The sequence below is a fragment of the Oreochromis aureus genome, linkage group 5 (genome assembly GCF_013358895.1).
Source record: "Oreochromis aureus strain Israel breed Guangdong linkage group 5, ZZ_aureus, whole genome shotgun sequence".
Taxonomy (NCBI): Eukaryota; Metazoa; Chordata; class Actinopteri; order Cichliformes; family Cichlidae; genus Oreochromis; species Oreochromis aureus.
In genome coordinates, this window is record NC_052946.1 from 23,644,410 (window position 1) to 23,932,767 (window position 288,358).

The 288,358-nt window shown below is 40.7% G+C and overlaps 13 protein-coding genes across 33 annotated transcripts in view; 8 read left to right on the forward strand and 5 right to left on the reverse strand.

Moving 5' to 3' along the window:
• The first annotated feature begins 485 nt into the window (after positions 1–485).
• Positions 486–6,617, forward strand: tnfrsf1b (tumor necrosis factor receptor superfamily, member 1B). Its single transcript, XM_031735069.2, has 9 exons — positions 486–673; positions 2,035–2,128; positions 3,475–3,600; positions 3,719–3,877; positions 4,682–4,775; positions 4,852–5,099; positions 5,219–5,314; positions 5,462–5,520; positions 5,885–6,617. The coding sequence occupies exons 1-9, from the start codon at positions 527–529 to the stop codon at positions 6,431–6,433; spliced, it is 1,572 nt and encodes a 523-aa protein (XP_031590929.2). The 5' UTR covers positions 486–526; the 3' UTR covers positions 6,434–6,617.
• Positions 6,618–11,401: 4,784 nt separating this feature from the next.
• On the forward strand, positions 11,402–46,139 carry trim62.1 (tripartite motif containing 62, tandem duplicate 1). 2 transcript variants are annotated; one of them, XM_031735062.2, is made up of 6 exons: positions 11,402–11,792; positions 12,952–13,489; positions 31,841–31,936; positions 34,992–35,248; positions 37,937–38,052; positions 43,339–46,139. In XM_031735062.2, exons 2-6 carry the CDS (start codon positions 13,082–13,084, stop codon positions 43,887–43,889), a joined length of 1,428 nt encoding a protein of 475 aa, XP_031590922.1. In that variant the 5' UTR covers positions 11,402–11,792; positions 12,952–13,081; the 3' UTR covers positions 43,890–46,139. The 2 variants fall into 2 exon arrangements, with proteins under 2 accessions (XP_031590922.1, XP_039468431.1); XM_039612497.1 differs by lacking the exons at positions 11,402–11,792; positions 12,952–13,489 and adding an exon at positions 29,487–29,676.
• Positions 46,140–53,076: 6,937 nt separating this feature from the next.
• LOC116316503 lies at positions 53,077–86,789 on the reverse strand. Of its 5 annotated transcripts, none has more exons than XM_039611787.1 (5): positions 86,705–86,789; positions 83,255–83,328; positions 57,694–57,910; positions 56,992–57,141; positions 53,077–54,799 (listed from the first exon to the last, which is right to left on the reverse strand). In XM_039611787.1, exons 4-5 carry the CDS (start codon positions 57,137–57,139, stop codon positions 53,706–53,708), a joined length of 1,242 nt encoding a protein of 413 aa, XP_039467721.1. In that variant the 5' UTR covers positions 57,140–57,141; positions 57,694–57,910; positions 83,255–83,328; positions 86,705–86,789; the 3' UTR covers positions 53,077–53,705. The 5 variants fall into 5 exon arrangements, with proteins under 5 accessions (XP_039467721.1, XP_039467720.1, XP_039467719.1 ...); XM_039611786.1 differs by lacking the exons at positions 83,255–83,328; positions 86,705–86,789 and adding exons at positions 58,465–58,513; positions 58,621–58,676; XM_039611785.1 differs by lacking the exons at positions 83,255–83,328; positions 86,705–86,789 and adding exons at positions 58,061–58,103; positions 58,621–58,653.
• Positions 63,885–77,044, forward strand: znf362a (zinc finger protein 362a). 4 transcript variants are annotated; one of them, XM_031735063.2, is made up of 9 exons: positions 63,885–64,027; positions 67,570–67,633; positions 69,007–69,247; positions 69,516–69,641; positions 71,276–71,600; positions 71,785–72,009; positions 74,852–74,930; positions 75,026–75,184; positions 75,273–77,044. In XM_031735063.2, exons 2-9 carry the CDS (start codon positions 67,571–67,573, stop codon positions 75,390–75,392), a joined length of 1,338 nt encoding a protein of 445 aa, XP_031590923.1. In that variant the 5' UTR covers positions 63,885–64,027; position 67,570; the 3' UTR covers positions 75,393–77,044. The 4 variants fall into 4 exon arrangements, with proteins under 4 accessions (XP_031590923.1, XP_039467717.1, XP_039467715.1 ...); XM_039611783.1 differs by having other exon boundaries at positions 69,040–69,247; XM_039611781.1 differs by lacking the exon at positions 63,885–64,027 and adding an exon at positions 64,056–64,746.
• Positions 85,813–98,545, forward strand: LOC116316519 (alpha-1,3-galactosyltransferase 2-like). 5 transcript variants are annotated; one of them, XM_031735074.2, is made up of 6 exons: positions 85,813–85,926; positions 89,513–89,561; positions 89,697–89,786; positions 90,224–90,319; positions 96,592–96,729; positions 96,875–98,545. In XM_031735074.2, exons 2-6 carry the CDS (start codon positions 89,557–89,559, stop codon positions 97,557–97,559), a joined length of 1,014 nt encoding a protein of 337 aa, XP_031590934.1. In that variant the 5' UTR covers positions 85,813–85,926; positions 89,513–89,556; the 3' UTR covers positions 97,560–98,545. The 5 variants fall into 5 exon arrangements, with proteins under 5 accessions (XP_031590934.1, XP_039467722.1, XP_031590932.1 ...); XM_039611788.1 differs by having other exon boundaries at positions 85,814–85,926; positions 90,235–90,319; XM_031735072.2 differs by lacking the exon at positions 85,813–85,926 and adding an exon at positions 86,353–86,625.
• Positions 98,546–104,308: 5,763 nt separating this feature from the next.
• On the reverse strand, positions 104,309–197,387 carry LOC120440386. Its single transcript, XM_039612757.1, has 10 exons — positions 196,924–197,387; positions 196,726–196,846; positions 196,272–196,483; positions 179,626–179,718; positions 179,058–179,223; positions 121,476–121,547; positions 114,677–114,778; positions 108,081–108,191; positions 107,177–107,275; positions 104,309–104,367 (listed from the first exon to the last, which is right to left on the reverse strand). Exons 1-7 carry the CDS (start codon positions 196,993–196,995, stop codon positions 114,714–114,716), a joined length of 801 nt encoding a protein of 266 aa, XP_039468691.1. The 5' UTR covers positions 196,996–197,387; the 3' UTR covers positions 104,309–104,367; positions 107,177–107,275; positions 108,081–108,191; positions 114,677–114,713.
• Positions 197,388–209,574: 12,187 nt separating this feature from the next.
• Positions 209,575–213,876, reverse strand: LOC120440264 (general transcription factor II-I repeat domain-containing protein 2A-like). Its single transcript, XM_039612477.1, has 2 exons — positions 213,794–213,876; positions 209,575–210,946 (listed from the first exon to the last, which is right to left on the reverse strand). The coding sequence occupies exon 2, from the start codon at positions 210,758–210,760 to the stop codon at positions 210,068–210,070; it is 693 nt and encodes a 230-aa protein (XP_039468411.1). The 5' UTR covers positions 210,761–210,946; positions 213,794–213,876; the 3' UTR covers positions 209,575–210,067.
• Positions 212,459–220,326, forward strand: LOC116334247 (alpha-1,3-galactosyltransferase 2-like). 7 transcript variants are annotated; one of them, XM_039612471.1, is made up of 7 exons: positions 212,459–213,343; positions 214,463–214,646; positions 216,109–216,157; positions 216,290–216,379; positions 216,806–216,901; positions 218,558–218,695; positions 218,841–220,326. In XM_039612471.1, exons 3-7 carry the CDS (start codon positions 216,153–216,155, stop codon positions 219,523–219,525), a joined length of 1,014 nt encoding a protein of 337 aa, XP_039468405.1. In that variant the 5' UTR covers positions 212,459–213,343; positions 214,463–214,646; positions 216,109–216,152; the 3' UTR covers positions 219,526–220,326. The 7 variants fall into 7 exon arrangements, with proteins under 7 accessions (XP_039468405.1, XP_039468404.1, XP_031613482.1 ...); XM_039612470.1 differs by having other exon boundaries at positions 214,463–216,157; XM_031757622.2 differs by lacking the exon at positions 214,463–214,646.
• Positions 220,327–221,334: 1,008 nt separating this feature from the next.
• si:dkey-264d12.5 (coiled-coil domain-containing protein 30) lies at positions 221,335–247,148 on the reverse strand. Of its 2 annotated transcripts, none has more exons than XM_039612866.1 (18): positions 246,997–247,148; positions 242,391–242,564; positions 242,193–242,313; positions 241,739–241,950; positions 241,552–241,644; positions 240,984–241,149; positions 239,202–239,273; positions 237,786–237,901; positions 236,012–236,113; positions 228,919–229,029; positions 224,275–224,372; positions 224,048–224,168; positions 223,685–223,797; positions 223,357–223,498; positions 223,006–223,142; positions 222,806–222,923; positions 221,749–221,810; positions 221,335–221,657 (listed from the first exon to the last, which is right to left on the reverse strand). In XM_039612866.1, exons 1-18 carry the CDS (start codon positions 247,009–247,011, stop codon positions 221,438–221,440), a joined length of 2,193 nt encoding a protein of 730 aa, XP_039468800.1. In that variant the 5' UTR covers positions 247,012–247,148; the 3' UTR covers positions 221,335–221,437. The 2 variants fall into 2 exon arrangements, with proteins under 2 accessions (XP_039468800.1, XP_039468801.1); XM_039612867.1 differs by having other exon boundaries at positions 242,391–242,561; positions 246,997–247,145.
• A 12,119-nt stretch (positions 247,149–259,267) lies between these two features.
• LOC116334234 (epithelial membrane protein 3-like) lies at positions 259,268–263,056 on the forward strand. The gene is made up of 5 exons (XM_031757603.2): positions 259,268–259,530; positions 260,648–260,775; positions 260,976–261,078; positions 261,201–261,341; positions 262,537–263,056. Exons 2-5 carry the CDS (start codon positions 260,698–260,700, stop codon positions 262,710–262,712), a joined length of 498 nt encoding a protein of 165 aa, XP_031613463.1. The 5' UTR covers positions 259,268–259,530; positions 260,648–260,697; the 3' UTR covers positions 262,713–263,056.
• A 415-nt stretch (positions 263,057–263,471) lies between these two features.
• Positions 263,472–272,327, forward strand: fam83e (family with sequence similarity 83 member E). Its single transcript, XM_031757516.2, has 20 exons — positions 263,472–263,735; positions 263,891–264,561; positions 264,993–265,139; positions 266,036–266,160; positions 266,251–266,673; positions 267,088–267,138; positions 267,242–267,295; positions 267,391–267,441; positions 267,604–267,654; positions 267,760–267,816; positions 267,899–267,949; positions 268,043–268,099; positions 268,193–268,243; positions 268,349–268,405; positions 268,487–268,537; positions 268,642–268,698; positions 268,786–268,836; positions 269,287–269,488; positions 269,578–269,784; positions 270,583–272,327. The coding sequence occupies exons 2-20, from the start codon at positions 264,100–264,102 to the stop codon at positions 270,730–270,732; spliced, it is 2,355 nt and encodes a 784-aa protein (XP_031613376.1). The 5' UTR covers positions 263,472–263,735; positions 263,891–264,099; the 3' UTR covers positions 270,733–272,327.
• An 8,188-nt stretch (positions 272,328–280,515) lies between these two features.
• Positions 280,516–287,656, forward strand: utp3 (UTP3 small subunit processome component). The gene is made up of 16 exons (XM_031757571.2): positions 280,516–280,693; positions 280,970–281,057; positions 281,518–281,574; positions 281,668–281,724; positions 281,815–281,929; positions 282,019–282,087; positions 282,179–282,300; positions 282,382–282,534; positions 282,635–282,706; positions 283,673–283,713; positions 283,793–283,889; positions 284,517–284,654; positions 284,834–284,970; positions 286,350–286,413; positions 287,149–287,256; positions 287,391–287,656. The coding sequence occupies exons 1-16, from the start codon at positions 280,677–280,679 to the stop codon at positions 287,478–287,480; spliced, it is 1,425 nt and encodes a 474-aa protein (XP_031613431.1). The 5' UTR covers positions 280,516–280,676; the 3' UTR covers positions 287,481–287,656.
• ppcs (phosphopantothenoylcysteine synthetase) overlaps positions 287,538–288,358 on the reverse strand; it is a 3,884-nt gene continuing 3,063 nt past the window's right edge. For both annotated transcript variants that reach the window (XM_031757572.2, XM_031757573.2), the window contains exon 4: positions 287,538–288,215. In XM_031757572.2, coding sequence (XP_031613432.1) covers positions 287,889–288,215 — 327 coding nt within the window. In that variant the 3' untranslated portion in view covers positions 287,538–287,888. The remainder of the gene's footprint in view (positions 288,216–288,358) is intronic.

Consider the following 288,358-nt stretch of genomic DNA (forward strand, 5'->3'; position numbering starts at 1 on the left):
GACCACTTAGCAAATCTACATAATGCGAAAAGATGTGGGTTAAAAATGACTTCCAAGCTGTTGTTCCAAGGTCTATTTCTTAATTTTTTTTTCTATTTGGCACATCATGTTACTGACTTAACAACCCTTTTCATATGTACTAAATTAATTATTACCTCTTCATACTGGTGTTCTGTCCATAGGCAGACATTTCTTTGTAGAAGTCTAAATTTTACTTTAACATGAAAGAAATATTATCCATAAACACCACTGTTTCCTTATGGCACAGCTAGCAGCTGGAGTGAATCTTACTCTTTTAACAGACACTAAATTCTTCCCCCAGGTAAACAAACGCTGAGATCATAGCAATCTTATACTGCGCATTTATAACGGATATCACATGTAAACATGTGGGAGTCCAACATCACTTTTTAAACATGAACTGTACCACTTCATATTAGGTTTTCACGAGATATGTGAGTGCGGGTAACTGGTTTCCTTCCTCCAACTACTGAACTCAGTTCAAGGAAACTGCTCCTGCTTACACATGAGCACAGTGAGTGTTGACCCGCCTAGAAATGAAAAGTACAGTGCGCACGCTGGCTGCCGACTCGTCTCCTCTGTGGTTTACTTTAAAGAAGCAATGAAGGACATGCTTTTACTGCTGTTTCTGCTGTGTGCCCAAACTATCAAGGTAGGCTTTGTCGCTGTCTTTACGTCTGTCATGCTTGATTGTACTTTTCATCGCAGACTGGATGAATACCAGTGCGGTGGGATTCAGCTAATGACCAGAGGGACAGTTTAAATGGAAAAGGAACTAAAGACGCAGTTCTCTGAAATCACTGAAAGACCGTCATTAACATTAAAGATTTAATGTAGAGATCTACCTTCTGTCACGTAAACACATTTAACCTTTTAAATGTCTTTCTGTATATTGTTTAATCTGATCACCTGTCCTGAAACCAACAAACGGAGTGTTTTTCATTTCTTTTAAAGCATTTCTTAATAGTCTGTATCAATGTGTTCATATTACAGTAAGTTTTACCGTGGAATTTTAATGAATAGGTTGTGCTGTGGTAAACCTGTATGAATGTTTGGTTTCGGTTACTTGCTCTCTAATGGAGTTTCAGACTGAATATCTCATTGCAGAAATGAAGTTGCAGCTCTTTCTTTCTTTATCTCCCTGTATCACTGTGCATTTCTGTTAATCATTAGTTATTTTAGGCATGAAGCCAAGAGCCAGAGGAAAAAACAGACTATTATCACTGATTAACTGTCAGGAATTAAGAACAAAGTGCTTCATAAATCACCTTTGTCATGACTCGCGGCATTACCGGTGGTCACACTACACAAGAATTTACTGCTTAGGAACCAGCGCTTCCAGGTCGCCGCCTCTGTTTCCTGTAATACGAGAAACACTGTGCTGCAGTCAGCATAATCGTTCATTTTGCTTGTCATTGGAGGCCACTGCGGTGAGGGAGTTTCATGTTTTTTTTGTGTGTGCATAGGACAGGTGTGCAAGCAGCTACAATGTACCTCAGTCTTTACTATCTTTTGGTGTGTGAGACAGAAGCACAGGCAGAGATGGCATATGAGTTACAGCATTGGTATGCGTGCACTGCCCAAACGCCCAGAAATACTGCAGAAAAAAGAGTCACTTCCTATGAATTCTGAACAAGAGTTTGCTTGTTTGACCATGTCTGCACTGGGGCCAGCAGCATTACCAGAAAGGAAAAAGTGGGCGAAGGTGTGGGTAGTCTGGTTCTACTTTAAGCTCCTATTTAACATACTCAAAAGTACAGCAGGTTACATCTCAACCTGTTTGTTTCCTATATCAGACAATGACTAAATCTTTGATTTTGAAATTACTATCTTAACTGAGTTGGCTAAAGTTTACGCTTATTGTCTACTTCTAAATTTTCCACATAAATTTGTAATTTCAGAATTACTAAATTTACCTGAATTACTGGCTCTGGAGGGTTACAGTGTTCTTCGTTGTCTACATCTAAGGAGCAGAAAATGAGATGCGCTTAAGTATTTGTCTGTTTCCCATAGGTTTGCTCTACACCCTACAAGAGTGAAAACGGACAGTGTCACAATGACACAGAGTACATGGACAGTGGCCTGTGCTGTACAAAGTGTCGCCCTGGTAAGAGTTGTCCTGTAAACATAATAAAGACTGCATTTTTTTTTACAAAACTTTCCACCACAACAGTTAGACTACAATGGTCAGGCATAAGCTATACTGAAAGTTGCATCACTATACAATGAACACTAACGCATATCATGAAACGTGTTAGTAAAACTTGGGTGTGAAGGTGTGAAAGAAGGAAATTTTCACCTACTGTGACTAATTATATGTATTTATAAGCTGCTGTTTACCCTCTTTCATCCTCAGAGACGAGGGAAAGCAAATGCGCAATACTGTTGATTACTTAAAAATTCAAAGCAGAGTCCATTAATTTTAATACCTTACACATAACACAGCGTAACAAACACAGATCGCCCAACTTCATTTGGAAAGGTGCACACACAAAGCCTCCTAAAATTCCACAGTTTCACATCTATTACAAACTGAAATAGACATGAAAAATCAAGCTATTACTATGTAGAATTTCATAGTTAAAATACAATGTGTATACTGTAACATAAACAGGTTGTACCTGTCAACAAGTAGTAACAATGAACACTCTTTTAAATGATACAGATATATTAACTACTAAGGCATTACTCAGTACTGCACTTTATGTGATTTGGGGAATAGAGAACAGGGACTTTTTTGTTCTTTCTGCAACAAAAACTACCAGCTTGTTAAAGGTGTACTCCCTGACTCTGAACAAAAAATGTTGGTTAATACTGCAGGTAGGCTGGGTCTCGTAATGACTGCACTAACAAAAGGTGCATTCACACAAGGATTTCCCTCTGTTTATTTCCTCTTTTGTTAAGCAGTGGCTTGTGTGTGTTTTTGGCTATGTGAACCTCCTGCTGTAACAACAGTGAATTGGGCCACGCTGAGCTGGAATTCAGTTTTGCTTTGAAGCATTTCAGCCGTTTTGTCCTCGCTCCACCCCTGCTCATGAGATAACTTGATCTCCCATGCTTGCTAATCTCATCTCTCCCACTCAGTATGAAGTTAATTGTTTTACTTCCCACTTTACCACTGAGTGAGTGCAGCGGCCATTTTATTGGACTGCTTTTTATCGGTTAAATGTGTGTATTAAATGCTATAGTTGCAATAACTTGATGCACTAAGTGAGAGAGTATAAAGTATTGTATTATAATGCATTGTATGTGTCACTGTTACGTTATCAAAGTATGACCAGATTTTATTATGCTGAACAATGAACAACTATGACAAATAACATTAAACGTATCCTTTTAGCCTTTTTGAGGCTTTTGTGGAGTTACGGTGCCTATGTGCAGTAATAAAATGCATATAAAACTTATAAATTAAGTATAAATGTAAGTTAAGTACCTAAAATGATATAATTACAGGCTATCGACAGGGCACAAGTTGCACTGAAACTACCGATACTGTGTGTATACCATGTCCTCCGGATCAGTATCAAGAGAACTTTAACTACTATCCAAACTGTGCTACCTGTCAAAAATGCAGAGAAGGTCAGTGGATAAACTGTACATCTCCATGTTCTTACACTCATATTTGTCCAGTTATTGTTTTGTTTAATAACAACAAGCAATGGATGTGAGCAAAGAATACTTTTCTGTCTTCAACTAGAAAAAGGTTTACAGTATGCACAGAGCTGCTCCTCTACAACACCGTCCAAGTGTATTTGCAGACCTGGGAGGTACTGCATCATGGGATATGACGATCCATACTGCTCAGACTGTAGAAAATACAAACAATGCAGACCTGGCACTGGAGTGACTGCAAAAGGTAAAACTAAAACTTCTCTAGTCACTATGTTTTTATGGTACATGTTAAAATGATATTTTGAAATTTAAGGATGTACCATTTGTCAGATGAGCCAGCTTCTTTCTGTGAGGGTCTTCTGTAATTACTACTAATAAAAATATAACAAAAATAAAAAGAGAGGGGTACATGCTGGTGCAGTGGTTAGCACTTTTGCCTCAAGCAAGACCTCCTGATTGCCTGTGTGAGTTTCCTCTGGGTGCTTTAATTTCCTCCCACAGTCCACACTTATCTGGGTTGATGTTTTGATTTAACAAGAACAGGCCCTTTTCTAAGTATAGCTTTAACCTTAGTGGTTACTGGAATAGAAAAAATACTGATGCCGGCCAGTGGTAACCCTCAGCCTCCTCGTACATACAGCTATAATATCAGTTTCAAAATCCTACGTTGCCTTGTTCTGAAGTCATCACATTCACAAGATTTTCAAAAAACCTGACGAGATTCAAACTCCTCCGACAGTTTTAGTAGATACACCTACGGTATCAATATGAAACTCCTATGTCACCTTGTGCTTGAGTTATCGCATTCACAATCTTAGGTATCCACGCCACCTCCCCACCCAGCGGTGAGACAAAAATACCCCATCAGCCTTTTCACAGCTTTTATTTTTCAAAAAAGTTATATTTGTTCCACTCATGGACAAAGTTGTATGTTGTTACAGATTCATTTATGGATCAATATTAATGTTTTTTTTGTAACATGTTCCATACAATAGAAGTCATAAAGTGAAACACGTCATTAAAATAAATGTTTGTCTGTTGTTGCCAGGCACACCAAGTTCAGATGTGAGGTGTAAACCATGTCCCGAAGGCACGTTCTCTGACAAAACCTCCTCCACTGACCCCTGCCAGCCCCACACAGAGTGAGTGAAGGAGAGCTACGGTATTTCAAAGGTGTTCCAAACTCAAATTGCTGACCCTTCTCTTTGTTCTCTTCAGCTGCAATGGGAGGGCTGTTCTTAGAAAAGGCAATACTACCTCAGACACTGTGTGTGAACCGTACTCAACAGCTGACAATCACAAGAAGGGTGTCGGTACAACTCCAAGCACAAGCACGACCACAGTTGCACCAAGCTCAGGCTCGACGGCTCCGCTAAGAAGCACTGCACAATCTATCTCAGTTTCAGAAGAATCCTCCACCTATTTAATAACAAGCCGAGTGACCCAACAGCCTGACAGTAAATATGGTACTATAACTGACTAACTTTCAGACTACTCACAGAGGAAACTGCTGTGTATGAAAAGTATTTCAAAAGTGCTCTTGTTCTTGCTTCTTCTGAGACGTATCTCTGCTTACCTCTCTTAGTTATAATAATTGCTTCCGTCACTGGATTCCTTATCATCACCATCCCCCTCCTCATCCTTTTTCTGCTATGTTATTATCAAAAAATCTGCAAGAAAGGTAAATATATGCTTTTATAGATATTATGTTTATTTTTGAGTTACATAACAGAATGATAAGGACCAATTACTTTTTAACTTCTTTACAAGGAACTGTTTTTATTACACTTTCCCTCTCTTACTTACTACCATTGTTCTTTTTTCTTAGACACTGCAAGTTTATCTCCTAAGGTGGATGCAAACGGAAACTGTGAGACTGCTGACGAAGTAAGTCTCAGCTTTCTATCTTTCATACTGAATACACCCTACATTTAGTAAAGTACACATCCTCTGTGGTCTACTGCAATTCAGTACAAGATCACTGCCATTTATTGTCCCCTTTTAAAGTTCATTGTGTTCAGTTTTACAACGATTAAATCATGTAACATTCCCATTTGCACGTTTATTGATATAATCCAGTCCAGTACAACACCACTGCTGTAACCACAGTGCGACATCCAATAACAGCATCAATAAAAACTGAGCTTTACAGGCACCATAAAAGTAGTCTTTATGGCAGAATAGTTCAGTGTTTGTGATTTTTTTAAAAAATCCGCTGGAAATGAACTTCTCTTTTTCTTCCTCCCCGCAGAAATACACTGGGAAAACTCAGCTGAGTTTATTCAAAGTTGCATCACAAGAAAATGAGTGCCTGCTAGAAAAAGGGGAAGCCAGCAGTGACCACAGTCACTGTACAACCAATACCGAAACTTTAACTAGAACTGATGGTTGCAGCAGCCAGGAATCCATCAGCCCTTTGCATTCCACTTTTGCTCTTGACAATCCATTGTCTGTTCTGTCCGAGCCCATGACTTTGCTCTCCAACATAGAATCTGCTGCACCACAGCCCAATATCCAAACACAGACGTCCTCTCAGCCCAGCAGCCCGCAGATCATCACGCCCATGACTACCAGCCCACACGTCAACGTTAACATCACTTTGCACATAGGAAACGGGTCCTGTGGGACACCAGCTTTCATACCCGCTGACTTGATAAAACCTGACTGTAAGCTCCCCTATGGAGAGGAAGAGGAGTCCTTTAGCACCCCACAGCAAGAAGATGGCAAACAGTCACTAATGTCAGTGCCGGAGAGTTCCACTTACTGCACCGAGCACACAGAGCAAGACTCATATGCATGAAAGACTGATGTTCACGTACACAACTATTTCCGTTTTGAAGGCAGAAACTGTTACCTATTGTTTATATTTGTACATATATGTATATATAAATATATATAAGCCGTGCTGGAAATAAAAATGTAAATATGGTGTTTTACTTCACTGATTACCAAGGAATGGCAAATTAAAAGGCGATGGAAAGAGGTGTAGTCTACAATCATCATAATATATTACATCTATATCCAATGTTTGTCGTAAAATGCATATCTTGTGTGTACAGTTTTGATGAAAGAATCACTTTCTTTTTTTAAGATACCACACATTATCATATTTATGATGTATTACGTGTAAGGTAGCCTCAAAAATGTGTTTGGATACCAAAACCACACTTTAAAATAATGTAGGTCAACTGCACTAGATGACAAAATGTCAAAGATTAAGCACATTATTTTAAAGCAAAATGGCACAGCTACACTTTAAATTATATAAAAAAAAATACATATGCAAGCAAAAAAAACTTTGGTCATACAGCAGTGGCTCCCCTAAAGAGTTCAGTCACAGTGTTTCAGAAACTAGGCTGGGTTCCTTGCAGTTTGCAGAAACTGCTTGACAGTGTTGGGCCATGAAGTCAACTAGTTGAAATAGCTGTGGTTTCCTCCATGTGACAGAGGGCACAGATATCCGCTCATTCACGCTTCTCTACGCTGCATGTGCTCTGTGGGATTTTCGATATTCTGTGAATTTAATTTCCTCATTTGCAAAATATTTTTACAACAGGGGGCTGGTGTGTTATTGCCCTGCTAAAAGATCGACTTCAGTCACATACGCTCATCAGACGCTCTATTAGGTACACCTTGCGAGTACCATGTTAAATCCCTTTTGTCTTAACAGTCTTAATTATCTTAAAACATTCCTCAGAGATTTAGTCCATGTTTTGGTCCACTGAGGCAACTGTGTGACAGTTGCTGCAGATTTGTCATATGTGCGTCCATGATGCAAATCTCCTGTTTTACCACATCCAAAGGTGATCTGTTGGATTCAGATCTGATGATCTTTATGATTTGAGGTTTGCGCATTATCCTGCTGGAAGAAGCCATCATAACTTGGTACCATGTGTTCCTAAAGGGATGGACAAGGTCAGCTATAACACTCAGGTAGACTGTGGAGTTTAAACAATGCTCGGTTTGTACTAAGGGGCCCAAAGTGTGCCAAGAAAATATCCCCCACACCATCACACAACCACCACCACCCTGAACCGTTGATACAAGGCAGGATGGATCCATGTTTTCAAGTTGTTTACACGAAATTCTGACCCTACCATCTGAATGCCGCAGCAGAAATTGAGAATCAGAGCAGGCAACATCTTTCCATCTTTCTTTTCTTGTCTAATTTTGCTTAGTGCATACACAATCTAGCCTCAGTTTCCTGTTTTTAGTTGACAAGAGTGGTACAGACTGTGGTTTTCTGCTACTGTAACCCATCTGCTTCAAAGACTGACGTGGTGTACATTGAAAGATGCTCTTCTGGTTACAACCTTGGTTGTAACAAGTGGTTGACATATTTTTGCCTTCCTAGCAGCTCAAAACAATTTGGCCAGTCTCCTCTGGCATCAACAAGATATTTTCATCCAGAGAACTGCTGTTGGCTGGGTGTTTTGTCTTTTACAGATAATTCTTGGTAAACTCAAGAGATGGTTATGTGGGAAATTCCCAGTAGATCTAAAGTTTCTAAAATAATCAGACCAGCTCATTTGGCACCAACAAATATGACACATTAATAGTCACGTAAATCACCTTTCTTCTCCTTGTGATGCCTGGCTTGAACTTCTGCAAGTCATCTTGACCACAACGCCCAAATGCACTGAGATCAAGCCATGTAATCGGCTAATCAGGAGTTGAAGAGGTGTACCTAACCAAGATGTAGGTGAGTGTCGACGTATAATTACATTTCTAGGGGGGTGTACATCATGTTATAGCAAAGGATTTCAGAGGGGTATGCATTTACAATGTAGATACAAGGTGTATTTCTATTTATGTATCTGGATGATTTAAGTTTGCATCCAAACATTTACACTTCATAATTTCTACGTCATAGTACCATCGATACATACAAGCTCACTCACACCACTACAAAAACAAACAACAGTACATGGCTGTTTGAAAATCATAGCCATAATTTTTGAGTTTTAAACATCACACACCCTTTTTATCCAAATTCCTTGATTCTACTTTAAATGTTCTGTGAACAGACTTACATTTGGTAAGTCTCATTTATCCTAGAAGTGATCCCTGCTGCTGTTTCACACCTGCTCTGCTTGATGTTGCTCACAATTATTCAGTCCAATCTGCTGCTACGCTTTCTCTGTCTGCCTGGTACCTTATGTTCTCAGTCAGAAGTCTCCCATTTCTCGTTTAATTCTTTAACATTTTAAACAAATGTGAAAGACAGAAGATTTTGCTGATTTGACAAACTGTGAAAAGAAAGAAAGCTTGACTTTTTCCTTGAGCTAATTTCACTCGCCTCTGAGATCTGTGCAGTTTATTTCAAGTAGTGTAAACATAACTGAAGTGTAACTTCCAAAAACTCTTCTCTCACGTTCTTGTTGCTGAGCAATCACAAGTCTGAACAACAGACTATTTCAGCTAAGATTGGCCAGGGCAACTTATCCAAAAACATTTTTATACAGTGACATGTTTATGTTTTCCGAAGTAACAACATGATTTATAATTTTAAAAAATACTTTTTTGAACCACTGTAGCGAAGTTGGTCATGGCAAAACTATTTAAAACTATATTAGTATTTCTATTTTCAAAAATGGAAAGAGTACCCTATTACAGGTCATATATTTACTTTTGTAATGCTGTATGAGGTGACAAGTTAAAAGCAAGAAGGTAGTTGTACCCATCACCCGTCAGGCTACTGAAACTCTGCTATAGCTTTGTTACTTGTATTTTAAGATAGTTTTAAAGGTTTTATACTTTTGGGTAGGGGAGTAAAAGAAGCAGCATATTTTCATGTGAAATACACCACCAAGCCACAGCATTAAAACCACCTTCCTAACATTGTGTAAGTCCCCGACCTGCAGCCAAATCACCTCTGACCCTTCACACCTCCGGTTCCTCAAGACCTCACGTATCATGCGGATGCATGGTCCTTGGAATCTGAGAAGTTTGGAGGCTAAATCAAAAGCTTTTTCCTTTCTTTAGGAAAGGGAGCACAGTTCATTGTTTGCCTGGTTCGCAACAATGTTTGGGCACTTGTTATGTTTCAAAGAAACATCCACATGAATGCCAGAAACCAAGGTTTCCCTGAAGAACACTGCATTCTAACAAGACAATCACTGTTGTTTACTTCCTCTACAGTGGTTTTATTGGTGTGGCATCTTGTTGTAGTGGGTGTAGTTGGTGTAGAGTAGCAGGGAACTACAGCAGGCTCTGGCTGCTGTCGATGTGAAAGTGCATGACTTTACTATCAGAAAGAGACTACACAAGTTTGACTTTCATGGGAGGAAAGTCAAGAATCCATCATGAATTCGACTGTGTATCAGAGGGTGCTTGAAGAACATGTGAAACCATCTGTAAAAAATAAAAAAAATAAAAGCTCAAGCAGAACTGGAGACAGCAACATGACAATGACCCAAAGCATACCAGCAAATCCACCAAGGACTGGCTAAAAACTAAGAAGTGGAGAGTCCTGGAATGGCCAAGTCAAAGGCCTGATCTTAATCCCATTGAAATGCTATGTGGTGACTTGAAACGGGTTGTACATGCAAGAAACCCCCAGCTGAAAGAATTCTGCGTTGAGGAGTGGGGCAAACTTTCTTCTAATCAATGTCAGAGACTGGTAAAAGGTGTCTCACTGAAGTTATATCAGCCAAAGGGGGCAACACTAGTTATTAGGGAGTAGGGTGTCCTAACTTTTTCCTCCATTAAAATACACATTTTTGTTCATATCTTTTTCTTTCTTTTTTTTAATGCGTAACAAAATGTTAATTTTTGTTGTTTAATTGCATTTAAGTCACTTTCTTTTCCAGTAATACATGAAAACATAATTGGACATTGATATGTGAACAGTTCTTAATAAAGGGCTGATTATTTAATGGGGTGTCTTTTTTAAAAATATATGTATGTATATATAACATATAACACACACCTTTAGGTTCTGAACTAATATATCAAGACACCTTAGGAAAAATATATAATATAGCTGAGAAAATATAAAATATAGCTAAATTTGTATAAATCAAGGCCTAGAAGCACACAATTATACATATTATAGATATTCATGATACATCAGTGACCAAGTGACTCACTTTTACATGTGGGTCCCTGTCCCAGATTTTGTTTGGCTCTAGTTTACAAACGTGAACATGCCAAAAAAACAAAACAAAAACCCAACAACAACAACAACAAAAAACAAAACAAAACAGAACAGAACAAACAGAGCCAAGAAAGGAAAGAGCTGCTCTGAATTGCATCACAATGGAAAAGGAAATGCACAAGTTTACAAAAACATCAAAAAAGACATTTACGATTAGAATAAGTTGGGACTCAAATAATATACAGCACATTTATCCTTAACCTTTAAGAAGTATAGTTCGCTTGTGTTTCATTAAGTTACACAAACCTCTCAGCATTATTAACTTTAGTCCCAGTTTGGAAGGATCTGCTTACTCTAATCAGTGTCTCAGCAGTCTCTTCTTTACAGTATTAATAAACTAAACTGTTGCATTTTGCTTTAATATACAAAACCCGCGGTTCTTCTCTAACTCTTGAAGAAACCGTTTATTTTTGATAAAACAAACGCTTATCCTCTGTCACAATACCTAAACCTGAAGATTAGGGTAGTTTTTTTGCGGACGCTTCTGACACCTGCTGGTCGAAGGTGGACACTACAACATCTCTCTCCTTTGACTAATAAAATTGTTTTCAGTTAGAAGTGGCAGTTACCTTTCATGGCAGTTGCTGAACTTTTTTTTAACGTCAGGCAATTTGCTCTACAAAAAAAGTCGCTAACGGTTGATTTCTGTGTATTTCTTTCTTGCAATTAGCTAAGCAGCAGCAGCAGCTGCTGAACGAAGAGAGAGGATGTACGAGTCGCTTCATTAGGAGAGGGGGATAAAACTTTACACAGTTTTATTCCTTGTCTCGTACTCAACTTGATAATCATTTAAATTACCACGCTACATATAAATTACTCTCATTATCTTCCAAATGTTAGTCATAGATGACAAGTATCTATCTTGCGAACATTGTGTGTGGTCGATTTCCCGGCCCCCCTCATGTTTCGGTACAGTTGGTTGAATCCGTTGCCGCTGTGTATTGCTCCCTTCCTGAAAGACACTTGCGTTGGAGCTGCTGATGTCGCTGATAGAAAGCTGGTGAGTTCAGGCTCTTTTTGCTGTTTTAATTCGTTTCTTCTATTAGTAATGGGCATTTTAGGGAACCCTCAACCTCCCGTACAGTTTCCCACATACACTTTTCTAATTATGCGGCTAATTAAATCAGTGTTATGCCTCTTTTGTGTCCCTATCTCCTCCCGCTGTGGTTGGCGGTGTCGTGGTCCTGGTCGCTTATGTTTACAGTTCCTGCCAGCGAGCAAGGAGGATGAAATATGTTATATAATGTGTATGTATCCTAAGCAACACCTCATATATTGGTCCGATAGTTTGTGATAGATGGTGCGAATTAAATAAAAAGAGCAGCACAGGATCTTGAAACCCTTTACGGAAGGGTATTTAAAAGGCAGCTTCTTAACACCGGGGAAGGAGGTGGACAAGGAGCGGAGATAATACTGACTGCTGCAGGTGTTTGCCTGTTGGTTTGGTTGACTGCTGCAGACTGTTGCCATTAGAAATGATCAAATCCGTTTCAAAGAGCGAGGAAATGGGTGCAGCAAAGTAGAGAACTAGTTTGGTAGAAACGTTAATGTACGTCAGGTGTTTCGCCAGGTAAAGAGGAAGCTCACAAAGTGAAAGCAAATAGCAGGCGTTGTTTTATAAGAGCAAAAAGGACTGCTTTAAAAAGGTGCTACATGCTACTGCGAAATTATTGAAGGGATATGTTGAAAGTTATGTCCACTGCCTTCATTAGGTCATGAGGTTTTGAAGTGCTTTAATATAAAGTTCGGATAATTATATTGACTATCCATGAATGTGCAGTTGATTTCAAATTAATTGATGTGCTAAATGCTTCTGGAAAAAAAGGATACTTGGTACACTGCCATAAAATACTAAAATCACAAGCAAATATCCCAATCTGAGAAGCTGGAAAGTGTGATTTCTTTGTGTCATTTTTGATACTAATTACAGGTCTAATCTAAAAACCCATATTTAGCCTGTGTAATCAGTTTGTACAGAGCTATTACAGCTTACTAGAAGCTCTTGTGTTCTAGATTAAATATTAAAGGGTTGTTGTTGAAGTTGATTTTGTTAATGTGTAACCAAAAGAATGTCTTCCCATAACTTATTTAGGGTTTGGCTGATTAAAGGTTTGAGACGCCTTATTGTCTTTTTGTTTATTATTTTTACACCCCAACAGAGACAATAATCTCAGGATTCCTGAAGTCAACTCCCACATGGCAGTGAACCACTTCCTTACAAACTGAACCAAGTACACTCTGCTCCACAACGTTGCCCTCTTAGATGCCTTTCAGTGTCAGTTTTTGCAAATGGCTTGCTCTCTGAAGGACGAGCTCCTGTGTTCCATCTGCCTCAGCATCTACCAGGACCCCGTCAGCTTCGGCTGCGAGCACTACTTCTGCAGAAAGTGCATCACCGAGCACTGGAGCAGACAGGAGCCTCACGGAACACGGGACTGTCCCGAGTGCCGGAGGACCTTCGCCGATCCACTCCTTTCGCCAAGTCTCAAGCTGTCCAACATTGTGGAGCGCTACTCAGCCTTCCCCCTGGACGCCATCCTTAACGCGCAGAGGAGCTCCTACCCCTGCAAGGACCACGAGAAGGTCAAGCTCTTCTGCCTCACCGACAAAAGCCTCGTGTGTTTCTTCTGCGACGAGCCAGCGCTACACGAGCAGCACCAAGTAACCACTATCGACGAGGCTTACGAGGAAATACAGGTCAGTCATAGCGCGCACACTCTGACAGCTCATTAGCAAGAGCGAGGCTGACATTTTCTTAAAACCCATCAGCACTCTGCTCCACGTTCAGACTCTTTCACCCCGTGGGAGCTGCCCAGACAGTTCAGCATTAAGTCCGCTCCTGCCCAGAGAAGCTGCACTGAAGCGGTTTGGGGATTTGGTGCTTTTTGCTTATGAGTTTTTCAGGTACAGCAGGTACTGATGAATGAGGCACATCTAATTTGCTTCTCCCTGATGCCCACAAGTCCACTGACCTGAAATCATAATGAGATTCCAGTTTGTAAGTCTCGTTATGATCAGAGGTTAATAGTTTCATTTCTTGGTTTGAACTGAACTGAAATGATGGTTAGGAATACAGCCCCTGCTTCCTGGAATGAATCAGAAAGAAATTGAAAGAAGCAGTCACTCTTTAGGTGTGTTCAAGGAAGTTAAGAGAATAAGAGAAATCTGATTTATTTAGATTTTTTTTGCTTCTTCTTTACTTCTTTACTTTTTCGGACTTCCTGTTTTTTGTTTTGTTTTGTTTTGTTTTTTTAAATACAAGTACATGTTAGTTATGTAACAGCTTTTTATTTAATTAAGTTTAGTTTTGGGCTGTCAGTATCTTCGTCTGCTTTTTCATTGTTATGCCTCTGGTTTGGCAGTTTCTCCTTTAAAAGAAACAAACAAACTTGCAAATAAAGTTCATATCGCCAGGCTGATCTCTGGAATCGGTTGGGCACCATTCCTGCCTAGGCAAAGTGCTTCTCTACGCAGAAACGCATGGCTTTTTTTTTTTCACATTACTAATTAAAATCCTGGAAATATTCCAGGAAAAAAGCATTTCGATTAGTTAGACATGCAGCATCCACATTTCAGATCTGGCAGGGGACCCTTGTTGCACATCAACGTCATTTCTCTTTCTCCCTATCTCTTGTCATCTCTTTGCTTTCAGCTTAGCCCGAAATAATTTAAAATTTAAAAGGGAAATTTGATTTTAGAGATCTTGACATCAGCAACTAACAGATGCTTGAAAATAGGAGAGGGGAAAAAAAACTACCTCAGTGATTCATTTAAATCTAGAATATTAGGAACTAATTGACTGTAACTGTGAAGAAATGAACTTCTCAATAAAGCGTGTGTTTAATGTGTCATTTGCATTTACCCTGAGTCATGTTTTCCACATTAACGAGAATAGTTCAGTGTTTGCTTTCCCTTCACCATTTGGGTATTTCCATTCCCACTGAGCCAAAATCCAATAACTGTGAAACAAAGCTCCTAATCCTTTTCCTTCTCTGCTCCAGTATACAGAGCAACACATTCCAGTCTAATGTTATGGAGTTCCTTTCAGTTCTCATGCCTGCTATTGCCAGTGTAGATGTTCATGTCTGCAGTATGTAACATAAAACACTTTCTGTTTTCTTGATAGTGAGCACAGTGAGGTTTCTGATAAAAGAGATTTATAGTTACTCGGAGGGGTTTTTGAGGTTTCACTGTCTTTCAGTGCATCTCAAACCAAAACCTCAAGTCTCTTTTAGATATCACACTAATGAAGTCTGAGTTTCGGTTTCAGTGTCGTGATGCCACTTTTGCTGTATACTTTATTTTTTACGCTGAGGCTTACTGTTCTTTTTAGAATTGGAATTTCAGTCAGGAGCAGAAAAACCATTAATCCCCTCAGGGAAAGTCTATCAGCGAGATGGTCTCAGCCTTTGACTATTCAGACACTCTCCTGAAAGTATGTCTTTGACATTGGCAAGCTCATTGTGGTGTGGTACTGTTAATCAGTGAGAAGGGTTATATGCAGACTGCAAGTGAATTAAAAAAAAATTGCCAAATAACACAATGTGTCTTTTATTTTTGACTTCCACCATGAATATTCAAAACTTCCTCATATTATTAGTTTGCAGTCTGCCTGCCCACAACTCTGTCCACAGATTTAGCTGTGATTATATTACTAACTATGCGTATGGTTGACTGAACACCGAGACTGTCAGTTTAACTAGCAAATAAATGCCCAACTCTGCATCTGCATCATATGTTTGATGACTGCCTTTTGAAAGTTTTCAGTGGAAGTGGTGATTCACATCTTTGCTGCTTCTCAACCACTGGATTCTAGGGAAATAATTTTGTCCCAACCAGCACCACATACTTCCTTGTGATCAGTTTCATTTAGCCAGCAACCACTTGCCTCCCAGTTGCAGAGGGCTCATAGGCAATGTCTCCACACCTCCAAGTTGCGTTGGGTCAAAGTCTTTCTAGGAGCAAGTCTTGCCACTTGGCAGCCATCTAGGTAAGGCAGTTATTTTCGGTGAGACTAAAACCAGGGCACAACCTATATTGCATTGATCACCAAAACATGCAAATTTAGAAGTCAAATCTGTTTTAAAACAAAAACTAAGTACATTTGGTAATTTTGCCACGCTAGTTAAACATATTAAATTTTATGTATTTTATACTGTAAAAGATGATGCAATAATACAGAGAAAATCCCAGCAGTCAGACAACCCCTTGCAAATAAAGGGAATAAAGAATAGGGAGAGTGGTGTCAATAGTATTTACAAATTTATGGTTTCATCAACCTTAGTCCACTTAAAGAATTGCTCTCCACGTTCACATTGTGCATTTACCATTTTCTTGGTTTATCATTCACATTCTTACATCAGGAGATATGTTTTCCACCACACTTGAAGCCTTCATGAACCTCAACTTTTGCCTTGGACAGATAAAACGATGTGATTGGCTTTATGCTTTCCCATTTCACTTCTTATAATTCTTAAAATGTCACCCATAATGTATCTACTGTTGTACATAAGCCACAGTAGCGGATTTTCAGATAACACACCCCAACTCATTTGTCCATTTACAATAATTTGGCACTGCACTCAACCATCAGTTCAGTTGGATGTGTTGTACTTGTAGCAGCAGAGATGAGGAAGTCTTGTCAGGTAAGTTCACTTCTTTCTGTCTTCACATTCCCAGATTTCAACCATAACAGACTCTGACTCAAGTGTCATCACTTGACTTTGTGCAGCTACTTCTGGAGCTCCAAATGTCTTCATGGAACTTTTTCACTTATTCCCCAAGAGCTTTAAACAGACTTTGGCTTGTAAAATCTGTGGAGACCTCTTTAACTGGGGGAAAAAAGTGCTTAATTGGATTAAAACCAATTTGTATGATCTAGGTGTTTGTGAGGGTTACAAGTAAACATAATTAGGCAGTTTGTGGATAGTAAATAGCTACATTTTCCCTTCCTTGTTCTGCATTAAATATAATTAACAGTGCTGTGTGTATTAATGCTGTCCTCATCAGTTTCCAATCAGGCTGTGTGCTGGAAGCTTGAGAAAGGTCAAAACTGTGTAATCTTGGAGCAGAAGTAATTAGGCCCAACACAAGATGTTTCTCTTTTCTTGGACACCGGCTTGTCCCTCTGCTTGGAGTTCTTTTCATGGCGGCGATCTGGCATTTTGTATTCTGGCAGGAGACTTGGAGGCTTCCCAGATCCACAATACTGAAAGAGAGTGTGCGCACACAGTGGCCCCATCAGACATAAGCATGTCCCATGATGATCTTGGCAAACTCGAATTTGTAGATCTGCAAGTCCGTGGCTCGTTACATCATGCCTCATCTATATCAGACGAACAACTTGCACATTTTCCATGTTATTTATTTGTTTTGCAGTGAGCAGATAGGAGCTGAGTGTCAAACAGAAACAAATGCGAGAGCTATGCCTGCAGGCTTAAACTTCACTTTTAGCGTGAGGCTCGGCAGTGTTTCACTAAATGCCAAAACAACATGGCGAGGATGTGTTAAAATGCAGCAGAGATCACATCCAGTGTTTTGACAGTCATGACCAAAGGGGCACATGCCCTGCCAGTATGATGGTGTATTTAAATAAATGTTAGAGGTTTTGTAGAGTGGGGAACTGTTTAGATATGGGAAAAGGATTTGGAAGGCCAAGTGCCAAAGCTTTGCCTCATTATGTTGAAATGCTGGAGAGGCTAGCAGTCTTTGCCAAAGTCATTTTGAATTCTTACAGAAATCTTCTGAAGAGAGTGCAAGGAGCGTTTCCCTAGTTTGGTTATGATTTTGTTCTTGGGGAAAATGAAAGTCAAACTTACTGTCAGTCGTAATAGTTCAGCATTACTGTCCAGTTTCCCAGCAGTGTTTGAATTTAGGTTAAGTCAACATCTTCATCACCCTGCAAGTGGATGACACCTCTTTTTCCTCAGTAATCTTTTTTTTAATCTCAGCTTTCCAGAAAGCAGAAGGCTGATGATTTGTGTTTCACAATCAGCAGTCTAAGGATGGAAGAAATCAAGTTTTTTACATTTGAAGGAAGCATACTCAGACTGAGACCAGATCATAGAATAGACCTTCATGATGAAATGCAAAGACATTCAGCGCAAACATTTTTTTTTTTTTTTAAACGCTTGTGTGTCTGCCAGAAGACCTATTTTGGAGAAACTTGCAGAATAACTAATGCCTAATTTCTGAGCACTTGACCCTTAAATAGCTCATTTTACAGTGTAAAGTCAAGTCAGTCATGGCTTATATTTGTATTTAGGCTCTTCTCAACACATTTCCATATGAGATACCTTTTTGTTTCTTATTCTCAAACTAGGTTTAGATGGAACACCCTTCTGTTATGTCATGCCACTACTGCTTTAACTCTGATGTTTTTGGCTGGTCTACTCACGAGAGCAGCCTTTCGTTAGTCTGTAGCAGAATGTAATCTCCTTAGCCTGGCATGTCACTCTGCTGACCTCAGGCCCTGAGTCTTGATGCCACGTTGAGAGCTTTACCTCCTGCTGATTTGCATCCTTTAACCGGTAAATGCTGCTGTGGCCAAATCTGTAATGCACAAACACATATGACACCTGACTTTTGCATGGTGATGTGTACACATCTGGCAGGCATTTACTCAGCACATAAGTGCTTGCTCGCACACATTTTTTTTTTTTTTTTTTTTTCTCAACATAAAGGACATTAAGGTAGGATCTGGGAGGATTTGTCTGCAGCTCTGCCATTTGCTTCAGGGAGCAGAGATTTGACAGGGAACTAATGCTTTCTGATTAGGTAGGATTTTATTCCAGCAGTCATATTGGATTATTTGGGACACCCATTTAAAATGTACAAGAGCAAAAAGCACTCTTAATACAACATTCTTCCAAACGTCTTGTAATCTAAAACATTAAACAGAGCCGCAGATAGTCTCATAAATATCACCATTTAAATACACTCCAGACAACTCATTATGGCATGTATATAAAATTTCCCCTGTCGGTTTTATGGTTAATTCATCAAATAAGGGTTTATCCAAGAGGCCGCATATCATTATCCACAGAGCTTCATTCCTTAACCAGGTTGAGCAGAAGCTTTATTTTGTGGGAAATAACTCAGTCATGCATCAGTCATGTTAATGTTGGAGTGCTGGAGCCATTTTAAAAAGAGGCTGGCTGGATTACTGCACCCTGATTGGTGCTGGACAGAGTTGCATACTTATTACCACACTGCTGTGGCCCTAATGTTGGAAGTCAATTCCTGTGGAGGACAAAATGGAAGACACAGCAGCCACTTTGCCTTAATTGTGATGATGAAGATTGTCAGTGGGTTGTATGCAACCACAGCATCGCAGAGATTGACACACTCTTCCTGCTGTCAACTTGCTCGAGGGATGCGTTTCCACTACATTCTAGTTGTATTGGACCAGATACAGAGGAAAATGGATTGCAACTGCCGCTTAACCATGAATTTGGAGCTTTAAGTTTTGTTTTGTTTTTCCCAGACACTATAGATGCTGTAGAGTATATGTGTGAGCTGTGCAGTAATGCTAGTCTCAGTTTGACTGAAGCCCACGCTGCAGAAGAATTAAATGATTACTGTAGTCTTGAGTCACCCACACAGACTTGTCACTCAGGGTGTCCAGATGTACCTGTGTGCTGCTATCTATTAACACCATTCTTATAGCAAGGCATTATATGCTTATCGGGGCACAAACACGGGGGTTAATCACAGAAACCCATTAGCATTTTCCCGTCTGCCTCGCTCTAGTGCAGGGTGGTGTTTGAAAATGGAGAATGAGCACGCCAGCCTTTGAAGTGTTCCTCTGGTGGTTTAAAAACAGGGCTGTCTTTCACTCTCTGACTGTCAGTGCCTGGCCGAGAGCTCTCTCTCTGAGCCTGCCATCACCACGCATGGCCGTGCTGCTGCAGTAATGAGTCAGGCAATTTCAAGGGCACCCACGGCTGCCATCTCCCCTGTGGCTTGCCTCAGTCTGCTCTCTTTTCCTCCAGCAGCTCCATCTTTCCTTCCGTCTCTCTGTGAATTTTTTTTTTTTTTTCCATTTACTTCGTTGCGTTTCTCGATAATCTTCTCATTTCTAAAATATGGGCTTTATTAAGTACCTCATAACTGGTTCTTCTGAGAAAACCAGTTCCCAGCTCTCCACCCTTCTGTTTTTCAACCATACACCCCAGACAAATTAGTTTGTCCATCTTAGCGGTTGGTCGTGGTATTGTGGCAGAGGAGCTTCGTTTGTGCAGAAATGGAGCCACGGGGAAAGACAGAACAGTCATGTTCTATTAGAGAACGGGGAGAGGTGGTAGCTCATCCTGCCCTCATTACTGATAGCACTGATGATGCTTGAGGCAGAACAGAGCCAGGCAGCATGTTTACTTCAGCCCAAGCTGTTGGATTAGCAGATAAACATCTGCATTGATTGGAAAAAAGCGAGCTGGTGCGGCCTCCATCACGCAAAACATTTTGTATTGTTTAGATCATTACTTTGGCCTGCGCCAAGTGAGTCAGATGTCTCTGCATCTGTTGTTCTTTTAAAATGTTTATGCATGCCTTCTGCAAAGAGTTGATTTTGCGACTTGCCATATGTTTACTAGTCATTTCTCCTTTCAGTAGAGGGCAGGACGTATACAGGTAAAAGCTGTTTGCCTAGCTGCAATATGTAGCTGTTAAAGACTGTTCTGAACAGTGTCTTTAGGCTAACATGATTTAAAATGCATCAGGCTTAACAGGTGTCTCCGAAACAACTGTTGTTACAGTTACAACCTTTCAAATGAGTTCATATTACCAAGTACACCCTGCCTCATCGCAGAAAGCTGAGGACATCTTAGGAAGCTCCTGAACCTTAAAGATATCCATTAGATGAAATGTTTTTGGTTGGGTTTTAAGGGTATTTACAAACCAGTGCTTTCTGTTAAAGGAAAAATAAGTGATGTTTCATTACAAAACATGGGGAAAAACTAATCTAAGAAAACTAGACTTGCATACATAAAAACAAAGGCTTGTTAATGACACTTTATCTCATTAACCTTCATGATCTTGTAACTGACATGCCACTGTCCTGATGTCATGTATTCAGTTTCTATGGAATTTTGCGGTTGCTGTCATGTCAAAGAGTTTTCACCGTCCTGTGAAAAACAAAGTATACCTTTCATTCTTCCACAGGAATTAAAAAGGTAAGTAGCAACCAGATGCCGTGAGTATGGGCTCCCCTATAAAGGCAGAAGTTTTGGCAGTTTGCTGGTCTGAAGCAAACAAAGTGTCAAGGTGGAAAAAGCACCTTGGAAAAGTGGAAAGACATCAGCAGTGATCTTAGATAAGTAATTATTGATGCCCATCAGTCCAGGAAAGGTTGCCGAAAGGTTGTCTCACTCTGCAGTGAGACATTATTCATAAGTGGAAAGCATTCAAGAGAGTTTCTAATCTTCCTCACAGTGGACATCCCAACAGACACTCTCTAAGAGAACTGTGCATAATGAATACCTTCAAACCTAAATGAACTAAAGCAACGTAAAGGAGAGTGGGACAAAAAGGTGGTACTAATACTGTATAAAAAACAGATATCAGTATTCCATAGCCTGCAGTATGACTATAAAGTCACAGTAATACTATGGTAACAAACATCACTCTCGTAAAGGTATGTTGTGTTGCAGAATTGTGCTAAACTTAGAAGCTGCTGGGGAAAAAATGCCATCTGAGTGCATGTGTTTGCTTAGCAACATCGTAAATTATACAGCCTCAAATCACTTCTTCTGAGAAGATGTGTTCTGTAGAAGTAGGTTTCATCAGAGATGCACAAACTCCCACATGTTAACTCTAGTCAGATGATTCATTGCAGCTGAATGCATGACATCAGTAGTTGTACGTCTACCTGTCAGCTAGTGAAACCTGAAGATCACAAGAGGGCTTGAGAGTGCTGGAACTGGTCTGACAGGCCAGAGAGTAAGACGGAGGATGACCAAAGACGGGAGGTGTATGTGTCATCTTAGTCAATGAAAGGAGAAATGCTGTTCTTAAAGTTTTGCAGCTTTAAGTGAGGCTTAATGCTGAGCCCCCAGCCTCCTTAACGCAAGGCAGATCACCAGGGAGAGCAGCCTGCACACCAGTAGCACTGCAATGAAGATTACATTAAAAATAAAAGCCCTGACAGTGGAGGGTGTTGTATGAAGTCCCTTAGAAATGGAATAGGCTTTAAAACACATTGATTATGAAATGAGAGATTGAAGAAGATGGTTTTGGGCAGAGACAATTACCGATCTTGGTAGATGTTAAAAATCCATGAGTGGTGAGCGATCTGAGGAGTTATACTGTGGCTTTGCTGCATTTAGTTTTGTCTGTCAGTTTGGCATTTGGGTGGATGTGAACTGCTGTTCCCTGTCACTGCTGCCATGAGACTCTGAGCCCTGAGTTGATTAGCTTGGGAATTAAGACAGATTACAGGCCATTGTTCTCTGGGGTCTGGGTAGGGCTGGACCGGGGCAGTAATCTCTTGTAATTCCCCGTGTCCGTGATTTGCTGCCGATGATTTAATTTGACTTGCTGCTGATAGGAGTCCTCATTTTCAGCTCTCAGGCAGTCAGACTCCTCCCTTGAGCTTACCAGTTGCTGGGAAGAAGAGAGAAGGAACTTGTAGATGTTCACCTTTTAAATGCCTCCTTTGTATAAACGAGAGAGTTGAGCTCTGTTGCTGTTTACCTAAAAACCCTTGGTTCTCACTACAGACCAGGTGCATAGGGGCAGGGCATGACTGACAGCAAGGCAGGTGCTGGGAAAGCTTTCACATGACCAGTCTCGTGCTAATGGTGGGATTAGTTCATGTTGTCAACTGAAGCAACGGCTCGTTGCTAAACATTGGTGTAAGTTTTAGTTGTGAGACAAATATTCAAAAACAAATGTCTTGCTTTAATTATCATTATGAAATGTAACCGCAACAGAATAATGACACAGTCAGCATTTAGATTGGTTTCCTATTACCCTCACATTTACTTTAAATATGATTTCCAACTTGTGTCGTTAAGACCTTATTGTGCAACCAAAAACGGAGGGATGGCACCTTTGTTTTGCCTTTAGTAGTGTAGGAAGTCATGGATTAAAGTAGATCAATCGCTTAACACTGGATCAATCAGAGGGCTCAACTTTTTGATTTTTCTGCTTTTTACAAGTAGATAACGATAACAAATTTACCTGAATAGTAAAGTAAAAGTCATAAGCGACACATTACTGTCATCTTGTTGTGTAGTTGTGTGAATCAGTCAGTATACAAATTTGGAAAGATTGCACTCTATCTAGGCAAGTCAACTCAGAATGTCTTAACTGACAGTTCAGGTGTCTTCGAAAGTTTGGTGTAGTGTAGGAAACGTTCACAAAATGGTGTTGGCTGGACAGTTCGGTCAACAGCCAGCAATAGCACAAAGAATTAATGTGCAACTTCACCTCACAAGTGAAACGGAAATTGGCCTCTTTAATAATTGATACCTCAATTAGAAACTTAAACACCCTCATTGCTAAAGTGATACATGGCCAGTTCAGGTTTCTGTGGCCAGGAATTCTTAGACTTTGTTCATTTACTATAATGCATTGCAAGGTTCAAGCTAATTAGTGGGGAGAAGCCAGTTCTATTGTACCCACTCACCTCATTCCCTGTACTCGCTCTTAGTCTGCACCATTAGCAGGCACTTCCTCCCTGTAGCAGCTGTTTACAGTTTAACCATTTAGCCCACGCTTTTATCCACAGTGTCTTATGATAACTCCAGCTGTAAACACAAGTGAGCATTCTTCATAAAGTCACATGCTGTGAGACAGTTTAAAAGTGTGAAAAGTGTTACAAATTTAATCAGAAAAAAATCAAAGAAGAACATCCTTCTAATCTGCAGTATCATCTATTACAAAACTTCCCCTTTGAAATCCACAATTTTTACAATCAAAAGCTCATCAAAAAATTTGCTGTTTCATTAAAAATGCATTAGAGGTAGTGGTGTTTGGAAATATTGCTTAATTCATGAGAATCTTAGTGTGTGCCCGCAGTAAACCAAGTGGAGAAATATCCTTTTCTTTTTTCTTTTGGCTTATTTACAGTAACACTTCACACTTCAGTAAAACTTTAGACCCTGAAACATGGCAGTTTGAACCTCTGGAAGGGTGCATTTTATGTAGAAGCACCCGAGCTCTCAGAATTATTCTGTTCTAATTATTCTAATCTTATAGCATTTTAAATGGTTGCTTCAAAGATTGGGACCAAGTCTGCAACTGTCAGCTATTGCTTTGCAATTGAACAGGCTTTGTTGGAAATTACACACAATCTCTTTGCGATAATGTTCCAATTATCAGTGACAAATCAGCAACAATCACAAATCAGTTGCTGTCTACATAAGCATAAATTCATATCGACTACATGTGCAATCATTTCAAAAGTAGTCGCTAAGAGGTTGCGGGTGTTGTATTCTCAACCTCTGTGCAACTAGTTGGTTGCTACAACTACTTGCAACAGTTGCAGAATGCGAAGAAATTAAATGTATTCGCCAGGCAACCACCTGACTGAGCCATAAGTGTACTGATTTTTAAATGTTGTTGTTAGTCTTTCTTGTTAACAGTTTGAACAGCACGCTGTACTTTGTGTGGCCTCCATTTCTTTCCAAGGGTAAGTGTGTTCTTTCTCATCCTGTTTATATTCCTGCTGATAGCGTTTTGTCTGAAGACCTGTGTGGGTTGAAACTGGTCATTACTGCACAACGTGGCATGCATTAACTGTAAACGGCTCCTTTTATTTTTTTTATAATCCCACTCTGTGCATGAGCAGTCTCCTGAAATTTGTTTTTTAAAATGATGATTCAGGCATATGTTATTTGAAATTATTAGGAAATTTAAAACCATGCAAAACCCACTTGAAGCTATACTTATAATTTAAACAACAGTACTCCCTCCCTTTGCAGAACCAGTGTGTTGCTTTACTGTGTGACTTGACAAAAGAGGTGTGTATCCCAAATATTTATTTGATGTCAAGGAACTGACTGAAAGAGAAGCAGGCGCATACTTTATTTGGTCAGAGCTGTTTATGAGCTGTAGCCTGCGTAGTGCATACGCACCAGCAGAATAGCTTCCAGCTGCAGCCATGCCGCAAAGATGAACTAGAGGCAAACAAATCTGTTTGTTATCCCTGCCGTGTGGCACTGGCTGGCATACAACCACATCATGTTTTTTTTTTTTCACAAGGTGATTTGTGCGGCTGACACATACTACATGGTTTTATATTAACAACATGCTGACTGTTAGAGGTCTGACTAATCCTAAGAAGCTTTTTCTAAAAGATGACACAAGCCTGTATGCAGTTGTGGTGGAAATCTGCTGGCAGTCGTGTAGATCCAAGGGTCATTTTCAGGTTTTGTTTACAAAGTGTAACCAAAGGGTGAAGTCGCTCTGCGGCAGAAGAGAGATGATGGTGTTAGAAGGGAATGCAGAGAAAGTCAGTGCAGTGTTGATAAACCTGCACGAGTTGTAGTTCAAGTCAAAATATGAGGTGATGAGTAGATTTATCAAAAATCACTCCCTGAGTACTCGGTATTTAAGAAAAAGAAAAAAACAAAACTGCTGTACAATTGTAATGACATGCGTCTTTTAGCTGTATTTCGAGTAGGTCATGACAGGCCCACTTGATGTTTGGGCAGCAAAAATTGGGCTGCATCCTAGACGGGTTAACCAGTAAGTCATAGAGGTTACTGGTTAACTTGTCATAGACGTGGTCATGTCATGGTTGTAGATCAGCACATATTCAACCTTATTGATCCTTTGATCTAAGCTCAGAGAAAACATTGATAATAAGTTTGTGGTCTTAATTGATCAGACCTCCCTCTCCCCGGCCACCTCCTTCAGCTCTTCCAGGCAGACACCAAGGCATTCCCAAGCCAGTCAAGGGATCTCTTTTCAACATGTCCTGGGTCTGCCCCAGGGTATCCAGAACACCTCAATTAGGTCGCACTTGGGAGACATCCTTGTCAGATGCTGTAATCACTTAAGCTGGTTCATTTCAAATCACCACCTTTTCGTCATAGAGCGATTTATGTGCCATAGTCCTTGAAGCTGTGTTGTCAGGGAAGGGCTCTAGGGGTCCAGTGCACTCCATTGGCACTCCGATCAGTGGTTTTATGATGTGTGGTTTAAAAAAAAAAAAAAAAAGATGGCAATAAATGAAAATCCTGTTACTTAAAAATAACTAATACAAAATAATTGGAAAAGTTAGTTGTAAAATGTTATTTACATTAGCACAAATGCTAGTCAGCAGTTGTAACAGCTTGTACTTTCAAAAGTGTAAAGATCTCTTCACTACCAGATCCAGCTTCCAAACAATACTGCAAAATAAATCGGCTTTAATAATGATCCTAATAATGATTTCTTTGGAAATAATTTTAGAAGGCTCATGTGCGAAGCTAGAAGTTTGTTTTGGACTTTATTTCATTTCACATGCATAAAAGAAGCGCTATTTTATTTTTTTTTAATCCGCTGCCTGCGGAGATGATGTATAGCTCTCTCAAAGATTAGCATCTTGCTCTTGACAGCATTGATTGATAGTGCCTAAGAGAGAGACTAACTGGTTGCTGCACTGGAAATTATTCTGAAATCTCACATTAGGCTTATAACCCTTTAAACTTGGCTGTCTGTCAAATACATTTCCAACTCCAGTTGTATAAAAAAAAAAAAAAAAAAGGTATATGTCTTGAACTTCTGTTTGGCAGTCAGGAGAGGACACGCTTTAAAAGCCTCAGGGCTGAAGGTGAAGCAGCGAGGAGCTCTGAGCTCTGAGCTGCTGAGTGACTTTATACAAGCAGCAGGCTCTCTCTTATCGGTCAACACCTCTCAGATTTCCACTTTAAGGCCAAGAAGATCCCCCCTGTTCCTCTTTAATGGCTTGTCCTGCAGTGTGTACATTATCAGGCATAACACTGATGACTCTGAGATCTGTTTGCATCTCTTAAAATCCTGAGACATCGACCTACTTTACTGCCCTGATAAAGCCACGCACCTCCTTTGTAGACCTTTGTCAACACTTTAAACGTCATGAATCTTTTTCATTTGAAGGATTAATCTATTAGAACTGACTGGCAGAATAGTTTTTTTTTTCTTTCTTTCTTAGCAATTCGTGTTTAGAGTAATACACTTGCATGCTCTGTGCCCTTCCTTGCTCGAGGAAGTGGAACAGCAGCCTCTGAGCATTCATCATTTACATGACGTGCCCTATATTCAGAGGACTGGCGGGGGCCACCAGCATCAGTGCTTTCCCAGAGTTCATTGCTTTTACTATATGTTGCTGGTAGGGGGGGAAAAAAAAATTGGTGGTGGTGGGGTCATTCTTGACAAACCCAGGGTCACCGCAGACGAGAACAGCTCCCATCATTCGCATGTTTCTATAGTTAACTTCTAAAATCGTAATGCTATCTTTATCTAAATGAGGCAGTAAATTTACTTGCCTTAAACATGTTTATGCTGAGCAGAATACATCCAGTCCTATGAGAGAGTTGCACATGTACTGTACAGGCCGTTCTCATCTCAGGGCGCCTCTGTCTCATTAGAGCAGATGCTGCAAGTGAATAGTGTGTCTGTCCTCCAGAGCCAGGCTTGCTCAGTCAGCTCAGCTGGCCTCGGCCTGCTCTGCTGGCTGATCTCAGGCTGCAGGGACGCACTCGTCCCCCCAGAGAGGCTGCAGGCGCTGCTGATGCTAGAGGAAACAAGGCTCTGGAATGTAAGGCACAGCTTGAGCTCAGTTTGATGTCTTGGAACATGTACGCAAGAGTTTGCAGCCTGAGACAGCGTTTTAGTTGTCCTGCTCTCTGTATCAGTTTACAAGTTTTTGTTTTTGGTTACCGTCTGTGCCAGAGGAGGCTGCAGACTGTCACACTGGGCAGGTGAAACATTTGAGATCCTTTGGCAAACAGTTTCAGCATGACTTTGAACACAGTTCCAGTAAATCCACCATTATAGTTTTTATCCAAGGAAATGATGACCTGCATAACGGAGAAGGAAACATTTAAGCTTACACAATGTGTCGTATTCCCAGAGGTCATGGGTTTGCATTTTTAAAATGCACAGGCTGGCACTTTCAGAGAAGAAAACTGCATCAGAGATGGCAAAATATATATTTTTAAAGTTTTCCACCCCAGAACACACAGCACATATCGTAGCAGGTATTTCTGCAGCGGTGACATCAGTCGTTGCTGTTTGCTTGTGGAGCTCTGCTGTTAGCTCCTTCACTGCAGCCTGTGTCAGTGTCTTCAGACTGCCCTCAGTTTAGCATCAAGCGTTGTGAAAGGGCCCTCACATTGCGCAGCCAGGACCATGCACGGGCGAGTGAGCGTCGGAACAACTTGCAGATCAGTTCCACGTAGCTTCTGTATCTCAATTAAATTCATAAATTAAACTGAAAACAAACAAATAAATCATTTCTACCATCAAACCAAGATCTATACAGAATAAAAAGGTGGCTGGACAGCTTTGGTCTTGTCAACCTACATCACCAATACCATACAGGCAGAAGTCATATAGTAATATACTAAACTTTTATATATTTATTTAATCATCTTCTTGAGTCTCAAAGATAGGTTATTACCAGTTGAAATCCCTAATGACTTGTATATTCTAGATGACACACATGAGCCGCAACATTAATACCAGCTTCCTAATCACGGTGACCACGATTAAGTAACCCAGGTGGTGTGGTGCTTCCTGCTCGAGGAGGCTGTTACCCCCATGTGCTGGTGTGCTGCTGTGTTTAGTTTCAGATTTACATCTGCAGTAAGTATCAGGCCCCCATGGTTCCCCAGCAGGGGACCCTGTTGGTGCTTTTAATGTTGTGGCTGATCAGCGTACCTTACTGCCCAAACATTTTAGGCACGACTTCCTTTTTTTTTTTTTTTTATCCAGGCTGATAGTTTTGATCACACAGTATGTTTTGTTTCTTTTGGGTCTGTTAATATATTGAGTATAGGAACAAGATATTTCAGTCCTGATCTAAAAGCTAAATCACCACAGGCCCATAAAGCTCACTGACAGACTGTGATGACTGCAGTTTGTTCACCGCTCTGTTATTGGCTGACGTCCTATTTACCCACACTGTCTGCTACCTGACAGAATTACACCCTCGGCTCGATGAAGGTTGTGCCAAACCGCCCTCCTGAAAGTCACTTTGCAGCACTTTCAGTTACCGAGGCCTGTGCTGGGGTGTGTGCCCATTGCCTTGCAATAAACAAATGAAAAGAGGATCCCAGATAATTAGAGCCCAAAAAGCATATTGGCTCTGCATTCTGTGAATCTTCCAGGAAGAATATGAATTCCAAGTTTTCATTATTTTTTTTCCTTGTCACTATGTGTGAATGAAATAACGGGAAGCTACTCTTGTCTGTGTGTGAGAGGAAGTTCTTCATCCTGTGAGCTTTTTATTATTCATGCTGCGACACTGCGCGACTGCATGTTGTTTTGTTCGCCTCTTTGTCGAGTCTAGCAATAATGCTCTGTAAATCCCAAACAAGCTACAGAATGGAAATTTTGAGGAATTTTAAAGCTCGTTTACATTTTTTTTCTTTCTTTTTTTTGTGTGAAAAACGTGCCAGTAGTTTAGAGTGTTGTGCGGTATAGACTATTCTATATTAATTGATTTACTTCTATGTGTCTGCCCAGGAGCTGCTAATATGACAGGAAAGTAAGAGGACGAAGGAAATGACAGCAGGATGAAATGAGTTTTAGATTTATAATCCCCAAGCCGTGACCCCCATTTCCTGCAACTCGACGTCCTGGGGAAAATGTCATGTCAGACTTGTGTTGGCCAGATTCGATGGACAGGAAAGAGACGCCTCCACAGAGAACACACAAATACTCACACACTCCTGCACAGACCAACTTTTTCTGTAGGTACCCGTGTACACGTGCTTTCCGGTTTCCATTTGATGTCATCTCATAAAATCTTCATCTGAAGATGGGGGGGGGTGTTGCAGTTTATAAAATGCTCCTTAAAATCTCTTTAAGTACATGAGCTCTCCAGTGAATTTCATTTTTTAAAGACTATTGCTAAGGTGGCAAGTTAATGATGCATGCTGCCAAACTCCCAGATAATGTAAATCTAAAATTGTATTTATTTAGAAGCATTCAACAGATGTTGGGGGTTCGTGTTTGTACATCCATCTAAATGCTGTGACAGCAGCAACTGTTAAAGCTGCCCTTCCCTGACTGGTCAGTCAGCGTGCAGCAGATAAGTGGCGGAGCATTAATTTATTAATTTATTTATTTATTTTATTCTGCCAGTCTGTCAGTGCCGGTCTATCTCAATGTGTGGGAGTGGCCTTTGACCCGCTGCAGACAAACGCGTAGCGATGAGGCAGAGAGCCTGCTGAGCCTGCCGCACTCCTATCATTAACATGGAGAGTCACGCTCCCCCTCTGCACCATCCATTGTTTTCTGTTCCTGTCCTTGGGAAGAAACATGCTTCATTTCCCCTGCCCACATTTGCTTCTTTTAGTATTGCAACTAATAACAAAGGTCTTACATTTTCTGCTAAATTCATTCTTATTTATTTTTCCTGTCCCGTGGTAGGAAAAAATACTCGAATCAGTAATTTTTTATTTATTTTTTTTCCCTGTCAGACAGGCTTGGATGGTAGTGAGGAGTGACAGTTGTTTTATTAGCCCCTCTAAGCTGACAGTTCCATTTGCTGGATTTTTGCTGCAGTTGGTGTTCAAAGGAAGTGACACTTAGTGGATCACAGAGAAGGGGGCACACAGGTTACTCAAGCAAATACACCAGGCAGCGGGATAGCTTAACAGGGGGGACTTGAAATAAATGAGGCTTGAGGTTGTTTCCTTTGATTCAGTTTAGTTTTAATTTCCCCTGAATCAAAGCAGTTGGTGCTAGTGATGCACTGATGGTGGAGTTACTAATGCCGACGCTTAAATAACTGTTAACCAATACAGATGCATGCTCTTTTTTTGTTATTGTTTGTTTACCCTTATTTGCCTGGAAATTAAAGGCAGTTATATTATATAAAGAATAATTAAACATTTTTAAAGCCTTTGTCTTTGGCAACAAAACTGTGACACGTTTTCATCTACTCATGTTAAGAGGTGTTAAGCTTCTCAAGATAGTTCCTCCTTGTTATTTTGGATTTGTTTAGCGTCTGGTGTTGTTTCATCCCTGTTTTAATATCATACAAAGAATGTGTGATTTTCCAGGTCCATTGTGCCCTAACCCTTTTAAAGAAAAATGTCTTTTTTTAAAAAATATATAGATATTGTTGCTTACGCTAGCAACACAGGTCAGTCCTTTCCCTGTTTGCATGGGGATCATTGCTTATTCAATTTTTGTGGAAATGTGTCTGCATGAGACATTTCTGGGCTTGTTTTGGGGCTGCTTTTATCCCAGTTCATCCGTCAGATCATTTTTTGATGCAGGTGATTTGTCTACTGATGTCTGTGCTTAAGGGAGTGCATCAGCTAAAATGCCTATGTCCAAAAACCTGAATCTGAAATACCGGTGTTGTTGGCAAGTGAGACCTGCTTAAAAACTCTGCACCGTTCATGACAACGGACATCCCAGCCACTTCCCGCAGAGCCTCCTGCCTTAGGGAGACTTGGAGGTGGCTGAGCAGTGCAGGTTCTGCCAGCATGTGCCTGACTAGAGATGAGACCCAGTTTTTGTCTGACAGAGCCCAGTGTCTCCAGAGATTACAGTTTATCTCTTTTATATCTTACTCTCCGTCTGGCTTGTTTGTTTAAGCTGCAGCTTAAATCTTTGCTGCCTCATACCCAATCAAAAGAGATTTCTTACCCAAATAACACAATTTAAATAAATACAGTATCACAGAGTTGGAAAAATACTGGTCTGCTAACACGATTAGCATTAGTTCAACGTGACTGATGGTGTTTTTGAGACTTTACCGGAAGCGAGCAGAAGCTGATTGGTTTAAATGGAAAGGGAAATCTTTCAAGTGTGTTTCACAATTGAGTTAAGCTCAACAGTTCTTTCATATTGAAGTCCAATTACTAGTCGCTGATCTGTGTTTTGTTGTTTGTGTTGCAGAGGGAGATGAAGGAGCAGCTGGCCACCCTGCAGGACAGTGAGAGGGGACACACTGAGGCCCTGCAGCTCTTGCAGAGACAACTCACTGAGACCAAGGTACTGTAACAGCTCTGCTTTATAAAAACAAAAAAACAACTCATACAGAGCTTCAACTACAGATAATTTCCTTGATCCATATCATTTATAAATCTCTTTTAAAATAGTGATAGCTTGGCATCCAAAAGTCCAAAAAATTCAGTTTGCAATGATATTAACAAGAAATGCACCTTGAACCATGAATCATTTGTGTGATTTTTGGAGTAAGAGTAATTGTTGTACTTCTAAATATCCCTCCACCTGCTAAAGCACATAGGTTTATCTATTAGTAGATAAGATCTGCATTTTTTTAAGGTGTTGGAATTATTTATTTATTTTTAAGAAAAAGTGCCTTTGCTGCCTTTTTCCCTTTCAGAATAGTAAACAAAATATGCTCAGTGAAATTGCAACTCACACTTTTTCATTAGCTTTTTTCCCCCTCAGTTACCTTTTAGTTAAAATCGCAGATATACAAATAGATCAGAGGAAATGTCTGAGCAACTACTTACAGTTGAGAAGTAGGAGCATTTTGGCATGTTTGCTTAAAAAAATCAGTTGTAAAAAGATTTTTTCAATTGCTTTCATTTAGTAAATAAATAATTGCTAACAAGGAGATTTTAGGCTTGTTTTTTTTTATTTTCTGGCATTTTCAAAGATGGAACAATTAATCCGGAAAACTTAACTAATGAGTATAATAGCTTGAAGAAGCAAATGTCCGAACATGTCAGTTTGAAAAGACTTCAAAGATACTTAGAGAAGCAAGAAATCTTGTTTCCATTTTAGACATCCAAATAGAGACAGTAAAACTTCCTCATTACAAGCGGTACAAGAAATGAAAGGGAAAGCTCAGAGTACTATGTGCACTTTTTCAGCCACTGATCATGCATCTTTCCTTCTTACTGCTTCGACTGACAGTTAAGTTCCAACGCATAAATTGGTTTATTGAGCGACTGTTTAATCTAGACACCATGTTTTAATCAGGGAGCTGTGAACATCCGCTCAATATGTCAGTCTTTTGACCTCTCACGCACACCGCTCCTCTCTCCTGTAACTGATATTGACCAGGTAAGGAGCTCTGACTGTGTTGCCACCGTCAGCATTATTTGTTATTCAGGGAGTACATTTGTCTTCTCTCTCGTTTTTGTATGCACCGTCCGCCACCACACAACTCACCTCAGTGTCCGAGACCTGCCAGAGCGAGCCTGGCCTGTCCATTTCATCGCTCTAACTGCTACGTGCGGGCCTTTTATCTGCCCCCACTTCTCATTGGAAGTGAGCTGATTTCATTAGATTTACATCCATTTGCACAGAGTGCTCTGCCTGGAAGAGGGCTGCACTGTGACTATATCGATCTCTGATGCATTTAGGGAGCTGACAATGAAATGTCTCCTTGCATTGCTTATTTGTTTTGTTGAAAGAGAGGTTGCAACCGCAGTAGTGTAGCTGGGAGTGTTCGTGTGGGTGTAGTTTCCATCGCAGCAAAGAGAATCCATGCAGAGCAAAGTCATGAAATTGAACAGCTGTGCAGTTTAAGTCAAAATGAAGGCCAAGTTTAAGAATGGGTGTGGTCCAGAGCATGAGTACATGGATTAATGTAAGATCATTGTGTTACTGCTTTTCTGCACATGTCAGTTGCATTAACATTAAACCTTTCTGCCATCTTAATTCTGGTACCAACACAGAGGAACAATCCCTCCAGCAGGTCGGCCTTTACCTGTATGTGGTTCCAGTTTTGATACCTTGGCTCACGTTAGATGCGGAGGGTCTCCACGTGAAGGATCGACATTCTCATTCACACGCCCGCCAGGGATTCTCTTGATAATCACTTGCTCCCAGGAAAGGTACCCAGCCTGCTGTCTCCAAGGGCTGCAAAACAGCCATCACAGACATCGCAGCCTGCTGGGCCAAAACAGCAAACACGTCAGTGTGACTGATAGCTGGGCTGCTGCAGTCCTCCTCCTTACCGTCAGTTTTCAACTCTTAACTAGGTAGGAGGGCTGTGTTGGAGCTCACTTTAATGCCACAGCACTCAAAGTCATGTTAACGGGTTCTCACAGGCAGACTAAGAATACCTGTCCCTCGCCTGTGAAAAGCCCCAGAGAGACATGCCTGCTGTTTGAAGAGGATTGATTGAATTTTCAGGCGAGCGTAATTTACACAAAAAAAAAGACCCAGATGATAGTTCCAAAATCCAGCTCGTCCTGTAAAGATCAGAGGAAATTCTGATCAGGCAAAATATTCATCGAAGCCTCTTAGAGACGACTTTCATCTGAAATTCTTTTTTGGATCGCTCTGAGGTCATTAATTTTCTCTAATTCTGAATTGCTCTGTGATGGGCAGATGTTTGGGTTTCTTTTCAGTCAGCGTGCAAACACAAGTTCAATTTTTTTCCATTAAAATGATGACTATTTGAAAAATAAAAGTTTTAATAAAATCTTGCTCAGATGTTTCAAACTGAAATCTCTCCCCTCGCCTCAGTGCAATTTCTGCTGGGTTTTTACGTCACATCCCTTTGTTCTGCCTCTCTGACACTCCAGCTGCTAACACTCAGATGATTAATTCTCTTTGATGTCCATCTTCTCATTCTTCCTGTTAAGCTACAAATCATTTTCTCCAGTTCTTCCAATCTGCCATTCTCTGTCAACTGTTCGGTTCACTCTGCAGTAGCCTCTCCGCCGATCTCGCGGTCGGCCGACTTCCTCCACAAGATTGTGACCTCCTACTGGTCATCTGTTGGGGTTATTTCTGTTAGTGTGTGCTCTTGTTTCTCCTCAGCACAGTATTATAAAACAGATCTGTTTGTTTCCTCCCTGGGAGGTTGTACACATGCTCTCAGAGAGCCACTTAAAATCAATACATGTACAAGCTGAATCAATGAATGGGTGTTAATGTAATATTAACACAATTTAGAGTACTGTGTAAGCCCTTGAATTATTGACCCATGTCTAATTAAGAGTTAGACTGTTGTGACTGAATCACTCAGTAACTACAGTTACTGCTTCACAATCCTGTAATGGCATTTTCAAACAGCCCGGCCAAGAAGGGTTTAATTTTCCCACCGTCTTTTGCTTTTCAGTCCTCGGCCAAGAGTCTGCGGGCAACTATTGGTGACGCATTTGAGCGCCTTCATCGATTCCTGCGTGAGCGTCAGAAGAGCATGCTGGAGGAGCTGGAGATGGACACGGCCCGCAAGCTGTCCGACATTGAGCACAAGATCCAGCGCTACAGTCAACAGCTGAGAGATGTCAAGGAGGGCATCCAGATATTGCAGGAGCGCCTCAACGAGACAGGGCGACACGACTTCCTGGAGGGTGTAGCAGTCACATCTGAGAGGTGCTTCTTTTTTTTCCCCCACTCTCTCTCTCACTTAAAATGTATTGTAGTGCAGTAAGAAAATACGAGAGAGGATTTAGGTATATGGAAGTAAAATGGTTGTAGTAGTATCTGAGAACAGGCCAAATGTGTGTTCTGCTTGTGCTGACGTTCAGGAGAAAGTACAGATTTGAGTAACAGCAGTGGCTAATCCCAGAGCAGATGGAGCATTAGCGCTGCAATAAACCAGCTGTAATGTTTAATCTGGGAGTGGCACTTGACTATGATTTAATTGAACAGTTTAATATCTTTAAATTGTCTTGATAAGGTTGACTTTAGAGTTGGCAAAGCTTTAATTAAGTCAAGGATGCCTTAAATTTAGAGTTTGGTACAAATGTGGTGTAATCAAAATGAGGGGTGACCAATACTGTTTTGTTTAGATTTTTGTGAGCTGGAAACAGTCCCGGGAACTGAAGAGGGCATGAAATGAAGCATTTGAAGCACTCAAAATCAAACATGGGCACACATCGAATGAAGGGACTGGCACAACTCCCTCAACCTTTTATTGGGTTCGTTTTAGAACAGGCTATGTCAAAATGTTGAACAGCAATGTTGTTTGATGTATGGGGGAATAAAAGGTTTTGTAGTCAGTCTAAATGATGACAGGATATTCTATAATCCTGATGTATTTTTAAAAAGGTAGAGGTAAGAGCTATTTTGGCACCAGTTTTGAAAATAAAAAACATTACAAACATTATTAGGGGATGTATACAGTCCTAGGAAAGCCAAGAGGGTCTTAATTTAGAGGTCACATCATCAATTGTTAATGTGGACACAGAAGACAAAGGAACAAAAATACTAACAAAAAGAGAAATGAAGAACAGAAATGATGTCGGTCTTCCCAGTAGAGTGTAATCATGAGCCTCATGGTGGCCTGGCACCTTACAAAGATGTTTAATGCTCTTTGTTTTTTTTTCTGTCATGTAGTTTTGTTACATGGGCTACATGTTGCTTCAATAAAGAAAGTAGACCTAGACCACCTACACATTACATCTGCAGAAGCGGCTCAACCAGGGAAAACCACGCCATGAAGCTCCCAGCGCAGTTTTTGTTCTCCTTTTAATGCCAGAGGAGGATTGGAGCTCTGCACTGTGCGCCTTTCCTCTGTAATTTTATGTGATCTGCCTTTTCGTGGCTGAGTTGCTGTATTTCCTAAAACCTTCCACTTTACAATAGCACCACTTACAGATGATCATGAAATATCTACATAGCTAGAAATTTCATGAACTGACTTGTTGCAACAGTGGTGTTCTATTACAGTACTACTCTGGAATTCAATGAGCTTGTTAGAGCGACCCATTCTTTAGTGTTTCGCATCAAAGGTTGTAAAGGCAGGCTGCATGGTTAGGTTTATACACCTTTGACAACAGGAATGAAAACACCTGAACTGGAAGATTAAAAGGAGTGTCACATAATACTTTTGTCCTAACATTTTGTCCTGTATTTTAGACTAAATCAGTGTATGAGGGCAGACTGTCAGTCATTCCATCTTTATTATAGACTCAAATGGTCCAAACAAGAAACTCATCATTTTAATACAGAAAGACAAACTGTGTCAGTGCATCCATACTTAAGGTAATAAGTTTATATTTGTTAGACCTGCAATAATTTCATTATCAGAAACATTGAGCCTGTAAATAATTTATAAAGGAAATTTCTTAAGATACTTGCACTGATCCATCTCAGTATCTTTTGTAATAATATCATGGCATCATTTTAAGCTACTTGAAGTCTCTCTAGACGCCCTTTCCTCTCGTTTTACCACAAGTGTGCAAAGGTCAGAGGTGTACAATGGGCTCTACGTAAAGAAATTGTCACTTTGTCCGTATATGCAGTTGTGTGCGTAAGAGGCTGTTTGTTTGTGCAGACATCACTTGGCATTGCCTATAAATATTTTCTTCAGAGTAAAGTGCAAAAGTGTTCTTAAAATATGTGATGTGGTCATGGTTTAAAAAAAGCCCCCATCTCCATTGATCTGGAGATGAATTGAAACATGCTGTTCTTGTAAATGCAGATCCAGCAACACTTCTGTGACCCGTACCATCTCTCTGCGAGCTTACAGTCATTTCTTTTATGCAGTCAGATGGCTTACAGTAGCTGCTTGACCCAAATCACCTTGTGATCAGATAAAAGAAGAAAAAAGTTTGCACTCTCAATTTCAAGATGAGGCACATAAATATTTCAGTGGGATAAAGAAAGAGTAACCCAAGATCTTAGATATCGAAAACGCATGTAAAATCTTGTTTTGACACAGGAGGAAGAAGAATTAGCACATCGACATAGGTTGCCTTAAAAAAGCATTCAAACAGAAGAGCTCAGAAGCGTAGGAAAGTCCCATGAAGATTTCAGTGTTAAACAACCCACTCGATTGCTTGCCTGAACTCTGAACTTCATGTAAGTGCTCTGAGTGATTCATGTAGAGGTTCGTATTGAATTGTACAGTGATGATTTTTTTTTTTTAACTCCCTGTGCCTTGAGATTCATGAAGTAGTTTGTCAGCTGCTTAATGGCATATTTAAAACACACAAAGTAGATTTATTACTTGAGGCGTCAATGTTGTGGTCTGAACACCACAGGCAGTGTTATTAAGGGCGGGGGAAAAGCAGCAAATTGGATTTGGACTGTTATTGATCTCTCTTTCTGACTCAGGATCAAGGGGAAGATTCATGAGACCAACCTAACGTATGAGGACTTCCCGACATCAAAGTACATGGGCCCTTTACAGTATACAATATGGAAATCACTCTTCCAGGACATTTCACCAGGTATGAGTCTTATGTCTTGAATTCAATTTGAATGAGTCTGAAATGTTCTTATTGTCATTATGCGAGAATTCCCAAAAACAAAATGCTACTGTTTTCACAGTTTGAACACATTTTACTGTTTGGCTAACTCATTCAGGTTTATATTTGTAATAATGTGTAGAAATTATATAAGTAAGCTGAAGATACTTCAAATAACAGTTGTAGATCCTACCTTATGCTATATCTACACCAGGGAAATGCAACCTGACAAAAATTATTACAACCGTGTGCAATGAACTTGGAAAAAGTTGACCTGTTGCCTTAAAAAATGGTTGCAAAAAAATGTAATGTCTGCCATATGTCTGTTATTGATTTGGGCCAAGTTTGCAATATATTATATTATAAGAAAAAAATAAAGTCTTCATTGTGTATTTGTGTATTTCATTGTCACAGGTTCAAATTTAAGTGACCATTAATTTACGTACAGACCTAGTACGCTGAATGGGTTGAATGAAAGAAATGCAAACGGGGTAGGTAACATAACATTTGCAAAGGTATGAGAAAGTGAACGCAATAAATACAAAAATCAAAAGAATTGGGATTTACAACAAAAGGTTTTTTTTAGTTTTTTTTTTTTTTTAAACAACAGGATGTACCACAAAGTGAGATTAATAGCTTAATAAACCATGTCGATCTGACCATGTCAGAGTTTTCTGCTCTTTTATTTGGCTAAATCACTGTCGCACCATGCCAAACACATAATGTGGCTGGCAGTTGGTTATATTTCAAATTTCAGTTTAAAGATGCCTGGAAGTGCATTATTTTCATGGATTCTTCTATTTACAGCATGTTTTAAGTGCAATATAGATGCTCTTCTGGGGAAATCAGTTTTATATGTGCAAGTTAAGCCATACCTTACTAAAACCAGAAAAACAAACTGTATTACATTGTCACAGGAATGGGCATGTGTAAAATTATAAAATCATATTTTATTGTTAGTATTTTTATTGTTAGTAAGTTTTTATCATAATCTGAATCTCTCGGGTAGGTGGCGCTCGTAGGGATCGTTTTGTGTGGAAAAACAGTCACATGTCCGTAAAACTTGAGGCAGAAAGTCCGGCTTAACAGAAAGTTGATAATTATCCTCGTGATATGTTATCTCCTACTGCGGTTTTAAGTTTTGTCAAGCAAGCTAACACAAAAAACCCTTGCTGTGTTGAACTCCCTGCATAGTATACCCCTCAGACGATCTGTGCAATTGCATCACTGCAGGTACTTGCAGTCAGTCACTGAATGCAATCACCAGATAACCAGAAATTATTTTCCTAGTCACAAGGATGTTGGCATCCTATTTTTAATCTAGTGTGACTGAGCCAAAGGAGGTGGTCCGTTTAGGCCAGATGGTGATGAAGAAGAGCTTTGCAAGCTAACCTGCTCGTTAGTCTCTGGAAATGGGAAGATGCAAGTGGAACAATTAATGGCATAAGAATAACTATTACTCTTGTGCCAAAAGCACTAAAAGCCTGAAGAAAACTGCTGTGTCTCCAAGGTGTTTCAAAACTGAGCCAATGCAATGTAGCTTAGAATTATAACGAGATTGTAAACAATAAGAGTGGGATTTTGTTTTTTTGTATATTTTCACATTTGATGTGCATTTCAATCTCAAGTATAATCTTAAATTTTATGTAAAGTAAAAAGATCTCAAAGTTTTAAATGAGCCTTGCTTATATGTAGATGCATTGATCCTCTGGTGTGTGACTATAACTACATCATGAGATGTATAAATGTGCTGTGATGTACTCAGACATGTGGTTTAGTAAATATACAGGTGTTAAAGAAGTGGATACTCACTTTTGAAAAATGTTGCTTGCTTTTAGTGCCGCTCCCACATCCTACCACTAAATGAGTCTAGACAGTGGCTAGCTTAGCTTCTCAGATACAGTGGAAGTAAACAGCTTGTCTGGCTTTGTGCATAACTGAAAGAAATCCATCTAGCAGCCCCTCTAAAGCTCTCATTTACATTGCATGTTTGTTAAATCAGTTTAAAAGCAGCACTTTGCTTTCTGTGTGGCTGTCTGTTCCTGTTTTAAAGCTTCTTTTTTGGCCTGTTTGAATTTGTGCTAAGACTTTAAAACCACAAATTGCTGGTTATACTTTGTTTGTCCATATTAAACAGACAAGACTTTACATGTTAATCAGAGAAATTAAAAGAGCTGGCTGCTGGCTTTGGTTGTGTTTGGACAGAGCCATACTTACTCTTTTCACCCTGTTTCTAGCTGTTGTGTTGATATTTTACCCAAGGATATTAGAAAGGAGTTAATCATCTCAACTAACCTGGAAAGAAAACAAGTAACCACATCTTCCATAGAAGATGGAGCCTAGAATACGTTGATAATCTAATTTTCTTCACAAATATAGAGTGCAGGAAGATCCAGCATTAATATTTCTGGGAAGCTTTTGAGCTTCTTTCTCGTCTGTAATCGAACCTGCAGGTTGGTAATGTCCTTCTGTGTTTGCGGTCCTGAGAGGAGCTCTACCATCTCTGCCCTACAGCCATCACTCACTCAGAGGAGATTATTTAAAATAATGTGCTGAGGATTTTTTTTACTCCCTCAATCAATTCTCTCATTTCAGCCCGTTGCTGGCTGAGTGGAGGCCGGGCACTTTCTTGGCCTCCCTTGACTGCCTGCCAAATGGAACAATTGGTTACGATCCATCACCAGCAGTTGCCAGAGATGCAACAAAGACATTCTTCCCATCATCCCTTGCTGTCACTGATGGGTTAGCAGAAATAACTACCAGACCCTGTGCCATTATTATTTTTTTTTTTTTCCCCTCCTTTCTCCTTTCTCTTTTCCCATTTTTTTTTTTTTTTTCCTCATGTTCAGCAGCGGGGAAATGGAGTCTCCTCATGTGTGCCTGCCTTCATGTTTCTTCATATGACACACAGAGGCACTCCGCTTATGAAATTTTAATGACTCGATTGTAACAAACACTGCAGATGTCATTGTGTGAAGAAGCTATTGTGCTGTCCACTGGCAGGCTGCCAGACATTTCACCTCCATTTATCCCGGCTGATATAAATACAGGAGAACTGGAAAGTTGCCCTTGCCTCTCTTTCCTGAATTTGCTTCATATAAAAGAGGGCAAAGGGAACAAGATGTTATTGTTTGGCCTGAAGTGCTTCCCTTATAACTAAACATTTGCAGACCCGCCTAAAATTGCTTAACTGCACTGAGAAATGGCCTCCTACAGGCGAGGAGGGCTGTGAGCTGAAGCTGCTCCTCCCATCCCTGTAATTACTGCTTCTTCTCTTCACATGGTCACATCCTGTGCAGACTCATGAAAGCACTTCATTTTTGAAGTATATGATATATACAAGAATGTAAAAACTCATTATGAAGACTACATCACAGTGTATGCACACTCACATGCATACGGGTCATGTTCCTGAAATAGGAGTTGAGCTGCAGTGGGGTGTGCCATATAATGACAAGTCATTACTCGTCCTCTACCACAGGCCAGGACTCTGGTCACCTTCTCCAATTCTGGCAGCAATTATACATACACTATAGTGTAATGTTGTTTGGGTTAAATGATTGGTTTTCCCAAAACATAACACAATACCTCTTACTTTAACTCAGTGGTAGTGCAGACATTTTGGTATTTAAGGAGCCGACCTTTACCAGAGTGTACTTTGCAAAACAGAAATGTACAACGAGAAATGCCTCCTAGTGAAAATGGCTTCTAGCACTAGGAAAAATCTGGTTTGTCAGACTTCGTGATTGCATTCAGCCCCCCCTTTGGTGACCAATCAAATGTAGCTACATTGAAGACTTATAGTTACAAGGCGATTGGAGAAGGGTTGCTTCCCATCATGTGACCTGTACAAACAGTCACAACCCAACTTGGACTCACTGCAGTCTCAGACAGATTGATGAAGGTTTGAAATTAATTGACGTCTAATTTATAAATCCAGATAGATTGGAGGCAACATGTTAGCAATCTGAGTCAAACCACTGATAAGTGCAACCTGTCTGTGACACAATTACTTAAAATTGACGATTTGGCCCCATTCAACCACAGACTGTTAGCAGACTGATTGCAACTGTTTGAAAGTGGTCTGTGAAGCATTCATATTAAAGGAAGCGAGATCCCAGGGTCACTGCACACGGTCACAAAAGTTTTCTTTAGTGGGACATTATTGGTCAAACATTGGCATTGACCAGCTTTGTTGAATTAACAGCGATTAGCATCTGAGCAAACAAAATGATTTTGGTTGTCAGCCACATTCACAGCTGCTGCATCTCTAACTAACTGATTCATTAAATTTTAATTTCACAGCTTGGTGAGTGTGGATTGGTAAAGTTTATGGAACTTTGATCTCTGTGCTTTCACTCAGATGTCAGAAACATTACACAAAAATTAAGCCCCTGAATCATTTTTAGAAACTAACTTGTAAGAGACTCAATAATAAAGATTATCATCATTATTATTATTATTATTATTATTATTATTATTATTATTAGCATAATAATAATAATGATAATGATGATGATGCAAACACCAGAGGTTCAGTTCACCAAATAAAGGCAAACAGAGAAATTGTGATGTATCCCAGATTGGCTGGTTGTCATAGTTACCATGGACAACACATGGCCAAGTTGTTGCACTATGAGTTACCCTCCAAAATCATGCCCCTAATTAAAATATCTGCTGTCACCATCCTGTGCCTTTTAAAAACAGCAGCAATCACAGATCCTGAAGACGGTTCTTCATAACTCTGCTTGGAGGTTTGAGCTTGTTGTCATGCAGCAGAATAAATTTGGGACTGATCAGAAGCCTCCCCGATGGATAAGAAGATCTGAAGTTTTAAACTTTTTTTTTAAGTTTTAAAACTTTTTGCAAAGTACTGCAAATCAGAATCTGAGAATAAAGCCAAGACTTTTGTTCCAACTTTCAGTTTGTGATCAAAATGACGAAATCGTTGGTAACTTTTCTGTTTCATCACCCTGACCCCACCTCTCCTACAAAGTGACCAGCAACCTTCGAGTGTTCACTCACTGCCTCAGCATAAAACTGTTCCCGCAGCGGCAGCACGATGAAGCAAACGGACTTGCTGAGAATAACACTGCTGTCCTTGCTTTTCTGTCTGGCTGAGTCATAACATATTAATGTGTGTGTTTCCTTGTTTTACTTTTTGGTGTTTTCTTTTTCATTGTTCAGTCTCTTTTCAGGGTTAAATCTGAAACTAAATAAAATGCTCGCTCTTTACTTCAACTTCAACTTGTTCATTTCTTTCTTCAGTGCCAGCAGCTTTGACCCTCGACCCCATCACAGCCCACCAAAGACTGATTCTCTCAGACGACTGCACCATCGTGGCCTACGGGAATCTCCATCCACAGCCTCTGCAGGACTCCCCTCGGCGCTTTGATGTCGAGGTGTCCGTTCTGGGTGCAGAGGGCTTTTCGTCTGGCGTTCATTACTGGGAGGTGATGGTGTCGGAGAAGACGCAGTGGATGATCGGCGTGGCCAACGAGACAGTCAGTCGCAAAGGCAGCATCCAAATCCAGCCGAGCCGCGGCTTCTACTGCATCGTTATGCATGACGGGAACCAGTACAGCGCCTGCACTGAGCCCTGGACCCGTCTCAATGTCAAGAGCAAGCTGGAGAAGGTGGGGGTGTTCCTGGACTACCCCAAAGGCCTGCTCATCTTCTACAACGCAGATGACATGTCTTGGCTCTACACCTACCGAGAGAAATTCCCCCCCAAGGTCTTCCCCTACTTCAGCCCTGGCCAGAGTCACGCTAATGGCAAGAATGTGCAGCCACTGCGAATCAACACTGTACGCCTTTAAGAGCTGCTCGCCTCTGTGATCTGAGTTGTCCTGACAGATGAATCGGTCATCGATGAATCCACGGGTTTCACGTGTTTCAAAAGATGTTTAAGAAATCACTTTCAAAATGTTAAATAGGGTGTTTGAAATGCTTCTTTCCTTCAGTTCGGTGTAGGAATTGTGCTCGGTGTTGCTCTTAAAACTAAAAACTTTTTTTTTTTTTTTTTTCTTCTTCTTCTCTTTTTGACTTGAAGTGATCGTACAGGTACAGCCTGCTGTTGAGCCTCATTCTGCATCTTTTATGAAAAAGATGGCATTAAATGGAGACAGTGGGGACCCCTGGGCTTATTTTGAGGTCTGTGGCAGTAGTGGAAAAAAAAATAAATAAAAGTTATCCTCAGTTTTAAAGTAACTGTCTAAGGCCCACCTTGCACACTCCCAGGGGGCTCTGCTCTCCGTATCAAGCTCCAGGCTTTTCAGACTTGACGTCCCTCTCTCTTTCCCTCCCTCTCCCTGTCCAAACAAGTGGACAGTGGATACCGGTCACTTGTCTTCTCTTCGCTGTACAGTTGGCTTAGCTTTGTCTGTGGAATGTGATTGACAGCACTTGGCTCCTATTTTGGCTTTTGGTTGGACAGCGATCTTCTCGTCAAGTCTGCTGGCACTTTTTTTTTTTTAACTTGTCTCTGAGACCATGGTAGTTCCTCCTACATCCATGTGTCTGTACAGGTTTTATCATTGTGCAGAAAGTTCCAGTTCTGTGTGCACCAGCACCTAAATGAATGATTATAGAAGTCCATAGGCTGCTGAGGTGATGAGGTTGTGCAGACATATGCTGCTCATTGGTGGAAATGAATACTTTGTGTGTGTGTGTGTGTGTGTGTGTGTGTATAAAGTATCAGTAGTTTAAAAACAAAAGTGTCATCATGCTGGATCATGTTTAAGTTACACAACGCCTGATGTTTGATCATATGTCTTGATGTCAAAAACATTTGTAAATCATACTGACTGAGCAGAGACAAGTGCATAAATTCTCAGATGTGAAAAATCTGACCATTATAGATCAGTTCTGAGACCAACTGTTCGCTTTGTTAGTCTAAATCCTGTCATTTGTGTAAACTGTACATTTTAGGAACTTTTAATTATCAAATAAAAGGTGATGGATGGATGAACTCGAGCAGTAATAGGATGTTTCCTGTGACTTGCATTCCCAAAGCTGCTGCAGCCGCCGCCGTCGCTGTGATTAGAATCACTGAGAAGTCCTCAGAGGCTCACTTGTGTTTTTGACATGTGCCTCAAGTGCTCTTGTTTATCATTAGTTAAACACAAGTCGAGCAGAATCTGCTCTAAGAGGCTCTTGTCCCTCGGCCAGTTCCGGCACACTGAGAGACGCGTGAGGCGCTCGGAGGGGATGTTCACGGGTGTGTTTGTGCAGCCTGCTGCAGCTATAATTTTAAATCCAGCTTTGGTTGTGGTTGATAAACACCCATCTGGCCATCCAGGCATACCCACGGAGCGGCCAAAATGTTTATTGCAAAATACCCTGCTATCAAGCAGAGCTTAATAGATTTTTCTTCTGCGGGAAATCTACAAATGAGAAACACAAAAAAAGGATCAGTTTGACCTTCCATTGCCTCTGTACACGTTTGCATTAGTACGTGTGTCCTCTTGTTTTGTCCATGTAAAAGAAAAATCGGGGCAGTGCCCCTGTTTTTGTAGGATGTGATTGCAGTATGTGCAGTATGACGCAAACTAGGGTCAAATTTTGTGAATCTGCAGATGATTCTGTGCGCTTGTCTTAGCTTGCACAGATCTGCAGGGGCCTGCGAGTTATTCACCAGTTATCTGATGTGGCTGAGTAACACCTGGCACACCTCAGATACCCAACAAAAATGCCTCCAGATAACACAGTGGGTTATTTTTCTCTCTTCGATCTGTTATTATGGAAAACATCCTTGGAGTAACCCCCCAGGTTAAAACAAAACTTGACCCCAGTTTGTTGCAGACCCTTGTGCTGTCTGCTTCATTAAGACTTTATATTAAATATTAAGAAGGAGATTATTGTGAGGTGATGTTACTGGTGACGGTGATGCGAATGGTTAAAATGACGATAGTATCTATGACACTTTTAATGATTATTATGATGATTGTGTCTTTTGATGAGGGGCCTCCTTGCGCACCCATCATTGTGTGAATATATTCTAGTGAGCTTTTGCCACTGGAGGTTTGTGGGAAATGTTTTAATGTACAATAAATGACTGCGAAAAATCACACAGTCTCATTAACTTTGTTTTGATGGTGCAGCGACTCCGCAGAGCAATCCGGTTCATTTTTCTCATAATACCAATTTGGAAAACTGAAGTGTGCTCATCTGCACACCTCAGTGTGCCACAGAACAGAGTGTTTAATAGAGAACTTACATAGCAACTGCAGCTCAAGAAATCAGTGGATCAGAGAATTGATCCCCGGCTCCTCCAGTCTGCAAAACAGAGTGTCCTTGGAAAACATGTCCTAAGAAACTGCTGTAAACACTTTTTAAGAAGCGAACGAGTGGGTGAATGTATGTTGTAGTTTAAAGCACATTAAATGGTCAGTAAGTCTAAAAAAGCAATACATAAATGGACTCTATTTATCTTTTGAGTGGAAGCATGTCATCACACATGACTAGTTTTCATTTTGGAGATGTCATCAATCTTAAATCTACTTAACTTTATTCCCTTTTTCTTTCCTTTCCCCCACTCTCACATTTTCTAGAAAAATGGAGCACAGCTTTATCTCAGGGTGTAAAATCAAAACATTCAGAGTCTTCACCCAAACCCAGCCTTAGTGCTCCTTTTGTGCAGCACCACCTGGCGTTTAACTTCACCTTTTATATGTGCTGTTTCCTTTGGCCATTGAAGGGTAGTGGTCATCTATTCCTCCATCTGTGACGATCTGTCACGTTTTTGCTAAAACATCATCATAATGAACATCATGCGGCAGCTGAAACCAAAACCCTAAAAATGAAACATCTGGTAGGCAGATGAGTCCTGCTTGAAATGTAGGAAGGCTTTGTCTGAGCTTGTCAATACCTGCTCCAGATCAGAGAGTTTTCATGCCACACATTTTATTGGGCTGTGCCAAACTCGCAGCTCTGCTAAGGTATCCAGCAGGGAGGTGGGAGGCTGTGCACTCTTTTTCATTACTGTTCCCTATTTTGGCTGAGACTGAGGCTCGGGCGTGTGACATGATGAATAAAAAAAGATGTCTGCTGGAGTTCAGTGTTCCCTCACTGCGGGTGAGCCACCGTTTTCAATGCATCCTGTTCGTCTGCCATCTGTGATGGAAGTTCAGTGAAACAGCAAAGAAGAAACTGTTGTGCAGCCCCTTTATTTTATTTTTTAAATCTTGACAAAAACGATTAACGTCTGAGTCACGTTCTGCGTCAAAAACCCCAGGAAGAAAAAAAAATTGTATTTGTGTTTCTGACTTTGTGCCTTAGTTCTTTCTTCTTTCACACTCCAAAGCAATTGAGCGTTGTTTCATGAACACACGGTGCAGTTTGAAGCAGTGCCATTGATTCAGAGCAGACCCTCAGGACAAGAGGCTTCATATTCTCAGCTTTGACTCTGGGTACTTTTCTCAGCTCGCTCCTGTGATTAAAGACATTTTTATCCGAGGAGAAGGTGTCCGACCCGTAATAGACATTTTTCCCAGAGGGGAAAGTGTCCATTAAAAAGTCACTGAGCTCTCCTTTGAGAGACCCGTATCTGATTCCAGTCTGATGTGGCCCTCCTGAGGCGGGAGTGTAGGGTTTTTAATCTTCTAAGTGATGGGGAAAGCAGAAATAGAGGCTCACTTTTGTCATCATTTTTTTTCCCTTCCTACTGAAGAACAAGAGCTTCAGCCGTAATGCTGGTGGCATGAACAGATCCATCATCTGTGTTATTATGCAGTTCATGTTCATGGATTATGCACCGTATTAGATTAAATGGGACTTGAGGATCATGACTGTGCCACAGGATTTTACACCATCTCACTGCTGAAGGGATTAGTCCAACATCTATTTTGTTAATTGATTGAACACTGAGGTCATTTATCAAGCTGGAATGCCAAACATTGTCTGCTTCCTGTTTCTTCCATGTGTGGACTTCTTTTTCTCTCGTATAGGGGCGTGATTGTCCATTAGTTATGCATTTTTGGACACAATTCTCCATTACTGGCTTCTCTTCAACGGCTCAATGTAGAATCCAGAATCCTTCTCCTTAAATACAAAGTCTTGAATAATTAGCCTCTATTATATCTTAAAGACCTCATAGTACATTATTATTCTAACAGAGCACTTCGCTCTCAGACTGCTGGCTTACTTTCAATTCCTTGAATTTCTAAAAGTAGAAGGGGAGGCAGGCCCCTCTCCTCTGGATTCAGCTCCCAGTTTGGATTCAGGAGACAAGACACCCTCTCTGCTTTTAAGACTAGGCTTAAAACCTTCCTTATAGAGCTGGATAGGATGGCTGTCCCTCCCTGAGCCTGCTTTATCGGGTATTTTCCTGTTAAAAGGGAGTTTTTCCTTCCCACCATGACCAAGTGCTTTATACGGGGTTATTTAATTGTAGGGGTTTTCTTCAGTACCTTGAGCAATCTGTTGTTGTCATTTGGAGCTTCATAAAGGAACAGATGAACTTTAGATAGAGTTTTGTATCCCCCTTTGGTTGATAAACACACTCCAGAGCTCATTAAAGAAATAAAAAAATCTTGCCTTCATCCTGTCTCAGAAATTGAAAACAGAAAAGAAAAAAAAGTTATGTGTAGGTGAAGCAGAGGATTACTCATCTAGCTGGGAGCAGATAAATCACTTGTGGGCACCTTGTTAAGGCAATAAAATGTTACGCCATTAGGAAGAAAATGATCTCAAATCTTGTATAACAATACAGTTTGTTGTTCTTTCCCCCCCTCCTCACAGATCACAGTTTCAGCACTGAATGTAAGAACTTCAGGAATGAGGAAATTTGAAGCAACTTTTCCTCAAAATTTCATCATCCACTTATATAAAATAAAAAATCCTCCCTCTCCCTCTCACTTTCACACACACACACACACACACACACACACACACACACACACACACACACACACACACACACACACACACACACACACACACACACACACACACACACACCACACTCTCCACTGCACTCCTCAAACTTTAGCGGACACACAGAGAAATTGACCTCCTTGTATAATCTTGCGTGAGTCAGTGTATTTGTCAGCACAAGTCTCTGCACCGTAAAAGAAGCAGTGCGAAGGCCTTTGGCTCAATCAGAGAGGAGACGGTCTAATTCACCTTCATCCTGTTTCCTGAGTCCTCCTCATGCCTCTCCTGTTACATGCTGAAGCACTGAACACAGCGAAGTCCAGGCTTGTTGTTGTAGCAGAGTGCCCTCTGGTGTTGGCATGCTTCCCTAAGTTTTGCCTGCTACATCATGTCAGTATTTTTTTTTAATCTGAATTATTCATCATTAAAAGAACAATGTGGACATTTTTTTATGCAAATAGTTGAAGTAGAAACCTGAAGCAGTAGTAAAAGTTTCAAAGGGGAAAAAAAAAATCATTTCCATGTCTCCTCTAGAGACGTCAGGCCTGTGCAGCAGGTGATAACAATAGTTTGGTCCCTAAGTTTTTGGATAGTGACACAGTTTTGGGTTTTGTTTGTTTGTTTGTTTGTTTTTTAATTTTGTCTCTGCACAGCACTGCAGTGGATTTTAAATCAAAGAATCGGTATGTGACGCACAGGCTTCCAGCTTTAATTCAAAGGGTTTGACAAAAGTAATGCAATAATTCAGGAGTTATAGTCTTTTTTAAATTTTTAAAATGTTTTTTTTAAATAAATAGTCCCCCATTTTCTAAAAGCGTTCAGAATCAGTTGAACAAACTAGCAGAATTGTAATTGTTTTTATTACGCGGATGAAAATCCTTTGCAGTTAATGATGTTCTGCTGAAGGTGCTGCTTGTTTGTGAGTCTCTCTGCCTCCAGTTTTGCATTTATTGAAAAGCGACACTGCTGGATTGTGATCAGCTATCTGACTTGGCCATTCAAGAATATGCCCAACCTGTTTACTTTTCTTTAGCAGTATGCTTTGGTCATTATCCATTATTAGCACTGCGAAGCACTCGGCCATAGCCTGAATCTGTAGACTTCAGATGTGATGATGTGACTGCTGCTCTACATCATCAAATAAACACTAGTGGCCTGGTTCCCTGCAGCCATTCATGCCGATGCCATAATGCTACGTCGATCATGTTTGACAGATTTCTGGCTTCAGATGAGCCGTTTCTCTCCTCCATCAATTTCTCTTCCCATGATTCTGGTACAAGTTTATCTTAGTTTCAACGCTCTGAAGAACAGAACTGTGCAGGTTCCTGCAGATATTTTCTGTCAAAGTCTAATCTAATCTGTCCTCCTTGTTCTTGAGTGTAACCAGTGGTTTGCACCTTGTTGTAAACCGTCTATATTTCCATACATGAAGGTGTCTCTTGATTGTAGATCTAAAAAAAATGATACACCTCGACTTGGATGGATGTTATGAAGGTGTTTTCCTTAAAGACGGAAATAATTCTGCCATCATACACTTTAACTGTCTGTTATGGTCTTTCAGATCTTTTGATGTTGCTGAGCTGGCCGGTGCATTCCTTCTTTTCAGGAATGTGATTGATGATTTGGCAACTCTTAAAGTCTTTCCCATTTTTTTCAGTCGGAAAATAGAATTCTTCACTTTTCACTGACAAGATCAACACTTGGAATTAACTCCAGCTCATTTATCTGCTTCATTTGTCATGAAATAACCAGGGAACCTGGCTATGAAATGGCCTGTCAGTTAATTATCCAATTATTTCTGAGCCACTGAAAATCTCTGTAACACCTAAACAGTTGATGGAAAACTTTTGCTCAGTCACTCGAATTAAAGCTTAAAGTCTGCACTTAAATCACATGATGATTGTTTGATTTAAATAGTCTGTAGTCATGTACAAAGGCAAAAAAAAAAAAGCTCTCACTGTCCACAAACGTATGGACTGAACTGTAGATGTCTCAATAAAGCGCAGAGACAAGAGAAGAGACACAAAATTGAAGTAAATGTGATGGGAAACTAAATTAAGATTAATTTGAAAGTTATTCCTCTAAAAGTTTAATTTGGATTTTTTTTTTTTTTTTTTAATGCTCTCTTTAACTAAAGAGAGCATGCCAGAAGCAATCTGAGACCTATTGGTCTAAAGCAGCTCTACCATTTGCGAAACTGGTCTTAAGTTGTTTTGGGTTTCCTTTTTTCTTTTTTTTTCACAGATTTGAGAAATGTGCTGTCTCCTGTGTCTGGACAGGAAAACCCGATAACCTTTTCTGAGCCGGATACATGCCTGTTAAATATGAAGATATTGCCAGAGGACTAAGTCAGTGTTGTTTGTAAAGCAGAGGTGTCAAGTGTACAGCCTGCAGGCCAGAACCAGCAGAGAGAGAGAGGGGGCCCATGAACATGAACGAGTTTGACACCACTGATATAAAAGAAACAAAAACTTATCGTCAATTATCTCTAAATCTCACTAATAACACCTTACATTTTGTTTGTTTAGCCAATGCATACAAAAGAAGATTCTTCTGTAGGATCACAGACTTTAAGAGCCAGGTTTTAGTTTTTGCAGGGACTTGTTGCCAGACAACCAGATGAAAGTCGAAAAAGTCCCCAACAACAGAAACAGGCAACACGGGAACAACTTCAGCTGTTAATCAGAGAGATTTAGTGGGGCTGAATAGTACTTCTTTGGGACTTTTTGAAAGAGCAAGGGTACCTATTCCAATCTGTGCAAAGTTAATATTCAACTTAAAGGACAAAAATGAGAGTGGAAATAATTTCTATTTACTAAAAAAAGAGCTTTTATTACTCACAAATAAGCATTATAAGTAGACACTCATTGGACATTTTATTAGAAACACCTTGCTAGTACAATAGTTCAATGCTTTTGAATTTTTTAATTGAACAAGGTGCTGGAAACATTCCTCAGAGATTCTGGTCCATATTGATATCATAGCATCACACGGGTGCAGCAGATTTGCTTTCGGCACATCTATGATGTGAATCTGTTGTTCCACAAAATCCCAGAGATGCTCTGTTGGATTACTGGATTGAGATCTGTTGACAGTGGAGGCCATTTGAGTACAGTGAACTCATTGTCACGTTCAACAAAGCAGTTTGAGATGATTTGAGCTTTGTGACATGACGCTTTATCCTGCTGGAAGCAGCCATCAGAAGATGGGTACAGTGTGTCAGAAACAATACTCAGGTAGACTTTGGTGTTTAAATGATACTCAGATCATACAAAGTGACCCAAAATGTGCCAAAAAATATCCCTCACACTTACCATCACCACCAGCCTGAGCCACTGATATCAGGCAGGATGGATGCAACCTTTCATGTTATTAACACCAAATTCTGACCCTACCATCTGATCAGATCAGGCAACATTTTACCAATCTTTTATTGTCCAATTTTGGGGAACCTGTGTGATGATAGCCTCAGTTTCCTGTTCTTAGCTGACAGGACTGGAACCACGTGTGGTCTTCTGCTATTGTAGCCCATCTGCTTTAAGGTTCAAGAAGAGATGCTCTTCTGCACACCTTGGTTGTAATGTTCTTTGAGTGTTCCCGAGAGGCTGAAGCAGTCTGGCCATTCTCCTCTGACCTCAACATAAGTATTTTCTCTTTTATGGAGAAAATACTTATGGTTAAGTGGGAAAATCCCAGCATATCTGCAGCTTCTGAAATTCTCAGACCAGCCTGTCTGGCATCAACAACCCCAGCACGTTCAAGGTCACCCAGATCTTTCTTCCCCATTCTTCAGTTGGATGTTAGGACCATGTCTACAAGCCTAAATGCATAGAGTTGCTGCCAGTTGACTGGTTGACTGGAGATTGGTGTTAAAGAGCAGTTGAACAGGTGTCCCTAGTGAAGTGGATGGTAAGTGTATATATGTATGTATATATATATGATAAAAGTACTTTCTGCAAAACAGTTTTTTTATTACTAATAAGTATGTATACAGTGTCACATTATATATTATATTGCAGTTAGCTGAGATGTTGAAGATGAATAAAAATACCCTTCAGTGTTTTCTCTTCTGTTGTAGCAGCTAACAAGTCACAGAAAGCAGAAACATGGCAAAGAAACAGAAATCACAGATTTAACACTTCAGGATGCTTTTATAAAGTGATCATTTGTTCTCTTTCAGTGCGCAATTGTGATTGTTAACTTTCGAATAACTTGAATAATAAGTATTCAAGTTCACGTACTTCAGCTTCAGTTGAATCCTTTGGAACAAACCTACAAAGAAAACCAAAAGAATTCCCGGTGTGCCCTGCAGTCACTCAGCATTTATTTATATGCAGCTTTAAACAGGCATTATGTGATGGAGCATCAGCAGACTCATATTAATTCATCCTGTTCATAACTTTCAAAACAGTGTTTGCGCCTGTATTAGTCTTATTTATACTGGAGTGGCTTGTTTTGCAACCCACTGTGTAATGACAAATAGTGGCAGATCTCAAAGCTCTGAATAGTAAAGAGAGGCCTTCAAGCCATCTGTTCCAGTCGAGGTTTTTAGTGTCTTTCTACCAAGCACGCCTCAACCTGCCTCCTCAACAGCTATCAGCAGTTTCCACATATTACTCCTCACATGTGAATAGCTGCACGCAAATGTGTATTTGTGCTCTATTCAAGTCAGTGTTAACAGCCAAGCCAGCTGTAATCTGATGACTGTGTCGCAAACGGCGACCAATCAGGTTCCACTTTCTCTCCTCATTTGTTTGGCGTTAAATAAGTGTTTCATCACCAGAGGTAGACGTGTCTCTTGTGTTTGCCGCTATGTTTGATGAAAGTAAAGATTCGATACACAGCTCCAGCAGATTCTCAATAGTCCTGATGAGAACAACATTGACGCTTAGGTTGAGAGGCAGCGCAAATATGGAGAGCACACATACCAACCCTATCATTACATTCACCCCGAGGCAGGGAAAACCCCACTGTCGCCACCCACACCAGCTCCTGCACTGCGAGTCCACGTTTTCCTCTCTGATAAATGCCACAGATACATCTCTCCTTGCCATTTCTTGCTCCTGTCCTCCCTTCTTTCCAGACAAACACATTGGGGAGGTAAGGACAAAGTCTCCATGGTTGCATGTCAACATCTGCCAGCTGTTCCAGGCTGTATGAACAGTACAGCTGCTCTCTGTTTTCTCTGGGTCAACATGCTGTGCTGGCTCAGACACCAACATCCCTGGTTTTACAGGCTTGAAGGGTGCAGACAACTCTGGAATGAGTTCTTGGCAGTGACAGTCGCTTTTATTGAAGACTCTGAACATCAGCGAATGGGCTTGGCGTCTCCTTTGAAGGCCTGTGGTGCTCGTGGTCAGCAGGAGCAGAAGGAGAAAGAAGCCCATGGACCAGCAGGGATTTATGCCACTAGAAATGGGGCTGAAAAGGCTGGGCAGACATCTGACAAGGGAGCTATTTGTGTGGAGACAGGCAGCAGCCCACACTTCCTCCAGCTTCCATTGCCCCCTGACATTGAGGGCAACAATGACCCACACTGACAGGCAGCAGAGGTAGCCGACAACATGAGACCGCATGTCTTCATCTGAGCCGCTGCTGTCTTCCTCTTCCTCCTCCTTCCCATCACAACACTGTCCATCAGAGCCTGCTGTCCGCCTTGCTGTCCTGAGAGGGACGACAACACAGGGCCACAGGAGTCTGATCACAGTCTCCACAGCGATCAGAGGTGCAGTCAGGAGCAGCACCGCTCCATAGGTTTGGCTGAGAAAGAGCAGGAAACGCAGGGCAATAAAATCCCCTGATGGAGTCAAGTCCGTCAGCCAAGAGTCAAAGATGTAAAGGCAACTCAGAAAAGCTGCAGAAACACAAAACACAAAGAAAAAGTGTCAGAGTCAGTGAGTTAGATGACTGGATTAGACTAGATAATTAGATATCAGAAAGAAGAGAAAGAATTGCTTTAATAAAGTAACTTAAAATAAATATTCTGCTATTTTATTAAAGGCAAAGCTCTGAAAAACACTTCATCCTAATATAGGTGTAAGGTAACTCGGCCCGCACCCACTAAAACAACAGCGAACACAGAGACAAAGCCTAAACCAAACAGGTTTCCATACATGCACTGCAGCCCTGAGCTGTTCGAAACATTACCCAGTGCAGATGTATGTCAAATGTCCAAATCATTTTTTATCCTAACACACCCCTCCATACAAAGGCAGTTTGACTGATTGAAGTATGAATAACTTGGGTAACTGTGTAGTAGTTAATGTGTCTTGCCTCCCAAATGCTCTACCAGTGCCCCAGCCAAAACCAAAAGGAGTGGTGAAATTTACACAAGGTCGGTTGTATTTATCTTTATTTTATTAAACGATAGCATTTGCATCTCCTATCATTTGCTACATGTAAATAAAAAGCATCTGGCAGCGAGTGGAACTGGTTCCAGCATCATTACATCTCACATAACAGCAACTTGCATTGATTTTTATTATTGTAGAATCTGTAAATTGTTTTCTTGTTCTGTCAGAAAATTGTGAAAATGTTCATCCGAAGTTCCAAAAGTAAAGTAACAACAACAACCCAAACTCAAAGATTACAATAATTCTTTAATCTGTAGCTCTCAGATAAAGATATAAGTTCATTTCCTTTTCTATTTTACCTACAGTGAACATGAAAAACACTTTTATATCTTTTTTAAATTCATACTTCTATATTCTTCTCAAGTTTGTTTGGTAGATATAGCTGCTTTGATGTCTAATCACCTTATGAAATATAAACATTTATTATAGATGAGGTTATTATAGATTAGATTAGATTAAATAGGCTCCCAATTAATTTACCAGGCATTTTGGTTCTTAAAGCCGATTAGACCGACTCAGGTTGGAGTTGTGAAACCACTGCTCGTATTTACCTGAGATCTCTTTGTACTAAAAAGAATGAGTTGTAACGTGTCTCTGTTAAGAAACGCCAGCTCCATTTCTTAATAGATACAGAGTTTCTTTTTTCCATGTTCAATAAAAACAAATTATTGACAATAAAAGTACATTTCTAAAGTCATCACCTGTCAGAGTTTAGACCTCTTGAAGAAGGAGATAAGGCAGGTTTTCAGATTTGACTGGACCATGGATGTGTAATTAAGAGGAATTTTGAAATATGGGAATGCACAGTATTTATGATGTGCTGTTAATCTATGAATTGAGAAACTGCTGAAACATTTAGGAGCATATATACTCATTGACTTTGTCAAGTGTTACATAACTTTAAGATTTAAAAAGTTCAACAGTTAACAAATGTATTGAAAGTAAGTTTAAAGCTTTCCTCTTTTGTTTCATTTTTACTGATGTAGGAAAACTCTGGCTTCTCATGGCTCCTGCTGACTCCTGCTAGCATAATGTTTTGCCCGCCCTGCGCTTCAAAATGCTCCTTCAGTCTTCTCACTCTAACAGTTTAATCAGAAACCTCACAGAAATGTTTTCTTCCATCGACAGAGGCACACATCCAAATGCTGCTGAAGCCTGAGCATTAATCACATCCTCAGCCAGCAGATCCCAGGCAGAGCAGCTGCAGCTGTGATCAAAGCCTGTGGCTACATACTGCCACATCTCAGCCACTGGCAATGAATTAAACGTGTGACGTTTCACAGCATCTCCTTTCTGTTGTGTCTGCAGTGCATTTATTACAGAGCGTGTACTGGATCAACAAATTCACTATTTCTGTAAGGCCATCGAGGCATCATTATTCGATTTGATTCTTTATTTGCTGCACCTATAGCCACGCCCAGCAGTGATGTCACAGGCCTCGGGTAACTCCTGCGAATCACCATTGCAGGGTGAGTGCTTAAGCCACTGGAGGTCAGTAAAACCAAGATTCTGCTGTGGGGTAAGTTTACTCTTAAAAAATAAAAAATTTTATTTGGAAACTTGAACGTACAGGTTGTTGGAAACACCTTCTGATATTTTAAACTAATTCAAGTGACTCAGTTTGTATAAGAGGGCTGTGGGGGAACTGTAAACACTGGCTTACAATCCTGCAGTGTCCTAATCAAGCCCTCACCTGTGACCAGGAAGTCTGTGAAGACGAGGAGGCAGCAGCAGCAGAAACTGACAGCACTGTACGAGTCGGCCAATGAGGGCAGGAAGAGAAGACTGCAGGCCAGTTTACATGCACACAACACAGCCGCGCCTTCCAACACACCATCCATGGCTGAAAAAACACAGAGTTAACATATTAAAATGGCTTCTTGTCTCAGGGTAGAAGAATTCAGGGATGACAAATACAAACACTTCTGGAACATCTTACAGAGTCATATTTATGTTTTACATGGTCATTCTGGCCATTCAACCTCCAGTGTTTTAACACCATGCTTCACAATCAATATTTAGTTGTTTACATTAACACTGAACCCTGGAACTGAAGCCTGTTTGCAAAAGACCGAAATGAAAATTCTAGGAATAGGTTCATGTCATGTCACTGGGTAAATATCAATACTATTCAAATTTTTTCAAAATGATGTCTTCCAAAGGCAAGACAAGAAATAAATAGTAATAAATGCAGTTCACATTCAGTAATGTGAACAGGTGCAAATGTACAGTAAACTTTGCTGCGACCTGTCTGCCAGCATGTCCACTTCCTGGCCATGAAACTGGTTTAACCTGTGTAAACACTCCCGCCACCTCTACCACACAGCTACAGGTGAAAATCTATACTACAAGCACCAGATAGTATCAATCTTCTACGAAGTTCATTCGTTCTTACCTGTGCACACAGGAGCCTACAGAGCCACATGTCAATATGAGCTTCAAATGCTTCATCCGCTTTCTTCGCCTCCCCTTTTGCTCCACCCTCAAAGGGGATAATGACCCTCCTCCTTCCTCCCCTTTACCTCCCCCACCTCTCTCTGTGATCCCTGCACCTGGACAGTGGAGGTGAGAGAACTGCAAGGGTGTGGCGTTGTTTGTGCTGACGAGAAAACCTGTCGAACGAGTACGTAACCAGCAACGTGTGATGCAAAGGGGGTGTCTGTTTGCTTGTAAAGAAAACATTATCTAAACAGTTCTGTGTTATGCCCCTGAGCCTGTTCATACTGCACTGTGCTAGTTCAAAGGGTACTTTAAATACATACATGCTGCATGCAGTCTTATAAAGCTGGATTAAACTCCAGATCACTGAAAATAGAAATACGGTTTGTTATTTATTAGCTTTTCAATGCTACATTTTAATCACTTGATCCTATTTAGGCATCACAAGTGATTAGTTATTATACTGGTTTCCAGTAATGCTCTGTTTGTAGAGACAGAATGGTCCTCTGTATCCAGTAGATAGACCCTGCATGCCACATTATTTATCTATAAGATCCTTGTGGTGAAAACTGCCTGATTACTTCTGCTCTTTTATATTGAGAAATGAAGTGTAAATAAAGTGCATCTTCATAGGATTTTAGGCCCTACGCTTAGCTTTTAAAGCACATCAAGAGTAATAAATTAAAACACAGCACAGTTATCTTTAATTATATAGAAAGCAACTCACTGAAGCAGGCAGTGTGTTGATCATTTCTCATCAGCTACTGCATCTTTATCTTTAAAAACAATGAGGTCATTTTTTAAACAAGCCTAAATGTTCTTGACAGGAATCCCTAACACAGCATCGTCACTGTGATATGCTTCGCAAAAACAGAACATTTACTTTTCAGAAGGTCATCTTGTGCTCAGATCTTGCCTTTAAAAATGCTGCACCGCCAGAAAGATTTGTGCAACTTTCTTCTGAGCAGATAAGCTTCAAACGCTCAGGTTGAGAGTGGATTTTTCCCCACAGAAGCTGTGCTTTTGCATGATCCTCCTTTGCATTTCAGCCCATTAAGGAACAGAGCAAGCTCCCAGACAGGTGAAAACATGTGCAGACTAATGAGTGCCTTTATTGAATGACAAATCAGACATATGAAGGTGTTGCATTGTTTTATGGATGTCAAAGGGACTGTGTCTCTATAGCTCTAGTATCTTGGATATCAGATGAGGACTCACATACATATAGATCTATATTTCTATATATCTATATCTATATATCTATATAGATATAGATATATAGATATATATAGTAGTTTGCAACATATTTTTTAAGGTACAAAAGGAAAATAATCTTGTGATGTCCTCCAAGGGGAGTCTAGGCTTGAAATTTTGAAGTTTATTTTAGTGGCTGCCTGAAAAGCCAATCATGTATTTTCTACCACTTATCCGGGTTTGTGTTTTGGGGGGTGAGAGTCTGAGCAGAGAAGCCCCAAGTTCCCTCACTATGGCTGTCTCTATCAGCTCATCAAGTCATTTACAAGTCAGCTGAAAGATATAATATCTTTAGCGAGTCCTGGGTTTCCCCCGTGGCCATTCTGCTAGTAGGAAATACTCGAAACACCTCACCTATGAGGCATCCAGCAGTCACCTGACTAGGATGCCTCCTGGTTACCACCTGAACTGGCTGCTTTTAATCTGGAGGAGCAACGGCTCTACTCAGAGTCCCTCTGAAAGATTGAGCTCTTCCTTCTAAGTGAGAGCCCAGATATCCTGATAAACACAGTGTAGGAACCATCTAAACTTACAAAAGTGTTCCTAAAAACTGAGCCTATTCATGAGAGGCCGACGCACCGATTTCTATGGCATAATAGTGTCATGATGTGTGTGTGTCAGAGGAAGCCAAATTCAGACTTAAACTTAGGCAGACAGAAATAAAACTTCAAGTATAGTAGGAAATGGTCCAAAGAAAAAAAAATCCAGGAAACAAATACAAAAACATGTTAGAAACATCTTGGGGTGGAATAACAAATGCATTGACAAACGATAAGTAGAAAACTGGTTACTTAAACACACAAGGCTCCCCACCGGAAGTGAACACAGCTGGGGAACAACACAGGTGCAAACAATCAGGGAAACAAGAGGAAGTAAAAGTGAACACGAGACAGACAGGACAGAGAACTATAAAGAAGCTAAAGCAGAAAGTGAAATGTGATAAATAAACAGTCACAGACACAAAGAACTAAGGTGAGAGGATGGATCGAAACCCTGAAACAATTAGGAACTGAGAATGAGACTAAAAAGGAAAATATATGAATAACAATATAAACAAAACTATAAGCACAAACCAAGGAAGGAAGACCGAATTTGCACAATCAGTCTGATGAGGTTTATCCCAACTTGCAAAGTGAAGAGATGTGCTTCTTCTTTCCCCTCATAAAATTAAATATCATACATAATATACACTGTAAATGTGCAAGACTTGTTTTTTTTAACCTGACTCTGCATCCTGACCTGATGTGAGACACGGGCTTCACCTGCAGTGAAATATCTCATTGGGTTTCTTTGCCTCAATAACTCATTAACCTCTGATCTGTAACTCTACTGGCAGGAATCATCACCAGTCAGTTTTTCCTCACAATTTTTAAAATCTGTGGATTTTCAGAGATTTGGAAAAGTTGCTGCAGCACTCCATTTACAATCCACTTCAATAAAACTAGAGTTAAGATGATTTTAACAACTGTAATAAAGTTTCTTTGTTTTTTTGTGTGATTACACTATGCAGCTCAGTTTTTGTTTTGAAAGTGTTATATCCTGTTTGATTTTGTCTCCAGGGTACAGAAAATATATTTTATTATTTTTAAACTGTCACTTTTTTGTGACTAGAACAGTGAAAAAAAAAAAAACAGATGACCTTTCTGATGCAACCCCAAAGGGGTGTATATATGTATATATATATATACATATGTGTGTGTGTGTGTGTTTATCATTTATTTGTTATAGAGTACTCTCAAAAACTTTGATCATATAGGAGAAAAGATGGCTGGCATCACAATTACTAGCTGTAAGACCGGGGTGTTAAATACTATTTTAAAGAGATCATGAAACACAAATGCATTTTCGACATCTTATGTAACCATAATGATGACATTTACAAATTGAATTATTTCCCACAATAAATCAGTAACACATTTTCAAACGTTTTGCTTAATTTAAATCAAAACAGGGTGAAAGGAACCCTTTAGTTTGCATCTGACTAGGTGAGGGGCTTCGAGCATGTCCTACAAGGAGTAGGTGCCAGAGCAGACCCAGAACACGTTGGAGAGAATCCTTGGTGCCTCCCAGAAGACCAGGAGGAGGTGGGAGGGGAAAGCGGTGGCATGCTTTGGCTGCAGCCACCATGAAAAATGGCTGGATGTATTAGTTAAGATAAATTTTTATGTATGTTGGAATTTAACTTTGTGGCAATAAACAAAAAAGGAAAAATGTGGCCATTACCTATGTTATAGTGTTATTCCATGGCAAATATGAGCTGACCGCATTTACTTTCAGCCCAAGTAAGAGCCACATATGTGTAGTCAGAAATCTGCCAATTAAATCAGAGCCTACTGCTCTCTATGTGCACCCGCTTTGTATTTAGTGGCAGTTCATTTGAATGCATTTTGTTTTCTCTGTCTGACTCATTTCAAATATGGAAGAGGTGGAGTCCCACTGAGATATACATTTTACATAGATTTGAATGTGTGTGTGAGCACTTGCCCTTATGCTAACAGCAAGAGGATGCAGAGTGTAAAGAGAGCTGCAGCATGTTAGTAAATGACACATTAAAGAAAATCATTACTTAAGGTTGGAAGGTTAAAAACCCCAATAACGCAACAGTCCTGGACTAAATCATCTGATCTTATTAACGCTCCATTGTATGTTGCTGGATATTATAAAATTAACACCAAACATTCAGCCTACTTTTACAAGCAAAGACAAAAAGCTTGAAGCATCACCTGCAGCACAGCACGTCAAACAAACATAGTCAACAGAGAAGGTAAGAAGCTTACTCAGCTGTGCAAACAGTCTTATCACAAAGTAAAGAACTACCGCCGGTGTGATATTGGCACCTTAAAACAGTTTACAGCAATTAAATCACAAGGATGTGTGCTTTCAAACAATTTTTGTCAAATATAATCCATAAAAGGGCCATGCTGTTTAATAACGTTGGGATTGTCCCCTGAAATTCTTTTTTTAGAGAGATTTTTGTATCAAAGCCAAGCTTAGAATTCAGTATTTTATAGCATAAAGTATATGTTACACCTGCAGTAAAGCATCACACAGAAGCACAGGCATCAATCTAGGCGTTTTAACTGTTATAAACAGGTGTCAAAATTGGTTTGCTCCACCCTGCCACAGGACTAAAGCTAACACTGATGGCTGTGACGTTGTGCAGTGTGACGGCCTGGAAAAAAAGTGAAAGCAACACAGACAAAATTCTGTATGCGGTAAAAGATAAATCACTAAAGAACATATTTGCATTCATGTACAAATACACTTCAAAAAATTTAATTTTACAAAAAAGAAAGAAAGACAGGAAGCACTCCGTGGCTCTCACATCTGATCAAACAGACATTTCACACAAGGAACAAAATCCAAGAAAAAGTGCTAATTACTACTATATGTGGTGCAAATGTAGCCATGCAGTATGTTATCACCAAAGGTAAAACGAAACAACAACAAAGAAAACTCCACATGCATCCTCCTATTCACTCAGGCCACCAAACCTGTCTCACAGGTACATCTTAGACCCCTGAAGGTTCTTATCTACATCCTATATTATTACTTCCTCATGTATCCTAGCAACCAAATGGATTAAAAATGACCCATTTTGACCCACCTTACTAAAACATCACATTAACATCTAATCTATATCCACAAAACTTGAATTATCAACAGGTTAACAACACTGTAGCATGGGCATGTAGTAGTAAACTTCATCTGTGTAGTTTGGTAGTTTTTTTTATGGTTATGCTCTGAAAGGATTCAACACTGAAGAAGACTTCCTGAATTTGGATTCCTTTTAAAACTTACTTTATCGCATAGCACATATTTACAGATACTTTTTGGAGTAAAATGTAGCAAAAAATTGTTTTGAAGCAAAATCCAAACTCACCACCTTTGAACTGGTCTCTTTCAGTGATGAAGAAACAGTACAGTGTTTTTGCACTTCACAGGATGGACCGTGAATGTTATGAAAAAAACACAAATCCTATTTTTATTTAAACAAAACCTTTGTTTGTAAAAACTGACAGCCCCATTTTCAGTTAAAAGGGATGCATGTCTGCTGCTAAAACATAAAAGTCTGACATTACTGCAATACATGCTAGTATTACCTCAAAGAAGATTCACTTCTTACTAATGAGCCCCTTTGAAATGGTGTCTTCAATCACTAAAAGAACCACACTGACAGTTTTATACTGCCTCTATCGTTCCCTTAAATAATGTATTGTTAGATACAAATAACCATCACAAATATTACCTCCAGTAATAAATGACCAGTGGGAGTTTAGCGGTGTCCCATTCCCTAATGTAAAGTGACTAAGGCTAAATATCTCCTGTTTTCAGCATTGAGGCAAAACCTTCACCATCAGCTGAAACCCTCTCTGTGGCAGCAGTGCCATCTCCTGCTGAGCTAAGCACAGAGCATATTAGCAGCCTGTCATGCTGCTGCTGCTGAGAGGATTACACTTCATATGTGTGCATGACCATCATGATCTCCTACACATGGGCGCCAGCTTTTTACAGACCATGAAACAGATTACACCTGCATAGGGCAAATCCCACTGTTAGGCTGCACACTTGTTACCCCACCTCTATCTCTCTGATGGAGGAAAAAAAAACAAACCCAAACCAAAAGCAAAACAAAAAACTCAGCAATAAAACTTGTTTTATTATTTGTGTGCACGTCTGTTCTCAGTGATGACACAAGAAAGAGACACCCTTGCACATGCAAATATATAAAATAAAATAAGATAAAATTCATTACTGCCAAACAATCAGTGCACAGATAAATGTGAACTTTTCCAATTTGTATCTAACGCTACAGCGCAAATGCGCACACGTTCAGCATCTGCGAGGAAACCAGAAGCCAGAAAATGGGTTAAAAAATCTGTTTGAGCGCAGTGTTTTTACACTGAACAATTCCTCGCCTGCAGCACCCAGAAGTGAACAGCAGGCGACCCGGAAGATTTGAAGTCCGACTGAGAGCGAGCAGAAAGAAGACTCTAATCCTTTTTAAAAAATTATTTCCTTGCTCGCTGGTTCAGGTATGTTGGCCACTCGATGCAATTTCTCTGCCTCTTTTTGCTTTTTTTACCCTCCTTACCCCCTCTCTCTCTCGCTCACACACACACACGCAGCTGCTCCGTGTCGCTTCGTCACCGTTTCTATTTAAGTCATGCAAAAGTTGGAATTTAAAAAAGCGCATTTGCAGCGCATTAATGGCGAATAATCACTTGGTTTTTCGGCCGCAGTGCCACTTAAAGCTTCCACGGCGCGTCAGGATTATCATCGACGTTTGGATTTATGGCTCAGCAGCTGCAGAGCATTCAGCAAAGGCATGATGATTGTTGTAGGAAGTGTCAGGGCTTTTTTTTTTCCTCCTCCTCAAGCCGGGCTATTCAAACCTGCAAATCAAAGTAAACAATCATTCGTACGCTTAATGCAAACATGCCGCTAGCAGATGCGTCGCAGCAGCGTTTAGTCACATCCGGAGAATTATCTGCTTATAATATTCGGATCTGCAGAATATGGCGTCCAGTGCTTATAAAAATAAGACTGGGCTGCCATTTTTGTTTTCCTTTTGTCTGAAATTTTTTAATAAACTGTCTGAGAATGTGGGAGAGGCGGCGGACAGACCGAGGAGAGCGGAGGATCGTGTCTCTCCGGAGGGAACGGCTCGTGTTTAAAGCTGCTCGGGTTAAGATTTGCACAGTGTTTCGGATCCCTTTTTTGTTTTTAACGGAGAGTTAAATCAGCAGAGCAGGTACAGAAATGGGAAAGTTAACGCCAACTTTTGTTTCAGGGAGAAGTTGGGTGTCATTTTTTTAGAGGCAATCTCGCAGTCTGATATATTTTTAAAGCTGAAATATTGAGGTTTAAAGAGGATGTTCTGGATTTAAAATGTGCTGCCAGCAGACCCGGACTGACTAACCAACTGTGTGATCGTTAGGATCTAAAAACTATGCAGATATATTCGTCTACTTATGCAATAACAGTTCATGCAAAATTAACAACATGAAGCATGTTTAACATGATTGTTTTTGGAGCCTTAATAAAGCTTTAAAAGTCGAAGGAAAATGTTATTTAACCCAATTATTTATGCTACATAAGCCACTGATAAAAGCTTCGTGATTTCTATTTTCTGAGTGTATATTCACACCTTTTTCTCTTATTAATAATGCTATTAATAAATAGTCATAATAACCACAAAGTATCAAGGTATAAATATTAACGAACCCAAAATAGGGAATTTTAATCTGCCATGTCTGCAGCTGTAAATATTAATATGTTTAAAACTCATAAATTTCAGAAAGTGACAGGTCAACTTAAAGCTGATCTGTAGTACCACATTAACCTATAAGGGTCACTGATGTGATGTGTCCAAGTGCATCATATGATTTATTTAATTCATCACCTGCAGTAACCAGTAAGAGTGTCACAGTAACCTCAGAGTTTTAAACAGCATTATTAATGTCTTTAAGTGACATTTCTTGCCGTTGCATTACCCGATTTTCTTCATTTTAAACTTGAACACCTGGATTAACTTTTGTGTTTGTAGCAAGAGTAAACATAAAGTTGTTCAAATGAAATAAAGATTTATTTTTATAATTGGTCACAAGCACAATCTTTAACTCTACAAGTAAAATCTTATAAGTCATCCATTTAGAAACCAAGTTTCATATTGTTGGTAAACCTGTTAGTTTAGAGAGAGAGCAGAATAAATACTGGCGTGAATTTTTACTTAGACTTACTTTATTTTAAGAAGCTGTAGGGCTGAAAAAGACAATCTGATATTGAAGCAAAAACTAATGAAACTAAAAATCAGTGGTTAAAAAGTCACTGTGGGCTGTGGGAAAAGATCATTTTCACGATTTTCTTAAATCTGATTCATTAATCGGAATTGACTGCAAAACTCTACGTGTGCACAAGAGCTCCTTTCCCAAACACCTGCATAGCTTGGATGTGCAAGTCTTTTTTTTTTTTCCTTCCGACTGGAAATAATTACACCTTTAACTTGCCATACTCAAGGTCAGATGCAGTACTACAAAAAAATTAAACTAATCTGGCCAAACTTGGCACAGTCAATCCTTAAGTAGGCAAAACAATGCGGTCCTGACTCTATAGAACGTAAAAATTAACCTGCTGATTGGCTGCTGTTGCAAGCGTTTTCAGTGTGTCAGGGTGTCGCGTCTGAAAGTGACAGAAAGATGTCCAGCACCAGACGGACTCCTAAACTGAGCCTGCTGCCTTAAGACAGAAATGGTCCGGGAACTGAAACGTATCCCCACTGGCATCATTAGAGAAATATTTTGCGGGGTGCACTGTACGCTCGTACCCCTGAACATATCAGTTTTGTTTCTCTTGGCTCGCAGATGTGGACTCTGTTCTGCCTCTGCTAAGTCAAACAGACTTAGGAATGGGGATGTGTGCCAAAGCATGCAATGCGAAATGTTTTAAAAAGAACTTCATACAGGGTTGAAAAGAGAAGTTATGGAAAGAAAGGCCATCGGGTCAGGACTTGAGCAGTTAGTAACTTTCTTTGCCTGAAAAATAGGAGTGTTTCTGCCCACCTGGTCAAACCAGCTACTCGATAAAGCACTGTTAGGTTTGTGCCCGCATTGTGCCATCATAGTCAACCAGGAAAGAAAACAATTAGGGTTAACAGCTGAGTCATTTACAAATGAGTGTAGCATGTAGTGTCTGTGAAGCAATACAAGTAGTCTGTGTTTATAATTTGATTACTGACCTTCTGGTTTAGGCACTGTCTTTTGGGTCTTGCTGTACTCTGTGCTGACACCGTGCAAACTTTGCTCTGTTGCCCATCAGACTCTTAACCAGCCGGGGCCCCATGTGTCAAGGAGGAGACAGAGAGAGCGGGAGATTACGATCTGAGCCACTTTGCTTCAAACATTTCTGTTTTCTCTGATAACTGTTGCTCTAGCTAGCTGTTGTAATCTTGCACGAGCCTCTCTCGGGCAGCATGCCCATCATGCAGACTTGTGGTTGGAGATCTTAAAGAAAAGCCTGACATCACTCACACACAAAAAAAAACAACTCACCGAATGCAACTTGGAAGCATCCTCCCTGCTATCAGTGATGAAGATGAAGTGTGAGAAAACAGCATTTTCTCACACACTTTTCGGGAAGCAGGAGGACTCATACAGGGTTTCTTTGAAAATACTGTCACAAGACTAGAAAAGATTATCTCAAATTATCACGTCTAACAGTCAGCTGCTGCACGGGTGGAGAGCTACTGACACATGTTTTAACCGCTGTTTGCTACATGAACAACAGATCCACACATAAATATATAGGACATCGTTTTACAGGGATTCTCACAACAGTGGGCTCAAACAAGATCAATCTGAGGAGCCGCACACTGGTAATCAGTGAAGGGAGTTCAAAATAACTTCCTGCATTGTTATTTAAAACTTAAAAACAATCACTCACCTGTGGAACCAGGGATAAGGTATCACACGTAAATGTGGATGTCCCCGTCTTGTAAGTCTGATTACCAATGTTTCTTCAGTCCTGAGCATTTACAGCACCCTTCACCTTTTTTATAACCCCTATGTATTTATTTCAGGATGGCTGAACCCCGCTTTAACAACCCCTATTTTTGGCCTCCCCCTCCTGCTATGCCTGGTCAGGTGAGTGACTGTGGTATTCACCCTTGTTTCTAAACATCTTAACACTAGACTATACATGACTGTAACTATTAGAATATTTTTTGCTTTTGTTTTAAATATATATATTTTTTAAATGATCTAGACAAATAGAGCATTCAATATTTAATTTCTTCATATTTTGCTTCAAAAGAGCCAGATGTTCTTGTAGTATTTTAAATAGGTCTTGAGCAATAGTTGTCCAGACTCTCAAAGCTGTTCTTTGGACCATGGCTGCTTTTTCACTTTTTACTCCAGTCCTTGTACCTGACCATTGTCAGAGGTACAGATTTATGAGCATAAACAAAGCATCAAACTCAAGCGATCAACCAGTGTGGTGTCTAAATACGAACGAAAAATGCCAAAATTAACACAGTAGGCATAAAACAGTATTTTTACACCAACAAGGTGATTCCAAAAGAGGTATTAGCTGAAAACCTGGTTTTATGTACAGTGGACACTGGACAAGTGGAGGATTAAAATAAGAAGTAGCAGGTCTTCTGTTCATATGAACCAGATAAACAGTATCTGAATGTCATGTCCCTAAGAAATAGGAAAAAATCCAGTAAAAACCTGACAAAGGACCTAAGAGATCTGGTCCTCCACTTGAAGAGCTATTTACTGAAGCTTCATTATAACTGATCTTCATGGAAGGGTGCCTAATGAGAAGTGTGTGTATCTGTATATATATATCTATATATAGATATATATATACAGAAAACTATTTAGCTTAGCCTAGCATGAAAAAAAAATTAAAAAGCACCTAACTAGTGTTGTGTACAACTAAATCCTTAAATGGTGATATGTGATGGTGATATGTAACTTCGTGTAAAACTACATTCTGATTTATTTTCATGGTTTTTTATTTATTGCAGTTAAACAGCTGTGACATGTAGGGAAAGGCTTTTTAATTTGGAGAGAGCTAGGCTAGCTTTTTATTTTCTAACAGTTTTCCCATTCTTTAAGCTAAGCTAAGTTGTGCTAACTGTCTGTTAGTTTTGGCAACACAGTTAGCATAAATCTTCCCACCTGAATACTGTCAATAAAATGAATATAGAGAAAGTGTAAGTGTATGTTTGAATAACAGTGTTACAAACCTTGACACCAAGGATTCTTTAAGATCACTCAGAGGAAGTCACTTTTTATTTTTTTCTGCAGTATTCAGTAGCTACTACCTATTTGGGCTTCTTTCTGGTTTTACAAATCATTAAAAAAAAAAAAAAGCGCCTCCAAAGGGAAATGGCTGGAAACGCATGTAATATCAGGTGTTAGCCACAAGAGGGAACCATTTCCTTATGAACTGACTGACTGAACTGATGGCTGTTTTCTTGTCACAAATGTTGTTTTCTGGCTGTCAGCTGGATAACCTAGTATTGATCAATAAAATCAAGGAGCAGCTGATGGCGGAGAAGATCAGACCACATCATCTGCCCCCTGCTTCAGCCCCTTCCCAGCAGCCCCTACTGGCTACCTCCAGCCAGCCTGAAGGCGGCCAGCATGGAATATCCAAAGCCCAGCAGATGCCTGTTCTTCACAACCACAGCCCATCTCAGCCTGATATCGCCCTGCACGCCCGCCCTGCCTCCAGCTCAGTCACAGGTACTCCAGCGCTAAGTGCACACCAGTTTCCTCAGTCCCCTGCAAAGAGTCATTTGGCTCATTAAAGGCTCTTATAATTAGTAATGAAAAGTTTATTCACATGTCCACATATCAGGAAGTTACAGTTATATATGTTGTATCAGCAAGGGCGCACATATATGTGTCTGTCGGTGGATTTGGGGACATTTCTTCAATAATTTTACTGTAATGTCATTTCATTGCTTTAGACTGTAATTACACAGGCTGTGTGTGTGCCTGTGTCTTTCAGGCCGTATTCTTGGAGATGTAAATTTGAATCTAGATGATAAGGCAGCTATAAAAGCCAGAGGATTATGGGAAGACTGGCATCTGCGTCAACTCATAGATCATCCTTCTAGAACAAACCACGTCTCAGGTAACCATGCAGATTTCTGCAGATATATATTGATTATTCAGAATTACAAACATATTTATGGGTGTGGCTGTAGCTCAGGAGGTAGAGCAGGTCAGGTGGTAATCAAAAGATTGGTGGGTAGCTGGTCCAGTCTTCATGCCAAAGTATCCTTGGTGAGATACAGATCTCTAAGATGCTCTCGGTGTATTCATCTTGGTGTATCAATGTGTGTAAATGTTAGCTAGAAAGCATTTAGGTGCAGAAAAAGTGATTGAATGAATGGGTGTCAATGAGGCATGTTTTATAAAGTGCTTTAAGTGCTTAAGTTGAGTAGCAAAGTGTTGGATAAGAGCCAGTCCATTTACCTTTTACCATATTTACAGAGATAAATTTAAACACTAAGATTTCACAGCTTTATAATGAACACGTTGTATTTTAAGATGAGAGAATTTAAATGGATGGATGGATGTAGACAATGTGATCAAAGCCACATGGTAACCTAAACTAAGGAACTGCAGTTTAAACTCTACCTGTGCTCTTTGGCACCTGCGGACTGGTATATTTCATCATTGTAAAATGGATCAACTAAACTCAGATGCAGCATCAAGTTATTTGCATTTGACTATACATGCAAATTCATAGTTTTTCTGCGGCATGCTACAATGTACACCATTAATGGGTCCAGGTGCCTAAACTGTGTCACGGCTTAATGAAATCATGCCAAGTCCTATCGCCAGGCAAACAATACTTGTGTGTGCAGTCCTGTGAAAAAGTGGAAACACTAATACACTTTTACTGCTTCCATGTGAAGTTAAAGGGTAAGTAGCAACCAGGTGGTGCTAATCAAATGCATGCGAATAATTGATGATCAGCAAGTGTGAGCACCTCTATAAAAGTGGAAGTTTTGTTGGTTTGCTGGTCTGAAGCATTCAGGTATGTGTGTGAACACAAGGCCACAGTCCTCCCAGGAGTGGATGTCCCAGCAAATTCACCCCGAGGTCAGACCGTGCAATGCTCAGAGAAACTGAACTAGTTTGAAGGATTGTTGGAAGAAAACCTTAGGTTTCAAAAGTTGCATCTGAACAAATCAGTCCTGAAACAAAGTAGAGATGTTTGACCATAACGCACAGCATTTAAACACACTCCCCTCATAGCAACTGTCAAGCATGGTAGTGGAGTGGGGATGATTTGGGCTTGTTTTTCAGCCACAGGCACTTTGAGGTCCTACAGTCAACCATGAGCTCCTCTGTATACCAAAAGTCATGCAACGGGACAAGATAGATCACAAGCACAGCAGCAAAATCTACAACAGAAAGGCTGAAAAAGGAAAAATCACAGTGTTACAAAGTCCACACCTCAAAATTTTGTGGCAGTACCTTAATCTAACCTCAGCGAACTGAAGACACACTGTAATGAAGAATGATGTCAAAGAGAAAACAGTTACTTCAAGTTACTGGTGTTAAAGGTTGTTCTACAAGCTAATGAATCACTACACAGATGTTTTTTTTTCCCATTTTCACTGTTGATTTAAAATGAAACGTTTGGGGATCCCAGGAAATATGAAATGTCTGTGAATATCTATTCGATCCTCTCTGGATTTATGCCAGCTGAAAGGCAATCACTTTGCAATCATGTCTTTGTCTTCCATCTATTAGGTGTGGCGCTGGCATCCAGAACAGGCAACCTAAACACCTCGGAGATCATCACCCCCACCACGCCCACCTCAAGCAGCCACAGCCGGCTGGGTGGAGCTCCCTCCCCTCACCTCATCTCAGGGTTGGCCGGCCACGGCATGGAGCCTGGGAAAAACAGCGGTGGACTCGTGGGACTCCTTGGTCCTCCTCCGAAGCAGGAACGAGGACGCAAGAAGATTAAGGCAGAGAACGGGTCATCTCTTTTGGTGGTGCCCTACCCATTTCTAGCCTCAGGCAACGACCAGTCGTGCATCACCATTGCTGCCAAAGAGGGAAAAACCTATAGGTAGCAAAGGACCTGCATTTACAGCAGCTCGTTTCAGTCCAATAATAATTTAAGACAGCGCTTCCTCATAGCTTTAACATGCAAAGAAACTCTAAAGTGGTTTGACGACACTTCTGCTTTTTTTGGAATAATGGGGGTTGGAAGAATATTGACAAGTGCATCTCTGTTTCTGTTTTTGACACAGGTGTAAAGTTTGTCCGCTGACCTTCTTCTCTAAGTCAGACATGCAGATTCACTCCAAAACACACACAGAGGCGAAGGCTCACAAGTGTCCTCACTGCACCAAGTCCTTTGCGAACGCGTCCTACCTAGCCCAGCACCTGCGCATACACCTGGGCGTCAAACCTTATCGCTGTACCTACTGTGAGAAATGTTTTCGCCAGCTCTCCCACCTTCAGCAGCACACCAGGTCTGAAATGGTTATGGTGTATTTGTGACAGTTTGTTTTGCAATTATGTTGTCATCTTCTAAAAGCACAGGGAACATATATAGACAAGTCCTATTTTAACGTGACAGCTGGATCTTTCCCTACAGTTCAATGTTTCCTAATGAGGATAATCACTTAATACTACAACATGAGAGAAAATATATGCGTGAACTTGACATATTTATTTTGTATGTAGGGTGAATGACTCTATAAATAATGGTAACTTGTAAGAACAGGAGCTGACGTTTGAGCCTGGTGTACAGCCCGGAATTCTCTGTGAAATCTACAAATAAACATTCATTTTATTAGGTTTGCCTGTTCAACTACTTCTCTGAACAAACACTACTTTAGAACTTGAAGCAGATGAGCTTATAGTAGAAGAAGACCACACCAGACGCCACTCCTGTCAGCTAAGAGCAGGAAACTGAACTTCACCAAAACTGGACAACAGAGGATTGGAATAAACATTGTCTGGCCTCAGATTCTTAAATTCTGATACCACATCTGGATTGTAGGGTAAGAATTTGGCATAAACAATGTTGTAATGGTGTGGGGGATATTTCCTTGGCACGCTTTGGACCCCTTAGTCCCACGGGTACTTAGATGGCTGCTTTCAGCAGGATAACACACCATTACACAAAGTTCAAATCACCTCAAACTGGTTTCACGAACATGACAGTGAGTTCATTGTACTCGAATGGCCTCCAGAGTCTCTAGATCTCAATCAAATCGAGCAACTTTGGAGTGGCAAGATTGGCATCGTGGATGTGTCGCCGACAAATGTGCTATCATATCAATATGGTCCAAAATCTCTGAGGAATGTTTCCAGCACCTCGATGAATCTATGCCGTAAAGATTAAAGGCAGTTCAAAGCAAAAGGGCAGCCAACCAGGTACAAGCGAAGAAAAGAAAATGCATCTTTTTTAAACTCATTTAAACCCTGTATTTAATTTAAATAGTTCCATGACAACATAACAAAGGCAGACACTGAGAAATACTTTTTTTTTTGTGTGTGTTCATTCTGAATTTTGATGCAAGCAACAAAAAACTGAAAAGTCGTGTAATACTAAAAATGAATCAACTGATGGAAAATCCAAAACTAATTAGGGTTATCCGCAAGAAGTCATAAACATGATCACATAGAGAGCATCCACAAGAGGCAGAACCATCAGAAGTCCACAGGGGTTTAACATGAAGTGAGAGTAATGGGTTAGCAAAGTGTAGAGTTTTTCATGTCATGAAGACAGCGTTGTTTCTAACTTTGACAGATAATTACATGAACTTATACTGAACACATACTTTGGACAATAGAAGATTATGATCACAGTTTTTGTCTTTGCAATCAGCTGTAAAACCACCAAATTGGCACCAGGTCTTTATGAATGGCACCATCCTACTATAAACTGCACCAATTACATATACATCCAAATTCATTCACCAGGCAATAACAAAAAAAACCCCAAAAATGCAGAAACAACCAAAGTTTATTAACGTAGGTGTCAATAAAAGCAGTAAAAGTAATTTTTCTAGGTAATAATATTCCAGCAAAACATTTGCAGGCTAAAGTAATTGCATTGAACTCACTTAAAATGGCCTTAAATTCCCTTAAGTTTTAGTTGATTCTGCAGCTGATTCAAGGAGAAAGAAACTGAAAATTTGATTGCTCTTTTTCCAAGTTCAGTGCAAACCTTTGGGGCAAACAGAAGAAATGAACAATAACTTCTCACATTAATAATCTCTGGCTCTCTTCCACAGTGTCTCTCTTGTCCTGTCTTCCTCACCTCACCCCCAACCGGCCGCAGCAGATGGCCGCCCCTCCCTGAACCTGGTTCTGCCGGAGGTTTCTTCCTGTTAAAAGGGAGTTTTTTCTTACCACTGTCGCCAGAATGTGCTTGCCCATAGGAGGTCATATGATTTTTGGGATTTTCTCTATTTTTTATTTTTTTTTGTATTATTATAGGGTTACTGTGTAAACTTACTGTGTAAAGTGCCCTGAAGCAACTGTTGTTGTGATTTGACGCTACATAAATGAAATTGAATTAAATTGAACTTTTTGGTGACTGTAAGTCAATTCGATTCAATTCAATTTTATTTATATAGCGCCAAATCACAACAACAGTCGCCTCAAGGCGCTTTATATTGCACAGTAGATCGTACAATAATAGATACAGAAAAAAACCCAACAATCATATGACCCCCTATGAGCAAGCACTTTGGCGACAGTGGGAAGGAAAAACTCCCTTTTAACAGGAAGAAACCTCCAGCAGAACCAGGCTCAGGGAGGGGCGGCCATCTGCTGCGACCGGTTGGCGTGAGAGAAGGAAGTCAGTGAATAAGAAAAAATCAAAATCAACTCTATAAATGAGAGTATACGAGTTTATGACAAGACAAAGGAGGCCACCCAGCCTGAGCAAACGACACACAGTGTTAAATAAGAGTTTTAAAATGTGTAATGGATCTCACGTCTCAATCATAAACATATCATATAATATGTAAGCTTCCTGTGGACGCATGGATATAAATCACATTGCCATCATCATGTACAGACTTAAAAGTGGAAAGAAGTCTCTTTCTTGCTTCAGAGGACAGACTTTATTTTAAAGGTCGACCATTCTTTCAAGCATCTGTGTTGCTTTTTGCTGGTATTTTTTTTCCACTTTCCATGACTGAGTTAACCTCACTGAAGACACTTATTGTTCATTGCTGTGCAGAAGTCCTTGTAACTTGAGCAGTCATTTGAATTCATTCAAAACAAAGTAGATTGCAAACATCTACAAGCTGCCGGCTTCCCGTCTCAGCTGTTGGTTCATTTTTCTCATTTCAGAATCCACACGGGTGATCGGCCTTATAAATGTGCCCATCCTGGATGTGAAAAAGCTTTTACTCAGCTGTCTAATCTGCAGGTAGGTAAACATGAATGTGACATGCTTTCTTCTTTTTCTTAAACGTGCCTGACGACAGTTCGGCTTTGTGTGCATGTTTTCTTTTCTCTCTAAAGTCTCACCAGAGGCAGCACAACAAAGACAAGCCCTTCAAATGTTCCAACTGTTACCGTGCCTACTCAGACTCTGCCTCGCTTCAAATACACTTGTCTGCACATGCCATAAAAAACGCCAAGGCCTACTGCTGCAGCATGTGCGGCAGGTCGTACACCTCTGTGAGTTCGAAACCCGAGTCATATTTTTAAGCCTCAATTATAAGGGGCAGCGGTCACATCTAAAAAGCTTTCCTCTGCTTCTTCTCAGGAGACCTACCTTATGAAACACATGTCTAAACATGCAGTGGTGGAACACGTGGTGTCTCATCACTCCCCTCATCACAGGACAGACTCTCCCGCCATCCCTATACGGATCTCCCTCATCTGAGCCCCTCACGCGTCTCCTGCCCTCCTGTTTTCTGTGACATCGTCACTTTGGTCCTCTGATGAACCACACAGCCCGCTACTGGGATCCAAAAACATGTGCCAGATTGCCAGTATTTTGTGACGAGGTGCTCTTTTATTGAGTATATCCTCCTGTCCTTCCTTGCTGACCAGATAGTATTATCGGGGGCATCCAAAGATGATTTCTCAGCACTTTCCGGCCTGAAAATCACAGGCCTAAAATTTCATTTTTCTATGTGACTTCACAGGAAAAAAAAATGCTCCAGGCAGCTACATGGAAAACCTTTTTAACCTTTTTTTTGTGTGTGTTTCACAGATTTATTTGTCTTTTTTATACAGTCCTTTACTTTCTTTACTCAAATCTTTACAAAATAAATATATTTGCATCAGAAATAGTCTTCCATTAGCTGAGTGGCCAAGTTAACATAAAAGTGAATGCTTATATACTGTGTAGCTATTCATGTATATCGTGCCACTTCTCATGTCAGCTTTGTCAGCAACGTTTCATCAACCACACAACCGTAATACACACATCTTATTATTCTTATTCTTTTCAGCCTGCTGCCAAGTTCAACCTGAGCCGCTGTGACTCATTATAGTTTTAATTCTTTTTTTTTTTTAATTTTTGTTTTTGTATTGTTAAACAAATATTGCTCAAAGCAATCCTGGAGAACTCAGTTTAATCTGGTCAAGGTTTAAAAGTTCTGAATGATGAGGAGTGTTATAAACCGTCTCATAAAAAGATACTAAATAAACCTCCAAGCCACTGAAAAATGAAATGGAAGCTGTCACACAACTAATGCAAGAGGTTCTGCATTCAGTAGTGTTACAAATGCAAGGAACAATGTTTCATTACTCCACCCATAAAAGGCAAAAAACCCAAAAACAACCCTCAGAAAGTGACTGTAAAGCTCTGTGTTATGAATTGAAGGTTTATGGTTAAAAATAAATGAGTATGCTCCTGGTCATGCTCTCAACCTGATGCGCCACCTTGGGGCATGAATACCGTGGACTGTTCCACTGAAGACCGAGATGATGCTCAACATAGAAGTCCGTTTGACGCAGAACCCGCACATATATGTGTGACTCTGATGGGCAGTGCAAATGGAAGATGCAAGATAGGAGCAGTACAGTGCTTCACAGTGGCCAAATTTAAAATCAGAGAGGTTTTTGCTTCTTATGGGCGGAGTTAAAAAATGTTATATGTTGTAACCCAAACATGTGTTACTCTCAGTTTAAGTTAAAACTGAAAAAAAGACAATGTATAATCACTTATCTTGCCAAATTTATATTTGTTTGTGTGTGTGTGTGTGTGTGAGTGTGTGTGTTGTGTGCACTTTGTTTTGTCCGTTTTGTATTTAATCTGGTTTTAAAATAAACCAATGTGGTGGCAAGACTTCCACCACCGTTATTTGACAATAAGCTTTTTCCTTTTTGGTTGTGTAATCAAAGCATCAACCTTATTTGAATATGAATTTTTTCATTGATTTATGAATGAATATTTTGTCATTTTATATGCATTTAAGCCTTAACTTTGTTACAATTCTACATTTCATTTTGTTGTTGGCTTTACATTTGCCTTTTATGTTATAGCATGACGTATACTGTAAATAAACTATACCTACTGTCAACCCATTTTATATTAAATAGTTGTAAAAGTCTTTTCCCCCCTCCCCTCTTCGCTTTTGTGGTTGCACATAAACAAAATAAGCAAGAAAAAAAGACTTCAGGTGACAGAGGTGTGGAGGAATGACTCACAGGAAATTTAACCCAGTCCCTTACAGGCGTATAGATCACTTGCTCAGCCAGGTGAACCATAGTGGAACTGAGCAAACATTGCACATTTAGTCCAATACAACAAAGGTTTTACTATATTGTAAACTAATGAAAGAAAATGCTGTACAAGTCACCTTATCAGTCCTCATAGCAAAAGTCATGTCACACTGGTCATAGTCCATTAGACCAACTTCTGTGGCATAAGAGTAAATGTGATTCTAAGGTGTGGACTTCACATCACTTATCTTGTTCTTTATACAGATGACGACTATGTTTTGACAACTTCCTTTAAAGAAAAAGTGGTTTAGGGTTGATCAAAAAGATTCTCTTTAGTGACAACTGTGGGGGCATATCTGAAACTACACATTGTAGTTGATGCAAACAGGAGCAAAGAACTTGTATTTGCATTATCAGTTTATGAAATTGATGTGGAATAAAATCAAGAAAGTGCACTTGTACAGCTAAAGTCTCTGATCACTGTGAGCACTATCATCGGGTATCATTGGGTACTTCCAACTTCACACACTGTGCACTGAAGTTGCTTCCAGACAGGAGTCACTTTATGCTTTGTTACCGCCCCCAAACCCCATCTCCATAGAGACTGTGTCAGCTCCCAAACAGACAAAAAACAAACTAAAAACCAGCAACAAACAACTTAAACATAAAAAAAAATCACAAAGAAAGAACAATACAGTATCCACATCTGAACCAAAGAGTAAAACAGTGAAATGTGGATTATTAAATATTAGGTCTCTCTCCTCCAAGTCTCTGTTAGTACATGACTTAATAATTGATCAACAAATCGATTTACTCTGCCTTACAGAAACCTGGTTGCAGCAGGATGATTATGTTAGTTTAAATGAATCAACACCCCCGAGTCATTCTAACTACCAGAAATCTCGAAGCACAGGCCGAGGGGGCGGTGTGGCAGCAATTTTTCACACCAGCCTATTAATCAACGAAAGACCAAGACAGACTTTTAATTCATTTGAAATCCTGATGCTTAGCCTCGTCCACCCCAGCTGTAAAACTCAGAAACCAGTCTTACTTGTTATCATCTATCGACCACCTGGGCCTTACACAGAGTTTCTCTCTGATTTCTCAGACTTTTTATCTGCTTTAGTGCTCAGCTCAGATAATTAATTCAATTCAATTCAATTCAATTTTATTTATATAGCACCAAATCACAACAAAAGTCGCCTCAAGGCGCCTTAGTATTGTACAGTAGATTGTACAATAATAGATACAGAAAAAAACCCAAAATCATATGACCCCCTATGAGCAAGCACTTTGGCGACAGTGGGAAGGAAAAACTCCCTTTTAACAGGAAGAAACCTCCGGCAGAACCAGGCTCAGGGAGGGGCGGGGCCATCTGCTGCGACCGGTTGGGGTGAGAGAAGGAAAACAGGATAAAGACATGCTGTGGAGGAGAGACAGAGATTAATAACAGATATGATTCAATGCAGAGAGGTCTATTAACACATAGTGAGTGAGAAAGGTGACCGGAAAGGAAAAACTCAATGCATCATGGGAATCCTTCAGCAGCCTACGTCTATTGCAGCATAACTAAGGGAGGATTCAGGGTCACCTGGTCCAGCCCTAACTATATGCTTTAGCAAAAAGGAAAGTTTTAAGCCTAATCTTGAAAGTAGAGATAGTGTCTGTCTCCTGAATCCAAACTGGAAGCTGGTTCCACAGAAGAGGGGCCTGAAAACTGAAGGCTCTCCCTCCCATTCTACTTTTAAATACTCTAGGAACAACAAGTAAGCCTGCAGTGCGAGAGCCAAGTGCTCTAATAGGGTGATATGGTACTACAAGGTCATTAAGATAAGATGGGGCCTGATTATTTAAGACCTTGTATGTGAGGAGCAGGATTTTGAATTCAATTCATAATTATTGTGGGTGAGTTTAACATCCATGTAGATGCTAAAATGACAGCCTCAACATGGCATTTAATCTGTTATTAGACTCAATTGGCTTCTCTCAAAATGTTAAAGAACCCACCACTTTAATCACACTCTAGATCTTGTTTTAACATATGGCATAGAAACTAAACATTTAACAGTGTTTCCTGAAAACCCTCTGCTGTCTGATCATTTCCTGATAACATTTACATTTACAATAATTGATTACACAGCAGTGGAGAGTAGACTTTATCACAGTAGATGTCTTTCTGAAAGTGCTGTAACTAAGTTTAAGAATATAATCCACCCACTGTTATCATCTTCAATGCCCTGTACCAACACAGAGCAGAGCAGCTATCTGAACGCTATGCCAACAGAGGTTGATTATCTTGTTAATAATTTTACCTCCTTACTACGTACGACTCTGGATACTGTAGCTCCTGTGAAAACTAAGGCCTCAAATCCGAAGTACCTGACTCCGTGGTATAATTCTCAAACACGTAGCCTAAAGCAGATAACTCGTAAACTGGAGAGGAAATGGCGTGTCACAAATTTAGAGGATCATCATTTAGCCTGGAGAAATAGTTTGTTGCTTTATAAGAAAGCCCTCCGCAAAGCCAGAACATCTTACTATTCGTCACTGATTGAAGAAAATAAGAACAACCCCAGGTTTCTCTTCAGCACTGTAGCCAGGCTGACAAAAAGTCAGAGCACTGTTGAGCCAACCATCCCTTTAGCATTAACTAGTAATGAATTCTTGAACTTCTTCACAAATAAAATTTTAATCATTAGAGAAAAAATTACCAATAATCATCCCACAGATGTAATATTATCAACAGCTACTTTCAGTATCACTGATATTCATTTAGACTCTTTTTCTCCAATTGATCTTTCTGAGTTAACTTCAATAATTACTTCCTCCAAACCATCAACGTGTCTTTTAGACCCCATTCCTACAAAACTGCTCAAAGAAGTCCTGCCATTAATTAATGCTTCAATCTTAAATCTTCTTCAATCAACCCATTTCTAATAATCGGTTATGTACCACAGGCCTTCAAGCTGGTTCTAATTAAACCTTTACTTAAAAAGCCATCTCTAGACCCAGCTCTCTTAGCTAATTATAGGCCAATCTCCAACCTTCCTTTCATATCAAAAATCCTTGAAAGAGTAGTAGTCAAACAGCTAACAGATCATCTGCAGAGGAAAGTCTTATTTGAAGAGTTTCAGTCAGGTTTCAGAGCTCATCACAGCACAGAAACAGCTTTAGTGAAGGTTACAAATGATCTTCTTATGGCCTCTGACAGTGGACTCATCTCTGTGTTTGTCCTGCTAGACCTCAGTCCAGCGTTCGATACTGTTGACCATAATATCCTATTAGAGCGATTAGAACATGCAGTAGGTATTACAGGTACTGCACTGCAGTGGTTTGTATCATATCTATCTAATAGACTCCAATTTGTGCATGTAAATGGAGAGTCCTCTTCACACACTAAGGTCAATTATGGTGTTCCACAGGGTTCAGTGCTAGGACCAATTCTGTTTACATTATACATGCTTCCCCTAGGCAGTATCATTAGAAGACATAGTATACATTTCCACTGCTATGCTGATGACACCCAACTCTATCTGTCCATCAAGCCAGATAACACACACCAATTACTTAAACTGCAGGAATGTCTTAAAGACATAAAGACCTGGATGGCCGCTAACTTTCTGCTTCTTAATTCAGATAAAACTGAGGTTATTGTACTCGGCCCTGAAAACCTTAGAAATATGGTATCTAAGCAGATCAGATTCTTACTCTGGATGGCATTACCTTGGCCTCCAGTAACACTGTGAGGAACCTTGGAGTCATTTTTGACCAGGACATGTCCTTCAATGCACATATTAAACAAATATGTAGGACTGCTTTCTTCCATTTGCGCAGTATCTCTAAAATTAGAAATATCCTGTCTCTTAGTGATGCTGAAAAACTAGTTCATGCATTTATTACTTCCAGGCTGGACTACTGTAATTCATTATTATCAGGCTGTCCTAAAACCTCCCTGAAAAGCCTTCAGTTAATCCAAAATGCTGCAGCAAGAGTCCTGACAGGGACTAGAAAGAGAGAGCATATTTCTCCTGTTTTGGCTTCCCTTCATTGGCTTCCTGTTAAATCCAGAATTGAATTCAAAATCCTGCTCCTCACATACAAGGTCTTAAAAAAATCAGGTCCCATCTTATCTTAATGACCTTGTAGTACCATATCACCCTATTAGAGCACTTGGCTCTCGCACTGCAGGCCTACTTGCTGTTCCTAGAGTATTTAAAAGTAGAATGGGAGGGAGAGCCTTCAGTTTTCAGGCCCCTCTTCTGTGGAACCAGCTTCCAGTTTGGATTTGGGAGACAGACACTATCTCTACTTTTAAGATTAGGTTTAAAACTTTCCTTTTTGCTAAAGTGTATAGTTAGGGCTGGACCAGGTGACCCTGAATCCTCCCTTAGTTGTGCTGCAATAGGAGTAGGCTGCCGGGGGATTCCCATGATGCATTGAGTTTTTCCTTTCCAGTCACCTTTCTCACTCACTATGTGTTAATAAACCTCTCTGCATTGAATCATATCTGTTATTAATCTCTGTCTCTCTTCCACAGCATGTCTTTCATCCTGTTTTCCTTCTCTCACCCCAACCGGTCGCAGCAGATGGCCCCGCCCCTCCCTGAGCCTGGTTCTGCCGGAGGTTTCTTCCTGTTAAAAGGGAGTTTTTCCTTCCCACTGTCGCCAAAGTGCTTGCTCATAGGGGGTCATATGATTTTGGGTTTTTTTCTGTATCTATTATTGTACAATCTACTGTACAATATAAAGCGCCCTGAGGCGATTGTTGTGATTTGGCGCTATATAAATAAAATTGAATTGAATTGAATTGAATTGAATTTGAGATGTGACTTTTCCAGTTGCTCTTAAGTCTGTCCTGGCACTTCTGATTAAGTACATTCACCACTCATTTGTATTTCGAACACTCCCAGAGCAACTGAAATAAGAGAGCTCGCTGTCTACAGCTAACAACAATTGACAATCCAGGCAAACTCCAGGGACACACAGGATTTAAACTTAAAGCAAACAGTTTTTCCACCCACAACGCCTCATGGATGCATCCCATCATGTTCATTTCATGACAGTAGCATATCATCGATTCATTGATATCCAGAGAAACATACTGCTTTTATGGGTTAAGAAAGACGTTTGAGTAAGAAATGTTCGAAACCCAACTAATTTGTCAAAAGGCTGAAATGTAGGAGAACAGTTTGGTTGAAAAGAAAATGATGCTATAAGCTGTACAATCGCCTTAAGAATAAAAAGAAAAAAAAAAACATGTTCAGACTCCATGGCAGAGCTGAGGCACCTGCTGGTTATAAAGTTGGGAGAGGGAGACTGGGCAGAAATTTCAGGCACATGTCCTACAGGAGATGTTAACAGACAGCATCATGATTGGGATATAACAATAATCAGGCCTATAGGATCACAGTAGCATCCCTATGTAATGAGTTGCAGAAGGAATTTCCTCCACTCATGGACAATGCAAAAATCTCTGCAGGCAAATTAAAGGATGATAATCCTGTTCAGGAGCATTAAGCTCATCTGACTGAAGTGTTCACCGTGCACAGTGGTACTGACCGAACTGCAGACCTGGGTTCTCCGAGAGGAGATAGCAGCAGAGGTCAAGAGAAGCTGTCTTTCCAAGAGGCCAAACTATAAAGGTCAGGCATCCTGCCTTTGATGTTGACATTAAACTCAAACCCCATCAGAAGAAGGAAAAGGAAAAAGAGCTCCATATGAGCACCATGTATCAAGCTCGGAGGAAGAGGTGGCTACAAAACAGGATAAAATGACTCGGACATCTTTTTAAGGTGGTGATATTGGGCTAGGAATTGCAGCAGGGACAACACTACTGATGATTAGCATGGGGCTGGGGTGGAGGCACATGAGAAATGTGCACCTACTCTTGCTTAGCTGACGTTTGAAATTGCACCACACCTAAAGCACACACACATGACACAGGGTAATCTCACAATTGTAACACAAGCTATTCACTACCTTCAGAATGAATTGAGAGTTTCCAACCCCTCCGCAGGGTAGTGGCAACTATGTTTACTCTGACTCTACTGATCTCACCCTCAGGATTACTCACCTGTTTGGCATCACGCTTCTCTGGAGTTTCACCGTCTCACCTGCCTTTCCTCCTGCCACCGGCTCCTATTGCACCTGGAAAACAGGTTGGAAATTGCTTGCTCCTGGACACTCACTCAGATTTCCTCATCACGGCTTCTCGCCTGGAAACTCAAGCCACTCTCCATTCCAGTGTTACTGTTTACTGTCTCGACCACTAACAGATCTCTCCTTCTGTTGCAGTGTCCCTTCCCCCCAGAGACTCATTGCAGGTCACACGAACGAATCATGGCTCCTAAATTCACACCATGTCACTGTTAATTGTGTATATACACAATAAACTAGTGAGAAGCTATCCTTGCCTTCGCATTGTCTTGCATTTGGCTCCATGCTGCCTTCTGGCCACCAGGCCTTACATTAAAGTTGAGTTTCGCTGGACTGACCCACTGAACATCATAGTGGGATGCATAGGGCCCATGAGCCAAAATAATTTTGAAGAGTCAGATGTATGTGTTTTGTCTCTGTTTTGATTCTTCTAACAACTCCTACACATTAAAGCTGCCTATTCTGCATGAAAACATCCGTTTGCTTTCCGTATGACTCACAGATGACCTAGATTGAACCTAGTTAGATTGTCTGTTTTTTTGTTGTTGTTGTTGTTGTTGTTTTTTTAAATATATTGTTTGTGTCTTTGTAAAGACGTTGTACCTATGTGATCAATAAATGATGATAAAGGAGGAATGTCATGGGAAATTTTAAGCTCTTCTGTGTGTTAAGCTGATCTGACTGAATGGAATGCTCCATAATGTCATGTTTTTGCTGTTTTCTAGTCTTTTAATACAAGAGATACCCAACTGTGTACGCCATCTATTGTACAGAATGTTCTAACTGCATTTTGTGATTCGAGGACCTTCTTAATCCCACTGACACATCTTCCGTAGAGGGAGCAGAGTCCAGGTGATCAGCAGAAAGACTCGTCCATAACTGGGGGTGAGGTCACTGAGGCAGTTAAACAACTCCTTGGTGGCAGGGCCCCTAGGGTGGATGAAGTTCGCCCTGAGTTTCTGAAGGCTCTGGATGTTGTAGGGTTGTCTTGGTTGAAACACCTCTGCAATGTTGCATGGAAATCAGGAGTGGTACCTTTGGACTGGCAGACCAGAGTGGTGAGTCCCATCTTTAAGAAGTGGGACTGGAGGCTGTGCTCTAACTATAGGGGAATCATACTCATCAGCCTTCCCAGGAAACTCTGTGCCAGGGTAATGAAAAGGAGTGTCCATCTGTTAGTCGAACCTCCGCTACAGGAGGAATAATGTGGTTTTAAGTATCTCTGGGTCTTGTTCATGAGTGAGGGGAGAGGGGAATGGGAGATCAACTGATGGATTGGTGCTGCATTGATGTGGACGCTGTACTGGTCCATTGTGGTGAAGAGAGAGCTGAGCGTAAAAGCAAAGCTCTTGATTTACCGGTCAATCTTTCCCCACCCTCACCTAGCACGAGATAGCGGATACAAGTGGTGGAAATGAGCTTTCTCCTAAGGGTGGCTGGCCTCTCTCTTAGAGATGGGGTGAGGAGTTCAGCCATCCATTAGGGGCTCTGAGCAGAGCCACTGCTCCTCCACATCGAAAGGAGCCAGTTGAGGTAGGGTTGGGCATCTGACAAGGATGACTCCTGGGTGAGGTGTTCCGGGCATGTCCCACCAGGAGGAGGCCCTGGGGCAGTTTGTTCACCAGTAATAGCAGAAACTGATAATAGGAGGTGGTTAGTCTGTGATATTAATCATGACTGAACTAAATTTAATGCCCTTGTATTGAAGATTTTGTGCCAGTGGCAGTTGGGTCACACATTGATCTTAACAACTTAAATGTGACTGGGGAGCATTAGCAATTTATAGCCAACAGTTTGTGTTGTTTATGTTTATTTTTTATTTTTTTATAAATGAAATTTTTAATGAGATGCAGCACTTTCTCTTGTATTTTGATAATAGCAAATATTTAAGCTTTGGTGGGCCCCATGGGAATTTTTGTTTTTTTTAGTGGGCTACAGCACTCTTAACAACTTTGGAAATAACTGTTATAAATTATTCTGTGCTTGTCATTATTCACTGTCAAAAGTCATGAAGAATGCTGTTGGAGTTTGTATTGTTGTTTGTCCCCTTCAGAAAGGTTACACTTTAAAATAACATGCTACTGAACTCACAATTCGTTTAAAAGTTTAGCCCTCCTGAATGTGGTGAAAGTTGCTATTGTATATAAGAAGTGAGCTGGGCTGGCATGCAGACAAGGATCAAACCACCGACCTTCTGAGTAGTAGGTGACTGGCACTGCCATCTAGCCTACAGCCACCCCAGCTACATATCTATCAGCCTGAAAGCAAGGAACATAGTTTAAGTACACGCAATTGCACTTACTTGCCTCTGTGAGTAATCTACTGAAAATGTGTTACTGAAAATGTGTTTGTGATCAGTATGTGGACCATTGTTAAGTTTTAGTTTAAGCTTCATCTCCAGATCTTTGAGATAATACAACACATGATCAAATACAACGCCTCATCATTGCGGTATTCTTAATTTAGGCTATCTTCTTCATGAACTACAGACACGGAAACACAAAGGCATTTTATGGCACTCCTGTCATGTAGTTTTCCGCACCAGCCACTGAGGCAGACTGCGATTTCCTGCCATCTCTAAAACTACAGGTAATCACTGTTCTTCACTCTTTATTTGAATAGTTGTTCATTTGTTTCAGAATTGCAATATAATAGAATAAATCCCTGAATTTTTCTGGCGGCTATTACTTTATTTGACCTGTCAGAGAGGCTGAGATCTGTAAACTGGAGAGAAAATCCAACGCGGTAAAGACAAGCAAGAAGATAAAAAATATAATTTAGTGTCGTGAGAAAATAGTTTTTCACGCTTTGTTACCCTACAGATAACAATTTTTACATCTTTAATGTGTTGTAGCCTACAGCACCTTCTGTTGAATTAAAGATAACAGGTAACATGAGCCACACAGCAGTGCGTAATGGCTGCGCGCAGTGGCTCGCCTTTAGTTCCGTCGTTGTTCGCACTTCTATGATAAAAGAAAGGATTGAGTGTCACAGGCGACACTGAGGAGGTATTTTTGCCCATAAGCAGACAGAAGAAGAAAGACGTGATTACATCCACTAACGAGCCACGTGGAGTCACAGCTGTGGATATTTGTAGAAGATGGAAGAAAATAAAACTGCGGGGGCAAGGAACCTCTGAGTACAGGGCTGGCAACAGACTTTTGACGCTGGAGAAACGAAATATGTGAAAACGTCTCTCTTCGTGCATCTACAGGGAGATTTCAAAGCATGGAAGTTTGTTTCCACCACTGAAGAAGTTGCCATCCTTATTTCAAAATTTCGTTTTAGGTAAAACAAAGCAAGGCAGCTTTATTTATATAGTATTTTTCCCCTGTGCAATGCGCAGATATCTAAAATATCGACTTACTTGGACGTTTGCATGGCTGCATTTCCCATATTTTCCGTATTTCCATAAATATGCTTCAATATTTGTGCACTTTGCACCTGTCTCTAAAATTACGTAGTTTTAAGCCGAATTATAACTAATTTCATATGAACTATTTTAAGCCGAATTATAACTAATTTCATATGAAATTAGTTATAATTCGGCTTAAAATAGTTCGCTGCACTCTTCACTGCTGGTTTAACGCTTAAGCTTTCTATTGTAGCTAGACGCTGTGAAGCAGCCATCTCTGTAAAGGAAAGAGGAGATATACGTTGCTTTTCCTTTAAATTGAGCCACTCCCTGAGCCAATTTTACCTGTGAGCGGGGAGGCTCTTCAGTGAGCCACAACGCTACAACGAATCTTCCTCCTGAACTGGTAGCCTGTTGTTTTTTTTTTTGTTTTGTTTTTTCTCGTTTGTATTTAAGGGCGTCGCCGACTCGCAGGTAGGGTAGAAGTACATTTATTTTCATCTTGGTTCCTTATAGGAAGCTTTTTTTCTTTACCTAAACTCAAGATAAATTTTAGTGCTTTTAGGTCGTGCCAACCTTAACGATGAATTCTCATTAATTTTCCAGTTGGACGTAATTTGACCTCTTCTTGCACGTTCACCAGCAGTAAATGCTGATATCACAAGGAGTTTAAACAAATTAAAACGTCTCTTAAGAAAAAAAAATTGAAATAGAAATCCTGCAATGAAATTACAGGTCTTGCTTTTTAATTTTATAATTAATTTTATATCATTACTGAGAGAAAACAAACAACCTGCAGCTGTGTCGTAACTGTTCAGGCCGGGACACGTTCAAAGGAATCTTTAAACAATGCGTAACATCTCACCGGCCACAGCACAAGCTACTTTAAAACACGATCATGAACCACTATGCACTACTGCTACTAATTACAACCCCAGTACACGCCTACAGAAATGTAGCCGCAGTTACAAAAGTACAAACATGTCTGTCAAGCAGGAGAGAGTTTTTTTTCCCCTTCCTTTGGTTGCAGACATGGATTAAGGATTTCACTAGACACTAGAAAAGTTGACTATGAGTGCAGATTATAAACAACACATTTCCTTTTTATTTGCAACTTTTGTACGGGGTCATGCTTTTAAAACAGCTGGTGAATTATCTCTTTTTAGACACGTGGTTGTTAACATATCTTTTGTGCTCAGCAAGTCCAGTGTTCAGTTACCTTCTTTACAAGTCTTTATGGGCACAGCATACGATTAATCTTGAATTTAATATTTAACCAGCATGTGTTTAAACACTTTGAGGAAAAATGTGTTTTAGAATCGTGATTGGGAATCTTTGAGGAATTCACCTTAAGAAAAGATGGTGTTAAAAGTTTAACTTTAATGCGAAAAGAAACTTTTAAAAGTCTTAGTCTGGGAGGAAAAGTAAGCAGAGTAGAATAATTTGCTCCTGTAAGGATGGTGAGCCTCCGTGGCTCCAGATGCAATATTCCCAAACCAAACCATACATCAGCAAAGACTCCAATCCATGTTATCTTTAAAATGTTTCAGATAAGCAAAGGTTGTTGTTTTGGAAAACAGGAATTTCCTGCTTGCAGTCCGTTCATACACACTCATAGCATATGCATTTACACAGCATTAATAGGTTGTTCTGTTGATTATATATATTTTTTTTTTTTTTATTTTTTATTTATTTTTTTTTTACACCAGCTGGTACATCCACAAGTGGATTGTGTCCAGACTTGAAGCAGGGATGTTTTGGCTATTAATGTAAGCTGCAACACCACGGTGCCACGGAGCAATTCTTAATGCTATGATGTATTTCCTTTCAATGTTTTCTAAAGATCTGAGTTTGTTAAATAAAAACAGAATGCCTTCTCACACAAGCCTGTCATCTCACAGGTTGAAAACACCTGATTCCGATCTGATCTTTTAATTTACCAAAAAATGTCAGTATTAAAAGATGACAAAACACTTAAAATGAGAGAAAAGAATGAGAAGAGAATAATAAACATTAAAAATGCAGCATACAAGGAGTTCAGTTTTAGCTGAGTTCAGTGGCAAGAAATTGGAAGTCATCCAATCCTTAGGCAGAGAGGCAGGAATGCAGGGAATCATGCGTTTTCCCAGGACTAAATGAGACTTGAGGCTGGCATTAATGACACCTGTTGTATGATGAGCGACAACACAGAAGTGCAAAATTCTGTATTTCCACTCAGGGCCACCTAAGGCCGGCTTGCAAAGGATGAAGGACTGGAAACCACCTTGTGTTTGATTCCATGCAGGTTGCCAGCGTTGCCTGTAGTTTTCATGCAAGGTGGCAATTTGTTTGCAATAACTTGCAGGCGGCAAGTGAAACTGTGAAAATGCAGCACAAAAAGAAGAAAGTAGACAGACTGTAGTGCCTTACCGCAGCAACCAACACATTTTAGAAAGGGGCCTCTCAGTTTTCATTATCATTCAGCAAGTAGCTGGTGAGCCTTACTTAGCAACAGAAGTTTCCAGGCGGTTGCCAATGGTCTGTAGGCCTGTGTGACTAAGGCTTGAGATAAACAAACCCTGATGCATGTTCATATGAATGATTAATTGCATAGGTGCAAAGTCCTGCAGATTCCTAGGCAAAAGGATGCAGGATCCAGGTGTGGTGCTGGTATCTTTGATCTTAAACATTTAAGAGTACCAAATATGCAAAATGTTTAGAAAAGATCGGTTTCTCATGCTGATGCTGTTCTCTGGGTAATAGTTATAGCAAAGTTTAGGAATAATGTCAGAGTTGCCAATTCAACCAAACCCACAGCCACCTTTTTCTGTCTTTTCTCAGGTTATTTCTCAGTGTTGTCTGGTGAAATTGAAGGACTGTCAACTATGAGGTATTAAAAAACCCATTATTGTTTACTGTTTGTGTCATCTTTGCCAGTTCAGTAACACATCTGCCCAGTTATTGAAAGTAAAATTGAAATTCAGTCTCAGTATTTATGGTTAATCTTTGAACGTTTCACCCGCAGATTCTTCCAGAAGACAAAGTGCACGCTGAAATGTTTGCTTTGGGTTCCGGCTGCACTCTGTGCTCTCTACTTCACATGTCCAACTGTGAAGTGAGTATCTTAAAAAAAAAAAAAAAAAAAAAAAAAAGTCTAATAAAAATGTCTTACTCAGCTGTCAGTTTAATTCAGCCTAAAATGGCACTCCTGCAACACAATCATGTGGATCCAACAGGGACCATCGTTTTGGAGATGTAGATTTCGTTGCTTTTGAAATATGTGGCTGACTTTTTTTGTGTCCACTCTGTTTGAATCACTGTTGTTAGGTAAATGACAGAAATACCATTATACATATTACAGCTAAATGTTATCCAAAATGTTCCTTTCAATAAAACAACCTTAATTCTGTTTCTTATTTCTAAATATAGACTAGATTACATTAATGAAACAAGGTGCTGACAGTAAATTTTTAACTCACCCCTGAGTATTACATATTGTCATTGTTATGATGGCATTTAAAAAAAGAAACTATAAAATGCTTTTGATATCAGTATTTTCATAGGTTTCCTACCCATGGAAAAATGCACACTGGAACATGGAAAGCTGCCAACCCTGGACAACAGCGTTGATGTCAGCCTCGACTTTTGGTAAGACCATCAAGACATTTCATTTTGGCAACCAAGGTGCTACCGTTACTGTTTCACTTAAGTCTCAGTGTTTCTGGCCTCAAACACCATAAACTTGTTCTCATATGTTGTAAAGCTACATGTTAAACCCAAAACACAGTAACAGACAAAACTCCTCCTTGGGTATTTACTTTGTTTTAACAGGTTAAACTTTAATCCCTTTAAGATGTGTGTTTACCTGTAACAACACCCCCACGGCAGCTCTCATGCAGACTAGGTTTACTGTTGGATTAGGCTGTTCTCATCATACAGGTCTCACCTTTTCCACAGACAGTAGTGCTAGTTCAGACTCAATGTTAATCTCATCCTTATGAAATGGACAAACTGAACTTTTTGTGCCTACACACACATTTTTTTTGTTTGTTTGTTTTGTTTGTTTTTAAATTAAACCTTTTGATAAACTATGGAGCGCAGCAGTGTCTTGGGGTATAAATTGCTCATCCAGCGGTCAGCATTTTGATTGAGCAGAATGGAGAAGAATGGAAATGACTACATCAGAGAGCCAGGTTGGGTTGAATGGTTTGGTGACAAAGTTAGAGACGAGATGTGCAAAGGAAAGAGGGTGAAGAAGGTTTGTGACATCCATGACTGAACTGTCTGCATCATATTCGAAATAAAGGTTTAAATAAGATAAGATAAGATAACCTTTATTAGTCCCACACGTGGGAAATTTGTTTTGTCACAGCAGGAAGTGGACAGTGCAAAAGTTGTGAAGGAAAAATTAGAATAAAATAAGATAAGAATAAATACAGTACACAACTGTACAGAATAGAATAAAATACTATATACAGTAGAATAAAATAGAATAAAATATACAATAAGATAAAAATAGAATACAAATGCTATATACAACTGAGTAAAAATACAACGATGCCAGAAAGGATTATTGCACATTAGTATTATTGCACATGTGTGGATGTGTGTGTTAGATCAGTCAAAGTCTTTATTGTGGAGTCTGACAGCAGTGGGGAGGAAAGACCTGCGAAATCTCTCCGTCCCACACCGTGGGTGCCGCAGTCTCCCACTGAAGGTGGTGCGTGCCTGAATACCACACACTTCCACAGCACACCTTTGTTCTGTCTTCCTCCCCTTATCATTTCTTTTAAACTGTAAAACAAGCAAGACTATTGCATGAATGGCCCCCTGGTATCTGAGTTGTGGTTTAAAGGCGCCTTCAGAGATGAGTAACTCTCTCTGGTTTGTGTGCTGCTTTTTTTTTTCTTTTTTCAAAAACCTGGTTGCCTAGCTACTGTCTGATCTCACCAGATCCTCTCGAGACTTTTGTGGCCAGCATTGTTTGTTTTCATGGTTCCTGTTTAAAAATTCTTTCAACTGAATTTAAATAGTTTGAAACTGTATTTAGAAAGTAAGGAGAGGTGCAGTTCAGTGTACTTTTAACACTATATTATTGATTATATAAATAGAGTAAATATGACTTATAGCTGATTGTGTATTCCACATTTTTTTGTGGTCTCTATTTCTTCTACATATTGTGATTTAACACCCGAAAAAAAAACAAAACAGGAAACCGTCAAAGTTTTAACTTACAAATTGCTTCTTATCCATAATGGATGGTGGGTGTGGTCGCTTTGTCCTTTGCTCAGGCTTCTCGTATGTCCTCTGAGCTCTCACCTTCCTGCTCTAATAACTGGGACTCCTCCACCTCATCCCCTGACACCTACACATCTGACTCCCACTATCCAATTTGAAGTAAAATCCTTTGTGTCTCACCTCTGCTTTTTTTAAAGTCTTACTGTCCCCTACAAAGGATACTGAATACAATTTGTATTTTTAAAGTGTTAGAATTACTGTAGATTTCAGAAATTATACCAAATTAAGCATAAGAACATGTATTGAATAACTGCTCAATCATTCAGGTAGCGAAATCCCCAAAACTTGATTTTGTTCATCTGGACGTGGCGTTTTAATGACCATTGATCAATGGTCATTGATTAATAGCCATGAGTACCATAAATGCTGGGGTACCACAAACGCTGGTTTGAGTGAAGCATCAATGTGGCCATTTATGTGAAAAGGAAAAGATCATCTCTAAATCAAGGATGCATCTTTCACCAGCTTACAGCTTGTTATTGCAGCCATTCCCCAACTCTCTGTGAATGGTACTCATGGCCATTGACCAACGGTGGGCATGATAATTTGCATATTATTGACAATAAAACTGACCTCACGGCCCATTGTTCACCAGTGGTGCTAGTTTCAATCATTATGTAAATGTACTCTTTATGAGGCTGGGGAAACCTGAAGTGACCCTGCAGCTGAGACTAAAGATGTCACTCGGATGAGTGACGAAATGTTTCTCCCACTGAAAACACTGCATCCAGATGAACAGTATTATATTTTGGGAATCATCACTTAAGCTTCCTTATAGCCATAAAATGTGGAAGCTGCAATAGATGTTGTTAGAGTCAAATTGTTAAATGCTGCCATTATTGTACTTACATTATTAAGTCTTAGTTCAAACTATATGATCAAAGACACTCCCTTGTTTCTGACCCCCTCCGCAGCCTGTTGAATAGTGGGGGAGGCTATAGTGTTTAACTACAGGGACATCCTATGGGAAGGTTGTTTTTCTGTCCTTATTTAGTGAGGATGTTTACTTCTTGCCATTTATGACCTGTTTGTGTATGGTTAGACTGTTAAAGAGGAGTTAAGCAATATACAGGGTGTGAGCAGGAGATCACATAAACACCCACATTCACAAACACACTCGCACATGCATACACACATAAAGGGCCTGACACACCACAGGTGGTTTTACAATGGTTGTTGTTGTAAACTGTGTGTCACAGAATAAAAGGGCTGCAAGGAAGGCTGTTTATTTGTCCTATAATAGGACTCAGATAATTAAGATGGCATAAATTTTGCTTGACGTAGAAGTCTTAGGGTGCGTTTACACCGAACGCGATAGACACAACCGAAAAGCGCCAGACGCCCCTAGCTGGTCGCGTGCACATTCACACCTCGAAGCACGTCCAAAGCGAACTGGTCGCACTTTAAAATATGCAATTTTCATGCGCGTGAAGCGGAAATGTGGGAGGAAGTAGTGCCAGACGGTATGTTTGCAAGATGGCAGCTGTCGATCTAGCGTTTGAAGAGAGAGTCTCCCTTCTCTATTCACTGTGGAGAGCAGAGCAGAGGCATAAAGGATGCTTTACACATTAGTCATTACAAAAATTTATTTGAAATAATATTAAGATGCTCAAACAGAAAAACATTAAACATAAATATATAAAATATAACTATTTACAGAGAGACAGGAATAAAAAGGACCCAGCTTAAAGTGGAAGAGCCTCAGGGAGAAGGAGAAAAATAAGAACATTGTTTCTGCCCTGGAGAGCCTGCTGCCTCATCAGAAAACTACTGATTGCTAGAATGAATGGCTTTGGCTGGACCTGCCCCTTTGAACTAGCCGCATTCCGCTTGGCCTGTCGATACCTGTCGGCTGCCTCCGGAGTCCCACAGGCTAACCAAGCCCGATAGGACTCCTTCTTCAGCCTGGTGGCTCCCTTCACCTCTGGTGTCCACCATTTGGTTGGGGATTACCACCACGGCAGGCACCAACCACCTTGCGGCCGCAGCTCAATGCAGCAACCGGCGATGGAGACGCTGAACATGGTCCATTCGGACTCAATGTCCCCAGTCTCCCTCGGAATGCTGTTGAAGCTCTGCCGGAGGTGTGCGTTGAAGATCTCGCGGACTGGGGCCTCTGCTAGATGTTCCCAGCACACCCTCACTACGCGTTTAGGTGCACCGGGTCTGTCCAGCGTCCTCCCCCGCCACCTGATCCAACTCACCACCAGGTGGTGATCAGTTGACAGCTCAGCCCCTCTCTTTACCCGAGTGTCCAGAACATATGGTCGCAGGTCTGGTGATATGATTACAAAATCGATCATCGACCTGTGGCCTAGAGCGTCCTGGTGCCACGTGCACTTATGGACACTCTTATGTTCGAACAAGGTGTTCGTTATGGCCAAACTGTGATTTGCATAGAAGTCCAATAACAAAACACCGCTCGGATTCAGATCAGGGAGGCCGTTCCTCCCAATCACGCCCCTCCAGGTCTCGCTGTTGTTACCCACGTGAGCATTGAAGTCTCCCAGCAGGACAACAGAGTCTCCAGGTGGGGCACCTTCCAGCACACCCCCCCAGGGACTCTAAGAAGGCTGGGTACTCTGAACTGCCACTCGGCGCATAAGCGCAGATGACAGTCAGGACCCGTTCCCCGACCCTAAGGCGCAGGGAACAAACCCTCTCATCCACCGGGAAAAACCCCAACGTACCGGCAGCAAGCTGAGGGGATATTAAAATACCCACCCCAGCCCGCCGCCTCTCACCAGGGGCAACTCCAGACTGAGACAGAGTCCAGCCCCTCTCCAGGAGACTGGTTCCAGAGCCCAAGCCATGCGTAGAGGTGAGCCCGACTATATCTAGCCGGTACCTCTCAACCTCACGCACTAACTCAGGCTCCTTCCCCACTAGAGAGGTGACATTCCATGTCCCTATTGCCAGTCTTGGCAGCCGGGGATCAGTCCGCCAGGGCCTCCGCTCCTGGCCGCCGCCCAACACGCAATGCACCCGACCCCTATGGCGCCTCCTGCGGGTGGTGGGCCTGCAGGAGGATGGGCCCATGTCTCCTCTTCGGGCTGTGCCCGGCCGGGCCCCATGGACTAAGGCCCGGCCACCAGACGCTCGCCCTCGGGCACCCTCCCCGGGCCTGGCTCCAGGGCGGGGCCCCGGTAACCCTTTGTCTGGTCCCTCACCCAGGACCAATTTGCCATGGGAGACCCTACCAGGGGGCAAAAGCCCCCAGACAACATAGCCCCTGGGATCCCTGGGACACACAAACCCCTCCACCACGATAAGGTAGCGATTCACGGAGGAATGTTAGAAATGTTTTGAACTGATTTTCCAGGGTGGAATAATTGTATAGCACACACCTTTAAAGACTTGGATGAACTAGTTTGAAATTACTTTGGATTTTCTCTAATCTACACTAGTAAAAGGTATGCATACACCCCCACTAACACTGGATTAAATGTCCCGTAGCAAACTGCACCTCACTCAGACACTTTTGGTTCCCATTAGCAGGCGTCTGGTATAATTTGGATATTTGAGCATTCTTCTTGGCAGAATTAGTAATTTTATTTAAATTAGTTCTTGTTAAGCATAAGCACATTTTCAATACGTTTGAGGTTGGGGCTTTGGGAAGTACATTGCAGAAAGTTTAATGTTAGCCTGCTTTATCTATTCCAAAACCAGCTTTGATGTGGCTTTAGGATTATTGTCCTGCTGAAACACCTAATTATGTCCAAATTTCAACTGTACAGCTGTTGATTTAATTTAGGTAGTCCTCCTTCTTTATGATTCCATCTAATTCGTACAATATCTGAGTACCACTAGCAGCAAAATGGCCCCACAGCATGATGCTACCACTACTATGCTTGAAATTTCAGTTGAGCTTGATGGTAGCAATTCTAGTAGTCTCCTCTCAGTCCATGATGATATAAAACTCAATTCACTGTAAACAGTGCCGTTGATGTCCCAGCAGTTTCCAGTTCATGCCATGCTTGAGCCCAAAATAACATTATGACCAGTTTCCACTCATCTGAGGGTGATTTGGTTTTCTTACAGAACTAGTGACACATCTGTGGCGGTGTGTGTGGTTCATGGTGCAGCTGCGGGGGGGAGGTGGACACATCTGAGCTCGATCAGCTCATCACACCTCCCCTATTAAACGTGCCAGGACCTGAGGAGTTATTGTTATTGTTGTTGTTGAATGTGTTATGTGGCTGGCAGCTGAAAAGCTACAGCTGAGAGTCGTAAGAGACGATAACCGAAATAAAGAAAAGTGTTGAAAGAGTGAAATATGTGGTTGGGTCCATCCTTACTGCCACAACATCTAAATAATGCTTATGTATAACTGTTTGAACTGATGATCTTTGAAATGGAAAGAAACTTTCGCAGTTTTGAAAGCTTACAGTTCTCCTTATCTGATCTTCACTGACTTCTTTTACCATTGTTCTGAGGACTGTTCAGTCCATTTTACACTGGCAAAGAGAAACTGCCAGTTGTAGTTGATCATTATCACAAACAAGGCCTTACCACATCTGTAGTTTTGTTTAAAAAAACAACAACAAAAAAACCCAGATAAAACCACCACAGGAAGTCCTAACTTAACTGTGACCGGTTTAACTGTTTTCATTCCACTTCAGGTCTCGAACTGACGTTCAAACATGCACAACTTGGAAAGCTCCTATTATCTGGGAGGGGATGTTTGACTCTAAACATTACGACCAGAACCACAAGAAGGAAGGATCCTCTGTTGCTCTAACAGTGTTTGCTGTGGGAAGGTTTGTTTTCACATTAGTACGACTGTTTGAAATACATCCTGGTCTTCTAATTGCCATTTAGTCTGTATATTTGTGCTCTATTCGTCTAACTGTTTTAGACTGTGAAATAAAGCATGAACTCTCTTTGTCTCCACTATCACCAAAGGTACTTGGACGAATACCTCGAGACCTTTCTGAACTCCTCAGAACACCACTTTATGGTGGGTTTGCCTGTGTCCTACTACGTATTTACAGACATGCCAGAGAAGGTCCCGCACATCGATCTCAGTCCTCAGCGAACCTTGAAAGTGATCAAAGTGCAACGGCACTCAAGATGGCAGGACATTTCGATGATGCGAATGAAGGCGATATCAGATGTCATAGAGTCTGATATTCGCCACCACTCCACGCATGTCTTCTGCTTCGATGTAGATCAGGTGTTCACTGGGAGATTTGGCTCAGAGGCTCTGGGAGACTCTGTGGCTCTGCTCCATGCCTACTACTACCACCTTCCAAAGAGTTTCTATACTTATGACCGAAACCCGAAATCCAAGGCTTACATGGAAACCGGGGATTTCTACTATCACGCTGCTGTCTTTGGAGGTTCATGGAAAAGCGTAAAATCTCTGGTTGAGGCCTGCTACCAAAACATCATGGAGGATAAACAAAATAACGTGGAGGCTTTGTGGCACGATGAAAGCCACCTAAACAAATACCTGTGGCTGCACAAACCCAGCAGGGTGCTTTCTCCAGAGTACTGCTGGGATACCCAAATCGGCTACAGGAGTGACATTCAAGTCACTCGACTGCTATGGGCACCAAAACAATATGATAAACTGCGCACACCTTAGTATTTCTTGGAATTACACACAAAACCATGCAAATTCAGCAACTCTAATAACATGAAAACTATATGAAAACACATTTTTCTACGTACTCCCAAATATGCAAAAGTCGGCAACCATTTCAAGTAATGGTATGAAAACAATATGGTAAAGTAAAATTTTCCTAGTTACTCATGCTTCCTCTTTGAGTTCATTTACACTCAACTCCAAAATGCAGGATAAGTTTGCTTACAAGAACTCAGATAAACGTCTATGCAATATTGTCTTCATTTTCTAAAATTACATGTGCTGATGAAAGGTCAAACAAGCAAACCAAACTGCATATAATATACAATTTCAGCTCTTCTTTATCTCATTTCTTCAGCTTCACTTCTTGTTTTGTTTTGTGGTGTTTTTTTGTACTGATGTCCTGTTCACATTATGTGGTAAAATGCATTTCTGGTTTCCAAGTATTAAGCGCAGGTGGCTGATCTGTTGAAAATTTAACCCTGTATTTGAATTTCATATAAAGTTATTTTGCATTCCTGGAATTAAGATCAGCTGCAGCTCATTATTCTTGGGGATAAGCCTGTGATCTGAATATCAGAGTTATAATTTTTAAACATCATTTATAACACATGAACTTTGAACCAAAGGTTTAGTGTTCATTGTCAGCTCGTGCTGTTTTTACAAGTGTGCTATTAATTGGTGTAATGTTGAAAAATGACTGAACTGTTTTGTATATTTATATTGTTGTGGTATAACGAATGTTGGTGAGTACAACTGCAAGTTATTTTGTACTGATATCAATAAAATGACATCTGGGGCATTACTGAATTCTATGATGGCAACCTTCGTAGTAGAAGTAAGGATGCCATATTTTAAAGAGCTGTTTTTGACAGTTTGAGACACGTCTGTGTGCGCATCAAGTGCCTTTCTGCAATAATAATGGCCGTGTTTGCTTTTCTTTCTTTTGATTAAAACATGTCATAATAAAATAAATGTTTGTAGGACTTTTTTGAGGAGAAATATATTATGTACAAAAACTGCAATGTTGGGTCTATGATGTTTTTCAAGTGAAGACGCATGTGAGGAAAAAGTTTTCGTTGATACAAGAAATACTTCCATTGAAAAGCCACGTAATGTGATTCATGGGAATTTCTTTTACTTGGCTTCAGGTTAAACTGGTATCCTGCGGTAATCTGACTTCAATCGGGCCGTTATTCTTCCTCAATGAAAAAGTGGAACTGGTTTTGTATGAGGGGCCGTACAAGCCAAAATTCATTCTTTCACTCTCACACACATACATTCTTCTTTCACACACATATACTTTCACTCTCACATACATATATTGTCACTCTCACATCCATATATTCTTCTTTCACATACATATACTTTCACTCTCACATAGTTTTATTTTAATTTTTATATTTAGGTATTTTTATTCTCATGTTTACACATATTTAACACACACATTGCAATATTGTGCTCTCTTATACATGTATTTTAATGGACATATTTACAAATTCTCATTCTTAACATACATGCATTTTCATTTATGCATTCCTACATTTTGCTCTCATTTACATGCATTCAATATGCATTTAATCTCACAAATAATATATGTATGTAAGAAGAGAATGCATACATGTCTGAAGAAAATATATGTATGCAAGAGAATAATGTATGTGAATGAAAGAGTATAGTGGAAACGGAAGGAGTTTAATGGAAACGGAAGGCTGGGTGTCTGTACCGCTGTGATTGGCTGAGAAGCACGCGCGGGTCACTTTCAAGTGTCTGACAGCATTGAGGGGGGAGAAGAAACTCGAGTTCTTCAGCAAGCTATCGGGGTGTTAAGAAATATTTTATCATCTCCTGAAACGGTCACATGCACCTGCAAACTTTTTTTTTTTGCGCTCAGAATAGTGGCACAAAAATAACGCCATAAAAGACTGCCCCACTTCAGTCGAACTCCGTGTAGCTACTTGGCTCGTTGAAGCTACCCGGGTGTTAGCTGGTCTAAAAAGTTCCCTCATCTCACTTTCCACCGTGCTGTGGGTAACACTGGGTGCAGTTGAGCCCGTCCCATCTCGATCAAGTGACGAGGACAACGATGTGACCGTTTCAGTAGCTTCCTCTTCTCAGAGAGTAGTTTCTCATTTTCCACAGTTATGCTTATGACAAGCTTATTCTCCTGACCATGAAAAGGAAAAGCAAAACATTTACCACCTTAACTTTTATATCTGCTCCTACAGTCCCCCTTGACGAAAGATTGACAAATTCGGCTTCATCACTGAGCCAATAAGACAGCAAACAGAAGGACACAAGTAGCAGTTTTCTGTGTTCGATCAAGTGACGAGGACAACGATGTGACTGTTGCAGTAGCTTCCTCTTCTCAGAGAGTAGTTTCTCATTTTCCACAGTTATGCTTATGACAAGCTCGTTCTCCTGAGCATGAAAAGGAAAAGCAAAACATTTACCACCTTAAGTTTTATATCTGCTCCTACAGTCCCCCTTGACGAAAGATTGACAAATTCGGCTTCATCACTGAACCAATAAGACAGCAAACAGAAGGACACAAGTAGCAGTTTTCTGTGTTATTTAGGGGACATAAAATACAGACTAAGCAACTGTAAAAAGAACTGCACTCAATGTTACTGCTCCACCTCAAACATCCAAGTGCAGACTCACCTTTGCTACTGAATGACAGCACAAGGACAATTCTCTCTCTAGACTTTTTATCTTCTCATCACGCCATGTGGTTTCATCTTCAAATTTCTGTTTGGCTCTGCAAAGTTTGGCCTTGTGTTTTTGCTTCATCTTGTGGAATTTGCTGAAGGGACATGGACACAAAATCAAATGCAAAAAGCCAATTTCATCATGGCAAAAGATGCTTATGATTTATACTGTGCACAGCCGTTTTATTTCATTTAATTATAGCTGTCTCCTGTATGGATGGATGGACGTTTAATCATAATTACACATCAAACTCTATGGGCTCAAATTGTGGTCATAAATATTTTGTACTTGTAAATCAGGATTTGTATGTGTAAAAAGAATTTGTGTGCGCGTAAAAAAGATTTGTGTGTGAACTTGACTGTGATTGACATGACATTGGCCAATCAGATGAAAGGAAGAAAAATAGGGTCAAAATTCGTACTTGTAACTTGAAACTTGAGTGCAGAGTTTCACAGTTTCACACAAATCTTTTTTACGCACACACACACAGAGAGAAAGAGAGATCAGGTCAGCTATTTAATCCTGACAGGGAATTTTTTTCACTGCATTAACACAAAATGCAGATTTAGATTTTATTAGAATAGAGATAAGATAAGATAAGATAAGATAAGAAGAACTTTATTTATCCCGAGGGAAATTCTGTTGTCATACACATGCTCAATACAGCAAGAGAGACAGAGGAGCAGAGGAATAAGATATACAATATGTACAATAGAATACAAGTTTACAGTAATATACAGTAGGATAGTGCAAAATATAATATCAAATAACTGTAACAAGTAACAATATAACTATATCCTGAAAAATAAATAGCTTAGCTTAGCTATCAGTGCAGGTGATTCTAAAAGTGGCATATTATTGTGCAAATGAATAAAAGAGTAGCAGCATATGATAGGGAGATGAAACAAACATTCAATGAAAAACTGTTGGGTGATATTGCACGATCTGAATGGGAACAGAATAGCTTTGTTATTAATCCTCAGGAAAATCACCTACAGAGTGAGGAAGAGTTGTACAGTCTTACTGCCACCGGCACGAAGGATTTCCTGTGGCGGTCAGTTCTGCATTCCGGGGCAATGAGTCTTTTGCTGTGTGTGCTCCGATGGTCAATCGTGGAGGCGTGCATGGGCTGGGAGGGGTTGTCCATGATACAAAGAAGCTTTTTTAGCATTCTCCTCTCAGACACCTCCTCTAGGTTCTCCAGTCTGACACCCGGGACAGAACCAGCCTTTTTAATCAGTTTGTTCAGCCTGTTGGCATCAGCTGTCTTCACCCCACTGCCCCAGCACACAGCTGCAAAGAACACAACACTCTCTACGCCACAGAGCAATAGAACATTGTCAGCATTTTCCTACAAACATTAAAGGACCTGAGACGCCTCAATAGGAAAAGCCAACTCTGCCCTTGTTTAAAGACAGCATTGGTGTTCTTGGTCCAGTCCAGTTTACAGTCCAAGTGTACCCCCAGGTACCAGTAGTCCTCCACGATCTCTACATCAGCCCCTCTGATGGTGACAGGGGTAGGAGGAGGAGCATGCTTCCTAAAGTCCATTATCAGTTCTTTTGTCTTTGTGATGTTAAGTTGTAGATGGTTTAGCTCACACCACTCAACAAAGCTGTCCACCACACTCCTCTACTCCTCCTGTCCATCCCTGATAAAGCCCACAATAGCAGAGTCATCAGAGAATTTCTGCAGATAACATGACTGAGACTTGTACCTGAAGTCAGACGTGTAGAGGGTGAGGAGGAAGGGTGATAAGAAAGTCCTCTGCGGCGCCCCGGTGCTGCTCAGGATGTTATCCCAGCGGCAGCCCTTCAGCCGAACATGCTGTGGTCGACTTGTTAAATAGTCCATGATCCAAGCTACCAGTGGGGCGTCCACCTGCATTTCCGTGAGCTTATTCCCCAGCAGTGATGGTCTGATCATGTTAAAAGCACTAGAGAAGTCAAAGAACATGACCCTCACAGTGCTCCCAACAATGTCCAGGTGAGAATAAGCCTGGTCCAGCAGGTAGATGATGGCATCCTCCACACCAATACGGGGCTGATAAGCAAACTGCAGGGGGTCCAGCCAAGGCTCCACCAGCAGACGCAAGTGTCTCAGGATGAATCTCTCCAGCGTCTTCATGACATGTGAAGTCAGAGCCATTGGGTAGGCTCTGACCCACTCTGATAGGATCATCTAACATAATGGTCATAGATCTGTACAGTGAGACTCACTCTAGCTAACTACTTTGCATGGTCAGCTTGAAGCTGCATAGTGATGAGTTGCTCCCTCAGGCCTGACGGCAGCCGCTCCACCTCCTTCTGCAGAGACTCAATCTCAGACACAGTGCAGGACACTGTAGTCAACAAATGTCTGGCACACTGCTCAGATCCACGTAATGCATTTTAGAGCTCTGACAGGTAGTTTTTAAATGTGTTTACAATACAGGCCTCCTGCGGTTGCTTAATCCACCTTGGCAGATGTGTGTTTTCAGTCCCACCTGTTTAGCAGGATGACTCAGCAAGATTACTCAACAACTGTCAGACTGAGAGCAAAGGAAGAAACACATTCAATTTTAGATCTATTTAAAACTGTGATAAGCAGTTCGTGGATGCACTTTTCACATGTCGTTCAAATCATCCTTCTAATTGTAATTTAATATATATTAAACTTGACAGCGACGAACGAATTCAGCATTTCTCTGCTGAAACTCTGTACTATAAACAGCAAAGGTTTGCCTGTCAAGGTGTGCTGTGTGGGTTGTAGCGCTTAGGTGTGTTGAGGTAACAAACTGTGGAGCGTAGGCAGTACAAATAGTGTAAACAAAAGGCGGCTTTTAATAGAATAGGATAGAATAGAATTCAACTTTATTGTCATTGCACATGCACAGGTACAGGGCAACGAAATGCAGTTTGCATCCATCCAGAAGTGCTTTAGCCATGATATAGATATATTACAATATATATTAGCAATAATATAGATATGTAAGTATATTACAGAAATGGGTCTATTATGGTATGTTATAATGTACACGGTATGAAGTATGTTATGAATATTCTATAACTATAAGTATGTACAGGCTGTAGTGAGTACAAGCTATGTACAGGCTATGAACAGGATATAAATATGAAAAACTATACAGAATATGAAATAAAAAAACTATACAGAAATATGAGATATACAGTTATACAGAAATGTGAACTATGCAAGTTATGAACAGTTGTAGGATTAAAAATTATCGTATGTACAGAATGATTATTTACACAGAACTATACAGCAGCGCAGTTAAGATAAGTGAGATATGTGGATAATTTCTACAGAGGCTATATAAAGTGCTAGTGGTGGTTCAGTCCATGTTATTATTGTGTGTTTGAGGGTACAGTTGTCCATTGTGTGTGTAGGTGGTTGTGGGTGTGTGTATGTTCAGTCCATGAGTTTAATGTGGGTCAGATGTCAGGAGGCAGAGTTCAGGAGTCTAACAGCTGTGGGGAAGAAGCTGTTCCGGTACCTGGTGGTCTTAGTCCGGAGGCTCCTGTAGCGCCTCCCAGAGGGCAGGAGGGTGAAGAGTCCATGTGATGGGTGACTGGGGTCTTTGATGATTTTCCCAGCCCTTTTCAGACACCGCTTCCTGTAGATGTCCTTTATGGCAGGAAGTGGTGCTCCGGCGATGCGTTGGGCAGTTTTCACGACCCTCTGCAACGCCTTCCGGTCCGAGGCAGAGCAGTTCCCGTACCAGACTGTTATACAGTTGGTCAGGGACGCCTCGATGGTGCAGCGATAGAAGTTCACCAGGATGTCTGAGGACAGGTGGTTCTTCCTCAGAGTCCTCAAGAAGAAGAGGCGCTGGTGAGCCTTCTTGACCAGCTTGGAGCAGTTGGTCGTCCAGATGAGATCCTCGGAGATGTGGACTCCCAGGAACTTGAAGCTGCTCACACGCTCCACAGCCGTCCCCTTAATGTGGATGGGTGGATGTGGGTCAGCATTCCTCCTGTAGTCCACGATGAGCTCCTTAGTCTTCTCGGTGTTAAGCAGCAGGTTGTTTGTGTCGCACCACTCAGCCAGACGATCCACCTCCTCCACCTCCTCCCTGTAGGTGGCCGATATATAATAGCTGATATGCATAAAGTACCAAAAAATATGAAGGTTAAAAAAAAATCCCAAAGTAATGATTTGTAACAAAATCACAAATAGGATCTGGAGCAAAAGAAAATCCAACACTAGACGGCAAACTATCTTGAAACGTACTGTTAAAAGTACCATGAAGCAAGAGACTCAACTATATGAAAAGACATGAAACTCTCTGTTAGAATAATACAAAAGAATCGAATCAGGAATCTAAAACTCAAACTACCAAATACAAGAATAAAGAATTCCCTCATTAGATTAAAAAACCTGAAAAGAAACCCAAAATTGAAATACAGACCTAAAGCTCAAACACCACATAAACCCTAAACACCATGACAGATCTTACATAGGCTCTTCACCAGTGTTGGGCAAGTTACTTTGAAAAAGTAATTCAATTATAGTTACTAGTTACTTCTTCAAAAAAGTAACTGAGTTAGTAACTGAGTTACAATATTCTAAAAGTAATTAATTACTTGAAAAGTAACTATTGTGTTACTTTAAAAAAAACGTTTAACCCTCTGGCGTCCAGGGTATAATTGGCCATTTTTTACTACTTTTGATTTTCCCTCCACATTTCACCTTTAAAAACTATTTACTTTGCCTTGTTTGGTATCATCCTTTTCAGCACAACCTCACGTGTCTGAATTTACAGTTATGTTTTCATTTTGACATACTGTATTAACACAATTGATCTAAAATCAGACAAAAACCATAAAATCAGAGTAGAAAAAGTTACATTTTTTTTTACTGTAACAACCACAAACATGTTTAATGAATCATATTTCATAACTTTAAATGCAAATATAAATTGTCAATTTTAAAATCCTATGCACAAGTTTTGCAAACAACAAAGTTATTTGCAGCCATTTACCTTTTACCCTTTTTTAAAATAACCATTCAAACTATTTACAGAACAATCAGCTGTTCTGCATTCAATAAGATGCCACACAAATTAATTGTGCCACTCCAAAAAAATAATTTCTGTCCACTATAAAGGAGAACATCACAGCCTGATACCTGCAGGTCTGACAGCAGCAGGTGTATCACTCCTGTTTCTACCTGGAGACAGCAGTCGCCTCATTGTTCTGACACACAACACAAAACTATCCACAACACTACACACTAACTACACAAGACAACACATTAACTACACAAGACAACACATTAACTACACACCCCAAACACACTAAACGTCACAAATCTCTCACATCTCAAAACTCGCTCTCTCTCTTTTCCTGCTCTCTCCCTCTCTCTCTCTCGCCGTCAATCCTAAAACTTCCCCCCCCTTTTTTTTTGCTCATAAGCAGAGGGTGCTTGCTAGTGCTAACGTGACGAAACTATTGAGGAAAAAACGCCGCATATATATTGTTTATCACGACTCTGGTTTTACGTAGCCTATCAACACAGTTTATAAACTGGTATATATCACCTTGTTGCTTTGTCTTTAAGTGGTCATGTGATTGACTTACCACGACTACTTTATTCTGCCTCAGTCAAATAGCAGCACTCATGCGATTGTTTTGCCCCCTGAGCTCCAGGTGTTGTGCTATCGTGCGATCGTGATTACCGTCCGCGGGAGCGCGCAGCTGCTTAAAGCTGTAGCGTCCAGATTACTTACAGCTACTTCCGTGCAGCTGATATAAGATGCGGTAAGCTGAACACAGCTTCAACCGTCTGTTTGTTGAAAAATAGTAACGGACCGCGTTTTCTTGTTAGTAACTGTAACGGCGTTGTAACGACAGGAATAGTAATTAGTTAGATTACTCGTTACTGAAAAAAGTAACGCCGTTATTCCCATCACTGCTCCTCACATTATTCAACATTTCTCTGCCATATTGGACATGATGCAACCACCGGTTCCCCCAGTTAGTCAAGAACAGCTCCGAGAGGTTAAGGTAAAATCAGAATCAAAGAAAGTGTTTTTTCACAAATTCACTACAGCTTGGAGAGCAACTATTCAGTGTTTATAGACAGGTGTGTCACTTCCATGCGAATTACAGGCGACCGGAATAGGCCTAGAGAACACAGGAGTGACATAAAAGCCGCCCAGTTGGGAATACACATTTTTCCCAAGTACCACAGAGTAGCAGGTCATCTACTAATCGTTTGATTCCTGACTGTGTTGGAGATGTTTTTTATGACATATTTACTTGTATACACTACATACCTGTACTAGAGTGTTTATATACTGAAATTACAATGTTAAGCATTTGACCCATATACTCAAATTGTTTGTGACCCATATATTTAGGTCAATCATTATTTACATTTGTAAGAACACCTGTTGATGCACACAGGTTGTTTTGAGATTTAATAACTGGAAATAGTGCGTAACCTTGATGGGTTTGTGGCCTATTTTGAGAGCTTTGTGACATATGGTTGGTAGAAATAGGTCAATCTTTTTTTTTAGTGTAAGGCTGGCATGACAGTCATTATTTTTGACTTTATGAACTGACCTCAGCCAAAAGCCTGTGAAAATGAGCCCTAAAATGATTGATGATAAGGTCTGGGAAGAAAGCCCAGAAAGTTATACAAAGAGGGTGTTGAATATCATAAGAAGCAAAGTTGTGTAAACTGATGCACTGATTAAAATTAGACACATTTATTAGGTAACTGTTGTAAGATAACGATTCAGAGACAATTGGGGGAATAGATAGAGTTTAAATACCAGGTTTTCTGTCTTTGCCTTTGTGTGTCTCTGTGTGCTATTTGTGCTTATGTGTTGTCTTCTGTTCATTGTGATGTTCTGTCTTGTTTGCATATGAAGGTTTTAACTTATTAATATATTTACTTACAGTTTCCTCTTTTTCCAAAAGGCTTCTCATCTCTGCAGTGAGCTTTTCTTGCAAACGTCTGCAGGTCTTATTGCTCTGTACCAGCTCTGCTGTTTGAGACTGAAAGACGTACAAAATCAAACTTTACATTTTCTTCAACTGAATCAATATGAAGAACGTAAATAATGAAATCTTTTAGCCAAGCTGTACTGACGGTTGTGATGATGGGCAGACATAATATTCAGGTATTTGTAAGTTTGTGTCACGGTCCTGTGTAGGTGACCCAGTATTTTGAGTTTTGTACTTTTATTTTTGATTTCATCATGGTTTATGACTGCTAGTGTTTTGGCTTCTGTTTTGTATGTCTAGCTCTCTAGTTGTTCTTTGTTCTGTGATTTCTAGTTCTTAGGTTTTGTTCCTGTGCCCCTCATGTGTAGTGTAGGTTTAGTTCTGTCTTCACATCTATTTTCTTGCTCAGTCGTGTCTCATGTCGCAGTTGTTGATCCTGTTCCTGTCCCTGTGCTCTGTGCTTTCTCTGCTCAGTATCAAGTCCATGCCTCTGTGCCTGCCGTGTGTTTCCTGTTTTTATTATGATAGTCCCTGCCCTGTGTTCTGGTTTTGCTTCCCCTTGTCTTGTTACCTCTGATTACTCCCAGCTGTGCTCTCCTTCTGTGCCTCATTCCCTGATTACTCCGGTGTGTATTAAGCCCTGTGTTTTCATTGCTCTGTGTTTCACTTGTGCTCCTGTTCAAATTCCAAGTTTGGTTTCTAGTTGAAGTTTCTTCTTTCCAGTTTAGTTTTGTAGTCAATGTTAGTTTTTTCAGCAATAAAGCTGCACTTTGAGTTTATTCCTCCGTCTCAGCGTCCTGCATTTGGGTCCTACATCCTGCCTGCTACAAAGCACTACTGTGACAGTTTGACTTACTTTGGCTAATTCATTGGCATGGTTGGCCTGAACTCGCACAGTGAGAAGTTGCTGCTGCTGCTCTTGTAGGGCTGACTCCAGTCGCTCTGCCTTCTTCTTTAGAGACACAACCTGAGAACAACGAATGTAACGTGTCATTAAAAGTGTAAGAAAAAACAAAAAACAGAAAGACAAACAGCATCCTTGTTTAAGATTTAAATAAATGATACTGTGAAATGCACACACCTTCCATTATTTTTAGGCACAACTGTTAACAGTTACTTGTTAATACAAATATCAAATCAACCAATGAAATTGCAATAACTCAGAAAATGGTCTGAAAGTTTCTCGTTAAAATCAGATCAGAGGAAAATCGCTAGACTGCTTCAAGCTGGAAGCAGCGTCTTTGAATCAAACCTCAAAGAATCTGGGTTACAGCCAGTGTTGGGACTAACGCGTTATTAAGTAACGCGTTACAGTAACTACGTTATTATTGTGGTAACGAGCACGGTAACTAGTTATTATGCCAAAACCAGGAACGCGTTACTCGTTACTGGGATTTAGATAGGCTCGTTACTCCGTGTGGTGGATATCGCGGAGCTTCCACAGATTCAATAACATTAGCAAGTGGTGGAGGCCAGCAGGTGGATGAAGGAAAAGGGAGGCAAGAGGAGAGACCCGAAGCGGCCGCCGGTCCGCGTGTCAGGTGAACTGAACTTCAGGTAAGAAGTTATGAGCTGCAGTCTATCTGGGTCAGATATAAACCAAGTTTAGGTGGAGTTTATTTTCGTTGTGCTGACTTTTTCGTACTGCATGCTAGCTAGCATGACGGAGTTTCTATACAGCTGTGTGGGTGCTATGTTACTGATGTTTAACTTTATTTTGTTCATACGGTTAATTATTAGAGTTGCCAACCGTCCCGTAAAAAACAGAATCGTCTCGTATTCAGAGAAAATATTACGCGTTTTGTACTGAGGTGAAAAGGAACACAGTTTGTCCCGGACTTCAGCTACAATGAAAAAGACACAAAGCTGAAGCTGCACAGCTGCCTCTTCTTCTCTCATTCTCTCCCGTTTCTACTTCAATCACGAAACTGATCAATGATCAGCTGATCGGCTTTTCTCTCTTGTTTATTTATCGCCCACTTTGCGCCAGAAAGAGGAAACCAGCGGATGTCGCGTTAAACAACAGCAGCACGTTTAAGCTTGATCAGCTGTTGTTAGAATTTATTTAATATTAATTTCTAGTATCAGCTGATGTTTGCTGGAGCCACAGCTGTAAAGCTGCTGGTCATGATATCGGTTTGGTTATCTGGTGAGAGGGGAACATGCAGATGAAACCAGGAGATGTCCTTACTGAATCATCAGAGCTGAACAGGTGATGGAGAAACAGGTTTACCTTTTAGGTGACATGGATGAGTTGAAGGAAGTTATGAACTGTTTCTGAGAGACAAATAACACCAGGATCCTTTTCTATGTAGCTGACAGCTGGTAACTGTGCAGGGGCGGGTCTAGCAAAGTGTTGCCAGGGGGCCAGGTAGGGCATTAACAGGGAAACGGGGGACAAGGAAATACTTTTCTTTATTATTCTCATTTAAAATGTCTCGCTTTAAAAAAAAATAATTATCTGAGTCTTACAACAAACAATTGATAGATTGATACATATATACCATCAGAACAGTGTACATCACTGTCACAACAGTGTTTGTTTTCATTCAAAGTCTTTATGATTTTTCCTATAATGGTGGGCGGTCTCTAGTCAAAATGCCGGGATGATTTTTTGTCCCAGTCCAGCTCTGTATGCAGCTCATCTGCAGTCTGGTGTTACCTACACCTTCCTATTCAGAAGGCAGAATTTCCAAGTTCTGAGTACAATCAAAAGCACCACGACTGCAGTTTTTGTGTTGGATATAAAAAGCAGGCTAGAATCATGGCGGCGGTCAACGACGGTCCAGGCGTGGGATTTCTCTCGTGGAAATGTGCACATTATTTTTTCCTTTCTATTGGTAGGTGGCACAGTGCACTTGTGGCAAGTAAGCAAGCTAGAAGACTGGCAGTCTGGCTGGGTATCCAGTTACAGAAGCAACACATTAACAAGAGAATTCTGAGTAAAACCAAAGTTACTTTCCCTAGTAACTAGTTACTTTGAAAGTAACGAGTAACTTGAAGTAACTGAGTTACTTTTTTAGAGAAGTAACTAGTAATGTAACTAAGTTACTAATTTAAAGTAACTTACCCAACACTGGTTACAGCAGCAGAAGACCACACTGTGTGATTCTCCTATCAGCTAAGAACAGGAAACTGAGGATACAATTCACAAGGCTTCGTTTCCTGATCTAATGCGTCTCAATTTCTGTTGTGACATTTGGATGGTAGAATTATAATTTTGTGTAAAGAACATAAAAGCATAAATCCATTCTTCCTTTCATCAAAAGTTCAGGTTGCTGTAGAGCACCTTCGGAATTTGGTGGAACAGGAAATTTGCATCAAATGTGCAGTCGACAAACCTGCATGAACTGTGCGATGCCTTAATTAGGCAATTATAACCAATTATAACTATTTATAATTTTATTTTATAATTTAACACGTACTGAAATAGAATAACCCAAACAGTGTGCAGGATTTTAGCACATCCTCTCTTAGAGAGAAGGCAAAAGTGATATTAGTGAATTTTCAATAGCTGTTTTGGCTATTGAAGAAATGAGTTGACAGTTTTACAGCCATGTGTTTAAGTTCCTGCCTGTCTGTGTGATTCCTGTTGTGTCTCTTTTCTTATTTTCTGTGTCGGGCTCCAGTGTGATTATCCTAATTGTCTTCACCTGTATTGATTAATTTCAGCTGATATATGTTGCCCACCTGTCTCCTACTGACTGACCAGCCATCTGTGCAAAGCAGGGGCGATTTTAGCCCATTTTTGGGGGTGCTTCAGCTGAAGTATTTTGGGGGGTGCTTCAGCACCCCCAAAATAAATCAAAGCACCTCCAAAGATTTCTTACTTTTTTGACAATATTTGCTCTTTGTGTGACACACTACTAAAAATATAAAAAGCATACAGTACTTAATTGAGACGTAACATTTTAACAACAAAAGATACCCCCCCCCTCCCAAAATGATTTGTTCCAGCTCCCCTCTCCCCTGCTCTGGCTCTAGCGCCCTTTCTGCCAGAGCGATGGTGGCACAACGGAGCGGAGGTGTAAGTACCTGCCTTAAAACAGGAATATTAGCTGCATTTAACCTTTAGTTACTCTTTATATAGGAGGAGTCTGAGTAGGAGTCAGACCATGTTTCTTTTTAGCTGAAAAACATTACACCCAGGTAACCTGCAGTGTTGAAAATGTGTTTTCCGACTATGTTTGCTACCCTACAATCCGTCCTGCTCTGTAGTAAAATCAGCAACATTTCATTGTCCTCTTGCTGCCATTGAAATGTATATAGCCTATTTAAAATCTAAATTGTCCGTAGCCTGCTGTTGTTAACTATGGAACGCCAGGACTGCCATAATGAATTAATTAAATACACCATTAAATAATTAATTTAAATTGGAAATAATTAATTAAAATGTGAAATAAACAAATAATTAATTAAATGTGTCAAAAATATTTATTTAATTAATTATTTCCAATTTTAATGAATTATTGCGACATTTAATTAATCATTTCATGGTGTATTTAATTAATTCATTATGGCAGTCCTGACATTCCATAGTTACCACTGTCCTGTTTGAAATGAGAGAAGCTGCTTATTTTGTCATATGTACAAGTGCTGATATTAAACCCAGGAGCAACATTCAGGTAAAAGTGTAAGATCAAATGATCCGTCAATAAAGGATGATGTTGGATCAGTGTTTCAATATTTATATCTTTTATTAGATGTACATGTGGTTTGGTTATTTGCCTTTGGACTTTTTTTATTAGTGGATCTTAATAGTATTTTTTGTTCATATTAATGTAATTTTTTCATCTAATTGAATACAATCTATTTGTGTATGATTGTCAGTCCAAAGAGGGAAAGAGGAAAGAGGGGAACGTGAGGAGAAAGTACAAGTTTAGGAAGAACCAGGTAAGAAAACAGACAGGGAATACTGACAGGCAAAACAGAAACTGTTGAACTGCTTGAGAGAGCTGACCACCAAAAGTGATTTGCCAACCTCAAGGTGAGGCAACATAGGTTAAAATAAAAGAAAAACTCTGCACAGCTATAGTAGTACCTGCAGTAAAGATCTTTTCATACATTGTACCATAGGCAAAGTTGCCTCCATTATTTTTGTTAATATTTTGTACATTTGTACATTTCAACCACCCTCCGCCCTTAATCGATGTAATCAACTTTAATTTAATGCAAGTGTAAAACAAATGCAAGGAAATCAATTATTTTTCTACAATAATTAAATAGATTCAACATCTCTCTTCAACAGAATTGCAGACTGCACAGATGGTACCTTACCAAAGGAAAAACTTCTATAGCTTACTAGGGTGTATATTAGACTTATTAGTTACTATATCCAATAATGGATTTCTATACATTTAATCAGATGACCACTTTCGTTGTAAGATTCGGATAATTATTTATTCAAAGTTTTTAAATGACATAACAAAGAAAAATATTTCTTTGTGCCCCCCTTTCCCTGTTAATGCCCTACCTGGCCCCCGACAAAACTTTGCTAGACCCGCCCCTGCACAGTTACCAGCTGTCAGCTATGTAGAAAAGGATCCTGGTGTTATTTGTCTCTCAGAAACAGTTCATAACTTCCCTTCAACTCATTCATGCCACCTTAAAGGTAAACCTGTTTCTCCATCACCTGCTCAGCTCTGATGATTTAGTAAGGACATCTCCTGGTTTCATCTTCATGTTTCCCTCTCACCACATATCCAAACGGATATCATGACCAGCAGTTTTACAGCCGTGGCTCCAGCAAACCTCAGCTGATACTAGAAAGTAATATTAAATACATTCTAACAACAGCTTATCACGCTTAAACGTGCTGCTGTTTTTTATCCGCTGGTCTCTTCTTTCTAGCGCAAAGTGGGCGATAAACAAACAAGAAAGACTTGCTGCAGAAAAGCCGATCAGCTGATCATTGATCAGTTTCATGTTTAAAGTAATAACAGAAGAGGAAGGGGGAGTGAATGAGAGAAGTAGATGCAACTGCGCAGCAAAGACAGAATAACTCCAGCTTTGTGTCTACTTTTTAATTCTAGCTTAAGTACGGGACAAATCGCTTCCTTTTCACCTCAATATGGAACTCCGATGGGCAGCCCAGCTGTGGCTCCATATATCAGTTGTTAAGCTTAACGTGGAAATACTATGAAAACATTCAGGGATGAACTTACACACTTGCTTTACTTCTCTCGGATAGTTTTCTCCGAGATGAAATGCCGCGGTTAGGAAGCATGTAGCGAGGCTCCAAATGCTCCAACAGACCGCCGACATGTCTCGCAGACAACAGCCGCTCTATCACGTGACACATACTGCTCCGATGCGCCGAGCTGGGTTACGCCAAGTAGCGCGTTTTGTGAGGTGATTTTGTGATACTTCGGATCGGATTACATTTTTTATTTCTCTCCGATATCCGATCCAGTAATTTAGGTCAGTATCGGACCGATACCAATGCGTAATATCGGATCGGTCCATCTCTAATACATACACATTAAAAGTGAATCTCTGTCCAAAAAATGCACTCAGTTTACTTCTTACTCACTATGAGCATCATTTTCCCCCAGTAATTTAGGTTAGGATATGTATTTTTCTTTATTCCAATCCATTCTTCGTTTGCAGCATTTAAATAACCTTTATCAGACTTGATGTTTTTGTTACAGACTTTAAAAAAAGTGTTTTGCTTTCCTTCCCAAATGTGGGGATTAAATTGTGTTAAAATGTACAAAACAGTGATGTCATGTTTTGTGACGAGGACCTGGGCAGAGAGACTTTATGAATTTAAGAATCTTATGATTTAATAAAGAAATTTGCAGACTTGCACAGAGATGGTAAAATTATGATGACTGATAACGGAGACGAAGACAACAGACGACGAGGACAAGGAGGAACAGGTTTAAATGCACCAAGGAGACAGTCAGAGGGAACTCGGGACAACTGGAGACATTTGGCAACTGGGACAACTGGGAAGAAGTCTCATCGTGACGAGTAAAGTTTATCTTGCCTGGCTGGGGAGCTCGCTGGGTGCTCAGCACCCCCAAAGCTCTGATCCTAGAATCGCCACTGGTGCAAAGATAGTTCTGTTTTCCTCTCTGTCAAGCTGTGTTATGTTTGCCCAACCGCTGCCTAACCTTCCTTTCACGAGCTCCTATTTGCCCTTGCTCCTTTTCCCTGTAGGCTTTTGTTCATTTTAGATTATTCAAACAGCAGTTAAAACTTTCCATGTCATACTCTCACTCCTGCATTGTGCATATGAATCTCCTGCCTATGTAAACCCCAAATTTGCTGTTGCATTCTTAGTTGTGCATTTATGTAAGAGCAGTACCAAAAATAGCGTAAGACCAGTTTAGCAGGTTTCAAAGCTAACTTCCTCCAAAATGCTCCTGTTACCAAAATATCTATATATAGCAACAACAAAAAAAGAGCAAAACCTTGAGTGAATAAATCATGTTTAAACAGACTTACTTCAGTCATCTCTGTTACTTGTTTGGCTGGAGTCTGTTTAGTTAGGAGCTCCTCCTGTAAGGCTGCCTTCAGCTGCTCTGCTTCTTCTTGCAGCGACACGACCTAAGACAAACACACATACAGTACACAAGTTGTTATTTTCACTATTCATTCATGTTTGTGTTATTTGATGCTTAAATCATTAATTACCCCATCTACAAAATAAAAGAGCCACCCACACACACACACGCAAAGACACACACAAACAAACAAACCACTCCTCACAGGGGCCTTTATGCTACATATATTTGCATAATGTCTGTTCTGCACATGCAGTTAACATGTTGGTGCATGTACCTCTCATATACTTCAGATTCAGCCATGAATTAACAGCGAAATGCGAACTGAGAACTTTGCTATTTTGTTTTAATTTAACTAAATTTTACTGTACAGAAAGTAACAGCAAATAAATCTAACACAGTTTCACAAAGATACAGTATTGCACAAAAGTCTTGCCCCAACCCTCATTTCTTTATATTTTGATTCAGAGGAGCGAGAGCTCCTTGTATTTATTAAAAAGTGGTCCTGAGCAATAGTTCTCCAGGTTTTCTGAAGGTCTTTTAAAGTTTTTCTTTGGACACTGGCTGCTTTTTCACTCATTTTCAGTCCAGTCCTTCAACCTGATCGTTTCTCAGAGGAATGTTTTTTGTTTGTTAAGCTGCTTAACGCTGACCTATGAATAAGTCAAGCACAAAAAATGCACCTAACTAACAGGATGTTTTTGTGCATATACATAACAGACAACTGTTGCTAGCTGCCTGCTGGAAAAACACATAATTTATTCCCATTTATTGCCATGTCTTTAATTGGCGAAAGAAAACACAGTTTGAAGGCATAAAATAGTATTTTTGCATTAACAAGGTGATTGTTGGTCAAATTGTTGGTCAAATCTTGTATGGTATGTATGGAGAAGGTCAGGAGAGAGGTACAACAGCGAGTGTCTACAGCCATCTGTAAAACATGGTGGTGGTAAAAGACTGCTTCATATAAGGCCAAAGAGTGCTCATGTATACCATCCATCCATCCATCCATCCGCTTATCCTTTTCAGGGTTGCGCGGGGCACTGGAGCCTATCCCAGCTGTGTTAGTGCGAGAGTTATGGTACACCTTCGACAGGTCACCAGTCTGTCGCAGGGCTAACACATAGACAGGAGACAACCAATCGCACTCGCATTCACACCTATGGGCAATTTAGTGTTTCCAATTAACCTGTCCCCACTAACTGCATGTCTTTGGACTGTGGGAGGAAGCCGGAGTACCCGGGGAGAACCCACGCAAACACAGGGAGAACATGCAAACTCCACACAGAAAGACCCTGGCCTGATGGCGGAATTGAACTCAGGACAGTAGGCAGCACGGTGGCACAGTGGTTAACACTGTTGCCTCACAGCAAGAAGGTCCTGCTCATGTATACTTTTCCTTTATATGTATGTATGTATGTGTGCTTCTGTGACATGCTGCTCCTGGACATTCATAGCTGCTCTGTGTAGTTTGATGCGAGTATATGCTTGTACATAGGGGTACAGTTGTAAAGAGGAAGTATAGGATGTATCACTGCTGATTAAATATAAATAAAAATTTTGTTAAAAAAATGGTGGTGTTTGGTGGTTTAGAGCTGTATTAGAGCCAATAGTGTTGGAGATCTTATCAAATTTGATGGAATCATTAACGCAGAAAGCTAGGAGTCCAATTTTGATCCACCATATAGTCTCATCTGGAAAGGATCTGATTGGCAACACCTTCATTTCTCAGCCTGACAACAAACACATATCCAATGCAATAAATGCACACTAGGATAGAAAAACACACAATGAGGTATGGGGTCTTCACACACCCCCGTTCTCTACTAGCCATCGGGGCGGGGGACTGGGAGGAGGTGTTGGCTGTCCGATTGGCCTCCCTTCTGCTGCGGAGCCTGGGGCGGTCTGCTTGCCTCCACCCGGGGAAAGGGTCACATCTCTTGGGTCTGGTGCCGTTTCCCCCTCTGGGGCGAGGGTACCTGGACCCGGGTATAGAGTATGTTTGGGGAGTATGATTGTGTGTACATGTCCATGTATGTCTATCCCTACGTTGGGTGAGTGCTGAGTGTTTGTATATGTGTGCATGAGGGTGGGAAAGCATGTTTGTGTCTGTGTGTGCCTGTTTGTCTGTGTCTATATGTCAGGTCGGGTCTTAGACTCCACCTCCTGGGAACTCCCAGGCCCTCCAAAGTGTGGAGGCCTATCTCCCTCACCACACTCCCTGCCAGTAACTGATGGCCTCAGGGGTTGGTGCATTGGTGGTTCTTGGTGTCCGGGCTGGGCGCTCAGGTATGCACCAGCTCACTCCCGGTGGCTACTTGGCGGGGCCTGGTGCCTGTCGCTCGGTCAGGCCTCTTCCGGGCAAAGGGGCCCTCGGGCCTCCGGCCTCGGGCCTGCAACTCGGTTCACTCTGGCACAGCTGGCTGCCGGCAGAGCGGCGGGCACGCCGGTGCAGCCCCTCTGGCTTCTGCTCCGTGGCTACTGGGTGACCCCTCGTCTGGGGATCTCCTCAGCCCTTCCCAGGAGGGTGGCACGGATGCCCCTCCGGTGGTACTCCTTGGGCTCTCGCACTCTGGGGCCTCTGGATGTCTGGAGCCTGGATGTCCTCCATGCCTGCTTCATGCCCTGGGGACGGGGCTATGGCCCTCCACACCCTCTAGCAGACCGTTACATGGGGAAACCTTTTTGTATACAAGCGCTGATCCACACAGGTGTGCACACGGGTGTTCACTGTTCGTAGACATAAACTACACCTTTCTTAGCTGCTACTTCAAAGCACATTGTGCGCTGTCTGTCCTGCGTGCTGCACAACAATATTCAATATTTAGTATTTACTGCTGTTCACACTTAGCTAGATTAACGTGATGGTGTTGTGTTTAGTATGTTGCTTTGTTTTTTTGGGTTTTTTTTGCTCGTTTTCTCTTCTTTTTCTCTCAACAGGTGATCCAGGAGATTTTTTTTTTCTCTTTGTCTTTGTAAGTGCCCTTTCTCACTGTCCCTTTTCCTTCTGTTTTCTTTTCCTTCCTCTCTTTCTTTCTCCCTGTCCTATCCCCAGTCATGTCTGTCCGATCTGTAACAACTGAAAATAAAGTAAATAATAACAACAAAGTTTGATCAAATGGACCAATACGGCAATGCCATGATGATCCATTTGGCAAAATAAATCCATTTGGTATCCTTGTTGGTCTTCAGACAACAATTCTGACGGCTAAAGAACCAAATGGGACAGACAAAAAAAAAGAAAAAACAAAAACAAAAACACACAATGAAAGACAGTCATCAGTCTTGGATTGACCTCCCCAGAGCCGAGACCTCAGCATTATTGAAGCAGTGTGGGATCATCTCAACATAAAACAGAACAAAAGGTAGCCAACATCCAAAGAAGAGCTTTAAATGTTCTTCAAGAAGCCTGGAAAACTATTCCTGAAGACGACTTAAAGAAATTATAAGACGCCTTGAAGAAGAGGGTTTAGGCTACGTTGAAGAATAAAGATGAATTTCACCTTGAATTTCAAGCTCGTTACAATTATTTTTGTCTTTTACACCATATATACATGTATGTTTACACATTTCAATAAATCACTGCACCTGTTTCCCATTTTCCTAACAAAATTAGAGATGGCACGATACCACTTTTTTATGTCCGATACCGATATCATAAATTTGGATATCTGCCGATACTGATATGAATCCGATATAGTGTAGATTTTTAATCAATAAAACTGTTTTTTTAATATCTTGCTGCATTTTGTATAAGTTCATACTCAAGTTTAAAAAAACCCCCCACTAAAGCTATTCTATAATACCAGTATGCAAAAAATACACTGCACCCAAAATATTTCATAGTTCAGCAATACTGATCAATCTAATAAACTTAAACCTGCTCCATCCTCCCTATTCTGGTATTTTAAAGAGTACTTAGCAGAAATATTAAACAACCTAACTAATAGGGTTGCAAACTCCCAGCAAAAAAAAATAGGGAACCACCCCCCACCCCCCACCCTCCGCCTCATGATACTTAATCGACGTAATCAACTTTAATTTAATACATGTGTAAAAACAATGCACAGAAATAAATTATTTTTCAAGAATAATTAAACAGATTCAACGTTCAACTTTCTTCAACAGAATTGCAGACTGCACAGATGGTATCTTACCAAAGGAAAAAGTACTATAGCTTACTAGGGTATATTAGACTTAATAGTTACTATATACAGTAATGGACTTCTATACATTTTACATCAGATTAAAACTTTGGGTGTAAGTTTCAGATAATTATTTATTAAAAGCTAGACATTTTAAATGAGAATAAGAAAGAAAAGTATTTCTTTGTACCCCCCTTTTCCCTGTTCATGCCCTATCGGCCCCCCTGGTTAAACCTTGCTAGACCCGCCCCTGCACAGTTTCCAGCCGTAGAAAAGAATCCTGGTGTAGAAAGTAATAATAAATAAATTCTAACAACAGCTTATCAAGCTTAAACGAGCTGCTGTTGTTTAGCCGCTGGTTTCCTCTTTCTGGTGCAAAGTGGACCAAAAACAAAGAAGAGAGACGGACTCGTGACAGAAAAGCCGATCAGCTGATCATTGATCAGTTTCATGATTGAAGTAGCAACAGGAGAGGGAGGGAGAGAGAAGAGGCATCCATTCGTCCATCCATTCGCTTCCGCTTATCCTTTTCAGGGTCGCGGGGGGCGCTGGAGCCTATCCCAGCTGTCATAGGGCGAGAGGCGGGGTACGCCCTGGACAGGTCGCCAGTCTGTCGCAGGGCTAACACACAGGGACAGACAACCATTCGCACTCACATTCACTCGCACATTTACACCTAGTGGCAATTTGGATTATCCAATTAACCTATCCCCACAAGCTGCATGTCTTTGGACGGTGGGAGGAAGCCGGAGTACCGGAGAGAACCCACGCAAAGGCGGGAGAACATGCAAACTCCACACAGAAAGACCCCGGCCTGATGGTGGAATTGAACTCAGGACCTTCTTGCTGTGCGGCAACAGTGCTAACCACCGTGCCACCGTGCTGCCCGTAGAGAGAAGAGGCAGTCGCTCCATATATCGGTTGTTATGCTTAACGTGGGAATGTTTTACAAACATTCAGAGATGAACTTACACACTTGCTTTACTTCTCTGTGGGATAACTTTCTCGGAGATGAAATGCTGGTTTGGTAGCGAGGCTCCAAATACTCAACCAGACAGCCGACAGGTCTCGCACGCTACAGCCGCTCTCTCACATGATGCATACTGCTCCGACGTGCTACGGTTATGAGCTGAGTTACGCCATGTTGCAAGTTTTGTGAGGTGCTTTCGTGATTTTTAATGGATCAGATTACATTTTTTATTTCTCTCCTATATCCCATCCAGTAATTTAGGTCAGTATCGGACTGATACCGATACGTAATATCGGATCGGTCCATCTCTAAACAAAATATAAACAAATGATGGGTGAATTTTGCATAGTACTGTGTTATTTACCACAGCTTTTAATATATGTGATAACATGTAAATGAAATTAGTGTCGAATGAGAGAAAGAACATTCCACATAATTCCTAATGAACAAACCAAAGCAAAGAAACCAAGTACAGCAAGTTATGTGCTTGATTTGTGTTGAGTACTGTAAATGTAATCTAATGCTCTTCTATGAAAAGATCTTATCCTCAGCTTATGGACGATAAAAATTCTTCATTGTATGTTTTTGTAAATTACTTTATTCTAGCTGGTCTGTTACCGTCTGCTGCAAAGAGGTTTTCTCAGGAGCGAACCCTATTCCTCAAGGCTCTGATCTCGAGGTCTAGGCGATCATTTAGCTCTTTGGTCTTTTGCAATTCCACAATAAAGACTGTACTACCTGCTGTACTCCATATTTCTGAAGCTGAAATAATGCTCCAGCAGTCTAAATGGTAAATGGTAAATGGCCTGTATTTATGTAGCGCTTTTCTAGTCCCTAAGGACCCCAAAGCGCTTTACATATCCAGTCATTCACCCATTCACACACACATTCACACACTGGTGATGGCAAGCTACGTTGTAGCCACAGCCACCCTGGGGCGCACTGACAGAGGCGAGTCTAAGTTTATTGGTCCAAGTCTATTATACAAAACACTGATGGCCACCAGCGCTACCCCTCAGCATCCTAGTAGATGCATCTATGTTGTAAAATCCTAAGTCAATTCCTTCTCGAGTTATCGTGTTCACTAGAAAATCTGAACTTGAACTTATCTGAGATTTTTAGGGGATACACCCGAGGCATGAATCTGAATATCCTAGCTCGGGTTTCAATGCCACCTGCCCACCTGGCAGGATGACAACAATACCCCATCAGGCTTTTACAGGTGAGGGGTTAATAAAAGCTGTTTCCTTGCTGATCTGCGGTGGAGGGAAAACTACTTAAAGAAGGGGTTATTTTCCAGTTCATGAATCTGAACTGTATGGGGCGTGTAAACCTGCTTTTGTCTTCGTTTCACAATTAGTTCTTTGAAAACTGTTTTTTAGAATATAATTTTTTGGTAGTGGCGAGGTGTGTTGTTGGCTCAGCTGCAGGGGAGGTGCGGCGCAGTAGTTTCAGGGGAAATGTGTGGAGTAAGCTGGAGCACGGATGAATGCTGGATGACATTTCAGCAAAGAGTCGCTATAAAGCTATTCTAACAACCAAAGTGAATCACAAACTGTGTCTGACTATGTGTTGGGAACTCGTAGTGGCAATTTTGTGCCGAAAACATGCAAAACAATTCTCACCATATTTCTTCAGCTTTTCTACCTCCTGCCGGAGCTGCTCCATCTCCTGCTGTGCTGATTGCAGCTCAGGCTCTGAAAAACAAAAGAAGCTAGAGTAAGCACACAGTTCTCTGAACGAAGTTGGTGGTTAAGTTTTTGTTACAGGGGTCAAAACTTCAGTTTTATTTTAAGAGTCTGCTTTTGTGTTATACAAACAAGGCTAAAAGTCAGTTCCAGATTCAACTAAAGGTATGTGGCATTTTCTTTTCAAGCAGTCATGGCTGATTATTTTACGCTAAAAGAAAATAGGACTGAACTTTGAGGTTGCATGCTTTCGACTAGTTTCATTTGACATACATATGTATCCAGTGTCAAATAAAACACATCAATCTTGAACTGAACACTACAGAATAACTAGAGAACAGATCTCACCTGGCCATGAAAAAGCCTGTTAGCCAAATGTCTAGTTACTTTTGAGCTTCTGAAAATCTTGTAAATAAATTATATCTGCATTTGGACATGGGTGATTTATTGATTGATGTATTTATTTCTTTTCTTTTTTTTAAAGATGATGATGATGATGTGTGTTAAATGACCCTCTGCCTTGTATGTATATATTTTCTCTTTTATCCCAGGAGAGGCTCTAATGAGAATGAAATAAAGAATTCTGATGTGTTACTCACAACAACCAGTGTATCACACAGTACTTGTTAATTTTTCTTCAAATAATGCTTTGCTTGTGTATTGTTAGTGCAATTATTCCCCAGAGAGAGTATTTTTTAATCATTTGTCCTTACTTTTACATGAGATGAGCTGTCATGCCCACTGTGAACGACCATCTTTGAACAGAGGCGGTGGCTTACGACACCAACTGTCTGCCATCTATAATCCAGTTTTGAGATCCCTTCCCAGACGCCTTAACACCCACTCACATCCTGGGACATTTGACCTCAGTAAATCACATGATCGGGTGGGGCTAGACTTCACAATAGGTTCACCCGAAACTTTGGCTGACTGGGACCCACACCCGTTTTCACACCTTGGCTCATGTGATTAGGTAGAGGATGAACCTCTTGGGGACACTCCCATAGGGTTTAAAATCTGGGACTGTCCACCATTTGCTGTTAGAACTGAAGAAGCTTTAAGCAGAAGGAGCAGGTGAAGAGTCACGGCAGAGAGCTGAAAGGAACGGACTTCAGGGTGAACGACCAGTTCCCCAGAGAGATCCTGGAACGACGCAGGGTCCTGTTCCCAGTCCGACGTACAGGGAGTGCAGAATTATTAGGCAAGTTGTATTTTTGAGGAATAATTTTATTATTGAACAACAACCATGTTCTCAATGAACCCAAAAAACTCATCAATATCAAAGCTGAATGTTTTTGGAAGTAGTTTTTAGTTTGTTTTTAGTTTTAGCTATTTTAGGGGGATATCTGTGTGTGCAGGTGACTATTACTGTGCATAATTATTAGGCAACTTAACAAAAAACAAATATATACCCATTTCAATTATTTATTTTACAAGTGAAACCAACATAACATCTCCACATTCACAAATATACATTTCTGACATTCAAAACAAAACAAAAACAAATCAGCGACCAATATAGCCACCTTTCTTTGCAAGGACACTCAAAAGCCTGCCATCCATGGATCCTGTCAGTGTTTTGATCTGTTCACCATCAACATTGCGTGCAGCAGCAACCACAGCCTCCCAGACACTGTTCAGAGAGGTGTACTGTTTTCCCTCCTTGTAAATCTCACATTTGATGATGGACCACAGGTTCTCAATGGGGTTCAGATCAGGTGAACAAGGAGGCCATGTCATTAGTTTTTCTTCTTTTATCAGCTTTCTTGCCAGCCACGCTGTGGAGTACTTGGACGCGTGTGATGGAGCATTGTCCTGCATGAAAATCATGTTTTCTTGAAGGATGCAGACTTCTTCCTGTACCACTGCTTGAAGAAGGTGTCTTCCAGAAACTGGCAGTAGGACTGGGAGTTGAGCTTGACTCCATCCTCAACCCGAAAAGGCCCCACAAGCTCATCTTTGATGATACCAGTCCAAACCAGTACTCCACCTCCACCTTGCTGGCGTCTGAGTCGGACTGGAGCTCTCTGCCCTTTACCAATCCAGCCACGGGCCCATCCATCTGGCCCATCAAGACTCACTCTCATTTCATCAGTCCATAAAACCTTAGAAAAATCAGTCTTGAGATATTTCTTGGCCCAGTCTTGACGTTTCAGCTTGTGTGTCTTGTTCAGTGGTGGTCGTCTTTCAGCCTTTCTTACCTTGGCCATGTCTCTGAGTATTGCACACCTTGTGCTTTTGGGCACTCAGTGATGTTGCAGCTCTGAAATATGGCCAAACTGGTGGCAAGTGGTCTCTTGGCAGCTGCACGCTTGACTTTTCTCAGTTCATGGGCAGTTATTTTGCGCCTTGGTTTTTCCACACGCTTCTTGTGACCCTGTTGACTATTTTGAATGAAATGCTTGATTGTTCGATGATCACGCTTCAGAAGCTTTGCAATTTTAAGACTGCTGCATCCCTCTGCAAGATATCTCACTATTTTTGACTTTTCTGAGCCTGTCAAGTCCTTCTTTTGACCCATTTTGCCAAAGGAAAGGAAGTTGCCTAATAATTATGCACACCTGATATAGGGTGTTGATGTCATTAGACCACACCCCTTCTCATTACAGAGATGCACATCACCTAATATGCTTAATTGGTAGTAGGCTTTCGAGCCTATACAGCTTGGAGTAAGACAACATGCATGAAGAGGATGATGTGGACAAAATACTCATTTGCCTAATAATTCTGCACTCCCTGTAGTTTTATTCAGAAAGGCTCCCGGGCTGTCATCGCCGTGGACCGGCTATACGTGGACGGACAGCTCTACCGCGACCCCGGCATCACTCCATGTGTCATGGAGAATTGAGTTAAAGGACTCAGGTGCGAGACTCCTTGCAGCGTGGCAGTGAATTTTATTCACAGTGAAAAATAAGGCAACAGTTCGAGTCTGTAATCCAAAAGAGCGGTGCAGTGATACGGTGACCTCTCCCCGTGGTGACAGTGCAGTGATAATCCAAAACAACTCCTTTTGTGCCCGCTCCTCCTCCGATCCCTGGATCCTGGAGGCAGATGAGAAAAACACACACACGGTCACGAAAACGTTCTCACTCCTTCACAAACTAGGTATGCTAATCGCGACTACGCTACCCGGTTTAGCTCAACGTTCCAGCGTTGGTTGTGACCCGACCGCACCATTAAATAGGTTTGCTTCAGATTAGTAGCAGCCGGCGAAATGATAAAGCACAGGTGCGGTGATTCCAGCTCAGGATTCTCCCCCCGGGTCAGCTGCCGTTCCGTGCCATGGCTTCCGGAAGTCCGTGTTCCAGCATACAGACACACAGCACAGGATGGAGAGGAGAACACCACAAAGTACACACAAACACAACAAAAATTGGCAAGGCGACCGGTGAGGACCGTCTAGCCGTGACACCATGACTGTATTGACCGCACACCAGATAAGAATCCGCTACGCTATTCTCTTCACTCACACTCTCTTGTATTAACTTTTGCTTAACTATGTAATATCAGTATGCTAATTTAGTATAACGTCACCGTCACTGTCCGCCAATGCTTTAATTGGAATGTTTCCGTTTTTATTTCTTTTTCCCTCTCTCTCTCTTGTCGCTCACCTTGCTCTTTGGTTTCCTTGCTTCTCTTTTCTTTCACTATGTCGATCACCTGTTTCCCTATCCATCCACAAACGACACTGTCTATTTCTACATGCTCACTCTGCACGATCACGCACACACATGCGTTTAAAGGCAACACATTTACAACAGCCACACAGTGCACACAGATATAGGACACACACGCACACATTTGCTCATTTTAGTTATTATGCACACACATAGTCAGACCTATGGGGCTTCACGCTGCGCATTTTCTTCTCTTTATTTACAAAAAAAAAAAAAAAAAAGATGTGTTTCCATTTTCCTCACCCGTCTAAGCAAGACACACAGCATATGTCATTAGCCACAAACACACAACTATGAGCACGCTAAGGTTTGTCTCATGGAATGTGCATGGAGCTGGCTCTAGGGAAAAAAGGTTAAAAATACTTAACCAACTTAAAAAACTACAGGCAGACGTTGTTTTATTACAAGAAACCCACATGCCTGTCACAGGTTTGAATAAACTTAAAACACCTGAGTTTCCTAATGTGTTCTCAGCCTGTTATAATTCTAGACAAAGGGGAGTAGCAATTTTAATCCATAAAAAAATTAATTTCACAGTACTCGATACAGTTATAGATCCAGAGGGCAGATTCCTAATAGTCAAACTATCTATACTTAACCAAAAGCTAGGTATTGTAAGTATATATGGTCCGAATGTTGATGACCCCTCATTCTTCCACGGTTTTTTTAGTGCACTCTCTGAACACTTAGATGGCACAGTTGTTCTTGGAGGCGACCTCAACCTGGGACTAAATGAAGAAATGGATAGGCTCAATACAACAGGAACTCAGCGTAATTGGCAGTCCACAAATATAATCAAACAGTATATGAGCGACTTTGGTCTTTGCGATGCATGGCGCTCCCTCCACCCTAACAGTAAGGAATATTCTTTCTTCTCACATGTTCATCACTCCTACTCTCGTCTGGATTATTTTTTGGTCAGCAGCTCACTGCTGAGTGACATTTCAGACACTGAGATTCATCCTATAGCTGTCAGCGATCATGCTCCTATATCTTTAACACTAATGCAGAAGAATAATACCACACCAAGTAAAAACTGGAGATTTAATACATCGCTGCTCAAAGATGAAGAGTTTATCAAATACTTTAAAAAGAATGGACTTCATATTTAGACTTTAATGACATTCCTGGAACATCAGCATCTGTCCTCTGGGAAGCAGGGAAAGCCGTGATGAGAGGTAAAATAATCTCTTTCTCATCACATAAGAAGAAAGAAGAAAACAAAAATATTCAAGAACTGGAAAAAACATCAAATCCTTAGAAAAAGCCTATGTATCACACCAAGATCAAGAAATATTAAACAGTTTACATAAAACAAAACTAGAATTAAATGAAATTATTAATAAAAAGACTAAATTCTTAGTACAAAGACTTCGCCTGCAAAATTATGAACACGGTAACAAATCCGGACAATTTCTTCCTAACCAGTTAAAAATCAATAAAGAAAAAACAACCATATGTGCTGTTAAAGATTTATCTGGGAATACAATATATGATCTTAAAAAAATAAACAAAATTTTTAGGGATTTCTATGAAACTTTATATACACCACAAATAAACCCATCTAAAAACGAAATTGATCAGTTTCTGGACAACATAACTCTTCCAAAATTATTAGACACCCAAGCAATGGCACTGGATTCGCCACTGATGCCAGGTGAACTCCAGGAAGCCCTGATAAGCATGCCCAATAATAAGGCTCCAGGTCCAGACGGCTTTCCTGCAGAATTCTACAAAGAGTTCTGGACGATTCTAGCACCAGTTTTTTACAGAATGTTGCAGGAAATCAAAGAAAATGGTAGACTACCACCAAATATGAACTCTGCAAATATCAGTCTCTTACTAAAACCAGGCAAAGACCCTGTGTATCCCTCAAGCTATCGTCCAATATCCCTTATTAATGTAGACCTTAAAATAATCTGCAAAGCTCTCTCAAAGAGATTAGAGAAAATGACCCCCCTTTTAATTCATCCTGACCAAACTGGTTTCATAAAAGGTAGACACTCATCAACAAATACACGTAGATTACTTAATTTAACAGAATACTCATGCAGTAAAAACATTGAAACCATAATATTGTCTCTTGATGCAGAAAAAGCATTTGACAGAGTTAACTGGAAATTTCTATTTGCAACTGTATGGCAAAGCAATGAACATGACTCAGGTAAAGTGTGCAGCAAGTTACGCCAGCCTCGGGTACCAGTACCCTGGAATTGTGATCAACCACAGCGAATCCTCCGTGACTCGTCTCATACACGTCACTGTGTGAGGCTGTGTTGGGGCATTCGTCCATGTACATGTAAAAAGCGCTGAGTCTGTGTTTCTTGCCTCCTGAGTTTTCTCTTAACATTTTTGGTCCTTCGAGCACAGGAGGGAAATATATCGAATAATTTGTTCGTGACTCCCTAACCTGAGGTCCACCCCGTGGGAACCCGGCACCGTAAGACTGTCGACAGCCCTCCGAGAGGAGGATAAAAAACCTAGGACGTGAAATTCGGGTCTAGGTCGGTCACTTTAGCCCCGGGCCACGGCGGTGCGATCCAGTGAGTGACCTCAACACTACTCCAGAGATTCCAGGAGGGGTAAGAAACGACTCCATTGTGAAATGTCTATGCGATTAGACAGAATAAAATAGGCCTGAAATAATAAACTATTGTATATTAGTAGTATTGTCACGCCCGGTGTGGCAGGCGTGTGGAGATTATAGAGAGGACCCAAAAGGCGGCAGCTCTGGTGCAGGTGAGTCTTTATTTACACGCGTGGGTACAAACAACAAAGGCAGGTGAACAAGAACTGAAAAAACCTAAACTGGGAAGAGCTAACAAACAAACCTGAAACCTGAAACCTTGGGTCGAGAAACGGAGATGCAGGGAGAAAACACGAGAACACGGAGGGGAGCAACACAGACGAACCAGCAACTAACAGAGGCAGACACGAGGTTTAAATACACAGAAGGATAACGAGGGAATGAGACACAAAAGGAGGGCACAGCTGGGAGTAATCAGACCTGACGAGACAGGGGAAAAGTAAAATGAACACACTGAGATAAGACAGAGACTTTTAAAGTAAAACAGGAAACACATGCACGTAATGACAGACTCAAAACGCAGACTAAACACAGGGATACACTGGTAGAAAAGAATGAACACTAACCGAGGAAGAACAGAACCAAAATTACAATAATAGAAAACACAAAACGCTGGGTCAAAAGGACCCAGGACCATGACAAGTATATTGTAACATACTATTGCTGTTATAAAAAAGGACAAACGAAACAATAATAATATTAACTAGAAAGCGAAAATTTCAGAAGAAATTTTATGTGTGCCTATGCCGCTGCTAATCACTGTAGTTTGCCATTCATACGGCTACAGAGAGCAAAACTCAGAAGAGCAGCCATTCTCCACCATGAACTATGGTAAAAACAAACACCGCTCACGCTTCACAGATGACAGCTTACAGTTTTGTGTAAAGATGAAGTTACTTCAGCACAGCGCCGATTTGCAGGCGCTGTGCACACAGGTTCATGAGCAGAAGTCCCATTGTACCACGGCAGACCCGACAATGTTTGCATGAACATGCTTTGAAGCATTACGTTATGGACCACTTTTCACACATGGTTGGTGTACCCACACAGGCAGCTGTAGCTTTTCAACTCATAGCAAAACACACACCCAAAGAACAGCCAAGAGAGCACAGACTTTACACCCGTGGGTCCACCTCCCCTGCAGCGGCACTGCAGACCACGCCCCGACACACACATCAAACACATAAAATAAATATTTATGCACTTTCGCATTCACTTTTTGTTTTTTGTTATTTTTACACAGTGTTCTGAATGATGAACAATGGTCTACAGCCAATCTTGTGTATTATTATACAAACTTTGGTTGTAAGATTCAGATAACTATTTAATAAAAGCTAAATATTTTATATGAGAGTAAGAAAGAAAAGTATATCTTTATGTCCACCTTTCTCTGTTAATGCCCTACCTGGCCCCTGGCAAAAGCTTTGCTAGATCCGCCCCTGCACAGTTACCAGCTGTCAGCTACACAAAAAAGGAGCTTGGTGTTTACAGGGAGTGCAGAATTATTAGGCAAATGAGTATTTTGTCCACATCATCCTCTTCATGCATGTTGTCTTACTCCAAGCTGTATAGGCTCGAAAGCCTACTACCAATTAAGCATATTAGGTGATGTGCATCTCTGTAATGAGAAGGGGTGTGGTCTAATGACATCAACACCCTATATCAGGTGTGCATAATTATTAGGCAACCTCCTTTCCTTTGGCAAAATGGGTCAAAAGAAGGACTTGACAGGCTCAGAAAAGTCAAAAATAGTGAGATATCTTGCAGAGGGATGCAGCAGTCTTAAAATTGCAAAGCTTCTGAAGCGTGACCATCGAACAATCAAGCGTTTCATTCAAAATAGTCAACAGGGTCGCAAGAAGCGTGTGGAAAAACCAAGGCGCAAAATAACTGCCCATGAACTGAGAAAAGTCAAGCGTGCAGCTGCCAAGATGCCACTTGCCACCAGTTTGGCCATATTTCAGAGCTGCAACATCACTGAGTGCCCAAAAGCACAAGGTGTGCAATACTCAGAGACACGGCCAAGGTAAGAAAGGCTGAAAGATGACCACCACTGAACAAGACACACAAGCTGAAACGTCAAGACTGGGCCAAGAAATATCTCAAGACTGATTTTTCTAAGGTTTTATGGACTGATGAAATGAGAGTGAGTCTTGATGGGCCAGATGGATGGGCCCGTGGCTGGATTGGTAAAGGGCAGAGAGCTCCAGTCCGACTCAGGCGCCAGCAAGGTGGAGGTGGAGTACTGGTTTGGGCTGGTATCATCAAAGATGAGCTTGTGGGGCCTTTTCGGGTTGAGGATGGAGTCAAGCTCAACTCCCAGTCCTACTGCCAGTTTCTGGAAGACACCTTCTTCAAGCAGTGGTACAGGAAGAAGTCTGCATCCTTCAAGAAAAACATGATTTTCATGCAGGACAATGCTCCATCACACGCGTCCAAGTACTCCAGAACGTGGCTGGCAAGAAAGGGTATAAAAGAAGGAAAAACTAATGACATGGCCTCCTTGTTCACCTGATCTGAACCCCATTGAGAACCTGTGGTCCATCATCAAATGTGAGATTTACAAGGAGGGAAAACAGTACACCTCTCTGAACAGTGTCTGGGAGGCTGTGGTTGCTGCTGCATGCAATGTTGATGGTGAACAGATCAAAACACTGACAGAATCCATGGATGGCAGGCTTTTGAGCGTCCTTGCAAAGAAAGGTGGTTATATTGGTCGCTGATTTGTTTTTGTTTTGTTTTGAATGTCAGAAATGTATATTTGTGAATGTGGAGATGTTATATTGGTTTCACTGGTAAAAATAAATAATTGAAATGGGTTTATATTTGTTTTTGTTAAGTTGCCTAATAATTATGCACAGGAAGTGTCACCTGCACACACAGATATCCCCTAAAATAGCTAAAACTATAAACTACTTCCAAAAACATTCAGCTTTGATATTAATGAGTTTTTAGGTTCATTGAGAACATGGTTGTTGTTCAATAATAAAATTATTCCTCAAAAATACAACTTGCCTAATAATTCTGCACTCCCTGTATGAGAGTAAGAAAGAAAAGTATATCTTTGTGTCCACCTTTCTCTGTTAATGCCCTACCTGGCCCCTGGCAAAAGCTTTGCTAGATCCGTCCCTGCACAGTTACCAGCTGTCAGCTACACAAAAAAATGAGCTTGGTGTTTGTCTCTCAGAAACAGTTCATAACTTCCTTCAACTCATTCATGTCACCTAAGGGTAAACCTGTTTCTCCATCACCAGTTCAGCTCTGATGATTCAGTAAGGATATCTGGTTTGGAACAGCCGTTTTACAGCTGTGGCTGCAGCAAACATCAGCTGATACTAGAAATTAAAAGCAAATGAATTCTAACAACAGCTGATCAAGCTTAAACGTGCTGCTGTTGTTTAGCGCGATAAACAAACAAGAGCGAAAAGCCGATCATTGATCAGTTTCATGACTGAAGTTTCAACAGGCGAGAGAATGACAGGGGAGGCTTCGTAACGACAGAATAAATCGTAATATTTTCTCTGAATGTGGCACGATTCCGTTTGTACGGCAACTCTGAACTAACCATTATGAATAAAATAAAGTCCAACGTCAGTAACTTAGCGCACACAGCTGTATATAAACTCCCGTCGTGCTAGCTAGCACGCAGTACGATTGTAAAAAGTCAGCACAACGAAAATAAACTACACCTAAACTCTGTTTATATCTGACCCAAATAGAGTGCAGGTCATAACTTCCTACCTGAAATTCAGTTCACCTCACGCTCCTGCCTTCGCTTTCCTGATCCATGATTGACCACCGCGTTAGCAATCGCCTGCCCGGCCTCATATGTCTCGTTGGCGGCATGTCCTTTCTGTCACACACCGGTGGGTAGCTGCCCTCTGTTGTAGCTCCACCACCAAACAACTCAGTTATTTTTCCACATCCAGCTGTAACTCCGATTCTATGCGAGCATTTGCGAGAGACCAGGAGGTGAAACGACAGAGAGAGTCCCTCGCTATCCATTTGCAGCCAAGTGCGGCAGCTAGCTAGGTAGCCAGCTAGGTAGCCGGCTAGCTGTCAGGCAGGACCGACGTAGTCAGAGCACTGTCGCTAAATATGGGATGTCTTGATAAAACAAGCAGATATTTGAAGTTTACACACCTACATTCTCGCCTGAAAATATCTTAAAAGCTTATTTTGTGACCTAGAAACACGAATAAAAGACATATAAAACGAAGTGGTGGCCGCCATTGTTCACTCTGTAGAGGCGTGCTATGAATTGTGGGATATTGAGTTTTCCACCAAGCATTACCGTAACTTTTGAATGATTTGCGCAACCTTAAAAATTCCAAGGGCTCCTGAAAGCAGCGACGCGCCAGCGCACCGTTGAAATTGTCATCATTACGGTAATCCAAATAAGGGTAGACAGGCTGTACCACTCCCGGCATACCACTAGAGAGAGCCAAGACACCACAAATGAAGTCTGTTTATTTGGCGCCAAAAGATGAATTGGCCTAAATTTGCACTAAAATATTAATATTTAAAAACTATAAAAGTTATAAACACCAAAAGTCATAACATAATAGTCCAGCTCCAGCCGCACAAAATGATCTAACATATGTAACCCTAATGTCAAAACTGTTTGGCAGAGGAGCGCGGGAAAATTTTCACTAAAATATTAATATTTAAAAACTATAAAATTCATAAACACCAAAGTCATAGCACACCATTCCAGATCCGGCCGCACAAAATGAGGTAACATATATGAAGCTTGTCTCAAAACTGCGAGGCGAGATTCGCTGCAAAATTTCAGGCGGAAACTGGAGAATAATAATAATAACTAGAAAGCGAAAATTTCAGAAGAAATTTTATGTGTGCCTATGCCGCTGCTAATCACTGTAGTTTGCCATTCATACGGCTACAGAGAGCAAAACTCAGAAGAGCAGCCATTCTCCACCATGAACTATGGTAAAACAAACACCGCTCACGCTTCACAGATGACAGCTTACAGTTTTGTGTAAAGATGAAGTTACTTCGTACAGCGCCGATTTGCAGACGCTGTGCACACAGGTTCATGAGCAGAAGTCCCATTGTACCACGGCAGACCCGACAATGTTTGCATGAACACGCTTTGAAGCATTACATTATGGACCACTTTTCACACATGCATTCACTTTTTGTTTTTGTTATTTTTACACAGTGTTCTGAATTATGAACAATGGTCTACAGCCAATCTTGTGTATTATTATACAAACTTTGGTTGTGAGATTCAGATAACTATTTAATAAAAGCTAAATATTTTATATGAGAGTAAGAAAGAAAAGTATATCTTTGTGTCCACCTTTCTCTGTTAATGCCCTAGCTGCCCCTGCACAGTTACCAGCTGTCAGCTACACAAAAAGGAGCTTGGTCTTTGTCTCTCAGAAACAACTCATAACTTCCTTCAACTCATTCATGTCACCTAAAGTGTAAACCTGTTTCTCCATCACCAGTTCAGCTCTGATGATTCAGTAAGGACATCTCCTGATTTCATCTTCATGCTCCAGCAAACATCAGCTGATACTAGAAATTAAAATCAAAAGAATTCTAACAACAGCTGATCAAGCTTAAACGTGCTGCTGTTGTTTAGCGCGATAAATAAGAGCGAACAGCCGATCATTGATCAGTTTCATGATTGACGTTTCAACACGCGAGAGAATGACAGGGGAGGCTTCGTAACGACAGAATAAATCATAATGTTTTCTCTGAATGTGGGACGATTCCGTTTGTACGGCACGGCAACTCTATGAACTAACCCTAATGAATAAAATAAAGTCCAACGTCAGTAACTTAGTACGCACACAGCTGTATATAAACTCCCCGTGGCATTACGATTGTAAAAGGTCAACGAAAATAAATTACACCTAAACTCGGTTTATATCTGACCCAAATAGAGAGCGACCGGTGCTGACACGAGTTTCACCCGCCTCAATATAAGCCAAGCCTGGGTGCTTTTTTCACGAAGGGTTGCTAGCGGCGCGAGCTAACTATGCTAGCGGCGCTAGCTAGCTAGCCGGCTATCAGCAACATATAAGAGAACTGCTGCTAAATAAACTACACCTAAACTCGGTTTATATCTGACCCAAATAGAGAGCGACCGGTGCTGACACGAGTTTCACCCGCCTCAATATAAGCCAAGCCTGGGTGCTTTTTCACGAAGGGTTGCTAGCGGCGCGAAGCTAACTATGCTAGCGGCGCTAGCTAGCTAGCCGACTATCAGCAACACATAAGAGAACTGCTGCTAAATAAACTACACCTAAACTCGGTTTATATCTGACCCAAATAGAGTGCAGTTCATAACTTCTTACCTGAAATTCAGTTCACCTCACGCTCCTGCCTTCGCTTTCCCTGATCCATGATTGACCACCGCGTTAGCAATCGCCTGCCCGGCCTCATATGTCTCGTTGGCGGCATGTCCTTTCTGTCACACACCGGTGGGTAGCTGCCCTCTGTTGTAGCTCCACCACCAAACAACTCAGTTATTTTTTCCACATCCAGCTGTAACTCCGATTCTATGCGAGCATTTGCGAGAGACCAGGGAGGTGAAACGACAGAGAGAGTCCCTCGCTATCCATTTGCAGCCAAGTGCGGCAGCTAGCTAGGTAGCCAGCTAGGTAGCCGGCTAGCTGTCAGGCAGGACCGGCGTAGTCAGAGCACTGTCGCTAAATATGGGATGTCTTGATAAAACAAGCAGATATTTGAAGTTTACACACCTACATTCTCGCCTGAAAATATCTTAAAAGCTTATTTTGTGACCTAGAAACACGAATAAAAGACATATAAAACGAAGTGGTGGCCGCCATTGTTCACTCTGTAGAGGCGCGTGCTATGAATTGTGGGATATTGAGTTTTCCACCAAGCATTACCGTAACTTTTGAATGATTTGCGCAACCTTAAAAATTCCAAGGGCTCCTGAAAGCAGCGACGCTGTGCGCACCGTTGAAATTGTCATCATTACGGTAATCCAAATAAGGGTACACAGGCTGTACCACTCCCGGCATACCACTAGAGAGAGCCAAGACACCACAAATGAAGTCTGTTTATTTGGCGCCAAAAGATGAATTGGCCTAAATTTGCACTAAAATATTAATATTTAAAAACTATAAAAGTTATAAACACCAAAAGTCATAACATAATAGTCCAGCTCCAGCCGCACAAAATGATCTAACATATGTAACCCTAATGTCAAAACTGTTTGGCAGAGGAGCGGGAAAATTTTCACTAAAATATTAATATTTAAAAACTATAAAATTCATAAACACCAAAAGTCATAGCACACCATTCCAGATCCGGCCGCACAAAATGAGGTAACATATATGAAGCTTGTCTCAAAACTGCGAGGCGAGATTAAGCTGCAAAATTTCAGGCGGAAACTGGAGAATAATAATAATAATAATAATAATAATAATAATAATAAAATCGAGGAATAGTAATATGTGTGCCTCTTGTCATAGGCACACATAATAACTAGAAAGCGAAAATTTCAGAAGAAATTTTATGTGTGCCTATGCCGCTGCTAATCACTGTAGTTTGCCATTCATACAGCTACAGAGAGCAAAACTCAGAAGAGCAGCCATTCTCCACCATGAACTATGGTAAAACAAACACCGCTCACGCTTCACAGATGACAGCTTACAGTTTTGTGTAAAGATGAAGTTACTCAGTACAGCGCCGATTTGCAGACGCTGTGCACACAGGTTCATGAGCAGAAGTCCCATTGTACCACGGCAGACCCGACAATTTTTGCATGAACACGCTTTGAAGCATTACATTATGGACCACTTTTCACACATGGTTGGTTTACCCACACAGCCGGCTGTGCATTCACTTTTGTTTTTGTTATTTTTACACAGTGTTCTGAATGATTAACAATGGTCTACAGCCAATCTTGTGTATTATTATACAAACTGTGGTTGTAAGATGCAGATAACTATTTAATAAAAAGCTAAATATTTTATATGAGAGTAAGAAAGAAAAGTATATCTTTGTGTCCCCTTTCCCTGTTAATGCCCTACCTGGCCCCTGGCAAAAGCTTTGCTAGATCCACCCCTGCACAGTTACCAGCTGTCAGCTACACAAAAACAGGAGCTTGGTGTATATTTGTCTGTCAGAAACAGTTCATAACTTCCCTTCAACTCATTCATGTCACCTAAAGGGTAAACCTGTTTCTCCATCACCAGTTCAGCTCTGATGATTCAGTAAGGACATCTCCTGGTTTGGACCAGCCGCTTCTACAGCTGTGCCCCAGCAAACATCAGCTGATACTAAGATAAGATAAGATAACCTTTATTAGTCCCACATGTGGGAAATTTGTTTTGTCACAGCAGGAAGTGGACAGTGCAAAAGTTATGAAGCAAAAATTAGAATAAAATAAAATAAGAATAAATACAGTACACAACTGTACAGAATAGAATAAAATAAAATACTATATACAGTAGAATAAAATAGAATAAAATATACAATAAGATAAAAATAGAATACAAATGCTATATACAACTGAGTAAAAAATACAACGATGCCAGGAAGATTATTGCACTTAGTGTTATTGCACATGTGTGTGTTTGATCAGTTAAAGTCTTTGTTGTGGAGTCTGACAGCAGTGGGGAGGAAAGACCTGCGAAATCTCTCCATCCCACACCGTGGGTGCCGCAGTCTCCCACTGAAGGAGCTGCTAGAAATTAAAATCAAATGAATTCTAACAACAGCTGATCAAGCTTAAACGTGCTGCTGTTCTTTAGCGCGATAAACAAGAGCGAAAAGCCGATCGTTGATCAGTTTCATGAGTGAAGTTGCAACTGGCGAGAGAATGACAGGGAGGCTTCAGTAACGACAGAATAAATCATAATGTTTTCTCTGAATGTGGGACGATTGCGTTTGTACGGCAACTCTGACGAACCAACCCTTATGAATATAATAAAGTTCAACATCAGTAACTTACACAGCACACAGCTGTCGTGCTAGCTAGCATGCAGTACGATTGTAAAAGGTCAGCACAACGAAAATAAACTACACCTAAACTCTGTTTATATCTGACCCAAATAGAGTGCAGTTCATAACTTCTTACCTGAAATTCAGTTCACCCTCAGCTCCTGCCTTCGCTTTCCCTGATCCACGATTGACCTCCAGGTTAGCAACCACCTTCGCTTTCCCTGATCCACGATTGACCTCCAGGTTAGCAACCACCGGTCGATCGGCGGTGGCCTGCCCCACCTCCTATGTGTGGTTCGCGGCATGTCCTTTCTGTCACACACCGGTGGATAGCTGCCCTCTGTTGTAGCTCCGGCTAGCTCCACCACCAAACAACTCAGTTATTTTTTCCACATCGACCACCATCATCGGCCCATATAAGCGAAAAATGAGTCCAGCTAAAACACAGACTTGGCGAAGCGATCGGGTGTTGCAACAAATTTTAGCGTCACTATAAGCCCAGCCTGGGTGCTTTGAGGGTCGCTAGCAGCGCTAGCTAGCTATGCTAGCGGCGCTATGCTAGCGGCGCTTATGCTAGCCGGCTGGCTATCAGCAACACATAAGACAACTCTTGCTAATATGGGATGTCTTGATAAACGAGCAGATATTTGAAGTTTACACACCTATATTCTCGCCTGAAAATGTCTTAAAAGTTTAGTTTGTGACCTAGAAACACGAATAAAAGACATAGAAAGCGAAGTGGTGGCCGCCATTGTTTGACTCGGTAGAGGCCTCTGTAGAGGCGTGCTATGAATTGTGGGATATGGAGTTTTGGGCCAAGGATAGATCTTTTCGCCTGTACTACTCCGGGTATACCACTAGAGAGAGCCAAGACACCACAAATGAAGTCTGTTTCTATGGCGCCAAAAGTAGAATCTTTCTAAATTTGCACTAAAATATTAATATTTAAAAACTATAAAAGTCATGAACACCAAAAGTCGTACCATAGTAGTCCAGCTCCAGCCGCACAAAATGATCTAACATATGTAACCCTATTGTCAAAACTGTTTGGCAGAGGGCGCTGGAAAATTTTCACTAAAATATTAATATTTCAAAAACTATAATAGTCATAAACACCAAAAGTCATAGCACACCATTCCAGATCCAGCCGCACAAAATGAGGTAACATATATGAAGCTTGTCTGAAAACTGCGGGGCGAGATTCGCTGCAAAATTTCAGGCGGAAACTGAAGAATAATAATAACTAGAAAAATTTGCATTTCCTGCGAAAATGCAGTGTGGATGCTATAAAGCTGAAGCTGTCAGCTGAAACTAACTGAAAAAGCTGAAAAGTTGCAGAAATTGTAAAACCTTTGCAAAAAATTGTAATAACTTTGCAGAAGCATAAGAACTTAGCAAAAATGTAATTACTTAGCAGAACTGCAATAACGTAAAGAAAACATAATACTTGGCAGAAATACAATAACATAGCAGAACTTAGCAGCAGAAATTAGAATAAATATTGTAACTTAGCAGAAACAAGATAACTTTTCAGAAATACAGGATTTTAGCAACCATGGTACCAGATTACATAGATACTTTATTTAAACAAAAATACCTAAACATTGCACAAATACTGTGATTTAGGACAAATACTACAACATAGCAGAAATGCTGTAATTCAGCAAATATACTATGCTATGGCACAAATAGAAAGAATATGCTCAAATACTATGATTTTGCTCAAATAATATAATTAAGCAATAACACTAAGATTTAGCAGAAATACTGTATTTAGCACAAATACCGAAAAGTAGCAGAAATACTATAATTTAGCATAATAGTAATAACTTGCACAATTACAAATATGGACATGGTAAATGGCCTGTATTTATATAGCGCTTTTATGGTCCCTAAGGACCCCAAAGTGCTTTACATATCCAGTCATTCACCCATTCACACACTGGTGATGGCAAACTACGTTGTAGCCACAGCCACCCTGGGGCGCACTGACAGAGGTGAGGCTGCTGGACACTGGCGCCACCGGGCCCTCTGACCACCACCAGTAGGCACACAATAAGATACACCCATAAAAAGGCTCTCTCTCTCTCTCTCTCTCTCTCTCTCTCTCTCTCTCTGTCACACACACACACACACACACACACACACACACACACACAAGCAGCAGCAGCAGAAGCAAGTGAACAAATAGGGGCTGTACATACAGTGTTTCCTGTATGTTTCTAGGTAGGTCAAAAAGCCTGGAGCTGCTTAATTTTAATCCACCAATCAGAAAGGCTATGTACTTTTTCCCCCCAAAACAGGTGCACCTGTTTTTACACATGCAGCACAGAGACAGGATTTGTGCAGTCTATTTTTCATAGTGAGGACTCCTCTCAAACAAATGGCTATAATTTCCTAACCGTAGGGTCTAGAACGGTCATTCTTACACTGTTTTGTTCAGAAGAGATGGGGGGATTGTCAAGTGTTGTGTGTTTAAAGTAAAAATATGAATTTGTAGAGATACATGACATGGATGAGTGGTTGACTTACAACCCATGAAAGCCCCAATATGGAAATTTGAATGTCTCAGCCGTCAGATGTGATGGGCTGGTTGGGAAGTCATGCATGACTTGATATGTCAATTTGAAAATTACAGTACTCACAGAGGATTGGCTCCCTGAGGAGCTGGCAGGAATACATAGAAATACTATGATTACCCAGAAATACTGCGTTTAGTAGAAATATTATGTTTTAGCACAAATACTATAAAATGGCTGAAATAGTATGATTTAGCACAAATGCTGTATTTAGCACAAATACTGAAAAGCAGCAGAAATGCTATGACTTAGCACAATAGTAATAACTGAAATAGAAAAATTGGAAAAGCAAAATGAACAGCTGAAAAAATGCTGAACATTCTAAGGCTCCCTCAAATGTAATTGTTGAATGAAAAAAATCAGCAAAAAAAAAAGTATAACAGTCACACAATCAAAAATATGGACACATATGGAAACACACATGCACAGAGAGACACAGGATCAAATTCAGTCAACCAGTCTAAATATATTGAATTTAAAATCATACAATAAGATGCTCCCATAAAAACGCTCTCTCGCCCTCTTTCTCTCTCTCTCTGTCACACACACACACACACACACACACACACTAGCAGCAGCAGCAGCCAAATAGCCTGGGAGCTGCTGAATTTGAATCCACCAATCAGAGAGGCTGTATACTTTTTCCCGCCAAAACAGGTGCAGCTGTTTTTACACACATGCAGCACACAGAGACAGGATTTGTGCTGTCTATTTTTCATAGTGAGGATTCCCCTCAAACAAATGGCTATAATTTCCTAACCGTAGGGGCTAGAACAGTCATTCTTACACCGTTTTGTTCAGAAGAGATGGGGGGATCTTAAAGTATTGACAATTTATCATTACAATATGAAGTATTGAAGATATTTGACTTCTAATGTACCATAACTGAGTAGAGGCAAAGCGAAAACTGCCTTGACATGCCCTCAAACAATGCTTTCTAACTCTAAATCTATTTGGAGTATCGATATCATTCTTTCACCGTAAGAGACAGCAGGCTTTGGTGAACAATCATGGAAATTTTCAGGTCTGTGTGGAAATCCATCAAAAAGATATGACGAGAGAAAAAAGTGCCTCATTTCCAGAGTTTGAAATCTGAAGAAATCTGAGCGAGGGATGAATTTCCTACCCTCAAACAAACCCAATTCATGGCCAAATGGTAATAGGTGAGAAAGAAATTCTTGAATTGTGAGCGTCAGGAGTGTCTGAAGATATACGGGACAAGCCTCATGTCTTAACTTTGCTGCGTTGAGATATGACGATTTGAAAATGCCTCTCATTAGAGAAATCCAGTGGTGATTTTGAACAAGCTCTCCATTGACTTTCTATGCAGAGTTTCCAGACTTTGTGTTGGTCTGAGGAGATTTGCCAAAATTCTATTATACAGAAATACTGTAATCAGCACATATACTGTAACATTTTAGAAATTCCTCCACTTAGTAGTAATACTATAACATAACACAAATGTTATGATGAGTTGAGCGGCTGGTACTCTGGTGCAGTCAGCACAATCTGGAGCTGAACACTCTTAAAACTGTAGAGATGACAGTGGACTTCAGGAGACATCCTCAACTCTGCCACCCCTCATCATATCAGACAGCCCTGTGTCGACTGTGGAGATCTTCAAGTTGCTGGGTACCACCATCTCCCAGGACCTGAAGTGGGAGACCAATATCAACTCCATCCTCAAAAAGACCCAGCAGAGGATGTACTTCCTGAGACAACTGGGAAGTACAGTCTTCCACAGGAGCTGCTGATCCAGTTCTACACTGCAGTCATTGAGTCTGTCCTGTGCTCCTCCATCACAGTCTGGTATGGTGCAGCCACTAAACAGGACAGGTGCAGACTGCAGCGGACTGTACAGGCAGCAGAAAGGATCATCGGCGCCCCTGCCCTCCATCCAGGATCTGTACCTCTCAAGAACCAGGAAACGGGCAGGGAAAATCATCACAGACCCCTCACACCCTGGACACAGACTTTTTGATCTGCTGCCCTCTGGCAGACGGTACAGAAGCCTGCAGACCAGGACCACCCGACACAGGAACAGTTTCTTTCCCCTCGCCATCTCCCTTCTAAACAGTTGAACTGTCACACTGCTCCCACTGCCAGACTGCAACTGCACCTTATGTACATTCTGTAGTATTCATTCCACCTCATTTCATTTCTGTATTTTATGTATATACGTTTAGATTAGTTATTTATAGTTGGTTTACACAGCTTTGTGTATGTATGTGTATGCATGTGTAATGTATATATAGATACGTGTGTGTGTGTGTGTGTGTGTGTGTGTGTGTGTGTGTGTGTGTGTGTGATTTACATTGCTGTGCTCGAGAGCCACCATCTACCGGAACGAAATTCCTTGTATTTGTCTGCACATATACTTGGCCAATAAACACGATTCTGATGATTTGGCACAAAAACCATGATTTGGCAAAAATACTATGATTTAGCAGAAATACTATGATTGAGCAGAAGTACTAAGATGTAGTAAAAGTACTTTGATTTAAGAGAAATCCAATTATGGAGGAGTAATACTTTAAAATGGGAGAAATATTGATACACACACACATTCACAGAGCCTAAAGGGAAGAGTATTTGTGCCATGGAGTGTTAAGAAGAATCTGAGGTCCATATTAGAAAAGCTGGTAAAAAGTTTTCAGAATTGTAATAAATGATGAATATGAATTAGTGGTCTGTGATAGTGTATTAATTTGTAGGGCAAAAAAAATATTGTCCAAGGTGGAGTTGAACCCACGACCTTTGGGTTGCAGACCTCTGTCATTACCAGCTGCGCCACAGGGAAAGACAGTGGGCTCTTGGGAAACAGGGTGATGAGCAGTCAGAATTAGATCGCGGTGTGAGGCAAAGAGCGCCGTTTTTTGGAGTTACAAAACGTCGTGTAACTCCAAAACTAGGTGGACTAGAAGCATAATTCTTGTACTGGGTGAATCAGCGGACTTTGGTGTACTTTGTCTGCGATTTTCATTACTCTTTGTACATCCGTCGCTGAGATATGACGAGAGAAGAAACGGCAGACCTCAGATATGATTGGCTGGCTGGGAAGCTGGCAGAAATATATAGTAATAGTGTGATTAAGCATAAATACTACATTTAGCAGAAATACTGTATTAAGCACAAATCCTATAAAAAGCAGAAATACTATATTAAGCACAAATCCTATAAAAGCAGAAGAAATACTATATTAAGCAATATAAAAATCCTATAAAAATGGTATAAAAAGCAAAAATACTGTAATATGATTTGGTAGAAAAACTATAATTAATCAGAAATACTATATTTGGCAGAAATACTGTAATCAGCACATATACTGTAACATGACAGAAATTCCTCCACTTAGTAGTAATACTATAACATAACACAAATGTTATGATGAGTTGAGCGGCTGGTACTCTGGTGCAGTCAGCACAATCTGGAGCTGAACACTCTTAAAACTGTAGAGATGACAGTGGACTTCAGGAGACATCCCTCAACTCTGCCCCCCCTCATCATATCAGACAGCCCTGTGTCGACTGTGGAGATCTTCAAGTTGCTGGGTACCACCATCTCCCAGGACCTGGACGTGGGAGACCAACATCAACTCCATCCTCAAAAAGACCCAGCAGAGGATGTACTTCCTGAGACAACTGGGGAAGTACAGTCTTCCACAGGAGCTGCTGATCCAGTTCTACACTGCAGTCATTGAGTCTGTCCTGTGCTCCTCCATCACAGTCTGGTATGGTGCAGCCACTAAACAGGACAGGTGCAGACTGCAGCGGACTGTACGGGCAGCAGAAAGGATCATCGGCGCCCCCTGCCCTCCATCCAGGATCTGTACCTCTCAAGAACCAGGAAACGGGCAGGGAAAATCATCACAGACCCCTCACACCCTGGACACAGACTTTTTGATCTGCTGCCCTCTGGCAGACGGTACAGAAGCCTGCAGACCAGGACCACCCGACACAGGAACAGTTTCTTTCCCTCACCATCTCCCTTCTAAACAGTTGACCTGTCACACTGCTCCCACTGCCAGACTGCAACTGCACCTTATGTACATTCTGTAGTATTCATTCCACCTCATTTCATTTCTGTATTTTATGTATATACGTTTAGATTAGTTATTTATAGTTGGTTTACACAGCTTTGTGTATGTATGTGTATGCATGTGTAATGTATATATAGATACGTGTGTGTGTGTGGTGTGTGTGTGGTGTGTGTGTGTGTGTGTGTGTGTGTGTGTGTGTGTGTGTGTGTGTGTGTGTGTGTGTGTGTGTGTGTGTGTGTGAGATTTACATTGCTGTGCTCGAGAGCCACCATCTACCGGAACCAAATTCCTTGTATTTGTATGCACATATACTTGGCCAATAAACATGATTCTGATGACTTGGTACAAAAACCATGATTTAGCAGAAATACTATGATTGAGCAGAAGTACTAAGATGTAGTAAAAGTACTTTGATTTAAGAGAAATCCAATTATGGAGGAGTAATACTTTAAAATGGGAGAAATATTGATACACACACACATTCACAGAGCCTAAAGGGAAGAGTATTTGTGCCATGGAGTGTTAAGAAGAATGTGAGGTCCATATTAGAAAAGCTGGTAAAAGTTTTCATAATTGTAATAAATGATGAATATGAATTAGTGGTCTGTGATAGTGTATTAATTTGTAGGGCAAAAACATGTTGTCCAAGGTAGAGTTGAACCCACGACTTTTGGGTTGCAGACCTGTGTCATTACCAGCTGCGCCACTGGGAAAGACAGTGAGCACTTGGGAAACAGGGTGATGAGCAGTCAGAATTAGATCGCGGTGTGAGGCAAAGAGCGCCGTTTCTTGGAGTTACAAAACGTCGTGTAACTCCAAAACTAGGTGGACTAGGAGCATAATTCTTGTACTGGGTGAATCAGCGGACTTTGGTGTACTTTGACTGCGATTTTCATTACTCTTTGTACATCCGTCGCTGAGATATGACGAGAGAAGAAACTGCAGACCTCAGATATGATTGGCTGGCTGGGAAGCTGGCAGAAATATATAGTAATAGTGTGATTAAGCATAAATACTACATTTAGCAGAAATACTGTATTAAGCACAAATCCTATAAAATGCAGAAATACTATATTAAGCAATATAAAAATCCTATAAAATGGTATAAAAAGCAAAAATACTGTAATATGATTTGGTAGAAAAACTATAATTAATCAGAAATACTATACTGGGTAGAAATACTATATTTAGCACAAATCTTATAAAATAGCAGAAATAGTATGATTCAGCACAATAGTAATAACTTAAACAGAAAAACTGGAAAAGCAAAATGGACAGCTGAAAAATGCTGAACATGCTAAGGGTCCTTCAAATGTACTTGTTAAATGAAAAAAAAAACTGAGCAAAAAAAAGTGTAACAGTCACACAATCAGAAATATGGAAACATATGGAAACACACATGCACAGAGAGACACACACAGGATCAAATTCAGTCAACCAGTCTAAATATATTGAATTTAAATCATACAATAAGATGCTCCCATAAAAACTCTGTCTCGCCCTCTCTTTCTCTCTCTCTGTCACACACACACACACACACACACACACACACACACACACACACACACACACACACACACACACACACACACACACACACAGGAGAGAGAAGTAAGTTTCTAGCTCAGTCAAGCAGCCTGGGAGCTGCTGAATTTGAATCCACCAATCAGAGAGCCTGTGCACTTTTTCCCGCCAAAACAGGTGCATGCAGCACAGAGAGACACAGGATTTTTGCAGTCTATTTCTCATAATGACGACTCCCCTCAAACAAATGACCATAATTTCCTAACTATAGGGGCTAGAACGGTCATTCTTACACCGTTTTGTTCAGAAGAGATGGGGGAATCTTAAAGTGTTGACAATGTATCATTAAAATATGAATTATTAAAGATATTTGACTTCTAATGCACCATAACTGAGTAGAGCAAAGCAAAAACTGCCTTGACTTGCCCTCAAACAACGCTTTCTAACTCTAAATCTATTTGGAGTATCAATATCATTTTTTCACCGTAAGAGACAGCAGGCTTTGGTGAACAATCATGGAAATTTTCAGGTCTCTGTGGAAATCCAACAAAAAGTTATGACGAGAGAAAAAAGTGGTTCATTTCCAGAGTTTGAAATCTGAAGAAATCTGAGCGAAGGACGAATTTCCTACGCTCAAACAAGTGTAACTCATCTCAGAACGGTAATAGGTGAGAAAAAAATTCTTGAATTGTGAGCATCAGGAGTGTCTGAAGATATACTGGGACAAGCCTCATGTTTTAACTTCGCTTCGTTAAGGAGATATGACGATTCGAATATGCCTCTCATTACAGAAATCAAGCGGTGATTTTGAACAAACTCTCCATTGACTTTCTATGGAGAGTTTTCAGACTTTGTGTTGCTCTGAGGAGATTTTCCAAAATTCTATAAGTCTCACAACAATGATGGTGACATTTTCGGAAAGCCAGCAAAAATACCTACGTTTTTGATGTATAATGTGGAAGTTGAGTGAAAATTGAGCAAGTAGCAAGAAGTTGTTCGGACATGAAGAGAAGACTGCGAAACCTACAGTGGCACACTGGAAGCCAAGTGCATAGCAACCATAACAACGCATGTATTTTGTGAAAATCACAATTTTCCAACTCAAAACTTTAAGAGGCATAAAATAAAACGGTAAAAGATTTGAAAAATCTGATTTATTCCTGAATAGCCCAATAATTTGAGAACATTTTAAAGTTTGAATGGTTGTTCTACGTGAAAGTAGGAAAAAGTAGTTAAGTTTCAAAAACAAGCAAAATTTAGCAGAATTGCAGAAGTTTCCCATTCATTTCAATGGGACAAATTAAAGGAAAAAAGTGGAATATTTTAAAAAGTATAACAGTAATAAACACCAAAAGATATAGCGATCATTAGCAGAAATAGCAGAATAGTTTAAAATTTGAACGGTGAAAATCGGCTGAAAATTGTGGAAGTAGTTAAGTGCCAAAAAAAAAAGTGAAAAAGTGGCAACTAGAATAATAATAATAAAGTATAAAGAACTAGAAAATTTGCATTTCCTGCGAAAATGCAGTGTGGATGCTTTAAAGCTGAAGCTGTCTGCTGAAAATAGTTGAAAATAGCTGAAGAAGCTGAAGAAATCAAAGTCAGTGTTTAAAAAGTTGTTGAAATTTAATAACGTTGCAGAACAACATCAAGTAAACAAAAATGTAATAACTTAGAAGAAATGCAATAACTTAGAAGAAACATCACAATTCAGCAGAAATGTTGTAGTTTACCAGAAGCTACAACTTAGCAGAAATGTAATAATTTAGAATAACATAACATAACATAACATAACAAAACAAAAGTAGTGTAACCTAGCAAAAAATAATATAATTTAGTAGAAAATTAAAAACTTAGCAGAAATATTACAAGTTATCAGAACTGCTATAATTTTGCAGAAATGTAATAATTAGGCAAAACTGTCAACAGATAACAGCTGAAAAGGCTGAAGTAACCTCAAAGTTACTTTTTTAACTGTTAAAAATTACCAGAAACACTAGAAAAGGAAGAAAATCAGCCAGCAGATAAACTGATGTGGAACAAAACCAAGGTAAAATTGCAGAGTTTACACAGCTGGTGAAATCTAAAAATGGCAAAAACAAAAAAACAAAAAAAAGAAAACCCACACAAACAACATTTAGGTAATAAATGCACAAGATGCTGCGGTCAGAGATAAAAACACCCAAAAATAATGTTATTGAAATGCCAAAGAGTGGAAGAAAGTTTAGAAAGTAGAAAACCAGTAGTAGAAAAGTAGAACATTCAAATACTTTTAGAAACATATGATACAAAATATTTATTCAGTTGTTTCCAATGATTACAATAATGGCAAACAGAAATAAAAATCCCATTTGGGATAAACAGAAAAATATTAATAGAAAATGCAAATCAAATGAATCTAACATCTATACAAACAATTGAAGCATCTGTTGGAATTGTGAACATATCCTTGTTTGCCATGTTTATGTTTATGGCCCTAAGATGCGCAGACACATGATAGGCTATTAACTGCAAAATATACACATATGCGCATATACGCAAGTGAGAGACAAAAATATATCCTCTGATTTGCTGGAGTTTTGTGTAAATACCATTTGGCAAGGATAAACAACATGTTCCAATGCCACATTAAAATTTTCATAAGCTTCATTTTTCAATTAGTTTACAGTTTCCTGATTTTATGATAAATGTGGTACCAATCTACAAAATACTGTCGAAATGAAGTCCACATTGTGATATATTTGAGGTGTAGAGAGTCACACAACTGAACAATCGATGTGCATATTTAAAGAAACAGGGATCAAATAAAGAACATTATTGTGGAATAAATTACAGTGAAAATAATCACTGCTTTGCGTTATAGAGTGACTTATGATGAGGTATTAATTGGGTTAACTTTACCTTTAACAGCTTTTCTCATAGTGCTGTGACCAGGATGAAATCCATCATAAAGTAACTGTAAACAGTAGAACCATTAGCATGAATGTTATGGTTCTACTCTGATCAAAACTCAAGTCAGCTGTGTGACCTGATATAAAATGATAAAGAGGAACACATATAAATGGATGTGACCTTTATGAACTTTTCAAAATGACTTTATATGTCTGACCCATTATCTATATATATTAGAGCAGATGTGGAAAACCACTGTTAGACCTACTCTATACTAATGTAGTTACTGACACCCCATACTAAGGCAGGATTCATACAAACACACATTATTTATTCTCTTAAACATTTTCTTTTTCACATTTTGAGATTGTGTAATTTCTATAAAGAATATGTGTAATGGTTCAATAGATATAGTTATTTAAATGTCCATAATAATCACATGATCATTTTTGTACATCCTACAATTCAAGATTTAGAGCTGTGTGTTTGTATGAATTCAGCTTGCTATACTTATAGACTTAGATATATTAATCCACTATTTACCCAAACAATGTAACTTGTTTGGGTAAATAAATTGGGTTTGTCCTACAAAATAATTATTCAACAATAAAAAAAAAAAACACAAAAAACATCTAGACATTAATCCAGAGTTCAGTTTCATATGTCTGATATTGTTTGTTAAATCTGGTGACACAAACACAGTCAAAAATTCATTGCTAGCGTGACATGTGGTCCTTTTTTGTCTTTGACCAATGATATGCTGGTTACTTGGACCAGTTTAGTATTTCCTGTCACAGAGGAATGTTAAATCCAAAAGACAAAACTGAAAAAAATATGTTAATTGCAAACATGTTTTTGCTTAGTCAAATGATTGAAATCACTTGGAAACTGTCACCTTAAAACCTCATTGTAAATATCATCACAAACAGATGTTTTCCACACAGTTAACAAAGCTCCACCACATCCGATCACTGCATATAAATGTAAAAGAAAAAATAAAAATAAAAAATAAAACAATTAACACAAGGGAAGACTTTTGATTTAATAACTAAGCTTAAAATAAGTGTTACCTTTGAATATTTGTGGGAAAAATCTGATGCTACCCCAAGAATACAAAGCCACACTGGAAACGATAACAGGCTTGCAGCCCTCTGTCTTCCTGGAGTGAGGTGCCTGATCAGTAGCAGTGAGTTGACAGAAGTCGGTGTCTGTAAGGGTGGCCAAGCACTGATACTCTGTCCACTTGCGTAGAGTCTAAGAAGCTGGAATGCAGGCACACTGTACGAGCTTGTTCTAAAAAATACAGAAAAAGGAACATTTTATTTGTGTTAACTAGAAATAAGTTATAAAATGAACAATGTTGAAATACCTTATAGGTGCTGCAGGCCACATAACCAGAATCCAGAGCAATCTCACACTCACATGATGGTGAGGAAAGACATGAGCTCTGCAATGAGGTTTGAATGTTTCAGTTGGGACAGTGAAGAACTCAGAAGACAGCAATACCTGCACAGAGAGACAGAGTAGAAAAAGCATAGATTTGTAATCCATAATGTGAATTAAAACTCAAAAGTGTTAACAAGTATAATCATTTGAGTGTGTAATTCTTTATGCAATAAACAGGATTTAAATTAATTAAATGAATTAAAAGCACTGACATTTTTTAATCAAAGATAAAGAATCATACCTCTCTCTGCTCTGAGGATCACTGAGCATCTCTGACAGGAAATACAGTTTCCTCAGTATGAGTCATCATTGATGGTCTCAGAGGTGTGTAGTGTGGCAGCATGGTGATGGTCTCCAGATCAGGCAGGAGGTCAGGTGATGGGTGTGTCATCTTCTCCACTGAAGACACACTGGTATGGCAGTTCATAACACAGCAGTCTCCTTGTGGCATGTAGTTATCTGTGCAGTCCAGCACTGATGGATCAGGTTTGGCTCAGCAGTTCATGAAGATGGTGTTAAGATGTTGTTGTTTCAGCTGAGGATGGTGAAGTTCGAAGGTTTTCCCACAAAGGAGACAGGACTGTGTGTGCCCTGTCTGAAAAAATACATCTACAAAACATAAAGTGCTTTTAACACCACCAACCCACCCTCCCCACCCACCCATCTCAGCCCCCAAGTGTCTATGTAATGCTGGTATGGGGTGTCAGTTACTAAATCTAATTAGTGCGTCAGAAAGCGGGGCTACACCTAAAGCCCCGCTTTCTGATGTCTTTGTTAATTAGCAGCTTTTTCCAGCTGCTCAGAGAATTCTGACTTGGCCTTTATCCACCCAAACCCAAACCCACCCGGATAAAGGCCAAGTCAGAAAATGGATGCAGAAACTTTCCATGTACTTCTAAATCAGTTTTTATACATATTCTGTAAGCTATAAAAATGTTTTTCTCTACATAATGAATCATTATAGACATCTCTGGTAGCCTAAAGATAGTTTAAAACTTTTAACATTTTTTACCTGTAAAACATGATAAGCAAAACCTCATTCATCCCAAAAACATTTGATTCTACAAAATTTACTATAATCAAGAAAATATAATTGTCTGTTATTATTCATGTGACCCATAATAAATACCTGCATTTATCTGGGATTTATTTACTATTTCCTATTTGAAAGCCCTTTGAGGGGAAGCTCTCGCTTTTGTTGAGCTACATACGTCACAGTAAAAAAAAGTATCAAAAAGGAGATGACAATTAACATCCATGAAAAAATGCATTAGTAGATTTAGTCATTTAAAACATGAGAATAAAAATAAATTATGTCCGTTTAATACTTTTTGCAGCATATTTCAGATCTGAGCTGCATGATAACAGAAAGCAGATCTCCGGCTCTGCATGAAGTACAGCCATGATTTGGTGAAATGATTAATAACATTGCAATAAGAAAGGGTCTTCTTACAGACAGAGTAGGGAAGACAATATGAAGAAATATAATTATTCAATGAAAAATCTTTTTCATGCTCTACAAAAATAAACTCTGTAACAAACATGATCTGTAATTGTTTCAAAACTCACCAGACGACTTCATGATTGGCTGGAGGACAGGACACAAAACACAGGGTTGTGGTAACTGTAATATGTTCTCAGGACACCTGAATAGAGACTTTTCTGTGGCTGAGAAACAAAAATGAGGTCAAGCAGGGTGTTCTTGTCTGTAGTGGCAGAAGTGATCAGCTGTGAATACCCTCTCGACTGAAACTGCTCCAGAATCTGTTTCCTTCCACTCTGTAACTGGTTCTCATTAAAATCTCCACACACAATTATTGGGTGACAGTCCATTATTTCAAGTGAATCTAAAAGACTTACCAGGTTTTGCATGAATGGTGTCAAACTGTAGTCAGGAGGTCTGTACACAACCGCAATGAGCGCAGGGAATGGAGCCTGAACCTTTAACACTAAGAACTCAAGATCAGTGACATTATGCAGATACTGTTTTACCTGAACCTGAAAATGATTCCTCAAATACACAACAACTCCACCACCACTTCTGCTGGCCATGTGAGGAAAGTTTGTGTAGGACACATGTCTGTTGCGTTTGAACATGGTGTAGCCGTCCAAATGAAGACTGTCTGCAACAAAGGAGCCTTTGAGGTGAGACTCTGTGAGACACAAAACATCTGCTAAACACATTTCATGATGACTCTTGATGTCACTGATGTGAGATGGCAAACCCTCCGTATTGTGATGGATCAGTGTAAGAGTGTCAGGTCTGCTGGCTGTTTCTCTGACCTGAAGAAGAGGCATCATTTCTTCAACATTGGCTTGTCTCATGGTTTGGAGCGCTGCAGTTACCTCGGGATTGGCATAAATCTTGTTCTCATCCAAGTCCTGCAAATAGAGTCCACTGAGAGACGTCACCCTGCTGAGAGCAACATAAGCCATACCTGGTTCAAAAATGTTCCTCATTGAAACTACAGCTGTCTGTGTTGTAAGACCCTGAGTTTTGTGAATTGTGCAGGCGAATGCGAGCTTTACAGGAAACTGTCTGCGTGCCGCTCCTTTAAACTTCAGACTCTCCTCTGCTCTCTCAATGTAAACCAGATCATCAGATGCTGCATTAGCACTGCGGTTGTGTCTCATAGGCTGCCGGTTGTCCATTCTGAGCCCCAGTTTAATTATTTGTCCATCATTTTCAGATCTCACCACCTTTATCAGTATACCAAAAGCACCATTGACTAAACCGTTTAGTGTGTCCAAGTTTCTGGTCAGCATCACTCGGGCTCCTTCAGCAACATTCAGGGTGTCGGGTAAATCATTTTGCCCACCTGTAAATGGTTTGTCTCTTCGTGCCATTCTGCCTGTACGTTTATCCTTCTGGAAATCGTCTGCATTGATGATTATAATGTTTGAATGAAGCTTCTTGAGCGTATCTGTGTTGTGGGATTCAACATTCTTGTTGGTGGCATAAATGTGTAAGACCTCAGTTGGACATTCTTCTGGTGCAGTCACAGCCTGTGACAACAAATCTCTGTCGCACTGAGAAAGCTCATCTGTCTTTTCTTTGATTCTAATCCTGTTCAGCATCTCTGCAAAGGCCACATCATCTTTCTGACGCATGATCTCTGTTAGAGTGATCATCTGAAAATGTTCCTGCCATAGGTCAATCTGTTCTGGATCATAAAACAGAGAGGCTTAGACTGTCGCACTGGTGGCAGCTGGTAAAAATCTCCAACAGCTAAAACTGACATTCCACCAAAAGGTCTCTGAGTGCCTTTGATTTGTTTCAGTCTTGCATCCACATAAGCAAAAGGGTTTTGAAACCATTGAAATCTCATCAATAACAATAATTTCAGCATTCATAAGCTCAGATCTGACTTCATCCAGTTGGTTACCAAGTCCTTGAATGGGTGGTTTCAGACTCCTGGGTAGTTTGAGTAGGGAATGTAATGTAGAGCCATTGATAGAAAAAGCTGCTGTCCCGGTAAATGACGTCAGTAAAACAGTTGGATTTGATATGTCAGCTTCTTCTGCATTAGCAGGGAGTCTGCTCAGGATCTTTGATGCTTCAGAGTGAATACATTTAATCAGATGTGACTTTCCAGTTCCTGCACCACCGTTGATATAGAAGAAAAATGGATCTGGGTTCAAACCACAAACGCGCTGAATACACCAGTCTCTTATAGCATAGAACACGAGGCCTGCTTCTGGTTCAGATTCTGATACATTACACGTACCACGGCTGGATCGACTGCAGGTTGTTCTCTGATGGCTTTGATCTCTGTTACAGCATCAGACTGACGACTGTAGTCGGGACATTCTCCTGTTCGTTCTCATCATCAGAATGTCTCTCAGGAAGATTCTCATCACATTGCAACCTCACAACTTCAGATTCAGGAGCAAGATTACACCATTCATCGATCACAACATCCCTATTCTGTTCAAACTCTTCCAGTGCACTCTCAATATCCTCAGAGTTCTTCTCATACTTGTCTTTATTTCTCTTCACAACCCTTTTCACAGACTCACTGTGGTCTGAACATGGAAGTCGTACAAAACCCGAGTTGTAGAAGGACTGATAGGTTTGGAACCCTCGTGGTTTCAGTTCCTGCTCTGATCTGTGTGGAAGGTAAAGTCTCAACAGTCGTCCATAATATTGCTCAGGATCGTTTTCCTGTGAACAGTGGTAATACCTGATTATAGCTGGTTTATCATTCTTTTCGCCTTTAGTACAAATCCAAGCTGGTTAAGAAGAGGAAGCACATCTTTTCCTTCATTTGGACCACTCACCAACCGGCACAAGGCAGCAAAATCAGCCAGTGACATTTCCTCATATTCTGGTGTCTCAGGTCTTGATTTGTATTTATCACTCAAACTTGTCATCCAAATATTACAACTGTCATGTGTTGTGGATTCCAGGTAGCTCATCGGGCGACTCATTTTTACTGGGTTATCATCTGTTGGTACAAATACAACACTGCGGGAACATTTTTTCATTTTTAGGCCACAGACTCGAGTCACACACTCCTGTGCGCTGATTTCTCTCTTTTTGAGTAAGCCTGCATCACAGCTCTCATTTCATCACATTCATTGACCGTGTTCTTATCAGAGTTGTCAATAACTGTCTTCAGGTATTCAGAGAGGCCAGATTCTTTCTTCGTTATATATTTACAGAGGTATTCTATACATGAATAGGCATTCAATATTAACGAGACATCTAAATTAGAGTTCCAGGCTTCAAGCAGGTGTGGGTTGTAATTGTTGATCCAACAGTCCTTTGGGTCACGTTTCAGAATAAGAGCTGTTTTCTTGTTTATGTCTTGGAGGCATTGCTCATACTCATTCATTGTCAAGTTGCATCGTGACAGAATCTGCTCTATGGTGAGAGAAGCAGCTTCAGGTTCCTTCAGCAGGGTCAACAAAGGTCTGAGTTTGGCTTTTGCAGCTTCAGTGTCTGAATCCTCATCCTGTCTCACAATCATTGTTCTTGTGGCTGGTGGTTTTGGAAACCCAAATCTACAACCAGAGTTTACACTCTTAAAGCATGTTTTTGTGTGGTTTTGCTGTGCTTTTGTAGTTCAGCGACTTTTTGTGCAGTTCAGGTTGTTTTTCTGGATCAGGGAGTTGAGCTGAGATGTATCTGTCCACAAAGTCACAGACAGTTTGGTCATCATCCACATCTACTACTACCTTTTCTCGAATCCACAGCAACATGTGTATATGCGGACTACCTCTGTGCTGGAACTCAACTCTGTAAAAGTAATCAATGATTTCACCAAGGGGCTGTGCAGGAGAAAAAGCAAATCTCTGAACAAAGCCTCAACACGCTTATCAAACATTCGCATGGTGGTTACTGGATTTGATCTTAGAATTTCACACTTTTCTGACCAGTCCAGGGCTTCAAAATCAACCTCTTCACCTTGTTGTCTCTTTATAGCTTGAATCACTTCAGGCCATCTCATCTCAGCAGCAGAGAAAGTGACAAAGAACTGAGGTGTTCCTATTTGACGGACCATACTGAATAGATCTTTGGTGGTTTTCTGCCAGTAAGCTGGAGTTCCTCTGAGTGGCTGCATAAATCTGATTGCATCTTTATTTCTTACCAGCTTCTCTACTTCTGTCTTACTTTGTAACATTCCTGATGTGATTTTGCGTCCATCTTTGGTCATAGTTTTACCTTTCCTTAGCTGTATTGTCATGCTGGAATTAGCCAGGTGTATTTCAGTGACAAACTGTGAGAAAAACAGGTAATTTGTGTCTTTAGCAAATCTTGCATCAATGTTGAAAAGCCTTGACTTGAAGTAAGCACTTGGTGTGAGTTTAAGACATCTCTTTTCATCCAGTGTATTCTGACCAGTAGGAAACTGCACAGGAAATGCCATGGCTTCCAAATGAGGAGTTCTGAAGAAGCTAACAGGATTGTTTCTTTCTGCAGGCGCCACACAATATGTGTTATCACTGAAACAGAGAATCTCTTCTGAAATGTCTACAGGCTGCAGACAACTTTCTAGAGCAAAACCTCCATTGTTCAAATCACTTTCTGGTTCCTCTGGATTGATTTCCTCTGGTTGTTCATCACAGGATTGCATATTAATATCTTGTTCACTTTCAGACTCACTTTCGCACAAAAGGGCATCTTTTTCATAGTTGTCAATTTCCATTAAATCTGCTTCATTATAATCATCACTTGCCATGCTGGCTTCATCACTGCTGTCATCATCAGGTAACGTTGGATCACAAAGCAATGCATCATCTCTGATAACAATATCTGTGTACTGTGGATGAATCTGTTTCAGTTTACGCAGGGCTTGGATCAGTTTAGACCAGGTGACAGTCTGGAACAGCTGATGGCCTTTGTAGCACAGTCGTCTTTTCAGCTTGATCCTCATTATCTGCGATTGGTTTCTGGGCCTCGGTAAACAGTCAACTGTTTGTTGGACTTCAGATGGTACACACACCACATTACCACGTATGAGTCTTTGTCTGCCCTTTGGAAGTGGAATAATCTTTGCAAATGGGATGCATTTGGCAATCAGATGTCTCTCCAGAATGTTGAGATCACACAATTCAGCTGGAATATCCTGCAGTTCTAAACCATTGACAGCAGCAAGCCTTGGCATGCGTCCACTTTTGAGGGAACTGTGACACGTGTGACAGATATACTCCTTTTTTCTCTCAACAGGGAAGCTGCAGTGATCATTACATGCTTCATCACACATATGAACAAATTTACCAGTTAGACACTGCTGAGCTACAGTTTGGTGTTTTGAGTAATTTTCTCTTTTGCAGATTTTCACCTGATTAGGAAAAGAAGCTTTTAGACAAACAGTACAAACATAAGATGGTGCTGACTTAATGTTTGATCTGAAACGAGATATGGCCTCATTCATTAAACTGTTATCTGGATGACACTGTAAACTTTCAGCTGGTCGATGCATCTGACGATATTTTTTTTTTTATGTTCACTGCACATCTGATATTATGCATCTGTCTAAAAGAAAAACCGTTCCAATATTTTACTCTCATTCGTTCTCTCATATTGTCCTTGTGTTTCTGCTGAAATTGTCTCTCTTCTCCATAACGTTTAGTGATGTACGATCGTTTTTCTGTTTAAATTCTTCACTTTCTTTATATAGATTATATACATATGACCTCATGTAAGCTTTATGTTTCTCTCTGAATCCAGCACAAGTTCTGTAATTTCTTCTTATACGTTCCTTCTGCTGTTCTTTGAACATAGGAGATTGTCTATAAGATTCTTTATATGTTTTTCTCATACGTTCCTTCTGCTTTTCTCGGAAAATGGGAGATTCTCTATATGTTCTTGTTATATCGTTCCTTCTGCTTTTCTCGGAAAATGGGAGATTCTCTATATGTTCTTGTTATCTCGTTCCTTCTGCTTTTCTCGGAAAATGGGAGATTCTCTATATGTTCTTGTTATACGCTCCTTCTGCTTTTCTCGGAATAAAGAATCTTCTTTATACATCCTTATAACACGTTCTTTTTTCTCTCTCTAATTTTAGCACTATCTCTATAGATTTTTCTCAAATGTTCTCTCTGTTTCTCTCTATATGTAGCATTGAGTTTATACAGATTATTTTTGTACACACTCTTTTTCTTACTGTGATCAGAATCACGAGACTTTCTACTACAATCTTTTTCTTTGCCTTAAAGCTTTCATCAAAAGTGTATGTCTGTCTTTCTTTTTTTTCTCATTTTCCTTTCTCTGTGGTAGTTTTTCTTGGACCAATAATCGTCTCCTAATCTTTCTCCTTTGCTGTTTATTATGCTTTAACAGTTTATGTAAAAGTTCCTCTGTTGTCTCAGTTAAACAGGAGGCAATGTTTAAATCATTCTGAGGAACAGATTCTTTTGTTACCTGAGTGTCTCTTACAGAAGATGCAGAGGTTTCTATTTCTAAATAATCAGAAGGACGATTGTTCATCTCAGCAGCTGGCTCATTTGAATAATCCACTCTGGATGACATCACTTCAGTGGCTAAAGTGTCGGTCACAGTTTTCTGTGTCTGCTCAGTGGATTTTGGGTTTTCAAATTCAGGTTCATTTAAAGCTGGTGCTGGAACAGTTGTAGCTGTTTGTCTGTTTTCATCAGCATCTCTTTGGTCAGCTGCGTTTTCACTGTGGAACTCGACAGGCTGTAGCTCATAAGTGCAGGTTGGCGCGATGCTAAACATTCGGTACAAGCGTTTGATCCTGTCAATCATGTCGTTAAGACGTGTGAATTTTAACATAACTGCAGTTCCACCACTTACAGCTAGCGACAATGGCATTCCTGTAGACTTACGTGGGTGAGGGTCAAAGTATGCGTATTCACCTGAAGTCAGCCTGCAAACTGCAATGACTGTTCCTCCCATGACTAGCAAAGCATAGCGAACCGCTGAAGCCAAACACTGTAGTCCCTGTTCAAGGCTCGGAAGGTGAGCTGTACCATCAAATGTGCCATAATGAGCAAACTGAGACATGTCCACTTGATACTCGTGTCTGCGGCTGGTGACCACTGTGGGAAGCTCATCACAGGCTAGAAACACGCTGTTCACAAACCTCTTTCTGGCATCTGAATACACGGCATGGCCTTTGTCCAACACACGGTTAAGATCGGCTCTGGTAATGAATTCATCCTCGTGTAAGAATGAGAGGAAAACCAAACTGTTCGCCATGCATTGCTGATTCCTGTACTTTCCATACTTAGCAGAAGCCTGGCTTCGGGATGCACAGATGCTACTCACTCGTGGATGAGTTTCACTGTTTGTAATCTGTACATGAGACGGTCCTGGAGTTTCTCCATCACACTGCGTTTGCATAGTTACCTGGGGTTCAGTCTGGATTACCTGCTGTACTTTAGCATTTGGCACAGATGATGAGCAAACACCTCTCTTTACCACATCTGCATAAGACACTGCAGCTGTCTGAGCACTGCTCTGCACTTCTGGACTGGGAATACTTGCAACAGACACCTTTACCTCCTCACCACTCTGAGAAACATTTACCTGTTCCTTCTCCTTTTGCCGTCTAAGCTTCTGGGACAGCGACCTTTGACCTTTCCTTGGGATTTTGTGCAAGTACAAACTGGACCTTATATTTATACACAAATGTAAACAAAATTCAACCTGTATACACTGAAAAACTAATCTATTAAATGGAGAAATGTAAAACTATACAAATGGTAAAGTGTTCTTATAACTATGTAATTGATGTAAAAGGCTGACTTAAATACAAACTCTATATAAAACTTATTGAAAGTTCTTTAAAAACAGTTTTATTGTAGCTTTTTCAAAAACTGTATATTGTTACTTCTATTTTTTTAACCAGACTGGATAACAAATAGGTCTATACTTCTGTAAAGCAATATACAGAATAAATCTCAACAATCAACAGTCTATAATAAAACTCTTAACTTTTAAGTAGACTTTGTGTAAATCTTTAAGATATCTAATATTTTAAGCAAATATGAGTGATGGTGTGGTGATCAGATGACAGGCGATGAAGATTCTTCAGCTGGATGTTCTGCAGCAGTCAGGAAACAGGAAGTCTGGGTTCTCAGGGCAGCCTCTAGATGACAATTGTAACTGAATACTTACAGAGTGACAAAAAGGGTTTGTCCTTAAATAATAATAGTATAAACTTGCAGTCAAATGTTATAGCCAATGAAACAGACTTGAAAAATATATTTGAATCCAATTTATTATCTATGTGAATATAACAGTCTGAATGTATGTATTACAAAATAACCAGATTATCTTATTACAAATAAACCTTGAAAAAGGTGTGTATTTTATATAATTTATCAAAGTAACTGCACACGTAAGCCAAGCTATCAGTGTTTATTCCAAAGTGTAATGTAAAAATTAAAATGACAAATGTAGGACTGTGTAAGTAGTTTCTACTGTGAGTTCTACTGTAGTGTAATTCTACTACTGTAATTTCAAGTTTCTACTTGTGATTTCCAGCAAAATGACTGGATGTGAGAGAGTTTAACGACAGGAAAGATGGAGCAGTGAGAGCAGAGATCTCTCAGAATTCTGAAAACAGATCGACGAAGTTCTGGTAACTTCAATTCCAAAAACTTAGATTCTGGTAAAACTTGATTTCAAGTCACAGGATTTGCGTTTCAACTCAGGTTCAAGCTTGTCAACTTAGATAGAGCTCATGGCGGAGAAATGATAGAAGATAGAATGGCTTGTCAAAAAGATGGAGCAGGGAGAGGGAGAGTGATAGGACAGACTGAATTGCTTGTTAATGATAGAGGGAGAGGGTATTCTGCAGCAGGTCACCTGTAAGACAGAAAGAGACTGGAATTAGGCATATTTTCAATAAACATGGCTTCCAAGTATTTTTCTGACTATAAGGCACATTTAAAAGCCTTTAATTTTCTCAAAAAATCAACAGTTTACCGTATGTATTAATTCTGGCTGTGCTTGCTGACCTCAAACCAATTTTATGTGTTACACGGCGCTCAAACATCTGTCAAAATGTTTTAGTACGACTTTGAAAGCTACAAAGCTGCAGCGCTTGATGGATTGTTGGAGCATTACAGCTACAGTAGTCAGGTGCCTCGCGGAGTAATTCCTATTGTCCTTAAACATAATATTATGGTGTGTGTATGAGAATCTGGCACCTGTTTAGAGACATGCGTATTGAAGCAGATTTCAAACCGATCAATCCATGAAGAATTTGATAGATTTGTGGAAGAGGACTGAACAGAAAAAGTTAGTGTATTGTTATGTGTTACCACTGAAAAATGTTGAGAGTTACTGTGAATGAGTTGAATAGTTTGAGTTATCTGAATATTTGGTTAGCTGCATACGCCTTATAACCCGAAAAATACAGTACATTACCGTTAACATAAAAGTAAACAATACTGTTTCTACATATTTCAGTCACATTTGGGGTATGTTTAATACACAGCCATAAGCACTCCACTAAATCTAGGACATACTTATAATGACCGATTTAAAGGCCTAATTAAAAATATATATGACCATAATTTCTTTGTAGATCATTTAACCATAAAATACAGAAATGAATGCTGTATCTGTGCTTTTGATTGTTTCCAGTCATCAACAAAATCTTTAATTATAAAAGACTAATTCAAAGAGCAGTTTTCAGACAGTGACTTAATTATTGAAGGAAAGAAGCTTTTGAAATCCACAAGGCCCTATTTGAAGACTTAATTGTACCTAAACTGCTGTTCATGAGCTGCTCTAATGTGAAAAAATATGTGCTGCTACAATAACCTACGGACCTCTGTAGGTCTGGAAATGTTTACACAGACTTTACTAGGATTTGATGACTTTTGATGATCACCAATAGCTGTGCTCACTCACACCACTACACTGAATCTCCTATCATGAGAAACATTTCCCAGCACTGCACCTCAGAAAAACCTTTACTTACCAGACTTGAGACGATCAGATCAGCAGTCTAGAGAAAGGAAACAATTCATCAGATCACTGTTAGATGATTCAGACTGTTGAGCCTCTTCACACACAATCCAATTTACTGTGACACAAATTAACTAGTAAAATCCTAAATTACTTTAAGCTTTTTAAGTTTACTGTAGTCTGAAGAGGAGATAATTGAACTGCAGGGTCTCACATGGCTTTTAGCATGTGTAATAAAAGCATTATTACTACAGAAATGCAAAGAACAGGCACCAATATTTGTTGGCACAAGTGCAGGATACACCAAATATTTCCTACACAGAAGCCTTGTGGCTCAAACATTTTCTACAACAGGTCAGTGCTAATAAAGTGTGAAAAATCAAAACTTTTAATGTCCTTTCAGGTTAAAAACATTAAATACAAAGTAATTCTTGTAATCAGAAGCAACAGAAAACCTCATCATGTTTTACATGATGAGGTTTTACATGTAAATATTGACATGTTACAATAACAGAGGTGCAGAATGTTTGTGATTAAAATTAAATGTCCTAAAATATTACACTAAAAAGTCCTTTCATTGTACCCGTTGCTAGGAATATTTATGTATTTTGCAATGTCCCTTTTGGCAACATTTCTATTTAATTGTAAAATCATTATATTCACTAAATAAGTAATAAACTAATTAGACACACTGGCTGTAATTTACCTAACAATGTCCACTCACACCTCTGGTTCTCTTCGTTTTTATTATTGCTTAACTGTTAAAGCTATTACTTATACCGAGTGAGGCAAAGTACTTCTACAGTGTTCTGACTTTAATATAATACATCAGCAGAATTTGAGAGACAATATGAATCAATACCTGTGCAGCTCTTAAGTGTTTGAGCCACCACTTATACGGACTCTCCTAAAACACTTTCATTGTTTTGTCTGCTACTTAAATCCACAAACATAAGGACAAAATGAACACCTGGATAAAGACATCTGACATTTAACTGTTTGAATTCAATAAGCCATATGAAATTTAAATCATACATAAATGGGCTACTAAACTTCAGGGACATTTTCAGGGACAGTCAGAGGCCCTGTGTGGGGGCTTTGCTGCTACAGGTCACAAATCTTGTGTTTTTGCCAATCAGTAAATGGAAACGTATCACAAAAGTCAAACTACTGTATGTAAGTCGTCAAATGTGCTACACAATGCCAGGTTCATACTGCTTCAGTTACAATCACTGTTAACTTACCAGCAAAGGCAAAACCAAAGATCTCGTTCACTCTGTGTAACAAAAGACAAAGCACAAAATACAGAATGAGACAACTCAAATCAGCATCAGAGTCAATACTGCATCACTCTGTGTAGTCCAAAAGATTCAGTACACTTCTTTGTTTACCACAGCAACAAACAACTCACCTCTTTTTTTTCTACACCTTATTAAATATTACTGTCTTCATTAAGGTAAAATGTGGTTTCATCCATTTGTAATAAGCCACACAAGTTTCTCAGTTATGTGATAGCTCTATTAGTTTGGTGCTATTAGATAACACAGTAGATTTCATAAGCAGTGATTTGCTACACCTAGCACTGCACACTTTATCAAATTCTGACATCACAATTTCAAAGCATGAACAATCATAAATGAAAGCTTGGATGATATTTTTGTAGGCTTCAACATTTGAGTTGGTCTGCATTCAAATTCTGCTTCCTAAAAATATTACCTGCACACAGTATCATTTAATATGCTGTTGTTTTAAATATCTACATATCATATTTATAATATTAATGGTGCACTGCTGCATTTTATTTATTTGAAGGTGGCCTTTTTTAGATTTCATTAATTTTTCACAAAGTGAGAAGTTAAACAGAGCTGCAGGTGTAGGTTTTTTTAAAAAAAACAACCTGTACAAACAAGTGTTTGTTAAACAGTTCTTAAAAATTTAACTAAAAAACTAAAATTGATTAATTAAAAAACTTCTTCTTGTTAAGAAATGTCATTATTCTTATATTATGTGTTTTATCCTCACTCTATTGCTCCCTTCTGTTAATTAACCCACAACACAGACACACGGCACAGGCACGTGACTCTTTTTCTCCCGGCTTTCAGTCAGAGGCGGTAAAATGGCTCCTTTGAAGTTGCCGACCCTGCTGCTCCAGCAGCTAATCAGTGGTTCTAAAATGGCGGCTCATTACCTTACAACCTATAGAATGAGGCCGTTTTAACTGACTGATTTGTGAAGAGGAGAACTAACTTCAGCTTCCCTAAGAGACTCAGAAACACTAACACACTGAATGAACCAAATACAACACAATAACTGTATTAAACAATCAAATGAACCATATTAATTTCACACTAGGCCTATAGGAGCTAGGCTAGGCGTTAGCGCTTAGGGGCATACCAAACACTCCTTTTAAATACTAAAATTACAACGTTTCACTAAAAAAGCAGCCATTGTGTTACTTTAACATGACTTATACTTGACTGGCTTCATAACTCACTAACAACAACTCGGTAAATCACTCAAACAGCTTATAGACATTTTATTTCAGAGAAGAGAGACAGAGAAGCAGGCTTACCGGCAGGGATGGAGCAGAGACTGGGCGGAGATTAAGGAGTCAGCCAGAGACATAAAAAGAGGCATTCACGGGTAGTGGGAAACTTTGCCATTACACAAAATTGGCATTGAAAACGTGAAAATATATGTAAATTTAAATATTATTATACTAGATTTTTTGCAACAAAAACAACATGCAGAAATTTAATTCTATAAGTTCATTAAATGTTTCAAACAGGATTCTGTGAATTTGAAATAATGGTTAAAAGACATAAATAAACATAAGGTCAGTATGTTAAAATGTACTGTATTATACATAGATAGATAGATTTATGTAACTGACTGCAGTAATAAGAACAGTCTTCAGGACAGTAGGAGCTGCAGAGGCTCATCTCACTGCTCTGCAGGACTCAAGAGGTTCAGGAGGTCCTTTAACCCCACTGCCATGAGACGTTTTAACAGTGACCCTGAGTGTTCAATGCACATTTATTTTTTTTTTTCTAAAACATAATGGTTGTAATCATATAAATTCCCCTTGTGGGACTAATAAAGGTATATCAAATATCAAATTGATGAATATGAATTAGTGGTCTGTGATAGTGTATTAATTTGTAGGAAAAAAAAACATGTTGCCCAAGGTGTAATTGAACCCACGACCTTTGGGTTGCAGACCTGTGTCATTACCAACTGCGCCACTGGGAAAGAGAGCGGCGCCTGGAAAACAGGGTGATGAGCAGTCAGAATTAGATTGCGGTGAGAGGCGAAAAACGCTGTTTTTGGAGTTACAAAACGTCGTGTAACTCAAAAACTAGGTGGACTAGAAGCATAATTCTTGTACTGGGTGAATCAGCGGACTTTCGTGTACTTTGGCTGTGATTTGCATTGCTCTTTGTACATCTGTCGCTGAGATATGACGAGAGAAGAAAAGGCAGACCTCAGATATGATTGGCTGGCTGGGAAGCCGTGCAGGCCCTGATATGTAAATTTTATATGTATCAGTCCTCACAGAGGATTGGCTGCCTGGGGACCTGGCAGAAATATATACAAATAGTATGATTAAGCATAAATACTACATTTAGTAGAAATACTATGTTTTAGCACAAATACGATAAAATGGCAGAAATACTATAATTAAGCAGAAATACTATATTTGGCAGAAACACTATATTTAGTACAAATCTTATGAAATAGCAGAAATAGTATGATTTAGCAGAAATGCTGTATTTGGCACAAATCTCATAAAATAGCAGAAATAGTATGATTTAGCAGAAATACTGTATTTAGCACAAATACTGAAAAGCAGCAGAAATGCTATGATTTAGCACAACAGTAATAACTTATAGAAAAATTGGAAAAGCAAAATGGACAGCTGAAAAATCCTGAACATGCTAAGGGTCCCTCAAATCTAATTGTTAATTGAAAAAAAAAAATCAGCAAAAAAAAGTATAACAGTCACACAATCACAAATATGGGCACATATGGAAACACACATGCACAGAGAGACACACACAGGACCAAATTCAGTCAACCAGTTTAAATATATTGAATTTAAATGATATAATAAGATGCTCCCATCAAAAGGCTCTCTCTCTCTCTCTCTCTCTCTCTCTCACACACACACACACAGCCTAAAGGGAACAGTATTTGTGCCATGGAGTGTTAACAAGAATCTGAGGTCCATATTACAAAAGCTGCTAAAATCATAAAAGTTTGCAGAATTGTAATAAATGATGAACATGAATTAGTGGTCTGTGATAGTGTATTAATTTGTAGGGAAAAAAAAACATGTTGCCCAAGGTGTAATTGAACCCACAACCTTTGGGTTGCAGACCTGTGTCATTACCAACTGCGCCACTGGGAAAGAGAGAGCGAAGGCCTGGAAAACAGGGTGATGAGCAGTCAGAATCAGATTGCGGTGAGGCGAAAAACCCGTTTTTGCAGTTACAAAACGTCATGTAACTCAAAACTAGGTGGACTAGAAGCATAATTCTTGTACTGGGTGAATCAGCGGACTTTGGTGTACTTTGACTGTGATTTGCATTGCTCTTTGTACATCTGTCGCTGAGATATGACGAGAGAAGAAAGGGCAGACGCCAGATATGATTGGCTGGCTGGGAAGCCGTGCAGGCCCTGATATGTATTTGTATGTATCAGTCCTCACAGAGGATTAGCTGCCTGGGGACCTGGCAGAAATATATAGAAATAGTATGATTAAGCATAAATACTACATTTTTAGAAAAACTATATTAAGCACAAATCCTATAAAAAGCAGAAATACTATATTAAGCAATATAAATATCCTCTAAAAATCCTATAAAAGCAGTAAAACTGTACTATGATTTGGTAGAAAAACCCTAATTAAATCAAAAATACTAAATTTAGCAGAAATAGCAGAAACACTATATTTAGCACAAATCTTATGAAATAGCAGAAAGAGTATGATTTTGCAGAAATGCTGTATTTAGCACAAATACTGAAAAGCAGCAGAAATGCTATGACTCAACACAATAGTAATAACTTAAATAGAAAAATTGGAAAAGCAAAATGGACAGCTGAAAGAATCCTGAACATGCTAAGGGTCCCTCAAATGTAATTGTTAAATGAAAAAATCAGCAAAAAAAGTATAACAGTGACACAATCACAAATATGGACACATATGGAAACACGCATGCACAGAGAGACACACACAGGATCAAATTCAGTCAACCAGTCTAAATATATTGAATTTAAATCATACAATAAGATGCTCCCATAAAAACTCTCTCTCGCTCTCTCTCTCTCTCTCACACACACACACACACACACACACACACACACACACACACACACACACACACACACACAGGAGAGAGAAGTAAGTTTCTAGCTCAGTCAAGCAGCCTGGGAGCTGCTGAATTTGAATCCACCAATCAGAGAGCCTGTGCACTTTTTCCCGCCAAAACAGGTGCATGCAGCACAGAGAGACACAGGATTTCTGCAGTCTATTTCTCATAATGACGACTCCCCTCAAACAAATGACCATAATTTCCCAACTATAGGGGCTAGAACGGTCATTCTTACACCGTTTTGTTCAGAAGAGATGGGGAATCTTAAAGTGTTGACAATGTATCATTAAAATATGAATTATTAAAGATATTTGACTTCTAATGCACCATAACTGAGTAGAGCAAAGCAAAAACTGCCTTGACTTGCCCTCAAACAACGCTTTCTAACTCTAAATCTATTTGGAGTATCAATATCATTTTTTCACCGTAAGAGACAGCAGGCTTTGGTGAACAATCATGGAAATTTTCAGGTCTCTGTGGAAATCCAACAAAAAGTTATGACGAGAGAAAAAAGTGGTTCATTTCCAGAGTTTGAAATCTGAAGAAATCTGAGCGAAGGACAATTTCCTACGCTCAAACAAGTGTAACTCATCTCAGAACGGTAATAGGTGAGAAAAAAATTCTTGAATTGTGAGCGTCAGGAGTGTCTGAAGATATACTGGGACAAGCCTCATGTTTTAACTTCGCTTCGTTAAGGAGATATGACGATTCGAATATGCCTCTCATTACAGAAATCAAGCGGTGATTTTGAACAAACTCTCCATTGACTTTCTATGGAGAGTTTTCAGACTTTGTGTTGCTCTGAGGAGATTTGCCAAAATTCTATAAGTCTCACAACAATGATGGTGACATTTTCGGAAAGCCAGCAAAAATACCTACGTTTTGATGTATAATTTGTGGAAGTTGAGTGAAAATTGAGCAAGTAGCAAGAAGTTGTTCGGACATGAAGAGAAGACTGCGAAACCTACAGTGGCACACTGGAAGCCAAGTGCATAGCAACCATAACAACGCATGTATTTTGTGAAAAATCACAATTTTCCAACTCAAAACTTTAAGAGGCATAAAAATAAAACGGTAAAAGATTTGAAAATCTGATTTATTCCTGAATAGCCCAATAATTTGAGAACATTTTAAAGTTTGAATGGTTGTTCTACGTGAAAGTAGGAAAAAGTAGTTAAGTTTCAAAAAAACAAGCAAAATTTAGCAGAATTGCAGAAGTTTCCCATTCATTTCAATGGGACAAATTAAAGGAAAAAAGTGTAATATTTTAAAAAGTATAACAGTAATAAACACCAAAAGATATAGCGATCATTAGCAGAAATAGCAGAATAGTTTAAAATTTGAACGGTGAAAATCGGCTGAAAATTGTGGAAGTAGTTAAGTGCCAAAAAAAGTGAAAAAGTGGCAACTAGAATAATAATAATAAAGTATAAAGAATAAAGAGAAACAGGAACTCAATAGTGTGGATGCTTAAAGCATCCACACAATAAAGAGAAACAGGAACTCAATAGTGTGGATGCTTAAAGCATCCACACAATAAATCCGAGGAATAGTAATATGTGTGCCTCTTGGCATAGGCACACATAATAATAATAAATCCGACGAATAGTAATATGTGTGCCTCTTGTCATAGGCACACATAATAATAATAAATCCGAGGAATAGTAATATGTGTGCCTCTTGGCATAGGCACACATAATAATAATAATAATAAATCCGACGAATAGTAATATGTGTGCCTCTTGGCATAGGCACACATAATAAATCCGAGGAATAGTAATATGTGTGCCTCTTGTCATAGGCACACATAATAATAAATCCGACGAATAGTAATATGTGTGCCTCTTGGCATAGGCACACATAATAATGACATACTATTAATAAGAAGAGGCACCTCAGTCAGTTATGATGTGAGGTGGATAATTGTTAAAAGTAGTCTGATTCAAGCTTAAGGTTTGCTCAAACTCAGTACAATGATATATATAAGATGAAGAAAATAAGGAAAATACCTAATCTAATCAAATGCATAGAGACACTTGATCTGTTTGTAAACCTGTCATCCTAGATGAGACTTTGATAAGATGAAGAGCAAACCTATACTAACAACTAATAAGCCAAACCCTGTATACAAAAGCTAAAGCTACAGGTTTGAGAAGCTGAATTAAATATGTGGACACTACCAAGCTAATGAGCAAGTTACACACTTTTATTTTTTTTTATTAATTTTTATTTGTTTTTCAGAGCAGAAGCTGCATGTTATTAAAAGCTCACAAGCTGGTTTCACTGACGTTTTTGTAGACGGCTAAGTGTCTAAAAGTAGCTGTCGGCTATGCAGTAACTACAACAGACAGAGTTGTGGAAGTGAAACCATTGACATCCTCACACACACAGGAAGACTGTAAACAGAATACCCTTGCAGTGCTTAGACACCTAGCACAGGAGGGACACAAAGTGTCTATGAATAAACTACAGCTGTGGAGCCCATCAGTTGTGTATTTGGGACATACACTGTCAGGGGAAGGAAAGCAGTTGTTAAACAAAAGGAAAGAAGCAATACAGAAAGCACCGCAGCCAGAAACAAAACAACAGTTGAAGGCCATTTTGCAAACAAATGTTGTCCTTGCTCTGCCTGATTATGACAAACCGTTTTATCTCAGTGTAGATGGAAATGCAGGCTACATGAAAGCAGTGTTAACACAGACCTTTGGAGAAAAACACAAACCATTAGCCTTCTATTCAAGTAAACTAGACTCTGTAGCTGCAGGATTGCCAACTTGTTTGCAAGCCTGTGCAGCCGCAGCAGAGGCTGTTCAAAAAATCATCTGACATAGTGCTAGGACACAAGCTTATACTACGGGTGCCACACGCAGTAGCTTCTATACTTCTGCAAGGACAGTTGCCATTTGTAACACATGCTCGACAACTGTCCTATGTAGGCGTATTGTTGTCTCAATCTAACATAGAAATTGTGCGAAATGTCAGTTGAACCCTGGCACTCTGTTGCCAAGCGAACTTGACGGAAAGTCACACTGCTGCATAAATAAGTTAAATGAGGATGCTATATCAGTAGCGAAGTGTTTATGTAATAATTTTATTCCAACCTACGGCATACCAAGTTTGAGCCGATCAGATAATGGCACACACTTCGTGAATGAAGTCATACAAAATGTATCACAAGTTCTAGGTTTCACATTAAAAAACCATTGTGCCTACCATCCACAGAGTGCAGGATTGGTAGAAAGAAATAATGGTACAATTAAACAAAGGTTAAGGGAAGTAATGGAAGAAACTAAGAAACCGTGGCCAGAATGTTTATCCTTAGTGAAATTTTGGATGAGAATAGCAAAGGGAAGTGGCCCTATGTCACCTTTTGAAATAATACATAGGAGACCTTTCCCTTTGCCAATAACAAGCGAACCACTTCTGAAGTCTGCCAGAGAAATGACGATAGCAGACTGGATGGCCCAACTTTTTCAGAACAAAGAAATTGTATTGAGCAATAAACTGCCAGACGATGTGTCTCCAATTTCTTGCTGGTGACTGGATCCTGGATCCTGGTGACTGGATCCTGGTCCGATCCTGGTCCGAGAGCGGAACAGGAAGTCTTGGAGTGAGCCGAGGTGGAAAGGGCCATATCAAGTCCTGATTGTGACCCCCACTGCTTGTAAAATAGCAGAGCGCCCGTCGTGGATCCACCAAAGCCACTGTAAAAAAGTGAGTGACAGCTTGGCCTAGAGACGCCGACGCCCCTACTCTCTGGTAATCTGAAAGGTGGAGGAAGGGCTGATCGGGTATATCCCGCCCTTTTCTTCTTGCCTTTAGTCTACTTATCAGAGGGGTCAGGTGCGCCAGGTCGACATGAAGAAGCTGTCCCTCGCAGCACTTGCTCTTGCTGTGCTAGTCACAGCATGTCTTCTATGGGTCCGCCCGGATTTGACACAGCATCAGAAGAGAGCTTGGACGCATGATAATTCACACCACTACACAATGACGCAGGACCACATCCACCCTTGGATGAACAATGCATGGTACCGCTATGTCTATGACAGCACACCTACTAAAGACTGCTATGTCTGCTCACATATGCCGCCAACAACACAGCATGCAACGTTGTATGGCAAAGCAATGAACATGACTCAGGTAAAGTGTGCAGCAAGTTACGCCAGCCTCGGGTACCAGTACCCTGGAATTGTGATCAACCACAGCGAGTCCTCCGTGACTCGTCTCATACACGTCACTGTGTGAGGCTGTGTTGGGGCATTCGTCCATGTACATGTAAAAAGCGCTGAGTCTGTGTTTCTTGCCTCCTGAGTTTTCTCTTAACAGCAACTTTACACAAATTTGGTTTTGGAACCTCTTTCATAAACTGGTTAAAAATATTATATAATTCCCCAACAGCTTGTGTCAGAACAAATGACCAAACATCCTCCAGCTTCTGTCTCCTGAGGGGCACCAGGCAGGGATGCCCACTCTCCCCTTCACTGTTTGCAATTTTTATTGAGCCACTAGCAGCAGCAATTAGACAGAATTCAGTAATTAAGGGCATAAAATGCAAGAATGTAGAACATAAAATCAGCCTTTATGCGGATGATGTGTTACTTTTTCTCCAAAACTCACAAACCAATATCTCTGGGGTGATTGAATTGATAAATTCTTTCTCAAGAGTCTCAGATTATTCAATCAACTGGTCAAAATCTACAGTTCTTCCGATTAATTGCTCTTTCCATAATTCTTCTCCTACACCACTGCAATCTGGAAATATAAAATATTTAGGTATTAATGTCTCTCCTAAGCTTTCAGAATTAACTAAATTAAACCACATCCCGCTTTTAAAGACAGTAGAAAGCGATCTGGCTAGATGGAAATCTTTACCTATATCACTCATGGGAAGGGTTGCCGCTATAAAAATGATGGTCTTGCCAAAAATAAACTATTTGTTTTCAATGATCCCAAATAAGCCATCACAAGATTGGTTCAGATCTCTAGACTCATGTATTTCTAAATTCCTTTGGAAAGACAAACCCCACGTATCAGCTTAAAAAACATTACAAAGGACCAAGGATAAAGGAGGATTAGATCTGCCTAACTTTAATCACTATTTTTAGCCAACAGGCTTCAGTTCATCTCTAGATGGTTTAAACACAGCTTCTTAGATGAGCCCTGGCTAGATGTAGAACAGGCACTATGTAATAATCTAGAAATTTCAGACCTACTATTTATCAGATCAAACATCAAAAGACATGAGTGCTTTAAAAGCATCAACATCAGCTCTTCTCTGACAGCATGGTGGGAGTTTCTAAAAATGACAGCGTCCTCATTAATCCCATGCAAACGTACACCTATCTGGAATAACCCTGACATATTACAAAACAATAATATGATTAATTTTCCAGAATGGAGTTGTAAAGGAATTAAATACTTAGAACATATATTAGAGGGAACAGAATTTATTCCATTTGACAGACTAGTTACACAATATGGGATCAACAAGAAAAGATTTTTAGAATATCAACAAATTAAATCCATTGTAAAAAAGAGATTTAACCTCAGTCAAGCTGAATTACAAACACCACCAAGTGCGGTACACTGTCTTACTCTTAAATCACCCAAATTATTATCTAAAATATACAGAACACTTTCTAAAATAGATGAATCAATATCCCTTCCTATTGCAAAGTGGGAAGCAGATTTATCAGTAAGCTTAGACCAAAACTTCTGGTCTCAGGTATGCTTAAAAACCTTTAAATTGATTAAAAATCCCAGTCTGCAATTAATATAATACAAATTACTACATAGAGTGCACTATACTGGTCATCGGATGTTCAAGATGGGCTTTACATCTTCCAACAACTACTCACACTGTCAAGGCAATACACCAGACAATTACATCCACGCCCTTTGGTTCTGTCCACCAGTGCAGAAGTTTTGGCGTGAGATATGTGAAACTTATCAAAGTGTCTGAAATGTAACATTCCAGCCTCCCCTTTAGTGTGCTTGCTGAGCAACTTGGATGAGGTCACTGCAGAAATAAACACAGCCCACATTGTTTTTACAGCCCTATGCATCGCCAAGAAAACGGTCCTCCTTAACTGGAAAAATAAAAATAATCTTAATTCTAATCAATATAAAAACCATCTAATAGATCACATTAGTCTTGATACAGCCTCTGCCACCACATTTGATCAATCCCTTTGGGCTCCTTTGATCGGCTTCATCACCTAGTGGGGGTGGGGGGTCATGGTTTGGTCCTGCCTTCGCTATTGTGGTTGATGTGGAGGTTGGGATGGGCTTAGGCGCCAGGAGAACCCCTAGAGACGTTATCCCTGGAGGCTCAACCCGGGGTTGTGGTCATAACCTGGTTAGTGGCTCTGGTCGCTCTTAGAGGGTGTTCTCCTCGTGGCTGCGTGCAGCGGGGCTGGGGGATGGTCTGTACTGGCGGACGTAGGTTACTGGCCTGGTGGCCTGGCTGCCCCTGAGTGGATCCGGGGCAGGCGGGGGGGCTTGGGGTTCAGGGGTGCTTCGTCTCCGTGATGGGGCTCTGGCTGGGCCTTGGGGCTTCGGTCCTCGTCGGTGTGTCACCGAGGTTGTGGGCGGGTGGGTGCACGGGGCTCAGCCCTGGCGCAGGGGCCTCTGGTGCATCGGTCTAACTGGGGGCTCTTCAACTGGCAGGAGGTTGTTCCATCCTTGCAGAAGTCCACTCTGCAGGTGGGGAGAGACACAGGAGAGGTGGAGAATAAACCTAACCTGGGTGTCTGTTGTCTTGTGTAGTCTGGAGATGATTGAATGTTGGGGTGGGTATAGTTTCCTCTGCGGTGGGGTGGGGTGGGCTTCCCCAGGTCCTGTGGGGCATCTTGCCCCTCCCTTCTTTTCCTCCCCATCCCCGGCTGCCTCCTCTTCCCGCTCCACCACACCCACCCACACAGGTAGGGCCTTGGGGTGCGGGTGTGTCACCAGGGTGCAGGGGAGGCATCCCCCCCTCTGTCCCCTTCTGGCCACCTGTGCCTCAATTTTATTTCACAACTTAGACATCCACATTATTCACACTCTCATAACACACACACACACACACACACACACACACACACACACACACACACACACACACACACATATATATATACAGTTAAGCCCATAATTATTCATACCCCTGCCGAATTTTGACTTAAAGTTACTTTTGTTCAACAAGCAAGTTCGTTTTGAGCAGAAATGACACAGGTGTCTCCCAAAGATAATAAGACGATGTACAAGAGGCATCATTGTGGAAAAAATATTTCTCAGGTTTTATTTATATTTTAGCAAAAAGTATCATGTCCAGAATTATTCATACCCTTCTCAATAATCAATAGAAAAAAGCCTTTATTGGCTATTACAGCAATCAAACGCTTCCTATAATTGCCGACCAGCTTTTTGCATGTCTCCACAGGCATTTTGCCCATTCATCTTTAGCAATGAGCTCCAAATCTTTCAGGTTGGAGGGTCTTCTTGCCATCACCCTGATCTTTAGCTCCCTCCACAGATTCTCAATTGGATTCAAGTCAGGACTCTGGCTAGGCCACTGCAAAACGTTAATGTTGTTGTCTGCTAACCATTTCTTCACCACGTTTGCTGTATGTTTTGGGTCATTGTCGTGCTAAAATGTCCACTGGTTCCCAAGGCCAAGTTTTTCTGCAGACTGCCTGATGTTGTTGTTGAGAATCTTCATGTATTGCTCTTTTTCATGGTGCTGTTTACTGTGATTAGGTTCCATGGTCCATTGGCTAAAAAACACCCCAAAGCATTAGGTTCCCACCACCATGTTTGACAGTGGGGATGGTGTTTTTTGGGTTGAAGGCTTCTCCATTTTTATGCCAAATGAAGGCAACATCATTGTGACCAAATAATTCAATTTTTGTTTCATCTGACCATAACACTGAAGACCAGAAACCTTCTTCTTTGTCCAGATGAGCATTTGCAAAGGCCAAATGAGCTTTTGCATGCCTTAAAAGTGCCTGGAGAAGTGGCGTTTTCCTTGGTCTGCATCCGTGGAACCCAACAGTGTCCGTTGGACTGTCTGCCTTGAGACATTGCCACCAGCAGAGCCCAGATTCACCAGAATGGCCTTGGTGGTGATCCTTGGATTCTTTTTCACCTCTCTCACTATTCTCCTGGCCAGCACAGGTTTCACTTTTGGCTTCCGACAACGTCCTCTGAGATTTTCCACAGTGCGGAACATCTTGTATTTTTAATAATACTTTGCACTGTAGCCACTGGAACTTGAAAACATTTGGATATGGCCTTGTAGCCCATTCCTCACTTGTGAGCAGCCACAATGCGCAGCTGCAGGTCCTCACTGAGTTCCTTTGTCTTAGCCATGAATGTCCACAGACCACCTGCAGAGAGCTGCTGTTTTTCAACTGTTGAGTTGATCAAAACAGCTATTTCCAATTAATCAGGGTAATTAGGATGCTTTAGAACAGCTTTGACTATTTGGAATGGATGGAACTTTGGATTTTCCCAGAGACTGTGACAGTTTGTAAAGGGTATGAATAATTCTGGACATGATACTTTTTGCTCAAATGTAAATAAAAGCTGAGAAATATTTTTTTTCCACAATGATGCGTCTTGTATATCATCTTATTATCTTTTGTGAGATGCCTGTGTCATTTCCAGTCAAAAAATAACTTGCTAGTTGAATAAAAGTAACAAGTACTGACTGACATGATATTGATATGGTAACGGTAAAGAGAGTAATTGATGGTATTGTAAAACCGCTACAATATATTTTTAATTTGTCTTTCCAGGAAGGGGTTTTTCCACAACAAATGAAAGTTGCAAAAATTATTCCCATTTATAAATCAGGTGAAAAGCATTGTTTTACAAATTATAGACCAGTGTCGGTACTCTCTCAGTTTTCTAAGATACTGGAAAAACTATTCATAAAAAGATTTGATAGCTTTGTGGATAAACATGAATTGTTGGCAAATTGCCAGTATGGGTTTAGAAATAACAGATCAACAGTTTTGGCATTGATGGATTTAATGGAAGAAATAACTGAATGTATGGATAAGAAGAAGTATGCACTTGGAGTCTTTCTAGATCTAAAAAAGCATTTGATACTGTTGACCACAAAATTCTAATAATCAAACTGGAAAAATATGGGTTTAGGGTGTGGTATTAGATTGGATAAAAGCTATGTGATGAATCGACAGCAATATGTACAAATAAATGAGTTTAAATCTAAATTGATGGATATTGAATGTGGAGTACCTCAAGGATCAGTATTGGGACCAAAAATGTTTATTATGTATATAAATGATATTTGTAAAGTATCGAAGATACTAAAGTTTGTAATTTTGCAGATGATACCAATATACTTTGTTCAGGTGTGGAATTTCAACAGGTTTTGGAGGTGATCACACAGGAGTTAAAGATGTTAAAGAAGTGGTTTGATAGAAACAAATTGTCCTTAAATTTAAATAAAACGAAATTTATGTTATTCGGAAACTATAAGAAAAACATTAATATTGAAATTTGTGTTGATAATGTATATCTAGAAAGGGTTAATACCATAAAATTTCTTGGTGTGATCATTGATCATAAGGCCTGTTGGAAATCACACATCACTTATGTGAGGGGAAAGTTAGCACGGGCATTGCTGTCTTGGGGAAAGTAAAAAACAATTTTGGATGGGAAAACATTGTATATGTTATATTGTGCTTTACTATTACCATACATGAGTTATTGTGTAGAGGTTTGGGGAAATACATATAAAAGTAATATTCAGACTATAATTATAATGCAGAAAAGGGCTATTAGATTAATAAATCAGGAGGGGTATAGGGCTCACACAAACCCGCTCTTTATTAAGACCCAAGCTATAAAATTCCAGGATCTGGTGAAGTTTAAAACAGTGCAAATAATATATAAGGCAAGGAAAGGGATGCTCCCAATCGAAATAAGTAAATGGTTCTTAGAAAGAGAAGGAGGTATAATTTTAGAGGAAGTGGAATTTAAAATTACAAAAGTAAGAACAACATTGAAAAGGATGTCTATTTCAATAGCGGAGTTAAATTTTGGAATGAGTTAAAAGAAGAAATAAAGGTCAGTAGTGATATAAACCAGTTTAAAATAAAACTCAAAAAAGAAATTTTAAATAAGTATAAGAATGAAGAAAATGCAATTAACCCAAGACAGCAGTCAAACTGATGTTTATTTTCTTGATTTTCTTGTTGAACATGACAATTTTTTTTTTATTTTATTTTTTTGTGATGTTATTATGTTCTAAGTTGAAGGCATTGTAAACGTTTTGTTGTTCAAATTTAGATGATGAGGATGTAAACCTGAGGGGGTAGGGCTAAATAAGTATATACTTCAGCCTACTCCTTTTCAAACAACTGCATGGAATGATTTTATGAAATGTTGGTGAATGTATATGTTTGAAATAAAAATGAACTGAACTGAACTGAAAAAAATAACTTTAAGTCAAAATTTGCCAGGGGTATGAATAATTATGGGCTTAACTGTATATATAGGGCCTTGAGGGTGACCACGTTAACGGCGTCCAGAGGACGGTCTGTGTATTCAACCCTACCTCTGGTGCCGGTGCCCACCTCTCAATTTTAAATCCATGTAGACATTGAGGGTTCTCGGGAGGGGCCGTGCTAACACCTGCTGCTCTCTGGCAGCAGCACCATGCCCTCCCTTGTTTTAAATGCACTTTAGAACAACACGCAGCAACACTACACATGAGCGGGAGGAGGGAGGTATGGGGTCTTCACACACCCCCGTTCTCTACTAGCCATCGGGGCGGGGGTCTGGGAGGAGGTGTTGGCTGTCCGATTGGCCTCCCTGCTGCTGCGGAGCCTGGGGCGGTCTGCTTGCCTCCACTCCGGGGGAAAGGGTCACATCTCTTGGGTCTGGGTGCCGTTTCCCCCTCTGGGGGCGAGAGTACCTGGACCCGGGGCATAGAGTATGTTTGGGGAGTATGATTGTGTGTACATGTCTATGTATGTCTATCCCTACGTTGGGTGAGTGCTGAGTGTTTGTATATGTGTGCATGAGGGTGGGAAAGCATGTTTATGTCTGTGTGTGCCTGTTTGTCTGTGTCTATATGTCAGGTTGGGACTCCACCTCCCTGGGTACTCCCAGGCCCTCCAGGTGTGGAGGCCTATCTCCCCTCACCACACTCCCTGCTGGTAACTGATGGCCTCAGGGGTTGGTGCATTGGTGGTTCTTGGTGTCCGGGGCTGGGCGCTCAGGTATGCACCAGCTCACTCCTGGTGGCTACTTGGCGGGGCCTGGTGCCTGTCGCTCGGTCAGGCCTCTTCCGGGGCAAAGGGGGCCCTCGGGCCTCCGGCCTCGGGGCCTGCAACTCGGTTCACTCTGGCACAGCTGGCTGCTGGCAGAGCCGGCGGGCACGCCAGTGCAGCCCCCTCTGGCTTCTGCTACGTGGCTACTGGGTGACCCCCTCGTCTGGGGATCTCCTCAGCCCTTCCCAGGAGGGTGGCACGGATGCCCCTCCGGTGGTACTCCTTGGGCTCTCGCACTCTGGGGCCTCTGGATGTCTGGAGCCTGGATGTCCTCCATGCCTGCTTCATGCCCTGGGGGACGGGGCTATGGCCCTCCACACCCTCTAGCAGACCGTTACATGGGGAAACCTTTTGTATACAAGCGCGTTGATCCACACAGGTGTGCACACGGGTGTTCACTGTTCGTAGACAACTACACCTTTCTTAGCTGCTACTTCAAAGCACTTTGTGCGCTGTCTGTCCTGCGTGCTGCACAACAACTTTCAATATTTAGTATTTACTGCTGTTCACACTCAGCTAGATTAACGTGATGGTGTTGTGTTTAGTATGTTGCTTTGTTTTTGTTTGGGTTTTTTTTGCTTGTCTTCTCTTCTTTCTCTCTCAACAGGTGATCCAGGAGATTTTTTTTTTCTCTTTGTCTTTGTAAGTGCCCTTTCTCACTGTCCCTTTTCCCTTCTGTTTTTCTTTTCCTTCCTCTCTTTCTTTCTCCCTTTCCTATCCCCCAGTCATGTCTGTCCCATCTGTAACAACTGAAAATGTTACAGATGGAAAAAAAAAAAAAAAAAAAGAACTGAAGAAGCTTCTCGGATGAGAGGTGAAACATCTTCAAGGAAACTTTAAAAAGTACGGACGCCTTCTTTACAAGTTCCTTAGACTTCACAAAGAAATGTTCAGCCCTAACTTTGTGGGTGGAAACGGAGGCTGCAATGCTGCAAGCCTGACTGCTCATCACACCTTTGTTACCTTGGTATTTTTCCTCTACCTTGCACACAAGCTGAAGCCAGTTAATTATAGTGTGCAAGTAAAGACATGGGTGGAGGTTTTTTTATTTCTAATCGCCCATCTTGCAGATAACTAAACCAAACACGGTGGTACTGCAAGGCCAACATAATCACCTCAGGATTAAGTCACAATGAACATCTACTCCAAATTCGAAGAAATTCCCTCAGGGCATTCCTGCAATATTTCCATGAATGGGAGGGACAAAATGCCTCCAGGAAAAGCTGCATTTAGCAGATCCATATAAACACAGAGACAATTGTGATTGCAAGCTACCATGAGAAATCAGTTTAAGAATGACAGCCTCTTTATAAATTGCTGATTAATACAGTGGCTTGCAAAAGTATTCGGCCCCCTTGAACTTTTCCACATTTTGTCACATTACAGCCACAAACATGAATCAATTTTATTGGAATTCCACGTGAAAGACCAATACAAAGTGGTGTACACGTGAGAAGTGGAACGAAAATCATACATGATTCCAAACATTTTTTACAAATAAATAACTGAAAAGTGGGGTGTGCGTAATTATTCAGCCCCCTGAGTCAATACTTTGTAGAACCACCTTTTGCTGCAATTACAGCTGCCAGTCTTTTAGGGTATGTCTCTACCAGCTTTGCACATCTAGAGACTGAAATCCTTGCCCATTCTTCTTTGCAAAACAGCTCCAGCTCAGTCAGATTAGATGGACAGCGTTTGTGAACAGCAGTTTTCAGATCTGTGGAAAAGTTCAAGGGGCCCGAATACTTTTGCAAGCCACTGTATCTCTCACCATGTGCTCTCTGGGTCAAATGAGCAGACTCCAGCTCATCAGTCAAACGCCGGATCTCATTGTGCGCCATTGCCAGCTGACGGGAGCCCTCCTCCAGGTCCCGCTCCAGCCGGGAGCATTCTCTCCCCAAACTGCTTTCCTGGCCAGCCAAAAATCTGGCCTCAGCCTGCGAATACAACACGCATCAACTTACTGCATGTCCAATACAGCAATAACTGACAAGCTCTAAAAGGAAGTAAGCAGGAGCAGGAACATATAGAGTAAATGTTTAGAGGTCCATGCAAGAACTGGACACCTTGAGAAGTGCAGTGTGTCAAGATGCATCAGTCGGGTAGTATCTTGAAATTCTTCTGCCATGCAAATTCCCTAACCTGTGCTCAGAACAGAGCTAAATAACACTGGAACAGAAAATAAGAGTTTGTAGTTAATGTGGATGCTGATGAATGGCTAACATGCAAGATATTTATGTTTATACATTATACAAAAATAAAGTCAGCATCAGTCCCTCAGAGCAATCTTAGTGTTCGTTAGTATTTAAAGGAGATGAGCGAACTAACGACATACATACAGGAATAAAAGTATGTTTGTTCTGTGAAGACTTGAGTCCAAAGAGTTTTTTCCACCTGCTCTGCCCATGACGTGGTGCCCCCTTGTGGGCAGCCTGTAGAATAACATTTGAAGACAGCATCACAGACTAGGGCTACGTTCACACTGCAGGCGAAAGCGCATCAAATCCGATTTTTTCGCCCCTATGCGACCCGTATCCGATCATGGTATGACAGTGTGAACGGCACAAATCCGATATTTTCAAATCCGATCTGGGTCACTTTCGTATGTGGTACTGAATCCGATACGTATCCGATGTTTTAGAAAGTGACTGCTGTGTGAACGGTCAAGTCGCATTAAATCCGTCTTTTACGTCACTGACACAAGACAGACGCCAATTATCAGCGCCGGAGAAGCGCCCGATAGGACATCGCGAACGATTTCCTACCATCCGGTGAAACTGTTGGGAAGATAACGTTGGAGAAATGTGAACATTTTATTTTTATTGTATTTTCTGCAGATTCTGACAGAAATCTGCAGCACCGCTCCTCTAAAACAGCAAAAAGGATCATTATTAGGTCATCTACATTATTATGTAAATAACAAAATAACTTAAAGCAAAAATTGGGAAACGTAAAGTCCGAAGTCTTTATATTAAGGGCAATCAGTCAAACAATATTGTTTGCTCTGGGTCTAAACAGAGCGAGTTGTGTGTGACATCTTCTTTTGCGCATGCGGGCCGCTTTGAGCGTTCACACTAGAAAGCGTTTGATGTCGCATTTTATGTGTAGTGTGAACAAGCAGACAAAAAAATCGGATTTGATCAAAAAAATCGGAATTGAGCATTAAGACCTGCAGTGTGAACGTAGCCTAAGACAGGGGTCTGCAACCTTTAACACCCAAAGAGCCACTTGGACCCGGTTTCCACGGAAAAGAAAACACTGGGAGCCGCAAATACTTTTTGAAATCTAAAATGAAGATAACATTGTATATATTGTTTGTTTGTTTTTTATCTTTATGCTTTGTGTGAACAACTAAAGTAAGTAAGTAAAGTTTATTTATTAAGCGCTTTTCACAGACAGGCAGTCACAAAGTGCTGGACACAAATATTAAAATAAACAATACAATCGATAGACATTATACACAATGTAAAAGATCAAATGTAAATAATGTAAATTACGTAGATCAACAAAAGGCTTGTTTGAACAGAAAAGTTTTTAACTGCTTTTTAAAAGAATCCACAGAGCAACTAAGGTGTGTTGCTCATAAAATCCATGAAGTGCTACAGAGAAAATTACATTTTATTTATGTAAATAACACATTTTGAACTCTTAAAGAAATATAACAAAAGGAAAGACACCCAGCTGAACTAAAATGATCCATGTAGCAAACAAAAACTGTTATGAGCCGCCACCCTTATATCGCCTTTGGGCTTTTGGAGCCTTGACCTGACTTTTAAAAAGTAATTGGAAAAAAGCACTATGCTGCTGAAAAATGAAAAATAGATATTTGCGAAATTCTGCCTAAATATGTATTTTACCTGGTTAATGTGTGTGGCAGGGCGTGGTCTGCAGCGCCGCTGCATGCGAGTCGGACGCACCTGAGCGGCACCCGCAATCACGCCTCGCCGCCTTAAAGTCTGTGCTCTCTCTGCTGTTGTGTTGTCGGGCTGTGAGCTGAAAAGCTACAGCCGGCTGTATGCGTACAGCAACCATGTGTGAAAAGTAGTCAATAAAGACATGCTGAAAAGCGTGTTCATGCAAACATCGTCGGGTCTTCCGTGATATGTTTACAATAAGATTTATGGTCCCGAACCTCGGCGCACAGCGTCTGCAAATCGGGGCTTTCATCTTTACGCAGGACTGTAAGCTGTCATCTGTGAGGCGTGAGCGGCGTTTGTTTTTAACATAGTTCACGGTGGAGAACAGCTGCCGATATAATGTGGATCCGAAGATCCATAATTGGCCTACCTGGGGTCGAAAGTCTCGATAAATGCACGGCGTTTCGGCGGGTACACCGGCTTCAGCGAGTGTGACGCTTATTTTGAGCAATGAAAAAATAATAAGATACTAGAAAGGGAAAATTTCAGAAGAAATTTTATGTGTGCCTATGCCGCTGGTAATCAGTGTAGTCTGCCATTCATACGGCTACAGAGAGCAAAACTCAGCAGAGCAGCCATTCTCCACCATGAACTATGGTAAAACAAACACCGCTTTCGCGCCTCACAGATGACACCTTACAGTTTTGGGTAAAGATGAAGTTGCTTTGTACAGCCCCGATTTGCAGACGCTGTGCACAGAGGTTCATGAGCAGAAGTCCCATTGTACCACGGCAGACCCGACAATGTTTGCATGAACACGCTTTGAAGCATTACGTTATGGACCACTTTTCACACATGGTTGGTGTACCCACACAACCGGCTGTAGCTTTTCAACTTACACACACCCAAAAAACAGCCGAGAGAGCACAAACAACGCCCGTGAGGCGTGATTGCAGATGCCGCTCAGGTGGGTCCACCTCCCCTGCAGCGGCACTGCAGACCACGCCCCGCCACACACATCAAACACGTAAAATAAATATTTATGCACTTTTGCATTCACTTTTTGTCTTTTGGTATTTTTACACAGTGTTCTGAATGATGAGCAATGGTCTACAGCCAATCTTGTGTATTATTATACAAACTTTGGTTGTAAGATTCAGATAACTATTTAATAAAAGCTAAATATTTTATATGAGAGTAAGAAAGAAAAGTATATCTTTGTGTCCACCTTTCTCTGTTAATGGCCTACCTGCCCCCCTGGCAAAAGCTTTGCTAGATCCGCCCCTGCACAGTTACCAGCTGTCAGCTACACAAAAAAGGAGCTTGGTGTTTACAGGAGTGCAGAATTATTAGGCAAATGAGTATTTTGTCCACATCATCCTCTTCATGCATGTTGTCTTACTCCAAGCTGTATAGGCTCGAAAGCCTACTACCAATTAATCATATTAGGTGATGTGCATCTCTGTAATGAGAAGGGGTGTGGTCTAATGACATCAACACCCTATATCAGGTGTGCATAACTATTAGGCAACTTCCTTTCCTTTGGCAAAATGGGTCAAAAGAAGGACTTGACAGGCTCAGAAAAGTCAAAAATAGTGAGATATCTTGCAGAGGGATGCAGCAGTCTTAAAATTGCAAAGCTTCTGAAGCGTGATCATCGAACAATCAAGCGTTTCATTCAAAATAGTCAACAGGGTCGCAAGAAGCGTGTGGAAAAACCAAGGCGCAAAATAACTGCCCATGAACTGAGAAAAGTCAAGCGTGCAGCTGCCAAGATGCCACTTGCCACCAGTTTGGCCATATTTCAGAGCTGCAGCATCACTGGAGTGCCCAAAAGCACAAGGTGTGCAATACTCAGAGACATGGCCAAGGTAAGAAAGGCTGAAAGACGACCACCACTGAACAAGACACACAAGCTGAAACGTCAAGACTGGGCCAAGAAATATCTCAAGACTGATTTTTCTAAGGTTTTATGGACTGATGAAATGAGAGTGAGTCTTGATGGGCCAGATGGATGGGCCCGTGGCTGGATTGGTAAAGGGCAGAGAGCTCCAGTCCGACTCAGACGCCAGCAAGGTGGAGGTGGAGTACTGGTTTGGGCTGGTATCATCAAAGATGAGCTTGTGGGGCCTTTTCGGGTTGAGGATGGAGTCAAGCTCAACTCCCAGTCCTACTGCCAGTTTCTGGAAGACACCTTCTTCAAGCACTGGTACAGGAAGAAGTCTGCATCCTTCAAGAAAAACATGATTTTCATGCAGGACAATGCTCCATCACACGCGTCCAAGTACTCCACAGCGTGGCTGGCAAGAAAGGGTATAAAAGAAGAAAAACTAATGACATGGCCTCCTTGTTCACCTGATCTGAACCCCATTGAGAACCTGTGGTCCATCATCAAATGTGAGATTTACAAGGAGGGAAAACAGTACACCTCTCTGAACAGTGTCTGGGAGGCTGTGGTTGCTGCTGCACGCAATGTTGATGGTGAACAGATCAAAACACTGACAGAATCCATGGATGGCAGGCTTTTGAGTGTCCTTGCAAAGAAAGGTGGCTATATTGGTCGCTGATTTGTTTTTGCTTTGTTTTTGAATGTCAGAAATGTATATTTGTGAATGTGGAGATGTTATATTGGTTTCACTGTAAATAATTGAATAAATAATAAATAAATAATTGAAATGGGTATATATTTGTTTTTGTTAAGCTGCCTAATAATTATGCACAGTAATAGTCACTTGCACACACAGATATCCCCTAAAATAGCTAAAACTAAAAACAAACTAAAACTACTTCCAAAAACATTCAGCTTTGATATTAATGAGTTTTTGGGTTCATTGAGAACATGGTTGTTGTTCAGTAATAAAATTATTCCTCAAAAATACAACTTGCCTAATAATTCTGCACTCCCTGTATTTGTCTCTTAAAAACAGTTCATAACTTCCTTTTTTCAGCTGTGGCTCCAGAAAACATCAGCTGATACTAGAAATTAAAATCAAATTAATTCTAACAACAGCTGATCAAGCTTAAACGTGCTGCTGTTCTTTAGCGCGATAAACAAGAGCGAAAAAGCCGATCGTTGATCAGTTTCATGAGTGAAGTTGCAACTGGCGAGAGAATGACAGGGGAGGCTTCAGAACGACAGAATAAATCGTAATGTTTTCTCTGAATGTGGGGACGATTCCGTTTTGTACGGCAACTCTGACGAACCAACCCTTGTGAATATAATAAAGTTAAACCTCAGTAACTTATCGCAAGCACACAGCTGTCGTGCTAGCTAGCATGCAGTACGATTGTAAAAGGTCAGCACAACGAAAATAAACTACACCTAAACTCTGTTTATATCTGACCCAAATAGAGTGCAGTTCATAACTTCTTACCTGAAATTCAGTTCACCCTCAGCTCCTGCCTTCGCTTTCCCTGATCCACGATTGACCTCCAGGTTAGCAACCACCTTCGCTTTCCCTGATCCACGATTGACCTCCAGGTTAGCAACCACCGGTCGATCGGCGGTCGCCTGCCCCACCTCCTATGTGTGGTTCGCGGCATGTCCTTTCTGTCACACACCGGTGGATAGCTGCCCTCTGTTGTAGCTCCGCTAGCTCCACCACCAAACAACTCAGTTATTTTTTCCACATCGACCAGCATCATCGGCCCATATAAACGAAAAAATAAGTCCAGCTAAGACACAGACCCTTGCCGAGCGATCGGGCGATTAAACAAATTTTAGCCACCTCACTATCAGCCAAGCCTGGGTGGTTTTTCACGAAAAGGGTCGCTAGGCGCTAGCTAGCTAAGCTAGCGGCGCTAGCTAGCTAGCCAGCCGGCTATCAGCAACACGTAAGAGAACTGTTGCTAAATAAACTACACCTAAACTCGGTTTATATCTGACCCAAATAGAGTGCAGGTCATAACTTCTTACCTGAAATTCAGTTCACCTCACGCTCCTGCCTTCGCTTTCCTGATCCACGATTGACCTCCGCGTTATTAAACACCGGACGATCGGCGGTAGCCTCACCGCCTTGTATGTCTCGTTCGCGGCATGTCCTTTCTGTCACACACCGGTGGATAGCTGCCCTCTGTTGTAGCTCCACCACCAAACAACTCAGTTATTTTTTCCACATCGACCAGCATCATCGGCCCATATAAACGAAAAATAAGTCCAGCTAAGACACAGACCCTTGCCGAGCGATTGGGCGATTAAACAAATTTTAGCCACCTCACTATCAGCCAAGCCTGGGTGGTTTTTCACGAAGGTCGCTAGTCGCGCTTAGCTAGCTAGCTAGCCAGCCGGCTATCAGCAACACGTAAGAGAACTGTTGCTAAATAAACTACACCTAAACTCGGTTTATATCTGACCCAAATAGAGTGCAGGTCATAACTTCTTACCTGAAATTCAGTTCACCTCACGCTCCTGCCTTCGCTTTCCCTGATCCACGATTGACCTCGCGTTAGCAAACACCGGACGATCGGCGGTAGCCTCACCGCCTTGTATGTCTCGTTCGCGGCCTGTCCTTTCTGTCACACACGGTGGATAGCTGCCCTCTGTTGTAGCTCCACCACCAAACAACTCAGTTATTTTTTCCACATCGACCAGCATCATCGGCCCATATAAACGAAAAATAAGTCCAGCTAAGACACAGATCCTTGCCGAGCGATCAGGCGATTAAACAAATTTTAGCCACCTCACTATCAGCCAAGCCTGGGTGGTTTTTCACGAAGGCGCTAGCTAGCTAAGCTAGCGGCGCTAGCTAACTAACCCGGCTATCAGCAACACTTAAGAGAATTGTCGCTAATATGGGATGTCTTGATAAAACGAGCAGATATTTGAAGTTTACACACCTACATTCTCGCCTGAAAATATCTTAAAAGTGTATTTTGTGACCTAGAAACACGAATAAAAGACATATAAAACGAAGTGGTGTCCGCCATTGTTTAACTCGGCAGAGGGTGCTATGAATTATGGGATATGGAGTTTTGTAACAAGCATACAGATTTTCAGCCCGTACTACTCCCGGTATACCACTAGAGAGAGCCAACCCACCACAAATAAAGTCTGTTTTTATGGAAATTGGCCTAAATTTGCACTAAAATCTAAATATTTCAAAAACTATAAAAGTCATAAACACCAAAAGTGTATACCATACTAGTCCAGCTCCAGCCGCACAAAATGATCTAACATATGTAACCCTATTTTCAAAACTGTTTGGCAGAGAAGCGGAAAATTTTCACTAAAATATTAATATTTAAAAACTATAATAGTTATAAACACCAAAAGTCATAGCACACCATTCCTGATCCAGCCGCACAAAATGAGGTAACATATATGAAGCTTGTCTCAAAACTCATGGGGCGAGTTTCAGCTGCAAAATTTCAGGCGGAAACTGAAGAATAATAATAATAATAACTAGAAAGCGAAAATTTCAGAAGAAATTTTATGTGTGCCTATGCCGCTGCTAATCACTGTAGTTTGCCATTCATACGGCTACAGAGAGCAAAACTCAGAAGAGCAGCCATTCTCCACCATGAACTATGGTAAAACAAACACCGCTCACGCTTCACAGATGACAGCTTACAGTTTTGTGTAAAGATGAAGCTACTTTGTACAGCGCCGATTTGCAGACGCTGTGCACACAGGTTCATGAGCAGAAGTCCCATTGTACCACGGCAGACCCGACAATGTTTGCATGAACACACTTTGAAGCATTACATTATAGACCACTTTTCACACATGCATTCACTTTTTGTTTTTGTTGTTTTTTACACAGTGTTCTGAATTATGAACAATGGTCTACAGCCAATCCTGTGTATTATTATACAAACTTTGGTTGTGAGATTCAGATAACTATTTAATAAAAGCTAAATATTTTATATGAGAGTAAGAAAGAAAAGTATATCTTTGTGTCCACCTTTCTCTGTTAATGCCCTAGCTCCCCCTAAAAGCTTTGCTAGATCCGCCCCTGCACAGTTACCAGCTGTCAGCTACACAAAAAGGAGCTTGGTCTTTGTCTCTCAGAAACAACTCATAACTTCCTTCAACTCATTCATGTCACCTAAAGTGTAAACCTGTTTCTCCATCACCAGTTCAGCTCTGATGATTCAGTAAGGACATCTCCTGATTTCATCTTCATGCTCCAGCAAACATCAGCTGATACTAGAAATTAAAATCAAAAGAATTCTAACAACAGCTGATCAAGCTTAAACGTGCTGCTGTTGTTTAGCGCGATAAATAAGAGCGAACAGCCGATCATTGATCAGTTTCATGATTGACGTTTCAACACGCGAGAGAATGACAGGGAGGCTTCGTAACGACAGAATAAATCATAATGTTTTCTCTGAATGTGGGACGATTCCGTTTGTGCGGCACGGCAACTCTATGAACTAACCCTAATGAATAAAATAAAGTCCAACGTCAGTAACTTAGTGCGCACACAGCTGTATATAAACTCCCGTGGCATTACGATTGTAAAAGGTCAACGAAAATAAATTACACCTAAACTCGGTTTATATCTGACCCAAATAGAGAGCGACCGGTGCTGACACGAGTTTCACCCGCCTCAATATAAGCCAAGTCTGGGTGCTTTTTCACGAAGGGTTGCTAGCGGCGCGAGCTAACTATGCTAGCGGCGCTAGCTAGCTAAGCCGGCTATCAGCAACACATAAGAAAACTGCTGCTAAAGAAACTACACCTAAAACTCGGTTTATATCTGACCCAAATAGAGAGCGACCGGTGCTGACACGAGTTTCACCCGCCTCAATATAAGCCAAGCCTGGGTGCTTTTTCACGAAGGGTTGCTAGCGGCGCGAGCTAACTATGCTAGCGGCGCTAGCTAGCTAGCCGACTATCAGCAACACATAAGAGAACTGCTGCTAAATAAACTACACCTAAACTCGGTTTATATCTGACCCAAATAGAGTGCAGTTCATAACTTCTTACCTGAAATTCAGTTCACCTCACGCTCCTGCCTTCGCTTTCCCTGATCCATGATTGACCACCGCGTTAGCAATCGCCTGCCCGGCCTCGTATGTCTCGTTGGCGGCATGTCCTTTCTGTCACACACCGGTGGATAGCTGCCCTCTGTTGTAGCTCCACCACCAAACAACTCAGTTATTTTTTCCACATCGACCAGCATCATCGGCCCATATAAAGCGAAAAATAAGTCCAGCTAAGACACAGACCCTTGCCGAGCGATCGGGCTATTAAACAAATTTTAGCCACCTCACTATCAGCCAAGCCTGGGTGGTTTTCATGAAGGGTCGCTAGCGCGCTAGCTAGCTAAGCTAGCGGCGCTAGCTAGCTAGCCAGCCGGCTATCAGCAACACGTAAGAGAACTGTTGCTAAATAAACTACACCTAAACTCGGTTTATATCTGACCCAAATAGAGTGCAGGTCATAATTTCTTACCTGAAATTCAGTTCACCTCACGCTCCTGCCTTCGCTTTCCCTGATCCACGATTGACCTCCGCGTTAGCAAACACCGTCGCCTGCCTCGTATGTCTCATTCGCGGCATATCCTTTCTGTCATACACCGTGGATAGCTGCCCACTGTTGTAGCTCCGGCGTTATAGCACCACCAAACAACTCAGTTATTTTTTCCACATCCAGCTGTAACTCCGATTCTGTCGCGAGCATTTGCGAGACCGGGAGGTGAAACGACAGAGAGTCCCTCGCTATCCATTTGCAGCCAAATGCGGCAGCTAGCTAGGTAGCCGGCTAGCTGTCAGGCAGGACCGACGTAGTCAGAGCACTGTCGCTAAATATGGGATGTCTTGATAAAACAAGCAGATATTTGAAGTTTACACACCTACATTCTCGCCTGAAAATATCTTAAAAGCTTATTTTGTGACCTAGAAACACGAATAAAAGACATATAAAACGAAGTGGTGGCCGCCATTGTTCACTCTGTAGAGGCGTGCTATGAATTGTGGGACATGGAGTTTTCAACACAAGGATAAATCTTTTCGGCTGTACTACTCCCGGTATACCACTAGAGAGAGCCAAGACACCACAAATGAAGTCTGTTTATTTGGCGCCAAAAGATGAATTGGCCTAAATTTGCACTAAAATATTAATATTTAAAAACTATAAAAGTTATAAACACCAAAAGTCATAACATAATAGTCCAGCTCCAGCCGCACAAAATGATCTAACATATGTAACCCTAATGTCAAAACTGTTTGGCAGAGGAGCGCGGGAAAATTTTCACTAAAATATTAATATTTAAAAACTATAAAATTCATAAACACCAAAAGTCATAGCACACCATTCCAGATCCGGCCGCACAAAATGAGGTAACATATATGAAGCTTGTCTCAAAACTGCGAGGCGAGATTCGCTGCAAAATTTCAGGCGGAAACTGGAGAATAATAATAATAACTAGAAAGCGAAAATTTCAGAAGAAATTTTATGTGTGCCTATGCGCTGCTAATCACTGTAGTTGCCATTCATACGGCTACAGACAGCAAAACTCAGAAGAGCAGCCATTCTCCACCATGAACTATGGTAAAACAAACACCGCTCACGCTTCACAGATGACAGCTTACAGTTTTGTGTAAAGATGAAGTTACCAGTACAGCGCCGATTTGCAGGCGCTGTGCACACAGGTTCATGAGCAGAAGTCCCATTGTACCACGGCAGACCCGACAATGTTTGCATGAACACGCTTTGAAGCATTACATTATAGACCACTTTTCACACATGCATTCACTTTTTGTTTTTGTTATTTCTACACAGTGTTCTGAATTATGAACAATGGTCTACAGCCAATCTTGTGTATTATTATACAAACTTTGGTTGTGAGATTCAGATGACTATTTAATAAAAGCTAAATATTTTATATGAGAGTAAGAAAGAAAAGTATATCTTTATGTCCACCTTTCTCTGTTAATGCCCTACCTGGCCCCCTGGCAAAAGCTTTACTAGATCCGCCCCTGCACAGTTACCAGCTGTCAGCTACACAAAAAAAGGAGCTTGGTGTTTACAGGAGTGCAGAATTATTAGGCAAATCAGTATTTTGTCCACATCATCCTCTTCATGCATGTTGTCTTACTCCAAGCTGTATAGGCTCGAAAGCCTACTACCAATTAAGCATATTAGGTGATGTGCATCTCTGTAATGAGAAGGGTGTGGTCTAATGACATCAACACCCTATATCAGGTGTGCATAATTATTAGGCAACCTCCTTTCCTTTGGCAAAATGGGTCAAAAGAAGGACTTGACAGGCTCAGAAAAGTCAAAAATAGTGAGATATCTTGCAGAGGGATGCAGCAGTCTTAAAATTGCAAAGCTTCTGAAGCGTGATCATCGAACAATCAAGCGTTTCATTCAAAATAGTCAACAGGGTCGCAAGAAGCGTGTGGAAAAACCAAGGCGCAAAATAACTGCCCATGAACTGAGAAAAGTCAAGCGTGCAGCTGCCAAGATGCCACTTGCCACCAGTTTGGCCATATTTCAGAGCTGCAACATCACTGGAGTGCCCAAAAGCACAAGGTGTGCAATACTCAGAGACAAGGCCGAGGTAAGAAAGGCTGAAAGGCGACCACCACTGAACAAGACACACAAGCTGAAACGTCAAGACTGGGCCAAGAAATATCTCAAGACTGATTTTTCTAAGGTTTTATGGACTGATGAAATGAGAGTGGGTCTTGATGGGCCAGATGGATGGGCCCGTGGCTGGATTGGTAAAGGGCAGAGAGCTCCAGTCCGGCTCAGACGCCAGCAAGGTGGAGGTGGAGTACTGGTTTGGGCTGGTATCATCAAAGATGAGCTTGTGGGGCCTTTTCGGGTTGAGGATGGAGTCAAGCTCAACTCCCAGTCCTACTGCCAGTTTCTGGAAGACACCTTCTTCAAGCAGTGGTACAGGAAGAAGTCTGCATCCTTCAAGAAAAACATGATTTTCATGCAGGACAATGCTCCATCACACGCGTCCAAGTACTCCACAGCGTGGCTGGCAAGAAAGGGTATAAAAGAAGGAAAAACTAATGACATGGCCTCCTTGTTCACCTGATCTGAACCCCATTGAGAACCTGTGGTCCATCATCAAATGTGAGATTTACAAGGAGGGAAAACAGTACACCTCTCTGAGCAGTGTCTGGGAGGCTGTGGTTGCTGCTGCATGCAATGTTGATGGTGAACAGATCAAAACACTGACAGAATCCATGGATGGCAGGCTTTTGAGCGTCCTTGCAAAGAAAGGTAGCTATATTGGTCGCTGATTTGTTTTTGTTTTGTTTTTGAATGTCAGAAATGTATATTTGTGAATGTGGAGATGTTATATTGGTTTCACTGGTAAAATAAATAATTGAAATGGGTATATATTTGTTTTTGTTAAGTTGCCTAATAATTATGCACAGTAATAGTCACCTGCACACACAGATATCCCCTAAAATAGCTAAAACTATAAACTACTTCCAAAAACATTCAGCTTTGATATTAATGAGTTTTTGGGTTCATTGAGAACATGGTTGTTGTTCAATAATAAAATTATTCCTCAAAAATACAACTTGCCTAATAATTCTGCACTCCCTGTATTTGTCTCTCAGAAACGGTTCATAACTTCCCTTCAACTCATTCATGTCACCTAAAGGGTAAACCTGTTTCTCCATCACCTGTTCACCTCTGATGATTCAGTAAGGACATCTGCCGTTTTTACAGCTGTGGCTCCAGCAAACATCAGCTGATACCAGAAATTAAAAGCAAATGAATTCTAACAACAGCTGATCAAGCTTAAACGTGCTGCTGTTGTTTTGCGCGATAAACAAACAAGAGAGAAACGCCGATCATTGATCAGTTTCATGACTGAAGTTTCAACAGGCGATGGATGAAACTTCATCCATCGCGTGAGGTGAACTTCAGTTCACCTCACGCCCTGCCTTCGCTTTCCCTGATCCACGATTGACCTCGCGTTAGCAAACACCGGACGATCGGCGGTAGCCTCACCGCCTTGTATGTCTCGTTCGCGGCATGTCCTTTCTGTCACACACGGTGGATAGCTGCCCTCTGTTGTAGCTCCACCACCAAACAACTCAGTTATTTTTTCCACATCGACCAGCATCATCGGCCCATATAAAGCGAAAAATAAGTCCAGCTAAGACACAGACCCTTGCCGGCGATCGGGCGATTAAACAAATTTTAGCCACCTCACTATCAGCCAAGCCTGGGTGGTTTTTTTCACGAAGGTCGCTAGCGCGCTAGCTAGCTAAGCTTAGCGGCGCTAGCTAGCTAGCCAGCCGGCTATCAGCAACACGTAAGAGAACTGTTGCTAAATAAACTACACCTAAACTCGGTTTATATCTGACCCAAATAGAGTGCAGGTCATAACTTCTTACCTGAAATTCAGTTCACCTCACGCTCCTGCCTTCGCTTTCCCTGATCCACGATTGACCTCGCGTTAGCAAACACCGGACGATCGGCGGTAGCCTCACCGCCTTGTATGTCTCGTTCGCGGCATGTCCTTTCTGTCACACACCGGTGGATAGCTGCCCTCTGTTGTAGCTCCACCACCAAACAACTCAGTTATTTTTTCCACATCGACCAGCATCATCGGCCCATATAAACGAAAAATAAGTCCAGCTAAGACACAGACCCTTGCCGAGCGATCGGGCGATTAAACAAATTTTAGCCACCTCACTATCAGCCAAGCCTGGGTGGTTTTTCACGAAGGGTCGCTAGCCGCGCTAGCTAGCTAAGCTAGCGGCGCTAGCTAGCTAGCCAAGCCGGCTATCAGCAACACGTAAGAGAACTGTTGCTAAATAAACTACACCTAAACTCGGTTTATATCTGACCCAAATAGAGTGCAGGTCATAACTTCTTACCTGAAATTCAGTTCACCTCACGCTCCTGCCTTCGCTTTCCCTGATCCACGATTGACCTCCGCGTTAGCAAACACCGGACGATCGGCGGTAGCCTCACCGCCTTGTATGTCTCGTTCGCGGCATGTCCTTTCTGTCACACACCGGTGGATAGCTGCCCTCTGTTGTAGCTCCACCACCAAACAACTCAGTTATTTTTTCCACATCGACCAGCATCATCGGCCCATATAAACGAAAAATAAGTCCAGCTAAGACACAGACCCTTGCCGAGCGATCAGGCGATTAAACAAATTTTAGCCACCTCACTATCAGCCAAGCCTGGGTGGTTTTTCACGAAGGGGCGCTAGCTAGCTAAGCTAGCGGCTTAGCTAGCTAGCCGGCTATCAGCAACACTTAAGAGAATTGTCGCTAATATGGGATGTCTTGATAAAACGAGCAGATATTTGAAGTTTACACACCTACATTCTCGCCTGAAAATATCTTAAAAGTGTATTTTGTGACCTAGAAACACGAATAAAAGACATATAAAGCGAAGTGGTGTCCGCCATTGTTTAACTTTCGGCAGAGGGTGCTATGAATTATGGGATATGGAGTTTTGTAACAAGCATACAGATTTTCAGCCGTACTACTCCCGGTATACCACTAGAGAGAGCCAACCCACCACAAAGAAAGTCTGTTTCTATGGAAATTGGCCTAAATTTGCACTAAAATCTAAATATTTCAAAAACTATAAAAGTCATAAACACCAAAAGTGTATACCATACTGGTCCAGCTCCAGCCGCACAAAATGATGTAACATATGTAACCCTATTTTCAAAACTGTTTCGCAGAGAAGCGCGGGAAAATTTTCACTAAAATATTAATATTTAAAAAACTATAATAGTTATAAACACCAAAAGTCATAGCACACCATTCCTGATCCAGCCGCACAAAATGAGGTAACATATATGAAGCTTGTCTCAAAACTGCGGGGCGAGTTTCGCTGCAAAATTTCAGGCGGAAACTGAAGAATAATAATAATAATAATAAATCCGACGAATAGTAATATGTGTGCCTCTTGTCATAGGCACACATAATAAATCCGACGAATAGTAATATGTGTGCCTCTTTCCATAGGCACACATAATAAATCCGACGAATAGTAATATGTGTGCCTCTTGTCATAGGCACACATAATAATTAGGGCCCGAGCACTGAGAGTGCGAAGGCCCTATTATATCTGCTCCGTTTCTTCTTCTTATTATTATTATTCAGGCAAAACAAGGGCCTTTTTGAGGGCCTAAACATGCTCAAAAACTCATGAAATTTTGCACACATGCCAGGTCTGGTGAAAAATTTTGTATTTTAATGGTTTTACATATGAGCACTGGGAAATGGCTCTAGAGCGCCACCTATGCCTTGTTAAATGCAGCCCTACGACCACATCGTTTGAGCTACATGTATGAAATCTGGCACACATGTGTATCATGCCAAGACGGACAAAAAAAGTCTGTGGATCCATTGACGCAAACCCAACAGGAAGTCCGCAATTTAGAAGTGAAGGTGTCATTTTTGCTCTAATTTTGCCATTTCCATGCCTCGAACTTTTGCGAACTCCTTGGGATTTGGTCGTATAAGCTTCATCTTTGGTCAGTGTCAACTACACACCTGGGCCATGTTAAATTGCGGAGCTTTTGAGTTTTCGCAATACGGTGAGGCCGTGGTGCCACGCGAATTTCGATGACTCGCCATGAAAATCTTATTGCCTCTCGTTCTATCATACATTGTCCGATCTGGACCAAAGAGCACACATATGATAAGGCTCCACCCCTGAACATATTTCAACTGTCATATTTGACATCAGGGACAGCGCCACCTAGTGGGAACAGGAAATGTCATGTTTTACACTTTGGGGTACAGTAGTTTGATGGGAGACATCTGCAGCCTCAAATTTCTCCAGGAAAGCCTTAAGGAGTTGGTCTTGGGTTACAGTGAAAACTGTGACTTTTCGCGAAAGGGTGTGACCCCAGCAGCATGGCAAATATTGATGTTTCGCCATGAAGAAACAAATTAGTATAACTCAATGAAATCCAGTCTGATCAGAACCAGACTTTACAGGCATGACGTCAGACCCGCACTGAACAGATTGATGTGCCCATTGTCAGGAATACGCAGAGCGCCACCTAGTGGCAACAGGAAATGTCATGGCTTTAATTTTGTTGTCTTGATTTTCACAGGTTCATCATGGCCACCTCAAAAGCGGTGAATATCACCATTGAAAATTGTGACTTTAAACTGAACGGCGCACCCTGGTGGCAACGCGGTTCACCATGAACAATGAAGTGGCTTTTGAGGGGCTTGGAAAGTTTAAAAAGTCTTGAAATTTGGCGCACACCTCCAATGTGATGAGGGCTATCTTGTTATGTGATCATTTTCATTGAATAGCGCAAAATGGCTCCACAGCGCCCCCTCGAAAATTTCAAAACAACAGCCCCTGCTCTGTGTTTTATGTATGACTCTGAAACCTGGTGAGCTTATAGGAGATATCAAGATGTACAAAAAAGTCTCTTGGAGCAATATCCCAAATCCAACAGGAAGTCAGCCATTTTAAAATTAATGTGTAATTTTGGCGACATTTTCCCCTCTTTTCAGGCACCGTATTTTGACGAACTCCTCCAAGGGATTTCATCAGATTGACGCGGTCTCCAGTGCGTGGAATCTAAAGACCTTTGTGATGTTAAATTGCGAAGCTTTTTACGTTCAGGGAAACGGGGTGGTCATGGCGGCACGTGGAGTTTCAATCACTCGCCAGAAAGTAGTAATCTGCTGTCACTCAAAAACGCAATGTCCAGTCTCTCCCAAAGGTCGCAGGTGTGATGAGACTCAAGCTCGGAAATGTTTGATATGCCATTTGTCAGTAATGATAAGAGCGCCACCTAGTGGGACGACTATAATCATGATTGAATGAAATGAAATGTTAGCTGGTGGTTAAATGCATGAATTCCATCAATGTGACATCAGATCGGATGTGCTGGTTTTAGGTGCTGAGCGTGGCTCGACGCGAGGGCCCTCATAACGTTGCTTGCAGCTTTAATTTTATTTTTATATTTCAAAATCACAATAATCTTCAAATTTAGAACTACAAGTTAAAAAAGAACTAAACACAAATAAAATACACTTCAGCTAAATACTTCTAATTTATTTTCCCAAACCACCCGGAGCCGCAAAATAAAGACTAAAGAGCCGCATGCGGCTCCGGAGCCGCGGGTTGCCGACCCCTGGACTAGGAAAACAATATGCATGTTGGCCATATGACACTGAATTTGTGATGTTCTTCCTCTAACCTGGGATACGCCGGTGCTCTTCACTTGTGCTCCTTTCCCCATATGATTGGCTGTGTTTCCATATCCCGTCATCTTGTCTGTAAGCTCACTTGTCTCAAGCAGGGAAGCCCTCTCCACCAGGAGGTATGCCACCTGCTCACTGGGGCTGCTGTAAATCAACTCTGTGAGAACCTGTTGGTACAGCATTTTAGCCACCTCGCTAATCTGGGCATCTGACAGAGGAAATCGGTGAGAGGGGTTGATTACTCACGAAATTTGTGAGCAATCAAGTAAATACAGCATGTTTAGGATGATAAAAGAATAAGAAAGCGGAGTCCTTTAGCGTATGAGACTAAAACATCTCTGTCTTTAGAAATTTATGGGTAAATACCATCCAATAATGAGGCAACACTACATTAATTCTGCTCTTGAGTTACTGTAATTTGTATATTGTGTAGGTAAGAATTTTTTACACCTTGAAGTGATATTAGGCGCCGCAGCTGCTCCTTAAGGTGATCATTCTCTTCTTGTATCTCCTGAGCCAAAACATTTTTGTGCTCCGTGAAGAATCTGATCTGCTCCAGCGACTTGCGTACCTTATGCACAGAAAGGACAGATAACAGACTTTCTCTCTTATTGTCACATTCAGATATCTTCAGAGGGGATACCTTACCTCCGCCATTTCTGCTAAGTGCTGAGAGCGGTGGGTTTCCAGGTCTCTGGTCACTTTGCTGAGGCGGCTCATTGTGTGCTGAAGGGCACGCCATAGCAAACACAGCTGAGCTTCCTTTGAGGAGTCAGGAGGAAGACCTTCCTCTTTACACCAAGCAGAGATCTCCTCCAGCTGCTTTTAGTGACAGTGAAGGCAACATGTGGCTGAAAACTCAAAACTCAATAACACCACGTTCTGGGAGATTTTTACTGTTTCCTGCTTCTTGGATTACTGAAAGATAAATTATGTATATGATAAGGTATTGTCACGGGTTCAAAATATTGGGGATGGATACAGGAGGAAAACCAAAATAACAACACTGGTCCGGCCGCGTCAAGTCAAACGATGATTTTAATGAACACACGTGTGGGAGATGAACACTGCACGCAGACAGCATCGATCTCTCTCCGAAAACCACACAACAATAGTTTTATGAAAATCAGGGTATTGGAACGCCCCTCATGCGTAAAGTAGGTACAATACAATCAATGTTGACAACTTTTAACACATTAAAAGAACATCTTCTTCTTCCCGAGGCCAGATCCTTCCCAGTAATCTTCTAACTCTGCTTATCCCCTGGAACAAACAGTCTCTCCTGCAAGCATAATCAAACAGCTACAAGGCTTTGCAGATTGCTATTTAAATGTTTGAACTCTCCCCTACACATGAGTTTAACTACTGCTTGTGTGTGTGCGTGTGTGCCTCGACCTCAGCATTCACTCTGTCTATAAGGACAGAGGCCAACTCTTCATGTGTGCAATAACCTAACTGAAACCATACATGTAATATGTTGAATAAATGTTCTAATCAAATGCCACTCAAAGCTTAATAAAAGAATATAAATGAATAAAGGATCATGATGAATAACATGGTATATGTGTTTTGTAAGCATGTGCGGCCTTCTACGCTCTACGTCACTTCACTCAATAAATCAGCCAGACATCCTGCTGACTGTAGCTTATAACCCTTACTGACGTGAGCACAACTCCATAATAAGCACCAAGCGGCAATATGTATAAAGATGATCATGGTTACACCTGTAATGAAAGATTATATGATTATACCAACACCTGTAAATAGAAGATTAACATGAGGTTATAACAATCACTGTAATACAAACGTTAATGTAATGTCAATAGCTTCAATAAATGCTTTAATGCAATGCTTATTATATGATTCTGATGCAATGATAAAATAACAGTAAAATATCCCTTCTCAGTATTTTTTTTAAAAGTCATTTTTCAGCCTGAGGATTGATGCTACAAGCTGCAGAGCAAAAACACTCCAATAAAAGAATGAAGTTTGGAAGCAGACAGTTATGCTCCAACACAAGACCGACTTTATTGTGCATCACTAAGGCCTGATTTAGACTTCTGCAAGGCTACAGCGTAACCTATGCAAGTGGTCACCTTCACTGCCTGCATTTATGCTTGTTATGGACACACTGTAGGTTATGACACAGATTTCCCACTCAAGCATAAATTGGGCATAAGGTAGTTCTAGGTAAGGGCACAGCTCAGCCCAAAAACGCAGAGTGTCTTGCCTTTTTCTTTTACTTTAATCGGTGAAAAAAAGCAGCGCAGAAAACACAAGTCCTGTTTTTAAGGTAGGATTTGGAGGGCAGCCCACAGCACAAAGCCTCCAAAGCCTGTTAAATCTCCTGGAGATGTTCTTTTATTGGCTCCTTTCTGACTGGCTGCAGTGCACTCAGAGTTCTAATTTTTCAATAAGATCAGTTTTATGGTATTCAATTGTTTTTGTATTATTCTAGAAATGCACTCAAATGGAAAGTCTTTGATATTTCTTCTAAAGAGATGAAGCGATTACATTCACATGTGAACTAGAAGGTGAAGCACTTTGTGATGATGTGGCATTTTATTTGGGTAAAAGAGTCGTGTGAAAAAAGAAATCTTTCCAGGAATCTAAACTAAATAAAATCTAAATACACACCTCCATGGTTCAGTAGCTTGTGATCCACTAATCTCAACAACATTGCTTTAGTTCTGTGAGGTCTGCAGGCATTTGTTTATGCTTAAGTCCTACCACACACAGCATTTCAATCAGGCTGAGGTGCAGACTTGCTGCTGTGCTTGAGATCATTGTCCAACTGAATTCAAACTTTAATGGACAGATGTCCTCTGTCAAGTCTCTGCTGTGTGGCAGGTAGGAACTGAACCAAAAGTGCATGTCTTATAAGATAAGGTGTAAAACTCAAAACAGCTTTATTGTCGACGCCTTGCAAAAATGACAAACTTAACAAATTCAGGAGCTAATTATCAGACAAGCAGTAACTTACAGGGAAAGCACACAGTTAAGCGAACAGGCAACAGGTGGAAGGTCAGCTGATACTAATCACAGCTAAATGAGACAAGGGAAGCAAAACTGAACATAATGTGCAGAGGGTACCAAAACAAAACAGGAAGTAACAGAACATGGGAACAAAAACAGGGGCTTGATTCTGAGACAGAAAGGTAAACGAATATAGAGACCCAGGCAAAGACATGAAAGACATGACAGGAACAGCAGATAAACATGGAGACATGACTGACACTGAGACCCCCACAAAGACACAACAGCTTGATGCAGAAAGAAGACAAAACACAGACAATATAGATGTCATGCAGAAGACGAAACATAGATGAGACTGGGACAGAGCGGACACAGGAGGGAGCTAACATTATAAAGAGCAACCAGGACTAGAGGCACAGAAACTCAGAAAGACAAATAATTAAACTAAATACCATATAGACACTAGAAGATAAATAACATCACATGTCCAAAAGAATATGAAAATATTTACACAAAAAAAATCAGACACAGGGGCCGTGACAGCCTCACACTTGACTTTAGAATACACTGGTATACATGCTGGTCCTGTGGCTGCAAAACAAGCCAAACCATCAACCGTCCACCACAGTTTAACAGCTGGTATGAGGTATCTGTGCTGATATCCTGTGTTTGGTTTTTGCCATGTAGGTCATTTTTAGAATAGAATAGAATAGCCTTTATTGTCATTGTACAGGGTACAACGAAAATGGAGTGCCACTCCCTTGGTGCAAAAATACAATAATAAATATAATTGTAAAATATAAAAGGTACATTAAAACAAACAATAGTAAGTACAATATATACAGGATAGCACAATATATACAGGATAGCAGCATTAATATAATGACAGTAAGAATAGCAGCATAATAATTGACGGTGACAGTATGGTGTAGCTAAGCAGTTTCATTTGTTTTTGTGCTTATTTACTATGGTGATGGCTCTGGGAAAGAAGCTATCCCTGAATCTGTTTGTCCTGGTTTTATGTGACCTGTACCGTCGGCCTGATGGTAATAGTTCAAACACTTGATTGCTGGGGTGAGAATGGTCCTTGATGATATTGCCAGCTCTGCTGAGGTACCGAGAGTTTGCAATGACCTCCAGGCTGGGCAGAGAGCAGCCAGTGATCTTCTGGGCTGTGTTGATGACCCTCTGCAGTGCTTTCCTGTCTGCAGCTGAGCACCCTGCATACCATGTTGTTATGCTGTACGTTAGGATGCTCTCTATGGTGGCTCTGTAGAATGTCACCAGCAGCCTCTCCTCCAGGTTGTTCCTCCTGAGCACTCTCAGAAAGTGGAGATGCTGCTGGGCCTTTTTTACCACCGCCGTGGTATTTGCAGTCCAGGAGAGATCATCAGAGATCTGCACGCCCAGGAACCTCATGGAGTGCACCCTCTCCACACAGCTCCCGTGAATGTACAGTGGGGCCGGGTCTGCTCTGCCCTTCCTGAAGTCGAAGATAAGTTCTTTAGTTTTCGTGGTGTTCAGTTGGAGGTTATTAACTGAACACCACTCAGTCAGTCTGTTGACCTCATCTCTGTAGTCCGACTCATCCCCCCTTGAGATGAGTCCAACCACTGTGGTGTCATCCGCAAACTTTATGATGGTGTTTGAGAGATGGGTAGGGGAGCAGTCGGATGTGTAGAGCGTAAACAGGAGGGGACTCAGAACACATCCTTGTGGAGACCCGGTGCTGAGTGTGATGGTGCTGGACAGGTGGGGGCCGAGTCTGACAGACTGTGGTCTGTTTGTCAGGAAGTCCTTGATCCAGAGGCAGATGGGGGTGGAGAGTCCCAGGTGAGACAGTTTCTGGACCAGGATCTCTGGGATGATGTGATTAAATGCTGAGCTGAAGTCCAGGAAGAGTTTTGTGGTTTGTTCAGATGGATGGATATCTTTCTTTTGGGGTCCGTAGTTATAACAATGTTATAACAGTGTTTCTAAGTGTCAAGAACCAGAATGATAAGTATCTCCAAGACACATTAAAGAACAAGGCTGGCAGAAGGAGAAAGAGAAAGATTTCAAAGACGCTGAAAACTAATGAGAGATGTTTCTACAGACCTCAGAATAACTGCCAAGACACTCATAAATGACTTAACCATGTCAGGAATTGCTGTTCAAAAGAAGACAATCAATATAACCCTGCACAGGAATAGTCCACCAGGTCACAGATTAAGAAAAACTCCACTTCTGCAGGAGAGACACCTTCCAATCAGACTGAAATAAGTAAGGACAACCCGGAGAAAGATTATGCAAGCATGTCCTTTGGGCAGATGGGACAAAGCTACAGCTCTCTGGGCAATGTGACACTGTTTATGTTTGGAGCAAGAAGGGAGTCAGAAGGAAGCAACATTGTCCTCACAGTGAAACATGGTGGTGGAACTATTATGCTGTGATGATGCTGAAATTGAGAATCTAGTCAAAGTGCAAGGAAGAATCATGAAGAAAAAAGGATATGTGAAGATTTGGGAAGAAAACTTTAAGCTGTCAGCATTAAAACTGGGTCTAAGTCGTCACTTTGTCTTCCAACACAACAACAACCCAAAACATACACCAAAGTGAACCTTACTGCTTGGCCTGCACAAAACCCTGCCTTTCAATCCCATTAAAAATCTGTGGGGTAAACTGAAGACAAAGGTCCATGCCAGAAGACCATCAAATCTGAATGAGCTTGAGAGATTAGTCAAAGAAGAATGAGCTGGGATTGTTCAGGAGACATGTGTGAGACCTGTTAACAGCTATAGCAAATAACTGCAGGCTGTTATCCAGCAAAAAAGGATACACAACTGCCTAATAATTTGACTGTAGTAGTTTTTGTGAAGCAATTTTGTTTCTTTGGGCAAAGTAAAGTTTTGAAAAGCTGTGTTAAAAATTCCTTGCTCTGTTTAACACCACAGGGAAATAAAATTTTGATAAGAGGGCTAATAATTCTGTCCTGTGCAGATGAATTTTTGACAAAGTAACCTTTTTAACCCTGTCATGCATGAATTATTTTATTCATCTTTAGGCATGACAAGATGAATAAAAATACTTAAGAAAAAATTCCTGATTGAGGTTGTCATAATCCATGCATGACAGGGTTAAATAACAATAATTACAGTGAAACACGTCATACATCTATAGTAACATTAAACGACCAGTGGGTGGCGGGGTATGGAGTAACACATCAGTGTCCAATGTAGTGGTTTATGTGCAAATATACCATCAACACTGACACAAATGCAAGAAAACAGCCTTTGAACACTGGTCCACTGTAGTGACCACTATCCGTGAAAGGGTTAAGTATCCATAATGTATCCATGTAAAGATTAACTTTGAGATTAAAAATCTCTTATTCAAGAGAGTTATAACATAAAAGTTCTATAACTATAAAAAAAAGTGCGATAATCTAATTGTAGAAAAAAACATACAACCAATTTGTGAAGCGTGTTGATGTCTATTTACCAAAATTAACAAAGATATTAGACCTAAATCAAAAATTTTTGCCCTTACCGTCATTCATACTTTCATTTAAAAAAACAAAACACTGATGACACAAACCGCTGAGCGGAAACACGCAAGCATAAGAACAAAGTTTTGAAGCAATGAGACATGTTTTTATCAGTAATCTTTTTACCTGCAAGCTCTCTGTGCTGTGGTTACAGCTGTTACACAGACATCTGTTTCATCCTGTGCAGACAGCCGACATTAACCGGAGTGTTTAGGCAGAACCGCATTTTCTTCCTCGCTGTTTCTGTTGTTCAAAAACCTGACATGACTTAACGACAACTTAGCATATTTGTGCGTTAGTAACTCAGTCTAAACCTCTTTCAGACACTCGTGTTGAATATTTTCTAAAAGGGGGCTGTTTTAAAAGATTGATAAAGTATGTACCACTTCTGCATTTGGTGTCTGCAGTCATATGAAAACGTCATAATAAGTTGGTGATATTTTATTTTTTGTTGTAATGTAAAGTCGCACGCGAAGAAAAGTTAACGATACCTCTGCTTGATCCATTTGTCCTTGGGTGAAGAAAAACAATTATGAAAAAAATCCCAGTCTCACGTTTTAGCCCTCATTTCACCGCGGCCAAGCGAGCCGTCATTAGCCAGCCGCCTCTTATCCGCCGCATAAATTTCGTGCGCTTCTACACTAAGCTTTACGGCAGCGCCTGTTCTCCTTCATTCCTGGTCGCAAACACACATACACGCGCGCGCACACTGCATTGGGACAGCCTGGCTGCATCATATTCAAAAATTCATTACAAATCATCCTTGACAGCTGAAGTCAAACTTTCAACACAGTCCTCCTCTGGGCCACCGAGTCTATGTCTGGGCCAAGTTTCATCTCTATCAGTTATCCTCAAATTCAGTACAGTCAATGCAAAACAGTCACATCATATTCAAAATCATCCTGGATGACTGATGTCAAACTTTCAATAAATTTCTCCTGTGAGCCACCTGCTGTACCTCTGGACCAAGTTTCATCTGAAAATGCTTTCATACTCCCAAGAAATTAAAGGACAAGTCTGGTCAAATTTAAAAACTTTAAAGAAATGTGATAACATAATCTAAAAATGTATTAAAAATCATCTGTGATAGTTGATTTCTCAACTATTGTGCTGTAGTTTGGCTTTTTGTATATTAGCATGATTGATACACACTAAAAAATGCTGGGTTATTTTCTTAACTCAACTTCTGGAACCGTAGGTTCGTAAGTTGGGTTAGTGTGACCAAATATTGGTTCAAAAGTCATGACTCAGGAGTTGGGTTGGTGATGTGCCAAGTTCTTCAATTCACTCCACAGCTTGACTCGGTTGGGTCACAGGTTTGGTAGCTTTGATCAAATACTGGGTCAGAATTTTACCCAATTGTTTGGGTTGAAGACAAGCCTCAGAAAAAGCCACATCAGTTTTCACAAACTGCGATTTTCAACTAGACTGTCACCTGATCAGATATCACTAGACTTCCCCACTACTATGAAATAAAACATGGTAAGTAAAAAGTGAACTCTAACAGTTTGAAAGTCATAGGGTTATTTTTGATAATTACAATTAACTGGTTTATTCTAGAACTTTACCTACTCGTTAAAGGCCTTTTAGCAGATAACACCAGCTAGCTTGTGATGAAGAAAGTAATTTTACTTAAAAATGCTTGATATCGTCTTTTAAAGTTAGTTTTGAAATGAGGCTGAGGTTGCTCTGTTTGACAAACCATTTAGAGATCACTGTATCTAGAACAAATAAAGTATGAGACTGGGTATTGGATTTGTGGGGAAAAGGTAAAAAAAAGAAAAAGCAAACGTCTATCTAACTATTTAGTTGTCCGAATGATCGGTCCAGTGTACACAAGCCGTGCAATTACACTTGCTTATTTTTTTTTTTAATTTATATCTATGTACATTCACTTTAATGAAAATTAAAGAATGAAAATTAAAGTGAATGTGTGTCAGGGCATCCAGGATCTGACAAACTAAAAGATCAACCTCTGAGATGCGGAAGGTGACCTGGTGCTGGTGGAGGAGCTGAATATCTTCTTCGCCCTCTTTGAGGCCATGGTACCTGAGGTATTGGAGCCATAGCAGCAACACGTGGCCCACAGCAGCACCACCCTCACCCTGGAAGAACACGAGGTGAGGCGCACTCTGTGGGAGGTTAACCCGAGAAAGGCGGCTGGTCCTGATGGAGTGCCAGGTCGAATATTGAGGGATTGTGCAGAACAGCTGGCTGGGATCTTCATCAGGATCTTCAACAAATCCCCCGCACAGGCGACTGTCCCACTCTGCCTCAAGTCCTCCACCATAGTCCCCTTGCCTAAAAAGCCCCACATCACCAGCCTGAATGACTACAGACCAGTGGCACTCACCCCAGTGGTAATGAAATGCTTTGAGAAGCTGGTCCGCAGACACATCACAGCAGCCCTGCTTCGCAGCCTGGATCCACACCAGTTTGCCTACAGAGCTAACCGATCCACGGAAGACTCCTTAGCCACAGCACTCCATGCTGCTGTAACACACCTGGAAGGGCATGGGAGCTATGTGCGGATGTTTTTCGTGGATTACTGCTCTGCTTTTAATACCATCCTTGCACACAAACTGGTGGTCAAGCTACAGGACTTGGGGCTTCCATACAGCACCTGCTTGTGGATCAACAGCTTCTTGGACCGTAGACAGAGAGTGAGAGTTGGCCATCGCACAACCTCAGCCCTGACCCTCAGCACTGGCTCACCCCAGGACTTTGTGCTCAGTCCACTGCTCTGCTGTCTCTACACACACGACTGTACTCCTGTCCACCAGAGCAACACCTTTGTGAAGTTTGCAGACGACACCACAGTGGTGGGGCTCATCTCCAGGGGTGACGAGTCTGCTTACAGAGACGAGGTGGAGCAGCTGTTGTCATGGTGTAAGGCCAATAACCTCCTCCTCAACACTTTAAAGACCAAAGAACTCATAATAGACTTCAGAAGGAAAAAGGCAGAGATCCCACCACTAATCATTTACGGGGACTGTGTGGAGAGGGTGGCAAACTTTCGCTTCCTGGGAGTCAGCATAGAGGAGAACCTTTCCCGGAGCGTGAACACCTCCGAGCTGCTGAAAAAGGCCCAACAGAGACTGTACTTCCTGAGAATTCTCAGGAGGAATAATATTACACAGAGACTGCTGGTGTCCTTCTACAGAGCCACCATCGAGAGTGTACTAACCTATTGCATATGCATCTGGTACACTAGCTCCACAGTGGCTCAGAGGAAAGCACTCCAAGGGGTCATTAACACCGCACAAAGGATCACTGGCTGCCTACACAAGATCTACACAATACCCGCTTAAAAAAGCTCAGAACATTATAAAAGATACCTCACACCCTGGCCCCTCCCTGTTTGAAATGTTGCCCTCGGGAAGACGGTACAGAGCAATTAGTGTGAGGACAAATAGACTCAAACACAGCTATTACCCAACTGCAATAACATGTCTGAATGCTGCTACTAAAAAAATGTCCATCACGCCACTCTTGAAATGATCTATGCACTGAGCAGTGAGGAACATGAGGCACAGGTTAAAGTTTATTTGACCCTAAAACAAACTTGGTTAAATTATACAGAAAATTCAAAATCTTAGGCCCATAAAAGAGGTCAAAGTAACAGAACTCTTCTCAAAAGCTGGCAACAAACAATACTACTAACTGGTAACTACAGTCATTGAACTGATCTACCTAAACGGGACAGAGAGGAATCTTAAATAGTGGCTGATCAGCCCACAAAAACACAGAAAGGCGAAGAACACACAAAACCCAACTAAAACTAACATAACAAATTCCATTTCCCCTCCATGATCCAGAATTGTGATATGACCCACTTTGCAGGTCTCCATATAGGCTTGCTCTGCCCCTTTCCCACCTCTTAGCTCATCAACCAAGGGACTGGGAGCAGCTGCCACTGAGGTAACTCAGAAAACAAAGAAAAATTAAGTCATACATACATAACAGTGTAAACGAAAATGTGCACACTTATTTTAGAATACAGTATTATGTGATTGTATAAATAAATTAATTCTAAACCAAAACCAATTCTTAATTACCCTGTAAATTCAATCCTATATTTAAAGAAAGAAAAATGTAAGTGTGCTGTTATTGTCAAGCCTCTATTGTAACACTAATGTTTGGTAGATATTACCACTGTGTGGCTGTAACTGCAGCCATCACAAGTATATTCAGTTATTCTAAAATTAACATTAAAAATGTATTAACTTTAATTATTTAACTTTAGAACATCCATGAGGTCCACCTGAGGGGGATCTTTGGTTGCCAGTCTTGAGGAACACCAGCATATCCATACATGAAAGATGCATGGTCTGGATACTTAGTTTACACTTAATGGAGCGCTATGGAGAAAAGTGAGTATTTCATGTGCATAAACTAAATCAGTTTCAAGGTTTTTTTGTTGTTGGTGGTGGTTTTTTGGGTGTGTGGGGGGCATTTTATTGTGACTACATTTGGGCTTCTTGGTCAGAACGTCAGGGACACTGCGCTGTGCTGGCCAAGGTAATGACTCCAGTGGCAGCTCCTAAAGTGTGTGTGCTGGGGTGATGAAAACATAGAGGATCAGTTAAAAATGATTTTTTTTTTATGTTTTTTTCAAAGCTTCTGCTCTTTATATTTGTTTATTTTACAAGAAATCTACAGAAAAGTCAAGTTTTTGTTTATCAAATTTTATTAAATGCAACTGTTTTTGCTTGCAGCCCAACTTCAGGAATAAAGTATACCATCAGTATCATTTTGATTATAAAAATAAATATACAGTTCTTATGTAGTCAGTCTCCACATCTTAAAAAAAAAATGTATGCACATTATATGTCTTGATGCATGCTCAATCATCCAGGTAAGTAAATCCCAAAAGGTTGATTCCGTTCATCTGGACGAAGCGTTTTCAGTGGGAGAAATGTTTTGTCACTCATCCAAGTGACTTCTTCAGTCATGTGCACATTATGGATGCATAAATAATGACATTTGTTGTAATTCTATTGAGAAGTTGGCAAAACGGTTTGTACGACCGTGTGACAGTATAAAGATCTTGGCTCAACCAGCAACTGGAGCAGTGTCTATGCAATGTCAGGAAAAAGGCTTCGTTCTATCAGGAAGAAAATTTCAGCACCAAAAGAACCCCAAGAAAATGGTCATTTTTCCTGGTACTAGAAGATAGATTTGTTTCTGCTTTTTGCAGCAATCTAAGGTCTGTTGATGGCTGCTTCAAAGCATTTTTTGTATTTGATGCAAGTTACCCAAAGTGATGTGTCCAGGTTTGGGAATTCCTTCACACTGTCATCTATCCCAGGAATAGATGAACCCCAGGACATGAATCAAATATGATCAAATTAACGAGGGCTCATTTAGCTATGATGGAAGCATAAAACGTTGCTCATAAAAGTGCATGAAATGATCTGAGAGGGAAATTTCCTCTTGCCACCTTTCCAAAGTGTGGATGTATGTTAAGTCCATGAAAAAATCATCAGTTCATCAGTTTTTTAATGTTAAGAGTTTTTACATGTAATTGGTTCTAAAACAGAGCCAGCTTTACATAGCATGTCTTCATGTTTATTAACACGTACATGTGCATGTGCTGTAACCAAAGACTGATTTGAAATCATGGATATAATATAATGAATTATAGACTTTTTTACTTGCATTTTACTTTCATTTATATATATTGTATGAATTTTGCTGTCTATGTTATGTATCATATGGCAATAAAAATAGTTTTGAGAAAATCTGTTTTGAATCTAGTTTTTTTATGCTGAATTTTATAGTAAGTAGAAATCTTAACCCAAATGCTAATGGTAATATAACCCTTGTGATGGGTTCTGGGTTTCGACACAATTTTTATTAACCTCAACTTTGAACATTGGTCAGTTTAACCTAATTTTTGGATAGTTATCCTAACCCAGTGTGCTGGGTCAAACCAATAACCCAACCTTGTTAAGTTGAAACAACTCAGGGTTGACCCAGCACTGGGTTACAAATTGGGTTATTTTTTAACCCAGCATTTTCTAGTGTGTAAAAAAGGTAACCGAGAGGAGTATTCAACTGACAGTTTCATGTCAACAGTCACAGATGATTTTTAGTTAATTTTTTAATGTGATGTTATAATTGATTGAGCATGTTGAATTTGTCCAGAAAATTCATTTAATTTCTGCAGAATTATAGAGTGGATTGCGATGAAACTAGGCACACATATATGTGGGTGTCCGAGAAGAGGAATCCGTTGAGAAATTCGTGCCAGTTATCACAGATGATTTTGAATACATTTTTACATTACGTTATCGCATTCCTTTAAAGTTTTTACATTTGAGCAGACTTGTCCTTTTACTTTTTGGGAGTATAAAAGCAGTTTCAGATGAAACTTGGTCCAGAGATACAATAGGTTGCCCAGAGGAGGAATGTGTTGAAACTTTGACGTCAATTATCAAGAATGATTTTTAATTAATTTTTGAATGTGATGTGATTGTTTTGCATTGACTGTATTGAACATGAGCATAACTGTCTTTTAATTTTTGTGGAATATTGCAATTGATAGAGATTAAACTTGGCCCAGAGGTACAGTAAGGGGAACCAGGCTATCCCAATGCAATATGTGTGCGCGTGTATGTGTGCGAATGAAGGAGAACAGGCGCTGCCGTAAAGGCAAGTGTAGAAGCGCAAGAAAATTTATGTGGCGGATCTCAGGCGGCTTGCTTGACCGCGGCTCACAAATGACGGCTCACTTAACTGCGGTCTAATACCAATCTCTCTTTCTTTCTTTCTTTGGCCGTAATTGTCTCAAACTGCCTCTGAAAATCCGCTCTCACCGGTACTGGTACCGAACACCGTGAGCACGCTTTGTGTTCTTCCCGTCTTTGTAACGGTACAGTCCTGAGACAACGAGGGAAGAACTCTGGGATTTAAAAAACACAGACGCTAAAAATTTTCATTGTCTTTTACACGGGTAAAACACGTGGGTGGATGCTGATGGGATAGCAGACCGATATCACCTTCTAAAGCAGGGGTGGGCAATTAGTTTTTACAAGGGGCCACATGAGAAACCCGAGTTGTGTCAGAGGGCCACATCAACGACAACTTGAGCCCAAGTCTGCTTAACTTTCTTAAATTGTAAAATTCACTAAATTATATATTACGAATAGCTGGTACTGGTAATCAGAAGAATAAAACTAATATAAAATAATGTAAATATTTATATTGGGCTATGTGAAATTATGGTGCATAAGCCAAATACAACAAAAACAATCACTGAATCGGTGTTATTTCATTTTAACATGTTTAACTCAACAAACAAGAAGTTGATAGAAATGCAACAATGACTTGTGTCATGTTTTCCTCCTTTTCAGTGAGAATAATCCAGCCTGTTCCTGTTTGAACAAGGGCATTGAAATCTGGCTGAATGTCGGAGGCGGCTATGCGAAGAACGGCTGAGAAGTGGTCATCAGTGACAGAGGACCTGTGTTTGGATTTGTTGAACTTCATCACCAAGAATGTCTGTTCACATACATAGGTAGATCCAAAGAGGACTAGAATCCTCTGAGCATGATTCCTCAGGTGTGGAAAGTTCTCTTCTTTGAGGGAGGAATCAAAGTCCAGCAGTGGGACTGACCCGAAGTGCTCTGCCAGAAGTGTGTCAGACTGCAGGTCAATGAGTTCCATCTGAACATCACTTGAAGCATTATCCACACTGCAGGTGAAGGGAGAAGAAACCATGTCCATTTCATTTTCAAGAGCTTTGAAATCTTGAAATCGCCTTGAAAACTCTGCATGCAGTACTTCTAACATGGCTAAGTACTTGTGGAGGTGATTGGCATTTGGAATAGCCTCCTTTAGTGTTGGCAAGTGGGTCAGAAGGTTTTCCTTCACTTGGCTTGAGATAAGCTGCAGTGTCCTCATGAAAGCCTTTACTGCACTGTACATCTCATGCACAAAAAGTCCCCTGCACTGCAGTTTGACATTTAGTTGGTTCATTAGTGCAGTCACATCCACAGCAAATCCGAGGTCTGCCACCCAATCTTCATCAGAAAGCTCTGGGACGTCATGTCCTTTCTTCACACAGAAATCCTGAATCTGTTCTCTCAGATCCCAGACACTTTTCAGTACCTTGCTTAGGCTGAGACACCTGACAGAGCAGTAGTAGCTGATGTCACCAAGTATCTGTGAAAAGCACAAATTTATGGGAAATGTGAATTATATTCATGCTGCCCATTTGAGGACATTGGGCCCCTTATGCCACCCTCATCAAGTCTGTTTCTGAGTTTTTGGTCAGTGGCCTGCTGGAGGTCATTTTGCTGGGCAGTGCTCATCATGGTAAATGGTGAATGGACTGGTTCATATATAGTGCTTTTCTACTCTATTAGCACTTCTCTGCCTTGTTCTGTCATTTGTACAAACCTTTTTAGCAGGTCAGAATCAGCACAGCATTTTAAAGTATGTTTAGCAAGCAAAACAAAAATAAATAAATAAACAAACATACAAAATCACTGCTCAATAGAGGAAGGAAAGAAAAGAGGAGAAAGAGTATACACCAGGAATTTAGATTGGAGGATTCCTATCAATGACTGTACAGAGTGCAAGGTCAGAAAGATTAAGTTTCCTTGGTGAAGTAGTTTCCTTTAGTTGTAAAGGACTAAAACATTGTTTCCACTTCTATGTTGAAAACATGCCCCCACACTGGAATATGTGTGTGGGGTTTATGGATTTATCTAGAAATTGGTCACTGGAAACTTATTAAATGAGAAATTCTGTAAATGAATGTGCTCGTTATTCTGTGAATTATACAGTAAGCATCCCTTGGACTTGTGGTCAAGTGGTCACCGTTGTCTTTATGTTACTTTAGCTAGACTATTGTAATGTAGAGTAGTGAGAGACGTGATGTGATGATCAAGGTTAAAAGTATGAATGTGACTCACTGTGGTTGATGTGCGTATTGAGTAAGACAGAGAAGGTGATATGCTGTGTTTGCACAGCATGAAAACATGTAGGTCCACCTGTCTGTCAAGCAGTTTTCTATCTATGGTAAAATAAATAAATAAATACATAAAATTTATAAGCAGAATGGTTCTCATTTAGCACTTTTCTGTTCTATCTCAGCACTCAAAGCCTTTACACTCTGCTCATGATCATCCATTCACACCAGCACCACCCCTCTCCCCCTCTTTATAGCTAACATTCACACACACCAATGGATGCATCCAGGAGTAACTTGCCAAAGACAGGCATCTACTGGGACACTGACACTGGGATCAAACCACCGACCTTCTGAGTAGTAGCTAACTGGCTCTACCATCTGAACTACAGCCACCCCAACTACATATCTATCAGCCTGAAAGCAAGGAACATAGTTTACACAAGTGCACTTACTTGCCTCTGTGAGTAATCTACTGAAAATGTGTTTGTGATCAGTATGTGGACCATTGTTTTAAGTTTTAGTTTAAGCTTCATCTCCAGATCTTGGAGATAATACAGATGTCATCCAGGGAAGGACGGATGTTGTTTTGCTTTGTTGTGTTTTAATGTGAAGTGTGTTTATTTATTTTATATTGCATGTTTTGGTTATATTTTGTGCAGTGTTTTATTTATATTGCATGTTTTTGGTTACACTGTCAATCTGTCCTGGAGAGACTCCGCCCTTTTCCCATTTCACTGATTGGACACACCTGAGAGGAGTGAGGGGTAATTTACACAGAGTGCTCAGTGACTCAAGACTGGTAGAGCTTGGCGTGAAAGCAGGGAAAGCCAGCGACGCGGGGCGAGCGGTCCGACTGCTGCAGCAACGGGAGGGAGATACAGCGCCAGCGACCGAGGACGCGGAGCGAGCGGTCCGACGGCTGCAGCAACGGAAGCCCAGATTACGCGTCTGCGAAGAATTAGAGGCGGCGAGGCAGGCCAGTGCCATTTACCAGTCACAAGGGAGCGGCGGGCAGAGTTGAGAGCTCTGCCCACCCGGGGTAAGTCTTTTTGACTTGTCCCCTTTTAATGAACGCTAGCTCCCTAAAAGAGTAGTGACTGCTGCTGCCTTTCCTTTTTTAGCGCATCGGGGCGCAGAACGCAGAGAGGAAGGCGAGGACGCCGCCGGGTTCCCTCCCTGTATTGCTTCACCGGGGTGTCTTAGTGACTCTTATACCGTAGCGGACGCCACTGGACTTTTAACGTTGTTTTATTGATTTTTAATGTTGTCCCCTGGCCAGGGCTGTTTTAATCTATTTTATGTTTTTTAACTGTTTACATGTAATAAATTATATTTTATCCTTACAGTTTTAAAATTTGTGTGCATTCCCTTGGCTGCCCCACTGCTCTGTCCGTTTTTAGGAGGGTTTCTCTCTTTTTTAACATCTGTGCTTAAATCACCTTCCCTCCCTCCGTTACACAAACATGATCGAAAACAACGGCTCATCATTGCGGTATTCTTAATTTAGGCTATCTTCTTCATGAACTACAGACACGGAAACACAAAGGCATTTTATGGCACTCCTGTCAAGTAGTTTTCCGCTATAGGTGCCTTAACCAGTCACTGAGACAGACTGCGATTTCCTGCCATCTCTAAAACTACAGGTAATCACTGTTCTTCACTCTTTATTTTAATAGTTGTTCATTTGTTTCAGAATTACAATATAATAGAATAAATCCCCCTGTTACTTTATTTGACCTGTCAGAGAGGCTGAGATCTGTGAGCTATACCCAACGCGCAAAGACAAGCAAGAAGATCGAAAATATAATTTAATATCGTGAGAAAATTGTTTTTCACGCTAGGTTGCCCTCCGAATAACACCTTTTACATCTTTAATGTTGCTAATAGCGTGTTGTAGCCTACAGCACCTTCTGTTGAATTAAAGATAATAGGTAATGAGCCACACAGCAGTGCGTAATGGCTGCGCGCAGTGGCTCGTCTTTAGTTCCGTCGTTGTTCGCACTTCTATGATAAAAGAAAGGATTGAGTGTCGGAGGCGACACTGAGGAGGTATTTTTGCCCCTAAGCAGGCAGAAGAAGAAAAATGTTATTACCTCCACTAACGAGCCACGTGGAGTCACAGCTGTGGATATTTGTAGAAGATGGAAGAAAATAAAACTGAGCTGACCAAGGAACCTCCGAGTACAGGGGTGCCAAAAGATTTATGATTCTGGAGAAACGAAATGTGTGAGCATTTCTCTCTTCGTGCATCTACAGGGAGGTTTAAAAGCATGGAAGTTTGTCTCCAACACTGAAGAAGTTGCCATCCTTAGTTCAAAATTTCGTTTTAGTTAAAACAAAGCAAGACCGCTTTATTTATATAGCACTTTTCCCCCTGTGCAGATATCGTAAGATATCGACTTACTCAGACCTCTGCATAGCTGCAGTTTCAATAATTTCCGTATTTCCATAAATATGATTCTATATTTGTGCACTTTGCACCTGCCGAATTACAACTAATTTCCTATAGTTTATATTTTTAAATCTCGGGAGATTCGCAGCACACTTCACGGCTGTTTTAACGCTTAAGCTTTCTATTGGAGCGAGTAGTGTAAAGGAAAGCGGATATATACGTTGCTTTTGCTTTAAACTGAGCCCTTTCCTGAGCCAATTTTACCTGTGAGCAGGGAGGGTTTTCAGTGAGCCACAACGCGACAACGAATCTTCCTCCTGAACTGGTAGCCTGTTTTGTTTTTTATTTTATTTTATTTTATTTTATTTAGGGGGGTCGGCGACTCACAGGAAGGTCACGTTCAAACGAATCTTTAAAGAATGCGTAACATCTCACCGGCCACAGCACAGGAGCTGAACAAACTACAAGAATCAACTCCACTGGACTGCTAAACCTACAGAGGGGCCACCTTTGCAGGCTGCACAAGAAATTTGGGATAAACAAGCTACTTTAAAGTACGATCATGAACCACTATGCACTACTACTAATTGCTACCCCAGTACACTCCTACAGAAATGTAGCCACGATTATAAAAGTACAAGCATGTCTGTCAAGCAGAAGAGATCCTTTTTCTTCTTCTTCCCTTGGGTGCAGACATGGATCAAGGATTTCACTAGACACTAGGAAAGTTGACGCAGAGTGCAGATTATACACAACAAATGTACTTTTTATTTGCTTTTTTTAAATGTTTTTTGCAGGGTCATGCTTTTAAAACTACAGTTTATGAAATATCTCTTTTTAGGCGCGAGGGATACTTCCCCTGTGGTTGTTTACGCAACTTTTGTGCTCAGCAAGTCCAGTGTTCAGTCACCTTCTTTAAAAGTCTTTATGGGCACAGCATGCAATTAATCTTGAATTTAATATTTAACAACCATGTGTTTAAACACTTTGAGGGAAAATGTGTTTGACTACAGTTTGTTTTTCTTCTGCGAGTAAAATATCTTCATCAGCTGACTTTTAGAACAATTTTGACCCAATTAAAAATCTTGTGCACTGGATTCTTGACTTCTCAACAAACACGACTCAAAGATAAAAGATAAATAAAATTCTGTACCATCAGGTTTTTAACCTGGGATGTTCTCACCCTTATTAATGATCCTGTATACAAGGATGTGTCAAAGCAGGCATAAAAACATTGTTAGTCTGTGCCGGGACAATGAGGGCAACCACAGTGTAGTCTTTGATGATTCTGCTAAATGGTCTGAGGAGTCCTAGCTTCAATAGTTTTTTCCTTAGTTTTGTTCCACTGGAAGGATGAAATGCCACTCCTTTGCATTTGGTGTTTTGATGATGGTGGAGAACAGGGTCTACCACGTTGGTCCAAAATTTACCAAAGATGTTGCAGCACAAAAACTCAAACTTTGATTCCATGCAGGTTGCCAGCATTACCTGTAGTTTTCATGCAAGGTCACAACTTGTTTGCAATAACTTGCAGGCGGCAAGTGAACCGGAAAGTGCAGCACAGAAAAAAAGGTGACAGACTGTAACATCTTACCACAGCAACCAACACATTTTAGAAAGGGTCCCTTTCAGTTTTCATTATCATTTGGTAAGCAGCTGGTGAACCTTTATACTAGCAGCAGAAGTTTCCAGGCGGTTGCCAATGGTCTGTAGGCCTGCGTGACTGAGGCATGAGATAAACAAACAAAACCGTGATGCATGTTCATATGAATGATTAATTGCATGGGTGCAAAGTCCTGCAGATTCCTAGGCAAAAGGATGCAGGACCCAGGTGTGGTGCTGGTATCTTTGATCTTAAACATTTAAGAGTTCCAAATATGCAAGATGTTTTTTAAAAAAAAGATTGGTTTCTCATGCTGATGCTGTTCTCCAGGTAATAGTTATAGCAAAGCTTAGGAATAATGTCAGAGTTGCAAGTTACGCCAAACCCACAGCCGCCTTTTTGTCTTTTCTCAGGTTATTTCTCAGTGTTGTCTGGTAAAGTTGAAGCACTGTCAACTATGAGGTATTAAAAAACACACTGTTTACTGTTTGTGTCATCTTTGCCAGTTCAGTAACACTTCTGCCCAGTTTTTAAACTTAAAATTGAAATTCAGTCTCAGTATTTATGGTTAAACTTTGAACCTTCCACCTGCAGATGCTTCCAGAACACAAAGTGCACGCTGAAATGTTTGCTTTGGGTTCCGGCTGCACTCTGTGCTCTCTACTTCACATGTTCATCCATGAAGTGAGTATCTTTAAAAAAAGAAACACACAAAAAAACCTCAGCTGCCAGTTTAATTCGACATTCCTGAAATGGCATTCCTGCAACACAACTACATGGATCCAACAGGCACGATCGTTTTGGAGATGTAGATTTCGTTGCTTTTGAAATATGTGGCTGACTTATCTTGTGTCCACTCTGTTTGAATCACTGTTGTAAGGTAAATGACAGAAATACCATTATACATATTACCTCTAAACATAATCCAAAATGTTCCTTTCAATAAAACAACCTTAATCCTGTTTCTTATTTCTAAATATAGACTAGATTACATTAGTTTAAACAAGGTGCTGACAGTAAATTTTTAACTCACCCCTGAGTATTACATATTGTCATTGTTATGATGGCATTTAAAAAAACAAACAAACTATAAAATGCTTTTGATATCAGTATTTTCATAGGTTTCCAACCCATGGAAAAATGCACACTGGAAAAAGGAAAGCTGCCAACCCTGGACAACAGCGTTGATGTCAGCCTCGACTTTTGGTAAGACCATCAAGACATTTCATTTTGGCAACCAAGGTGCTACCGTTACTGTTTCACTTAAGTCTCAGTGTTTCTGGCCTCAAACACCATAAAATTGTTCTCATATGTTGTAAAGTTACATGTTAAACCCAAAACACAGTAACAGACAAAACTCCTCCTTGGGTATTTACTTTGTTTTAGCGGGTTAAACTTTAATTCCTTTAAGATGTGTGCTTACCTGTAACAACACCCCCACTGCAGCTCTCATGCAGACTAGGTTTACTGTTGGATTAGGCTGTTCTTATCATACAGGTCTCACCTTTTCCACAGACAGTAGTGCTAGTTCAGACTAAGTGTTAATATCATCCATATGAAATAGACACACTGAACTTTTTGTGCCTACACACACATCTTTTGTTTTGTTTTTAAATTAAACCTTTTGATAAACTATGGAGCGCAGCAGTGCCTTGGGGAATAAATTGCTCATCCAGTGGTCAGCATTTTGATTGACACACTTACAAGTGTGTAAGTGTCCGTGTGTGAGACCAAATTGCTAATGAAACATCCATCAGTGTATGAGGAAGATTCAAGGAATGGATGCAATGAAGGTAGATGATGAGGAGACGAGTGTCAGGGGTGATTTGTGACAGTTGGATAGAAGCAAAACTGAAAGGAAAGGTTGAAAGATAGAGTGAGACCTGCTGTGATAAGTGGTTCAGAGACAGTGGCAGTGGCAAAAGTGTGAGCTGAAGATGTTGTGATTTTCATTGGGAGTGAGCAGGAGAAGAATGGAAATGACTACATCAGAGAGCCAGGTTGGGTTGAATGGTTTGGTGACAAAGTTAGAGACGAGATGTGCAAAGGAAAGATGGTGAAGAAGGTTTGTGACATCCATGACTGAACTGTCTGCATCATATTCGAAATAAAGGTTTAAGTGTGTGCCTGAATTCCACACACTTCCACAGGACACCTTTGTTCTGTCTTCCGTCCCTCATCCTTTAATTAAAACTGTAAAACAAGCAAAACTATTGTATGAATGGCCCCCTGTAAATGAGAGCAAAATTTATTTAACAGATAAATATTTGCATAACTTGATTGTAATCATAGTTTGTCTGTGCACTGAAAATACGTAAGCTGCTATGTCCTCCTCTGAGCTTATCAGGCTTCTCTTCTACCTCATCTCCTGCAAACAGTAAGTCTTATTTGTTACTTTGGTCAACTCTTGAAGAATCTTTCTGGGCTTTTGTATTGGTTATAATAAGGACCTAGTGTATCTGAGTTGTGGTTTAAAGGTGCCTTCAGAGATGAGTAACTCTCTCTGGTTTGTGTGCTGCTTTTCTTTTTTCAAAAACCTGGTTGCCTAGCTACTGTCTGATCTCACCAGATCCTCTCGAGACTTTTGTGGCCAGCATTGTTTGTTTTCATGGTTCCTGTTTAAAAATTCTTTCAACTGAATTTAAATAGTTTGAAACTGTATTTATAAAGAAAGGAGAGGCACAGTTCAGTGTACTTTTAATACTATATTATTGATTATATAAATAGAGTAAATATGACTTATAGCTCATTGTGTATTCCACATTTATTTGTGGTCTCTATTTCTTCTACATATTGTGATTTACCACCACAGGAAGTCCTAACTTAACTGTGACCTGTTTAACTGTTTTCATTCCACTTCAGGTCTCGAACTGACGTTCAAACATGCACAACTTGGAAAGCTCCTATTATCTGGGAGGGGATGTTTGACCCTAAAATTTACGACCAGAACCACAAGAAGGAAGGATCCTCTGTTGCTCTAACAGTGTTTGCTGTGGGAAGGTTTGTTTTCACATTAGTACGACTGTTTAAAATACATCCTGGTCTTCTAATTGCCATTTAGTCTGTATATTTGTGCTTTATTCGTCTAACTGTTTTAGACTGTGAAATAAAGCATGAACTCTCTTTGTCTCCACTATCACCAAAGGTACTTGGACGAATACCTCGAGACCTTTCTGAACTCCTCAGAACACCACTTTATGGTGGGTTTGCCTGTGTCCTACTACGTATTTACAGACATGCCAGAGAAGGTCCCGCACATCGATCTCGGTCCTCAGCGAACCTTGACAGTGATCAAAGTGCAACGGCACTCAAGATGGCAGGACATTTCGATGATGCGAATGAAGGCGATATCAGATGTCATAGAGTCTGATATTCGCCACCACTCCACGCATGTCTTCTGCTTCGATGTAGATCAGGTGTTCACTGGGAGATTTGGCTCAGAGGCTCTGGGAGACTCTGTGGCTCTGCTCCATGCCTACTACTACCACCTTCCAAAGAGTTACTATACTTATGACCGAAACCCGAAATCCAAGGCTTACATGGAAACCGGGGATTTCTACTATCACGCTGCTGTCTTTGGAGGTTCATGGAAAAGCGTAAAATCTCTGGCTGAGGCCTGCTACCAAAACATCATGGAGGATAAACAAAATAACGTGGAGGCTTTGTGGCACGATGAAAGCCACCTAAATAAATACCTGTGGCTGCACAAACCCAGTAGGGTGCTTTCTCCAGAGTACTGCTGGGATACCCAAATCGGCTACAGGAGTGACATTCAAGTCACTCGACTGCTATGGGCACCAAAACAATATGATAAACTGCGCACACCTTAGTATTTCTTGGAATTACACACAAAACCATGCAAATTCAGCAACTCTAATAACATGAAAACTATATGAAAACACATTTTTCTACGTACTCCCAAATATGCAAAAGTCGGCAACCACTTCAAATAATGGTATGAAAACAATATGGCAAAGGAAAATTTTCCTAGTTACTCATGCTTCCTCTTTGAGTTCATTTACACTCAACTCCAAAATGCAGGATAAGTTTGCTTACAAGAACTCAGATAAACGTCTATGCAACATTGTCTTCATTTTCTAAAACTACATGCGCTGATGAAAGGTCAAACAAGCAAACCAAACTGCATATAATATACGATTTCAGCTCTTCTTTATCTCATTTCTTCAGCTTCACTTCTTGTTTTGTGGGGTTTTTTTTGTACTGATGTCACGTTCACATTATGTGGTAAAATGCATTTCTGGTTTCCAAGTATTAAGCGCAGGTGGCTGATCTGTTGAAAATTTAACCCTGTATTTGAATTTCATATAAAGTTATTTTGCATTCCTGGAATTAAGATCATCTGCAGCTCATTATTCTTGGGGATAAGCCTGTGATCTGAATATTAGAGTTATAATTTTTAAACATCATTTATAACACATGAACTTTGAACCAAAGGTTTAGTGTTCATTGTCAGCTCGTGCTGTTTTTACAAGTGTGCTATTAATTGGTGTAATGTTGAAAAATGACTGAACTGTTTTGTATATTTATATTGTTGTGGTATAACGAATGTTGGTGAGTACAACTGCAAGTTATTTTGTACTGATATCAATAAAATGACATCTGGGGCATTACTGAATTCTATGATGGCAACCTTCGTAGTAGAAGTAAGGATGCCATATTTTAAAGAGCTGTTTTTGACAGTTTGAGACACGTCTGTGTGCGCATCAAGTGCCTTTCTGCAATAATAATGGCCGTATTTGCTTTTCTTTCTTTTGATTAAAAGATGTCATAATAAAATAAATGTTTGTAGGACTTTTTTGAGGAGAAATATATTATGTACAAAAACTGCAATGTTGGCTCTATGATGTTTTTCAAGTGAAGACGCATGTGAGGAAAAAGTTTTCGTTGATACAAGAAATACTTCCATTGAAAAGCCACGTAATGCGATTCATGGGAATTTCTTTTACTTGGCTTTAGGTTAAAGCCTGCGGAAATCTGACCTCAAACTGGCCGTTGTTCTTGCTCAATGCAAAAGTGGAACTGGTTTTGTGTAGCAAAGTGCTGATTTTCCAAAGTGCATTTAAGAAACTCCCATGGAAAAAAAAAAAAAAACAGACATTTAGAGCATTTGATATGCTCCTGTTTTGTTCAGATGCTGTTTATCTGATCACAAGCCCCTAAAATCTTTAAAGTGTGCAGTAATTATGTTAGATACATTCATTTTAATTCTAGTGAACTGGAATTTTTTTTCCGTTTACTAGCAGGGACCCCATCCTCATTTAGGATTGACAGCACTTATAGGAGATAATGGCAGATGGCATGAGCATGAAATCAGACTGTGGTTTCGGGGGAGGGCCTCAGAAGGGACTGGTGGCGTCTCCTGGGTCAGGCAGATGCACTAATAAGAGATGAGGGAAGGTAGGTGGGGAACTAAAACAAGAACAAACTGCTTGTAGCGCAGGGGGTCAAATATACACAAAGAATTGAAAAGGGAGTGTTTTGAGATGTGGGTCTACTCCTGAAATTCAGATAAATTATTTCCAATGTATAACTTTGAAGGTTAAGATAGAGAGAAAATGCAAAAATTGACAATTTTGATGCGAAAGTCCACAAAATTTAGAAACTGATACAAATTCAGGCTGGTTTAATTTGATTTAATGAAATTCAAACCCATTTTGTATCTTATTTATTAATTTAACATACAAATAAAATAGTTCATGATCACACTCAAAACAGAAAACTTCAGGAAGGCAGATTTTCAAGGCTGCTGAGGGCAGCCAGGGGAGGTGAGCGGTCCAAGTGGTTTTTTTGTGTGGAGGTCAGGTTCAGGTAGCTCATATCTGCTGACTGACACAAAATCTCAGACGCATGACTGTAACAAGTCCCATCTGTCTGCTTGGAGTGACCTCTAAGTGTACCATCCAACAAGCCCTGAGCTTCAGACAGCTCGGGTGAAATCACACTGTGGATGCAAAGTTCACAGACATTTAATGAGGTTTCATTGTTCCTAACAAATTAATTTGAGGCAAGTTCTGAATCACAGCCGGACCTACCTTGAAGACTGCTGAGGAAGAGACTTGAAAACTTGCTGGTCATCTGGCATTTTCTTAAGTTTCTAATCAAACAAAACAAGCAGCAGATTAATATTAAATTCAAAAGATGGGCTTTATCTGTTAAGACCCAGGACACAGTCAGGCTGTAGCAGAGTAGGTAATTCAGTGTCAAAGACTCAACAAATATTGAATTATGTTATGTTAGCATTTAACATGCTACAGACCTCAGTTAGCATGTTAAAGTTCATGACAGCACAATCAGAAAAAAGACTGAATAAATGTGGCTTGTTTGAAGAGGCTCCCAGGAGAAAGCCTCTTGAATCAGAGCAAACCACACAATGGAACAATGTCTGTTGGAAATACGAGACTAGAGTGGTGATTTTTGACGAGAATGCACAGTGCTGTTTGGCAAAAACCAAACACAGCTCATCAGCACAAACACTTCATACCAACTGCCAAGCACGGTAATGGAGGGGTGAGGATTTGGGCTTGTAGTCACTGAGTCAATCATTAACTCCTCTGTATACCAAAGTGTTTTAGAGTAAAACGTGTGTGTCTGAAAGCTAAACCTTTGTTAAAACTGGCTTAAGCAACAAGAAAAAGATCCCAAAGAGCTGCAATGACGCTTTCAAAGTCCACAACCAAACCTGACTGAAATGCTGTGGCTGGACTCCACAATGAAGCGAGGGACCGATAAAGTCGCATAAAAAGCAGTTACTGCTAAAGGTGGCTCTACAAGTACTTAGTTTTTCAGACACTGCTTCTGCTTTTTGGTTGAGTTTTTGTTAAATAAATAATGCCATGGTCATGTGCTCTTGCTCATAAGAAGTTGTTTTCATCAAAATTTAAGGCAAAAGTTGGCAGAAAGTGAATTTTTCTTTTTTACCAAGGTGTATTTACGCAACACCTTTGAGGCAGAGCCTAATTATAGGCTTAGAAATTTCTATTTTATTAGAAAGGGTCATAGATCATTCTCATGGTAGCCAAATAAATAGAAAATATAAAACAACATTGAGCATGTGTATAAAATAAAAGCAGAGTTAAGCATGAGTGGTACCTCAGCAAAGTGAAGCAGCTGTGTCTTCTGCAGGCTGAACTCCAGGACAGCGAGCTGGTTGGACATTTGTGATATTTGGTTTCCGAGTTTCTTGTTTTCCAGCTCTAAAAGTTCCACCCTTGGGATCAGAACAAACATACCGTAACATAAAGTGTGGATTGAATGACTTATCATTCAGTAAATTTCAGTAATTTCAGTACCTGCATTTGGATAAAGAAGCTTTTAGACAACTATCCTTCTTCTTGTGCTCCTCCTCGTTTAGCTGTTGCAGTAGCTTCCTCCTCTCAGAGAGTAGTTTCTCATTTTCCACAGTTATGCTTATGACAAGCTCCTTCTCCTGAGCATGAAAAGGAAAAGCAAAATATTTACCACCTTAAGTTTTATATCTGCTCCTACAGTCCCCCTTGATGAAGACTGACAGATTCGGCTTCAAACAGAAGGACACAAGTAGCAGTTTTCTGTGTTATTTAGGGGACATAAAATACGGACTAAGCAACTGTAAAAAGACTCAATGTTACTGCTCCACCTCAAACATCCAAGTGCAGACTCACCTTTGCTACTGAATGACAGCACAAGGACAATTCTCTCTCTAGACTTTTTATCTTCTCATCACGCCATGTGGTTTCATCTTCAAATTTCTGTTTGGCTCTGCAAAGTTTGGCCTTGTGTTTTTGCTTCATCTTGTGGAATTTGCTGAAGGGACATGGACACAAAATCAAATGCAAAAAGCCAATTTCATCATGGCAAAAGATGCTTATGATTTATACTGTGCACAGCCGTTTTATTTCATTTACTTATAGTTGTCTCCTGTATGGATAGATGGATAATAATTACACGTCAAACTCATTGTATTTGTCACACTGATGTAAGTTAGGTTACCTTCGCTCCTCATCAATGCATTTCAGGGTTTCGCAGATCTCCTTTTTAAGTGCCTCACACTCCTCTTGGGAGGACAGCAGAGTTTTCATTGCTTGTTGACAGTTAATACACTCCTACAGTCCAAAATGAAAACATCAGCACACACAGAATTTTTTTGGTGTTTACAGTTGGGGGTTTTTTTGTTTGTTTTTGTTTGCCCAGAGCATTAAGTATCACCTTCTGCACATGTGAATTATTTATTTACAGCTTTCTCTTGAACTGAAAACATGAGTTGTGCAACTGTTATTTTCCACTTTAGCACTAGTAATGACATGAAAGCAGGTTTAAATGTGTAAGCAGACCTGATGAAATATGGGAAATTACCTTTTGTGGTGCGTTTTCTTCGTACTTTATCGTCTGTGGCTCTTCATCCGCTGTCATAAAGGAGTCATGCGACTGAGTGTTTACAAAAAGATGGGGATCTGCCTTTTTTTGTTTCAGCAGCCTTCAAACACAGACATGAACACACACACTGAATATAAACCCTCATTCATGGGACTGTTTTATGGAAAATCCTGAGAGCTAGAAGGCCCAGGGATTGAATATCGTACTTTTGATCCTGCGGGATGTCTTCACTGCTGTTGATATTTAGCACAAGGTTATCCACGCTGGTTTGGGCACAGTCAACCTGCTGCTGAAGAGAATGTATCTAAACAGATGAGAAAAAAGATTTGGTATAATTTAACAGAAAACAAAGGCTGTTTATTTTATTAAAAAATTATTGGGACTCCTCATCTGAAACCTCTTCATGTTCTTCTAATGTCTCAATTCGTCACCAAAAGCCATCTCGTGAGTACTGACGTTGTTTTGAAAAAATCGGCAGGTCTGATTGCTCTTAATCAACTTACTCACCCTGTACTGGACACAAAAAGATTCAAGCCCCCGAGAATAGTTGGCAGCCACTGGTTATCAGGTAAAAAGAGAGTACTATCCGACCATGAACTGCTAAAGCAGTTATACACGCTTATGGTGCGTTCACACCGAACGCGATAGATGCGACCAGAGCTTCAGGGTTACATGTAAAGTCAATGGAGGAGTGCGATGAAGCGCGACTGGGGGTCGCGCGAAACTTCACAAGCAGATTTGCGTCGCGAAAACGCTTTTTTGCCTGATTCGCGCAACCAAGTAGCGCGACTGACACGTTTGAAGCTTGAAGTAAAATACGCACTGCAGTTTGTGTGGTGCATTTTGTGCATTCACGCTCATTGCGTCTACCGCTCGAGTTGGAAAAAAGGGGCAGGTCCAGCCAAAGCCATTCATTCTAGCAATCAGTAGTTTTCTGATGAGGCAGCAGGCTCTCCAGGGCAGAAACAATGTTCTTATTTTTCTTCCACTTTAAGCTGGGTCCTTTTTATTCCTGTCTCTCTGTAAATAGTTATATTTTATATATTTATGTTTAATGTTTTTCTGTTTGAGCATCTTAATATTATTTCAAATAAATTTTTGTAATGACTAATGTGTAAAGCGTCCTTTATGCCTCTGCTCTGCTCTCCACAGTGAATAGAGAAGGGAGACTCTCTCTTCAAACGCTAGATCGACAGCTGCCATCTTGCAAACATACTGTCATATTGCATATTTTAAAGTGCGACCAGTTCGCTTTGGACGGGCTTCGAGGTGCGGATGTGCATGCGACCAGCTAGGGGCGTCTGGCGCTTTTTGGTCGCGTCTATCGCGTTTGGTGTGAACGCACCGTTAAAGACTGGTCAGCAACCGCTTGGTAAAAAACAGCTGCTAGTGAAAGATTCAACGTTGCTGATAAGTTGGTTGCTGTTGCCAGCATGAAAATTGTTTGTGTTATATGGGTTACAGTGCTGCACTGAAAACTTCTTTATAAATGCAGGTTGTCAGGGTCACCCGCAGTTTCTAAGACAGCCCATAACTACTCATGAAACAGCAGACAAACTTTTACGAGTGCAGCTCAAAACCTGTGATGGATACTGTTCAACTTTTTAAATGTGTTGCTTTGTAAAGCACAACATTTACTTTAAACATGATAGTTCCCCATTTCTGGTTTGTGTTGCAACCAATAGCTTGGTGGTTAGACAAGTGCTTGTAATTGGTGTTTTTCACAAAAACCACAGGTTACAGACTGGTTGGGAAAAACCAGAAGCCTTAAGTAAGTCAGAGTCCTGTTAACAAGGGTTCAGAATTCAGGGTTGGGTGGGTGGGTCATGCAGCCTTCATATAGCCAACATACAGTGGGGCAAAAAAGTATTTAGTCAGCCACCGATTGTGCAAGTTCCCCCACTTAAAATGATGACAGAGGTCAGTAATTCGCACCAGAGGTACACTTCAACTGTGAGAGACAGAATGTGAAAAAAAAATCCATGAATTCACATGGTAGGATTTGTAAAGAATTTATTCGTAAATCAGGGTGGCAAATAAGTATTTAGTCACCTCAAACATGGAAAATCTCTGGCTCTCACAGACCTGTAACGTCTTCTGTAAGACGCTTTTCTGTCCCCCACTCGTTACCTGTATGAATGGCACCTGTTTGAACTCATCATCTGTATAAAAGACACCTGTCCACAGCCTCAAACAGTCAAACTCCAAACTCCGCCATGGCCAAGACCAAAGAGCTCTCGAAGGACACCAGGAAAAGTATTGTAGACCTGCACCAGGCTGGGAAGAGTGAATCTACAATAGGCAAGCAGCTTGGTGTGAAGAAATCAACTGTGGGAGCAATTATCAGAAAATGGAAGACATACAAGACCACTGATAATCTCCCACGATCTGGGGCTCCACACAAGATCTCATCCCGTGGGGTCAAAATGATCATGAGAACGGTGAGCAAAGATCCCAGAACCACACGGGGGGACCTGGTGAATGACCTGCAGAGAGCTGGGACCAAAGTAACAAAGGTCACCATCAGTAACACACTAAAACGGCAGGGAATCAAATCCCGCAGTGCCAGACATGTTCTGCTGCTGAAGCCGGCGACAGCCCCAAAACATCACTGCTCTGGAGAAGATCTGCATGGAGGAATGGGCCAAAATACCAGCTACTGTGTGTGCAAACCTGGTACAGACCTATAGTAAACGTTTGACCTCTGTTATTGCCAACAAAGGTTATGTTACAAAGTATTGAGTTGTATTTTTGTTATTGACCAAATACTTATTTGCCACCCTGATTTCTTAATAAATTCTTTACAAATCCTACCATGTGAATTCATGGATTTTTTTTTCACATTCTGTCTCTCACAGTTGAAGTGTACCTCTGGTGCGAATTACTGACCTCTGTCATCATTTTAAGTGGGGGAACTTGCACAATCGGTGGCTGACTAAATACTTTTTTGCCCCACTGTATCTATATTTGTATATATACATATCTATACATATAGATATATATATATATATAAATACATTCAGATTTAGATATTATTAGAATAGAGATAGGGTCATCTAACATAATGGTCATAGATCTGTACAGTGAGACTCACTCTAACTACTTTGCATGGTCAGCTTGAAGCTGCATACTCAGGGCTGACGGCAGCCGCTCCACCTCCTTCTGCAGAGACTCGATCTCAGACACAGTGCAGGACACTGTAGTCAACAAATGTCTGGCACATTGCCCAGAGCCACATAATGCATTTTAGAGCTCTGACGGGTAGTTTTTACATTCGTTTACAATACAGGCCTCCTGCAGTTGCTTAATCCACCTTGGCAGAGGTGTGTTTTCAGTCCCATCTGTTTAGCAGGATGACTCAGCAAGATTACTCAGCAAGGTTACTCAACAACTGTCAGACTGAGAGCAAAGGAAGAAACACATTCAATTTTAGATTTTAGATCTCTCTATTTAAAACTGTGATAAGCAGTTCGTGGATGCACTTTTCACATGTCGTTCAAATCATCCTTCTAATTGTAATTTAATATATATTAAACTTGACAGCGACGAAGGAATTCAGCATTTCTCTGCTGAAACTCTGTACTATAAACAGCAAAGGTTTGCCTGTCAAGGTGTGCTGTGTGGGTTGTAGCGCTTAGGTGTGTTGAGGTAACAAACTGTGGAGCGTAGGCAGTACAAATAGTGTAAACAAAAGGCGGCTTTTAATAGCTGATATCCATAAAGTACCAAAAAATATGAAGGTTAAAAAAAATCCCAAAGTAATGATTTGTAACAAAATCACAAATAGGATCTGGAGCAAAAGAAAATCCAACACTAGACGGCAAACTATCTTGAAACGTACTGTTAAAAGTACCATGAAGCAAGAGACTCAACTATATGAAAAGACATCAAACTCTCTGTTACTGGCTGGCTGAAGCAGCATTTACTAACCAACTCGCAAAATAAAACAAAATAAAAACAAACCAACAAACACGAAAACACCAGACATTATGATACAGACTCATAAATTGCACGTATGTTTTTTCGAAATTCTATACGCGAAAAGTGAGCGCGAGAGTCCTCGGTGCGCCTGCTTGCTGCTGAAGTCAAAGTAAACTTTATTGTCATCTCGCTACATACAGTCCAGTATATAGAGAGACGAGACGACGAGGCTCCAGTTACAGCAGTGCAAGTAAACAAACAATATATATAAGAAGAGTAAGAAAATAAATATACACTTTAGGACCAGGGGTAAAGGGATCAATAACAATTTAAAATTGTCTCACACACAAATTGTCGAAAGGAAAGGGTGCTTCCAAATAGAGCAGATTTCATTCATAATGTTGTAAATCCAAGCCTATTATGTATTCACGATCTGAATACTGGGTTGTGTGAAATCCCAGAAATAAACCCTAGACAAAGTGAATCTGTGAACTAAGGTGTAGGTCTGTAGGCGCCAAAGGGAGTGTTCGCCCAGGGCGCCAAACAGGCTAGGACCGCCACTGGCTGTGTGTTTCCTGTTTTTATTCTGATAGTCCCTGTCCTGTGGGCAGTGTGTCTGGTTTTCCTTACCCTTGTCTTGTTACCTCTGATTACTCCCAGCTGTGCTCTCCTTCTGTGTCTCATTCCCTGATTACTCCGGTGTGTATTAAGCCCTGTGTTTTCCTTGCTCTGTGTTTCACTTGTGCTCCTGTTCAAATTCCAAGTTTGGTTTCTAGTTGAAGTTTCTTCTTTCCAGTTTAGTTTTGTAGTCAATGTTAGTTTTTTCAGCAATAAAGCAGCACTTTGAGTTTATTCCTCTGTCTCAGCGTCCTGCATTTGGGTCCTGCATCCTGCCTGCTACAAAGCACTACTGTGACAGTTTGACTTACTTTGGCTAATTCGTTGGCATGGTTGGCCTGAACTTGCACAGTGAGAAGTTGCTGCTGCTGCTCTTGTAGGGCTGACTCCAGTCGCTCTGCCTTCTTCTTTAGAGACACAACCTGAGAACAACGAATGTAACGTGTCATTAAAAGTGTAAAAAAACAAACAAACAGAAAGACAAACAGCATCCTTGATTAAGATTTACATAAATGATACTGTGAAATGCACACTTCCATTATTTTTAGGCACAACTGTTAACAGTTACTTGTTAATACAAATATCAAATCAACCAATGACATGGCAATAACTCAGTGCATTTAGGCATGCAGACATGGTCTTGACAACCTGCTGAAGATCAATGTGAGTATCAGAATGAGGCAGAAAGGTGGGGTTATGATGTAGTTTGTTTGTGACAGGGTTTACAGAACATGGCGTAACCCAGTGTTAAAAATAGGATTGCATAAATATTAATACTCTTTTGATTAAAATACTAATTTCACAATGGGAATAAATACTGGGGAAAAAAAGCAATTAAATATAATAAATACTGATAAAAAGCATGTAAACATAATTTTAATTAATATGTGGATAAATTTTGTGGAGGCAGGACCTTGTCCTTTAGAGTGGCCGTTTATCAATATGCGTACTTGTGCGTACTTGGGTTCTCGTGTACTCGTGATACGTCATCAGTCGGAGACCAAGTACTGTTCCAATTCGAAGTACGCATCACACCGAGAACGCGAAAAAGTCCCGGATGTGTTCTCGATCCGCCCATTTCATCGAGCATGCATCGGTGTAGACTTGGGACAGCTATATATCCCAGAATGCATTTCGTCCAAAACTCAACAGCGGACTCCCGGCACATCGCCCCCCCCTCCCTGCCCTCCCCGCCCGCTAGCGGTCTTCACACTACTCACACTACTCAGAAACCCCAGCAGCTGTCTATAGTATTGAGTGTCCACTAGAATAGAAATAAAAGCGTTCTAACATCTCACCTGCTTGTTTTTATTAAGGTATGTACACGTATGTACATGTACACTATTTTTATTAATAGAGGTTTCACTACTGAGGTTAAAAATGATATATAAGTTACTTAGATCACTTCTAAATGTTAATGTTTGGTTTATTTCAGTGTTTTATTTGTTCCTGAGTAAACCGGTTTGGCTGTGATTAAAGTTAAGCTGCATAACATGTTACTCACAGTTAAATTAAGAGGGGACGGCAGTAAAAACTCCGGACCTGTGACATCATCACGTACGCTGGTACAAATCACGAGTCCGTGCTCGCCTACTTGAGAATTGAGAAACGGCCGACGAGTCCGTGCTCGCGTTCTCGGCAGGTACGTACTCCCGTGCGTTCTCGGCGGGTACGTACTCACCGAGCACGCGAGTACGTACTCGCGTACTTGGGCATTGATAAACGGCCAGAGTGTTTGTTAGATCCACTGAGCAACCAATCACTGGCTGGTCTGACCCTTCCCCCAATCTGTGTGCGCTCCTCGGACACCTGTGTGTGCCTTCGTGTACCAGTCAGATACGCCAGAGACACAGACGGTGAAAGATCCGTTGCCCGTGCGGTGAAGAAGCTAACTGGATAGTAAAAGTTCTTTTCCGGTGAAAATAATAAGAGTGATAGTGTATTCCAGAGGCCATCAGCCAACGTGAACACTGTGAAGCCCCGTCACGCATTTGTTGCTTCACATGATAAGTCCCTGTCTGTGCACGTGCGCTAGCATAGCATGTTACTTGTCGCTAGCCATTTTGCAATGAAAGTGCCCTTTCCGAGGCTAAAGCAATTAGCACTGAGTCTCTTGCACTTTATACGAAATGTTCTTTAAAGATTCATGTCATATTACTGTGGTATTGATGTATAATGTATGGTTTTGTGCAAAGTTGTTATGTTAGGATATGTTTATGGGCTCAAAATGTGGTCATAAATATTTTGTACTTGTAAACCAGTTTTGTACTTGTAAATCAGGATTTGTATGTGTAAAAAGAATTTGTGCGTGCGTAAAAAAGATTTGTATGTGTAAAAAAGAATTTGTGCGTGCGTAAAAAAGATTTGTATGTGTAAAAAGAATTTGTGCGTGTGTAAAAAAGATTTGTATGTGTAAAAAGAATTTGTGCGTGCGTAAAAAAGATTTGTATGTGTAAAAAAGATTTGTGTGTGGACTTAGCCAAAAACCCCCCTGCAAGTTACAAGTATGAATTTTGACCCTATTTTTCTTCCTGTCATCTGATTGGTCAATGTCATGTCAATCACAAATGTAACAATCCAATCAGAGAACAGATGGGTTTTGGCTGTCGGAGGGCACTTTTTGAACTGCAGGTCCTTGAAGGAATAAATGCCCTTTACATGCCAACCCCGCATTTTCCTTCATCACCACGAAGGAAAACAGTCTGTGGTCGTCCGAGTTTGGTGATTTTGTGTCACAGGTCTACGTGTTTAATACAGGGACTTCCACAGCCTTTTCAACAGCGCTGCGGACCGCGGGGGCAGTGTTTTAGAAATGACAGTCTTCATTACAAAGCTTTCTTCGTTATGAATTAGCATACATGTTTTTATTGAACATTTGAAGAACTAGCAAAAAAACAGAAACTCTTGTAGAGGACATAAAGTCAGAGATAGAAACGACAAGGAGCAGGTGCATCTAGTACAGACAGAGCTGCTGCAAAAACCCACAGAGCTCAGCAGCCAGCGCAACTAATTCTGGATCCTTGGCTTTTAGTTAGCAGTTAGCATTAGCAGCACATCCTGCGTCAGATGTGAAAGGACCTTTATGCTGCGCACTGTGACTCACAGCAATGGTCCCGGGTCAGCCCTGACTTTGTGTTAAACTAATCCTAAAGTAATGATGGTATTTCTAACCACTGACATACCACAACTTTATCCTTTCAACAGCTGCTGAAAGTAAGGGGACCTAGCTGCTATCGGATATTTATATAGAGATCCTCCAGCTTCAAACTGTATTACCCTTCAAGGACCTGCAGTTCAAAAAAAGTGCCCCTCCGACAGCCAAACCCATCTGTTCTCTGATTGGATTGTTACATTTGTGATTGACATGACATTGACCAATCAGATGACAGGAAGAAAAATAGGGTCAAAATTCATACTTGTAACTTGCAGGGGGTTTTGGCTAAGTCCACACAAATCTTTTTACACATACAAATCTTTTTTTACGCACGCACAAATTCTTTTTACACATACAAATCTTTTTACACACGCACAAATTCTTTTTTACACATACAAATCTTTTAACGACGCACATAAATTCTTTTTACACATACAAATCTTTCGCACGCACGCACAAATTCTTTTTTTACACATACAAATCCTGATTTACAAGTACAAAACTGATTTACAAGTACAAAATATTTATGACCACATTTTGAGCCCATATATGTTCACTTTTCTCATGGTGCTAATAGAGATTGAAAATGTGACGTCATTCCGGGGTAAAACCGCAAAGGATTCTGCGAACGCGTGGCATGCGGTACTGAAGTTAATAAACATCTTGTGAGTGTATGCACTCACACTTAGGACAATATAATAAAAAATATGTCAGTGATGAAAGTTGGGCAGCACGCTAACGTCCTTACTCCACTCTGTATGCTCGTATGGGTCTAACTTTTTCACTCCTTTGATTTTTTTCCTCCTTTTTTTTTTTGCCTTTTCGTCAAGTCTGTCTTTGTACGGACCTTCAGAGTTCTCTGTCGTTTTGTACATAACTGTTTTTGGGGCAAATAAAATGCAAGTAGGGATTAAAACCACAGAATTAGGCTACGTTCACACTGCAGGTCTTAATGCTCAATTCCGATTTTTTGATCAAATCCGATTTTTTTGTCTGCTTGTTCACACTACACATAAAATGCGACATCAAACGCTCTCCAGTGTGAACGCTCAAAGCGGCCCGCATGCGCAAAAGAAGATGTCACACACAACTCGCTCTGTTTAGACCCAGAGCAAACAATATTGTTTGACTGATTGCCCTTAATATAAAGACTTAGGACTTTATGTTTCCAGATTTTTGCTTTAAGTTATTTTGTTATTTACATAATAATGTAGATGACCTAATAATGATCCTTTTTGCTGTTTTAGAGGAGCGGTGCTTCAAAGGATAGTTGCAGATTTCTGTCAGAATCTGCAGAAAATACAGTAAAAATAAAATGTTCACATTTCTCCAACGTTGTCTTCCCAACAGTTTCACCGGATGGTAGGAAATCGTTCGCCATGTCCTATCGGGCGCTTCTCCGGCGCTGATAATTGGCGTCTGTCTTGTGTCAGTGACGTAAAAGACGGATTTAATGCGACTTGACCGTTCACACAGCAGTCGCTTTCTAAAACATCGGATACGTATCGGATTCAGTACCACATACGAAAGTGACCCAGATCGGATTTGAAAATATCGGATTTGTGCCGTTCACACTGTCATACCAAGATCGGATACGGGTCGCATAGGGGCGAAAAAATCGGATTTGATGCGCTTTCGCCTGCAGTGTGAACGTAGCCTTAATGATTACCGGTGCTGGAAATACTTGCGCTTGATGCAGTGTTTTGATTTTGTTGCCACGGGTACCCACAAAGCAATGCGCGAAAGTCATGTGGTCTGTCAATCTCTATTATAGTTCTGCACACTAAGTATTAGCAATGTGAAATTAAGTGCCTTCACCTGCACTTTATATAGCTGAAACTTGATAAGTCTTAAGCCAATGTGTAATTTTAATGCACTGATGAGCTATTTTGTATTATTTTAAATGTGTGTTTCCTATGCACTTTTCCCTTTGAAATTAGAATAAATTGTTGTACAACATAGAATATTTTGAAATAAATTTAGAAACACTACAAGCAATTAGTAGTAATAATAAGTTACAGACATCATAGCTTAAATGTTGAACTACTGTGTTCTGACCTGGTCCCCAGGTCAGGTTTTTTTCTTTGCTTACTTCGATTGGATTGGTTTTGAGGACCTGAGAAGAATTGAGGATCCCTTTTCCAGTACTGGATGGTGAGCCCCACCCCAAAGAGCCAGATGAACTGGTAGATTGTAACCCGACTGGTTACAAACACACTGAGTGACTATTGAACATTGACAGACTGCATTTGACTTTAAAAAAGGACACAAAAGACAATATATCCTTGGGTCGACTATTTGTGGGGTTTATTTTATTTTATTCTGTTTTCAAGAAGCACGCTCTACTTTCGTTAAATGTGCACAACCTGCTAAACTTTAATAATTGTCAATAAATGCAATTTTGTTTTCTACACCTACTGCGTACAAGTCCTCTGTTGTCATTTATTTATTTATTTATTTATTTATTTTTTTTATAAAGAGGGGCAATACATATTAATGAACATTTTAATAAATGTAAATATGCCAGATTATAGCCTTGGGCTAATTTCCATCTGCAGACCCTCTGGCAGGTTGGTGTTAAACACAAGTTAGTAAAAACATACAGAGACACTATTTACAGGTCATGTAACAGAGACAAAAACAGTCATCACATTATACTAGAACAAACAAATGACAAGAAGAGTGGACACAGAGGACAGCATAGATAACAATAACGGAAACACATCAATTATATTGCACAAACCCCAGTATTGCATATGCCCTGACTATCGTGATATTGCGTTCACCCATTGCACTAACAGTTGTTTCCCTTTTAGTAATACACTAACTCTTTTTCCCGTCCAATATAAAGCATGATTATTAAACATGATCACATGTTTGTGTGATCATGTTCATACACCGTTGGCTCCTACGAATCAAGAACCTGTCTGATCTGGCCCATATTTCCCTTCTGTCCTCGTACTGTGGTTAAAGGTAACTATACTGCCTGTACTACATGCAAAGAAGGCTAGAAGTAGCACTAACAGGTCTTACATACCCACTACTAGTATTGCACCGCCAGTGTTACAATGGTCTGAAAGTTTCTTGTTGATATCAGATCAGAGGAGAATCGCTAGACTACTTCAAGCTGGCAGCAGCGTCTTTGAATCTATAACAAATCAAACCTCAAAGAATATGGGTTACAGCAGCAGTGGTTCTCCTATCAGCTAAGAACAGGAAACTAAGGCTACAATTCACAAGGCTTCGTTTCCTGACCTAATACGTCTCAATTTCTGTTGTGACATTTGGATGGTAGAATTATAATTTTGTGTAAAGAACATAAAAGCATAAATCCATTCTTCCTTTCATCAAAAGTTCAGGTTGCTGTAGAGCACCTTTGGAATTTGGTGGAACAGGAAATTTGCATCAAATGTGCAGTCGACAAATCTGCATGAACTGTGCGATGCCTTAATCTGACAATTATAACCAATCATAACTATTTATAATTATATTTTATAATTTAACACGTACTGAAATAGAATAACCCAAACAGTGTGCAGGATTTTAGCACATCCTCTCTTAGAGAGAAGGCAAAAGTGATATTAGTGAATTTTCAATAGCTGTTTTGGCTATTGAAGAAATTAGTTGACAGTTTTACAACCCATGTGTTTAAGTTCATGGTCTGATAGTTGTTATTTCAGATCCCGAAGTGGTTCTCTATCTGTTCCTCCCCCTGCCTGTCTGTGTGATTCCTGTTGTCTCTTCTCTTATTTTCTGTGTCGGGCTCCAGTGTGATTATCCTAATTGTCTTCACCTGTATTAATTAATTTCAGCTGATATATGTTGCCCACCTGTCTCCTACTGACTGACCAGCCATCTGTGCAAAGATAGTTCTGTTTTCCTCTCTGTCAAGCTGTGTTATGTTTGCCCAAGCGCTGCCTAACCTTCCTTTCACGAGCTCCTGTTTGCCCTTGCTCCTTTTCCCTGTAGGCTTTTGTTCATTTTAGATTATTCAAACAGCAGTTAAAACTTTCCATGTCATACTCTCACTCCTGCATTGTGCATATGAGTCTCCTGCCTATGTAAACCCCAAATTTGCTGTTGCATTCTTAGTTGTGCATTTATGTAAGAGCAGTACCAAAAATAGCGTAAGACCAGTTTAGCAGGTTTCAAAGCTAACTTCCTCCAAAACGCTCCTGTTACCAAAATATGTATATATAGCATAAAAATGCAAAACTTTGAGTTAATACATCATGTTTAAACAGACTTACTTCAGTCATCTCTGTTACTTGTTTGGCTGGAGCCTGTTTAGTTAGGAGCTCCTCCTGTAAGGCTGCCTTCAGCTGCTCTGCTTCTTCTTGCAGCGACACGACCTAAGACAAACACACATACAGTACACAAGTTGTTATTTTCACTATTCATTCATGTTTGTGTTATTTGATGCTTAAATCATTAACTACCCCATCTACAAAATAAAAGAGCCACCCACACACACACACGCAAAGACACACACAAACAAACAAACCAGTCCTCACAGGGGCCTTTATGCTACATACATTTGCGTAATGTCTGTTCTGCACATGCAGTTAACATGTAGGTGCATGTACCGCTCATATACTTCAGATTCAGCCGTGAATTAACAGCAAAGTCAAAATGAGAACTGAGAACTTTGCTATTTTAACTAAATTATACTGTACAGAAAATAACAGCAAATAAATCTAACAGTTTCACAAAGATACAGTATTGCACAAAAGTCTTGCCCCAACCCTCATTTCTTTATATTTTGATTCAGAGGAGCGAGAGCTCCTTGTATTTATTAAAAAGTGGTCCTGAGCAATAGTTCTCCAGGTTTTCTGAAGGTCTTTTAAAGTTTTTCTTTGGACACTGGCTGCTTTTTCACTCATTTCCAGTCCAGTCCTTCAACCTGATCCTTTCTCAGAGGAATGTTTTTCGTTTGTTTAGATGCTTAACGCTGACCTATGAATAAGTCAAGCACAAAAATGCACCTAACTAACAGGATGAACCACTATTGTGCACACACATAACGGACAACTGTTGCTAGCTGCCTGCTGGAAAAACACAATTTATTCCCATTTATTGCCATGTCTTTAGTTGGCCAGAGAAAACACAGTTTGAAGGCATAAAAATAGTATTTTTGCATTAACAAGGTGATTTTTGTGTGTGTGTGTCTGAAGGGAACGTGCTTCAGACACACGTGCTGCTGTTGTTCAGCCGCTGGTTTCCTCTTTCTGTTGCAAAGTGGGCCAAAAACAAAGAAGAGAGATCGGAGTCGCGACAGATAAGCCGATCAGCTGATCATTGATCAGTTTCATGATTGAAGTAGCAACAGGAGAGGGAGGGAGTTGCTTTATATATCGGTTGTTATGCTTAACATGGGAATGCTTTACAAACATTCAGAGATGAACTTACACACTTGCTTTACTTCTCTGTGGGATAACTTTCTCGGAGATGAAATGCTGGTTTGGTAGCGAGGCTCCAAATACTCAACCAGACAGCCGACAGGTCTCGCATGCCACAGCCGCTCTCTCACGTGATGCATACTGCTCCGACGTGCTACGGTTATGAGCTGAGTTACGCCATGTCGCAAGTTTTGTGAGGTGCTTTCGTGATTTTTAATGGATCGGATTACATTTTTATTTCTCTCCGATATCCCATCCAGTAATTTACGTCAGTATCGGACCGATAACGATACATAATATCGGATCGGTCCATCTCTAAACAAAATATAAACAAATGATGGGTGAATTTTGCATAGTACTGTGTTATTTACCACAGCTTTTAATATATGTGATAACATGTAAATGAAATTAGTGTCGAATGAGAGAAAGAACATTCCACATAATTCCTAATGAACAAACCAAAGCAAAGAAACCAAGTACAGCAAGTTATGTGCTTGATTTGTGTTGAGTACTGTAAATGTAATCTAATGCTCTTCTATGAAAAGATCTTATCCTCAGCTTATGGACGATAAAAATTCTTCATTGTATGTTTTTGTAAATTACTTTATTCTAGCTGGTCTCTTACCGTCTGCTGCAAAGAGGTTTTCTCAGCATCCAATGAGCGAACCCTATTCCTCAAGGCTCGGATCTCGAGGTCCAGGCGATCATTTAGCTCTTTGGTCTTTCGCAATTCCACAATTTCTTTAAAAAAAAAAAAGTACTCATTAGATCAGCTGTCCCAAACCTTTTTTGCGCCATGGACCGGTTTATATCAGACAATATTTTCATGGACTGGCCTTTAAGGTGTCGCAAATAAATACAACTAAATAAAACTAGTACTGGTACCAAATAAAAAGAAGATTTATTCATAACACATGGGAAAAGACACAGGAAAACTGAGTTAACGATACAAACAATTTAAAAAATAACGCTGAAAACGCTGAAAATCATGAATTTCACACCCGAGCCTCAACTCTCGCAGCCCAGTACCAAACGACTCACAGACCTGTACTGGTCTGTAGCCCAGGGGTTGGGGGACCGCTGCATATGATGATGATGATGATAATAATAATAATACAACATGCTATCACTGTTATTATTTTTATTTTACTTTAAACACTTTGAAGCTCTACTTAATAAATGTGATTAAAAGATTAATTTACATTTTTTAAAGACTGTACTACCTGCTGTACTCCATATTTCTGAAGCTGAAATAATGCTCCAGCAGTCTCAGTTTATTGGTCCAAGTCTATTATACAAAACACTGATCGCCACCAGCGCTACCCCTCAGCATCCTAGTAGATGCATCTATGTTGTAAATGTAAAAATCCTAAGTCAATTCCTTCTCGAGTTATCGTGTTCACAAGATTTTCAGAATACTTAAAATCTCACCTTGAACTTATCTGAGATTTTTAGGAGATACACCCGAGGCATGAATCTGAATATCCTAGCTCGGGTTTCAATGCCACCTGCCCACCTGGCAGGATGACAACAATACCCCATCAGGCTTTTACAGGTGAGGGGTTAATAAAAGCTGTCAAAGGAGTTTGCAAAGAAAAGCGTCTGGACTTCTTTAAGTTGCTTGAAGACGTTTCACCTCTCATCCGAGAAGCTTCTTCAGTTCTAAGGTCAAATGGCCGAGAGTCCCAGTACTTAAAGAAGGGGTTTTTTTTCCAGTTCATGAATCTGAACTGTATGGGGCATGTAAACCTGCTTTTGTCTTCGTTTTACAATTAGCTCTTTGAAAACTGTTTTTTAGAATACAATTTTTTGGTAGTGGCGAGGTGTGTTGTTGGCTCAGCTGCAGGGGAGGTGCGGCGCAGTAGTTTCAGGGGAAATGTGTGGAGTAAGCTGGAGCACGGATGAATGCTGGATGACATTTCAGCAAAGAGTCGCTATAAAGCTATTCTAACAACCAAAGTGAATCACAAACTGTGTCTGACTATCTGTTGGGAACTCGTAGTGGCAATTTTGTGCCGAAAACATGCAAAACAATTCTCACCATATTTCTTCAGCTTTTCTACCTCCTGCCGGAGCTGCTCCACCTCCTGCTGTGCTGATTGCAGCTCAGGCTCTGAAAAACAAAAGAAGCTAGAGTAAGCACACAGTTCTCTGAATGAAGTTGGTGGTTAAGTTTTTGTTACAGGGGTCAAAACTTCAGTTTTATTTTAAGAGTCTGCTTTTGTGTTATACAAACAAGGCTAAAAGTCAGTTCCAGATTCAACTAAAGGTATGTGGCATTTTCTTTTCAAGCAGTCATGGCTGATTATTTTACGCTAAAAGAAAATAGGACCGAACTTTGAGGTTGCATGCTTTCGACTAGTTTCATTTGACATACATATGTATCCAGTGTCAAATAAAACACATCAATCTTGAACTGAACACTACAGAATAACTAGAGAACAGATCTCACCTGGCCATGAAAAAGCCTGTTAGCCAAATGTCTAGTTACTTTTGAGCTTCTGAAAATCTTGTAAATAAATTATATCTGCATTTGGACATGGATGATTTATTGATTGATGTATTTATTTCTTTTTTTTTTTTAAAGATGATGATGATGATGATGTGTGTTGAATGACCCTCTGCCTTGTATGTGTATATTTTCTCTTTTATCCCAGGAGAGGCTCTAATGAGAATGAAATAAAGAATTCTGATGTGTTACTCACAACAACCAGTGTATCACACAGTACTTGTTAATTTTTCTTCAAATAATGCTTTGCTTGTGTATTGTTAGTGCAATTATTCCCCAGAGAGAGTATTTTTTAATCATTTGTTACATTACTTTTACATGAGATGAGCTGTCATGCCCACTGTGAACGACCATCTTTGAACAGAGGCGGTGGCTTACGACACCAACTGTCTGCCATCTATAATCCAGTTTTGAGATCCCTTCCCAGACGCCTTAACACCCACTCACATCCTGGGACATTTGACCTCAGTAAATCACATGATCGGGTGGGGCTAGACTTCACAATAGGTTCACCCGAAACTTTGGCTGACTGGGACCCACACCCGTTTTCACACCTTGGCTCATGTGATTAGGTAGAGGATGAACCTCTTGGGGACACTCCCATAGGGTTTAAAATCTGGGACTGTCCACCATTTGCTGTTAGAACTGAAGAAGCTTCTCGGATGAGAGGTGAAACATCTTCAAGGAAACTTAAAAAAGTACGGACGCCTTCTTTACAAGTTCCTTAAACTTCACAAAGAAATGTTCAGCCCCAACTTTTCCACTGTAGAAAGGGGTGTGGGTGGAAACAGGGCTGCAGTACTGCAAGCCTGACCGCTCATCACACCTTTGTTACCTTGGTATTTTTCCTCTACCTTGCACACAAGCTGAAGCCAGTTAATTATAGTGTGCAAGTAAAAACATGGGTGAAGGTTTTTTTATTTCTAATCGCCCATCTTGCAGATAACTAAAGATGGTATGTAACGCTACTAACAACATAGCTGCTTGATTTGTAATTTAGTACAATAATTCTGAAGATTACATGTGATTAAATTAACTATACTTAGGAGTGTGCTATACCAAACACGGTGGTACTACAAGGCCAACATAATCACCTCAGGATTAAGTCACAGTGAACGTCTACTCCAAATTCGAAGAAATTCCCTCAGGGCATTCCTGCAATATTTCCATGAATGGAAGGAACAAAATGCCTCCAGGAAAAGCTGCATTTAGCAGATCCATATAAACACAGAGACAATTGTGATTGCAAGCCACCATGAGAAATCAGTTTAAGAATGACAGCCTCTTTATAAATTGCTGATTAATATCTCTCACCATACGCTCTCTGGGTCAAATGAGCAGACTCCAGCTCATCAGTCAAACGCCGGATCTCATTGTGCGCCATTGCCAGCCGACGGGAGCCCTCCTCCAGGTCCCGCTCCAGCCGGGAGCATTCTCTCCCCAAACTGCTTTCCTGGCCAGCCAAAAATCTGGCCTCAGCCTGCGAATACAACACGCATCAACTTACTGCATGTCCAATACAGCAATAACTGACAAGCTCAAAAAGGAAGTAAGCAGGAGCAGGAACATACAGAGTAAATGTTTAGAGGTCCATGCAAGAATTGGACACCTTGAGAAGTGCAGTGTGTCAAGATGCATCAGTCGGGTAGTATCTTGAAATTCTTCTGCCATGCAAATTCCCTAACCTGTGCTCAGAACAGAGCTAAATAACACTGGAACAGAAAATAAGAGTGTGTAGTTAATGTGGATGCTGGTGAATGGCTAACATGCAAGATCTTTATGTTTACACATTATACAAAACTAAAGTCAGCATCAGTTCCTGAGAGCAATCTTAGTGTTTGTTAGTATTTAAAGGAGGTGAGCGAACTAACGACATACATACAGGAATAAAAGTATGTTTGTTCTGTGAAGACTTGAGTCCAAAGAGTTTTTTCCATGCGCTCTGCCCATGACGTGGTGCCCCCTTGTGGGCAGCCTGTAGAATAACATTTGAAGACAGCATCACAGACTAGGAAAACAATATGTATGTTGGCCTTATGAGACTGAATTTGTGATGTTCTTCCTCTAACCTGGGATACGCCGGTCCTCTTCACTTGTGCTCCTGTCCCCATATGATTGGCTGTGTTTCCATATCCCTTCACCTTGTCTGTAAGCTCACTTGTCTCAAGCAGGGAAGCCCTCTCCACCAGGAGGTATGCCACCTGCTCACTGGGGCTGCTGTGAATCAACTCTGTGAGACCCTGTTGGTACAGCATTTTAGCCACCTCGCTAATCTGGGCATCTGACAGAGGAAATCGGTGAGAGGGGTTGATTACTCACGAAATTTGTGAGCAATCAAGTAAATACAGCATGTTTAGGATGATAAAAGAATAAGAAAGCGGAGTCCTTTAGCGTATGAGACTAAAACATCTCTGTCTTTAGAAATTTATAGGTGAATACCATCCAATAATGAGGCAACACTACATTAATTCTGCTCTTGAGTTACTGTAATCTGTATATTGTGTAGGTAAGAATTTTTCACACCTTGAAGTGATATTAGGTGCCGCAGCTGCTCCTTAAGGTGATCATTCTCTTCTTGTATCTCCTGAGCCAAAACATTTTTGTGCTCCGTGAAGAATCTGATCTGCTCCAGCGACTTGCGTACCTTACGCACAGAAAGGACAGATAACAGACTTTCTCTCTTATTGTCACATTCAGATATCTTCAGAGGGGATACCTTACCTCCGCCATTTCTGCTAAGTGCTGAGAGCGGTGGGTTTCCAGGTCTCTGGTCACTTTGCTGAGGCGGCTCATCGTGTGCTGAAGGGCACGCCATAGCAAACACAGCTGAGCTTCCTTTGAGGAGTCAGGAGGAAGACCTTCCTCTTTACACCAAGCAGAGATCTCCTCCAGCTGCTTTTAGTGACAGTAAAGGCAACATGTGGCTGAAAACTCAATAACACCACGTTCTGGGAGATTTTTACTGTTTCCTGCTTCTTGAATTACTGAAAGATAAATTATGTATATGATAAGTTATTTTTAAAAAAAGTCATTTTTCAGCCTGAGGATTGATGCTACAAGCTGCAGAGCAAAAACACTGCAACAAAAGAATGAAGTTTGGAAGCAGACAGTTATGCTCCAACACAAGACCGGCTTTATTGTGCATCACTAAGGCCTGATTTAGACTTCAACATAACATAACCTCTGCAAGTGTCCAAGCATTTATGCTTGTTATGGACACACTGTAGGTTATGACACAGATTTCCCACTCAAGCATAAATTGGTCATAAGGTAGTTCTAGGTAAGGGCACAGCTCAGCCCAAAAACGCAGAGTGTCTTGCCTTTTTGTTTTAGTTTAATCGGTGAAAAAAAGCAGCGCAGAAAACACAAGTCCTGTTTTTAAGGTAGGATTTGGAGGGCAGCACAAAGCCTCCAAAGCCTGTTAAATCTCCTGGAGATGTTCTTTTATTGGCTCCTTTCTGACTGGCTGCAGTGCACTCAGAGTTCTAATTTTTCAATAAGATCAGTTTTATGGTATTCAATTGTTTTTGTATTGTTCTAGAAATGCACTCAAATGGAAAGTCTTTGATATTTCTTCTAAAGAGATGAAGCGATTACATTCATATGTGAACTAGAAGGTGAAGCACTTTGTGATGATGTGGCATTTTATTTGGGTAAAAGAGTCGTGTGAAAAAAGAAATCTTTCCAGGAATCTAAACTAAATAAAATCTAAATACACACCTCCATGGTTCAGTAGCTTGTGATCCACTAATCTCAACAACATTGCTTTAGTTCTGTGAGGTCTGCAGGCATTTGTTTATGCTTAAGTCCTACCACACACAGCATTTCAATCAGGCTGAGGTGCAGACTTGCTGCTGTGCTTGAGATCATTGTCCTGTTTCATGATCCAACTGAATTCAAACTTTAATGGACAGATGTCCTCTGTCAAGTCTCTGCTGTGTGGCAGGTAGGAACTGAACCAAAAGTGCATGTCTTATAAGATAAGGTGTAAAACTCAAAACAGCTTTATTTTCGACGCCTTGCAAAAATGACAAACTTAACAAATTCAGGAACTAATTATCAGACAAGCAGTAACTTACAGGGAAAGCACACAGTTAAGCGAACAGGCAACAGGTGGAAGGTCAGCTGACACTAATCACGCCTAAATGAGACAAGGGAAGCAAAACTGAACATAATGTGCACAGGGTACCAAAACAAAACAGGAAGTAACAGAACATGGGAACAAAAACAGGGGCTTGACTCTGAGACAGAAAGGTAAACGAATATAGAGACCCAGACAAAGACATGAAAGACATGACAGGAACAGCAGATAAACATGGAGACATGACTGACACTGAGACCCCCACAAAGACACAACAGCTTGATGCAGAAAGAAGACAAAACACAGAAAATATAGACGTCATGCAGAAGACGAAACATAGATGAGACTGGGACAGAGCGGACACAGAAGGGAACTAACATAACGAGCAACCAGGACTAGAGGCACAGAAACTCAGAAAGACAAATAATTAAACTAAATACCATATAGAGACTAGAAGATAAATAACATCATGATTAGGAAAAACTCCACTTCTGCAGGAGAGACACCTTCAAATAAGACTGAAATAAGTAAGGACAATCTGGAGAAAGATTATGCAAGCATGTCCTTTGGGCAGATGGGACAAAGCTACAGCTCTCTGGGCAATGTGACACTGTTTATGTTTAGAGAAAGAAGGGAGTCAGAAGGAAGCGTATGGGCTCAAAATGTGGTCATAAATATTTTGTACTTGTAAATCAGTTTTGTACTTGTAAATCAGGATTTGTATGTGTAAAAAGAATTTGTGCGTGCGTAAAAAAGATTTGTATGTGTAAAAAAAGATTTGTGTGTGTGTGTGTAAAAAAGATTTGTATGTGTAAAAAGAATTTGTGCGTGCGTAAAAAAGATTTGTATGTGTAAAAAAGATTTGTGTGTGGACTTAGCCAAAAACCCCCCTGCAAGTTACAAGTATGAATTTTGACCCTATTTTTCTTCCTGTCATCTGATTGGTCAATGTCATGTCAATCACAAATGTAACAATCCAATCAGAGAACAGATGGGTTTGGCTGTCGGAGGGGCACTTTTTTGAACTGCAGGTCCTTGAAGGGTAATACAGTTTGAAGCTGGAGGATCTCTATATAAATATCCGATAGCAGCTAGATCCCCTTACTTTCAGCAGCTGTTGAAAGGATAAAGTTGTGGTATGTCAGTGGTTAGAAATACCATTATTACTTTAGGATTAGTTTAACACAAAGTCAGGGGTGACCCGGGACCATTGCTGTGAGTCACAGTGCGCAGCATAAAGGTCCTTTCACATTGGACGCAGGATGTGCTGCTAATGCTAACTGCTAACTAAAAGCAAAGGATCCAGAATTTGTTGCGCTGGCTGCTGAGCTCTGTGGGTTTTTGCAGCAGCTCTACCTGTACTAGATGCACCTGCTCCTTGTCGTTTCTATCTCTGACTTTATGTCCTCTACAACAGTTTCTGGTTTTTTTGCTAGTTCTTCAAATGTTCAATAAAAACATGTATGCTAATTCATAACGAAGAAAGCTTTGTAATGAAGACTGTCATTTCCAAAACACTGCCCCCCGCCCCGCGGTCCGCAGCGCTGTTGAAAAGGCTGTGGAAGTCCCTGTATAAAGCACGTAGACCTGTGACACAAAAATCACCAAACTCGGACGACCACAGACTGTTTTCCTTCATGGTGATGAAGGAAGGAAAACGCTGGGTTGGCATGTAAAAGGGCATTTATTCCCTTCAAGGACCTGCAGTTCAAAAAAGTGCCCCTCCGACAGCCAAACCCATCTGTTCTCTGATTGGATTGTTACATTTGTGATTGACATGACATTGACCAATCAGATGACAGGAAGAAAAATAGGGTCAAAATTCGTACTTGTAACTTGCAGGGGGGGTTTTGGCGAGTTTGCAAGTGTTTTGGAGTTTGCAAGTGTTTTGGAGTTTGCATGTGTTTTGGAGTTTGTACGTGCTTTGTCTCTAGGGGCCACCGTAGTTTTTGGCTAAGTCCACACACAAATCTTTTTTACACATACAAATCTTTTTTACGCACGCACAAATTCTTTTTACACATACAAATCCTGATTTACAAGTACAAAACTGATTTACAAGTACAAAATATTTATGACCACATTTTGAGCCCATAGAAGCAACACCATCTTCATGGTGAAACATGGTAGTGGGACTATAATGCTGTGATGATGCTGGAATTTTTTTTGTATTTTTTCTGTATTTTATTCATCTTTAGGCATGAAAAGATGAACACAAAAACTTGAGAAAAAAATTCTGAATCCTGATTCTTTTTGCTTCATGATTTTTTTGTCATAATTTATGCATGACAGGGTTAAATAACAATAATTACAGTTACACACTACATACATCTATAGTAACATTAAACGACCAGTGGGTGGCGGGGTATGGAGTGACACGTCAGTGTCCATTGTAGTGGTTTATGTGCAAGTATACCATCAAAATGATACAAATACAAGAAAACAACCTTTGAATACTGGTCCACTGTTGTGACCACTATCCGTGAAAGGGTTAAGTATCCATAATGTATCCATGTAAAGATTAACTTTGAGATTAAAAATCTCTTATTCAAGAGAGTTAGAACATAAAAGTTCTATAACTATAAAAAGTGCGATAATCTTTAATGTAGAAAAAACATACAACCAATTCGTAAAGCGCTTTGATGTCTATTTACCAACATTACCAAACGATATTAGACCTGAAAGAAAAAATTTAGCCCTTACTGTCATTCATACTTTCATTTAAAAAAAACAAAACATTGACGACACAAACCGCTGAGCGGAAACACGCAAGCGTAAGAATAAAGTTTTGAAGCAATGAGACATGTTTTTATCAGTAATCTTTTTAGCTGCAAGCTCTCTGTGCTGTAGTTACAGCTGTTACACAGACATCTGTTTCATCCTGTGCAGACAGCCGACATTAACCGGAGTGTTTAGGCAGAACCGCATTTTCTTCCTCGCTGTTTCTGTTGTTCAAAAACCTGACATAACTTAACGACATTACCACAAAAAAATAACAAACTTAGCATATTTGTGCGTTAGTAACTCAGTCTAAACCTCTTTCAGACACTCGTGTTGAATATTTTCTAAAAGGAAGCTGTTTTAAAAGATTGATAAAGTATGTACAACTTCTACATTTGGTGTCTGCAGTCATATGAAAACGTCCTAATAAGTTGGTGATATTTTATTTTCTGTTGTAATGTAAAGTCGCAGGTTTTCGCTAGCTAGCCATGTAGTGTAGTCGCTGTGAAGAAAAGTTAACGATACCTCTGCTTGATCCATTTGTCCGTGGGTGAAGGAAAACAATTATGAAAAAAAATCCCAGTCTCACGTTTTAGCCCTCATTTCATCGCGGCCAAGTGAGCCGTCATTTGTGAGCCGCGGTCGAGCCAGCCGCCTCTAATCCGCCGCATAAATTTTGTGCGCTTTTACACTAAGCTTTACGGCAGCGCCTGTTCTCCCCCATTCCCGATCGCACACATAGAACCGCGCACACAAACACGTGCGCGTGCGTTGACAAATACACGCACGCGCACACATTGCATCGGGACAGCCTGGTTGCATCATATTCAAAAATTCATTAAAAATCATCCGTGATAGTTGAAGTCAAACTTTCAACACAGTTCTCATCTGGGCTACCAAGTCTACGTCTGGGCCAAGTTTAATCTCTATCGGCTGCAATATTCCACAAAAATTAAAGGACAGTTATGCTCAAATTCAGTACAGTCAATCCAAAAACAGTCACATCATATTCAAAATCATCCTTGATGGCTGATGTCAAGCTTTCAAAACATATTCATCCTGTGTACTGTACCTCTCGGCCAATTTCATCTGAAACCGTTTTCCCAAGAAAACTTTCCCAAGAAATTAAAGTACAGTACTGCTCAAATTTAAAAACTCACACTAAAAAAAATGCAGGGTTATTTTCATAACTCAGCTTCTGGGTAAAAGACGTTCGTAAGTTGGGTTAGTGTGACCAAATATTGGTTCAAAAGTCATGACTCAGGAGTTGGGTTGGTGATGTGCCGAGTTCTTCAATTCACTCCACAGCTTGACTCGGTTGGGTCACAGGTTTGGTAGCTTTGATCAAATACTGGGTCAAAATTTTACCCAATTGTTTGGGTTGAAGACAAGCCTCAGAAAAAGCCACATCAGTTTTCACAAACTGCGATTTTCAACTAGACTGTCACCTGATCACATATCACTGGACTTCTCCTCTACTATGAAATAAAACATGGTAAGTAAAAAGTGAATTCTAAGCAATTGAAAGTCATAGGGTCATTTTTAACATCACAATTAACTGGTTTATTCTAGAACTTTACCTACTCGTTAAAGGCCTTTTAGCAGATAACACCAGCTAGCTTGTGATGAAGAAAGCAATTTTACTTAAAAATGCTTGATATCGTTTTTTAAAGTTAGTTTTGAAATGAGGCTGAGGTTGCTCTGTTTGACAAACCGTTTAGAGATCACTGTATCTAGGCAACAGCAACATATGTGAGTATTTATACTGCCACCACCAATATTTACGCAACCATCTTCGATCCTCACTCTGAGGCCTCGGTAGTGTTGAGGTCCGCCACTCCAAAGTTTACGTTTAGTCAAAGTAAAATAAAAAAAACACCAATTTACTGCCTTCTAAATATCATTTGTATTAAGCCTTTTGGTTCTTAGTCAACATACAAGGCTAAGTTGTTAAAGGGTTAACCTGGCGGGGCTGAGAATGTTGGCTGCATTCAGACCCTGCTCAATATACAGGTAATCTGCTCTCCACTTAGATGGAGGCAGTGCTGACTACTCTGTGACACTGGGTGATCAACCGCTGAGATACGGAAGGTGACCTGGCGCTGGCGGAGGAGCTGAATATCTTCTTCGCCCGCTTTGTGGCCATGGTACTGGAGGTATTGGAGCCACAGCAGCAACACGTGGCCTACAGCAGCACCACCCTCACCCTGGAATATTGAGGGATTGTGCAGAACAGCTGGCTGAGATCTTCACCAGGATTTTCAACAAATCCCTTGCACAGGCGACTGTCCCACTCGGCCTCAAGTCGTCTACCATAGTGCCATTGCCTAAAAAGCCCCACATCACCAGCCTGAATGACTACAGACCAATTCATCACCCCAGTGGTAATGAAATGCTTTGAGAAGCTCTACACAATACCCGCCATCGCACATCCTCAGCCCCGAGTCTCATGGCTCACCCCAGGGCTGTGTGCTCAGTCCACTGCTCTGCTCTCTCTACACACACGACTGTACTCCTGTCCACCAGAGCAACACCTTTGTGAAGTTTGCAGATGATACCACAGTGGTCGGGCTCATCTCCAGGGGTGACGAGTCTGCTTACAGAGACGAGGTGGAGCAGCTGTTGTCATGGTGTAAGGCCAATAACCTCCTCCTCAACACTTCAAAGACCAAAGAACTCATGATAGACTTCAGAAGGAAAACGGCAGAGATCCCACCACTAATCATTTACGGAGATTATGTGGAGAGGGTGGCAAACTTTCGCTTCCTGGGAGTCAGCATAGAGGAGAACCTTTCCTGGACCATGAACACCGAACACAGCTGCTTAAAAAGGGCTGTATGTCCTGAGAATTCTCAGGAGGAATAATATTACACAGAGACTGCTGGTGTCCTTCTACAGAGCCACCATCGAGAGTGTACTAACCTATTGCATATGCATCTGGTACACTAGCTCCACAGTGGCTCAGAGGAAAGCACTCCAAGGGGTCATTAACACCTCACAAAGGATCACTGGCTGCCCTCTCCCCATGCTGGAAGATCTACACAATACCCACTTAAAAAAGCTCAGAACATTATAAAAGATACCTCACACCCTGGCCCCTCCCTGTTTGAACTGCCTCGGGAAGATGGTATAGAGCAATTAGAGTGAGGACAAATAGACTCAAACAAAGCTTTTACCCAACCGCAATAATATGTCTAAATGCTGCTACTAAAAAAATGTCCATCACACCACTTGTTGTGGATAGGCATAGCTTTGGGTCATGTGCTGTTGGTAATAGTAATAGTGATTGCTATATCACCTGTTTGCGGCCCGGGGGAATTTTTCTGAATGAGTGGGTGATGGGGGAAGTTGACTTGCTGACCGCTCAAGCCTGGAATGTTTTGATTACCGTTTTTCGATGGATTTTAAGGATTTTGATAACAAATAAAGGAGTTTTTTAAATTGGAACTTTGACTTACGTTTTGAACAGCGGGCGCGTTAACATTATTCATCTATTCAGCTGCTCAGCGACTCAAAGCTTTGACAGTCGCCAATACCACTCTTGAAATGATCTATGCACTGACTGAAGCATGTGTGGGGGAATATATGTGAATGTTTGCTCATACTATTCTTATTAGCACTTGATATTAAGTATTTCATTGATTGATTTTATTACCTTTTATTGTTTTTATTTATATTTTTATATTTCTATCGATGATTCAACTGATCGGAGACCACTTTTAATTTCGTTGTACCTTCGACAATGACAATAAAAACATTTTGATTCTGATTATTCTAAAAATAAGAAATGTTATCTTTGCTTTAACTTTTGAATATTGTGATGGACCGAGCAGTGAAGGAACGTCAGGCACAGGTTAAAGTGCAAAAAAAGATATTTTTTTAAATTTGACCCTAAAACAAACTTGGTTAAATTTTACAGAAAATTCAAAATCTTGGGCCCATAAAAGAGGTCAAAGTAACAGAACTCTTCTCAAAAGCTGGTAACAAACAATACTACTAACTCAAACAAAGTGACAAACCTAAACGAGACAAAGGGGAATCTTAAATAGTGGCTGATCAGCCCACAAAAACACAAAAAGGCGTAGAACACACACACATATGATCAAATTAATGAGGGCTCATTTAGCTATGATGGAAGCGCAAAATCTTTTTTGCGCTTTTTACATGTAATTTGTTCTAAAACAGAGCTGGCTTTACATAGTATGTCTTGATGTGTATTGACATGTACATGTGCTGTAACCAAAAACTGATTTGAGGTAATGGATACGATTTAATGAATTATATACTTTTATTTACTTGCATTTTACTTTCATTGATATATTTTGTACTAATTTTGCTGTCTATGTTCTATGTATCATATGGCAATAAAAATAGTTTTGAGAAAATCTGTTTTGAATCAAGTTTTTATATTCAGAATTTTATAGTAAGTAGAAATCTTAACCTAAATGCTAATGGTAATATAACACTTGTGATGGGTTCTGAGTTTCGACCCAATTTTTAATAACCTCAACTTTAAACATTGGTCAATTTAACCCAATTTTTATTAACCGCAACTTTAAACATTGGTCAGTTTAACCTAATATTTGGATAGTTATCCTAACCCAGTGTGGTGGGTCAAAATAATAACCCAACCCTGTTAAGTTGAAACAACCCAGGGTTGCCTCGGTCCATATTTGACCCAGCACTGGGTTACAAATTGGGTTATTTTTAACCCAGCATTTTTTTGTGTGTAGAGAAGGTAACTGAGAGGGGTATTCAACTGACAATTTCATGTCAACAATCACAGATGATTTTTAACTATTTTTTTTAATGTCGTTATAATCGATTGAGCTTGTTGAATTTGTCCAGAAAACCCATTTAATTTCTGCAGAATTATGCAGTGGATTGAGACGAAACTAGGCACACATATAAGGTGGGTGTCCGAGAAGAGGAATCCGTTGAGAAATTCGTGTCAATTATCACAGATGATTTTGAATACATTTTTACATTACGTTATCGCATTCCTTTAAAGTTTTTACATTTGAGCAGACTTGTCCTTTTACTTTTTGGGAGTATAAAAGCAGTTTCAGATGAAACTTGGTCCAGAGATACAATAGGTCGCCCAGAGGAGGAATGTGTTGAAAGTTTGACATCAACTATCAAGAATGATTTTTAATGAATTTGTGAATGTGATGTGATTGTTTTGCATTGACTGTATTGAACATGAGCATAACTGCCCTTTAATTTTTGTGGAATATTGCAGTTGATAGAGATTAAACTTGGCCCAGAGGTACAGTAAGGGGAACCAGGCTATCCCAATGCAATATGTGTGCGAATGAAGGAGAACAGGCGCTGCCGTAAAGGCTAGTGTAGAAGCGCAAGAAAATTTATGTGGCGGATAAGAGGCGGATGGCTTGACCGCGGCTGACTTAACTGCGGTCTCATACCACTCGTTCTTTCTTTCTTTTTGGCCGCAATTGTCTCAAACTGCCTCTGAAAATCCGCTCTCAATGGTACTGGTACCGAACACCGTGAGCATGCGTTGTTTTCTTCCCGTCGTTGTAACGGTACAGTCCTGCGACGACGGAGGAGGGCCTCGGACAAACTCTGGGATTTAAAAAACAGACGCTAAAAATTTTCATTGTCTTTTACACGGGTAAAACATAACGTGGGTGGATGCTAATGGGATGCGCAGGCCGATATCACCTTCTCAACCTATCCTAAAGTAGTGGGTAATATTTTGTAGATGTTTTGTTCATGCATGGTGTCTGTGAACGCAGCATAAACATTCACCCCTCCCTTAGCTCTTTAATCAGAGGCTGGTTATAAGGAGCAGCTGTGGCCTACTCCTGACATTTGGCACTCTTTCCTGTTGTAGGTGGCGACGATCACAAGTTGTCTTTAATAAAGCATTGCAGCTCGGATTCATTTCCTCTGGCAGTTGTTTAAGCTGTGTAACTGTTAAAGGGTGGTGAGTAGTATCCTCGTAGGTTCTCTGCAATTTGGCTTATAGTAGGGTGGACCCCGGCCAACTGTTTTTCTCTCTTGTCGCAGGCCTACTCTCTGCTGCTGCCTTCTTGTTGTTGCTTTGTTGCTGTCGTGTTGACTGGCATCGATTGGTTATTTGTGTTTTGTGTTTTAGTATTAACGTTTTATTATGTTTTAAGCGTGCTGTGTGAGCCATTTGCGCACACCTCTGCTGCACTGCACTCCTCCCTGTAGGTTGCCTCCCCAATGAGCCTGTCTCCACCATATTTTATCAACTATTTTATTGAGCTGCTATTTTAACTAGGGGGACATAGTGGCAGCGAACCTTGTTGTTTTAAGTAATGTTTGTTAATAAAGTGTGTTAAAGGTTTGGTATTGTACGTCATGCCTCTTAATTTGCGGTTTTCTTTTCTGCAGCTCTATATTTGCAGTTATTTTGTTTAATACGTTTTGTTTTATGACATTGTTTACCACGCCTCTGCCTTGTTAATAAGGAGCCTGCGTGCCTTTTGTAGCAATTAAAACTTTTGGACCGGCTAATGTAATTTCTTCTGGGGTGTAACTCCCTCCCCAGGTGGTGTTGTCAGTACCATTTATCTCCAAAAGTTGAATCTGTTCATCTGGACGTAGCGTTTTTGTGGGAGAAACGTTTCGTCACTCATCCAAGTGACTTCTTCAGTCTCAGCTGACTGCAGGGTTCCCCAAACCTTATAAACAGTACATTTGCATAATGACTGAAACCAGCCCACTGAAGGAACAATGGGCTGTGAGGTCAGTTCCTTAATCATAATTATGCAAATTCCCATGACCATTGATCAACAATCACTGACCAAAACCCACTGATCAAAGAACACTGATCAATGGCTATGAGTACCATTCACGCTGCAATCACAGCATTGTAAGATGGCGAAAGATGTACCCTTAGGCCCCCTCCTCGATTCAGAAATGGTCTTTCCCTTTTCACGTAAATAGCCTCCTCGACTCAGTACCATTTAGTTACCTTTACCGGATTTCCTCCTTCACGCCACCACACTAAGAGGCTCTGGGTGGTAATTCATCCCTGTAACTGATTGTAATTTGTCCGCGTGACCCTGAAGGCATCAGGAGAGAACTTTACCAACATGAGTAGTTTATTGGAAAACACGGATAATTTTCATTATTTTCCTTTAGTATTTTGAAATTATGAGATTAAACTAATTCAGTTTAATAAACTCGTTGTCAATTACAAGGATACGATTTTATATTTTATTCTGCTCCGGTTTAGTGGTCATGAGCGATAGTTCATTTATGTTTTACTAAAGCGATTGCATATCCACATAATTATGCACTATTATATTGATAGTCAAAAACGCACTATTTTCAAGAATGCATTAAGAAATAGATTACATTAGTTTTATATTTCAAATATGACAGTACTTTTTTGTTTTTGTTTTTCTGCAGCAAAATTGTATCTCTACGGATTAAACATTTAATAAGCTTTCAGCCTTGCACAGAGTGGATAGTCAAACAAATTGAATCATCATAAATAATTTTATATTTATAACTTTTTCTCAACTTTATTATTATAGCACTAGGAATAAATAATAAATAATAAGGGACGGATTCTGGATCAGCACCAGGATGCAAACTTGTGGTCATAGCATACAGTATTCTGGAGGAGGTATAAAATGTCAGTGTGTGTTTTGTATTTAGTTTTTGTGTGTGTGACATTCATACCTTACCATGACTACACCTTTCTTTTGCCCTACTAATATTCCAGTTTCAGTTTATTCAGTTTATTTCCCAGTTTTTAAATCTGTCGCCCTATGGCTCCAAGAGCTGTGACCAATCTTTGTTTTATTATCTCATAACACTTCTTTAATCAGCTGGCATTTCTCCTCTGGACTTGATGTCTACAGTCTCAGATCAACACAGCCCTGCCCTCCAGCACTATCAGCAGCAGTAACATTGTACCCCATCAGGTAACATATAGGCTGTTTGCTTTGCATTGTCCCCACCTGATGAGTGATAGTATGATGCAATTCTATATTATTAGATTCTGGATGAATGTGGGTTGTTATTCAGCCTGGTTCTATGCGCTCCTTTTTAATTTTGAGCACCTGCCCATAAAACATCTCTGCAAAGCCCTGGTTAAATGTTACAGCATTGGTCTTTGAAGATGTGGTCAAATACTAACAAAACACAGAACATTTATGAAAATAAATGTTTGCTTTTCTACTGCACTTGGGCATTCAAAGCACTTCATACTTTTTACTTTATCTCGTCCACCCTTTTGCACACTTTCATAAAGGTACTTTTTTTTTTTTTTTCTATGTCCTTTGCATCTAACATTGGTTTCCTTGGAACTTTAAGTCTATCTTAAAGGGGAGAATAATTCTTATTTGGTGTGGTTGGTTTTTAAATATTGCTCTAAATCATTGTATATTTTTCACATGTTTGTACAGAATATTGTATTTGTTTTGTAAGTAGTTATGTGGTACATGTGTTTAACTCTTGCTGCCATGATACCCTAATGTCTCTCTTGGAAATGAGATTAATAATCTCAATGAGATTTTTACCTGGATAAAGAACTAATAACCCCCATGCCCTAGAAGACTTTCCCATTTTAAATTTTAGTGTTTTCTTTCTGAATAGTCAAAGAAGTACATCAATTTCCCAGTAATCTCAGAATTGGGGAGGGAAGATTTCCAATGCAACCAATAAAAATTCCTGACAATTAAAATGTGCACTGCTGCATTAATGTACAGAGCTATAAGGTTACATGTAGTGTCTGCTTTTTCTTTTTTCTTGTCTGAATAATCAGTTTACTCATGTTTTCCTGCTGTATTAGTGAACTGAAACTGAAGAGTATTACTTTATGATGTCACTTCCCATTTGAGCTTCCTGGATGCTTCAGATTACAAAAAGATTGTTTATTTTCCTCATGTTACTGTAGTGACTGTTATTTGTTGTGGAAGAGATTTGTTTTGTTTGCAACAATAAAGTCATTCCCAAAGTGCTATTAGTCAAAAATGTGGAATATTTCAGCATGGTGTGCAGTCTGTCCTTTAAAAAAACAACTTGAAACTTGATATATGGCCTTTTAGTTGATCTTCGCTAAACCTTCACCAGAAACAATCGCAGTGAAGGTTGGCTGTCAAGAAGCCATTGTTATGGAAGGGAAATGGAGAAAATTATGAGGTACCATGTTACACACAGCTGGACTGAAACAGTGGCGACAGGTCTTATGGAAGTTAATCTTTGGTTCCAATCATTGTAAGTATATACAGAGTTGAGAGAGGTGCAACAGTGAGTGTCAACAGCCATCCGTGGAAACACAGTGGAGGCTCTGTCATGGTTTGGGTCTGTATTTCCACCAGTGGTGTTGGAGATCTTGATAAAAATGTTTGGTTTTTGAGCATGACAATGATCCCAAACAACCTGTCAATTCAGGAAAAGCATACCTGGATAGAGGAAAAACCACAATCAAGGATTAACCTCCCCAGTGCCTGGACCTCAGCTCACTGAAGCAGTGCAGGATCATCTTGATATGGGAAAAAAAGGTAAATGTCCTTTAAAATGTCTGGAGAACTATTCCTGAAGATGACTTAAAACAAATAACAAGAAAAGTTGCCTCAGTGAGCTCAGTTCAGTGCAGGTTTAGTTAGGTAGTGCCAAATCACACCTAAAGTTGCCGGCAACAGTGGGAAGGAAAAACCCCTTTAAATAGGAAGAAACCTCTGGCAGAACCAAGCTCAGGGAGGGGCAGCCATCTGCTGCAACCGATTGGGGGGTGAAGGGAAAAGAGAACACAAGGATTTAATGACATGCTGCAGTGAGATATAAACACCTGAGGAGTGAAAAGAGGTGAATGGACAAGAAGTGCTCAGTACCTTCCATGAAATCTGAGCCTATAGCACCATAACTAAGTCAGACTGCAACTGCACCTTATGTACATTCTGTAGTATTTATTCCACTTCATTCCTGTATTCTATGTATATAAGTTTAGATTGATTTAGTTGGTTTACACAGCTTTGTGTATGTATGTGTAATGTATATACTGTATAGACGTGTGTGTGTGTGTGCGTGCGTGTGATTTACATTGCTGTGCTTGAGAGCCTCCATCTACCGGAACCAAATTCCTTGTATGTGTCTGCACATATACTTGGCCAATAAACACGATTCTGATTCATCCATCCATCCACTTCTCCTTTTCCTTTTCAGGGTCGCGGGGGGCACTGCAGCCTATCCCAGCTGTCTTAGGGCTTAGGCTAACCTTAAATTTAGTGAGGGTGTCTGTCTCCAGGATGCAAACTGGGATTTGGCTCCATAGTAGAGGGTCTGCCTCAAATTCTACTTCTAGAGATCCTAGGAACCACAACCAAGCCTGCTGCGTGAGAGCATAAAGGTGGTCATAACAAACATTGTCTATGAAACTTGTTAGAATTGTATAAACTGTTTTTGTTTTATATGCTGTACTTCTATGTATGTGTGCACATATTCCAATAAATGCTGGCACCTATCTCCCATTTTCCTAGCAAAAAGCAAAGAAAAAAAGGGTGGCTCAAGCCCAGTACTGTACTTTTAAAACTACAATTTTACTTTCACAATTTTTACTTTTCACGGTCTTTAATAAGTTCATGTGTATTAAGGTGGTGCTGTAATGAAACAGCATACAGGGAGTGCAGAATTATTAGGCAAGTTGTATTTTTGAGGAATAATTTTATTATTGAACAACAACCATGTTCTCAATGAACCCAAAAAACTCATTAATATCAAAGCTGAATGTTTTGGAAGTAGTTTTTAGTTTGTTTTAGTTTTAGCTATTTTAGGGGGATATCTGTGTGTGCAGGTGACTATTACTGTGCATAATTATTAGGCAACTTAACAAAAAACAAATATATACCCATTTCAATTATTTATTTTTACCAGTGAAACCAATATAACATCTCCACATTCACAAATATACATTTCTGACATTCAAAAACAAAAAAACAAATCAGCAACCAATATAGCCACCTTTCCTTGCAAGGACACTCAAAAGCCTGCCATCCATGGATTCTGTCAGTGTTTTGATCTGTTCACCATCAACATTGCGTGCAGCAGCAACCACAGCCTCCCAGACACTGTTCAGAGAGGTGTACTGTTTTCCCTCCTTGTAAATCTCACATTTGATGATGGACCACAGGTTCTCAATGGGGTTCAGATCAGGTGAACAAGGAGGCCATGTCATTAGTTTTTCTTCTTTTATACCCTTTCTTGCCAGCCACGCTGTGGAGTACTTGGACGCATGTGATGGAGCATTGTCCTGCATGAAAATCATATTTTTCCTGAAGGATGCAGACTTCTTCCTGTACCACTGCTTGAAGAAGGTGTCTTCCAGAAACTGGCAGTAGGACTGGGAGTTGAGCTTGACTCCATCCTCAACCCGAAAAGGCCCCACAAGCTCATCTTTGATGATACCAGCCCAAACCAGTACTCCACCTCCACCTTGCTGGCGACTGAGTCGGACTGGAGCTCTCTGCCCTTTACCAATCCAGCCACGGGCCCATCCATCTGGCCCATCAAGACTCACTCTCATTTCATCAGTCCATAAAACCTTAGAAAAATCAGTCTTGAGCTATTTCTTGGCCCAGTCTTGACGTTTCAGCTTGTGTCTTGTTCAGTGGTGGTCGTCTTTCAGCCTTTCTTACCTTGGCCATGTCTCTGAGTATTGCACACCTTGTGCTTTTGGGCACTCCAGTGATGTTGCAGCTCTGAAATATGGCCAAACTGGTGGCAAGTGGCATCTTGGCAGCTGCACGCTTGACTTTTCTCAGTTCATGGGCAGTTATTTTGCGCCTTGGTTTTTCCACACGCTTCTTGCGACCCTGTTGACTATTTTGAATGAAACGCTTGATTGTTCGATGATCACGCTTCAGAAGCTTTGCAATTTTAAGACTGCTGCATCCCTCTGCAAGATATCTCAGTATTTTTGACTTTTCTGAGCCTGTCAAGTCCTTCTTTTGACCCATTTTGCCAAAGGAACGGAAGTTGCCTAATAATTATGCACACCTGATATAGGGTGTTGATGTCATTAGACCACACCCCTTCTCATTACAGAGATGCACATCACCTAATATGCTTAATTGGTAGTAGGCTTTCGAGCCTATACAGCTTGGAGTAAGACAACATGCATGAAGAGGATGATGTGGACAAAATACTCATTTGCCTAATAATTCTGCACTCCCTGTAATAAGCAGCACCTCGATGAACCAAAGTGATTCCTAAACACGAATACAACAGTAAAAATAATCCAGCCACTTCCTATTTTCTGTATTTGATATTTTTTAATCTTGACACTACTTCAGGTACACAGAAGACAGTCTCTCATTAGTGAGACAAAGTCTACTACCTGGTAGGACAATTAAGTAAACCTTTACCGTGAATGACGTCACTTGATGAAGCTGAGTTTAAAGACAAATTATTATTTATTTAATTTAGGATGAAACGGTGTGTGTTTTATTCTGGGTGGTCTGAGATTTCTTCTACATTTACAATGAAAAGTGGGCAGCAATCAGCCCTTATTTCCTGTCCTTCAGTCGCCTCATGTAGGCAGTGATGTAGTGGTGTTCATACCAAGCTGCAAGGCTCAATGAACAGCACGAGCAGGAAGGCAGCACTGGCACACAAATCTGTCTGTAGCAATTTAATCGTGTGCCGCCCACACATCTAGCAGTATCATGACAAATGCTGTGTGATCCTTTTCATTTTTCAACACACCCCCTAATGAGCACAGTGTTGTTGTTATTATGACCCATATTTTCGGTACAGATGGGATGTGTGCAGGAAACTGCAAAGAATATGTTCTGTGTTCACGCAGGTCCACAGGAATGTTATGTTTTGGTGTCGGGCTGGTCCCGACCACAGATTTGGGGGGAGGGCAGGGAAAGTTTGGAGGAAATGGCTGTAGAGAACTCCTCCTATGTCTAACTCTGCATTCCTCCTCTGTGCCCTTCTCACCAAGTTTTCAAGCGAAAACCTCTGCAAGGAACGAAAAAGCAGAGATAGTGGATAGGAGCCACTAGGGAAAAGTATCTGAGGATCTCTCTCGACTCCAACGCTTTGAAACGGGTAAGGAGTTTACTCACAGAAACACTTGTTAGGGAGGATTATAAAGAGACTAACAAAATACTTCTCTGAGCTTTTATGAAGTTACACTTTCTGTTTTAATCTTGAGATATGCTGGAGTTTTGTACAGTATACCTTAGCGCTGTCTTTCTGGATCATCTGAGATTTAAAAGCAACATTTCCCTGTAATGCCAGACCAATACAAACTCCTGGCAGGGTAACGACACAGTGAAGTGTGCCAATGTAAACAGATGTGCAATTTACAGACTCATAAGGTGACAAATCAAATTCAAAATTTAATTTTATCCATTTCTAATTTGAAAAAGTAGAAAAAAACATCACTTAAAAGGAGAATTTCTAATGTAGTGTGCAGGCTTTATAGAAAAAAAATCATTTAATAATTTTATCCAGATGTGTTAGTGAACTGAAACTGAAGAGTGCTACTTAACGATGTAATTTCCCCTTTGAGCTTCCCAAATATTCAGGAAAGTGTTTATTTTCCTCTCTTCTGTTACCGCAGTGACAGTTATTAGTCACACAGAGGAAAGACTTGATTTAAGTTTTAGTAAATTTGCTGACTTATCAAAAGATTTTAACTGTTTTACTTGTTTTGTGCTTTTATATTTTGACTCCGAGGTCTGTTTACAAAAAAAGGCTTCAGCATCATTGATCATTTGACAAAGTGTTAAAAACTTTATATACGTTAATATGATTTTCATACTTTGTGCATTTAAATGTTGGAGGTTTATATCCAGATTTTAAAAAGTAGAAGCCACAGTATTCGATCATGAGCATAAGGGTATCATACTACATGTTTGTTTACAGATGTTACAGGGTGCAGATGTTTTCATGTGCTCCTCAGAGACTGGATAGAGTCTAAAGAGATGGAGCAACTCCCCTGCATCCACTTCCTTCTGTGTGGCGTGCCTTTGCCTTGATAAATGAGCAGAGATTGTCAGTGAAAATGGCCAGAAGCAGACAAAGAGTCCAGTGTGTCAGGCCACGGAAATCTGCTGGCCACTTTAAATAGCATAAAAGAAGAAAGCAAAGAGGAGTGTTCACTGACTAATTATAAAATCTTTTAATAATGAATCATTTTACTTTCTCACAAACTTCACAGGGTCAGTTGCACACCCGATTCTAGGCTCATCCTCAAATCTCAGAATAGCCATGGTCTTCCTGCTCATCTCCTTAGTCGTGCTGCATTTGCTCTCCTTGGCCATGCTTGTCATTGCCACCCTTGAGAAGGTGAGACGTGGAAAATGGTGTTAAATAATTTACCCTCTTCTATCAACAGATGTCACTGTTACTCTGTAAGTCATACGAAGAGCGCTGAGCAAAAAAATGGTGCTTCTCAACATACCAGCTGTAGATTTGTGCCATGTGCCTTTCTGCATATTTGTCTTAATGTGTGACTGAGCATACTTTTAATTTCTTTCTTTCTTTAGACCTGGTGGGTTTGGACAGAATCAGAAGTCTCCAACCTCTGGCATTACTGCATGTATGACAATGCCACAGAAGCCTGGTTGTGTTCTGCTACCAATGAAAGTGGTAAGAAAGTATTTCTAACTTCATACTTCATATTTCTAACTTCATTTCTGCATCATTGGCTATTGCATAACAGTTCAAAGCTTCATAGTGAGCCATGCTCTTCCTTTAACCTGTTCTTCCAGACTGGCTGCAGTCTGTCCAGGCCCTCATGGTCCTCTCTGTGGTCTTCTCCTCAATCTCCTTCCTGCTTTTTCTGGGTCAGCTGTTCACCATGTCCAGAGGAAGGCTGTTCTACATCACAGGCTTCTGTCAGGCCTTTGCAGGTATTTAATGACTTCTTTTTTCTTTGCAAAGAGTAACCTGTGAGAATTTTACATTTTCACTCTCTTATGGCCTTAACAGCTTAGCTAAACCTGTGTTAATTGGACTGGACACTTGCATTACATTGATTTGACTATAAAAACAGTTGCTTTCATATTTTTCCAAACTTTTTGAGTCATGCTTTTCTTCTATATGGTAGAAATTTGACAAAGATGTTAGTTTTCTTGTCATCAAACAGTTTTCTTATCTCATCTGCAGTTCAAAACATCAATAAACTGGTCTGACAACAGTTTGTGTAGCCTGATGGTTGTGATTGTAATCAAAGCAACTGCACGATTCACACCTTTAAACTGTGGCTCACTAGAGCACCACTGTGTGTTAAACCACAGCTGTATCTTCAACAAATTCAGTATTAGCTCCTGTCTTATTACCACTTGCTTAAAACTAAAAAAAAAGTGTTTTTAACCTTTAAAAGTCAGCTTATTGTGTTTTTCCTTATTTTTTTGCTGATACAGCTGTGCATGCTCAAGACCCAAGTTTCAGATAATGAGGCAAAAGTATGTACAAGTAATTCCTGTAAGCCTCGGTTAATAGATGTTCAGATAATCGCTCAGCGAGAGCATATATTCCAAAGACACAGAAGCCCCTCCCACCTGCAGTTAGAACTTTCAGTTTGGGACAGGCAGCCAATCAGAACAAACCAAACAAACCGACAATCTTTTTGTTTTTAGGGATATATATGCTTCATCTTTAGAAACCAGTGAGGTAGAGCATAACAGACAGCTTTTGGAGGTTGGAAAGCACTGATATGTCAAATGTCCTGACATGACTTGTCTTCTCTAAATAAAAGAGAAAACTAACCATGATATTTAAAACCTTAAAATGATTGTACTGACATTTTGGGAAGTCATCACAGATGTGCATTAAAGTGAAATGCTCCTCTTTCTTCTGAGTGCCTCATCCCCCCACCACCCTTGCTGGGCCTTTAGGACTCCTGAGGAATTCTGCTCACAGTACTGTAAATAAACGTAAAGAACAAAACGCAAAAGTGTAACAATAACAGACAGGTGTTAGTGTGAACCAATGTATCTGGTTCATCATCTCACCTGATGTCTGTAAAATTAGGCAATGTCACTCACTCTCTAATGTGGTTTTAAAATATGAGTTTTTTGTTTATTTATTTTAAAACTTTTGCAGGTTTCACGGACTTTGCCGCTTGCCTCATCTCCACCTTCCACAGAAAGGAGATTTTTGATGACTCAAGAGTCTTGAACAAAGGACACTTTGGCTACTGTTTCATCCTGGCGTGGCTGTGCGTCCCCTTGCTTCTCCTGAGTGGAGTCCTGTACATCCACCTGCGCAAGAAGCAGTGAGCCAACAAGAAGCGGAAGCGAAGGCACCTTATTCAGAGCCCAATAACCTTATCTGTCTCTCTCTCTTTCTCTTTCTGTCCCTCTGCTCCCCAGTTAAGAGTAAGCACACATGATGAGGAAATAAGATGACTCAGAATGAAGTGCATCTTTAAATGCCACAGCTCAGTTTTCTTATTCCTGCTTCCAGGGAATTCAAAGTTACTACAGAATAATTGAGTGATCGTGTCAATATGGAAGTATTTTTTTAACACGAGCAAATACATGTATAAATTGCTGTGTTTAATGTTTATATATATTTTTTATGCAATGAGAAAATGCACTCATTAAAAGGAAACGCACTCAGAGCTGGGCTGAAGAGCATTCCTGTGTTTTAAAGGGTTCAGTCTTTGTGGGCTTTCCTTTGTTTCTCAGTAAGTGCTTTGTGTGTAACACAGAGGAGGTTTAATCTAACGACATAACGCTGTGGCTGCAAAAATGTTGCTCCCTCTTTGTCATTTAATCGCTCACCAATTTGTGGCATTCGCTGTTTATCTTTTCAAAGCAACCTCAGGACATTTTCAACGGAACAGCAGAACTGTAGAGGAAAAACAAATCAGTGATAACTCTTTCCCGCGCTATCGTGCTTTAGAAACACAAACAGCTTCGTTAAAGCACTTCCAAAGAAATCAAAATGAAACAGTTTACAGATTACACCTATCACCGTTTGATGCAGAGCTAGATACAGTATTAAACTTACCAGTCAGGCTGGACCGGTCCCCAAAAAAAAACACTGCGTGGCGCACGACAGCTTCTCAAATAAAGAATGCATGGCACTATAATCCACTACACGCCTCACACACAGGTATATGCATCTTCTTTACAATCGGAAACCGGCAAAATAAGCTGTGAAGACAGAGGGGATAAAGTAGAGTCATGCCAGGGCGTCTGTGATCTGAAGCGATCCGTCAGCTGCGCAGTATGTCTGGAATCTGGGAATGGTGTCAGCAACAAGGAGTGGAAGCGTTTAATGAAATTAGATAACAGGTAGGTGAGGTGACACACACAGAAGAATCACAGCTGCTCTCAGCTTAAGTATCACACTTGAGCCCAAGAGATCAAACTGCCCAGGAGGTGAGTTTCACAAAGTGCTGATTTATTCATCAAACATTTCAACCTATTTTAATTTTTGGTTGTTTTAGGGGACAAAATCATAAAGTTTACTCGAGCTTTTTCTGACTGCAAGCGAGGACAAGATATCTTTGAACTGCCATAAATGGAAATAGTATGCCTTTTTTTCTTTTCTGGAGGAGTGAATGAAAATATCAGTTTTTCTTGATTGGAGAGCGACATGAGTTGAGTGTCATCACTTTAGAAAAGGAAACGCTTATTGCCGGGAAAGACTGCAGTCATGTCAAACAACGAGGAGAGTCTGGATGAGAATACAGTTTTCCTGCCGGTGGATGAGTCCTCCCCGGAGTTCATCTATAGTGAGAGGGAGAGAGAGGCAGTGGAGAAGCTACTGAGCGCTGGACCAGAGGCTTTCTACAGCTCAGTCGTCAAAGAGCTCCCCAACTGCTTCTTATCCTCTGAAGAGGTCAGCCAGTTGAAAAGCTGGGTTCAGAGCTACTCTTTCAACGAGCCGCGGCTACAACATGAGAATGGAGCAGAGAGCATCGCGGAGATGGATGACTTCTGTTCCAGTTACTTTCCCTGCCACTCGGACGTGCCGGTCCCGGGCCTGGATTTGGGCTGGCCTGATAAAATCCCCTGGTCAGTAACGGCAAGTGTCACAGTCCACACCAGCCCTCCTGCAGAAGGGGGACCTTCAGTCAGAGAGGTGATCAGACGGCACTTACAAAGAGCCAGACAAGTACGCAAATTTCAACTGGATTCATTATTTTCACGGATAAATACAGCTTATGATTTCATATGAAGTACATAAACTCAGTATATCTAAAAGGAAGTTAGTTATATGCTTAGACCCTGATGAAGATGCTTTTATTTGTTTCGCTTGCTGAATTGCTTCTAGAGTTAAATATTTTTATGGGGTTTTTTGCCCTCCTGTAGACTTCCTGTAGAAAAAGGCTTAGAGGCAGCACTTCCTTTTAAAAAAAATGTACTTTTATGGTTAGATATGTCTTTGATAATTAACCATCAATTTTTAGCCTTTAAGCCATTATGATGTCATTATTTCTTATTGTTATGATTATATTGTTATTACAGGCCTGAACACTGAAAGAAGTGGGCTTTAGTTTAAAATGTAGGCTAAATTATATACATGCATATTTTTGTGTGATTCAGGTAATCGCCATCGTGGTAGACAGACTGACAGATAGTGCAATAATTGGAGATTTACACAGGGCTGCCTCTCGGGGCGTCCCTGTCTACATCATCCTGAACCAAAGGTCCATTCAGGAGAAGTTCTCGTCCAACAGGCTCTGCCATCCAGTGAGTCAACACATACAAATCAGCACACACCTAGCAGCCATCCTTCACACATGGCAGTAAATAAAACAAAGATTTTAGTCGGACACAGCAACGCATTGTGGAATGGGATATTTTCATTTGCTATCCTGGTCTTAACATGTGCAACAAAGCCTCGTTGTGCTCAATGTGGTGGTAAATTTGTTTAAGCTGACAAAGAATGAAACTAAAAACACTTCCCATATGTCCCATGCTACTGTAGTGACATATATAAGCACATATTTGTTCCCAAAGTCTAATTTATGTATTTATTTTAGTTAAAAATGTTTTTCACATCTAGTTTTATTGTTTTAGTTCAGTTTGAGTCGCTTGACTCTGTGCACACATGCTGGAACTCAAACTGCAGGTCTTGTCTTTGTGCTTTGACAAGCTGATGGTAGGAATGTAGCAGAGAATCAGCCACATAGCTAAACTGGTTGCACAGCATTCAGTGGAGTTAGTATTGCTTTCAAGCAAACACAGCGTTCTCATTAGAGCTGCCGATGAAATAGATGAACAGAAGGTAAAATTCAGGGCAGAATTCAGCCATACTTGGAAAAAATTCGGGATTAAAACCCTGTTTACACTTCTATCCAATCCTTTCCACAAAATTCATTTAAATCCAAGTGTAAACGCAGTCGTAGCTGTTCCTGTTGCATGCCATTTTATACATTCATTCATGTGTCCTCAGGGAATCGAGCCTAAACTCCTTTGCATTGATTATATCACCTTGAAACCTAAAGCACCACTTAACCATATCAAGATCATGGTCTTGTTTGTACCTACAGTACTTACAGTATTACACATCAGTTCACACCAATGTGACGATTCAGCTTTTGGCTCTGTCACAGGTTTCAGTGTAATGCGATGTGTTTTGACAGAACATACGAGTCCGAGCTCTTGGTGGGAGAAGTTTTGGTTTGAGGGATGGAAGAAAGCTGGTTGGGGAAATGAACGAGAAATTCCTTCTGGTGGATTTAGACACAGTGATTCACGGCAGCTACAGGTAAACAGATTTGGCTTCCACCTGCTTTCCTTTACATGTAAGGCGCGCATGCTTGAAAGTGATTTAAAACATTGTTGCTGAATTCTGCAGCTTCACCTGGACGGATACCCACCTGCACCGGCAGCTGATCACCGTCCTGAGGGGACCGGCTGTTGACGCATTTGACCGGGAGTTCAGGATTTTGTATGCTAGTTCACTCCCAGTTCTTTCCACTGCAACCCATGTGAACCAAAACCATCAGCTTAAAGACATTTCAGATGTCAGACTCCTGAAAAGGATCTCTGTTGATCCCGATATCACCGACCCTCCGTCCCCACGTGCTGTTTCCCCTCTGGACTGGGATAAGATGGGAGTTTTTTCAGAAGAAAGCAGCTTGCCAACCAGTCCTCTGTATCTTCATGGAGAAGTGGTGAAGCTGGAAATGCCACTACAGAACAGCATGCAGTTAGATAAAAACACACCTTTAATGGATGGATTTACTAACAACCAAAACTATATTGTGGATAAAAGAAGGTAGTGTATCTGAATTAGTCTCCACACCATTACCGAATCTTTGAATAAATATGTCAGAGTACAGCAGGTATATTTAAAATTCTCATGGCCAATTTATTCTGTCCTTTAACCAAACCTGTAGCTCATCTTCTTGCTTTTTTTCTTTAACCTGTCCTCCCTTTTGTATCATTCTCTGAGTAGTTTCCAGAATAGAAAAATGGATATTTTCAATATTTTGTGCTCCAGGATGTTTTTTTCAGATTTTTGTATCTGACAGATTCAAAGAAAACTTCTCTCCAGTGGCAACTGAAGTTGTTAAAAACTCAACTTTCAAGTGAATCTTATTAAAAGCTATGTTATGATTCGAACTATTAGCTATGTTTTTTCCATGTCGATGATTTACACAAACATTAGGAATCTTGATTATGCTCATAGGAACAGAGAGCCTTTGACAGCAGAGCCAGCTACTTCAGAGAGAACAAAAAGGTAGAATCAATAAGACACCAGAAAAAAAGAATTCTTTTTAGACTGTCATTTTCAAATATATGTATATTTTCAGCATGTTATTAAAGATTTTTTAATTCGACAGGATCACAGACAGCCTTTCTCCAGTGGCAACTGACATGGAGAAATCCACTTTCAAGTGAGTCTTAGTAAACGCTTATGATTCAAACTATTAGATGTTTTTTCCATGTCGATGTTTTACACAAACATTTGGGATCTTGACTATTTTCATAGGAGCAGAGAGTCCTTATCAACCCAGCCGGATACTTCAGACAGAACAAAAAGGTAAGATCAACAACATACAAGTAATTTTTTTTTCTTTTTCTTTTTCTTTTTTTATTGTTCAAATGTATCATTTTATAAATATTTATATGTGGCATGACTGAGATTATTAGGGGTCTGTTTTTTCTAGGCTGATGATATTTGGGATCTTATTTGTTTTCACAGGAACAGAGAGCTCGTATCAACTCAGCCAGCTACTTCAGACAGAGTAAAAAAGTAAGATCAACAAGATCTAAGGAAAAATAATTATTCATTTTAAAATGTCACGTCTAAATATATCTATATTTTGAGGATGTTCTTACAGATTTATATATTTGACAGGTTATCTGGAAGCATGTCTCCTGTGGCAGCTGACATAGAAAAATCAACAGTTTTCAAGTGAGTGTTATTATGAGCTATGCTATTATTAAGACTATTAGCTCTTTTGCACAAACATTTAAGATCTTGACTATTTTCATAGGAGCAGAGAGTCCTTATCAACACAGCCGGATACTTCAGACAGAACGAAAAGGTAAGATCAACAAGATACAAGTTAGTTGGTTTTTTTTAATGTATCTTTTTATAAATATTTTAGGATATTTTTACAGAGTTTTGTCTTTGACAGGGCCAAAGACAAAATCTCTCCGGTGGCAACTGATGTAGTAGAAAAATCAACTTTCAAGTGAGTCTTATTATTAGCTGTGGCATGACTGAGATTATTAAGGGTCTGTTTTTTCCAGGCTGATGATATTTGGGATCTTATTTGTTTTCACAGGAACAGAGAGCTCGTATCAACTCAGCCAGCTACTTCAGACAGAGTAAAAAAGTAAGATCAACATGATATAAGGAAAAATAATTTTTCATTTTAAAATGTTGCGCCCAAATATATCTATATTTTGAAGATGTTTTTACAGATTTATATATTTGACAGGTTATCTGGAAGCATGTCTCCTGTGGCAGCTGACATAGAAAAATCAACAGTTTTCAAGTGAGTGTTATTATGAGCTATGCTATTATTAAGACTATTAGCTCTTTTGCACAAACATTTAAGATCTTGATTATTTAATAGGAACAGAGAGTCCTTATCAACACAGCCAGATACTTCAGACAGAAGAAAAAGGTAAGATCAACAAGATACAAGTTTTTTCTTTGGCAATTTCTTGTCCAAATATATCTATTTGTATATGTTTGTAGGATGTTTTTACAGATATTTGTATTTGACAGGGTCAAAGACAATCTGCCTCAAGAGTCAACTAATGTCATAGAAAATTTACTTTTCAAGTGAGTCCTATTATTAGCTATGCTATGATTAAGACAATTAGCTGTCTCTGTTTTTTCCACGGGTTGTTGATCTTGGTCTTGATTTAGGAGCAGGGAGTCCTTATCAACGCAGCCAGCTCCTTTAGAAAGAACAAAAAGGTAAGTTGTCATGTCCAAATATCTGACACCAAAATAAGTTATTGAAGTAATTGTATAAATAATAATTTAATGTCCAAATTGTGTATTTTGTAGATTATATTGTACTCTATTGTATCCAGCACATCTGTGGTTTATTGAGAAAAGCTGGTCATAAGCATTTTAACTGTACCTACTTTAAAATAATGCCAGATTTTTCTTCTGTGTGTGTGTATGTGTGTGTGTGTGTGTTGGCATGATTGTTTTTTTTAAATTACTTTTCTATCCTTTTATATTCAAATGACATGTTCACACAAGGAAAACTTTTTTTTAAAAAGGATAAAGCCCGGCGGTTATAATTTTCTTTCCTTAGCTTTCCTTTTGCGCATTTATTCAGAGTTGTTTGATTTTCAAATGGTCTAAAATGTCTAAAATAAAATTTGTCACTTTTCATTCCTACTGGATGGAGTGCAGCATGGAGAGAGACACTTCCAGGCACCACCCCACAGAGAGGAGCACGACTTTATATACCAGAAATACATCTAGATATGATGACAAAGCAAATGAGGCAACGCACAGGCGTTACTCTTTTCAGGCAAGGAGGTACTCTATTGCAGAAGAGGAGAGTAAAACAGATGATATTGCAACAAAAATGGTGAACAATCCATCTTCTAGAGTAAGTAACCTGCTTTTGCTTTCAAAACACTCCATATCATCTTGATATGGAGCTCCTAGCAAAGCTAAGATGTATTTCTCTCCTGTCAGAAGCCGCTAATCTTGAGCGTGCACAGGGACGAGAACTTCAGTGCTCTGAGCGACATCATGAGGAAAATTCCACAGACCAGTTCAGGACTGCTTAAGAGAGAATCAAAGAGTATACATACCCAGTCCATGTGGGATCTGAGCAAGGAAGACGCAGCTACAAGTCATGAAAAGAAAGGAGTCTCAGTGCCGAGATATACCAGGCCCACTGTAAGTGTGCAGATTCAACTAACTAACTGAAGGACTTAGAGAGATATTCATTGCAGCTCTCCCTTTTCTGTCTGTGCTCTCCTTTTTTCTTTCCCCTTAATCCCTGTGAGAGGTTATGTCACATGGCTGCCTCTCCCTGCGCCTGGATTGGCCGGGAGTTACTTCCTGTTAAAAGGAAGAATCCTCCTAGTGCTGCTCATCGGAGATAAATTGAAAGTTTGGGGTTTTACTTACACTGCAGTGCATTTACCTTAGAATATAAAGAACCTTGTTAGTGTGATTTGGCACTATAGAAATAAACCTGAAATTAAGTCAATCCACAAAAACATAACAGTGGCCTTATGCAAATATCTCTTCTCCTCAGTATTAAAAGTTATCATCTTAGAACTCTGAAGTAAGTAATAAGAAGCCAAAAGAAAGGAAAACAATTATTTTTAGTGAAATTTCCTTTTAGTAAAATCCATGTGTTAAATATACATGTAGAAAGTACAAATTAGCAAAGGGTTTTCAGCCTTTTTGGCTGGTGACCCCTAAAAACTACAATCAAATTTTTAAAAAAGTTATCTGTATGAGTGAAATCACATGTAATTTATTTTCAAATATTTTAGAAGCGACAAGAATCATTTCTACTGTTTTACAGTGAAAAAAAGAAACTAAGTAGTCTGTTTTATCTCTGTAATTACCCTCAGGTTGAAAAACAAAGGTAGCATTAACTTTTAATTCACTGATCTGTGAGAAGTAGATAACTATAGTGCCATAGTGCCAGTATCTGATACTCTTTTTCTGTTTCCCTGACAGTATGACCCATCTTACATAACACCTGGCCTTGCCCTGATGGAAAAGAGGAACGACAAAGTGAGGTCCACATTAATGCCCACAGAGAGGCCTCGCAGTTACAGTTTTCTCGGTGTGGACTCGGGAAGGAAGAAAGGAGAAAACCATGAGTGATATACTGTGAACACAAAGAAACCGGCTGGCAGTGGATATTTTACGACATCTGCAGTGTTAATTACTGAAAGTATAAGCCAAAGCAGGCAGAGACTGTAATGAAAAGCATTAGTAACAAGCACATGGATAACAGGCATTATGGACACGATGTTTTACATGTACGGTGACTTACATGTAAAATAGTCATATTGTTGCTGCTCACTAGGAAAAATATCAACTCTGTTATTTGTTAAACATCTTTTTTGATTAAAATGTTCATAGAAGTGACTTCACTGAGCCCCTTCAAGTGGGTTTAGATCTTTGATGATGAACTGATAATGACTTCATTAGTTACACTTTCAAGACACAGATTCAACAAGGTGCTGGAAACAATCCTCAGAGATTTTGGTCCATATTGACATGACATCATCACATGGCTGCTGATATTTGGTGACTGTGGAGGCTGTTTGAACACAGTGAACTCACTGTAATGTTCATGAAAGAAGTTTGAGAAACACAAGAAGTCTGAACGCCAAATGTTGCAGCAGAAATCAAGACTTATCAATTGTTCTTACCTGACAGGAGTGTCACCCTGTGTGGTCTTCTGCTGCTATAGCTCATGTTCAGAGTCACCTAAATCTCCTTTCTTCTCCATTTTGATCCTCAGTATGAACTTAAGCATGTCATTGTGACAACGTTTACATGCCTAAAGCAGGTGTAGCTAATGAAATGTGCAAATGAAAGTGGAAGTAAAGAAAGTTTGGTGGTAATTTAGACATACCGATTGATTGTTAAGTGACGAAATCACAAAGCCAGAAATATGGGGTAAGTTTTGGGGTAAGTTTTTTCAGTTCAGTGTAGAAAAACACAGAAGGATTTTTTATTTATTTTTATTTTATTTTTATTTATTTATTTTTTGGTTCTTTTTCTTTTTCATGGATCACAGTACTTGATCCAAAAATTAGTTTTTTAAGTCAAACAACAAAATGTTTAAGAAGTACAGGCTTTAAGGGTAGCACCGAAAATGAAAATAAAATATCTGAAAATACACAAAATCAAAATTCTTGGAGACCAAAATACTTTGAAATATGTATAGCGTAACACAGAAAACATTGTGTTTAAAGATGTAATAGATTACAGTTGTCCTGTTTTAACAAGAATACTTTCATCTCTGTTCATAATCTTGTTATTGTTTTGTTTTGTTGTTTTGTTTTTTTGTTTTTGTTGTTTTTTTTGGGGGGGGGGGGGGCTTGCTCCCTGTAAATGTGTATTTTGCAATAGGTTTCCATAGACTTATATAAATTAGTTAACTTTACTTGAAAATTAAGAATGTATGTGTTTTACTATTAAAAGTTACTGTTAATTCTATGGTGGAAATCACAGTTAGAATGTGAAATTAAATTCTGTTTTATCACTTTTCATATTTTAACAATGCCAACTTGGCAGACTAAACATGTTTTGTGTAATCTGGGCCTCCTCATCTACAAATGATGTTACCAAAAAATATCCAGTTTAACTGTCATACTGCTTATACTGGCCTTCGACTTCTACCTCTACTGTAAAGTGCATTTTCAGATCTTTCAGTTATTCTAGCAAGGAGAGAAAATAAACATGGACATCCATCCATCCATTTTTTTTTGCTCTTATCCAATTTAGTGTCCCATGTAAGCTGGAGTGTATCTCAGTTCTGTTAGGTGAAGACTTATTTTGTGTGTGTGTGTGTGTGTGTGTGTGTGTGTGTGTGTATCTATCTATCTATCTATGTATATATATACAGTAGCAGTTTTTGATAGGGACTACATGGCCAACATCGTGGGGTGGGGGTGGGGTGGGGGGCATCACGGGATCTCCAAAAAAAAAGTTGCTCGTCCTCATGCTGCATTTTGGAGATGACATAGGCACCGATTGGTTTTCTATCACACATTTGCTGGGAGTAAGGGCGCCCTCCATTTGCGAGGTGCGCCTGCTGCTTGCGGCACAGGGAGGAGAGGGCGGGGCAGCGGGGGATTCTCTGGCTGGCTGGAGCAGCATCTAATAACCAACTAGCAAAATAAAACAAAATAAAAACAAACCAACAAACACGAAAACACCAGACATTATGATACATTATAATTTGCACCGATGTTTTTTCGAAATTCGAAATAAAGTGAGCGCGAGAGCCCTCAGTGCGCCTGCATGCTGCTGTGTTGAAGTCGGCTGCTTCCAAATAGAGCACATTTCATTCATAATGTTGTAAATCCTAGCCCATTATGTATTCATGATTTGAATCCTGGGTTGTGCGAAATCCTCTGTGAATCGCTACCTTATCGTGGTGGAGGGGTTTGTGTGTCCCAGGGATCCCAGGGGCTATGTTGTCTGGGGGCTTTTGGCCCCTGGTAGGGTCTCCCATGGCAAATTGGTCCTGGGTGAGGGACCAGACAAAGAGCGATTCAGAAGACCCTTATGAAGAGAACATCGAGGGAACAGTTTACCCTGACTGGGATAGGGTTACCGGGGCCCCGCCCTGGAGCCAGGCCCGGGGAGGGTGCCCGAGGGCGAGCGTCTGGTGGCCGGGCCTTAGTCCATGGGGCCCGGCCGGGCACAGCCCGAAGAGGAGACATGGGCCCATCCTCCTGCAGGCCCACCACCCGCAGGAGGCGCCATAGGGGTCGGGTGCATTGTGTGCCGGGCGGCGGCCAGGAGCGGAGGCCCTGGCGGACTGATCCCCGGCTGCCAAGACTGGCAATAGGGACATGGAATGTCACCTCTCTGGTGGGGAAGGAGCCTGAGTTAGTGCGTGAGGTTGAGAGGTACCGGCTAGATATAGTCGGGCTCACCTCTACGCATGGCTTGGGCTCTGGAACCAGTCTCCTGGAGAGGGGCTGGACTCTGTCTCAGTCTGGAGTTGCCCCTGGAGACTCTGTTGTCCTGCTGGGAGACTTCAATGCTCATGTGGGTAACGACAGCGAGACCTGGAGGGGCGTGATTGGGAGGAACGGCCTCCCTGATCTGAATCCGAGCGGTGTTTTGTTATTGGACTTCTATGCAAATCACAGTTTGGCCATAACGAACACCTTGTTCGAACATAAGAGTGTCCATAAGTGCACGTGGCAGCAGGACGCTCTAGGCCGCAGGTCGATGATCGATTTTGTAATCGTATCACCAGACCTGCGACCATATGTTCTGGACACTCGGGTAAAGAGAGGGGCTGAGCTGTCAACTGATCACCACCTGGTGGTGAGTTGGATCAGGTGGAGGGGGAGGACGCTGGACAGACCCGGTGCACCTAAACGCGTAGTGAGGGTGTGCTGGGAACGTCTAGCAGAGGCCCCAGTGCGCGAGATCTTCAACGCACACCTCCGGCAGAGCTTCAACAGCATTCCGAGGGAGACTGGGGACATTGAGTCCGAATGGACCATGTTCAGCGTCTCCATCGCTGAAGCTGCTGCATTGAGCTGCGGCCACAAGGTGGTTGGTAATCTCCGAACCAAATAGTGGACACCAGAGGTGAAGGGAGCCACCAGGCTGAAGAAGGAGTCCTATCGGGCTTGGTTAGCCTGTGGGACTCCGGAGGCAGCCGACAGGTATCGACAGGCCAAGCGGAATGCGGCTCGGGCAGTGGCTGAAGCAAAAACTCGGGTGTGGGAGGAGTTCGGAGAGGCCATGGAAAAAGACTTTCGGACTGCCTCGAAGAGATTCTGGCAAACCGTCAGGCGCCTCAGGAGGGGAAAGCGGTGCTCTACCTGCACTGTGTATAGTGCTGGCGAGCGCTGCTGACGTCGACTGAGAAAATTGTCAGGCGGTGGAAGGAATACTTCGAGGACCTCCTTAATCCCACTGACACGTCTTCCGAGGAGGAAGCAGAGTCTGGGGATGAGGGGAATGACCCGCCAATTTCCAGGGGCGAGGTCACTGAGGCAGTTAAACAACTCCTTGGTGGCAGAGCCCCTGGTGTTGATGAGGTCCGCCCCGAGGTCCTGAAGGCTCTGGACGTTGTAGGGCTGTCCTGGTTGACACGCCTCTACAATGTTGCGTGGAGATCAGGGGGCAGTACCCCTGGACTGGCAGACCGGGGTGGTGGTCCCCATCTTTAAGAAGGGAGACCGGAGGCTGTGTTCCAACTACAGGGGGATCACATTCCTCAGCTTCCCTGGGAAAGCCTATGCCAGGGTGCTGGAAAGGAGAGTTCATCCGCTAGTCAAACCTCGGATACAGGAGGAACAATGCGGTTTTTGTCCTGGTCGCGGAACACTGGACCAGCTCTTTATCCTCTCAAGGATACTTGAGGGTGCATGGGAGTTTGCCCAACCAGTCTACATGTGTTTTGTGGACTTGGAGAAGGCATTCGACCGTGTCCCTCGGGGTGTCCTGTGGGAGGTGTTGCGGGAGTATGGGGTGTCTGGCCCATTGCTACGGGCCATTCGATCCCTATACAACCACTGCAAGAGTTTGGTTCGCATTGCCGGCAATAAGTCGGACTCTTCCCGGTGGGTGATGGGCTCCGCCAGGCCTGCCCTTTGTCACCGGTTCTGTTCATAATTTTTATGGGCAGGATTTCTAGGCGCAGCCAAGTGGCGGAGGGCGTTCACTTCGGTGGCCTCAGAATCTCATCTCTGCTTTTTGCGGATGATGTGGTTCTGTTGGCTTCATCGGGTGAAGGCCTCCAGCTCGCACTGGAATGGTTCGCAGCCGAGTGTGAAGCAGCAGGAATGAGGATCAGCACCTCCAAATCCAAGGCCATGGTTCTCAACCGGAAAAGTGTGGAGTGCCCACTCCGGGTCGGGGATGAGTTCCTGCCCCAAGTGGAGTTCAAGTATCTCGGGGTCTTGTTCACGAGTGATGGGAGAAGGGAGCCGGAGATCGACAGACGGATTGGTGCTGCGGCTGCAGTGATGCGGACACTGCACCGGTCGGTCGTGGTGAAGAGGGAGCTGAGTGTAAAAGCAAAGCTCTCAATTTACCGGTCGATCTACGTCCCTACCCTCACCTATGGCCACAAGCTGTGGGTAGTGACCGAAAGAACGAGATCGCGGATACAAGCGGCAGAAATGAGCTTCCTACGAAGGGTGGCTGGCCTCTCCCTTAGAGATAGAGTGAGAAGTTCGGCCATCCGGGAGGGGCTCAGAGTAGAGCCGCTGCCCCTCCACATCGAAAGGAGCCAGTTGAGGTGGTTCAGGCATCTGACAAGGATGCCTCCTGGGCGCCTCCTGGGTGAGGTGTTCCGGGCATGTCCCACCGGGAGGAGGCCCCGGGGCAGACCCAGGACACGCTGGAGAGATTATATCTCTCGGCTGGCCTGGGAACACCTTGGTGTTCCCCCGGATAAGCTGGAGGAGGTGGCTGGGGAGAGGGAGGTCTGGGCTTCTCTGCTTAGGCTGCTGCCCCCGCGACCCAGCCTCGGACAAAGTGGATGAAGATGGATGGATGGATGGTTGTGCGAAATCCCAGAAATAAACCCTAGACAAAGCCAATCTATGAACTAAGGTGTAGGTCTATTAGGTTATGTTGTGGTGATCCTCGAGTTGGGGGATGGGTGTTCTGGAGTGCAAAATTAAAACCAATTAAAGATGGACAAGAAAAGTTCAAAGCCATCAGGTGCTCAGTTTAGAAAAAAGAGAAAAGAAGAGGAGGAGAAACGAGCAAAAGATACAGGTAAGCAGATGTGTCATTGGATAATGGCAGGTCATGTATCCTGAAACAATCAGAATCAGAATCAGAATACTTTATTAATCCCTAAAGTAATTATGTGGGTTACAGTTGGTCCAAGAAGAAATTATAAAAATAGTAACAGTAACAGACTAAACTCCAAACAATACATCATGTTACAGATTTTACACATTTAGGAACTAGCACTAAAATATACAGATCACTAAATTATAAATATCAAGAATTAACAGAGGTGATTATAAATAAATATCAAGAAAATTGGCAAGAATATTACAGAGTAGAAAAGAGCGTGTGTAAAAAGGGTGTAACTATTGCAGTTTACAGTGTATTAGATGGAGGAGTTGTACAGGGAGATGGCCACAGGCAGGAATGACTTCCTGTGTCGTTCCGTGCTGCTTTTTGGTAATCTCAGTCTCTCACTGAACGTGCTCCTGTGACTAGCCAGTACATCATGGAGTGGGAGGGAGGTATTATCCATGATTGTCCTTATCTTGAACAACATCTGCCTCTCAGACACCACCCTAATGGAGTCCAGCTCCATCCCCACATTACTGGCCTGGTGGATCAGTTTATTTAGTCTGTTGGCGTCTGTGACCCTCAACCTGCTGCCCCAGCAGGTGGAGGGTACCAGGGGTGGGATGGGGGGGGCGCCAGAGGGGGTGTTCGCCCAGGGCAGCAAACAGGCTAGGACCGCCACTGTATCTATCTATCTATCTATCTATCTATCTATCTATATATATATATATATATATATATATATATATTACGTGAAGTACCCTCAGAAGGTCTGCTAGATGATGTTAATGCAGCACTACGGATGATACCTACAACCACGATTACCGACACTAACGAGAGACACCCGGAATGGCTAACCGAAGGTCGGACGGTCCTGATCCCCAAGGACCCCAAGAAGGGACCGGTCCCATCCAACTACCGACCAATAACCTGCCTCAGTACTACATGGAAGCTCCTGTCAGGCATCATATTGGCTAAGAAGAACAGGCACATGGGTCAATACATGAGCGGGACACAGAAAGGGATTGGCAAGAATACCAGAGGCGCAAAACACCAGCTACTGGTAGACAGAACAGCCAGCCGAGACTGCAAGACCAGACTGACCAACCTGTGCACAGCCTGGATTGATTACAAGAAGGCCTATGACTCAATGCCCCACAGCTGGATACTGGAATGCCTGTTGTACAAGATCAACAGGACCCTAAGAGCCTTCATCAGGAACTCAATGGGGATGTGGCGTACAACACTAGAGGCCAACTCCAAGCCCATAGCACATGTCACCATCAAGTGCGGGATCTACCAAGGAGATGCTCTGTCCCCACTGCTGTTCTGCATAGGCCTGAACCCCTCAGTGAGATCATTAACAAGACTGGCTACGGATACCGACTCACGGAACGGAGCGGTTGTCAGCCACCTCCTGTACATGGATGACATCAAGCTGTATGCCAAGAGTGAACGAGACATCGATTCACTGATACACACTACCAGGATATACAGCAATGACATTGGAATGTCATTCCGACTGCAGAAGTGTAGTCGGATGGTAACAAAGAGAGGGAAGGTAGTCAGAACTGAGGGGATTGAACTACCAGAAGGCAACATTGCAGACATAGAGGACAGTTACAAATACCTGGGGATCCCGCAAGCGAATGGGAACCATGAAGAGGCCGCTAGGAAAGCTGCAACCACCAAGTACCTGCAGAGGGTCAGGCAAGTCCTGAGGAGTCAGCTGAACGGTAAGAACAAGATCCGGGCCATCAACACCCACGCCCTGCCCGTGATCAGGTACCCTGCTGGGGTAATAGGCTGGCCAAAGGAGGAGATAGAAGCCACTGACATAAAGACAAGAAAGCTCCTTACCATGCATGGAGGGTTTCACCCCAAGTCCAGCACCCTGAGGTTTGTACGCTAAGCGGAAGGAAGGGGCCGGGGACTGGTGAGTGTCAGCACCACAGTCCAGGATGAGACAAGAAACATCCACAAATACATCACGAAGATGGCCCCAACTGACAGTGTGCTCAGTGAATACCTCCGCAGCAGAAACCCAAGAAAGAGGAGGAAGGCGAGGAACCATCATGGAAGGACAGGCCCCTGCACGGTATGTACCACCGGCAGATAGAGGAGGTGGCTGATATCCAGAAATCCTACCAGTGGCTGGACAAAGCTGGACTGAAAGACAGCACAGAGGCACTAATCATGGCAGCACAAGAACAAGCTCTGAGTACAAGATCCATAGAGGCTGGGGTCTATCACACCAGGCAAGACCCCAGGTGCAGGCTGTGTAAAGATGCCCCAGAGACAATCCAGCACATAACAGCAGGGTGCAAGATGCTAGCAGGTAAGGCATACATGGAACGCCATAACCAAGTGGCCGGCATAGTGTACAGGAACATCTGTGCCGAGTATAACCTGGAAGTCCCGAGGTCAAAATGGGAGATGCCCCCAAGGGTGATGGAGAATGACCGAGCTAAGATCCTGTGGGACTTCCAGATGCAGACGGACAAAATGGTGGTGGCTAACCAACCGGACATAGTGGTGGTAGACAAACAGAAGAAGACGGCCATAGTGACCGATGTAGCGGTTCCGAATGACAGCAATATCAGGAAGAAAGAACACGAGAAGCTAGAGAAATACCAAGGGCTCAGAGAAGAGCTCGAGAGGATGTGGAGGGTGAAGGTAACGGTGGTCCCCGTGGTAATCGGAGCACTAGGTGCGGTGACTCCCAAGCTAGGCGAGTGGCTCCAGCAGATCCCGGGAACAACATCGGAGATCTCTGTCCAGAAGAGCGCAATCCTGGGAACAGCTAAGATACTGCTTGAGGACCCTCAAGCTCCCAGGCCTCTGGTAGAGGACCCGAGCTTGAAGGATAAACCGCCCACAGGGGCGAGATGGGTGTTTTTACATAAAAAAAAAAAAAACACACACCCAGCGCGCCCCTGCGGGCGGTTTATCCTTTATCCTTCACCACTATGTCCGGTTGGTTAGCCACCACCATTTTGTCCGTCTGTATCTGGAAGTCCCACAGGATCTTAGCTCGAATAGGATGAGGGATATATATATATATATATATATATATATATATATATATATATATATATATATATATATATATATATATATATATATATATATCGCCACTGTATATATACCACACCTCTATGGATCTTGTGCTCACAGCTTGTTCCTGTGCTGCCATGATGAGTACCTCTGTGCTGTCTTTCAGTCCAGCTTTGTCCAGCCACTGGTAGGACTTTTCGATGTCAGCCACTTTCTCTTTCTCTCTCTCTCTCTCTCCCTATATATAGAGAGAGAGAGAGAGAGAGAGAGAGAGAGAGAGAGAGTAAATGAGTTTCCGGTAAATACAGCTGAGAAATCATATGTTGCAGGAACTTTCAGACTTACAAACTGAGCATAAGTAAAGTTCACAACAAAATTCTTTGTTAGTATAGCACACATTCCCATTTTATTTGTTTTTATAAGCAATTTATTTGTGTGTTTTTTCTTAGTAAGGTTAACTAATCACAGCTTATAATGTATAGAGATTTTTGTTATTTTCTGAAATTTTTTCTTAAACTTTTAATTTAATTAACTTTTTTCTTTTTCAAAATTATTTAGATGTCATCAGTATTCTCTTCCACTCATTGAGCTGTACTGTACTTAAAATATATGTAACTTTTGTACTTTCTATACTGAGTATTATGAATTTATGCAGGTATTTATGTGCAGGAGAGACTACTGTACAATTCAAGAGTTCAGTGCATGGGCAAAAATTGAGAACAATCACAAGGAATAATATTGGAATGATGTTGTGTTCTTGAAAGTATATTTTAATTTTCAGAGAACAAATAAGCCGCATATAAATCATATCACTTCATTTTTCTTCACACACATTACTGTGTGGCTGTAAGTATAAAAATACATCAGTTACTTAATCTTAATTCATAAAGCTTGTAAAGTTAAAAAAAAACTTGTAAATTATAACAGCTAAAATTAATAGCTAAAATTATTTTATTATGCGATGTTGGGGGGCCAATTTTTCAAAGAATAAATACACACGTACAGATGAATGGTCAGATAACTCTCCGCACAGGTTGTAGAAATCCTCCAGGACAGCAGGGGGCGGTAAGTTTCCTCTCTGATTGCCGTTTGAGCTAAAAAGGAAAAGGGCGTTTCTTGTGGCACATGGTATCCAGTGAGTAAAACAGATGTGTGCAGTTCACTGAAGTGGATATATTCAGTTTTAATCTGCAGTTATACGCACACAGACGTGGTTTATTGTCCGCTGTGTGTGAAGTTGGTTCATCATGGTTCGAGCAAAACGGTAAGTTTGGCTAAGATGTATCTACGTGTTAGCTTGTCTTTATAGCGTCTCTGCTCTGTTTTTCTGGGTTTTCGTGTGGTCACAATCGGCGTGTAGTGTTGTAGAAACCCCGATAAGTTGTTAGTCTTAAATTATAAGCATACGGGTGCATGATTTATACTCCACTGATGTGATGGGAGCTGGCGCTAGTGAAGTTTGGAGTGATCCGGGAACAATAAATCTGGTATTTAGGCAGAAATTTGAGTTTTTATTTGTTATCTGTCTTTTGCTTTTCAGGGGAAAACACGCACAGAGACCAAATAAGGATGAGGTCTATGATGAAGACGACCCCGAAGCCTACAACGACATGCCTGTCCCTGATAAGGTAAGACACGCAGTGTTTTATACAGCTGTGGTCAGAAGTTTACATGCATCCTGGGCATGGATGTGGGGGTTTTAATGATTTCTTTGGAGTTTAACATGACTTCACATTATGTTGCAATTACTCAATGTGTGGCCCTTTGCTTACTTTACCTAAGTCGGTATTGTCCTCTGATTTCTAAACTAGAGGGTAGTTGGTGTGACTTCAAGGGGGATAAAGTATTATTTTGAAAAGAAGAGAGGTCAAATTATAGCTGTCAAATAATAATAACAAGATCTGAAATCTTGCCTGATTGTATGATTAAACTGTTGCTTTCTGTAACCAACAAAGCTGTAATATCTACGTTGAGCCAAACCCCTGTGACCTGTGAAGAATAAACTAAATAAAGACGAGCATGATCTCATATGGTGACTTTGATACAACTGTTCTCATTCTCAATGGTTTTTTCCCTTTTCTCTTTCAGAAATCCTCAACATACACAAAAGACAAGATCGATGAGTTTCATGATGAGAAGATTGCAGTAAGTTCCCCTCTTTATTTGTTCTATGGTAGGTGTGCAGTGCAGCAGTTGTGTTCTGTAACCTTTCTTCGTGCTCCGGTGTCTTTGCCGCAGAAACTTCTTGCCCGAGGTGTTCAAATGGAGAGCGACCAGGAGGAAGTGGACGATGAGGTAATGTCGTACGTGTTTGTTTAAAAGTAACTGCAGATGAAAAATATAGAGGAACAGCCGAGAAGACCTGAGATTATTGGAATTTCACAGGAGGAGGTGATGCCCCTAGATCTTTCTGAGTCGGAAGATGATGAAGGGGAGGAAGAAGAAAATGAGGAAGAGGGGACAGATATGGAGAGTGATTTAGAAGGGAGAAATGAGGACGGTAAATTGACCTTTTTTTTTCTTTTCTTTTTTTTTTAATGCTTGTTTCATTTTGAGCCTGTCTCACTGTGTTTACATTGTCTGCTGCAGAGCTCCCTAATGAAATGGCCTGGGGCAGAAAGAAAAAACTGTTCTACGATTCAGATTATGTGACCTCAAGTAAGAACCTTTTATCTCAAGCTGTATTATTGCATTGTGTGATGATTGCATTATCTTTTATTATGCAACATTTCGATCACTGTTATTACAGAAGGGAAATCACAAGAAGAGTTGGAGGCTGAGGAACAAGAAGAAGAAGAAGAGGCTAAAAACATCCAAAAACGTTTAGCTGCAAATCTGAGCGAGGAGGATTATGATTTGAACTTTTTTCAGGTATTTAACACTCTCTCGTAGGCCTAATGACATGCCAACAGAAACTTCTAATTCTAATTGTATGTCTTTGCCTAAATGAAGGAATTTGCTGTGGCGAAGGATGAAAGCAAGCCTGTGGAAAAAGAGGAGAGGATTGTGAAAGACCTGAAGCAGATGTCTCAGAAGGAAAAAATGAAGCTTTTGAAGAAAGAGTCACCAGAGCTGCTTGAGCTCATTCAGGACTTCAAGGCAAAGGTAAGAGACAAATAGGAAGGACACAACTTCAAACTGAAAGAGCCTTTAAATTTTCAAGTGACGTGGAATTGATGTGACTTATTCCTGTTTCTTTGTACAGCTTAACGAGCTCAAGAATGAGCTTCAGCCTCTCATGCAAATGGTTAAGGAGGGAAAGATCCCTGCAGGAAAGGTGAGCACACTTGGCTACATTTCTCTCATGGTGTTGCTTTCAGCCACTACAGGTTTGCCGTTTCCTGTGATAAAACACACAAAAAAGCACACACACAAAAAGCTGCGTACATTACTTGCTCTGTTGCAAAAAGCAGACAAACTGTGAGAATGAAGCATGTAGTCGTTCAAGGGACCAGTAGAGATCAAAACTGAGCTTAATTATACCATTATTGGGCTTTCTAATTCAGGCCAGAATTGAATGAATAATGATGGACACAGGCGTCAACACCATGACGCCTGTCTTTCTTGTATTTTGTGATAGTATTGTAAGTTCCTCTGTGTTTCCCACCTTTAATCATGAGTAAAGGAGAAGATACTCATACTTGTGGTGCACTGCTTACAGCCTTATTCGTAAGTAAGCTTCTTTCAGCTGCTCAGATTTTTACACCGGATACGCGTCCACATGCAAATCCACATCCAAATATCTCTGGCTGGAATCAAACCACCAACTTTTTGCTTGTGAACCAAATGTGGTAACCATTACACCACTGGAGGCTTGTAGCCTTACCAAGCCAAGGTTCATAAATACGCAGAGTGTTTGAGATATTCCGATTATGTTTTCTGGTAGTTCAGAGATTAACTTTGTTTATTATTTTTCAAAACACATAAGGACAGTTGGTGGTTTTATGGTTATACCATGTAACATATACTGTGGTATAACCTGTATATAGTCAGCTAGACTATGATCACGAAAACAGTCTTAATTCTAAAACCACTAAACTCCTTGTCATGAACAGACTTCAAGTTCAGACAACAATGGGAGACCTCACATTTATGTGTTTGTGTATATGCAAAACAGTTGGTGTAGACGTGTTTGAGTATACAGGAACATGTCATCAATATCATGAAAATCAACGATGTGAATCTGAACATCTTTCATCCTGTGCTTTTTTTTTCTTTGTTTGCTTTGTTTTTTTACCTAAAGGGCGCCGATTACCTGAAGACAAAGCAGCAACTTTATCTGAAGTGAGTTGTGATTGGATTGTAGAATCACATGACAAACTGTCATGCTCTGTCACTGAATGATGTTTCTCTCCTCCCACAGTTACTGCACAAACATCAGCTTCTACTTGGTGCTGAAAGCAAAGCGGATACCTGCTCACAACCACCCTGTGATTGAAAGACTGCTCACCTACAGAAATGTAAGTCCGCATACTGATGTTTAGACCATGCTCAAAAAAAGGTGAGCAGTTTCTCCTAGATTTGGTACTTAAAAAAAAAAAAAAAAAAAAAAGCACACGAAAGCACAACTTTGAACATTTGTCCAAGAGGATTGTTGCAGGATTTGTGACGTGTGATTATGAGCCCTAGAGCTTAACCCAAAAGGCAGGTTTAGCAAACTGAGAACAAACCCTGAACTTTGAATTAATTAACTTTGAAATGCTAAATTCAGAGTTCAGTCAGTCTAAGTGTTGGAAATCATCAGTGGAGCTCCCTTCATGTAAATATGTGCAGGTAATCCACGCTTATATGATCTTTGATCTGAATTAAATAAATAGCATCAGAGAGATACTTCAGGTTCAGCAGGTCAGGTTCACAGGGGTTAAAATAGTTGCTGTTTGTTGCAACTAAAAACCAAAATCTTTTACTGTGTGTTTGTTACTTTGGTCAGCATCTTTTATTTGTGATATTTCACTGTATTAACACTCCAAACCAGCACCATGAGACACACGATTATGAAATATCTTCCGACACACATCCTACTAGGCTGATCACAAAACTCCACAAAATGCGAAATGTCTTACTGAGTCTCTGATGCCTGCCTGCAGCTCATCAATGAACTAGGCACAGTAGATGCTCGGCTCGCTCCAGAGTTTCGCCAGCTACTAGCTGGTGGAGAGAAAAATAAGGCAGGAAGCAAGCAAGCAGAAGGCAAGAAGTCTAAAGTCTCAAACAGGAAGGGAAAGGTAAGAGAACAACATTAATATTCTACTATATTACATCTGCAGCAGGGGTTATCTGAGGACACTCGTCAAAAACATTAATATACATGAAGAGCATCCTCAGATGACCCCTAGTGCTGCCGTTTAACTTTTATATTGATTGCTAATGTGTGTGTATGTGTGCATGCACCCACTGGATACAGGAGTCTGGAGAAGCTGTTCCTGAGGCTGAGGAGGAGTCAGACTCTGACCTGGATGAGGAAGAAGCTCTACGCTTCTACAAAGAGGCAGAGGAACGGTTAAAATTAAAGAGGAAGGGCAATAATCCAGAAGATGAAATGTAAGTATGCACTTTGACCTTACAGAAAAAGTACAGGAAGTGTACTCATGGGATGTGTCTTTGATATGCAGAGGATTTGGGGTCAGAATAACAGGAATCCGTGCTGACTTGCATGTTGCAATAGATGTCACGATGTAGCACATTTGATATACTATACTGTACTGTATTGGGAAATGCTGAGGGCCAGATGTACTAAGTGGGGCAATTGCAAAAATGTGACAAGTGGAATGGAAATTCACCAGGTGATCTAACAGCGAGAAAGTTGATAAACAAAGACACAACCAGTTTATTTTAATAATAACCAATATTAGAGGAGTAGAAGTGTAAAGGGTGTCTCTCTAAAGACAGTGTGGCAGTTAATTAATAAATGAGAGGCAGTTGAATCAATAAATAAAGGTGAGATCTTCTGTTCAAAGATGCTGGGGACTCTTTGTGGTCCAGAGGAGTGAGTTGCTGGTCATGCACCTCTCGAATTCTGTTACATTTTCCGTTTGCATCCTCACCTATTTTCAGAGTGAATGAGCTTGAGGCAAGTCTGCCTGTACAGGATTTTATATGACATATATATGCGAGGGAATGCCAGATGGTGCAAAACTCACGGAGGGAGATTTCTGCAATAGTTCTTGGAGATAACTGCATAACCGGATGTGGATGTGAGATTCAGTCACCCTCGGTGCTCATAAATGGACCATGAGACTCGGGTGGTGCACAGAAGTAATCCAGAGGAGAGCTACATTATTACAAACCATACCAGGAATCTTTTTGTAACAGCTGGCCTGTACGACGTGTGGAAGAACATAAAACATTATTAACCATCAGCTCCCGAGACACCGGTGTAGAAATTAATATATTGTATTTTCCGCAGGCTGAGTGAAGCTGTAGATACTTGTTAAAGTCAGTACTACATTTTGTAGAAGTTGGATATTAATCGCTGCTTTTTGACAGGCATTTCAGTTTTTTATGCAATAGCTCCAGTAGAGGAAAGTAAAAAGAAAAAACTACATGAAAGGTGAGGCGAGGTGTCCGTGTGCGGACTGCTGAGAAAATACACTGAAATTTTTGTGTAGAAATGTGACCAGAAGCCGGAAACACTGCAAACTGCTCTGCTCGCTCTGTAAAGTCTTACATCCCTCTGAGTGGTTCAGTTCTATTTAAATACCAGTATTATTGGGGAGCTGAAATATGTGTGGCTTGGCTCTAAACATGTAGAGAGCAGTTACAGGACAGACTGGTGTTCAGTTGCCAAAATGACACTGTGCCTCTGGTAGAGTATTAACACTAAAAGAGCCATATTGGATGTTTTGGTAGTACTGAATCAAATTTATATAAGGTAAAATCAACCAGGAGAGTAAAACATTAAGAAAATCTTTGCATTACAGGATGGAGGAGAATGAAGAAGAGGAAGAATTGGATCCAAATGCAAAGAGAGGAATCACTTACCAGGTACTGAGTGAGACACACTCATGTATTTGCATGAAACATAAGTACTTACAGCAGAAATTGCATGGATGGATCGCACTGATAACTGTAGCATATGCCACAGCTTGTTTAATAATTATTAAAGTGTTACATTTTATAACCATGGATACATTTTGTTTTTAGTGTTACACAAGCATACCTCTTTGTATGCTGACTCATTTTGACCTTTTGGTATTAAAAAAAAAAAAAAAAAAAATCTTGTCTATATTGTATATGTATATATATGATAAATATATAGGGAATTGTAGTTGGATAACAGATTAATAATTTCGTCCCAATTAAATAAATGAAAATGATGAAAATGAACAACTTAACTTCTTGAAGCAGTCATTTATTTGCCATTGCTGTTGCTGGAGAATGGAGTCTAAACAACACCTTTTGGAAGTTCTGGTGTTAATAAACGTGATTGAGGGCCATCTGCTGGGCACTCTCAGTAGTACACTAAAGATTTTATCCAGCTGTAGTTCAAGAAAATGGATTGCAGTGTGCATATCGAGTTGTTTTACTACAGCATCAGAGAGCGCGTTTGCAAAATTCTGCTTAATATTCCTTTAAACGTACGTAAGTGCAAGCTTTAAAGTGTTCTCCACAACATTGCTTGTTTACATCTCTGGATTCGCCTCCTTCAAGTTTTCTAGATCCAGTGTGTGACACTGATTTCTGAATTGTATTAATTATGTTTGTCTAACAATTCCACAGATGGCCAAGAACAAGGGGCTCACGCCGAAAAGGAAGAAAATTGACCGTAATCCCAGAGTCAAGCACAGAGAGAAGTTCAGACGGGCTAAAATCCGCAGAAAGGGACAGGTCTGTATTCAACATGTTTTATTACATCGTTGAGCAAGGAGTTCAGGGATTGTCTGAAGACTCTTAAAGAGGATGTGCTGGATTATGACACACATTTCTGCGATGCGTTTTAAAATTGCTGCTTGTTTTGCCAGGTCCGAGAGGTTCGTCACGAAGAGACGAGATACAGCGGAGAGCTGTCTGGTATTCGTGCTGGTGTCAAGAAGAGTGTCAAACTCAAGTAACCGAGTCCAGAATATGCTGCCAAGTGTGGCAGTGAGATTGAACCAGTACCATTGGACTGTGATTTTAAATGTTTATTATTGGGGGACCTTGCAGGAAAGAAAATATTGTCATTGTTTTAAAACTTGAAACTACTTTTCTGATTACTAGAAAGTGTGAATAAACATTTTAAAACCTGGATATTGTCCCTTTACAGAGACTGTTTAATGCTTCAAGGTTCATTCTTAGAACACACACAACGAACAAGGAAGATGTGACTTACAGTCGTCGCTAAGGTTTTGCAACAGTAGAGCATACTGAATATACAGTAACTTGCCAGCAGAACAGGCAGGTATGAATTGCAGCCAAATGTGGATCGCGTAAGAATACAGACACAACTTAAAGCTGCTCAGACATGCAGATACGTTCTATCAAGCCACTTGTTGAGTTATGAAGTTGTCGTGCGCCGATGTCAAGTTGCTGACTATCCTCTCCTCTATCTCCACCTCATTCTTCACATCCTCCTCAGCGAGGATTAGCTCAGCCTGCGTCTCAGGGGTCACCACCACCACATAACCCCGCCTAGAGTCCAGTACGTTGGCCACCACTGCTTGGTGCCTGTAGGTATCCAGAGCTCGTCGAGCCTTGTCCAGCAGGATTGACGCGTCCGTCTCGAGTTTGAAGGATATGACAAATGCCTGAGGTGCCCAATCTTTCACCAGTGGGGACAATATCTTGGGGACCATTTTCATGCTCAGCTGAAGGGCAGAAGAAATATTGTCATTACTAGCAAGACTAAAGAGGCATACACACAGGAAGATGTAATTCAGCAACTGAGAGAAGCAACAATAACAACTGCTGAATTAAAAGTATGTACAGCTGTTTAACGCAGCAGTTCCCA

What these genes read in the sequence shown, in the direction of transcription:
- tnfrsf1b (XM_031735069.2), top strand. Translation starts at nt 527, where the DNA reads ATGAGCACAGTGAGTGTTGACCCGCCTAGAAATGAAAAGTACAGTGCG. An exon ending in TGTGTGCCCAAACTATCAAG is followed by an intron (nt 674 to 2,034) that starts GTAGGCTTTGTC and finishes TGTTTCCCATAG; the next exon opens with GTTTGCTCTACACCCTACAA. An exon ending in CTGTCAAAAATGCAGAGAAG is followed by an intron (nt 3,601 to 3,718) that starts GTCAGTGGATAA and finishes GTCTTCAACTAG; the next exon opens with AAAAAGGTTTACAGTATGCA.
- trim62.1 (XM_031735062.2), top strand. Translation starts at nt 13,082, where the DNA reads ATGGCTTGCTCTCTGAAGGACGAGCTCCTGTGTTCCATCTGCCTCAGC. An exon ending in GACAACTCACTGAGACCAAG is followed by an intron (nt 31,937 to 34,991) that starts GTACTGTAACAG and finishes TTTGCTTTTCAG; the next exon opens with TCCTCGGCCAAGAGTCTGCG. An exon ending in GTAGCAGTCACATCTGAGAG is followed by an intron (nt 35,249 to 37,936) that starts GTGCTTCTTTTT and finishes TTTCTGACTCAG; the next exon opens with GATCAAGGGGAAGATTCATG.
- LOC120440386 (XM_039612757.1), bottom strand. Translation starts at nt 196,995, where the DNA reads ATGAGCCGCCTCAGCAAAGTGACCAGAGACCTGGAAACCCACCGCTCT. An exon ending in ACAAACATACTTTTATTCCT is followed by an intron (nt 179,224 to 179,625) that starts GTATGTATGTCG and finishes TTGTATTCGCAG; the next exon opens with GCTGAGGCCAGATTTTTGGC. An exon ending in TTTGACCCAGAGAGCACATG is followed by an intron (nt 121,548 to 179,057) that starts GTGAGAGATACA and finishes TTTGTTTTTCAG; the next exon opens with AGCCTGAGCTGCAATCAGCA.
- LOC116334247 (XM_039612470.1), top strand. Translation starts at nt 216,054, where the DNA reads ATGTCAGAGTTGCAAGTTACGCCAAACCCACAGCCGCCTTTTTGTCTT. An exon ending in GAAGCACTGTCAACTATGAG is followed by an intron (nt 216,158 to 216,289) that starts GTATTAAAAAAC and finishes TTCCACCTGCAG; the next exon opens with ATGCTTCCAGAACACAAAGT. An exon ending in GATGTCAGCCTCGACTTTTG is followed by an intron (nt 216,902 to 218,557) that starts GTAAGACCATCA and finishes ATTCCACTTCAG; the next exon opens with GTCTCGAACTGACGTTCAAA.
- si:dkey-264d12.5 (XM_039612866.1), bottom strand. An exon ending in GCACCTAATATCACTTCAAG is followed by an intron (nt 241,951 to 242,192) that starts GTGTGAAAAATT and finishes TTCCTCTGTCAG; the next exon opens with ATGCCCAGATTAGCGAGGTG. An exon ending in GCTGTCATTCAGTAGCAAAG is followed by an intron (nt 223,143 to 223,356) that starts GTGAGTCTGCAC and finishes TTTCATGCTCAG; the next exon opens with GAGAAGGAGCTTGTCATAAG.
- utp3 (XM_031757571.2), top strand. An exon ending in GACTGCTCACCTACAGAAAT is followed by an intron (nt 283,890 to 284,516) that starts GTAAGTCCGCAT and finishes GCCTGCCTGCAG; the next exon opens with CTCATCAATGAACTAGGCAC. An exon ending in AATAATCCAGAAGATGAAAT is followed by an intron (nt 284,971 to 286,349) that starts GTAAGTATGCAC and finishes TTTGCATTACAG; the next exon opens with GATGGAGGAGAATGAAGAAG.
- znf362a (XM_031735063.2), top strand. Translation starts at nt 67,571, where the DNA reads ATGGCTGAACCCCGCTTTAACAACCCCTATTTTTGGCCTCCCCCTCCT. An exon ending in AAAGAGGGAAAAACCTATAG is followed by an intron (nt 71,601 to 71,784) that starts GTAGCAAAGGAC and finishes TTTTTGACACAG; the next exon opens with GTGTAAAGTTTGTCCGCTGA. An exon ending in CTCAGCTGTCTAATCTGCAG is followed by an intron (nt 74,931 to 75,025) that starts GTAGGTAAACAT and finishes TTCTCTCTAAAG; the next exon opens with TCTCACCAGAGGCAGCACAA.
- LOC116334234 (XM_031757603.2), top strand. Translation starts at nt 260,698, where the DNA reads ATGGTCTTCCTGCTCATCTCCTTAGTCGTGCTGCATTTGCTCTCCTTG. An exon ending in TTCTGCTACCAATGAAAGTG is followed by an intron (nt 261,079 to 261,200) that starts GTAAGAAAGTAT and finishes CTGTTCTTCCAG; the next exon opens with ACTGGCTGCAGTCTGTCCAG. An exon ending in CTTCTGTCAGGCCTTTGCAG is followed by an intron (nt 261,342 to 262,536) that starts GTATTTAATGAC and finishes AAACTTTTGCAG; the next exon opens with GTTTCACGGACTTTGCCGCT.
- LOC116316503 (XM_039611787.1), bottom strand. Translation starts at nt 57,139, where the DNA reads ATGGATGGTGTGTTGGAAGGCGCGGCTGTGTTGTGTGCATGTAAACTG. An exon ending in CACAGACTTCCTGGTCACAG is followed by an intron (nt 54,800 to 56,991) that starts GTGAGGGCTTGA and finishes GTGTTTCTGCAG; the next exon opens with CTTTTCTGAGTTGCCTTTAC.
- LOC120440264 (XM_039612477.1), bottom strand. Translation starts at nt 210,760, where the DNA reads ATGAACCAACTAAATGTCAAACTGCAGTGCAGGGGACTTTTTGTGCAT.
- LOC116316519 (XM_031735074.2), top strand. An exon ending in TTCACATGTCCAACTGTGAA is followed by an intron (nt 89,787 to 90,223) that starts GTGAGTATCTTA and finishes TTTTGATATCAG; the next exon opens with TATTTTCATAGGTTTCCTAC. An exon ending in ACAGTGTTTGCTGTGGGAAG is followed by an intron (nt 96,730 to 96,874) that starts GTTTGTTTTCAC and finishes CTATCACCAAAG; the next exon opens with GTACTTGGACGAATACCTCG.
- fam83e (XM_031757516.2), top strand. Translation starts at nt 264,100, where the DNA reads ATGTCAAACAACGAGGAGAGTCTGGATGAGAATACAGTTTTCCTGCCG. An exon ending in CCAACAGGCTCTGCCATCCA is followed by an intron (nt 265,140 to 266,035) that starts GTGAGTCAACAC and finishes GTGTTTTGACAG; the next exon opens with AACATACGAGTCCGAGCTCT. An exon ending in GTGATTCACGGCAGCTACAG is followed by an intron (nt 266,161 to 266,250) that starts GTAAACAGATTT and finishes TGAATTCTGCAG; the next exon opens with CTTCACCTGGACGGATACCC.